Source organism: Canis aureus, chromosome 35 (assembly GCF_053574225.1).
Source record: "Canis aureus isolate CA01 chromosome 35, VMU_Caureus_v.1.0, whole genome shotgun sequence".
NCBI classification, from domain to species: Eukaryota; Metazoa; Chordata; class Mammalia; order Carnivora; family Canidae; genus Canis; species Canis aureus.
This window is the reverse complement of record NC_135645.1, coordinates 8,225,635-8,508,396: the sequence shown is the minus strand read 5'-3', so window position 1 is coordinate 8,508,396 and position 282,762 is coordinate 8,225,635. Positions and strand designations below refer to the sequence as shown.

The 282,762-nt window shown below is 43.5% G+C and overlaps 6 protein-coding genes, 3 long non-coding RNA genes and 2 other non-coding genes across 19 annotated transcripts; 7 read left to right on the top strand and 4 right to left on the bottom strand.

The window, feature by feature from the left end:
• Nucleotides 1-8,630: 8,630 nt before the first annotated feature.
• UPK1B (uroplakin 1B) lies at nucleotides 8,631-26,792 on the top strand. The gene is made up of 7 exons (XM_077883921.1): nucleotides 8,631-8,718; nucleotides 9,786-9,986; nucleotides 12,979-13,053; nucleotides 14,139-14,261; nucleotides 16,400-16,579; nucleotides 22,001-22,084; nucleotides 25,954-26,792. Exons 1-7 carry the CDS (start codon nucleotides 8,650-8,652, stop codon nucleotides 26,002-26,004), a joined length of 783 nt encoding a protein of 260 aa, XP_077740047.1. The 5' UTR covers nucleotides 8,631-8,649; the 3' UTR covers nucleotides 26,005-26,792.
• On the bottom strand, nucleotides 10,831-25,568 carry LOC144305232 (uncharacterized). Its single transcript, XR_013372288.1, has 3 exons — nucleotides 25,504-25,568; nucleotides 25,245-25,320; nucleotides 10,831-11,153 (listed from the first exon to the last, which is right to left on the bottom strand). It is a non-coding gene; the product is annotated as an uncharacterized LOC144305232 (long non-coding RNA).
• Nucleotides 26,793-33,870: 7,078 nt separating the features above from the next.
• Nucleotides 33,871-61,901, bottom strand: B4GALT4 (beta-1,4-galactosyltransferase 4). 3 transcript variants are annotated; one of them, XM_077884342.1, is made up of 8 exons: nucleotides 61,770-61,888; nucleotides 58,953-59,045; nucleotides 50,975-51,368; nucleotides 48,277-48,509; nucleotides 44,776-44,963; nucleotides 40,078-40,200; nucleotides 38,070-38,174; nucleotides 33,871-34,818 (listed from the first exon to the last, which is right to left on the bottom strand). In XM_077884342.1, the coding sequence occupies exons 3-8, from the start codon at nucleotides 51,225-51,227 to the stop codon at nucleotides 34,686-34,688; spliced, it is 1,035 nt and encodes a 344-aa protein (XP_077740468.1). In that variant the 5' UTR covers nucleotides 51,228-51,368; nucleotides 58,953-59,045; nucleotides 61,770-61,888; the 3' UTR covers nucleotides 33,871-34,685. The 3 variants fall into 3 exon arrangements, with proteins under 3 accessions (XP_077740468.1, XP_077740470.1, XP_077740469.1); XM_077884344.1 differs by lacking the exon at nucleotides 61,770-61,888 and adding an exon at nucleotides 61,209-61,227; XM_077884343.1 differs by lacking the exon at nucleotides 58,953-59,045 and having other exon boundaries at nucleotides 61,770-61,901.
• LOC144305495 (uncharacterized) lies at nucleotides 39,088-44,957 on the top strand. 2 transcript variants are annotated; one of them, XM_077884345.1, is made up of 4 exons: nucleotides 39,088-39,266; nucleotides 43,749-43,784; nucleotides 44,327-44,502; nucleotides 44,686-44,957. In XM_077884345.1, the coding sequence occupies exons 1-4, from the start codon at nucleotides 39,227-39,229 to the stop codon at nucleotides 44,740-44,742; spliced, it is 309 nt and encodes a 102-aa protein (XP_077740471.1). In that variant the 5' UTR covers nucleotides 39,088-39,226; the 3' UTR covers nucleotides 44,743-44,957. The 2 variants fall into 2 exon arrangements, with proteins under 2 accessions (XP_077740471.1, XP_077740472.1); XM_077884346.1 differs by having other exon boundaries at nucleotides 39,090-39,321.
• A 4,544-nt stretch (nucleotides 61,902-66,445) lies between the features above and the next one.
• LOC144305663 (small nucleolar RNA U13) lies at nucleotides 66,446-66,549 on the top strand. Its single transcript, XR_013372676.1, has one exon. It is a non-coding gene; the product is annotated as a small nucleolar RNA U13 (small nucleolar RNA).
• A 28,867-nt stretch (nucleotides 66,550-95,416) lies between these two features.
• ARHGAP31 (Rho GTPase activating protein 31) lies at nucleotides 95,417-206,386 on the top strand. Its single transcript, XM_077883792.1, has 12 exons — nucleotides 95,417-95,635; nucleotides 161,797-161,899; nucleotides 164,140-164,284; nucleotides 173,155-173,237; nucleotides 174,187-174,294; nucleotides 175,032-175,174; nucleotides 181,498-181,696; nucleotides 183,994-184,118; nucleotides 190,869-190,931; nucleotides 193,001-193,576; nucleotides 197,157-197,455; nucleotides 200,705-206,386. The coding sequence occupies exons 1-12, from the start codon at nucleotides 95,533-95,535 to the stop codon at nucleotides 203,129-203,131; spliced, it is 4,374 nt and encodes a 1,457-aa protein (XP_077739918.1). The 5' UTR covers nucleotides 95,417-95,532; the 3' UTR covers nucleotides 203,132-206,386.
• On the bottom strand, nucleotides 107,364-109,336 carry LOC144305165 (uncharacterized). Its single transcript, XR_013372201.1, has 3 exons — nucleotides 108,693-109,336; nucleotides 107,962-108,159; nucleotides 107,364-107,684 (listed from the first exon to the last, which is right to left on the bottom strand). It is a non-coding gene; the product is annotated as an uncharacterized LOC144305165 (long non-coding RNA).
• LOC144305643 (U6 spliceosomal RNA) lies at nucleotides 198,765-198,870 on the top strand. The gene has a single exon (XR_013372661.1). It is a non-coding gene; the product is annotated as a U6 spliceosomal RNA (small nuclear RNA).
• A 5,933-nt stretch (nucleotides 206,387-212,319) lies between the features above and the next one.
• On the bottom strand, nucleotides 212,320-249,595 carry TMEM39A (transmembrane protein 39A). Of its 6 annotated transcripts, none has more exons than XM_077883795.1 (11): nucleotides 249,307-249,595; nucleotides 248,041-248,263; nucleotides 244,268-244,452; nucleotides 237,253-237,475; nucleotides 231,800-231,883; nucleotides 227,327-227,481; nucleotides 222,084-222,290; nucleotides 220,680-221,028; nucleotides 219,708-219,895; nucleotides 217,687-217,807; nucleotides 212,320-213,652 (listed from the first exon to the last, which is right to left on the bottom strand). In XM_077883795.1, exons 3-11 carry the CDS (start codon nucleotides 244,378-244,380, stop codon nucleotides 213,419-213,421), a joined length of 1,674 nt encoding a protein of 557 aa, XP_077739921.1. In that variant the 5' UTR covers nucleotides 244,381-244,452; nucleotides 248,041-248,263; nucleotides 249,307-249,595; the 3' UTR covers nucleotides 212,320-213,418. The 6 variants fall into 6 exon arrangements, 5 of the variants coding, with proteins under 5 accessions (XP_077739921.1, XP_077739920.1, XP_077739919.1 ...); XR_013372193.1 differs by lacking the exons at nucleotides 248,041-248,263; nucleotides 249,307-249,595 and adding exons at nucleotides 218,666-218,846; nucleotides 246,007-246,350 and having other exon boundaries at nucleotides 213,635-213,652; XM_077883794.1 differs by having other exon boundaries at nucleotides 248,041-249,595.
• LOC144305164 (uncharacterized) lies at nucleotides 246,439-249,759 on the top strand. The gene is made up of 3 exons (XR_013372200.1): nucleotides 246,439-246,617; nucleotides 248,334-248,540; nucleotides 249,135-249,759. It is a non-coding gene; the product is annotated as an uncharacterized LOC144305164 (long non-coding RNA).
• Nucleotides 249,760-250,751: 992 nt separating this feature from the next.
• On the top strand, nucleotides 250,752-280,286 carry POGLUT1 (protein O-glucosyltransferase 1). The gene is made up of 11 exons (XM_077883798.1): nucleotides 250,752-251,314; nucleotides 251,849-251,939; nucleotides 253,242-253,385; nucleotides 259,829-259,964; nucleotides 262,510-262,631; nucleotides 269,344-269,403; nucleotides 271,464-271,563; nucleotides 273,388-273,446; nucleotides 274,473-274,640; nucleotides 277,425-277,481; nucleotides 277,948-280,286. The coding sequence occupies exons 1-11, from the start codon at nucleotides 250,753-250,755 to the stop codon at nucleotides 278,102-278,104; spliced, it is 1,656 nt and encodes a 551-aa protein (XP_077739924.1). The 5' UTR covers nucleotide 250,752; the 3' UTR covers nucleotides 278,105-280,286.
• The last annotated feature ends 2,476 nt before the right edge of the window (nucleotides 280,287-282,762 follow it).

The following is a 282,762-nucleotide window of genomic DNA, read 5'->3' as shown; positions in this document are numbered from 1 at the left end:
AACACTTTCGGGCAAGCTGCATACTTTCAGTCAAGGGTGATAACATTTCTGAAGTGGACAGCCACTAATTGGCTCTCTTAACAGCCCTCTACCAATCTCACCTTTTAAAATTCACCTCACCCCATTTGCTTGTTTTCTATCCCTGCCAAGTTAAAAAGCAAGTCTAACACCTATGGGGGAAGTGGTACGTTGGAATAACACACGAAAGTTTCCATAGACCCCATATTTGAAATAGCTGATACATACTGGAGGCTAAAAGGGCAGAAGGTAGGATGGGAAGACACATCATATTGCCAAGACTCAGTCTCTATCCACGGAAGACAGACCCAAGACCCCAGATCATGAGTTAGGGTAGTCCATTGAGGTTCTATACTCCTTGGGTCTCTTTCTCTCTCGTGTGTTTTTCTTCTCCCTTTGGAAATATAAGGGATCTGATAAAATTATTCACATTGAGGCATTGACACTGATGGCTCATAAGACTCAATGTGCCTCTTTTATATGGATGTGCATTCTGATCAGGAGCAAACGAGTGATTGTCTTGTGGGATTTTAGAAATTAGGGCAATGAGTGAGGAAGACTTTGAATGGAGGGCAAAGGCAGAAGGCTCTATCCTTGCCAGCTTTGTTTATGAGACTCCCTTCATGGCTTAACCTGTAAGGGAAAAGAACAGGGCAGGGCATTGGGGCTTTCTCTCAACTTTAAAGAGGCATAAAGGGAGGTGGTGCCTACCTATCTTAAAAAGAAGAATGATTAGTGACAAACTCGCTAAAGGGCTGTTAAGGGATGTCTGGGTGGCTCAGTGGTTGAGCGTCTGCCTTTGGCTCAGGTCATGATCCCAGGGTCCTGGGATCAAGTCCCATATCATGCTCCCTTCACAGAGCCTGCTTCTCCCTCTGCCTGTGTCTCTGCCTCTCTCTCTGTGTCTCTTATGAATAAATAAATAAAATCTTAAAAATAAATAAATAGGGATCCCTGGGTGGCGCAGCGGTTTGGCGCCTGCCTTTGGCCCAGGGCGCGATCCTGGAGACCCGGGATCGAATCCCACGTCGGGCTCCCGGTGCATGGAGCCTGCTTCTCTCTCTGCCTGTGTCTCTGCCTCTCTCTCTCTCTCTCTCTGTGTGACTATCATAAATAAATAAAAATTAAAAAAAAATAAAAATAAATAAATAAATAAATAAATAAATAAATAAATAAATAAATAAAAGGCTGTTAAGAGTCAGGAGATCTGGACTTGAATCTTGACTCTACAAACACATCTGTGATCTTGAACAAGTCACTTCCCCTCTGGGAGCCTCAGTTTCCTCATTTGCTCAACAAGAGGACTGACTACAAAGCCTCTACATCTTCAGCCAAATAAAGAGATATTTGTTTTAAGGAAATAGCTCACGTGGGTAGGAGCTCACAAGCCCCAAATCTGTAGAGCAACCAAAAATCCAGGAAAGAAGCTGATGAAGCAGTCTTGAGTCTGAAATCTGCAGTTTTGAGGTAGAATTGCTTGGGAAATCTGTCTTTGCCCTGAAGGCCCTCAACTGATTAGAAGAGGCCCATTCCTGTTGCGGAAAGTAATCTGCTTTATTCAAAGCCTATTGATTTAATATCGTGATTTAAATGTCAATCATGTCTGTAAGACTCTCTTCACAGCAATATCTAGACTGGTATTTGATCAAACAACTGGGCACCACATCCTAGGCAAAGCCCTAAGGAACACCACAGTTTTTATTCTGTATGTAGAATGGTGCCATCTGGGCCTCCCTTTGGTTCTCTCTCCATGCCTGTCTTCTCCGGTAAGGGCCATAAATTCATAATGTCTTTTTTTTTTTTTTTTTAACAGCTATCAGTGTGAAAATTTGTCTAAGTTTTTCTTGTTTTTACTTAATAAGTTCATTAGTCTGCCCTGGTGCACAGGTGTTCAGAGCCTTCAAAGAATTCTGAAGGCTTAGCCAGGCCTGACCATTTCCTTTCATAGAAATCACATTGCCTTTGCTCCAAGTGTGCCAGGAACCCCTTCCCAGACCCCTTCTCTGTCTATTATGGAAGTTGCCTCTTTTCCAGGAAACTTTCCTAGAAGTTTTCCACCCAACACAGGTCTCTTTGACACAGAGACTAGGTAATATCAACATTACCTCTTGACCAGGGTTTCCCAACTTCACTCTTGAGTGTCTTCTAACTCCCTGGGCAACTGCCTTTGAACTCAGTACTTTTCCTACATTTTTCATTCCTGTTAGTTCTAGAAGAGTGGTTCCTAGCCACGTGGGGGCTCACCATGTGGCTTGGAAATTCAGAACTGATGAGGGAAAACTCTCCACTCTTGCTTCAGCCAAACTTTGATCTGGTTTTATATATTCACATCACGTATTAAAATCATATGTTCTTTGAAATGTGGCTCTGTGTTTTAAAGCAAAATAAAATCACTAGTTTTCGGTGCTTTCACCATTCAAGTCTGTTGGCTTGGTCTATCTGCTTCAAGAAATTGAAGGCAAAAATAAAATTAATATTGGTTGGGTAATAATATTGTATTAATATTCACCTATATTCTCACTGAATTTTCACAGTAACCTTTTGAGTTAGTGATTATGATACCTGTTTAGAGATAAAGCTCAGTAAGATTAAGAAATGACCTGAGCTCACAAAACCGGTAAGCTGCAGAGCAGAGATTCAAACTCAGGTCTGTCCAAAGCCCCTGCTCTTCCCACTTTACTGTATTCTCTAACCCAAGCTAAAATCTACTTTATCTGCCTTTTATTTAGCAAAATAATTTATTGAGTGCCAACTATGTGTCAAGCACTGTGCCACCTTGGACCTAGAAAGATAAATAAAATGCAGTCTCAGGGCCTTCTCCTGCTTTGGAGACTCATGCAGAAAAGTGCAGGGGCCCCCTTGTATGTTGATACCAGGAGAAAAGAATGCAGAAGGGGAGCAGAATCCTCCCTAAGTAAATTCTGCGTCAGGAGGAAAGCGGCCTGGGCACAGAGGAGAATAACGAGTGCCCGCTCTACATCACCTCAGTCTGGAGCAGAGGCCCTGGAGCTAGCCAAAGCCAGAGCGATGAAGCCCAGTATCCGGGTGTTGACAGTTCAGGAATGCTGATGGAATGCAGAAAGGGTCCCTCCCATCCAGATGTGCTGCTTGATACCTGACTCTGGCCACATACCCCAAGCACAACGGGGTAGCTTTTTTTCTGGTTCCAAAGAGATTATTACCCCACCCCACCCCTCACCCCTGAATCCTTCCATGGAAAATAAGAAGAAGCACACATGTGTAAGGCCTATAGATCCCTACAGCAGAGTGGATCCTAGGCAGGAGATAGAGGGAAGGTAGAGAGACTGCTTCACCTCAACCTAGAAGACATTGGCAGTGGGACCAGTCACCTTCCAACCTCCTGGCAAGGCCCCAGGAGTCACTAGTGCATAAAGCAAAGCCATAGCCCAATTTCCTGCTCTTCCTATGTCTGCCACTGGTTATCAATCACAATTTCTCATGTTTATAAGCAAAAAGTTTTTGCCAGCCACTTCCCCATCTTTTATCTCAGCAATCACAAAGACCCCATCAAACACATTGCGTTTTACCCATTTTATAAATGAGGAAGTAGACATTGAGTAGCACTGTCCAGGGGTCCACAGAAAGGATGGACAAGCCTGGGGTTTGAACCTTGGCATTCTGACCCCAAGTCCAGGGTGTGCTCACAGACTACAGCCACCAGGCTACACCGTGAGCCCTGAGAAGCCTACCCGTGGCTCCCTAACTACCATCTCACTGGACATTTGTGGCTGTGTGGCAGAAGCAACAAATGTTTTGGGTCCTCTAGACACCAACCTAGTCTAAAACACAAGCAACCAAAGAGATGCTATGAAATGTCAGCTCACATTAACCTGCACATTTGCACCTTTTCCTTCCAAGAATTTCGGTCCTAAGAGGTGAGTGAAAAAAACTGCAGGGTTGGGATATATCTGAACAAGTTTTCTGGAAAAACATGTGGGTGCAGCCCTGGGTTTGAGGAAAATGTGCAAATATGCGTGCAATGTCAAGGAGCTAAGGAGACAGGAGCTACGGAGACACAGGAAGCTGGAGAGGTGAGTGAAGAGAGGCCCCGTGATTCTGACCTTGGCAAAGGCATCTGAGCCACACGGGGGACCTGTGTGGCTCTGCTTGGGGGTCATCACAGAAGTGAGCCAGGGGTCACTTTTATATTAGCTCTGTGACAGGACTTCAGAAACTGTATAGCGTTTAAGTGAAATATCCAAAGCCAGGCAGAGTTGGGTTTGAATCTCAGCTTTTTATTTTTTTCAAGAGTATTTATTTATTTATAAATAAATAGAGAGGAAGAGGGAGGAGGGTCAGAGGGAGAGAGAGGAGCAGACTCCCCGCTGAGCAGGGAGCCCCAGACGGAGCTCCATCCCAGGACCCGGGACCATGACCTGAGTGGAAGGCAGACCCTTCCCTGACTGAGCCACCCGGGCGCCCCTGAATCTAAGCCTTTGCATTTTCTGGCAGAGTGGCCTTGAGTAAAAGTAAGCAATCTCTCAAGCCTCCCTCTCTTCATCTGGGAAATGACAAGAAAACAGATTCTCCCCTAGATGCTCCAGGAGGGCCGCTCTGCGGACAGGTTGATTTTATACCAGTGAGACTCATTTCACACGTCTGACCTCCACCTTGGAGGTTACATTTGTGTTGCTTTAAGCCATTGAGTTTGTAGTAACTTGTTACAGCAGCCGTAAGAAATTAGTACAGATTTTGGTTAAAAAAGTGAACAAACAAAAATAAATAAAAATTAAAAATTGAAAATAAATAAATAAAATAAAATAAGTGAACAAACGCCCAAACAAACAAAACAACACCTCTTGGCTCTGTTGAGAGATGAGCATGAGGTGCCTACTGTGCGCTGAGGACACCCAAAGTGCTCATTCCATGACAGCTCTCATCATGGTTTTGTTATTTTGGAGGATGGGAGTGACTTCCTCGGTTATTGTGTGCCACTGACCCCAGAGGCCTGACGGAGAGGAGAATGCACGGGGCAAGGGGAGAGAAGGCTCGTGGCCTTGCCCATCGCTACATCCCGGCCCTCCAGGGGTTCCCCCACAGTCAGGCTGCCTCCCCAGCACTTCCTACCGCTGCCCGGCTCAGTTCACTCTTCTCTTCTTTTTGCTCAAAGCCACCCCTCATCGACCTCCTCCTTCTTTTCTCCCACTCTTGTCTGGGTCCCATCCTGATCCTGACAGGCAGTCCTCCCACAGAGTACCCATTTGTCTCTTCCCCCTTTATAGAACTTGGTGTGGCAGGTCGTCTTTGGAAAAGTGGGTTATGGGGCCTAACGAATCACCCAGGCCCAATCCCACATTCAGGTCCCTTCAGCAACGCCCTGAAAGCCCAGCGTGGTGGCCTGCCTATACTCTTCCTCTTGTCTGTAGTCCTTTTTCCCCTTTGATTCGACCTACAATCATTTTTTCTTGAATCCATGTTGCTGCAATCACACTTGAAATTCCTTGCAAGGACACGTTGCCCTCTTTCTGTTCTTTAAGCCCAGCTAATCAACCCAAATAGGCTGCTACCCAACAAATGGGTGCCTAGCCCGGACTGGTCGAAACGGTGCTGCCCTTGGCTTCTCCAGACTTTTGCCCCTGACTCTCTATACTTGTGTTGTCTGAACTTTCCCCGTCTATTTATTTTTGTCTCTAGATCATCACTCAGCGGGTCGGGAGCAATGTCTGTGCATACCAGTAAGGAACTTTACATTGTGACTGGTCTGGTCACACGAGTAAAGATCTCCCTTGGTGGCGCCTGTGCGTTAACTCCTTCGGGGCACCCTGGCTCCACTCAGTCTGGCAGGTAACAGTCACCGGAACAATTGCAGGGAAGAATGAATGCCACTTCCAAGCAGAAACTACACACAAAGATCTTATCCCAGTGGCCCGCTTTCTTCTATTCAGTCAGCAAACGTTGATGGATGACCCACGGATGCCCTCAATTCTGGGCCCCAGACACTCATGGCTTATGACTCCTTCAATCCCCATAGCTACCCAGCTGAACGAGCAAGGGAAAATAGAGAAGTTGAGATTACTTGGAAGGTCATTAATGCTTACGGTAGAGTAGAATAATGAAGTTCAATTTTAGCAAGGTCTGAGTCACGTAGAAGGCTTGCCTCCCATTGATGCCCTGTACCAACGGGCACTGCAGCCACACTGCCTCCATTGCTACCTCAGGGTCACCTTGCTCTTCTAGGTCTCCGCTCCCTGACTTTTTCCTTTCCCTGGAATGTCAGCCACCCCACCTTCCTCCCACACCCGCCCTACACCTCTAGTCTCCTCACCCAAACCATACACACTCTGGAGGGCTTCCATTTCCATACTCAGAACTCCCACACAGCACTTAGGGTCTTACGGGATGTATTAAAACTATTTAGGAACTATCTCAGCTTCCCTGCTAGAGCATAAAATCCTAGAACACAGCAATCTCCCTTATTTATCTTTGTACACCTCAAAACTCAGGTTGTATCATTTAATACATTTTGACTTAGAGCCTGAGTGCAGGCAGTGATTCGTTATTCAAATCAGTAACACAGTAAGAGATGTGGATGGCTTTTCTTTCTTTCTTTTTTTTTTTTTTTTAAGGATTTATTTACTCATTTGAGACAGAGAGAGACAGAACACAAGCAGAGGCAGAGGCCGAGGGAGAGGCAGAGGCAGGCTCCCCACTGAGCAGGGAGCCCTACCCAAAGCTCCATCCCAGGACCCGGAGATCTTGACCTGAATGGAAGGTAGATGCTCAACCATGTGAGCCACCCAGGAGCCCCCTGGATGGCATTTCTGAAGGCATTTGAAATATAAAAGCTAAAGTAATTGACCCAAAACACTTACCTCCGTGTTCCTTCCAGAGAATCTTCAGGGAGGGAGAGGCCTACTGAGTTTTAATGCCATACAAAGCACTAAACCTCGTGAATAATTTCTGGGAGCCAGGGTGGGCTGGGGGGATGGCCTGGAGCTCCAGCCACACTGGCCAACGCCTCCAGCCTAGCTCTTCCACTTACTGATCGCGTGGCCCCAGGGACCTTAATTACCTAAATTAAAGCTTTAGTTTCCTCATCTGCAGAATGAGGCTCCTCACCCTTTTTCTTTTTCTACCTAATCAGGCTATGAGAGTTAGATGTGTCCTAGTTGAGTGGCACATGGAAGGAACTTTATGTCAATGCCTCTTTTCCCACCCCCCACCTTGTGCAATAGGGTACTTTTGATTTTTACTTACTTATTTATTCCAAGCTTTTCTTTAAATTCAAGTTAGTTAACATATAGTGTAGTATTGGTTTCAGGAATAGAATTCAGTGCCTCATCCCACTCATCATATAACACCCAGTGCCCGTCATGACACATGCCCTCCTTAATGCCCATCCCCCACCCAGCCCGTCCCCCGCCCACCTCCCCTCCAGCAACCCTCAGTTTGTTCTCTATACCTAAGAATCTCCTATGGTTTGCCTCTTCCTGTTTTTATCTCACTTTATTTTTCCTTCCCTTCTCCTATGTTCATCTGTTTTGTTCCTTAAATTCCACATGTGAGTGGAATTGACTTATTTCGCTTAGCGTAATATGCTCTAGTTCCATCAAAGTCATTGCAAATGGCAAGATTTCATTCTTTTTGATGGCTGAGTGATATTCCAGTGTGTGTGTGTGTGTGTGTGTGTGTGTGTGACATCTTCTTTATCCATTCATCAATCAATGGACACTTGGTTCTTTCCATAGTTTGGCTATTGTTGATAATGCTGCCATAAACATCAGGGTGCATGTGCTCCTTCGAATATCTATTTTTGTATCCTTTGGATAAACAGGGTACTTTTAAAATTGCCAGCTATTTTTGAAGGTAACAGAATATTCTGATAATAATGATTTTTAACAGCTGCCTGTAATCGATATGGGCACCAACTACCATCTCTGCCATGGATTTACCATTTTCTTTTTTTTTTAATTTTTATTTATTATTTATGATAGTCACACACAGAGAGAGAGGGAGAGAGGCAGAGACACAGGCAGAAGGAGAAGCAGGCTCCATGCACCGGGAGCCTGACGTGGGATTCGATCCCGGGTCTCCAGGATCGCGCCCTGGGCCAAAGGCAGACGCTAAACCACTGCACCACCCAGGGATCCCAAGGATTTACCATTTTCAAATAATAATTTAAATAATAATAATAATAATTTTCAAGTTATCTTTAATTGTTCTTCTCTTATCCAACACCAAATACTTAAGCAAAACCTTTTGGGTCTACTTTAAAGTATCTCAAATCCAGGGGCACCTGGGTGGCCATTGACTGAGCATCTGCCTTCAGCTCAGGTCGTGATCCTGGGGTCCTGGAATCAAGTCCTGCATCCATCTCCCTGCAAGGAGCCTGCTTCTCCCTCTGCCTGTGTCTCTGCCTCTCTGTGTCTCCCATGAATAAATAAATAAAGGCTTTTAAAAAAAATGCCAGTGATTCGAGAGCTTAGTAACCAAATTCCCTCCCTTGCTAAATGATTGCCTGACTTTGGTTTGGATGCTTCGGAACACAAGAAGGTGATACGTGATGGTGTGAGGTAGGCATATCCGGGAACTTGGAGCGGCATTTGTCACCTGGTCCGATTCAGTTGTAATGTTCTCCATTGTGTCTTCAGCTTGTGGGAAATCCTGAAGATGGCCAAAGATGACTCCACTGTTCGTTGCTTCCAGGGCCTGCTGATTTTTGGAAATGTGATTGTTGGTGTAAGTAACAAGTATTTTTCAGGAAGTTCTTTCTGAAATCATGGTTTGGGGATTATTTTTTATTATTTGGATTATTATTTATTTTTCCTTTAAACTCTCACTTTTGAAAGTTTAAAGGAAAATAATGATATAATTACTGGCTTCCTCTCTCTTTTCTTTTTTCAGGGAATGTGATAGTAAAATATGTTAGCTAGAACTTGATTATATAAACTATCATGTGGAACTGTGCAATATGTTGAAAGACCATGATTTTAAAAAAGAATGGATCTTTCCCTCCCAACCTTAAGACACAAAAATCTGAAAGAAGCCAGGTCAACCGTGGTCAGTGTCCAAACATTCCCACCACACACAGGCTGTGGTGTTTCTTTCCTACTTCACCTCAGTTTGATTTCCGTGGAACTGTTCTATTAAGCCTGTTGGGGATAAATGTTTGCATTTACTTGTCCTTATCACACAGAAGGCAATACCAGGATGTGAGAGTGGCTCAGAGGCCACACTGTGTGGGTGTGGCATGCTGACAGAGCACTTGAGAGCCAGGATCGCTGGCTCTGGGCCCAGCCTGCCTCCAAGTCCATGTGACTCTGGACAAGTCATCGGCTTTCAAGGCCAACGTCCCTGGTCTATAAAATGCAAGGGGTGAGAAAGATAACCACCAAGGTTCCTTCCAGCTCTAATACTCAATGCCTCTCTGGCACCAATGAGCATGACCAAGAATGGGTTAAATACTATAATCCAGGAATTTGGGTGAAAGGCAGTGGGAGAGTGGGAGGTGATCTCCCCACAAGATGTTGCTTGTGCTTCATGCCCCCAAGGACTCTAGATGGTCTGAAATTGCCTGGGTCTTTTCCCAAACAGCAATAAGGGAGTGACTTGTGGGAGGAAGCATGCAATGTATTAATAGGATGGTATGAGCTGTTTGATGTCCTGGTGATGAGTTTAAGTCCATCACTTTGAGCCTCTGCAGGGACGGAATTAGTCTCTCTCATAACCCCCTTCCCACCCTTCTGCATCCTTCTCCCGATGCTTCTCTCCTGCCCCCCAGCCTGACAAACGCCCTCTGCCCCCAGATGTGCGGCATCGCCCTGATGGCAGAGTGCATCTTCTTTGTATCCGACCAGCACAGCCTGTACCCGCTGCTTGAAGCCACCGACAACGATGACATCTACGGGGCGGCCTGGATCGGCATGTTTGTGGGCATCTGCCTCTTTTGCCTGTCTGTTCTAGGCATTGTAGGCATCATGAAGTCCAGCAGGAAAATCCTTTTGGCGGTGAGACCTTAAAACTCTCTACAGTTGCTCCTGGACCGATTTTGGTGGACTGTTTCTTCTTCCCTGAGCGCAGTGATTTGGCTTACAGTGGGGTAGGTGGGAACAGAGAGAGCCAGGTGGGGGTGAGAAGGCGCAAAAGACTCTCCTGCAGTGAAGCTTGTCCATGTGGGGGTAAGGATGCCCTCCACCATTGCAAGTCCAGAAGATTCCAGTACAGAGAACCCACAGAGGAGAAACATGGGGGTGATCCTGTTGAGAATTTTTCAGATCTGTGCTTCTCCACCTGGTATCTGCATGCATCCAGCAGGTACAGCCAGAAGCTACATAGGTCAAAGGAGAGACAGCGTGAGAACATGATCATTAGGCTTTTTTCTCTTGACAATAAGGAGTTTAAAGTATTATTTTAATACCAATCAGTCATTCATATCTTTGGATGTAAAATGCAAAATATGTGTGCATTTTTAAGAGACAGCATGAGCATTTTCAGACATTTTTGAGCTCAAGGCTGATGATTTTGTATAATGACCTGCGTTTCCCATATTTTGTATTCACTCTACTCTTCAGGGACCCTAGAAAACCTTGACACGCAGCACTATAGAGCACAGCATTGGCCCCACCTGCCTGGGGAGCCTCTAACACTACGCAGCCGCAGAGGCTTCAGCCCTAAGCCACAGACAGCAAGGTCATGTCCCGGCTTCATAGATGGAAGCAAATTTGCTACCAGCAAAGCTAAGAACCCTTGGAATTGGGTCTAGACTTCGATTCTTGGCCCCCATGCTCAGAACAGTGGTTTTTTCCTCACACTGTGATGGAAACCCCCCACCCCCCACCCTGAAATAACTCTCCTACCCAAGTGCTGCAGGACTTGAGTTACATCTTTATAGATCAAGCCCAGCAACTTAAAGTGCTTGTTGGTTTACTTTTCCTGTGATCTAAACTTTGCCCTGACACCCAGGGAATGCAGAACATTTACATTCTCTGATTCCTTTAGCATGAGTTTGTTCTGGGACAAAAGCACCCACTTACTTGTTCAGGTGGGTAAAGAATGCAGGGAAAGGGAGAGGAGGGGCAGGTATCCCCAGAGACAAGTTTTACCTGCATCCTGGTCTCACCTAGGGCAGCCATGTATACCTGACAAAGCCAGGAGGGAACATTCTTCACCGTGTCCTGCAAAGAGAAGGAGCAGGGCAGCTGCCCAGGGGCTGGTGGGGAAAAACCCTGCATCCTCAGCGCCTCCTTTCTGGAGTGTCCTTAAGGGGTTTCCCAGCCCCTTGAAGAGGAGCCATCAAAGCCCTTTTTTTCAGTGTGAAAAAGTTGTCATAAGTGTCATATAGATACTAAAAACCCATGCACTAAGCTTTTTTTTCTATAACATTTCAGCTATCAAAAGATTTGATGTATTTATGTTTAATGTATTTTTATATATTTATGTCTGCTAGAAAGTTCAACAAAATACTTTGTTGAACAAAATCCTTTCAACTTTTTTACAAAGGAATAAAGGTGTGATATTTCTCACACTTTTAGGTAAGAGTGTTGAAAGCAATGTAAAATGTTTCCTTTAAAAAGAGCATAGAAGAGGCAAAAAGAATGACAGGCTACCAAATGGGAAAAATCTGTATTTTCAATTTTTTCCCTTTTTAAGAGAAATTCTCATGTTCCCATGGATACAAGTGGATAGATAAAAGGACAAAATCAGGATGGATAATTAGATTTGTCAACTTAAAGAAATGAATATTATGGTGACAGTATAAATAATGTCCTCCTCAAGGAGGAAAATAATCCATTTGTCTGTTCATTTAAATGTGCAAAATATAATCATGAGAGTATTAAAAAAGCTCTTTTTTTCTTTTAAGGATTTTATTTCTAAGTAATTTCTACAGCCAACATGAGCCTCGAACTCACAACCCCAAGATCAAGAGCCACACGCTCTACCGACTGAGTCAGGCAGGTACCCCCAACCAGCAAAGCTCTTAACAAAAAACAAGGCAGCAAGTGTTATGAGGCCTCTGGAGATGCTCCTGCTGCTAACTCCCTAGCCGAAGCCTTTCTCTGAGTAGTAGCTGAGTAGTTAGGGCAGGAGAGGGTCCTGCTCAGGGGGCCATCCCTGCCCTGGAGAGAGAACAGGTTTCCTTGCCCTCCCCCATGGACACTGACTGCAACGCCCCCCTAGAAGAATCCAGGGAACAAAAGTGAACATGCAGGGTCCAGAAAAGCAAAGACAGACCCTCACAAATAGTCCTCATCCCAGATTCAGAGGCAACTTGACGTTCAGATATCTTTCAGTCATAAATAGAAGCAGTATGGTGGGGAGGCACCATGCAAAAGCGTGTGTGCCCATGTGTGAGTGTGGACACACACACACACACACACACACACACACAGCAGCAACACAGTGAGGTCTGTTCCACTCGCCTGACCCGTACCTGGAAGGCTGGGGCCTGAGAGAAGAGTGCTGGTGAAAGGCAGTGTACCAGGATCCACTCCACTCTAGTGAGACTGGACCCTTATCAGGAGGGACAATGGATATTAAACACGATCTGGTTTATTTTTTTCTGGCCTCTGTAATTCTAAATTTTCAGTAAACTATAAAGAAAATTTCCCTCAGTGAGAAGGAATTTATGGAGCTCTCTATAGTGTCTGATCCACCAAGACTCTCTTGCCAGCCATTGAACAAACACACATACACACATCAGTTCATTCTCTTGATTTGTTTTTCTCATTCAAAACAGAAATGTAGGATACAGGACTGAGAAAGCTCTGTATTCAATAGTCGTTTGTTCTCTGGGCATAAGGAGGGAATTGGGCTGATTAGCACCTAGCACCAAGTCCTGCTCCAAACAGCTGATCAATGAGTGTTTGTTGAATAATTTCATTAATGACTAGATGGCTATACTTAGATGAATATGCTGAAAGACTATAACAATTATCTTTTTTAAATTCTCTTTTTTGGAGATAAATGTAATTCTTTTTTTCCCATTTGTTTCCCTTCCAGTATTTCATTCTGATGTTTATAGTATATGGCTTTGAAGTGGCGTCTTGTATCACAGCAGCCACACAACGAGACTTTGTGAGTACAATTGCAAAAAGCACAGAGCAAAAATGATCATGTAAGTCATCATTATCATTATAACAACGTAATAGCTGACATGTATTAGGCCCTCAGTCTGTACAGCCACTCTAATATGTGCATTAATATCATATATAACTTTACTTAATCCTCATAATAACTCTATGAAATAGGTATTATCACTATGGTCACTTTACAGGTAAAGAAATGATGCTTAGAAAGGTGAGGTAACTTGTCTGAGGTTACACAGTTGGTAAGTGAAAGAAAAGAGCCCTGAGGGACACCTGGGTGGCTCAGCGGTTGAGCGTCTGCCTCTGGCTCAGGGCATGAGCCTGGGGTCCTGGGATTGAATCCCGCATCGGGCTTCCCACAGGGAGCCTGCTTCTCCCTCTGCCTGTGTCTCTGCCTCTCTCTGTGTCTCTCATGAATAAATAAATAAAATCTCTTAATAAAAGAGAAGAAAGAAAGAAAGAAAGAAAGAAAGAAAGAAAGAAAGAAAGAAAGAAAGAAGAAAAGAAAAGAAAGAAAAGAAAAGAGAGAAAAGAAAAGAAGAAAAGAAAAGAAAAGAAAAAAAAGAAAAAAAGAAAAAAGAAAAGAAAAGAAAGAAAAGAAAAGAAAAGAAAAGAAAAGAAAAGAAAAGAAAAGAAAAGAAAAGAATGCTGAATCCAGGCAGAGCGACGCTCCGGGCCCAAGCATACACTGCTGTGCTCTTCCCACTGCACTGTGGCCACTGACCCTGCAATAGGATGATGTCATCCACCACATCTAAGACTTCCTCTCAATTCAGCATCCTGCTTTCTCTCCTTTTCTCCATTTCCTAGCCTAAGCCTAAAATGCCTGTCCACCTTGGTCTCACTGGGATTTCTTTGAAGATGATGGGAGGGAGGGCGGGGGTGTCCTTCTTCCTTCATGGGGACTTCAGCCATCCAGAGCACCCTCACACCCACCCCGTCCCTTTTGGTGCCTCTGAGAAGTTTTGCTCCAGGAGACAATGTTCAGTGCCCCTAGCAACAGGCTGAGCAAATCACTTGGCTTCCTTGGGGAGAGTGTGCTAACTCTCCTTTTGTTGTCTCTTCCCACCATAGTTCACACCCAACCTCTTCCTGAAGCAGATGCTGGAGAGGTACCAAAACAGTAGCCCTCCAAACAATGATGACCAATGGAAAAATAATGGAGTCACCAAGACCTGGGACAGACTCATGCTCCAGGTAATGCCTGCAGTCTTGGGGTCATAGCATTCTATACCTAGACCAGTATCCAGAGGGAAGGTATGGTTGGGAGTAAATACAAAGAGTGAGGACCACCACCTCTAGGGTGGTTTCCTTTAAAAAGAGATTGGACTGGGGCACCTGTCTGGGTGGCTCAGTGGGTTAAGCGTCTGACTTGTGATTTCAGCTCAGGTCATGATCTCAAGGTCATGAGATCAAGCCTTGTGTCGGGCTAGGCGTGGAGCCTACTTAAGATCCTCTCTCTTCTTCTCCCTCTCCCTTTGCCTCTCTCCTCCTGCTCACATAGGCTCTCTCTAAAAAAAGAAAGAAAGAAAGAAAGAAAGAAAGAAAGAAAGAAAGAAAGAAAGAAAGAAAGGAAAGAAAGGAAAGAAAGAAAAAGAGATTGGACATAGGCCAGTTCATTTATTTATCTTATCTATTCCTCTTGTGTGCACATCACTCAGTGGGACTCCTAAGTCTATATTTTATTTTTGAGTGATGACGTTGATTAACTTCCATTTAGGGATAATGACGTTGTTAAGAAATTTAGATAAATCACACACCCTCCCTCTTGGAACTCAAGCATCACTTACATTGAAAGAAAATGTTTGCTTCCTCCACACCACAGTGAACGCAAATGGCAATTATTGCCTATTTTGCTTATTTAGAACCTATGGGCTAGTCCTGCCAAGGACCATGGGCTATGACTTGACTTGATAGCCCACTTTTGTCTAACTGGCCATTATCCCTTATATGCAAGTGTACCTTAAATGTCATCAAAAATCCAAGTCTTTCAGAATATCCACTACTGCCCCTATACTGCCTTATGTATACAAATTTCTATCCCTCCTAATCTGACCCAACTCTCACACTGACCCCTGCCTCCCCTCCCCCTCCACTGGCTCACAGTACATCATCAGCAAACTCTCTTATAGCCTCTGACCCGTTTTTGATGTCTCCTTACCCTCTATCCTCTGTCACTTCCTTCATTTACCTGAATATTCTCATTCCAATCATTCTTTTTACCCCAGTAGGACCTCCCAATCATTGGTCACTGTTTTACTTTCTATCATTCTTCTGACTATAGGTCACGTACTTTTTCCACTCTGTTAGCAAGTACTAAGCTCTTCAAATGAAAATGCAAATCCCCACACATTTGAAAAACCTCCTTACCAACTTTTAAAACCCCAGTCTGAACTTGACCATTTCCCCCCAAAAGGCTCAGGTCAAATACAGGATAATTATTTTCCTTTGCAAGATATTTTCCATAATCCAGTGGCAAAGTAGGATATGCCTTAAAGCCAGCTGATTTATCATCAAGTTTGTTTGAAAGTAATTTATTCTGAAAGTGGAGAGGGGCCTGTAGTTTTAATTTCTTCCTCTGAAACATTTTAGCAGAATTTCTACAAAGGAAGGAACGTGATATGAAGTATGTTTTATTCCCTAACCTCAACTCTATCCAGAGTGTAAGGATATTAGGTATGTGTTCCTTGATCTTCCTCTCCTATGTAGAGGCATAGCTGTTTGCCACCAGGTTTTGGTTTTTTTTTTTCCCAGTGTATTTTCTCCCATTATAAAAGTAATACATGAGTACTCTAGAAAATGTTAAAAGTGCAGAAATGTAAAACAAGAATTACTCATCACTTCTTTGTCACTAAAAATTGTAATTTTCTGATTCTCAGTTTGCTTATGTGTCCTATGAGAATAATCATACCTCCCTCACATTGTTGTATCAAGATATTAGTATTAATAATAATTAAGGGTTTACCATGGGCAGACACGGTACTAGAAAGGTCAGGCACATTAGCTAATTTAATCCTCAGAGGAACTCCGAGGACCACGGACTGCGTGAAGGAAACAAGGCCATGTTTTACAGTGAAGGCAAATGAAGCATAGTAGGGAGTTGAACTCATCAGAGGCTAAAGAGCTCATTAGTGGCTAGTAAAGTAACAAATGTTGGAGCACTTTGTAAGCTCTAAAAGGTTATCAATACTCTCAGCCCTTGTTTGGGGAATTTTAGTAAACGTAAGATAAGGTACACTTTCCATATCTTCTTTCTCCATGAAATCTCAGTTGCTACGTTGATGGCTCTAGCAAGGAGCATGGAAGAGAATTTTGTATCTCTCCTCTGCTGACAGGACCACTGCTGTGGGGTAAACGGTCCATCAGACTGGCAGAAATATACGTCTGCCTTCCGGACTGAGAACAACGATGCCGACTACCCATGGCCTCGTCAGTGCTGTGTGATGAATAATCTTCAAGAACCTCTCAACCTGGAAGCCTGCAAGCTAGGAGTGCCTGGTTACTATCACAAGCAGGTGAGTCCTCTCTGCCCAAGACCTGCCAGCAGGATTTCTGCTCTATATGAGGGAAATACTATAGGCAATCTAGTCTATTATACCTATTAACTATAGGTAGTAGATTCCGCATCCTTTTTCCTAAACCTCCGTGTCAACTATTCCCTTCCCTGTGAGTAAAATGTGAATGCTAATCTCAGGCTGATCAAGGAGAATCTACATTTTAATAAAACTAACAGAACATGAGAATTGCAACAGTGAAGTCCGACTTTGTTTAAATGCAAACTATTTGTACAATAGAATTGGCATTTCAAAAACTATTGCCGTTAAACACAGATTTGTTCTATTTTTGCAACATGTAAATCGGAAGAGGTGTATACAAAAACAATGTTTTGCTAGTGCCAAGGCAATGGCGATTGCTGATGGCAAATGCAGTAATTATATAACCACTTTCATTATTCAGTGGCAATATAAGATAGTTTTAATAAAATATTAAGTTGATGATTTGGGTAGAGGCAGTTTACATACAGATGGTTTCTGAGAAAGTGTTTCCAGCCTGATGAGAAAGATAGAATGATCATGAAAATTAACATTTATTGAGTACTTACTAAAGCCAGATACTAATCCAAGTGCCATCCATATATTAACTCATTTAATGTTCAAAGGTAGGTGCCAGGATGATTATTTTATGGATGAAGAACTGAGTTATAAGAAGTACCTTGCCCAAGGTCACTCAGCTAGTAAATAGTTGCATCAGGATTCAAATTCAAGCAGTCTGGCTCTGGAGCCCAGATTGTAAGCCAAGAAAAAACTTGGAAATATTCCCAAAAAGCCTGATGAGAATTCTCATATACTTGTAGTCAGCCTCTGAAATGCTTACGCTGCTCTGCAAGTTTCTGCTTTGAGGAAAGCTGGTTGTGTGCCAATTCATTAAATATTGAGAAATGTCAGACTCCTTAGTCTGATAGCACATAGTACACAGTGCACTTTCAGAATGAAAGACACTGAAGAGCTGATCATCGTGCCATATCTGGAAGGGTACCTGGACTCGGATTGGTTGCATTAATCCAGAAGAGGACATGGGAGTGATACAGATTATTTTGCAGAGTCCTTCAGAACAATCCTTATTTAGCTTTTCAGCAACATTGTTTTGGTGTCATTTTAATCAAGTTACATTCAAGCTGCTCTAAAAATTAAATTCATTCCTTATAATCACAATATGCAATATAATGACCACTCTCAGGAGTAATAAATGCTTTCAGTATTTCAACCTTGGCACGGGCCCACACAAACGTGTCTTGATTGGATTGGATTGCATATAAACCGTATCATCTCTGTGAAAGGGACAATTTGCCCTCAGATAGTCAGATAGTCAGTGTATCTCCCTAGGACATGCAATATTCTTTTTTTTTTTTTGAAGATTTTATTCATTTATTCGTGAGAGACACACAGAGAGGCAGAGACAGGGGAAGCAGGCGCCATGCAAGGAGCCCGATATGGGACCGGAGCCCAGGACCCCAGGATCACGCCCTGAGCCAAAAGCAGACACTCAATCACTGAGTGACCCAGGTGTCCCAGACATGTAATGTTCTAGTAGCGAGGGACCTCCACATGAGTTTTGATAACCCTTCCCACCTCCTCCCGTAGGGTTCCTTGGCCTCGCCTATCCTAAACATTTTTACCTCCTCTACCCACCAAATACACCACAACTACAAACTTACCATCATGCAACCCTACTCCCCTGTCAAGTCCTGTGCTTGAAATTCCTCTCTGTCTCCAGCTCCCCATGCTACCATTGTCTCAATCTCTCATTCTTCCCCCTCAACATGATCTCTTATCTACTAGTCCTTTCCACTTCTCCCTCTCCTGGCCCCCAGATTCCCACACACCACTGCTCTTTCTGAGTTCTAGGTCCTGGTAATCCTCCTATAGCAGACCTTTTTCCCCCAAGGAAAATATGCCACCTTCATATACTTTATGGCAGTTGACACCTTGAGCCATTGTGTAAGTATTTGCTCCCAAGTCTATTTTTTCTGAGTCTCCTTGAGGACCATGCATTACTCAATTCTGGATCTTCAGTACTTCACACCTCCTGCCTGGCTCAGAGCAGACACTGAGAAATGTTGGGTGGGTGGGTGGGTGATTGAAGAGGGGAATGACTCTTTCCTATCCATGTTGTAGCTTTTCGAAATCTACGTTGCACAAATGAAGGCTAACAAAATCAGGGATATCATCATAAGTGTGGGGGAAAAAACTAACCAGAATTTCACATAGCATGTCAGAGGCAGATATTTGTATTCTTACTCATGGTCCATCTGCCGCAGAAATGCTATGTGCAAATTCTGATTATGGTACCTCAAGAACATTATCACAGAACTAAGGAGATCAAGGGATGGACTGTTACAATGATTTTTTAAAAAGCAAATTAATTAATTAATTAATTAATTAAAAATAAAAAAATAAAAGCATCATGATAAGGAACTAAATTAGAAGAGGTGAAAAAACTGGGGTTTTGTCTGTGATTTCCATGAGAACAATACCCATGTTTGTCTGGTCACCGCTGAGCCCCCAGCCCAGGGTCTGGCACCTGACATAAGTGGGTTCTTATACATATTAAGACAAACAACCACCTCACCTCCCAGGATTGTCAGGAGGATCAGTGAGTGTTGGATAGAGGAGTGTTTGTGAGCTACTGTGTCACAAATGATACTGTTGTAATCATGACTTCATATCCTGCTCCATCCATTCTATCAGTGTTTATTAGGTGCCTACTTTGTACCGAGCACTTGTGCTGGGTTCCAGAGATTCAGCAATGAGCACAATAAGATCCCTGCCCACGACTTGTGCTGTAGCAGAGGAGAGAGAGACCAAACAAGCTACCAAACAAATACATGACAAACTCCAGGTGGTGATAAATGCCACAAGCAAGAAGTAAAGCAGAGAAAGCATACTGGGAAAGACCAGGGGAAAGAGTGGTGTTTTCTATAAGGCTAAGGGAAGGCTTTGTTGGGATAATATTTGCAGAGTTCTGAATTAAGTGAGGAAATGATATGCTCCCTTAAAGATCGGAGAACAGAGTTCTGAGCAAAGGAAGCAGCAAGTGCAAAGGCCCCAAAGGGGAGCGTTCTTAGCTTTTTATAGAACATTAAAGGACGTCAGCATGGCAAGGTCAGAATGAGTGAAGAGTAGATGGGGCACCTGGGTGGCTCGGTCAGTTAAGTGTCTGTGTTCAGCTCAGGTCATGATCTCGGGGTCCTGGGATTGAGCCCGTGTGGGGCTCCCTGCTCAGCGGGGGTCTGCTTCTCCCTCTCCCTCTGCCTCTCTCCCCAGCTTGTGCTCGTGCTCTCTCTCTTTCAAATAAATAATTTTTTTAAAAAAAGAAAGAAGACTGCAAGGATACTTTAGATTTTGTAGGGCTTCAATCAGTAGGGAAAGATCACTCTTAGGAAAAACAATGAAAAATATGTATACAAAATTAGGTACAGGGCCTTGAAATGGGCTTGTGAGTAAGCAGCCCTGAAGCTTAAGCTCATTAGCTTCATAGGGAAGCAGCCTTTGGTAGAGGAAGCGGGGGTCAGAGAGGGAGGCAGAGCCGCATCTGAGAGGGCCCCGTAGGCCAGCGTGAGAACTCAGAATTTCGTTGTAAGAGTGGCAGAAAGCCATTTCTTTTGAGCAGGGATTTGAAGTGATCCAATTTATGTTTGACAAGCATCCCTCTGGCACTGTATAAATAAATAGGATGCCAACAGTGGACTCAGGACCCAGGGAGACCAGGTAAGAGGCTGTTGTAGTAATCCTGGAAGGAGACCACAGTGGACCAAGGTGAGCAGGAAGTAATAAGTGTTTGGATTTAATATATATTTATTAATATTTATTTATTTAATATTTATTTATTTATATATATATTTCAAGATTTATTTATTTTTTTTTTTAAGATTTATTTGTTTATTCATGAGAGACACAGAGAGAGGCAGAGACATAGGCAGAGGGAGAAGCAGGCTCCCTGTGGGGAACCCGATATGGGACTCGATCCCAGGACCCCAAGATCATGACCTGAGCTGAAGGCAGATGCTCAGCCAAGGAGCCACCCAGGCACCCCTGGATTTGAGATATTTTAAAGTAGATCCAAAAGGTTTTGCCTAAGTATTTGGTGTTGGATAAGAGAAGAACAGTTAAAGATAATTTGAAAATTTCTTACTTGAGCACGTAGATGAATGGAGATGCCTATAACATAGACAGAGGAGAGTACATGAGGGAGAAATAAAGGCTTAGCAAAGGCAGGGTTTGTAAGTGGGTTAACAAGGGCCTGGAGCTGGGTCAGAAAAGATGGAACCCTAAGTGGTCACCTGCAGCCACTGGGCAGGCCTAACCGTTCAGGTCAGCCTTTTAAGGACATTTCCCTCTGGACCTCAATGGTCCACAGAACCACCGGCTGCTGCATTTCCTAGACTTCTCCCAGGCTTCAGCTCAGGTCACTCAGAGGGCAGCTCTAACCCCACGTGCGTGTGTTTCTCCAGCACTCTGCATGGCGACTGGAACAGAGTGTGCCACATATAAAAACTCACAGGATTATGGCATGCATGAATGAATAATTTGATTAATAAAAAAATGAATCAGGGATGCCTGTGTGGCTCAGTGGTTGAGCCTCTGCCTTGGATTCAGGTCATGATCCCGGGGTCCTGGGATCAAGTCCCACAGCAGGCTCCTTGTGGGGAGCCTGCTTCTCCCTCTGCCTGTGTCCCTGTGTCTCTCATGAATAAATAAAAAATCTTTTAAAAAAATAAAATAAAAAATGAATCACTTGCATGCACACCGTGGCTTCTCAAGATCTCACTAGAATCCAGTAAAGATATGTTGAAATATGATAGCAAATGAGAATTTAGGACGTGTGAAACAGGGCTTCCTTTAGTGGTTAAAAAAACAAACCCTCTGAGGTTCATGGACCAGAAGCACTTTTCCTTAAGAACGGACAAATAAAAAAGTAAATCTGCCCTTAAAAAAAACAAAAAACAAAAAACAAAAAACAAAACAAACAAACAAAAAAAAACACCAAAAAAAATCTTTAGGGAGAGAAAAATACTCAGATTTTATTAGGAATACTTTATATTGTACTTTATACTACAATTTAAAAAAAAGAATACTTTTTTTTTTTGCCCACCTATTCAATATGAAAAAATGTTAGCCTAAAATAGCAGCACCTTTGTTAGACTGAGTGATAAAGACACAAAATACTGTGATACAGAGTAGTTGTTGGACAGCATTATTTCTAGTCTCTCAGCAAAGCCCCGTTAGCGTGTGGCAGTCCACGGGGATGTGGAAATAGTATGTGAAACTGGACTTTGGAACAGTATCGATCCAGATAGAAATGTGCTTTCTACCCATCTCTTAACATCTTTTTCTCTGGTTCCTCTCACCCCCATGTGGGATCACCGACTCCCCCAGGGCTGCTATGAACTGATCTCTGGACCTATGAACCGACACGCCTGGGGGGTCGCCTGGTTTGGATTTGCCATTCTCTGCTGGACTGTGAGTATCTCCCTGCACATGAAAAGGAGAGAGCTGGTTAGCTCGCCCCTGGTTAGCCCAACCACACTAGACAGTCTGGAAACAAAACCTCAGGCCTGAGGGCTTAGTCAGGAAGCTGCTGGCACCGACCAAGGACGCTGGATCCCACTGGCAGGTGGAGCATTTGTATCCGCTGGAGGGGAAGGGGTGCAGATCCACTCCTCGATGGGGGAGCACTTGCTGCTGTTCCAGCTCTCCAGATCTCATTAATTCCTCAATTCATTATGGTTAGATACCAAGGATATCTAAGTGGTTAGATACCACTTCCTGAGGAAGCTTGGAGCAAAGAAAACATGCCTGGATGGGCCCCAACCTCTGAGATTCTGATTCAATGGATCCAGGGGCAGGACCTAGGCATTTAAAAAAAAAAACTTTTTTTCCCTTATGATTCTAAATTTGCTGTCAGGATTAAAAGCAATTACATTCGGGAAGCAGTTCTAAACTTTTGGTTTAAGAACCCCTTTATACTCTCAAGAATTATTGAGGACTCCAACAAGCTTTTATTTATTTATGGGGGCTATATCTATTTGTATTTACCCTATTGGAAATTAACCCAGAATTTTAAAAAATACTAATTCATTTAAAATAACGATAATAAACTAATTACATGTTACCATTAACAATATATTTGTGTGGAAAAAAGTGACTATTTTCTAAAACACTTTGAAAAAAAAAGTGAGAAAAGTAGCATTGTTTTACGTTTTTAAGGGTATCTTCTGATTTTAATAGATGTATCTGATTTTAATAGAAGACAGCTGGTCCTCATATTTGCTTCTTCACTTAATCTGTTGTAGTATGTTGCTTAGGTTGAAGGATTTGAAAAAATCCATCCCCACACTGATAGGTAGTTGGAAGAAAACCAGGAATGTTTGGATAGCCTTATCTAAAGATAATTGTGATCATTCTCCTTTGGCACTATACAAAACTTGACAACTAGTAGTTTCTTAAAATGTGGAATCTAAAACTATGACAACAAGCTTTTCAGAATCTATTCTATTAAAATATATTCACCTTGGCTTGTCTTGCAGTTTGCATAAATCTTTTTACCCATTCATGATTCTATAACATCATGCATTGGTCATTTGGGAAAATATTGGTTCACTGTGTTATGTGATCTTCCAAATGTAGACTGAATTCTTTACGCCCTACCAGGAAATCACATCTGTTGCTATTGCCACATTGCAAAGGACCTCAATCACGGGGATGCTCTCAGCCCATCATGGCAGAAACACACGTTGCCTGATTTTTGCCTGTGCGCCCAAATTTATCACTGGCAACAGATATTGTCAGTTGTTTTCCTCGAAGTGACATGCTCGCTTTGTAAATTTTTGAGAAAATGCCAGCCAGACACCCAATCTGAATAACCATAGCGTATCTGTTAGTCTTTTTTTTTTCAAGTAAAAATCGTTTTTTTTTTAAGATTTTATTTATTCAAAAATCGTGTTTCATGATAAAATGGCTAGTTCACTACACAACTTAAACAGTCACACAACTGCCTCTCCTTAAGCCAACCATCGGATTTCAGTATGCAACTGCTTTACGCATATTTTCTGTTGCAAGAATATGAAAAAGATGTATATTCAGGGGCACCTGGGTGGCACAGTGGGTTAGGTGTTTGACTCCTGATTGCGGCTCAGGTCATGATTTTAGGGTCATGAGATCGAGTTCCATGCTGGGCTCCCCCTGCCCTCTCCCCTGCAACCTCCCCCTTTACCCCCCTGCTCTGCTGGGGGGAGTCTGCTTGATATTCTCTCTGTCTTTCCGTCTGCACCCCCTACCCCGCATGCACATGAGCGTACGCTCTCTGTCTCTAATAATCTCTTTTTAAAATATTTTATTTATTTATTTGAGAGAAAGAATGACAGAGAGACAGCATGTGCACGAGCTGGGGAGAGGAGCAGAGGGAGAGGGAGAAGCTGTCTTCCCACTGAGCAAGGAGCCCAACATGGGGCTGGAACCCAGGACCTCAGGATCATGACCTGAGCCAAAGGCAGACACTTAACTGACTGAGCCACCCAGGTGCCCCAATAAATAAATCTTTTTTTAAAAACCGTGTATAGGGGCAGCCCCGGTGGTGCAGTGGTTTAGCGCTGCCTGCAGCCCAGGGTGTGATTCTGGGGACCCGGGATCGAGTCCCACGTCGGGCTCCTGCATGGTGCCTGCTTCTCCCTCTGCCTGTGTGTGTGTGTATCTCTCTGTCTCTATGAATAAATAAATAAAATCTTAAAAAATAATAAAAATAAAAATAATAAAAACCATGTATATTCAAAGGTAAACATTTAATAAAATGGGTAATTCTTACTGCCTCATCAAAAACAACCCCAAAATTCTAAAACTCTAAATCTTTTAACCTACTCTTTTTTTTTTGGACTGCAAGTACATAGCAGTGAGTACACTAACTACTAACACAGTTTAGTGCCTCTGCCTTGAATCCTGCCAAGACGCCAGCTGTTTTACCTTCCTCCACTGTCTTTGCACCATCAGCACAAATGTGGAAAACAGTAAAAAGGGCAAATAGAGTCTCAATATTATTATGCAAATGGTCTTAACATCGTGGACACCTGCAAGGGTCCCTTAGGTGTATGCCCACGACACTTTAGGGAATGCTGGGTTTGGGGTGAGAAGCTGAGTGAGGCAGGAAGGAAGGGAAAATGAACTCCCTTGAGAGGTCTTCTGCGGTCCCTCACCTGCCCTCAGGAACTCCCACAACACCCTGCACACACCTGTCCTGTCACTGTCGCTCCACCACTGGGAGCCAGCTGCCCTCTGTACCCCTGGGACCTAGCAGAACACCTAGCAAGTGTCTGACAGTTTGTCAAATGAATGGAAAATGGTAACAGTGAAGTTTCTATTAGTGCCATGCTGGCAGGAACTGTGGGATAATGTTGAAAGGCCCCTATGGATCTTAGAACTCCAGACCAGTGGAAACCCTGGACATTTCCACAAGCATCAAACAGACTCTGAATTTAGCAAGTCTCTCTGAAATTCCAAAGAGGGAAGCAAAAGGAACTCCATGTATTGAAGACCTGCTCTGGGCAAGGCAACGTATCCAATCCTTTTAGCATGAAATCCCCACAACAGTTGGGTAGGCAGCCAGTCTCCGTGGATACAAGCTCCTTACCTTCTCTGTGCCTTGGTGTCTTCATAGGGTTCAGGAAGCATTCAGGGTTGTTATATGGGTAGCCCCAGAACAGTGCCTGTTGTATAGAAAATTGTCAAAAAACACCAGACGTTAGTGGTAATGGTATTTCTTTCTCATTCCAGCATCTAACTCTGGGGTAGGTGAAGAATAATACCATCATGACTCTCCAGATGCAGGGAGCGGGTGGCAGAGGTGCCACAGAACCCAGATACTCTAACCCCTTGCCTGAGTCAAATACCTTGAGTTCCATGGCATTCTTCAGGAGCTGCTCTTCTAGGTCATGAGCATTTTGGGGAAAAGAGGGAGTCCTGTGGGAGGAGAGGTTCGGCACTAGAAAGCAAGAAACCTGTACCTCCAAGTGGCCCATACAAGAATTAGGAACACCCTGGAAGGTCATTAGCCCTGATGGGAAGAAGAAAGAACTTCCCCATGGGGCTGGCTTAGCGCAGACTGGGAGGCGCAACCCCAGCAGCCAGGTAATTAATTCTAGGGCAGATTGGGGCAGGAAAGTGAGGAATGGGATGTGATCCCTGAGTGGCAGGATGGTGACCTCTGCCCCATGAGGCTTCTTAAGGCGACTCTTAAAACTTCGGCATCATCTAAGCCCGAGTGAACCCAACATCCTTTTTTCCCCCAAGTATGTGATGTTTCTAAAATAATTCCTTATTTTTCCCCCTTTGTTTTCTAGTTTTGGGTTCTCCTGGGTACCATGTTCTACTGGAGCAGAATTGAATATTAAGAGCACGGCGTGACCACCCACCGCCCTCCTGCAGGCCCACCCCTGTGCCCAGGCGGCCTCCTCACTGGGTCTGGCTCCCCTGGGCGCTCAGCCTCTCCAAATTCTCACTAGTGTTCTCAGCCTCGTCGAGGCTTCTGCAACATTCTTATAGACAGTAGGAAAGACCTGAGAAAGTCAGTAACTACCTCCAGCTCTGCTTATTTTTAACACGGGGGCATGGAGCCATCCACCAGAACCCTGTTATCACTGCGAGCGCCTGACACCCCAAGTCTGCACTTGGACAGCAAACTTGCATGCACTGCACCCTGCTTTCCAAGAGACGTGCAAAGGGTTTCATTTATCTCCATCTTGCCCAGGTGAGAAAACTAAGGAAAAAGTTGCTGAGAAAAATCTTTGGCCTTTGCTCTAGGGTGGCTCCCATCACACAGACACAAGTGACCCCTTAAAGCCACTCGAGGACCCCGTTGTTCTCCAGGACGATGTCTGACCTTGAGTTACTGGTGGTTGAAACTTCGTCTCGGACACGGCAGGGTGACATGTGTGTTGTCCCATGAACTAGATGTGGACTTCTGGGGACAGAGTCGGGCCTGTCATATAGTTAGCGGTCTCCACTTGAAACACCTTTCCAACAGGGGACCAGCAAGCTGGAGAGTAGCGACGTGATCTATGGTGATTTCTGTTACTGTCGAAATATTTCTCTTCTGAACTATGTTTCCATCTGTGGTCCTGAAAGAAATCCTTATAATTCAGTATTTGTCTGGTCTTACAAATAAAGAGGGCTTTCAATATGTTCACTCTCTTTTGTTTTTACCGATGGCATAATTGGTCACATACAAGAGTATCAAAATGAGTGTTTTAACAGAAGAGCCTTTTGGGCTCATTAGAATGAAAGTTTAGGAGGGGGAAATGCAACCGGGTGAGGCTTCCTGCTGGATGCCCTGTAACCCTGTTGTATGGCTAAATGGTTGGAACTTCTAAATTTACTTTTACTTTTCACTCCTGCATGTAGCCCAGTAGTGGTGATGGAGCTACAGCTCCTCAGCCCTTTTCCTCCTGCAGTGGAAGCCTCTGGAACTTCCAAACACTGAACTATGTCCCCTTGTGAAGGAAATGTATGTTTTCTTCAGGGTCCTACTCACAGCCAACTCAGTCACAAGGAGTGCCCCGATCCCACACCCTGACCAGGTTCTGGGGAGTTAGGCTGAGCCCAGGTGTAGGGAGGCACAAGGGAGGAGTGGGGTGCGGGCGCACCCCTGCCATGCACCTGCTGGTAAAGCTGGGGCAGCACAGCCCGTCCCTAAATCCCAGAATAGGGGGCCAAAGGCTCCTGTCCTGACACTTAACCAGCTTGCCCCTCCGTTGCCCCACTTTGTCCCCAGGAGAGCGTGTGGGGTGTCAGGATAAATGACACCTGCACTTAATGGAGAAGGTTCTCTCCAAGGTCTTCTAGAAGAGAAAGAGAGGAAGGAGCTTACTCTGGACAAAGCTTTGAAATGCCTCTCCCATGTGTTCTGACACCTTTTTCTTCCACTGCTAACCAGATTTTCCAGTGCCTCAAGGGCTCTGCTGGCTGAGCAAATTCTGCCCCCAAGTCTTCTCCTGACTCCACCCCCCATCGCCCCAGTTTCCTGAGTGCTCCACAAATCTACCCACACGAGTCCATTCTCCTTGTGATTTGATCTCAGCTAGGTTAAGGGAAAGGCTTTGTGCAGACTAATTCATACTAACGGGTGAGTGGCAACTAGTTTCCACTCTCTTAATCTTCTCTGTGGATTTTTCATGGATAATTGAAAACTGATCTCTGGTTAGTGGAATTCAAGGCAGCAGTGGGAGCAGGAAAGGGTTATCGTGGGGCCAGATGGCCCCCCTGCTGCTCTCTAAATCTTACCTCCTGCCTTCTCTACCAAGTAGTAACTAGAAAGAGAACAGGCAGTTAGTGCCCCTTACCCCCTCTGCAGCTATCTTCCTATCTGGGACCTCAGCCTTACCTTGAGAGAAGGTGCAAATTTCACAGGTTTTATTCCTCTGAAACCCAAATAAGGTCCCAAACCCAAGTACCCACTATGTCTAGGTCACCGACCCTTGGGGTGAACAGCTTTCAGCCGAGACAAGCCCAGGCCTGCCGTTCACCACTCCTGTGCCTTCTGCCCCAGCAGTCTTGAGTTTAACCTCAGGGCAATTTCCACTCCACGCAGGTCCTACTTCCATCCATCTCCACTTTCCATGGAAGCCCAGCCTTCCCCTTTTTCCTTCTGGCCTCTGGGACTGAAAGTGGGGCTCACAGCGGGACTCAAACCACCGTTCAGGGTGAGGTCCAGGTCCAGCCTCACCAAAGCCACATCCAGCCCCAGCAGACCAGGTTGTGGAAGGAGTGCAGGAATGGCTGGCTCCGGGGAGCTGGCGAGGTTGCTGGGCTCAAGACCCACCCAGACAAAACCATCTTGAGAAATTGCCACTTCTCCAACAGCCCATGGGCCTGCTTGTCAGGTGCACAAAGAACAATTACTACCCAACACCAGAAAGGGGGCAGGCTGACTCTGGGGCAGGTTTTACTTGGTTGCAATGCCAGATGGCTCATCACACTCTCTTGGTTGGCTGATTCCTCCCAGGTTGCCCCTCAGGCTCCTGGCGGGCTGTGTACACAGCAGAAGGCCTGCTGCTCAGGGGCACCTGGGTGGCTCGGTCATTAGGTGACCGGCTCCTGGTTTCAGCTCCCATGGGGATGGGGGTGGGAGGCCTTGGAATCAGCCTGGCCTGCGCTCAACGGGGAGGCCGGTCCCTTTGGGCTTTGGGCTTAGCAGAGGGATGGGGGGCTGCTTGGGATGCTCTCTCTCCCTCTTCCTCCTCACCCCCCAAAATAAATATATAAATCTTTTCTAGAAAGAGGGGCACCTGCGTGGCTCAGTCGGTTAAACATCCGCCTTCTGCTCAGGTCGTGATCTCAGGGTCCTGGGATGGAGCCCCGCGTCGGGAGCCCTGCTCCCTGGGGGGGCCTGCTTCTCCCTCTCCCTCTGCCTGCTGCTCCCACTGTTTGTGCTCTTTCTATCAAATAATAATAAAAAAAAATCTTCCCCCACCAAATTTTTTTTCCAAATTATTTTTTTTCCAAATTATTTTTTAATTAAAAAAAACAACATACTGTTCAGGTTTGTAAGCTCTAGGACTTCTTCTCCTACATGAGTTCGAATACACAGACATTGCTCCAATTCTAAGCCGCAGATGAGGTGCTTCCCGGCTACTGATAAAGAAGAGAAACTCACTGGTCCTGTGAGTTTGAAAATCCAATCTCCTCTCAACCCCCCACCCACCCCCACCCCTCCGTGACAGGCGGGCTGTGGCTGAGGAACTGGAAACTCAGCTACTTTCTTATCTCTATCGAGTGAACCAGGGTCTTTCTCCTCCTATATCTAATATTTCCTTTCCTTTGTGTTTTCTGCTTCACCACACTCAGATCCTTATCACCTTCTATGCCTGAGGCTGAATCAAAAAAGAAACCCAGCAAAGGCTAGTTGTATGCTACGGAGTTTGCTTTCATGTGTGACATTTTTAGAAGGCTGAGTGGCTCCTCTGATGAGATGCACAAACATCTTGGAAAAAGGCAACATTTCTGATAAATGCAATTCCCAGAACCCTCCTCCAAGCAATCCTGCCCACAGCCAACTCTCAACTCTCAATACACACACACACACACACACACACACAACCTTTGACAAATAGCCAAATCTTGGGGTTAAAGAGAAAGGGTGCCATCATGTCCTACTTTCTAGTGGCTTCTACTCTGAGTTCCTGCGGAAAAAGAAAACAAGAGCAGCCCTGACATTCGGAAACTAGGCTGCACTCACACCTAGGCCTGTAGATGTAAACAATCCTACCGGATGTAATCTCACACAATCCCCACCTCAGAACCTCAGATAAGGTCACACAAAATGAGGCAAAGTACAAGTCCACTTCCCAGTTTTGTCCAAGCACAAATACAAGGTCACGGTGCCACCTGCAAAATACCAAACATACCCTCCTTTGACTAAAATAAGTGATTGCCACAAGGTTACTAATTACAGCTCCATTCTCTTGCTAGTCTCTATTCTATGAAAAAAATGTATACACACAATTGTCCCCCCTTTCTGACAAATGTCCAAGGTAGAGCACACCGTTTGCTTAGGCCCTCCCCTTAATGACCCAACCAAAACCCAAATGCTGTAATAGGTTCCAACTCCCTTTTCCTAAGGCACTTCATGGTTCCCTATGGTGTTTTCTCCCTCACTAGGAGTCATAATCCCACCTTACTTAACTAGAGATGTGTTCCTAGGAGTCTTTGAAGGGCATAGCTCTCTCCAAATAACTGTCCATCCCTATTTCCTCTCTTGGTGTATTTGTTGGTTGGTTTAGAGCCAAATATCTGGCTCTAAATCCCAGCTCTGCATGTCTTTGGCAATTTATTTAGCCTCTTGGAACCCGCTTCAGGAAAACAAGACTATCCTCACAGAGGACTGGGAGGGTCCAGTAAGATATGATGTCAAGTGCATCAGAATGGTTAACAGGCTAAGAGACACCAATAAGAAGTTATACTCTAAGTCTGAAGAACTCTGCATGGCCCAGAATCCTTGGAAACATCCCAACTAAGGTCACATTGTTCAATTTATTACAATAAGCTTCATGACCAAATACACTGGTCCAAATTTACTGGGCCTCAAACAATAGCTGAGTAATAGCTTTTCACAACTCCTACGCCATAGAAGAATGTACTAGGGTCATCAAGATAAGACATTTTAATGGATATATCTCATGTTCTGTGTATATTCTAGAGTCCTCACTACAAATGAGATCTCTGCTCTGGCTGGCCTCCCAGAGAAATCTCATCATCCGACAATGTGATATTCAGGGCGGGGGGACACAAGGTACGGGAGAGAGACTTGGGTTCAAGATTTATCTCCTCCTCTTACCAACTTCAGTAAGTTACTTGAATCTGTTTTTTCTTTGCTGTACATACATACCTACAGGGCTATTGGAAAGTTTAAATTAAAAAAAAAAAAAGATACATACATACACAGGTAACTTGGCTAATACAGAGAAAGCATTCAGTTATTGTTATGACCCATGCTTCACCAACCTCTCTTCCAAGGCCCAAATTTACACATATGTGCACACACACACATACACATATATACAAGGTCCAATTTTGAGTTTTCAACAGTCATCCATGGAACAACAGGGCCTTTGCCTATACAGTCCTGTTCCCTGGGGTGGGACATCTCATCACTCCTTTGTGAATACCTCTGAGACCTATTGGACCCTCTCAGCAGGTGTAAGGTGGTCTTCAGAGTACTTAACACCTGTGAAGGTGGCAACAGCTTAAATATCTAAGGTACTAAGGGATCGGCTTAAAATATGGAATGTGATTAGCAAAAAAAAGTATTTCTAAAATGCATCTAAATATGCTCCATCTTGTAGTATGTGTTAACGCCTTTGACAAGAACTGTATATATGTATATAACTTGGAGAAAGTGGACATTTTGAGTCTAGCAGAAAAGATCTTTCATCTCTCCAGGGAGTCCATCCACGGAGCATTTGGGGCCACTCGGGGAAACCTGTCTAATAGGGGCTTGAGTGGAAGTGAAAGGGCTAAAGGCGGAAAAACCAGGGAGGGAGTCTGGAAAAAAGTTCTAAGACCAGATGAGAATGGAACATACTTTTAAGATCCCAGAAGATACCAAACTTCTCTAGGAGCTAGGACAGAGATCTAAATTCAGGCAAACTACCTGAAAGGAAAAGAACCAGCCCCCTCAAAAAAATTTAAAAATTAGAGAAGCCAAGGTGATGGCAATATGTTGTAATGGTCTTGAAGTCAGAAGACCTGACTTTGCCAACTACTAGCTGTGATACAGGCAAGTCCTTGACCTGCTCAGAACCTCTACTTCCTTATCTACTCTACTTATCTCAAGAGTCAACCAGACCAATAAATTGTGTGTAATAATATCACAAACCATAAAGCACTCTAAAATTGAGTGGCAAGGTGAGATAAAATCAATAAAGCATTTAAGGGGGGCACCTGGTGGCTCAGTGGTTGAGCGTCTGCCTTCTGCTCAGGTCATGATCCCGGGGTCCTGGGATCAAGTCCCACATCAGGCTCATCATAAGAAACCTGCTTCTCCCTATGCCTATGTCTCTGCCTCTCTCTCTGTGTCTCTCATGAATAAATAAATAAAATCTTTAAAAAAAAAAAAAGCATTTAAGATAGCACACCGTTCACGTACTTATGATGTCCAAATAAACCGTGCTCATATAATCCTTAGCAATTACTAGAAGCGTATCTACAAAGCTCAGAAAGCTCAGCCTCTTTGTAGCAGTTGACAATGAAAACATATAGGGCAGGAATTGGGGAAACTTGGCTCCTTTGAGGCCAAACCCCTCTGCCCATCAGTGAAAGGAAGCAGGACGACAGCAATAAGCAAAGGTCCTAAAAAATTCTCTTCCACCCTGAGAAGTTTCACGATGAGTCATTTATATGACTTGTACGTTACCTTAGTGGAAAGAATGAACTGAAGCACAGTAATAGGCATGGTGCAGTGGTTTCTAACATTTGCCCCCAAAATGCAGATGCCTGTTCATAGCTCAAAAAGCGTGGGGAATTTCCACATGGTTAGCTGTATTTTGTTTCCATTTAACAAGAAACTGAACTCTCAAATATGGATCCTCAAATTCCTTGCACACAGTTTCTCTTCCTTTACCCTCCCAACCATGACCAGGGACCCACAGCTCCAAACTGGGGACCTCTGGCATGGGCCGTCGCCAATCACAATAGTTCAGTCTGTACAAGATTATAATTAAGAGAATTTGAAGCAGAATGCTCAAGGTGCTGCAGAAAAGAGAGAGAAGAGCGAGGGGGAAAATGGAAAACCATTGTTACTTCCTTGCCAAAGGAAAAAAAAGAAAAACCCACAGCTTTTAATTGTCCCTACGGAGTTAAAGGTAAACCAGGCCAGTCCTAGGTAAACCTGTTCCATCTACAAAATGTATTTTCCTTTCAAATTCTCCTTGCCCACTTGGGAGGTGACTACTGCCTTTCTTGGGAGCCCCAAGCCCGCCTTCCCCTCCTTCTCCCTTTTGGGAAGAACATTATTTACAATCATTGGCTGGCATTCATTCATGTTAAAGTTTAACAATTAAAAGTGTCATATAATAAAAAAATAAAATAAAATAAAAGTGTCATATAGTAACGATGGATTGAGAGATCCCAGGGCACAGTACCACAAATCTTCCTTAAGAACATCCACATCTACATTATTTATGTGTCCAGTCACCCATACAAACAAAATATAATTTCGTTATCCAAGTATCCATCTCTGAATATTTCTGTATTCCAGTATCCTTCTCCTACTACCTTCCTTAGATTATCCACCCACATCCCTGCCCGAACCCCAAGAAGCTCAGCAGTACTGGCCCCTTCTCCCCCAGATGACTGACACTGCCCAACTCTGGCCATGGCCCCATCTTCCTCCCAAATCAAAGGCTTCCAAACCCAGGCTTCTACCCCTTGCTATCCTGTTGGTGACCAGGTGTGCCCTGGGTCCAACCCTGTTGCACCCAGGACTGGTGGTGGAAAGGAGTGGGGCACAAGAGGATAAACAGATCAAAAACATGATGTGGCCTGGGAAATGAGATGCAGAGGCACCTGCCACGGGCCCAGAGCTGGTTAGAGAAAGGGACTGCACACAGGAAGAACAGGAGAAAGGAATGGAAGGATAAAGAGGAGAGGGCGTGAGGGGGCTCAGTCCAATTTGTTTGTTTCTAAACCCTTGAGGATCATGGGTCCTGAAATGAACACATCAATAGGCCTCAAACATCAGTAAAAAAACAAGGAGCACCGCATGCTTTTTCACATTTTACTACAGAGGTACTTTCGATCTATTACTAGCTAATAGGTCATTTGTAAACTGCTGATGCAGATCCTGCGTGTAGAAAATCATTTTACAAAAATACATCAAAAACTAGAGGATAACGTGTTCCCTGTGGGCTGTTGCTGGAAGGCACGTCTGGGCAGGTGACACGGGCCACAGAGCAGCAGCGGCGGTCGCAGCCCACACGGGCCTCCCTGCGGCCAGGTTTGTCCAAGTTCACTGCATCCTGATTCTTCACCTTTCTTCTCTCCTCCGTGGCCTTCTTCTCACCCGGGACCCACCTCTTCACAGATGACCGTGCAGGACAAACAAGTAACAGACTTCTTCGTACCGTTCTCCCTCAGACGAGAACAACCGCAGTTCTCTGGGACACTGAGCAGTTCTATTTCCCATGGGCTGTCTTATCGCATCGTGTGTCACTTCAAACTTAAATCTCCTTCAATCCAAAAAAAAAAAAAAAAAAAAATCTCCTTCAATCCACGTTTTTCACGTAGCCTTCATGTTATCCCTGGAGTAGTCCTTTCATACTCAGCCCCTCGAGTATGTGTACCACAGTCTTTAATAACAACCCTCAGGAGCAGAACACGACCAAGAAAGTGGTCTTCCTACAACTGTTTTACATTCTGTATTACTTGGGGCTCTGCTAAGAAAATACAAAAAGGAGAAATCCAGATCCATAATTAGCTGCAACCAGTTCTTAATGTGTACTACAAGGGAAAGTCTCTAGTCCAAAGTTATTGCGGTAAAATATTCAGTTCTTCCGAAATGTCACCAGAAGATCCAGGGTCATGCGCCAGACCAGAAATCCACTGTGATGTTGGTATACAAAGGATTATAATCCACAGAGAGTAATTTATAGATACAGCTGGTCAACCCATCCGTTCTCCAGACTCGTGACACCTGATGTAAGAGCTTCATCCTAAAGATAAAAAGAACAACGTAAATGGTAATGCTAGAATATAACATATTTTACCACTGCTTTTTGCCTTGTCCCCGAATTTGACAAAAGCACCCTTGTAAATTATTGCACCTGCTGGGTTTCCTACTACAAAAAGTTAATTTTCCCAATCTAAAGTAACGGACACCACTAATAGCCATGTGGTTGAGTGTCAGACCCTATGTTAAGAGCCGGGGACCAATGATGAAAAGGGTCAATGCACCCAGTCTACAGGACAGAAGGATGCACAGGCAACACTCATACAATGTGACGCGTGCCATCTACTGCTAACAGGTCCTCGGCTAAGCTTCGGGTGGATCTAGGAATCCTCCCGGGTTGCCGTCCATAGGCAGGGGCGGGTACCTCTATTTCCTAAGAGTCTCAAAGTTAGAATCTACATAGAGGATGATGAATAAAGCAGCACCTGACTTCAAGAGGGAGTCTGCGCGGGGAGGGCTCAGAGAAAGTAAACATGACTGAGGCTCAGAAGAGGAAAAAGGTGAGGGAAAGGACACGCAGGCAGAGATGCCACCCTGTGCAAGACGCAGAGACACATTGAAGTACCAGGATGCGTTTCAAGAAGCAGCAGCAATTACAGGGCTGGGGCCCCGGGATGTGGGGATGTGGAACAGGTGGTGAATTAAATTGGTCTCTAGGAAAAACAAAATAAATAAATAAATAAATAAATAAATAAGTAAGTAAGTAAGTAAGTAAGTAAGTCGGTCTCTAGGAACTTGGGGTGAAAAGCAATGTATTTCGGTTACAGTGTCAATGTGGACGGGGATCAGAAACACAATGCTGAACTAAATAAGGTAAGAGAAAATCAATACAGTATGATTTCACTCAGAGAAAATTGGAAAACATATAAAGCTAATAAGCCATCTTCTTCTGTACAGGGATACACACCTATGGGAAAACAACAACAAAGAAGCAGCAGAAATAACTGTCATTATCACAATTCAGGAAAGCATGACCTCTTGGGGTAGGGGAGGGGTACACGGGTCAGAAACACAAATCGGATGGGGACACTACCACTGCCCGTGGTACCAAGAACCTTCAGGCTTTTCATACAATTTATAAGCATTCTTTTGTATCTATTCCATAATTATTTTTATTATTTTTTAATTTAAAGAGAAAAGTGTACCCCGATGGACAAAGACTGGAAAGACACATGGAAAACAGAAGTTGTGGGACACCTGGGTGGCTCAGCGGTTGAGCACCTGCCTTTGGCTCAGGGTGTGATCCCAGGTCCCGGGATCGAGTCCCACATCGGGCTCCCCGCAGGGAGCCTGCTTCTCCCTCTGCCTGTATGTCTGCCTCTCTCTTTGTGTCTCTCATGAATAAATAAATAGTCTTTAAAAAAAAAAGAAAACAAATTTTGTTAAAGTCACAGATTCTAACAAAAGGGCTAAAAGCCTTTTAATATTGTTTTAAAATATAAACTCTAACAAAGCCCTATAATATTTTAATATTGTTTTAAAATGTAGGGTCCAACAAAAGGAATAAAGGAGCTTTAATAAGGTTTTAAAGTCTAGAAGAAAAAATCAGAATAAAGGATTGTAGATTCTGCAACCACTGCCCCCCAAAGAACTGGCTTATCAGCCCAGATTCTTTGGTGAAAGGGCCAATTCCCGGGGCAAGAGAAGTACAGGACGAGCCTAGCACAGCGCATCGCGCAGGAGCCCAGAGAGGCGAGCTCTCAAAACTAGTGCAGTTATGTCCGAGGGCTCGGGATCAGCTTGAAGAAGATGCCACCTGCCAAAGATGGGACAACTGAGCACTGAAAAGAGTATGAACTGCAGGTGGAAGGATGCGGGGAGGCAGCAACTCACCATTTTGAAAATGAAAAGTCACTACTGAACCTTTCCCTTTATTCTGGCTTTTTTCTCTGACAACCATACCTTGGCTACTCAAATAGCTGAAGAGGCAAGTCCTTCCTTACAGAAAAACCTGTCTAATAAATGCAGAAGGCCTGACAGTACCAGAATTTTGCGATCCCGGGCAGTCCGGGTGGCTCAGCGGTGTAGCGCCACCTTCTGCCCAGGGCCTGATCCTGGGGTCCCGGGATCAAGTCCCACGTCGGGCTCCCTGCATGGAGCCTGCTTCTCCCTCTGCCTGTGTCTTTGCCTCTCTCTCTGTCTCTCTCTCTCTCTGTGTCTCTCATGAATAAATAAAATCTTAAAAAAAAAAAAAGAGTTTTGCGATCCCTAATTGACTAATAAATTCATTAAATGAGCACCAGTGGCTGCTAAAATCATCGGTGAAAGACTGATGGGGGACCTGGATGGGGCTAACAACGCCTAAACCCACAGATCAATGCTGGCATCACCAAGACCCGACCAGACATCACGTCTTCCCGTTGTGATACAAGAGGAGCTACGTGGCACCATCGGTAAGGTGTTCTTGTCCCCAGATAGTACTGGAATCCGTCCAAGCATCCAGGGTCTAACCCCCAGTTTACAAGGGAATGCAGAGGTCAGAGGCACATATGAAGTTATTCCACCAGAAGGCAATTCACAAAACCCACAAGGTAGGAAATTCCATCAGACAAATGAACTGGTTTGTTCAACAAATACAACATAAGGGAAAAAAAAATAAGTAGGGGAGAGGTAAGGTAATCTGCAGATTAAGAGATTTCAGAGAGCTCACCCAAATATCCAAATGCAATGTGTAGACACTGTCTAGATCCTCTGATCTGAATAAATCAACTATTAAGGGGAGGGAAAAATATATAATAGCCCAAAAGGCCTTGTTATTAGAAGTCTGAAGATACCAGCCCCAGGCTCTTGCACACTTGTGTGTGTGTGTGTGTGTGTATTTGATAATTAGGCAAATCCAAACACAACTGGATATTTGATGATATTAAGCAAGTACTGTTTATTTTGTTTTAGGTATGATAATGGTGTAGTGGTTCTTTCGTTAAGACTTCTTATATTTAAGCAAACCTACACATAAAAATGCTGTGATATCTGATTTGCTTCCAAAAATCTACTAGAGGAGAAGAAAAAAGTGAGGGGAAAAAAAGAGAGGACAGAGTTAGTAACTGTTGAAGCTAGGCACGTGGTATGTGAGGGTTCAATATCCCATTCCCTCTACTTTTGTGTTTGTTTGAAAATGACCAAAAAAACAAAAAGTTCTGAGCAAAATAAACTGTCTCATCTGATCAAATTCAGCAGTCCTTCGACAAGAGATACGTAGGTGCCTCCTGACAGGCATGTGAATCCAAGACTCACCGTTCTATATTCACCTCATTGCCTCGGTCTCTGGTATGGAAAATCATTGTGTATTTACCCACTTCAGGCATTGGCCGGATTATTTTCATTCTATGAAGCTCAACCCTAGAAGAATAACAGAAATGTTTTATCCTACTTATCTACCACCAGGCTCTTAAAAATAATAATAATAATTTGCAAAAATTTACACTTATGCATAGTCGCAGAGTCTGATTATTAGAATATTAAAAAAAAGAATCTTCTTATAATAATATTGGGCCTCAGGCAGTAAGTCCATAAAAGAACCACATTGAATATTACTGGGGTACAAAGGAGATGTGCCAATTTATAGTTTGTCATTTTCCAAAACACCTGAGAAAGTACTCGTTCTGATTATTTCAAAACATCATGACGCATGGGAGAATCAAGGCTCTTCAGGTGCCCAATTACTTCGTGTTTCCTTTTTTTTCAACAAAGAAAGTAACGACCGATTAAGGTCCCACGCTTAAAAGCCCACAAATCCAGATATAAACGTAGACTTTGTTATTTACAATCTTGGCAAGTCAGTTCATCATTCCAGGACTCGATTTCTTCTTTGTAAAACGGCAGTAGTGTTACAGAGTTGATTTGACAGGGTCTGAGTGAAACAGTCCACACGCTTTGTAAATAGTAATGCAATATAGAAGTGCAAATAAAGGTGGTGCCTGTTGCCCAGGTGATTACGTTAATGTTTAGTAAATAAATCATAGCCAGTTTTTATGTTCAAGTCAGTGGTTTAGTCATAGCATTGGTCAAGAACCACTGTGGAGGTTATGATGTTTTTCTCAAATGAAAGCAAAACTGGGGTCTTCCCTCTACTTGCAGCTGAGGGAGGATCAAGAAGTGAAGTTATATGATATGTGAAAATTCTATTAATCACCCCCTCAGTGAAATGGATTTGGGGAAGATAACGGATACTGTTTATCTCTAGTCCTTGCTACTCTTGCCCTGAAGTCTATCACGTACCCTCTGTCTACCTCATAAGCCAAGGCCACACAGGCTGCTGATGGGCTAGGCCATAAAGTGCTGTTGCCCATCACTACGGACTATTCCTATGGAGCCTTTGGTGGGGGGAATCCATTCTATCTTGGCAGAAACATTCCAGAGACTCCCAGCCTAGACATGGGAACAAGACCAACATGGAGCCCTGGCTCCTAAAAAAGCGATGGAGAATTTCTGGTAGTCATGGATCTATTCATTCAGAACCCTCGCTAGGAAATGTCCTTTCGAAGAGGTAACAGTAGGAGGAAAGGGAGTCTCCTCATAGCCCCAAAGGTCTTGTTATTAAAAGTCTGAAGATGACTAGGCCCAGGCTCTTGCACACTTGCTTTGGGGAGCTAGGGATACCCATAACTATCTGGTCACAAAACCCAAGCTTTGGGCGCAGGGGGATGGTGAGCTGAGTAGAGGCCAGACATGTTCCCTTTGAGCCCCCCAGAGCAGAAAGCAATCCAAGAAAATCTAAGGGTGATGCCAGAAGCCCAGGGTCTGGCCTGGCTCCCAGTGTGTGGGGCTAGCTAAGGCATAAGCACGAAAGGACACCTTGGCCTGATCCTGGGGGTGCCACTCCTCACAGGCTGTTGACACTCTCTGCTCTGGAAACTGAAAACTCTGCCAGGATTCCCTTGGGTCTGAGAAAAAGCACAGGCTCACAACAGACTCTCTGGCCCCTTTCCTTAAATAGCAGTTTTGCAGTTTGGGCCCCTGTCTCGGTAAGTGATACCCTCCAGCAAGTAGAGAAAGCTCCATCAACACTTCTGGTCCCTTAACATCCATGAGCCAGAAACAAAGGACCCTCCATCATTTCTGAACTGTCAATGGCAAATAGCAATTTGGGCTGCCCTGCTCCCACCCCCACCCCTACCTAAGCCTGATCTGTGGCCTCATGACCTGCTGGACTGGCATCTATAGGAACTATCCATAAACACAGGTTTCTAGAGCCACCAGTGATAGCAGAGCCCCGTGAAGGGGACCTGTCCCTGTTGTTCACCTGAGTCTGAGGTCATCGTCTTCGCCTCCCCATCCCCAGTAGTTGTTAGAGAATCCATTCACCTTGAAAAATTGCTCTCTGCTGAGGGCAGTGACACCCCCAAAATATCCGCTGTAACGTAACCTGGAGCAAAAGAGAGGAGAGAAAAGGTACCATCAGCACAAGGCCATTTCGGTTCTCCACACACTCTTCGGATGTCCCTCATTTCAGGGCTGGCATTCTAGGAACACTGAGGACCACGCACTTTCATCCGTCCACTCCTGCTTGACCTCCGCCTCCCAATGTTCCGGGTCCTCTCTGTCGGCCCTTCTTTCCTCTGTCTGGAAAAGTGCTCACATCTGCTCACTAAGCAAAGGGCTACGCACCTGTTGTGAATGTTTGTGTGCAGAGGTCTACAGAGGAACCTATAAACGTGTGCTGAAACATCAGATCTGAAGGACAGATTTCATATCATGTGCCAATCCAGTGAGCAGTGACGGCTGCCAAGGGCACTGGGTCAGGAAGGATCCTGAGGCTGGTTCAGCACGAATGAATGCCCTGATGAATACACTTGATTTTTACTTTAACTTGTTTTGACCGGGTGGGGGGAGAGACGAGACAGCTCCTGCACACACTTCGTGTGCAAACTCCACTTCTGTGCACGTAAAGTTCCATCTCTGAGTCTGTGTCCCGAAGAAGCCAACACACCTCAGCAATCTTGAGGTTTCTGGCTTGGGCAACAAGACAGAGGATAGTCTTTCAACGAAAACAGAGTATACAGAACAATAAGAGGAAGACAATAAAGTGTGTTTTGGGTAAGCTGCATTTGAGATACCCCTGGTGCTTTTGCTCGTGGGCAAAAGGATATTGGATCCGAGTTCAAAAGAGAAGAGTGGCCACAGACATGGCTTGGGAACTAAGATGTCAAGAGGTGGCGGCTGATGACGTAGAAGCAGTCTCCTGAAGACACCGGAGTAGGTGAGAGTTTGCAGAGGGTGGAGCTGTGCGGATGCCGAGAAGAAAAGGGGGAAGGGGAAGAGATCAAGGCACGTCGGAGTCCCAGTCATTTAGGACTCTAATGGATTATTGGCAGACAAATTAGCAAAAAAGAGAAATAAAGACAACCCTTGAATATAACTCTGTAACGATTCAGAAATGCAACTGAAGGCAGCTTTATAACTTGGATGTTACTGAATAAAAAGGTAAAACATATGGAAGATTTCTAACTTTAACCTCAGTTCAACGTGCTCCAAGACCAGCGCCCCTGGGTGGCTCAGTCGGTTAAATGGCTAAGGGGCTGGGGCTGTCTTCAGCTCAGGTCATGATCTCAGGGTCTTGGGACTGAGCCTCCCACCCCCATCCAGGGGGTCTACTCAGCAGGGAGTCTGCTTGTCCCTCTCCCTCCCCCTGCTTGTATGCTTTCTCTCAAATAGATAAACTCTTAAAAAAAAAAAAAAAAAGAAAGGAAGGAAGGAAGGAAGGAGGAAGGAAAGAAAGGAAAGGAAAGGAAAGGAAAGGAAAGGAAAGGAAAGGAAAGGAAAGGAAAGGAAAGGAAAAGGAAAAGGAAAAGGAAAAGGAAAAGGAAAAGGAAAAGAAAATTGTTCCAGGAGCAATTAAATATTTCTGCTTTTCTAGATACGAGAAACCAGATGGAAAGACCAACAAACATGTATCTAATAGGTGGATTCCCAAAGGCCAATCTGTATGTAGTTCAGCTGTTCGTTTCTCTGTCCTGAGTATACATGGGGAGGCCCTGTTTAACCCACAATGGAAACAGATTTACTTGCAACCCCTCAACCGAAAATTCTAGAAAAATGGTATGACGACTTAAAAGAAATAAAAGGAATGAAGTGCTCGGAAGGAGCTGTCACTGGACAAGACACCTGCTGCTGTGACTTGTTGTCGTGCTGCTGGGCTCTGACTGGGAAGGCCTTCCTGAGGCCCTGCAGACCGGCAGCTTCATCATCAGGACGCTGAGTGGCACCACGGCCCAGGCGCAACCTGCCACGCACAGCAATGGGTCAGCAGGAGAGAACCGGCATTACCGATTTGGCCGTGATCTCAGGGATCTCAGGGAACCGCCGTCCGCTGAGTGCAAGACAGCGAGCTGGACACAGAACCAGAGAAAGTCTAACACAAGATGGGAACATCATCAGGGTTTGAGGAAGGAGATGCCATGCATCAGGGGCAGGTGGGCCTGGGAGGATTCAGATAGGTAGGAACCTGGGGGAACCCCTGGTGGCCAGAACTCCACGAGGAAAGGTGAAGAGAGAGGCAATGGGGCTGTCCGGGATCACCTGGAGAGCAGTGTGGCCGCAGTGGGAGGTGCAGAAGGACACCAGCCAGGAAAAAGGGTTGAGGAGCTCTCAGTTTCTCAGCTGCTTCTTAGATGGCAAATGTCTACGTGTTTGTTGATCTCTGCTTTTGGTTTTTCTTCTCACTGGGAAAAGCATAACCAGTTAATTGGCCCTGGAACAGTTTTATTTATTTTTAAAGGGCTGTAAGACCCTTATAGTATCCAGTGGCCAGGAATGTCCTTACGGAAAGTAGTTAGGTGCCAAAAGACCTCTTGGCAGTAAAACTTGCCACAGGCTGGTCCAGGGCTTCATCACTGATCCAGTCAGTGAGACAAATAAGACTTATTTCGGGCCTCATCAGGGTCTGAGACAGTTGGGGCAGGTTACTTGAAGTTCTTCCCTCTGCATGTGTGTGAAGACTTTTCCAGCACTTCAACACATCCATGGGGCTGCAGTAACAAGGAGTAAAGCATGTGCATTTCAAGCTCTGTGACACAGTGAGACATCATTGCCAGCAGGGAGCAGACCCTTAGGTGCCTGCAACCCCACCTGCCCTCCTGCGCACGATTAGAGGGATTTTGCCCAAAGTAGCAAAGGTACGAAGCAGGGGACAGGGATGAGGGCAACTCCTACATTACTTGGGACACAAAAGATGTATGTTTACACAGACACATACAATAAAGTAGAAAGATATAAATGACAAACAACCAGAACCAGAGGAAAACTTAGAATAGAGGATTTTTAAAAAGATTAAAATAGGAAATATATTAGATCTCTGATCTATAAGAAAGACTCTTTTCAGCTTTAATAAAAGAAGGCCATGGATTTGGCTCAGAGCTCCTTACATCCAGATCAAAAGAAGAGACACATTCAGTCATCTGATTCATATTAAGAAAACCCTGCCAGTTACTGAAAGAAGACAAAGGCTTTCTGATATCTAATTACAAAAGAAACGTCTGGCCAGTGACAATAGCAAATCAAAACATTAAGATCCATACAGGGGCTGTTTTTAGAGTGAGCAGCATCTGATGAAATTCCTGATTGCGGCACTGAAGTTTTACTTAAAATTAATTTCCAGCAGGAAAGCCCAAGAACTCAGTTCCTTGTGATCCAGCTGAATTAAAAAAAGAAAAATCTAGAATCCCCCCTCCCCAAAAGGCCTTAAACAACATGTATCTGCACTCCAAAAAACAAACAGCAATAAAACCAATCCTGCGTGGTTATAATTTCTCATCACAGGTGTTCACAAAGAACTGAGAGTTATCTTTGGAAGGGTCCAAAGTACAGGTATTCTCTGTTGGACATGGGGATATCACATTAATTTTACGTAGACAGTGACGTGTTTCCAAAAACACCAAGGTACCCTGACATGACACGCTGCTTTCTTCCATGCAGAGGTGGCTCAAGGAGACCAGAAAGCAAGACCTTCAGGTAAGGATTATGATAAAATTCCCCAAAGGATGGTTCCCTTCCAGACCCCTCCCCTGCCCCCGGGGCCCACCTCACCCCAACTCAGGAGCGCGGCATCTCCAGTCTCAGCTTCTCCCCTTCCGTCTTGCTCTGCCCAGCACACCAAAGGCCAGCAGCACTGAGCTTCTCCTAGCACCCTTCAGCTATATTGGGGCACCAGACGCCCCTCAGTCCCTTCCCTAGCAAATCCGAATCCCTTAGCCGACTGAATGAGGTGCATGGTCTGGCCCCTCCCTGCTGTCATCTCTTGCCTCTCCTCCCTCCACCATTCCAGACACTCCTTCCTGAGCACTAATGAACTACCTGCATTTCCCCTCGAAAGCATGCCATGCTCTCTCTTGCTTCCACGTCTTGGAACTCTGCTGCGAAGCTCCCATTGTGGCACAAGATGAAGGAGCCACGTGCCCCAGGGAAGAGCTTTACACCCCTGGGCAGGTGTTTCTTAGAGACCTTGTACGCTCACCCATTGTAGCTTATTCTAGGTATCTGCTTATATTCCACAGTTTACACGGGGATTGGGTTTGAAGTCAGTACCGAGGGCAAAAATCACCTGCAGTGTTACTCTTGGGAATCCCTTACCGTCCAAAGGGAGAGACCTACACAACTGGAACAGCCCAGATTCTGGGATTCAGGCCAGTGCCTTGGAAGTGTTCTACTCAGCGTGGACTTACTGGCAAAAGTAAGGGGCACCCTAGGGGCACGTGGGTGGGGCTGGCTGTCATTCGCAATGCTTGAATCACTTTACCCTTCCTGTTCCTTCCCTTTTGTCTTTCATCCTCTGCCAAGACTGCTATCATTCCTGTTTTGAACTTAAGTGATGTGTCATGGATCATTCTTCCTTTTCTTCATTTTTCTGCGACAGTCTGGTCACCATGCCCCGCACAGCCTTGATGACAACAGGGCGAGCTTCTCAGCCTAAGCAAGCCATGAGCAGAGCCGCCTTAGCACCCACCTGTACCCGGTGCTGTTCCTGCCAACCACCAGATGCTTGGGCTGCTCCTCACACTTATAGAGGTTCAAGTCGTTCTCGGGCACCAGGTCCACATCGTGGAATATAAAGCAGTCCCAATTTTCATCCTTGAGAGCTTCTAGATAGCCCACATTCAAGAGTTTGGCTCGATTAAACTTCTTAGTTCCAGCCTATAGATAGAGAAATTAAAACTTGAAAAGTTGCAGAGATAAGATTTCTCATGGTGGGTGCCCCTCTTCAGCTCAGAGGCAGGAGCTGGAATTATTCTTCCCAAAGCCCAAGAATATACTTGGTACACGAAGGTCTGACAGAGAAGACGCAGGAACAATAAAAGACCATTTGGGTTTTTGTGTGTTTTCATATAGACTTGTATTCCAAACGTTACAAACATGCCTTGAAATGGAGAGCTAGAGCTGTGGCTTAATGGCTATAGAGTTTCAGTTTTGCAAGCTGAGAAATTTCTAGAGACTGGTTATACGACAATGTGAATGTACTTCACACTACTGAACCGAAAACTTAACAATAGTTATGATGCACTTTTATGACTGTGAACCTGGGGAGATCCTGGCAAGGCATCAGATCTCCTTGTCCTCCCAGCCCATCGACCTTGCCCCTGAAGCCCTGCAATAAAATGGTTTGATTTAAAAAAAATAAAAATAATAAGATACTAAATTTTAAGTATACATCACAATTTTTTTAAAAGATCATACTTTTAAATTACAAATAAAAAAAAAAAAAAAAACAAATAAAAATAACTCAGAGCACCTGGGTGGCTCAGTCACTTAAGCTGCTGCCTTTGGCTCAGGTCATAATCTCTGGGTCCTGGGATCGAACCTTGCAACAGGCTTCCTGCTCAGTGGGGAGTCTGCTTCTCCCTTTCCGTGTTCTCTCTCTCTCTCTAATAAATAAATAAATCTTTTTAAAAATAACTTTAAAAATTTCTTTAAAAGCATGAGTGGGGACGCCTGGGTGGCTCAGAGGTTTAGCACCCACCTTCAGCCCAGGGCGTGATCCTGGAGACCCAGGATCGAGTCCCATATCGGGCTACCCACATGGAGCCTACTTCTCCCTCTGCCTGTGTCTCTGCCTCTATCTCTCTCTCTGTCTCTCATGAATAAATAAATAAAATCTTAAAAAAAAAAAAAAAAAAAAAAAAGCATGAGGGTCCTCTCTGGGAAGAGCAGAAGAGAAGGGCTGAAACTCCAAAGTCACTGGGCCTTCTGGAAGGCACACGTGCAAAGTGTGTGCCAACGCCTGATTCTGGGCCGGCTACTGCCGATCACACCCATTTCTCTGTCCCAAGTACAGCTATAAACCTTTTTTATACACCCTCCACGCCAATTAGTATCACTGCTTTACTGTCTGACTTCCAGCTGATCCCAATCTTACCATATGTAACAAATTTACACTAAGCTTCCAAGAGACACTGTTTACCAGAGAAGACCAAGAAACCTGGACCCATAAACAGAGGTTATTGCTAATGTTCCTGAGCTACCTAGAAGTTTCTCGGAATCACTGCAAGAGAATCCTGTTTTAATCCTTAATGGCAGAAGGTGATCCTTGGGGCACCTGGGTCGCTCAGTCAGTTGAGCGTGGGACTCTTGATTTTGGCTCAGCGCATGATCTCAGGGTTGTAGGACCAGGCCCCACATCGAGCCTGCTTACCCCTCTCTCTCTGCTCCCGTTCCCTGCCCTCCCACCACTTGCACTCACCCTCTCTCTCAAATAAATAAAATCTTAAAAAAAAAAAAAGAAGGTAATCCTCATAGTCCCCTTATAGAAGGGATTCATCACTTGGCTAAGAAGAGAACACAATTCAAACAGTAATATGAATAAAGCTATAGCATCAGAAAAATTTTACAGAATTTCTTCATAGCTGTTTGGATCATAATCCTTAAGAATAAATTCCCGTTTAATAAACAGTTTATCAAAAAAAAAACAGTTTATCATAAAGAAAATACAGGCAGTTCTCAAAAGTTACCACAGTATTTTCCTGAAAAGACTAATACCAAGCAGACATATTTTTCTAGTCTCAAATAAATACACTGTACATTGGGGGCCGCTGTCCTGAGTAAGAACTGAGAATGATTAGCACCATTTTTTTTTCTTTTTTAAAGATTTTATTTATTCATGAGACGTACAGAGAGAGGCAAAGACATAGGCAGAGGGATTACCAATTGTCACCATTCTTAAATAACATTTAAAAAGAAAAATAAGGACACCTGGGTGGCTCAGCGGTTGAACGGCTGCCTTCAGTTCAGGTTGTGATCCCGAGGTCCTAGGATCGAGTCCCGCATCGGGCTCCCCCGGGGAGCCTGCTTCTCCCTCTGCCTATGTCTCTGCCTCTGTGTCTCTCATGAAAAAATTAATAAAATCTTTAAAAAAAGAGAAAAGAAAAAGAATTATAGGGGTGTCTGGGGGGCTCCGTCAGTTAAACATCTAACTCTTGGTTTTGGTGCAAGTCGTGATCTCAGGGTCCTGAGATCGAGCCCCAGGTCGGGCTCCATGCTCAGCTGGCAGTCTGCTGGAGATTCTTTCCCTTCAGTTCTGCACCTACCCCCACCGGCATGCGCTGTGTCTCTCTCAAAAAAATAAGTTGATAAAACCTTTACAAAAAATTATAAGCCAGTAATAGTAAAATTTTGTTTCAAATCCTAAAAAATGGGTATACTATATATGCACATTGATTTCACGGTATTAAGCACGGTATTAAGTATGTAGTGAATGATTTTTCTTGCATTGTTGGCACTTGTAAGGACTTGAGGGGGAATTATTTGGGTGGTCTGGGACAATGTGGGAAAGCGAGACATGGATATTTAAGCTGATGCCTTATCTTTCTCTCAGTAAACATTAATACCAAATACAGTCATCTTCATCAGCCTCTCTACTTGGAGCTAAATCCTTCAAAAACAGCCTAAGCTTCACACCACTGTGTTCCTACTGAATCATGCTTCTGGAAGCCAAATAAGGGAGTCGAGAAAGGGAAAATTAAATATAATCTGTTTTACATAATAAAAGTTATAAGCAGAAAGACGGAGACAGTCCTAGAACTCCAGAGCTGTTAACGCAGTAACCTGTCGCATCCTCTGCCCAGATCCCCACCGAACAGCCACGCTCAATAATGAAAAACAATTATTCCAACATCTCATTGTGTCATGTACAGCAAAGGCGGGAGGGAATATACGGTGAATCTCTGGGGAAAATCTCTGGGTGGTCACAGGCTACCACGGAAGGGCTTAGACACAGAAAACAAAAACAAAACTAAACAGACTTCCTCCAGAGGTTGATTTAAGGGGCACACTTAGTCTGATTATCCCACACTCGGAGGCAAGAATTTCCTTTATTCCTTTCATGGATCAATGAGGCAGGAGCCGTTTTCTTTGATGAGTCTGATGCTCCCTTTACCCAGGACACACAAGTGGCCATGTCCCCCCCTCGCATCCCAGAGAGAGGAGGACCAGGCGGGCAGAGGCCCAGCCTCACCTGATGGATGATGTAGATGCCATAGTCCAGCTGCTGCCTCTGCAAGAAGGGGTGAAGGTGCTCTAGCAGGTACATCAGGTGTCTCTCTCTGTTCCGGTGAGGAATGAGGATGGCAACCCGCTGCAAAGCCTTACATTCCTCAGGGTGATAGCGACCTCTGTGCACTTGGGGATTTTTCGCCGCCACTTCTTCCAGGGTGAGATCTGGTTTGAAGATGAGCTTGTTCTGGCCCCCTACGGTAGAAATAGGACACGGAAAGTAACAGTAGCTGTCTCATCGGGGGCTGACAGGGTACATGAGCACCCACATAAAGCACTGGGAACACTACCCAGTACACTGTGACGGGTTTTAGGAGTTTGGGAGTTTTGGGTTTTAGTGTTATTACTTTTGAGGCCTTGTTCGGTCATGAACTGTAACCAGAGTCATGTGACCCAGGCAAAGGCAAGTAGATGACACATAAGAGCATTCCCCTGTGGCTGGAGAACCAACCCTGGGTCCGTGATTCATCTGTGAGGAGGAGAGGCATTCTGTCCCGTGGCCCTGGTAAAAAGCAGAGGTCAGGGCTAGACTAAGTAGCTTCAAATTGCTCCATCCTCTTTTCCTTCTCAAAATTCCAAAGGAGGGTAAAGTCTCTTAAAAATCAGAAGCGTTCTGGGGCACCTGGTGGCTCAGTGAGTTAAGTGTCTGCCTTCAGCTCAGGTCAGGATCTCAGGGTCCTGGAATCGAGCCCTGCATCGGGCTCCCTGCTCAGCTTCTCCTTCTCCCTCTGCCTCCCCCTGCTCATGCTTTCGCTTTCTCTCTCTCTCTCTCTCTCTCTTTCTCTTTCAAATAAATAAATAAAATCTTAAGAAAAAAAAAATTAGGAGCATTCCACGGAATCAAGTTCATGGGCAAGGCCATGTTCCCACTCTTTCCCTGAGCTCCTGAGACCCATCCTAGCTCCTGAAGGTAAAAACCACGAAAGGAAATAGCAACCGGCCTCACGTCTCACCCAGCAGTAACACGTATGAGCAACATCCTAATTCTCCCGTTGTGCACGGCTGCAGACATCCCCCACCGCAGCACCTACTCAGCGAGTCTGGAACAGCCTGGCTGGATGAAACCCAAGGCCGTGCATGGTGACCGACCCCGTGCAAGGCTTTATAGATTAGGCTAGAGGCCCTCCTGCCCATTCTGAATGAACAGGGAATACTGACTGGGAAGAGAGGAGGCGGTGTTCTGGTTAGAGAACTCGGCCACACGTTGTTTTTTAGACTCCACATACACTGCTCGGGCTGTGACATCTCAAGATGCTTGCACGTTGTGCCATCCCCTCCCGAGCAAGGCAATCACAGGCCCTTCCGACGTATGGTCTCCACGCCTTGCTCCGGGGGACCAGCCCTGGCCACGGCTGCTTGGACCAGGCTCCAGATTCCACGAAGTGGCTGAAAGACTCTGGCCAACAGCACCAAGGCCAAATAACTGCTTCCAGCCAGCTGGAGACGAACCGGCCTACAAGGAGGAGCCTTTTCTGAAGGTGTGAGACTTAGAGCCACAACTTAGAGCACCAACGCCCTATAAGCAAAGTCTGTAAAATGAGTTGTGTGAGGGGTAAGCTAGCCAAGCCACGGGACGAGATGACGGCGTGGCTGTAGAGACGGCTTCCCACGTAGCCCCTTAACAAACCTCCCATCTGAATTAGCCTAAGCCTCTATTCTTGGCCCCTGAAAGAGCCCCGTGCAACAGGTCTGATACAAGTGGGTCCCCTTGCTCACTTTCTCATCGCCTTAACTTTTTAGGGGCCCTTTTTTTTTTTAAAGACTTTATTTATTCATGAGACACACAGAGAAAGGGGCAGAGACATGGGCAGAGGCAGGAGCTCGATGTGGACTCGATCCTTGGAGCGGGATCACGACTGGAGCCGAAGGCAGACACTCAACCACTGAGCCACCCAGGAGCCCCAATTCACTGCTAAATTAAATTGAAAGGCAAGACATCAAAGGGGAATCAGAGCATGCAACATATTTAAGAAATAAACACTAAAGACAACATTGAAAAACCTACTCAGTCTTGTCCCTTGACTCCATACTTTGGGCCAAGGGAATAGGAACAGATGTGACATGAGCGGATTTCTCCACTTGTGCTTTGTGGATGCCAGGAGAAGGATAACAGCCAGGCCCACTAGCTCACTGGTCACAGGAGGAGGATGGGACGCAACATGGAACAGAGCCACCAGCCTAGATCCATGGACCCCCAGTCCATCCGGCAGACTTGTGAGCGAAATACATCCCTACTGATGTGTGCTTCTGAGGCTCCCACAGCTGGTAATAAAACTGGGTATGTTCATAGAATGGAAGACGGCCTGCACGTCAGCAGTATAGATACGTCTCCCAAACATAATGCTGAACAACGGAAACCAGACACAAGAGAGCTCATGGTGTATGTTTCTAATTACATAAAGTTTAAAAACAGGAAAAACCTAACACCTAAGTGTTAGAATCCCGAAGTAAGGGTCATGCCTGAAAGAAGCATGAGAATTTCTGGGGTTCCAGAAAGATTCCATTTCTTAATTTACATACTGATGACACGGGTATGTTCATTTTGTGAGACTTTATCAAGTCGTACACTTCTGATTTGTGTTTTTCTGCACATATGTTATATTTAACTAAAAAGTTGACACGGCACTTGTTAAAAAAAAAAAAACAAGAAAACACCTTACTGAGATACGGAGACACAGAAGGGCAGCTGTCCAGGTCTGCTTCTTTCCTGGATTCTTCATTAGTCATAGTTTTCTCCTTCCCCCAAACAAGGACCTTGTTGAAATTAGCCATGAAATCCTGTGCTTTAGGGATCTCTTGAATAGCACCCACAAAGTAGTTGCTGGTGGCCCACCCAACCACTGTCAGGCATAAGAGAAAAAGCAACAGTAATCGGACTTTGTAGGAAAGGTGGAAGGTCACCAGGAAGCCCATGGCTGTTATTCCGTGAGCAGCACGTATCCCTCCACTTCACCGCAGGCAGGAAGCCTCAAGTGCAACTTCTCCAATCCAAAGGCAAACCTGGCGACAACTAAGGATGCCTGCTTCTGCTCAGTAGCTCTGCTCCATCAGTCTCTGAAAGGCAATCACCAAGACACGTTGTTTCACATGGAAATCCTATCCTGAGTGATTCCCATCAGCGCAGACTGAAAACCTATCCCCAGGGGATCTTGGCTGACAGCAATGGGGCTTCTCCAACAAGGACTTTGAGGTCAGAAAATCAGAGATTTCAGGAGCAGGGGGCTCCACCCATCTGTGCCTCGCTGGAGTTCTCTCCGGGTTACCACCCAGGCGGTCACCCAAGAAGAAAAGGTGCTTCCAGATGTTGTACAGGAGGTGAAGGTAAAGAAGAGGCTGTGAATGCCTCCTCAGTTCTGAGTTGGATGCAGCCCCAAATATGCCCCCCCATTTTTTCTTTAGTGGCCCTTTCCTAGCACAACTTTAAGAGAAGGTTAACAACATGTGAAATATTGTATTTTTGACCCAAAGAGAAAAATAGGGAAAAAGGCAAAAGCTCTTCTCTGTGACAGCTAGAAACACTTGTTCCTCGACAACAGGCAATAAAAGTCAAGGATGTTTCAGCTGTAAATGTTACATTCACAAGGAGGCACTGACACAGCGCACATCCCGACAGGTGGGGGGTGAGGGCAGGAAACGTAAGAGGACGCCGACACAGGAGGTCAGCCATCTAGAAGGCTAACAGGGAGAGCCACAGCACAGTGTTTGACATCAGGGGTTTGGATTTAGACAGAAACCGTATCAGCCATGACACCCCAAGCCTGTCACTTAACCGAGCCTCAGTCTCCTTACCTGTAAAATGGGGATAAAAACAACACCTCCCTGGAGAGGTTACTGCGGGACTGAATGACCTGATGTATTAAAACAGAGTGTTAGCCCACCTCCTGGTGCATAGTGAGCACCGACTACGTGCTGACCATCACTGATATTGTTGTTCTCTTATTCACATTAAGTAACTCTAAAGATGAGCAACAGGTGGGCACCCAGGCGGCTGCCACAAGCACCTCTCTATCGTACCATTTCTCACCGTCAGTTGAGGAGTTGCCATTCTGGTTTCATACTGTACAAGCACATGGTGAGATAGTATGAGTTCACCTCTGAGAGGTGGCTATGCCCTTAGTTACTGACAAAAATCCAGTTTTGGGCCCACCCTGGACCGTAGTGAATGCACGAATGTGATGAGGGCTACTTGGCAAGGCCCCCCTGGGGACAGCCAGCAATCCCCCCCACATCCTCCCTGCACTGCTGAAACCACCTCTCTCCTCAAATTCTAAGCATGTTATCACAAGGGTGCAGAAAATGCCAGGGCGGCAATCATCTGCATATTACTTCTACAGCTTAAAAAAAAATGATGATTTTCAAAAGACAGTTTTTTTTTTTTTTTTTTAAGACAGTTCTCTAAGGCAGGTATCCTCAGTTAAATGGATGGAATGGAGACCAAAATATTTTCTGTGCCAAGTAATGACACAAAAACAGGTATGATTAAATCTTAACAAAAAAGAAAACAGAGGGCAGCCCCGGTGGCGCAGCAGTTTAGCGCCGCCTGCAGCCCAGGGCGTGATCCTGGAGACCCTGGATCGAGTCCCGCGTCGGGCTCTCTGGATGGGGCCTGCTTCTCCCTCTGCCTGGGTCTCTGCCTCTCTTTCTCTCTCTGTGTCTCTATGAATAAATAAATAAAATCTTAAAAAAAAAAAAAACAGAAATAAACTCTGATGTCTATATGATGACCACTAAAACTACAGAAAGAAGAAAACTCTAGAAAGAAATATAGCCTAAAAGCAGACAATAACTGTATGAGGAGTATGGGATTAGCCAAGGGTACTGTTTTCTCTTTTATTTTTTTACTTTTCTATCATCTCCTTCTGTCCTTTCATAATGAAAACAAAGTTGTTAAACTGGTTTTTAAAATTTTTTAGAAGATTTACTTATTTGAGAGAGAAAGCACATGCGTGCACACAAGAGCAGGGGTCCGGCAGAGGGAGAGGAACAAGCAGGCTCCCTGCTGAGCAGTGACATGGGGCTCCACCCCAGGACCCTGGGATCATGACCTGACCCTAAGGCAGTCGCTTAACCAACTGAGCCAACCAGGCGCCCTGTGTTTGTTTGTTTGTTTTTAATTAGACATAGGATGTGGTAATTCAGAAAAAACCAGAACAAGACAATCTTAGCACCTCTCAAGATAGTCCCCTACTTCACTGATGGGTAGTGTTCCCAAAATTTAGCTCTAGGCTAAGTTCAAGGGCTACATAGAAAGCATTTCTCTCTAGGTTCAATGTTATAAACGGAGGTTAGGTTCCTGGGTCAAGCCACAAAAGAGAAGATTTGACTCAGGAAGCAATTAAACAGGATGGCCTGTGATTAGGGTCTTGTGAGAGTATCACAAGGAATTGATGCTGAAGGCCGTAATAACAGCTAATAAGAAGAGTTGATTTATTTGTGCATTTACTCAGTGGCATGCACTGGGGTTAAATCACTTCTATTAATTTACCTACTTCGCATTCCCAACCTTGCAAGGTCAAAATCATTAGTCTCTCCATTTCATAGAGGAGAAAAATGAGTGTAGAGAGAGTAAGGAACTTGCCCTCAACCATACAACTAGTAAGGCTGGAGCTGGGGTCTGAGCCCACAAGGCCAGGCCCAAAGGCTGCTTCTGCCACTAGCTAACTTCACGTGGGCATTCCAATCTCTTTCCTCACCTAGCTACCTGGGTGCACCCAACACAAACCCCTGAAATATGCAGAGTTCCCCTTGGCAGCCTTCTATCCCTCTTCTACGTCCTCCTCCCTTTCCACATGGCTTCCTGCATCTGATCTCCTCCCTCCAGGAAGTCTGCAGGTTCCTGGGGCTAATCAGACAACTTCTTGGGGACTTAACGGCAGAGGCTTACCTGCTTGAATCCACAATAGTGTTTTTAAGGTTTTTTGTTTGTTTGTTGTTTTTAAGTTTTTATTTAAATCCCAGTTAACACACAGTGTAATGTTAGTTTCAGGTGTACAATACAGTGATTCAACACGTCCATCTCATTCTTGGAAAATTTAGACTGAGCCCATTGTTTTCCTTAGAGCTGCTTATGGAGGAATAGCCCCCTACCAGGGAGACTCACCTGGCTGAAGAGACTTCTGACTACAGTGTTAGAAGCACAAAGGACCAGAGGGCACACAAGTCAAGCACCCTGTCCTTCTACACAGGGAGGAAGAGTGGCTTAAAGAGATTTAAAACCTACCCAACCAGGGCAGCCCAGGTGGCTCAGCGGTTTAGTGCCACCTTTCAGTCCAGGGCGTGATCCTGGGGACCTGGGATCGAGTCTCAGGTCGGGCTCCCTGCATGGAGCCTGCTTCTCCCTCTGCCTGTGTCTCTGACTCTCTCTCTGTCTCTCATAAATTAATAAATAAATAAATAAATAAAAATATTTAAAAAATAAATAAATAAAACCTACCCAACCAATAGCAAGCTGGGAATAATCATAGACTAATATTGCTAAGCAATATTGCTGCACCCCACGGCATTTGTCCAAAGATAAGAAATTTATTATAAAGGCAAGGAGCCATTCTTAATGATTACCTAATAATTAGCCCTTCATTGCTAAGTCCACTTCCTGAAATGTGGATCTAGTTAAAAAATAATCACTTCTCCTTTCTTCTAAGCCTTAGTGCCATCTTCAAAACCGACTGTATAGGGAGCCACCAGCATGACGGAAGCGTGAGGTCTGGTTGGTTCCTGGGAGTAAACATGGGAGGTGTGAAGGGTCTATATAACACAGATCCAACTGTCTTTCAAAAGGGATCTCCTTAAAAAAAAAAAAAAAAAAAAGAGATCTCCTGCCCAGCCTGCTCATCTGCCAGTGACTGAAGGCAATCCCTCCCAACATGTTTATCAAGCTATTAAACATAAATATATATTATATATATGTATATATACATACATACACATTTAGCTTAAAATGTTGCTGTAAGAATTTATGGAGAGGTGCACCCAAACACAGCTGGTACATTCCCAGGAGCACACGGATCACTAAGTCTATTTACCAACGTGATTCATGCTCAAATGTTATCAGAGTGCTAACCATGATAATGCTACCTTTGGAATTACATATTAACATACAGGTAATTTTTATTTTCCATTTCTCTGTTATTTCCTATTTTTCTTTTAATGGGTTTATATTATTTCCACAGTTTAAAAAATTATGATTTTCAGGGGCAGCCCCAGTGGCCCAGCGGTTTAGCACCACCTTCAGCCCAGGTGGGATCCTGGAGTCCTGGGTTCGAGTCCCATGTCAGGCTCCCTGCATGGAGCCTGCTTCTTCCTCTGCCTGTGTCTCTGCCTCTCTCTCTCTGTGTGTATGTCATGAATATATAAATAAAATCTTTTAAAAAAATTATGATTTTCAAAAGAAAGTTCTTTCTAAGGCAGGTAACCTTTGATTAATGTTTGGGAAAATGTCACCAGATTGGATGTATTTATAACGTATAAGAAAAACAAAGAAAAATAATAACATATAAGTAATTGAGAGACCTTGAACCTAACCTTGAAAAGTTTTTTCCAAATACAATTTTAAAAGGAGGGGGAGGGGCCTGGATGCTCAGTTGGTTAAGTGTCTGTCTTTGGCTCAGGTCATGATCTCAGAGTGGAGTCCTGGGATTGAGCCCCTGCATCAGGCTCCCTGCTCAGCAGGGAATCTGCTTCTCCCTCTGCCCTTCACCCTGCTTATGCTCTCACTGTGTCTCTCAAAAATTTTTTTTAAAAAGGAAAGAGTTTTCTTTTGCAATCAAAACAGTGACAGGAAAATTCTGATCACAAATAATAAATTCAGATAATGTAAAAGAAGCTATTTTAGGGCAAGACTTATTTTCTATAAGTCTGCCCCCTATAGTTCAAAATAATAGTTTTCGTAAGTTTTGTTCCTCCTTTCAATTCAACCAATCTTTTCTGAGCATCTGCTATTTTCAGGCATGGTACCAGGTACTAGGAATACAAAGGAAGTTAAGGCAGAGTCCTTGCACTTAAGGGTTTATTTCAATCCTTTCTTAGATTTTAATGACTGCTTTGTTTTAAAATATGCCAACCCCTCCCTAATAAATGGAGAAATAGATGAAATAAGATTGGTAAAATATTGAGATGTATTGATACTAGGTGATAAGTACTCAAGGGTTCATTTTCTTTTCTCTCTACTTTTGTGTATGCTTGAAGTTTCCCATAATAATGAAAGAAAAAATCTAGCAGGGATAATAAGTCTTAACAAAAGGTAAAACATGAATGCTAAGTATCATTTTTCAAGAATTTCTACACATACACATTTTTGCACCATGGGAAATGAAGGGAGGATACCAGGTGTCACTTCATAAATATTTACTAAACATTTATGTACCAAGAAAAAAGGGTGTGGTCTTCATTCAGCTGCTAAGAGTGCCAAAGCAGCGTTCCAAACCCATCTGGTTTCCAAACCCATCTGGAAGTCCTGGAAGCACAAGGCATCTCAGAGTGGGTATGATGTGGCCCCAGGCACATGATCCTACCTCTAGAGCAGCAAAGGGGAAAGGCTGATGGTTTGCTACTCCTTAACTCCTGCAGAGTTCCTGAGAGCTAAGTGTTTGCACACAGGTTGTCCTACCTTCTTTGGGGCTCTAGTATTCATCTCCTAATGATAGCTCCTTTACCATGGCTTTGAGTGATCACTGCTCAGACCCTAAAGAAGCAATGGTTCCCTGGTTGGGGGGTAAGGGTGGGACTGCAATGACAGCCACTTACAAGTACAAGTCATTTAAACTCAGAGACTGAGCTCTGAATGGCCAAAATTGGAAGCATTTGAGCCAGAAAATAATGAAGGCATTGTATTTTAACCCACAGAATAAAATGAATATCCATGAGTCCATACAGACACAAGTGATCAAATAAATAAATGGGAGGAAGAGGACAGCTTTTTTTTACAGGAAACTTTCAATTAAAAAGGAAGCAGGAGATGGAAAAAAATCACCATTAGGCAAACATCACTCTAAGAATTGTTGCAGACAAGATCCGTCAATGGGAATTAAAATCAGTAGGTGAAAATTTGAGGATAAACAGAGTTTGTATAAGTCTCAAAATAGCGCCTCCAAGATAATTATTAGTTGTAAAGAGAAAGATAATAATTTTATAGTGGGGAAACATAGTAGATACTACCCTAAGTGATTAGGTTTAGTATCACCAGTGATAAGACCTACCAACCTCATCAATCAGTGACATTTTTTTTTAAATCAGTGACATTTTAAACTCCTTAAAATAACTAATGAGCACTCTTCAAATGGGTCAAAATAATGAAGGACAAGGTAAAACTGAGGAACTATCTCAGATGGAAGAGACTAAGGAGAAATAATTAAATGCAATGTAGATTCTGGATACAATACAAGAACAACAAAAAATTATTAGCAGGAAAATTGACGAAATTCAAATAAAATCTGGAGTTTAGTTAATAGTATTGATAATTGAACCATGGTTATATAACTGTCTAGTATTAGGGGAAGTTGAGTGATTTCTCTGTACCATTTTTGCAGACTTTCTCTAAGTCTAAACTTAGTTAAAAATTAAAAGTTAAGGGACACCTGGGGTGGCCCAGTGGTTGGGCGTCTGCCTTTGGCTCAGGTTGTGATCCCAGAGTCCTGAGATCAAGTTCCCCATTGGGCTCCCCGTGGGAAGCCTGCTTTTCTCCCTCTGCCTATGTCTCTGCCTCTCTCTGTGTCTCTCAGGAATAAATAAATAAAATCTTTAAAAAAGATTAAAAGTTAAAATTTTTAAAGTAGAACACTGAGTATAACCGAGGTCAACATAGGGCAGTCAGAGTAACTTAATTCTCAAAGAGAATCACTGTTTTTTATATTCCTGGACCTCAAGCTCACCTGACACATAGCAGGTGCTGAATTTGATAAATAACCAATGACTACCTAGAATATACCAGTTGAAATACTCAAGAACTCATCAGCATCATCCCAGGCAACTACCAAACTGATGAGACAGAGGGGAAAGAGAAGGAAAAACAAACATTAATAAAGACCAGGGGAAATTCCATTTGGGGAACATTTAAAACCTGAAAAAGGCTCACTCTCACACCAGCTCCCTTTGGTTTACTAACACCAACACTTTTCTAAGGGGAAAGAGCCCCATCTCGAATAGATGGCACTTGCTCTCCCTCATGCCCACCACCTTCTGCTCCTCTGTCATTGAATATTCAAAAGCTTAATGAGGGTGAACCATTTTCTTGTTTTACAGGATAAACTAAATTTAGGATTTCTCATCATTCATATATGTTATTCTATACCTTGTCATAGGGGAGAATTTATCTGGAGGAAATAAATTTCCACAAAACAAACAAACAAAAAACACAAAAGCAGTGCTTCTCTCTCCTAATTCCGAAAGGAACTGCTGCTTGGATGGTCCCTTCCACCCTGAAGCCTCAGGGCACTCTGGAGCAGTGTCCCTGACTCCAGGCAAGAGCTGCCGGATGGTCCTACGTTATCCATTTTACAGCAAGAGTTGCCACAGAAAGGTCAGGAAACATGAAATATGCTCAGCTAGCAAAGGACTGAAATTGGTTTGTGAAGTATGTTACGCAGCATCACAGAATTCAGAAGAATTTCTGATGGGGGATTTTAATGGGGATTCATGGTGTACCTGTGACACATCCCAGAGAGCCCTGCAGGGGGTCAGCCAGAGTTCCCTTTCTGCAGTCCTTAGGGGCACACCAATGAGAAGGCTCGAGAAGGCCTAAGGAAATGGGAAAAACAAAGGCTCTGAAGTCACAAAGAGCTGAGTTCAAATCTCGCTACCAGATGTATGAATGGCTTTGGGCAAGTAACCAAAATTTCTGAATCTGTTTTGCCATTTTTTTAAAAAGCATGTTTAATGTTCCAAGAACGCCTCCAGCAAATTCACTGGGGAAATCTGTTAAAACTACAGATTCCTGGGCCCTACTCCAGAGCTTATAGCTCAGAACAGCTGGGCCTGGGACTTGGGAAAATGAATTTTTAACTAGCTCCCAGATGATTCTTCTACCCATTAAAATTTAAGAACCACTGAAATGAGAGAATGGGACGAGAATGCAAGAGATCCTTCAGCAATGTTCGTTTTCCTTCCAGTGAGGACAAGCGGTAAGAAGATATGTGAGGGGTGCCTGGCTGGCTCAGCCAGTAGAGCACGTGACTCTTGATCTCAGGGTTGTGAGTTTGAACCCCACGCTGGTGTAGAGATTACTTAAAAATAAAATCTTAAAAAAGATGTGAAAATGAGACTATTAAAATCCAGTTGATTAATTTTTATTCCATCATTCAATAATTCATTCTAAGGAAATAATCAGAAAGGCAGACCAAAATATTCAAACCAACATTACAAAAATAGCCAAAAATCGCAAAGAATCAGAATGTTAACAATACGGAGCTGATTTAATTAATTACAATACCTCCATGTGCTGGAACACATGTTTTTATTAAAAAGGTGTTAAAAAACTTAACTACACGAGAAAGTGCTCATGATAGCAAAGCGGGGGAAAAAAACAATATAAAAACGTATGTGTACAATTCTTATTTTTCTCTATATGTATGGCATGCATGTCTTTTATATATAAAATGCCAGAAAAAATCACTGGTGGTTATTAATTACAGAATTAGAGAAATTGTTTTTTTCCCATATGTTCTAGTTGTTGTAAAGGGGGGGGGGGTTGTGACAGAAACAACAACACTGGTTTTTTTTTTTTATAAAGTGACTACATAGATTTCCTTCAAAATATATTAAAATTTAAAGATGACACAATAGACAGGATTATAAATTTTCAGTTACATTAGTTTGGCAACAATTCATTCATATAGCTTTTAAGGAGATCTGTTCTAAAGAGGTCCCAACAAGCCCAAGTTTTAAAAAAAGCAAAAAACAAAAACAAACCAAAAAAATTCTCAAAGCCTGTCAATAATTTTCAATGCCAGAGAATACTGCAGTCTCTCTGTTCGAAATTCCTTTTTTTTTCCTGTTCGAAATTCCTATTCCTAGGTTCTACTCCAGAGATTTTTATTCCTAAGGTCTGAAGTGATGTCAGGAAATTCATATTTTCAACAGGAACCTAGGTATGTTTGAGAAACCACCACTGTCCCTTGATGGCTTAAAAAAAAAGAGACTAAAACCTCCACTGACTTGCTTCTGAGGTTCCCACTCTGAATAAAGATCTCTGAGAGATGGTTAGCTCTCAAATTATTTGTATGAATCTCTGGAAAAAGCACCCATTATTATTAGCTCAGTTTAAAATAGATACTAAATCCATATTCTATCAAGTGTCACATAAAATACCACAACAGAGCTAGTTTTATTCCCCCTCCCCAACAAGATTATGTGGTTCAAACAATTCAGTGCTTCTCTCCAACAGATGTTTCTAATTTGATCAAGGCACACATGACAGGAACCTGAAAAATCCTGCAATTTCGTGGGGTTTAACGGCCAACCTTGCTCTAGAAGATAAAATTCCAAAAAGATAAACTGTGGTCCAACCAAGCATTATCTGCTCTCCTAGAGAGACACAGTGAGGCACTCCTGCCCAGCCCTCCGGCCTAGAATAGCCCTCCACCCCTCTTTTCAAGCCCATTATCTTCGCCAGGACCCAGAATAATACTCATTCCTATCAGACATTCCCTTTCTTGCATCCCCAACATGTTATCTCCCTTTCTTAAAAAATTCAGAAATTAAAGGTGCCTGGGTGGCTCAGGGGTTGAGCCTCTGCCTTCAGGCCAGGGCCTGACCCTGGAGACCCAGGATCGAGGCCCACGTCGGGCTCCCTGCAGGGAGCCTGCTTCTCCCTCTGCCTGGGTCTCTGCCTCTCTTTGTGTCTCTCATGAATAAATAAATAAAATCTCTTCTTTAAAAATGTAGGAATCCACACACACACACCTGTCCTCAATCCTCAAATTACTATCTCCTTGCTCCTCGCTCTCATCACCCCGGGCTGCAGGGCTCTCCCGGCGCCTGGGCGCCTCCGCCGCCTCCTCGCTCTCCCACCCCGGGGCACCCTGCACCCACCGCACCCGCCCTGTTGGCCGCCGCTCCCCGAAGGCCCGCAATCCCAGGGTCCGGTCCCCGCCCCCGTCCCCGTCCCGGTCCTGCCGGACTCTGCGAACTGGAGTCAGCCCTCGCCTAACGGAAGGCCGACTCCGGGCAGGTGTCTCCCAGGTCCCTGGAGCCCAGGTGAGTCGGCGGCCGCAGCAGGCCCCGGGCTGGGACCGGCGGGTCGGTTTCCCAGGAGGAGCCCCGCGCGCCCGGGCTCCTAGGAGGAAGGGGCTCGTTCCCGCCGGCTCCCCCGCCCGCCTCGGCCTCCGCAGGCCCCCGCTCCCGCCCCGCCGCCCGGCCCCGCGCCGCAGCCACCCCGGGGCGCCCCACGGCGGAGACCCACGGCGGCGCCCCCCGGCTCCCCCGCCCCGCCAGGCGCCGGCCGGCCCCGCGCGGCGCACTCACCGCAGGCCCCGGCGCCGCGAGCACCTCCCGCAGCAGCGGAGGCCGAGACCCGGGCCCGGGCCCGCCGCGGCCGCCCGGGAGGAGGGGCCCGAACGCGGCTCCGCCCCCGCCCTCACCGGGCCTCGGGGGCGGGGCCTGGGGCGGGGGCGGGGCCTGGGGCGGGGCCGGGGCCGGGGGGCGGGGGCCGGGGCCTGGGGGCGGGGCCTCCCGGCTCTGCTCGCGTGGCGCTCCGCCCCCCGCCTTCCCGGGGCCTCGGGGGCGGGGCCTGGGGCGGGGGCGGGGCCGAGGCCTTGGGGGCGGGGCCGAGGCCTGGGGGCGGGGCCTCCCGGCTCTGCTCCCCTGGCGCTCCGCCCCCCGCCTTCCCGGGGCTTCGGGGGCGGGGCTCCGGGCGGAGGCGGGGGCGGGGCCTCTGCCTCGGGGGCGGGGACTAGGCCTCGGGGGCGGGGCCGGGGCCTGGGGGCGGGGCCGCCCGGCTCTGCTCGCGTGGCGCTCCGCCCCCCGCCTTCCCGGGGCCTCGTGGGCGGGGCCGCCCGACTCCCTGCCCCGTGCGCTCCGCCCCCAGCCCTACCGGCCCCGGGGTTGATGGCGGAGACCTAGGGGGGCGAGGGAGGGCCGGGCAGCTCGTCTCTGCGGAGACCGTAAACCCTTGTGCTAATCCTACTGAGCTCGGGGCTGAGCTTCGCACATTCATCCCCCGTAAACGCTCACAAAGCATCCTCGGTTAGTTCAGAGATGGTTAGTTCTGGTTTCGCAGAAGAGGAAACTGAGGCTTTGGAGGTTAGTTAGACGTACCTTACATCACCTGGACACCTTGCAGCTTCCCCGGATACATGATGTCCCAATTACCTGCCTTTCCCATGTCACAGGACGATTGAGAGAATATTAACTGAATAAGTTGGGAGAAATCCTAACTTTTTCAAAGATATCATAACAGAAAATCAAGACAAAAACCTATTTATCACTAAAGGTTTAAGTGGAACCTCGTAGTGAGCTCTGCTTAGGCGGGCGGGATAGCAGGCCAGATTCTCCAGGGCACCCTGCCTTCTACAGGAATGTAAGAGGTTCTCCGAGAATTGCCCTAACCCACAAGGGACAAACCATGAGAAGAACCAGCACTGGGGTCAGGTCACTGAGCTCTAAGCAGGAGATCTGGGGTTTTGCTGAGGGTGCATGGAGAGTTTCTACCCACATTAATCTGGGATTGAAAGCAAAACGAAACCTGAGCGCTTGAAGAGTTGCCAAGTCTCCTTGCTCTAAGCAGAAGCAATAGACACCCACCTGGAGGATGCATCCTTATGACAGTCCCATAGGATTCACACAAATGCAAGTTAACAACAACAACAAAATCGCCAAGCATAAGTAAAGTCAACAGAACTGATACACAATAGATTAAAGGATTCTCTAACATAGGATAAAGAACTCTTTTTTTTTTTTTAACTTTAAAGGCAAAGAAAAATAAAGGATGTCCCTGGAGATTACTTACCAATTATGATGGAGATAGAGCACCAGGACATTGGAAAAATCTGGCAGATATCACTTTAATCGAGTACTCAAAGTCCACCAGTAGTACAAGTTGGCATCACACACAAGATGGGGTTCTAAGGCGATGACATCACCTTTATTATATTCCTGCCAAAAATACAGAATTGGAATTTAATCATGAGGAAACTGTCAGATAAGCCCAAATTAAGAGACATTCTACAAAACAACTGGCCTCCCCACCTGGAAATTTCAATGTCATAAAAGACAAAGAAAAATAAAAACTGTTCCAGATTAAAGGAGACTAAAGATATTTGATATCTGAATTTCTGGATTGAAGAAAAGTGGCTACAAAGTATATTACTGAGACAATAGGAAATGGATATGTACAGTGTGGTAGATTAAAAACAGCCTGGAATTCTTTGACACTCCTCTGGCTGAGAAATGGGTACATATTTCCCTTCTTTTTAAATATGAGCTGGCCTATGACTGCTTTGACAAATGGAGTAGAATGGAAGGGAAGGAGTGCCAGTTCTGAACCCAGCCTTTATTTTTTTTATTATTTTTTTTCCCTGAGCCCAACCGTTAAAAGGCAATTTCTGGGGGTGCCTAGATGGCTCAGTTGGTTAAGTGTCCAACCCTTGATTTTGGCTCAGGTCATGATCTCAGGGTCATGAGATTGAGCCCTGCATCAGGCTCCATGCTCAGGGTGGAGTCGCTTGAGGTTCTCTCTCTCCCTCTGCCCCTCCCCCTTCTCACACTCTCTCAAAATAAATTAATTATTTTTTAAAGACAATTTCTGCTTCTACTATACTGTTTCTTGAATTTGATCATTGTATTATGGTTATATAGGAAAGTGACTTTATTCTTAAGAATTATTTAATGAGTAACTATCATGACGTCTGCAATTTCTCTCAAATAGTTCAGTTAAAGTATGTGTGTGAGAGAGCAAGAGAGAGAGAGAATGGGACACCTGGGTGACTCAGCTGTTAAGCATCTGCCTTTGGCTCAGGGCGTGATCCTGGAGTCTTGGGATTGAGTCCCACATGGGGCTCCCTGCGTGGGGCCTGCTTCTCTCTCTGCCTGTGTCTCTGCCTCTGTGTGTTTCTCATGAATAAATAAATAAAATCTTTAAAAAAAATTAAAAAGAGAGAGAAAATAAGCATGCATAAATGTGGCAAAATGCTAACAGCTGATGAATCTAGATGAAGTGTATACAGGTGTTCCTTGAATAATTTTTACAACTTTTCTAAGCCTTGCCATTTCACGCCCAAAAAACTGAAAGAAAAAGAAAAAGGATCCAATCTCGAAGAGGAAAAAAGCAATAACTTGACCTCCCTTTTTGGCCAAGATGAACTAACGAGGACAAGATATACCACCCCACCCAATTTACCTAAAGCAAAACAAAAGAAAAAATCAGACATAATATCTAAAACAACAGTTTTCAAGATACTCTGTATGAAGCAGTAAAGGATCTTTGAGAGACAGGAAGTAGCAAGGGGAGTCCTATAACTGCCCCAGTTTGCTACTTCGAGAGTTTCCAAGCATGGCAGAAGGAAGAGAAAGCTGGGACAGAGACTGGAAGACTCCCTGAGTTGGGAAAACAGACCAGAGAGTCCAGCGACCAAAGCAGCTAGAGTTCACAGGACAGAAAAACAGAAAGAGGACAGTTGCACAGAGACAGGGTACTGGAAAGATCTACAGTGTTCTCCCGCAGGTATTTATGACCCATACATAAATCTAAGGAAATTGTTCTAGGCCCGAGTAAGAACCATCTGTAAGGATTGGAGGGAATGGTTCTTGCTCACATTGGGCTAGGACCAGTATCTATTTCAATTAGCCAGACTGGAAAAACCCATAATTCAAAGGCACTGGCTACAGTGTTCAGGAAGATCTTGCCTCAGTAGTGGAGAAGCAGCCTTACTATGAGCACGGCTCCAGACCTACCTACTATAAAATAAAAACAAGATCCCAAGAATGGAAAGAGAGAAACTATGCTAATACTAACCAAAGGAAAATGAGATTATCTACTTTCAGATCAAACAAAGTAAATTTCAGACCAAAGAATATAACCAGAGATTAAGAAGGTAGTTTTATCATTTTAAGGATAAAGGGGTCAATTTATCAAATGGAAATAACAACCTTAAACATTATGAATCTAATAACAGTGCTTCAAAATACATGAAGTTAAAACTGATAGAACTGCACAAAGAAATAGATGAATCCGAATTATAGTCAGAGATTTTAACACTTCTCTCAATAATTGCTAGACCATGTATGCAGAAAATCAGTATGGAATAGAAAATTTGAATAATGGTATTAATTACCTGACTTGATTGACATTTATAGAACACCCAACAATACCAGAATACACATTCTTCCAAGTACACAGAGAACTATTTTGGGTCATAGACTCAATAAAATTCAATAGGATTTAAGTCATACAACCTCTGTTCTCTGACCACAGAAAAAATTAAATTAGAAATCAATAACTTGGGATGCCTGGGTGGCTCAGTGATTGAGCGTCTGCCTTTGGCTCAGGACATGGTCCCGGGTTCCCGGGTTTGAGTCCCACATCTGGCTCCTTGCATGGAGCCTGCTTCTCCCTCTTGCCTGTGTCTCTGCCTCTCTCTCTGTGTGTCTCTCATGAATAAATGAATAAAATCTTAAAAAGAAAGAAATCAATAACTTGAAGATCCGTGGAAAATCCCCAAGTATTTGGAAACTAAACAACACCCTTTAGTATAACTGGATGATGGAAAAAGAAATCAAAAGAGAAATTTAAAAGTATTTTGAACTAAATGAAAATGAAAACAGCATATCAGAATTTGTAAATGCCATTAATGCAGTACTTAAGGAAACTTACAGCACTAAATGTCTATATTAGGAAAAAATAAAAGTCTCAAATCAGGACCTCAGCTTCTGTCTTACAAAACTAGAAAAGAAAGAGCAAATCAAACAAAAAGCAGAGTAAAGGAAATAATAAAGACCAAAGCAGGAACCAATGAACTAGAAAAGAAGAAAACAATAGAGAGAATCAAATAAAGCAAAGCCTGGGTCTTCCAGAAAATCAATAAAAATGGATTAAGCTTTATAACTGCACTAATCAGAAAAAAAAGAAAAAAGACAAATTATCAATATCAGAAATATGCAGTTGACATCACTACATATTCTACAGGCTTAAAGGATAAAATTGGGTCTTTTAAGAATTCACAAGTGTGATGATTGAGTATTCACACTGTTTGGTGACATGTGCCTCCTTCAAACTTTGTTACAACTACAACATATTACCCACCTGACCCTCCTCCCAAAAAAACAAGAAGAAAAGATAAAAATAGATTACTATGAGTAATAATAACTTTATGCCAATAAATTTCACAACACAGATAACATGGGCAAACTCCTTGAAAGACACAAATTACCACAGCTCACACAAGAAGAAATAGATAACCTAAAAAGCCCTATGTCTGTTAAAGAAGCTGAAACTGTATGTAAAAACCTTCCCACACAGAACATCCCAGGCCCATGTAGCTAGAAGCAGTAACACTACTTTCTATAGAAATGAGAACCAGAGTGTTCTGGTACTAATTCCATAGTAGGAAGAAATAATACTGATTCTACACAAAATTCACCCAAAAAAATGAAGAGGGAGTACTTCTCAACTCATTCTATGAGGCCAGCATTACCCTAACTTCAAACCCAGACAAAGATATTACAAGAAACAAAACTATAGACTAATATTTCTCATGTATATAGAAGCAAAAAAATCTAAACAAAACTCTAGCACATTGAATTCAATGGTGTAAAAAAGGATAACACAACATGACCAAGTGGGGTGGGCTAATCCTCAAAATGCAGAATTAAAAGTTTAATGTTCAAAAATCAAACAGTAATTCACCATATTAGCAAACCAAAGGAGAAAAACCATATAATCATTTCAATAGATGCAAACACTGCATTTGACAAAATCTAATATTTATTCCTAATAAAAATTTTTGTCAAGCTAGGAATATGAGGGAACTTCAACATCATATTCTGTGGTGAAAGACTGAATACTTTCCCACTAAGATCAGGAACAATATAGGAGGGTATCTTTTGTCACCACTTCTAATTTTTTTAAATTTTCATTTATTTATGATAGTCACACAGAGAGAGAGAGAGAGAGAGAGAGAGGCAGAGACACAGGCAGAGGGAGAAGCAGGCTCCATGCACCAGGAGCCCGACGTGGGATTCGATCCCGGGTCTCCAGGATCGCACCCTGGGCCAAAGGCAGGTGCTAAACTGCTGTGCCACCTGGGGATCCTTTTTGTCACCACTTCTATTCAACATTATGTATATGTTTAGATACAGAAACTCTAAACATAATTTTCAACAACTTCAACAATATATAGAAAGGATACTACATAAGGACCAAGTGGGATTCATTCCAAGAGAGATTCAACCGCTCAAAAATCAACCAATGTAATTCAATATCTTAGCAAACTAAAAAGAAAAACCAGATGAAATCATATTTCTAAAAAAGAAATGAAAGGAGTCCAGATTGGAAAGAAGGAAGAAAAACTGTCTTTTTCATAAATAACATGATTGTCTCTGTAGAAGTTACAATGCAATATATTAAAAAATGCTACAAAAACTAATGAGTTTAGAGAGGTACAAGATACAACATCAATATACAAAAATGAGTTGAATTTCTATCTATTAGTAATGAATAATTGGAAATTGAAATTTTAAGATAGCATCAAAAAATATGAAAGACTTGGGATCCCTGGGTGGCGCAGCGGTTTGGCGCCTGCCTTTGGCCCAGGGCGCGATCCTGGAGACTCGGGATCGAGTCCCACGTCGGGCTCCCGGTGCATGGAGCCTGCTTCTCCCTCTGCCTGTGTCTCTGCCTCTCTCCCTCTCTCTCTCTCTCTCTCTCTCTCTGTGTGATGACTATCATAAATAAATAAAATTTAAAAAAAATATGAAAGACTTAAGGATAAATGTGACAAAAGATGTGAAAGGTCTTAAACTGAAAATGACAAAGCATTGTTGAGAGAAATTCAAGAGACCTAAATGAATAGAGTTGCAAGCCTTGTTCGTGGAACCAAAGACTCAATATTGTCAAGTTATCAGCTCTTCCCAAACTGATCTCTGTGTTGAATACATTTCTAATAAAAAAAATCCCAACAAGTTTTCTTTTCCTCAGAAATTGACAAGCTGAAAATCATAATGAAATGCAAAGGAACTACAATTCCTAAAAATGACTTTGGAAAAGAATATTATATGATTTTGAGAATTACTATCAATAAATTGTAATTAAAACAGTGTAACATAAGCATAAAAATGAACAGGTTAGTGGAATATAATCAAGATTCCAAAAATAGGAGCACCTGGCTGGCTCAGTGAGTAGAGTATGTGACTCTTGATCTCAGGGTCATGATTTCAAGCCCCACGTTGGTGGTATAGTTTACTTAATTTAAAAAAATGTTTTTTTTTAATTCTAAAAATAAGATGTAAAAAGTCATGTAAATATGGCTTTTGACAAAGGCACAAATGCAATCAAGTAAAGAAAGGATAATCTTTTCAATAAATAGTGCTTGAACAATGAGATATTCCTTCAAAAAACAAAAACCTCACCTTAACGTGTACAAAAATCACCGCAAAATGAATGACAGACCTAAATGTAAAACCTAAATCTATAAAATGTCTAAAAGAAAACGTAGCAGAAGATCGTTTAAACTGGACTTCAAATATTAAAACTGCTCTTCAAAGAACACTATATTTAGAAAATGAAGAAGCACTAAAACCAGATAAAAGACACCACGAAAGATGTGAATTACAGGCCAATATCTCTCATGAATATACATACAAAAATCTTCAACAAAATACTAGCAAACCAAATCCAACAACACATTTTTAAAAAATCATAAATCATGATAAAGCGGGATCTATTCCCGGGATGCAAGTGTGGTTCAACATCCACAGAACAATCAACATGATACATCACATCAATAAGAGAAAGGATTAAAAAACATATCATTTCAAGAGGTACAGAAACAGCATTTGACAGACTACAACATCCATTCATGATAAAACCCTCTGCAAAGTAGGTCTAGAGGGAACATACTGCAACATAATAAAACCTTTGTATGAAAAAAACCACAGCCAAAATCATACTCAATGGGGAGCAACAGAGAGCTTTTCCTCTATGGTCAGTAACAAAACAGGGATGTCCACTCTAACCACATTTATTCAACATAGTACTGAAAGTCCTATCCACAGCAATTATAAAACATAAAGAAATAAAAGGCATCTAAATTGGAAGGAAGAAGCAAAACTCTCATGATTTGCAGATGACATGATACTATATATAGAAAACCCTAAAGCCTCCATCAAAAAACTACTAGAACTGATAAATGAACTCAGTAAAGTCACAGGGTACAAAATCAAAGTACAGAAATCGGTTGCATTCCTATACACTACTAATGAAACAGCAGCAAAAATCAAATTAAGAAAACAATCCCGTTTATAATTACACCAAAACCAATAAGATACCTAGGAATAAACTTAACCAAAGAGGGGAAAGACCTGTACTGTGAAAACTATAAAACACTGATGAAAGAAATTAAAGATGAAACAAAGAAATGGCAAGACATTCCATGTTCATATATTGGAAGAACAAATATTATTAAAATGTTTAAAATTTATTAAAAAAATAAATTAACTAATTAATTAAAAATTAAAAATAAAATATCTATACTACCAGGACGCCTGGGTGGCTCAGCGGTTGAGCCCATCTGCCTTTGGCTCAAGGCCTGATCCTGGAGTACGGGGATCGAGTCCCACATCGGGTTCCCTGCATGGAGCCTGCTTCTCCCTCTGCCTGTCTCTCTCTCTCTCTCTTTCTCTCTCTGTCTCATGAATAAATAAATAAAATCTAAAAAAAAGGAAAGTCTATACTACCCAAAGCAATCTACAATTTTTTTTAAAGGTTTTATTTATTTATTCATGAGAGACACAGAGACTGGATCCCGGGACTCCAGGATCATGCCCTGGGCCGAAGGCAGGCGCTAAACTGCTGAGCCACCCAGGGATCCTCGCAATCTACAAATTTAATGCAATTCCTATCAAAATAAGAAAGCCATTCTTCACAAATAAACAGGATTGTTTATTCTAGTAAATAGTAGGGATGCCTGGCTGGCTCAGTTTGTAGAGCAAGTGACTCTTGATCTCAGGGTTGTGAGTTTAAGCCCCACATTGCCTGTAGAGATTACTTTTTAAAAAAAGAGTAGAATAAATAATCCTAAAATTTGTATGGAACTAAAAAAGACCTTGAGTAGCCAAAGCGATCTGGAAAAAAGAAAAACAAAACTGAAGTATCACAATTCTAGATTTCAAGTTATATTAGTTATATTGCAAAGTAGTAATTAAAATAGTATGGTACTGGTATAAAAATAGACACACAGGTCAATGGGATAGAACAAAAAAACCTAGAAATAAGCCCACAATTATATAATCAATTACTTTTCAACAAAGGAAAAACAAACATACAATAGGAAGAAGACCGTCTCTTCAACAAATAGTGTTGGGAAAACTGGTCAGCTATATGCAAAAGAATGAAACTGAACCACTTTTGTCACCATATGCAAAAATAAATTCAAAATGGATTAAAGACTTAAATGTGAGACTTGAAACCACAAAAGTCCTTGAAGAGAGCACAGGCAGTAATCTCTCTGTCACTGGCTATAGCAACTTTTTTCTAGCTATGTCTCCTGAGGCAAGAGAACCAGAAGCAAAAATAGACTTTGGAACTACAACAAAATTAAAAGCTTCTACATAGTGAAGGAAACAATCAGCAAAACTAAAAGGGAGCCTACAGGATGGGAGAAGATATTTGCAAATGACATGTCCAATAAAGGGTTAGTATCCAAAATATACAAAGAACTTATACAACTCAATACCCAAAAAACAATCCTATTAAAAAATGGGCAGAAGATATGAATAGACATCTCTCCAAAGAAGATATACAGCTGGCCAACAGACACATGAAAAAGACGTTCAGCATCACTCATCATTGGGAAGATGCAAATCAAAACCACAATGAGATATCACCTCACACCTCACACAGGATTGCTGAGGCCCTTTCACCTGCCCAGGTCCCACCGGTGCTCACAGGGGAGATGTGGGACTGCGTCTGCTGGCTCTCAGCATCTCTCCTCGTCTTGTCAGCCAGCAGCCCCTGCACCTGGAACTCGAGCACATAGCTGTTGATGAAGCACTCCAGCTACTTATCAGAATGGCTAAAATAAAAAATTCAAGAAATAGCAAGTATTGGTAAGGATGTAGAGAAAAAGGAACTTTCATACACTGTTGGTGGGAATGCAAACTGGTGTAGCCACTGTGGAAAACAGTATGGAGGCTTCTCAAAAAATTGAAAATAGAACTGTCCTACAACCCAGTAATTACAGTACTGGGTATTTACCCCCAAAATACAAAAACACCAAAGGGATATATGCACCCTTATGTTTATTGCAGCATTATTCACAATGGCCAAACTATGGAAGCAGCCCAAATGTCCACTGATAGAGGAATGGATAAAGAGGATGTGAGATATATATATATATTTTTTTCTACCATAAGAAAGAATGAAATTTTGCCATTTGCAACAACATGGTTGGAGCTAGAGAGTATTATGCTAAGCAAAATAAATTAGAGAAAGACGGGGAATTTAAGAAACAAAACAAACAAGCAAAGGGAAAAGAGAGAAACAAACCAAGAAACAGACTCTTAACTAGAGAAAACAAATTGATGGTTACCAGAGGGGAGGTGGGTGAGGGGATGGGGGATATAAGGGATGGGGATTAAAGAGTACACTTATCATGATGAAAAAGTATTTTTTTAATCAAGAAAAAATAAATGTGGGATGCCTGGGTGGCTCAGAGGCTGAGCGTCTGCCTTCGGCTCTGGGTGTGATCCCAGGATCTGGGATCGAGTTCCACATTAGGCTCCTTACAGGGAGCCTGCTTCTCCCTCTGCCTATGTCTCTGCCTCTCTGTGTGTCTCTCATGAATAAATAAATAAAATATTTAAAAAAAAGAGAAAAGAAATTAAAAAAAGAAAAAATGGAAAAGCAGGCTCCAGACTAGGGGGAAAATTTTGCAATGAATATGTCTGAAAAAGACTTGTATGCAAGGACACCTGAGTCGATCAGTGGTTGAGCATCTGCCTTTGGCTCAGGTCCTGACTCTGGGGTCCTGGGATCGAGTCCCACATCAGGCTCCCCTCAGGGAGCCTGCTTCTCCCTCTGCTTGTGTCTCTGCCTCTCTTTCTGTATCTCTCACATGAATAAAAAAATATTTTTTAAAAAAGAGAACTAAATAATGTCTATGTCTCTGCCTCTCTTTGTGTCTCATGAATAAATACTTTCAAAAAATAAATAAATTACAAAAGAATATATGTATACATTTAAAAAAAATTTTTTTTAATTGCATGGCAAAAGCATAAAAAAGTCAAAAGTCAAATTTGGGGAAAATATTAGTAATATTACAGATAATAGTTTAAATTCCTTAATGTAAAAAACTTTCACAAGTCAATGAGAAAGTTCAACAAAGTAATAGTAAAATGAGAAAAATAGATGAAGTAACAACTTGTGGGCAGCCCTGGTAGCGCAGCAGTTTAGCGCCGCCTGCAGCCCAGAGTATGATCCTGGAGTCCCAGGATTGAGCCTGCTTCTCCCTCTGCCTGTGTCTCTGCCTCTCTCTCTATGTCTCTATTAATAAGTAAATAAAATCTTTTTTAAATGTTTTTAAATGAAGTAACAATTTGTAAGTAAGGATATGTAAAGGCATCTTTATTTTATGAAAACATGCTCATTCTTCCTAATAAAATAAATGAAATTCAAATGCCAATTAAAACTACACTGAGAGAATTAGTGGCATAGACTTCTAATAATTGCATTGGTGTGAGCTCAGGATGACAAGCAATCTTTTACTAGCTAGTAAGAGCGTAAATTAGTATGACTTCCATTGAGGACAATTTGGTAGTATTATCAGACCTTTAAGAAATGCACATTGCTCTAACCTAACTATTCTTCCATGAGATTTATTCTACAGATATTCAAGCATGTGTGTCTATAAAGATACTCAATAGGGATCCCTGGGTGGCGCTGCGGTTTAGCGCCTGCCTTTGGCCCAGGGCGTGATCCTGGAGATCCAGGATGGAGTCCCACGTCTGGCTCCCGGTGCATGGAGCCTGCCTCTCCCTCTGCCTGTGTCTCTGCCTCTCTCTCTCTCTCTCTGTGCCTATCATAAATTTAAAAAAAAAAAAGATATTCAATAAAGTATCATTTATTATAACCAAATCAGAAATTAATTGCCATCAATAGGACCAAATATACTTGTATGCTTGCAAATGCATAAAATATCTCAAAGATAATATATAAAAACTAACAGAGTAGTTACTTCTGGAAAGAACTGAATGGCTGAGGGACAAGTGTGAAAGGAAGACTAACTTTTCGCTATATATCTATTATTTCCTTTTAAATTATGTAGCATGTACATTTATTATCTCTTCACAAACAAAATAAAAAGCATAATTAAAATCTGGACATTCTTAGCAATGTTAATGAGAAAAGCATATCTAAAAAGAATTAACATCTTAAAATATATATTTAAATATTTTATTTATTTATTCATGAGAGACAGGGAGAGAGAGAGAGGCAGAGACACAGGTAGAAGAAGCAGGCTTCTTGAGGGGAGCCTGATGTGGGACTTGATCCCAGGACGCCAGGATCATGACCTGAGCCAAAGGCAGACACTCAACCACTGAGCCACCCAGGCGTCCCTTAAAAATATTTTAGATTTTTTTAATATACTTTTTTATTGAAGTTCGATTTGCCAACATATAGTATAACACCCAGTGCTCATCCCATCAAGTACCCTCCTCAGTACCCATCACCCAGTCACCCCCACCCCCCCCGCCCACCTCCTCTTCCATTACCCCTTGTTCGTTTCCCAGAGTTAGGAGTCTCTCATGTTTTGTCACCCTCTCTAATTTTTCCCACTAATTTTCCCTCCTTTCCCCTATAATCCCTTTCTCTATTTTTTATATTCCCCATATGAGTGAAACTATATGATGATTGTCCTTCTCCAATTGACTTACTTCACTCAGCATAATACCCTCCAGTTCCATACATTCAAAGCAAATAGTGGGTATTCATCGTTTCTGATGTCTGAGTAATATTCCATTGTGTGTGTGTGTGTGTATACACCTCAAAGATGCAGATACAGTGAAACGCCAGGACACCTGCACCCCAATGTTTATAGCAGCAATGTCCACAATAGCCAAACTGTGGAAGGAGCCTCAGTGTCCATCGACAGATGAATTTGGATAAAGAAGATGTGGTCTATAATTTAAAATTTAAAAAGAAAGTCAAAGTGTGCCTGCGTGGCTCAGAGGTTGAGCGTCTGCCTTTGGTTCAGGGTGGATCCCAGGATCCTGGGATTGAGTCCCACATCGGGCTCCCTGCAGGGAACCTGCTTCTCCCTCTGCCTATGTCTCTGCCTCTCTCTCTGTGTCTCTCATGAATAAATAAATAAAATCTTTTTTAAAAAAGTTTAAGAAAAGGAAAAGGAAAGTCAGTTGCAGACTCTAAGTAAAACAAAATAAATTAAAAAAAAACTACAGCACGAGATGTGAGGCAAACTATGTGATACGATTTGAACAAGTTATGCAGTATAGGAAAGAACAATCCACTTGGCCTTGTTTCATCCTCCTTTGAATAGCTCAGGTTTAGAGATATGGAAGTAGTTTATCTTCTGAGCAAATGACTCTATTCTGTAAGAAATAATATTTGCATAAGCATAAACTATACATCATAAACTAATTCATTGATCTCAATTCTTAGAATCAATCAATAGATAAAATGCAGAAAAATTAATGATACTAAGGAAAAATGCAAATGCTATAAGCCCTAATATTGTGTAAAGGTAGAGAAGAGAGAAATTAGGTGGTAGGTAGGGGCATAGGGTAGCAGTGAGGGGACAAGAAGAGGTGAAGACTAATTTGAGAGTGTTATTTTTCTCATACTACCCGGTAGTGGATCAAGAGCTACTATCTATACTGATAGAACAAGAATTCAAAGGTTAAGCATGGTATTTAAGTTTACAAGAGTAGGAGCACCTGGCTGGCTCAGTTGGTAGGGCATGCAACTCTTGATCTCAGAGTCATGAGTTCAAGCCCCACTTTGGGCATACAGTCAACTTAAAAAAATTATAATGATTACAGAAAATGGGAAATATAATTAAGAAAGCACATGAAGGGAGAAAGCAATGGAGAGTCTCAATGAGGTATATTTCTCATTCACAACATGGGGTTAACAGACACTGAATAAAGTAAATAAATCAAGAAAGTGTAATCAGCATAGAGTTCACAATTATAACACTGCCAAAAGAATTAAAAACAAACTCTGGAAGATGATAAGACATGGATGTGAAGAAGAGGTTTGGGAAATGAAACAGGAAACTTTTATCTTTTTTCCATTTAATACCATTCTCTACCTTTTGAATTTTTTAACCAAGTGCATGTTATTACTGTTAGTACAATAAATATTCCTTATACAATGTTATCATTTTAGTTTTGTTTAATTTTAGGTTTGAGGCACATGAGGAAAATATAATGTATATTTAAAGTTTTATGGTCCAACCATTTATGTTTTCCAGATAAAGCTAAGCCACTTCACAGCCTGTCTCCACCTGGTGGTATTTTCCAAAGAAACACAAACCCGCATCCAAAAATAACAGTAAAGCAATTTAAATCTTTACAGCACTGTCATGAAAACATCAAAAGAGGGTTCCACTCATAATACATAACAAAAACTCTTAAAATCTTCTTTCTCTGACCCTCTCTCAGTATCTCACACCATATGGTAGCTGCTCCTGGGCTCCTTTACTCACCACTTCTCTTCCTTTCCTTTGTGGGTCTGTATCTTCTAAATATCTACCCATTCAAATGTAAATCAAGCTTCCCCTATATCCAATTCACATCTTATCACAAGGGTCTTTCTTCTGAGTCTGGGGAAACTAACATTATTGTACTGTTGTTCCTAAAAGAAAATCAAATGCTAACTTCCAAAAGATCTTCCCCGAACAAACATTTGAGACCTGTTCTACTAGAATTTAGTTATAAAGCTGTAAGTTTCTCTCCTGCAGGCCTCTTAAAGATAGGAGCTGGGTCTTACTCATTTTTCTATTTGGGTAGACAATGACATGCGTCACACGTAGTAACACTTCACACACCAAACGCACATTTTACCATCAAAGTGTAATTTGGAATTGAGCTTTTATGGGAGAGAGTGGGGAAGAAGAGGAAGGAAGCCCATGTGTACTGAGTATCTACTATGGAGCAGGCGCTATGACTTTATGGTGATGTTATAACTTTCTGCCTCTTTTCTGGATCAGTAATTCTCAAGTTGGAGCAAGAAAATGAGATGTGGAAGAGTGGGTGTAGCTTGAAAGAACTCTCCAAGGGATGCTATCATTCTTGACTGTGTGTATAAGCACACACATCATAAAACATTCCCATACCCTGACAGATATAAACTCAGACACTTTTACAAACAGTAATGTGTCCAAAATACTGTTTGGCTGTAAGTGTTGGGGTGAGGGGAGTAAGACGAAGAACCAGGGATGGAAACTGTTTGTGTCTATATGCTGGATGTGTGTATATAATGCATACACACTCAAAGATGCCCACTAGGTGGCAAACCCACATTTCAAATGTCAACAATTACTGTGATGCCCCTTCTGGGCATTTTAATAACTCAAACCAAATTCCTATAAAGCCAAGATATTACATACAGTTTAAGAAATATACAAGTTAAAAAAAAAGTATACAAGTTAACTTTGCGGTGATGGTCTTACAAATAATTTCTAGAAATAGAGGCTGAATTTATAGCTCCACGGTTTCTAAAATCTACTGACTTGTTTTCCGGCCAAAATACAGTATTAATGCAGGCAAATTAAATTCCCTTACTAGATCATCCGGTTTAATATTTAGGCTTCAATATGAATTAATTGGGGACTAAAGCAAATGATGAGGCCAGGATTTGACTCCCAGTAGTTTAACTCCAGCAGGTAGGCACTAACTAGGATATACCTCCATTCCTCTCTAGGATGAAAGGAAAGAAGCCAAAGAGGGATAAGAGTCCCTTTCCCTGTTAGTTTTACCACCTCCTTCGGTTCCTCCCTTGACCTCCACATCATTGCCAGCCTTGGCTGACACTGCCCTGCTCAAAATTCTCCAGTGGCTACCCCTTACAGGATCAACTCTGAGCTAGCATAAGCTAGATATGCCACCAATCTCTCCCACACCCAACCACATTGATTTGCTTTCTATTCCCTGAACAAGGTCTGGGTTCACTCACCTCTAAGTTTCTAGAATGACTATCCTTGCTGTCCTGTAAATCCTCACCCCTTTTATCTGTAGGAACAAGTAGTCACACTTCAGATCTCTACCATGGTCACCTCATCTAAGGTGCCCACTCCAACTTTGCCAGGAATCAGGCACTCCCATTTCCATGCTCCCATCATGCCATTTATCTCATGATTTGGCTGTTGCCAGTATGCCTCCTGCCATTAGAGTGAGCATTGCATGGATGGTGTCTTTCCAACTTTGTGTCCTCGGCACCAAACTCTGTGTCTGGCATAGAGAGGACACTCAGTAAATTTGACTAATTGAATAAATGAAAAAAGGCTGAGTTTAGTAGATCGTCTGACTATTGATTCTCTTAAAAATTTCAGCCTTCAGGTCATGGGATGTAGGAGAGAGATAACTCCCACAATGAGTTGCTTGCATAGGTGTGGATGGGGTTGGAGGAACAAGGGGCCAGAGCCAGAGAGGCTGACTCAAGGAGGTTGCAGGGCTATTACAGTGGGACCACACAGCTTCCTTTCTCTGGTGTCCCAAGAACAGTTCTTCAAAACATCAAAATACATGGCAAGGAGGCCCCTCACAGCCTTCTATATCTCACCGTCCTTTACAATCAGATGAATCCTGGCTCTTTTTGTAACTATTCTCCTTGACCTTCTTTGCAATGAGCATTCATCACTTAATATATCAATTCCAGCTAGAGATTCAAACACCTTCTGGGGGCTCCACCAAAAGACATCTTCTGAGGTTACTTAGACCAACTTGGCCATTAGAGTAAAAGGTTTCAATGTGGGTCTTGGGGGCTAGCTCTGCTCATTAACTATGTGGGCTACGTTAGTCTGCTAGGGCGGCCATGACAAAGTACCACAAACTAGGTGGGTTAAACAACAGAAATTTATTATCTCGCAGTCCTGGAGTCTAGACGTCAAGATCAAGGTGATGGCAGGGTTGGTTCTTTTGAAGGGATGTGAGGCAGAATTTGTTCTATGCCTCTCCCCTAGTTTCTGGTGGTTCCCTGGCAATCCTTGGCATTCCTTGGCTTGTAGAAGCCTCGTTCCAATTGCTGCCTTTTGTCCTCACATGGCATTCTCCCTGTGTGCACGTCTGTGACCAAATTTCCACCTTTTATACAGGAGACACCAGTCATACTGGATCAGAGACCCATCTGCCTCCAGTCTGTCACATCTTAACTTAGTTACCTCACAACCACCCTATTTCCAAACACAGTTTACATTTTGAGGTACTAGAAGTTAGAAGCCCAACATATGATTTGTTAAAAATATTTTATTTATTTAGTTGAGAGAGAGAGAACGAGCAAGGGGGGAGTGGCAGAGGGAGAGGGAGAAGCAGGCTCACTGCCAAGCAGGGAGCCTGGCTTGGGGCTTGATCCCAGGACCCCAGGGATTCTGAACTGAGCTGAAGGCAGATGCTTAACTGACTGAGCCAACCAGGTACCCCTCAACATACGATTTTTGAGGGGACACTATTCAACTCAGAACAGTGACCATATTTTCTAAAGCAAAAATTAAGGCCCCTTGTTCAGCATTTGATTTGACATTGGGACAGAATGTTTGAAGTCAAGATTGTCTGGGAAATGTGGGGATTTAGGGAGCATCATTTTTAAAAGTAAATCTAAGCATGTGGGTGTTAATCTGAAGGGTTTGAAAACACCCCTGACCCGGGATCATGTCCCACATCGGGCTCCCTGCATGGAGCCTGCTTCTCTCTCTGCCTGTGTCTCTGCCTCTCTCTCTCTCTCTCTCTCTCTCTCTGCTGTCATGAATAAATAAATAAATAAAAAGCTTTAAAAAATTTTTTAAACACCCCTAAGTAGATATCCAATTGAAGAAACTCTGCTAAATACCTAGAATTAGAGCAGACACCTATGACTGCTGTAAATAATCAGGTCCCATGAAATCAGAGAGGACTTCCCATGAATCAAATCAATATAAAATGGATAGACACACATACACCCACACATAGACACATGTTACTTTGAAAAAGTGCACAAGCAAATGAGATCTGTGTACATTCTACTAGCTTCTTTTGGGGTCAGTATGGAGAATTAACTACTTGTGTATTGAGGATTGAAAAAAGCAGAATGTTCCCTGAAATAGAGGTAAGATTTTTCAAATGTGATTTTTATTACAAACTGCTCTCATTTCCCCACCAACAACAACCCCCACGACTTTGTAAATATATATCTAAAAGGTATAATAAAAAAGCAACAGAAATATATTATCCAATTTCCAAATGTTCACAATATTAGGGTTACTATATACTGAGGTTACCTTATATCTGTAACCTATTACAACTCCTGTCCTCAAACTAATTTTTGCATACGGTGTTCCCAAGATAGAAACAGAAACAAGTCTGGGGACACCAGAGATGCAAGAACAAGTGTATTAAAGAAAAACCTCACAGGGCCACAATGGAGCCAGTAAACCAGGCCTTAATGCCTAACCCAACTGCAACTTCACCGCCCCCGCCCAGAAATGCAACCTTTAACCAGTGAGCCCGGGAACTTCTTAGCACCAGGAAATGTATTGTATCCATTCCCCTTAGGAGGGCAACCTTGCCTAAAATAATGTATTCTTTGCTAATAATTTGCTTTTTTCTGCTCCCTCTCTACCTTTAAAAACCTTTCCTTTCTGGCAGCTTGGTGGAGCTCCTTTCTTTTTGCGAGATGGGAGGTTGCCCGATTCAGGAATCATTTAATAAAGCCAGTTAGATCTTTACATTTTACTTGTTTGAATTGTTGTTAACTTAACAGACGTGGTTGACGCACCAACTTCAAGAAAACCTCATGCAATGAGGTACTCTAGAGATCATCCCACAATTCCCAAACCACAGCTTGTCCCTCTGTTGGGTTTCAGTTTGGCTCTGAGAAATCCAAAGTCTAGGTAAAAGAAATGGGGTCCTTTAAATCCAAAGCACTGAGCCTGCCACTTTCCAGCACACCTGCTTATTTTTTGTCCAAGAACTATATATAGTCCAGAAGTTGCAGATTATCCAGTAAAATGGCAAAATCCTACTAAAAGCAACCTAAAATTACAGTGGCCATTATGGAGAATGTTCCAATTGGATAAGAATATTTAAGGAGTGTCTGGCTGGCTCAGTTAGTGATCTCAGGGTCTTGGGATCAAGTCCTGCATTGGGCTCTCTGCACAGCAGGGAGCCTGCTTCTCCCTCTCCCTCTGCCTGCAGCTCCCCCTGCTTGTGCTCTCACTCTCTTGCTCTCTCTCAAATAAACAAAATCTTAAAAAAAAAAAAAAAAAAAAAAAGGAAAAAAGATAGGAACAATTAAGAAAGGCACTTAAAAGCAAGGGTTCTCAAAGAAGACAGTATGAAATACCCGTTTTAATCAGCAAGCAGAAGCTTCCAGAAGGTTTCAAAATTCCAAAATAGCTTTATTGAAAGTTTTGCTGCAAAAAGCTGACAGAAAAATTTAAAAGACCTAAGAGGTACCAAATGTAAAAAGCTATAAGACTGATGTAATTCTTCTTTTTTTTTTTAGACTGATGTAATTCTTAATGCTTTCCTTTTTTTTTTTCCTCCTTTATTTGGATACTCATCCTAAATTGTCCTCGGACTGAATTCACTTTACACGATCATAAAGGCAATTCAAAATCCACCTATCCTCAAATTTCCCCTATTTATCTCAAACATCTTGTAAATTATTGGCTTTAGGAAACCAAAAACCTTCTTGGAGAAACTTGTATTCTTTCCTCTTTACTTATTCATTTGACAGAGAGAGAAAGCACATAGGCAGAGGGCGCAGCAGGGGGAGAAGCAGACTCCCCACTGAACAAGGAGCCTGACATGGGCCTCCATCCCAGGACCCTGGAATCATGACCTGAGCCCAAGGCAGACACCTGACTGACTAAGCCACCCAGACTCCCGGAAAAGAGATCTTTTAAAAATACAAACTGCTAAAAGGGCTCTTGTGTCTGAACTCTGCTACAGCCTCCTTAACATTAACTCCAGGGACAAATACAGATCTTAAAGATCTCCACAAGTATTAATAACTATGAGGTCTGTGTGTGTGTATGTGAGTGTGTATGTGTTACGATGTATATATGTTATAAATGTGAGGTATTTTTCTACCTCTGGGTGGTATTGATAAAATTAATTTATAAAACAGCCCTATGTAGTTGGTTTGAAGGCAAGTACATGTAGCTTTGTGCATTCTAAAAATTGCAGAAATGGGACACCTGGGTGGCTCAGTGGTTGGGCGTCTGCCTTTGGCTCAGGGCGTGATCCTGGAGTCACCAGATCGAGTCCTGCATCGGGCTCCCTGCATGGAGCCTGCTTCTCTCTCTGCCTGTGTCTCTGCCTCTCTCTGTGTGTCTCTCATGAATAAACAAAATCTTTTAAAAAAATAAAAATAAAATAAAAATTGCAGAAAGATCTAAACTAATTCAAATGTTTTTCAGGTTCACATGACCTGAAAAATATTCCATATTAAGGCAAATTTAAGGTTATTAGTTTGAGTACAATAGATATGACTTTAGAGTTATCAGCATTAAATATAAAACTTTTATTCTGCCTGGATTTACTGAAAGTCAATTAAGTTCATATTATTTATGTCACAAAATTTGCCAGAAAAAAATAACTTAAGTAATGGTTTGTCTAATGGGTCATAAAGTTTTTGTAAGTAACCTAAACATAAGAACAAGTAAATTAAATAGATGCAAATAAGATTAAAAGGTTTTAGATAAACTCTCTAAATAGCTTCCCCCAAATCTTTTTGGTAATTTGAAATCTAAAAGTTATGTTAAGGGATGAGTTAAGTTCATTACACATCAAAACCATTTCCAAAGAAGGCAATAGAGTGAAACATTAATTTTTTTTAAAAGATTTTACTTATTTATTTGGGAGAGAAAGAGAGAGAGCAAGAGAACAAGCACAAGCAGTGGGGACGAAGGAGGGAGAGGCAGAGGGAGAAGCAGACTCTCTGCTGAGCCCGGAGCCTGATGTGAGGCTCAATCCCAGGACCCTGGGATCAGGATCATGACCTGAGCTCAAGGCAGACGCTCAATTGACTGAGCCACCCAGGTGCCAGTGAAATATTAATTATTGAACATTGGTTTATTTTCTTTTGGTTTCCTTATTACAGAGAAATTAAATCTGGATCTGTTAATAAACATGTTTTGTGCTTTATTCAGAGATTATACAAAGAAGAAACTTGTTTCTACAAATTACAAAATGTATTCATAAATTTATCTAAAGAATACTAGTGTAACAGTTCATTATTTCTTACTTCTTAGCTTCCACTAGAATTTAGCTCCAAGGGTTAAGAATCTAATTAATATACGTGATTAAAGCTATTAGAAATAAGAGAAACAAAAATTTTAAAAAAAGAAATAAGAGAAACATCTTTGTGCAAGAAAAGTAGAATGTGTGTTTTCAGTAAAAGAAGGTATGAGAAATGGAAATGCATTTTTGTTGAGGGGAAAGAAAGTCATTTTGTCCAAAAGTGAGGCTAGTTGTTTAAAGAGGGAAAACTAAAAAAAATAATAATAATAATAAATAAATAAATAAATAAATAAATAAATAGGGAAAACTTAGGACCAAATCTGGATGTAAAAAGAAATTTGTAGAAGACTTATGAAAAAGACATCTTTGGAAAGAAATTTTAGGTATGGTCAGTATTGGCTAAGATTAAACTCAATTTAATTAAGTAAATGAGTTTTAATATCAAAAATGATATTTTGCAAAATTAAAATGTAGTTTTCTTTTTGGTAAAAGGACAAAGTTTTCTTGAACCACTGGTCTGCTTACCCTTAAGAAGAAATTGTAAACAGAAGTTTTTCTTTACCTGTAAGATTATCTGCTTAGAAAAGAAGGATTCTGTGTTTTGCCAAAATAATTTCTTATGTTTATTGGGTCTTTGATTACTTAAGAAAAGTATGTCTTAATATTAAAAGAGTTAAACTTTGTTCACAAATATATAACCTTCTGTATATGCCTTTAAAATCTTTTATTGTCACTTCGATTAAATGGATAGTTAGGTACTATTTCATAATGGTCTGTGATCCTATTTAATCAAACATTCAAATCTTTTGCTATTTTTGACATACTTCCAAAAATCAAATTGTAAAATGAAGTCTTTTGACCACAATCTAACTGAGGAGATCCAGGGGGCCCCTAGAACATTTCAAGGTTTTATTTTCATCATAAATGAGAGTAAGGTAAATAGGCTTATGCAGTATGTTAAATCACATGGGAAACATTGCCAAATAAGTGATGCTAAACCTTTGATTATATTTGTGTAGGCATATGTCATTAAAATAAGTGTTCTAGAAATTTATGAAACCCCCAGAAATCTGATATTTCCTAATATGTTACTAACTTCAAGTGTGTCATAGAAATAACCAAATTTCCTTGTCAATTTTATCATCATGAACTCCTATCAGACCTTTAGCCATGGCCACTTTTAACTAAGTCCCATGTCATTCACAGGTATTATTTTATTCTGATGCTTTTCAAATGTGTTTTGTCAGTGGAATTCATGGAAGGGATCTGACAAGCACACTAGAAATACAAACTTTCAATAACCTTCAGCTTATACCACAGAACTGGAAGTTAGAAACTCTCAAAGACGGCCCTGAAAAAAAAAAAAAAAAAAAAGACAGCCCTGGAATCTGCTTGGAAGGGTCTATATTAGGTCCTCTTCACTAACACATGGCAGCCAAACTTCAGGGCCTTACATCTTGAACATACACCGCACAGCTAAGAAGCCTCCGCCTGACATCTGCTACTATATGCGAGTTGAAAACCTCCAAATCAAATTGACTCAGAAGAGAAGTAGCTGACCTCAACATAGACTGCTTCTGCCCAAGATGCTGAATCGACTTCGTTCTAACTAAACATGAAACCCTTCCTTCCCCTTCTTTCCTTTACTCTGACCCTGGCCTGGAAAGATAACGTCATCATCTGTACTTTCCAGGCTCTTGCTAAAGGGGGTAAGCTTTGCCTTTCAGACTGCTGGGTTTATCAAAAACTTCTATCTGTCCACCAACAATGCCACCTTAGTGAAGGGGGTTTGTGCCCTGGCAGGGTTTTATCTGCATCCTTGGTGGTTATCATTCCCCTCGGGCCTACAAATGCTAGGTTGCTGGTCCAGAGGTGAACAATGACTCCTCCATTGTGCCCCTAACTTTTCACAAGCAAACTAAGACATCTCCTTGGTGCACTCCCCTGGAATCACATTGTCCTGTTAAAAAAAAAAAAAAAAAAGACCTAGGGCACCTGGGTGGCTCAGTGGTTGAGCATCTGCCTTTGGCTCAGGTCATGATCCTGGGTCCTGGGATGGAGTTCCGCATCCGGCTCCCCGCAGGGAGCCTGCTTCTCCCTCTGCCTATGTCTCCACCTCTCTCTGTGTCTCTCATGAATAAATAAATAAATTCTTAAAAAAAAAAACAAAAAACGACCTGCCTTCCTTCCCTGATAAGGAGTAAACATAAATAAGAATATGATCAGGAACTTCTCCTCAACACATAAAGATATTGCAGGATCCATTGCTAAGCCAACAGCCGCAAAGATCCTTAGATTGTTCTGGCCAAAGTTGTGCTTGATATCGGGTAGCACCTGATTATCTTTGAGCTGAGCAAGGAGGTGTCTGTGCTACGACCAGTACCACCTGTTGCAGCTGCATTAACACTTCTGGGGAAGTTAAAACACAATTCCATAAGGTCACTGAGCAAGTCACTGCGCTTGAAAAGGAGACTCTGCAGGGTCTTTGTTTTACTTCTTTGATTCTGATTGGCTTGGGTCTCGGAGACCATGGCTTCAAAATGTACCCAGACATAGGGAATTATCCTGCTTTCAGTTATCGTAATAATCTCCCCGGCGCATTGTATTCTCTTAAAACCTTTAAATGCGTGTTCACAGCTGCTAACATCCAAGCAAATGATCTCCTGGAACATCAGAAAAGGAATGGAGAGGATGCTGGACTTAAAAATTGAGAGCTTGAAGTCATAACCTGTGAATATCACGGAGATGAAGCAAAAATGTCATGACCTGTGAATAGTGCACACAAAAAAAAACCAACAAAAGCTGGGAGAACACTGGAGCAGTAGCTGAGAGTGGTGTTAATGCCTTAAATTTTGATCACATTTCAGCTAAGCTGAGAGCCTGATCAAAAAGGAGGAATCATTAAAAAGAAAACCACAGGGCCATAATGGTGCTACTTATGTTAAGTCCCCAGGTCAGTAAACCAAGACTTAATACCCAAAGTAACTGCAGTTTCAGCTCCCCAGGAATGCAACCTTTAACCAGTTAGCCTGAGAATTTCCTGGTCAGCACTAGGAAATGTACTGAGAGACCCCTTCAATTCCCCTTAGGAGGGCAACCTTGCCTAAAACAATGGATTCTTTGCTAATAACTTCCTTTTTTTCTGCTCCCTCTCTACCTTTAAAAACCTTTCCTTTTTGGCAGCTTGGTGGAGTTCCTTTCTATTTGCAAGATGGGAGGCTGTCCGATTCAGGAATCATATTTTATTTTATTTTATTTTATTTTATTTATTTTATTTTAAGATTTTATTTATTTATTTATGAGAGACACAGAGAGAGAGGCAGAGACACAGGCAGAGGGAGGAGCAGGCTCCATGCGGAGAGCCCAACGTGGGACATCCCAGAGTCCAGGATCAGGCCCTGGGCTAAAGGCGGTGCTAAATTGGGGGCAGACAGTTAGATCTTTAAAATTCAATAGTTTGAATTTTTGTTACTTAATAAGTGTGAGCTACAATCGGAACTGCTTCCCCAATAGCCCACAAACTGCAATATACCTTCCGTGTTAGAGAAGCTCTTTAACAAGAAAACTCTGAGAATTTTTCCACTTTTCCAACACTTAAGTGTAAATCTTCTCAAATCATGTCGGAACTAGGAAAGATAAATTAATTTAAAAAAAGTAAAATTTTAAAAAGTCTTATAAATATGTTTTACATGGGACATCCTTGTAATAGGAAATAGGAAAAGACCCCAAGAAGTTGGATAATGGTGAAGGAAATGGAAAAACCGCTCAGTAAGAGAATCATCATCACTCTTTATGTGTGAGCACTGCCCTAGGCCCAGGCAAAGCGGTAGGCTGTTTCCTTATCTAATTTAATCCTCCCAACACCCCTACCACGTAGCTCTCATCACCTCCATTTAACAAATGGGGCAACTGAACCTCAGAGTGATTTGTCCAACCAAGGCCATGGGGTGAATAAATGGCAGAAGCAGGCCTGGAATCCACGTCAGCCTGAACCCACAGCCCATGTGCCCAGAGCTGGTGAGCAGCTGTGGGCGGCAGAGGCTTGCATGATGTGCCTCCACAACACCTCCCCCCCAGAGAGAATGGAGGAGCACCACCAGGCCTGTGGAGGAAGGTTGGAAAGGACTGGGAGGAGTGTGAGGAGGTAGATTAAGGGGCATCAAGGCTTCACAACAACTGTGTGTTGGGAAAACAATTTTGTTCAAGAGGGCTATTTATAGGGATGTTTTTCCTCAGCACTCCCTTCCCCCATCTCCTCCCTTTTGTGTTAAAAGGCGCCTGGCAGATTGGTAGAGGGTTACAGGCAATGCACAGGAAACTCTGGAACACAATGAACGGGGCGGGGACAGATCCCCACCCACCTAAGAACATCACCAGCTCCAGTATTCAGAGACCCTGCGGGGGGACAGCTGGACTCTGAAGTGGGTCTCTGCTCCTTTTATCGCCTTTCTCTGAGCCAAGGAGGCAACCCACCCAAAGGGGTGCGAACAGAGCAAAATTAGGAAGCAGATGCAGAATGAGAGGCAACAAAACAAAACAAATAAACACCAACATAACTGAAGTCAGTCAAGTAGTCAAGTCATCCCTCATCCAGAGGAACTCCTGAATTCTAGGAGGAGTCCAGGCTTTTCCATCCAAGTCTCTGTTTAGCTTTCAGGCTCCAGAGACACAGGAGTAGTATGGAGTGAGAGAAGTGATCCCAAACCCCGCTGCTGAGAGGGACCCCAGATCCTACTACGGTTAGACCCTCAGGACGGAGCCGGGCAGGCTGGTGGGGGCTGCTGCTTACAGGAACAGCCTCTCACATCCTTCCCTCTGGGCCGCCAGACCCAGGCCTCCAGCCAATGATCCACATTCAGACCGAGGTTGAGGCCAGGCCCTGGGCAGACTCGAATGTCTGTGCTAGTGATTCAGCCCACGGCACTTGGCTGTCCCCCTGGCCTTGTGAAGTCTCTCCACAGGAGACGAGGAAGGATGCTTCCTGCTGCTGTTTGGCAGTGTCCCGTGCCCCTGCTGGAGCAGGACAAGGCAGTCTTGTGCTGCCCGGTTTGCTCATCCTTTCTGAAATACTAAAGACTCATTTACTGCCGCGCTGTGCACCACGGGTCAAATGTCATTACAGTTTTCAAAACACCGCAGAACACAAAAGATTTCCCAACCTCCTGTTTTTGAATGACATTCAATGCAAAGAAACTGGAGTATAACTATAATACTGGTAGGAAAAGACTTAGTTCTCAATTTCAAACAGAGTGTGCAGATGTCTCCTCTAATTTCTAGTCCTAACCTCCTCACTCCTACCCAGTCCTGCATTTCATACGAAGGGCATTTCCTCCTAAAAGCTCTGAGAGTGTCACCAGCTGGACTCCAAGACCTAACCTTTACTGCTTACCTGCTTGTACTCACTGACCATTGACCCATATTTCTTCTTAAGCAATTCTGTCCAGTTTATCTTTTAACTCAGGCAAAAGACCCAATGGGCATAACATCCTGTGATGGAAACCGAAACTATTCCTCAAGCGGTAAAGACTGCTCAGACAAAGAGCTCCTGCTGGCCCAGACTACCCAGACCAGTATGAATATAACCCCCCACCCCACCTCACACCCGCTCAAATGGACTGAGTGACCCATAGAGTGTCGGACAATTGCTGTTACCTCCTTATAATAGTAAAATCTCCACCCAAGGAGGAGCCCAAGCATCGTTTACATAACATACAATTTATGTATAGGCTTGACTCCTTAAGGCACATGCACCACCTTATGCCCACTTCCGCATCTGATGATGAGGCTACCTCATCTAACTATTCATCCTAACCCTAAATAAAAGGAATCTGTTCACCCTTGCTGGGGAGTCAAGGCTTTGGATGTTATTCTCCATGATCTCCTTATGTCTTGCAAATAAAGTTTCCTTTGTGTGACAACTCACCTGGGGTAGCCCCTTTTTAAGGCTCTTTCTTTTTCTTATTTTTAGGGAGAGAGAGAGAGAGAGAGTGCATGCACACACACGAGCAAGGTGGGGGAAAGGCCAGATGGAGAGACAGAAAGAATCTTAAGCAGCTTCACATCGGTCACGGAGCCCACAAGGGGCAATCCCAGGACCCTGAGATCATGACCTGAGCTGAAATCCAGAGTCTGATGCTTAACCCACAGAGCCAGCCAGGCGGCCCTGGTGTAGTTTCCAACTGTGACTCACCATGGAGTGAACTCACATTAGTTCAGTTACAGTAGGGCCCTTGTCATATAGAGAAGTTTTTTCTTTCTACAAAAAAAATTTTTTTACACTACCAGTTCCCAATTTTAAAAAAAGATTTTATTTATTTGTTTGTTTGTTTGTTTGTTTAGAGAGCTTGCAAACTGGGGGAAGGGCAGAGCGAGAGACAGGATTCCAGGCAGACTCCTCACTGAACATGGAGCCCAATGGGGGGCTTGATCTCACAACCTCGAGATCATGACCCCAAGAGTCGTTTACTCAATGGACTGAGTTACCCAGGCACCCCACCTGCCCCCAATTTTATAAACTTGGAGTCATCTTAGACTCTACTTTCCTACATTTACTCTTTTAAATAAAAACCTGAGGTTCTTAATTAGTAGATAGGCGTACTGATCGATGCAATTTTGGTAAGACTTCATTTTTTATAACTGAATCTTTTTCTTTTGCACTATTTCCTTACTTTCTGCCCTTCCTATCCCAAAAATGCCTAGTTGGTGGTGAAGCCACTGAACTGCATTCTCAGCTATGGCTACAGAGCAGGGTTTCCCAATGCTTTTTTTCTCCCCCTGAGTAATGCAGTTTTGCAATTCTAGGAACTGAAAGGGAACTAAAATATACAATGCTTCAGAGAAAGAGAAAATATCATGGGTTATTATAACTATGTCTGCTCTTCAACTTTTGAGCTGGGAGTAAGACCATTTAAGGCCTCCTTCTCTGTTCTTATCACTGCAATGGCTTGCTCTTGGAAGCTCACTTAGAAGCAAAACTGACTTTCCTGGGCACAGAAGTGCTAGAGCAAGCCTATCTTGCTCAGCTGGCATGTTTCTGGAAGTACTGCTAGCAGGCTATCCCTGCCTCTAGGACTGAAAGACTGATTCTGGCTCTTGTTCCTTCTCTCCCATCAGGTGGATCTTTCTTTCACTCTTTTCTGTTTGATTTCAGATTGGTATGTGGACCTCCTCCAACCCTACTACAGATGCTTATTCACCTCTTTTGAACACTTCGAAGCAACAATTTGTGACATATATCTGGGAACTGGGAACTCACGGCACAGAGAAATGCAGTAATGGAAGTTGGGATATATAACTTTCTAGAAGTCCTTTTGCTCTGGCCATCCTCATCTTTTACTAGCTTCAGACCCTTAGGGCACTGGCCAAAGGGTGAGCACAAGGCCTCTCTCATAGGAGCCTCACCCTCTCAACTAGTCTGCTAGAGCTGCCATGACAGAATACCATAGACTGGGGGAGCTTAAACAGCGGACGTTTATTTTTCACAGTTTTGGAGGTTGGAAGTCCAAGACCAAGGTGTTACAGGTTTGGTTTCTCCTGAAGCTTCTCTCCTATCCTTGTAGATGGCCATCCTCTCACGGTGTCTCCCATGGTCTTTTCTCTGTGGTTCACATCCCCAGTGTCTCTGTCTTCATCTCCCTTTCTCACAAGGACACTAGTCAGATTGAATTAGGATCCTACTTTCAGATTAGGATCTAAAAGCCTCATTTTAACTGATTACTTCTTTAAAGGCCTTTTCTCCAAATACAGTCAAATTCTGAAGTGCTGGAGTTAGGGCTTTCATATATGAATTTGGCAAGGGAGGCACAATTCAGCTCATAAAACGTAATAACTGGCGATAAGACCAGCATTTTTAAGCTGGGAACAGGGAAGAGGAAAAGAAGAGAAAATGTACCCAGCAGGAGGAATGAGCTGGCATTCTCTATTGCAGAACAAAGAATTCAGAATACTCTAAAACTGCTGATTGCTGGGGCACCTTGGTGGCTCAGTCGGTTAAGTGTCCAACTCTCAATGTCAGCTCAGGTCATGATCTCAGGGTCCTGGGATCTAGCCGTGGGTCCTCATCAGGCTCCGCAGGAAGTCTGCTTGAGGATTTCTCACCCTGTCCCTTTGCCCCTACCCCAGCTCGTGCTCATGCTCTGTCTCTATCCCTTCCTCACTCTCAAATAAATAAATAAATAAATAAATAAATACATTTTTAAAAAATAAAATAAAGCTGCCGATTGCCAGTTCTAGCTTTATGGCCAAGTAAAATAAAAGGCTAGCTCACAGGTTACGCTAAAATCACCCAATACCCACCTTCTGTCTTCTGTATCTCATTTATTTATAGCAGAGATTACTACCATCACTGGTGAGCGAAGGAAGCAGATGGCACACTTTGATAGGCATTAGTCTTAGTCACAGACCAGCTAAATCATAGGCAACAACAAAACTCTATGATGGAAGCTCCACATAAGTGAAGTGCTTTTTGTCCTATGATAATCTGCTGAAGGGATCATTTATATTATTATCAAACAGCTCGTCCTCCTATTAACATTCTTATGCAAGCTCCATATAATCTTGCTTTCTAGGAAATCCCAAGCTCAAAAGATAAACCCTTTGAAACCTAAATCTGATTTTCTTCAACAGATCCAGACAAAGCTGCACATCTTAGGATAAGCAAGGAGAAAAAAAGGAGAGGAAGAGATAAGCAGAGAAAGGAAAGAGAAAGAAAAATAGAGTGTCTAGAACAAGGGCCAGATTCAAGTTTGGCATCTGTCACAGGGCATACTCAGCAATGAAAGGGGACAGGGACAAATGGGGAAGGGGAAAGTTTTCCAGCTTTCTGGGGCTCGCCGTCACTATGTAGCTTCATTATCTGGCTTGATAAATTGTGAGTTCTTCCAACCATAAAGTGTAGGTAATTGAGAGCTATCAAATAAAGACAAAAACCCCACCGTGAACATATATCGAATATTTGATATCAGCCCAGGCATAATGGATGCCTTGCCCAGTGCTCAGTATTACCTCAAGTCTGAACTCTAAACACCTTGAACCCAACTTACCACGACTTACCAGGAAGCAAGGACCAAAAGGTCTCAGGCTGTTCTAGGATGAAGCTTCTAGGATTGCAGAGTCCCCCTGGGAATCCCCAGTAAAGCACAGAAGAATCTTAGGGCTGTGTCAGGGTCACCAGTTTTCCTGTTTCACCTAGGCAGCTCTGTTTTGTGACAACCTACACTTCTGCATTTGGTGATTAAGGGGATCTGGTACATGGCTAATGCTACACGGCCAAGTGTATGAGATTTATAAATTACTGGTGGGCTTTATTGTGAGGAAGATTATATTTAACGAAAATTGCATGTAATTGAAAATTAATTGATATTTGAATAAGGGCTGTATCAATATACACTTCCTAATTTTAATAACTGTGCTCTGATTATAGCAGATATTAATACTTGGGAAAGCAGGATGAAGGGTAGATGGGAATTCTTTGACTATTCTTTGCAAGTTTTTTATAAGCTGAAATTACTTCAAAATGAAAAGCTAAAAGAATGTTTTTAAAGATTTAAAGAGGTAATTCAAGGACTAGATAATTTATCCATATTTTGTGCCCGGACCCAGGAAAAAAAGCACCCCTTTGGCCTCTCCCCTTTGTTGCCCAACTGATGAAATCCGCTGTGTGGCAGATGAAATAAATGAATACGAAAGTCTTCGCTAGAGTAAACGCCTTAACAAATGTTAATGGTAATAATTACAGTCTCATATGGAAATGCTTCTCTATAAATAAAGGGAGGAACAAGCCATCACACTGAATCCCCTACCAAATATTCTTCTAAGAATCCTACAAAATGCTTAGAAATTGCCCTTCTGGCACTAGGGAACAGGGAACCATTGACAGGTTTTGAACAAAACAGGCATATAACAACCATATTTCAGGAGGGCTCATCAAGCCTAATTTGGTACATAGGATGGATGAAGCAGGCAGAGGTCGGACTCAGCGAATCCCACTATGACTTATTCTAATAACTGAGGAGTGAATAATCCTTGCTGAATGGGCGTGGAAAAGAAGAAACCCAGAAGGGAGGCATTTTGAAGCACTCATCGGTCCAGGCAGGACTAGCCTGGAGGGGGGGTGGAAGGAAAGAAATGAGTCAGTGGTTAGTTGAAGATGTCTAGCCAAGATGACCGGGGCAATGCTAGTGTCACTGAGAGACAGATGGAAAATGGAAGCAGACACCCTGCACAGAGCTTGGGGTGGGAACTCAAGTGGCTCCAGAAGCCAGGCAGGTGCAAAGGCGGGGAAAGACGGGCAGTGGGGGCTGCAAACCTGAAAGGGGGCTGTCACAGCTGGGCAGTCCTTGCCACGTGGGACTGCACCTTCCGTGTGACCAGACCTTCCATTTTTGCAAGAGAAGCTAGAAACTCAGATCTCGGAAGTGAAATCTCTTAACCCTTTAACGTCGGAAATCAATCTTTAAAAACGTTAAAGCACGGTGGGTGCCAAACCAAACACATCTGCGGCCCAGCTTCGGGAGGCAGGCTGTCCCTTGTGACCTCTGACAAGGACAGAAGGCTAAGGGTCAAAGTGCACTGTCCCCCTGATACGTGGGGAGTTAAGTAAGTGACTGGAAAGGGATTCAGTAACTAAAATACTGTCCTTAAAGCTTCAGTCAGCGATCTGAGCTGCTTGGAGGTCCCCACCCTTCACGTCTATATATGGATTTGAATTTATGCAGGAAGTTTAATCTAATCTCCAAATGGTTAAATCACAAGAATTCGAGTGCTTACTGTGTGTGCTGAGTACACAGAAGTCAAGGAATTTCGGATCTAACTGGAGAAGAAAAAAAAAATCGTGCCCTCCTGAAAACTTGAGACAAATTATGAGACGGGCTGGGAGCCTCCTTTCTCCACGTTATGCTAGAATATCAGTCACCTTAAGTCTTGGATGCCCGGCCGGTCACTTCCATTTAGCAAACTTGCAATAGTGTGTGTGTGTGTGTGTGTGTGTGTGAATCCCTAACCAGAAATCTGATTTCCCGGGCAGTGGCTAGAAGGCGGCACCCCACAGTGTTCCCTTAACTTCGCAGGGGGAGAGCTACCTGGGTGGAGGGCACCTGGGCACAGGGGAGGCCGCTGGGAGTGGGGGGGGCTACCTGGGTGGGGGGCACCTGGGTGCAGGAGAGGCTGCTGTGAGGGGGGTGGTGGTTGTGGGGGGCTACCTGGGTGGGGGTGCACCTGGGCGCAGGGGAAGCCGCTGGGAATGGGGGCGTTGTGGGGGGACTACCTGGGTGAGGGGCACCTGGGCACAGGGGAGGCGGCTACCTGGGTGGGGGGCACCTGGGCTCAGGAGAGGCCGCTGGGAGTGGGGGGCCTACCTGGGTGGGGGGCACCTGGGCTCAGGAGAGGCTGCGGGGAGTGGGGGGGTTATGGGGTGACTACCTGAGTGGGGGGCACCTGGCCGCAGGAGAGGCTGCTGGGAGGGGGGGTGGTGGTTGTGGGGTGCTACCTGGGTGGGGGGGCACCTGGGCGCAGGGGAAGCCGCTGGGAATGGGGGCGTTGTGGGGGGACTACCTGGGTGGGGGCACCTGGGCGCAGGGGAGGCAGCTGGGAGTGGGGGGGACTACCTGGGTGGGGGGCACCTGGGCGGGGGGCACCTGGGCGCAGGGGAGGCCGCTGGGAGCGGGGGGGCTACCTGGGTGGGGGCACCTGGGCGCAGGGCAGGCGGAAGCCCGCTGGCCGGCAGGTCGCGGGGCGGGGGCCCCGCCTTTGTCTCCGCCGGCAGGTGTGGGTGCGGGCGGCGGGGGCACCGAAGCGCGGGGCGTGGAGGGGGCGTGGAGGGGGCGTGGAGGGGGCAGCCCGGGCGGGGCGGCGGGGGCCCACCTGGCAGCCTGGGTCCAGGAGGCCGGGCGCCGCCTCCCGCGGTGCGGGTCGGGGTCGGGGTCGGGGTCGGGGTGCGGGTCGGGGCCGGGTCGGGGGGGGGGTGCCGGGGGGCAGGAAGCGGCGGCCGGGCTGCGGGCCCCGGGGGCGCGGCGGCTTCCTCCCGGGCGGCGCGGAGGGCTCGGGGGCCGGAGCTCCGGGCCGGGCCCCCCCGCCCCCGCCCCCCGCCCCCGCCCCCCGCCCCGGACTCCTCACCACCCACCTACTTCCTCCGGCCCCGTACACGCGCCGCGCCGAGCTGCCAAAACTTTCCACCCCGCCCCCTCCCCGGCTGACTTCCTTCCAGCGTTTCCTGAGCTGGATGATCCTCGGGTTTGTAAGACAGGAAAAAAGGGACGGCGCGAGGGCGGGCGGCCGAGGGGCCGGGATGCTGGCTCCGCGCGCGCCCCGAGCCGTCTGAGGGCGCGGCCGCCGCCCGGGAGCCGCGCGGAGGAGACCCCCGGCCCGCCCCGCCCCGCCCGCCCGCGCCCCCGCCCGCGCCCCCGCCCGCGCCCCGCGCCCCGCGCCCCGCGCCCCGCGCCCCGCGCCCCGCGCCCCCGGCTGCCGGCGGCCAGGTGCGCCCCCGCCCCGCCCCGCCCCGCCCCGCCCCCCGCAGCGCGGCCCTGGAGGAGCCCCGCGCCCCCGACCCCGGACACCGGCCTGGGCGCGGCGCCGAGCCCTCGGGAGGGGAGCCGGAGGCCAGGCTCGGCGGGACTAACTCATGAAGAACAAGGGTGCCAAGCAGAAGCTGAAACGGAAGGGAGCCGCCGCCGGAGCCTTTGGCTGTGACCTGACCGAGCACCTGGAGAGCTCAGGACAGGATGGTGAGGTGCCTCCGGGCCTCGCGCGCCCCCCGCCCTCCCCGCCCTCCCCGCCCTCCGAACCCGGCTTTGCTTTTTGTTCGAGGGAGACGCGGACCCCTCTGGGGCGTGTTAGGCGCACTTCGCAAGTTCGTGCCTGCGAGGCCTGGGGGCTCCGTGCATGTTTTTTCCTTTCTTTTTAAAGGACTCGCGGGATCGCGGAGGTGCCCGGCGCGGCCACCCCGGCGCGCAGAGGTGGCGGCGGCCCCTCCGCAGGTCCGCACCAGCCGTTAGGGGCGGTGCTGCCTCTGCTCCCACCGGCCACTCCGCGGGCTGGGGCTGGAAGCGCCCGAGGTCCTCATCTCCAAGTTTGGAAGTCGGGAGGGGAGGGATGCGGGCTGGACGTGTGGGATGGTGGTGGCCGGTGGGCTCCCCCCACCCCCGCCGCCCGGGCGCACGATCTGACCGCCTTGGGTGTCCTTCCTGGGCTCTCCGGTTTCATCCGCTCACATCTTTTTTTATTAATGTGCTGGAAGGCAGGGGGTGCGGTGGATCCTGGCCGGGGGAGTGGTTGCACAAACATTTTCTGAATTTCTGAACTGATGCCAGATATATGGTAACCTCCCTCCCTCCCCTCCCCAACCCCCCCACCCCCCCAAGACCCTTTACCCCCTCTCGGCTCTCGGATTAGCATTTGGTGTGTCAGACAAGAAGAGTGTTGTAAAAAGGTCAGAGGGCCTGGATTTTAAAATAGTTTAGGGTGTGGAAAAGAAGAGGAGAGCCACCTCTCTCTGCTTGCAAGGTCAGATTGGATTCAGGAAAAAGAAAAAGAAAAAAAAAAAAAAAAAAAAAGCCGGGCAGGGGGTGATCCCGCAGAGTAGAGACAATTTAAACATTTGTTGGGGGAGAGGGAAAGAAAACAATCTGGAATACAATAACAGCATTTGAAGTTACACGTTTTTCATCATAGGAAAGTTGGGGAAATTGAGCAGAAAATGACTCCTTTTGTAAGGTTGACTGGTCTTGAGCATACCCGTGACAAAAAGGCCTTGTCTTCAGGAACATAAGTGAGAGAGAAAATAGTCCACTATATAGGCCTTGTATTTACCCATAGCTATAACAAAGGAGGAAACTGGAGGATTGTTTAACTGTGCAGGATAATTCTGCCTCCAGGAAAACCCTCTCAAAAACCATTTGATTAGCTCATATCAAGCATGCATCTCAAAAAACAGTGCAATGGTTTTGTTTCAATTCTGTGTTTTGCTTTGTTTTTTAAAGACTCAGCACCACCTAGTAATTTGCAGTGGTGTGATATTCCTGCGGTATTCCAGACTTCAGCGTCTGCTGTGTCATTAGGACAAATGGCTTAGTATCTTAGAGCTTAGGGGACCACAGTTTTCAAAACTGCCTCTTTTGAAACCAAGGCATAACAGTCAACTCCTTTCATCCCCTCCAATAACCTGGGAGAGGGCAATTTGAAATGAAAGCGGCCTGAACTTTTTTGAAGGTGTTAGAACTCCGAGTGTGCGTCTTACCCACTACCCTCAGAAGTTCAGCATGACATGCTTCCCTCCACCTGCTTCTGTGAGGAATTCCAGGTTTAAGTCCAGGTTCACTACAAATGCTCCTGGGATGCCCCCGTCCACCAAGTGGGTGTTATCCTGGGCTCCCCTTCAAGCCTGAGAGTTGCATGGGGTTGCTTGCCAGTCCTGCCCCATTCTTGCAATGTAAGAATCATAGTATGAGCGAGGAATCCCAGCATTTGGTGAAGACACCCCAAAGGCAGCTTTCGGCAGCTCTTCTTTCACCTGCTTTATATTTTGGGTTTCTATACAGGTTTTTTTTTAATTTTTATTTATTATTTATTATAGTCACAGAGAGAGAGAGAGAGAGAGGCAGAGACATAGGCAGAGGGAGAAGCAGGCTCCATGCACCGGGAGCCCGACGTGGGATTCGATCCTGGGTCTCCAGGATCGCGCCCTGGGCCAAAGGCAGGTGCTAAACCGCTGCGCCACCCAGGGATCCCTCTATACAGGTTTTATTTGGGGAAAAAAAAAAGGAAGGGGCCTCCTGCTTAAAGATAAAAAAAAATTGAAAACCAGTACCTGGTGCTCCCAGACTTGGTGTTGGAGTGAGGGGGCGGAAAGGGCGCAGGGAAGGCAAGGAAGCCCAGGCAGGTAAATTGACCTGCCCAAGTTCATACAGTAAATCATGGAGGATGCGGAGGGACCTGACCTACAAGGCTCCTCTCCCCTCCCTAGCTTCCTCATCTAGGCCAACATTCTCCTCTAATGATTTTTTTTTTTTCCTAAATTGAAAGCAGACAGCCCTGTCACAGGATCGGCAAGCTTTCAAGTCTGACATACCTGAATACAGTTTAGCTTTGAAACAAAAGGAAACTGACCCACTTAATGATCTAGACACCATTCTTGTGCCACATGAGAATTGGGCATGCATAATAAACAGCTTATATAAATGAGAGTAATTAGGATTTTTTTGCCGCATCTATAACTAGTTATATAGTTGCATCTTATTTTTCCTGTAGTGTAGCATCAGTAAGCTAAGTGCTAATGTTTTTCTCTAAAACTATGTGTTTTCCTCACTGACTTTCTGATACATGTATTGGTTAGTAGACAAGGCCTGGAACTCTGCTCCCCGGGGGGGGAAGGCTGACCTGGGCACTGCCCCTTTGCCCATCACCTTGGAAGTTCAACCCAGAGTCCTGATGGTGACAAGTCAGCATAGTAACTAGAAACCAGAAGCCTGGGGAGGGCCCACAAGACTGACACGGTGACTACTGAACTTTGGAATCAAGGGTAAAGTGATGATCCTGCAGAGACAGAGAAAAATGGGTTCAGGTCTGGGAGCACAAGGGCAGAAGAAGACAGAGATATAGGGAAGCCAAGACAGCCCTTTTGCTCAGACAGGGAGGGAAAGCCCCAAGCTGGGGAGGAAGACAAAGCTGGTGACCATTAGCTGTGCTCAGGCCATCTGAAAATGGGGAAGCTACACCCCTGAGGCCTCTTGTAAAGAGTGAATGCCGTCCACTTCGGTAATTTGCTATGGCCAGCCCTGCTACCTTCAGCTGGATAAATCTGCCAGGACAGGGGTGTGTGGGGGACAAATATGTGTCCAGCTCAGAGCAGGAGCTGCTCAGGGCCAAGTACCATCCTTAATCTTTAGGAAGCTGATGAAAACCAGAAACCGTTTCTCACAGAAATGTATGCATGCACAGGTGTGAGCACACACACACACGTATACAGTTTCTGTGGCATCCACGCAGATGCCAAGTTCAGATCCTGCTGTTGATCATCTCCAGCTTTACACAGGCCTGACATGAAGGGCCAGTTTCCACCTTTTTTGCTTCCTTGACCACTTGCCTCCAACCCGGTAAGAACACTCAAGAATGGCACAAAGTTGCTCCTGGCCAACTTGGCCAGCACCATGACTGCCACCCCAACCCTCAATCTCTCCCGGGAACCAGATAACTTTATCTTCCTGCCTGGAGTAGAGGGAAAAGAGCATCTCTTCCTTGCTGATATGCGGAAAATAGTACGGTTCTGTGGTCTTCTTTTTGACCACTGAATACGAAGGTCATTGCTTGCAGCTAGGTAATGAAAATCCCATCGTTTTGTCACCTGCGCTTGGAAGGCTGCAGGTGAAGCCCTGTGAGGCCAGAGTGCATCCATAAGCATTTTTTTTAACCCCTCCATTCTCAACCAAGTGCCCAGGGTCTTCCCACAGGGTTTGGAAATGCTGGGGCCAGGAATCAAGGGACCAGTAAGGGAATGTTGTGGGAAAAGCTGTCTCCTGCCTCCATTTGTGTCATCTGTCTTCACAACGAAGGCTGAGAGGACTTTCTCACCCTTCCAAACAATCTGTCGTTTTATTTGATCCCTGAGAAAAGGGGATATTGTCTGACCCAGGGGTTTGCCATGATGGTGGCATGTTAGAATCACCTGAGGAGCTTTAAAAAAAGGGGGGGGTGATGCAAGGTGCTGCCCAGATCCCATCTCAATTAAACAATTAAATCAGAATCTCTTGGTGCCCAGGCAGGCATGGGTATGTTCTAAAAGCTTCCTAGATGATTCTGATATGTAGGCAGATTTGGGAACCACCACTTGCACTGTAGGGTTTTACAGAACATTTTCCCCCTGGATAAGGAAACTTAATGATTCACAATGCATCCTCTGAATGTCTGAAAAGACATTTTATTACTGAAGATTTTTTTCTAGTTCTTATCAGATTGAAAGGTAGAAAGGTAGAAATTAAAAGTATAATTTCTGAGGCTAAGTCATTCTCTCAGTTTGTTTATTGGTTTTTTTTTAATAACAAGTAAGTATTGAGGTACAGTGGGAGAGAAAGAAACATGCACCCCAGACTCGAGAAATGTATAGTCTAAGGGATGTGAACAAACTTTCAGAAACCGAGGCCTCAACAAAGCTTTGAAACTAGCTGTCATAACTGAAGAGAACATGTAAACGCTACTATCTACAATTAAACAGATAAGATAAACAGAAATAGGAACAAAGTCTCAGCAAGGAAGGTGAGTATTTTTCTGTCCAAAGCAGGATTTAACACTGCCTGGAGAACCAGGGCAGGTACTCTCTTTGGCTTCCTTTTTTTTCCTCCCCAGCATCTTGCCTGGCACATCCTTATCACACCCTCCCTACCTCATTCTTCATTCTTTAGGTCTCAGCTGCTTCTGGAAACCTTCCCTGACCTCCCAAGTCGGGTGCCCCTGCTGGGGACTCCCATTGAGAGTTCTGGAAGCTTACTGTCTGGCATTGAATGCCAGCTTTGCCTGTTCCCAACCCTGGTGTAAGTGACTTACCTCTTCTGAGCCTCAGTTTCCTCATCTGTGAAATGGCAGTAATAAGACTGACAGGAAGATAAATGAGTTCATACAGGCAAAGCACTTGGCAGAGGACATGCATATGGAAAGCCACAAATGTAGCTATTATTATTATAAAACCCTAGACTTGCCCTAGTATAACCACCTACCATCCATGACTGAATGAGCGAGGGCTACAGTGAAATAAGTAAATGATATGGTCGGATGGGTTAATCAGTCGTGAAGGGGGATGGGAAGCAGATTGATTGCCCCACTGAATGAAGAAGCCATTTATGCAGGGATTTCCCAGAGCCACCCGGGAGTGCAAGAGCAAAATGTCAATTTGAGTCAAAAGGGCCCTCAGAAAGATCTGGGAAAGAGCCCCAGCTACTCCTAAACCCAAAGGGAACTGAAAGAGAAATCAGATCCAGGAACCAGAGCTTGTGTGGACAGGACAGCAACCTCATCGGCTTGGGTTTAGAGGGGCATCCCCATCGCTGGGTCCCAGAATTGAACAGAAAGAACCAAAAGAGGAGAATTAAGGCCTTAAACCTTAAGGTTTAACCGACTGATAACACAAAGCCTGCCTGAATCTTACTCTGTATAGTCTGGATGTGGCCAAAAACCCACACAGAATAGAAACAGCTACTTCATCTCCCCGCACCCCTCCCTCCTGCCCCTGTCCAGACCTATGGCAACAGCCCCTTGACCGCAGGCGTGGCCTCGCCCTTCCACTTCCCCTGCCCACCCCCGCTCGAGGCCACCCAGATGCCTTCCAGCCTCAGGAGGCTCAGGCGTTGGCACTGCGGACCTGTCACCCCAGACATTCCCTGGAGTCAAGTGAACCATCTGCTGGAGGAGGCGGGAGCAGGCCTGGCCTAATGCTGGGGCAGAGGGAAACACGATGAAAGCAGGAAGACATTTTTCCATAGACTGGAGAAGCTCTCCAGTGTCATGGGAGCTGTAGCTTTTGCTGCATCCTCTTTACCCCACCCCACCCCACCCCCCATCCAGCAGGCATCTGTAGGCTAGCTGGAAAACTTTTCTGTGGGAGTGGGGAGGAGGGGAGAACAATTTCTGAATTCCAGAAGCTGATTGACCTAGGCTGCTCTGGAACACTTGCTGGGGAGTGTTTGTTCCCGGGAATCACCTCGCCGGGATTTGGTGGCTGTGCGAGTGGCTGGGCAGCAGTGGGTGGGAGGAGCAGGTGGGCTGAAAGGTCCAGGACTTAATCTGAGGATAAGAAATGCATGCCCCCCCCCCACTTTGCTCTTTTTCCATTAGATGTTGGAACTAAATATTTTTGGAACGAAGTAGTAACAGACCCTTCTAATTGGGGCGACCTGGTGCTCATTTCCTCCAGAACAGACTGATCAAGCTGAGCTGTCCACCCCCACTGGCCTCTGGGTCTCAGAACTCCACCGTCCTCTCTGTGGTTCCTTCACACCGGTCTTGGGGCCCGGGAACTTGGAGCTACTTGTTTTTTTTTTATGGTTTTGTTTTTCACTCATGACTTGCCTTGAGTTGTAGCTTTTTCCCACTCATCCCTCCCTTCAAATGACTTTTCTTTTTGCTTATGGGTGCATATCCCACCCAATTTTCTGAGCTATTTCGAAGCGTGGTACCAATGCCACGCTTGAGTTTAATTGGTCTTGATGTTCCTCCCTCAAAAGGCTGGCCTCCAGTCTTTATTGAGGTGGGGCCACAGCCTGAGAAAGCTTCAAGAGTCTAGGGCCTGTCCTTTTAACCCTCCCCCCAGGATGCAGTTTTAGGTAAGGCTTAAAATAAAGAGCACCCAGAGGAAAGATGCTCACTGCAATTCAGAGAAGAGCAGATACTGGTATTAGGATTTTTTCTGAGAGTAACTTTTGATGGAGAAAGATGAGGACATGATGTTGCTAGATGGCTAAAGGATGAAGGAGGAAAAGAAGTCCTCTTGGAAAGAGAGAAGGGACCGAGAAAAGAAGGCCAAGCCGCAAATCAGACCTGCTTGTTATTTTTGTTAGTAGAGTTACTGCATGCATTGATTGCTTACACTGTGCCCGTCACTTTATACATACAACATAATATTTTTTGACATCTTTAAGAATCAGGGTTTTTTTTAATCCCCATTTTATAGAGGAAGAAACTAGATGAAAGAGGATAATTATCTTACAACGATTATAGAGATAGGAAAGGCAGGACTTATTTTTATTTATTTTTTTAATATTTTATTTATTTATTCACGAGAAACACACAGAGAGAGGCAGAGACATAGGCAGAGGGAGAAGCAGGCTCCTTGCAGGGAGCCCAATGTGGGACTCGTTCCCAGGACCCTGGGATCAGGGATCGCAACCTGAGCCAGAGGCAGATGCTCAACCACTGAGCCACCCAGGTGCCCAAAAGTCAGGATTTAAATCCAGATCTACCTGATTCCCAAGGCCACCATTCTAGGCACAAACACAGTGCCCCAGAATAGCACATTTTATAATTTGACATTTACATACACTTTTGTCAAAACAAAACCCATAACCCTACAAAAAAAAAAAAAATAGCTTTTTCTCTCTTTGCTTAGCTCTTCCCCCAGCCATAACATCATTAATATTAATAATATTATTATGGACATCTACAGCCATTACATCTGGACATCTGCACGGCACTTTACCCTCTGCAAGGTGCTTTGCACACACATCTATTCTAGACCTACCAGCTTTCAAGACCAACCAGTCCCCACCTTTTCCTTCCAGTCCCCTCCCTGCCCACTGCAGCCACAATCCTCCTTTCCCTGTGGAACGCCCTTTGCCTTAGCGTCAAGAGCCACCCAGTTTGATCTCCATTCCCCTCATTATTCTATTTTCTAACTGGCAGGTCAGCGGCGGGCTCTGCTGGAGGCCGACGCACTCAGCAGCTCTCGCAGATTTGGAAGTGCACGGGGCCTCTCAGGGTGAGCCTGTGGCCAACACAGAGCACTTGATTGATTGACCCTGTTTCCTCCTCGGGAAGTCGGTGCTAGAGCCCTTCTAGGAAGCTCAGGACCGGAGACGCTGCTGATGGGCTGCAGCATTAGGGATCCAAGATTGTTTAAGGTTCCCCAGGGGGGCTTATGGCTCCTCCAAGATAGAAGCTGACCCAGACTTCGCACAGGATGCCCCAGAAACACTGCCTTTTCCTAGTGCCTCACCAGTTACTCCTTGGTATGAACCACATTCTTGGCGGGGCCCCAGAACCAACTGAGTTTCTGGGATAGAGTCTCAGGCACTCTTTGTTCTAGTTCAAGCTTGGCTGATGCATACCAGGCCCTGGTACCACGCCCATGGCCTGATGCTGCCCCAGAATGCCTTTGGGGCCCCCTCCCCACCTCCCCCAGGGAGAGAGGGATGAATGTCACCCCCCACCCAGCAATATATACCATCCCTTACTGTTACAGACACCACGTTTGATATATAAAGTAGGAATCTGGCAAACTATAAATAAATCTATAGCTTTCGTGACAGGCATCTGAGCTAATTTGTGTAATTATGCATATTTCTTTCCCTGGCTTTTTTTCATGTTTTTATTCAGAAACCATCTCATATGGGGTTTTCAATTCAATGCAACAAGTATTTAAGGGGGCTGAACTGTGCAAGACACTCTTGGATTTGTAAAGATGCTCTCAAGTTGCTCTCAGCCTGGTGGGGTCGCCGGAGGGGAAGGTAGCTAATAGAAGCACAGAGAACGAAATGAGGGCTCCAGAGGATGTCTACATGCGAGGCGACTGAGTGAAAGAGAGCCATTGGAGTGGGTTGTTTGTCAGGGGGGAAAATCAATAAAAATGATAGAGGGGAGATGGGATGCTTGGTGTCTACAGACAGGAAATGACATGGTTTTGCCTGAGACTTGTATTGGTCATGACTTCTGGCACCCTGAGGGAGGAGACATTAAGCTCTGGGAAAGGGAGTTGAGACTTAGGGTGGCCAGGCTTGGGGCGTGGGGGGCCGTGGTTGGGGAGACAGAAGCTGTCTTCAGGGGCAGGAGATCTGAAGCGACCCTCAGGAGGAAGCAGGGTAGCTGATCATAACAAGAGTGGCAACTGGTTCAGTGAGGGAGTCTGTTAAAAGAGAAAACTCTTTTTCATGATGTTAGCTGACCATTCTAATTATGCGTCTTGATTAAATCTAGCAGGAGGGCATCAATGTGCAACCGCGGCCTCGCCCCATGGTGTGGAAAGTTCTGTTTTGTCGCCCATGTTTTAGATGAAGACTGACTCAGAGAGGTTAAGTAGCTTGCCTAACGTCACCCAGCCGGGAAGTAGAAGAACCAGGGCTTGAAAGTGGGACTGTCCCACAGCAATTCCCATCCCACAGCTCCCTGTCCTCTGGACTCAAACGGGTCAGCTGGCAGTCAATCCGGGTCTGATACGCACAGCTCCATTTTACCATGCGTCGCCAAGGTGCTAAGTTCAGCAGGAGTTAGCCAGGCTTTAATAAAACTTCTGGCAATGGAGTTCTCATCCCAGTTTTTCAAAGTAAAACTTTTAGGTTCCAAATGGCAGGCTTCTAAACAGAGAGCATGGCCTGTTACCATAAGTAGGCCCTTCCACCACTTCTTTCCCATCTGTTTCCTGCATGCAGAGTATTATTGGGAAACAATGATGTCAGCTCTTCCATATAAATCTACACCTCCCTGCTTGCCCCTCCCCTACAATGCATATTTTTGTTCCTCTTTCTGGCTTTTGTCTTGCTGTTCTGCTCCTTAAGGACTCACGCTTTTGGCGTCAATTGTTGGCTTTCTTTTTTTTTAAATATGTTTTAGCTATTTAAGCTTATTGTGGCCTTTAAAGTGCACATGGTTTTTTGGGTCCATATTTGGAAAATCTTTTGTTTGGCTAATAGCTAGAACATGGGCCTGATGTTAATGGAGAGGAGCCATTTTGCCTGATGGAAAAGCAAAGCTAGAGGCGGGGCTCCCAAATGGGAATCAGAATTGAGGATGCAAACGCTGCTTGGGGACCCTTCGGGGGTGTTTGGACCCTGGGCACAGAGCCTGTAGCAGAAGGTCAGGAAAATATACTTATGGAGTAACCTGTTTTTTCTCCCCCCAAGTCTGACTTTCAAATGGGACATGGTTTTCCCCTTCCTCTACTGCCCCTAATGACGATTTGGTTTCAGAAAGGCAAGGGGGGAGTGGGTAGGCCTTGGAGGGTGGGGGGTGGGAGGCATGGGTTTCGAATTCTGGGTCTCAAAGGATTCTAGACCTCTCTTTCTCAGCTTTGGGCAGTGATACTCAAACTCTACTGGGCGTAAGAATGACTAAAACTGCAATTTTTACTTTTAAAATTGAATTTCAAGTCAAAAAATATTAATTAAATTTAGCTCACTGTGAGTACACTATAAGGAGTATTAGAAATACTCCTTAAATTCCATTTCAGGAGTATTTCTGAAACCAAATGTTCATCTAATAAGAATTTCCAGTAGGCATTTGCCGAGGTCCTGTAGCATCCGGGTCTCCGGAGAGCATGGGGCTTCACTGAATGAGTTCTATCGTTTATGGGGCTGCGAGCTGTCAAGTGCCACTGCATAGCAGCATCTGAGGTCGGTCCCTCAGAGGTTCTGCTTTTGTAGGTCTCAGATGGGGTCTCAGAATCCACATGTTTAAAGATGAACTCCAGGTGCTTCTGATATCTTTGGTCTACAGATCTCGCTTTCAGAAACGTTGCCTGAGCCCACAGAAAGAAGCAGCTGAATGAAACCACATGATTTTTATTTTTCTTCATTATACTTTATACATTGCTCAAATTTTCAACAGTAAACATGTATTTTTACTATTTGAATTGGAAAAAAATCTTTTAAAATTTTAATGGGAATGGGATGTCTTCATTCGTAAAGCCTTTTTGTATTAATCCTTATTTTAAAACTTCTGTTTGCTTTCCTGCTTTACTAGGTGCAGATTAGTGATATCAATGAACTTCTCTGAGAAGCAGTGTGACAAGGTGGTTGGTTAGCATGTGGCTTTTTTCGCTGATAATCTGCCTTGGTTCAAATTTCAGCTCTCCCACAAACTAGCTTTGTGACCCTGGACAAGCTTACCAGATCTCTCTGTTTCCTCATCTGTGAAGTAGGGATTATATGATATTATTGCTCAAGGTTATGAGGACTAAATGAACTAGTGTACTGCCTAAAATTAAGCAAACCTTCCGTTAAGTGTTGACTCTGGTTATTATTTCCTTGGTGATTGGAAATCTTACCCTGTTTCAGCCTCATTACTCAGAATGTGGTTCCTGAGTAATGCTACAGATATGGAAGTTAAGGGAGCTGAGAACACATACTATTCCGAGGCTGCCGTATATCCTTAGGGTCTTCCTCTTTAAAAAAAAAAATCTTTAATATACATCCGATTATTTATCTTCTTTGGTTGGATGCATAAAAATGCTAGTCTTAAGACTTTTATTTGTTGATAAATATTTCAGGGGTGGGACTGTGGCGAACTTTCTAAATTTTACATTTCTTTCGTAATCAGAAAAAATAACCTAAAAACAAAATCGAAAGGAAAAAAAAGGAGAGTTAATGGTAAAAGGCTATAATCATAGGGACAGCCATCCAGTCTTCTAGTTTCCATTTGTATTTCAGGAGGGCTGTACACCTGGAAAATGAGCCTGTTTTCATCAGTGATGGAACATCGTGAGGCCTGAGTTTTAGCTGGCCCATAGGTTATTTCACATCTGCCTATTTCTTTGCTTCACAAATGCATTTTGACAGTTGACTGAATGCAATAGATCTGACTCGATCTTAGTCTGTATGGACAGAGTCTTATGCTGTAGAGCATAGGGATCCATACTACACTCTTCATGGGTTGAATCAAATATGGAGTCTGTATTCACATCTCAGTGCTTTATTTGAAGATGGAAGCTTGTACACAGAAGCATATCTAGGAAGGTGAACAGGGTGGGGAAGTGTAGACCTTTACTTCTCTACTTCTACTGCCACCTGTCATAGTTTCCTAAATTGTCTCCTCCCTGTGTAGATAGAAAATTTGCAGAAAAAACCCAAACAAACAAACAAACAAAAACAAACAAACAAAAAATCTGCTCCTTGAAGACTGGGGTCGTTCCCTATTTCCTTGTGTGTTAGATGTCTGCAGGACTGGTTCCTTTCTGGAGGCTCTCAGGGAGAATCCATTTTCTTGCCTTTTCCAGCTTCTAGAGGCTGTCCTCCTTCCTTGGTTCACGGCCCCTCATCATATCTTCTGATTAAGAAATCAGAAGGTCTCTTTCTTGTAAAGACCCTGTGATTACATCAGATAATTCAAGATAGTCTCCTAGTTCTGAGATCCTTAGCTTGATCACATCTGCAAAAATCCTTCTAGACATATGAGGCAACATTCACAGGTTCCAGAATAAGGATGTGGACTTCTTTGAAGTGCCATTACTCAACCCACCACAATCTGTTTTCCCCACAGTACATTGGCTTAATAGATATTAATAAAGTGAATGAAGGGAATGGGAGGGGAGGTGATGATGGGAGGGGAGAAAGAGATGGACATCAGCATGTTAAGCACTTACCATAAACCAGGCTCTGGGTTAGCTGGGACACAGGAATGAACGTGCATTGTCTGTCCCTGTGGGAGCTCAAGTCTCATGCAGGAGATGGGTGCATTCTCAACTGATTCTCACACAAACCACAATGGGAGATGAATGACATTAATTCTGACTCAGAGAAGCTGGATCTTCTAAGATGAGTGGAATCTGAGAGGTCTCTTCCTGCAAGGAAGATATTCCAGACAGAGGGGAGAAGCTAAGCAAAGGCATTGGGTGTAAAACAATATGGCAGGATCAACATTCTCAAAAGAAGAACAAAGAGAACAAGGGTGAAGCATGAGCCACCCACCTGCTTGGATAGGTTTATAAGAGCAAATGGATTATTAAATGACCATTATACATCTTCCAAAGGAAAAAAAAAGAGCGATGAACACAAATGTACCAGTTTAAATTCCAGTTTGATAAAGGAAGACTCTTGAGCCACCCTTAAAGCTTCTGTGTCCTTTTTGCTGTTTCTCCTGTTGCTAGTAAGAAAAACATTGGACCCTGGTCTAGGAATAAACTTCCTCCAGGTGGAGGAAAAATGAAATGCCCCAGGCAGTTATAACCCAGAGTTTCAGTTTATTCCATCTATTTATAATCTTGGGAAATTTTGCTTTTCTCTGTCTGGTGGATGATAACCAGAGCGATGTTTAATATTTCAAATCCAAGTTTTATTTGAGTTGAAAAATTTTATAACGTTCCTTCCCACCTACCTCCTGGCCAGACTTCTCCTCCATCCCACGTCTTTTCCTTCCAAGTTTCTCTTCACCTTTGTCATTCCTCCAGTTTAAGAAACCATGGAGCAGTTATCACATCCATCATTCTTGTCAGTTCTACTCCCAGGCGGCATTTTGAGCTTGGCCCAGCGCGCTCCTACTCCACTATTGGATGGCCATCCCCATCTCAGAGCAGGGTCCTCCCCACTCTGCTAGCTCTCCATCTCCAAGGAGACCTCGGGGTCCCTTGGAGGTGGGCCTCCCTGGCCAGTGCCCGCCTGACCTCTGCCAGATTCCACAGCTCCAAGAACTAAAAATACTTCAGCCTCTGCTTTTCCCTCTGGCAGACGCTCAAACTGATCCTGTCCCTTGTGACTGAAAAGCAGAGGAGCAGAAGGAAGCAAGACTAGCTGGATGGTCAGCCAGCCGCCCTGAGGTGCTCCTCCCGGAGGTGCATTTGCTCCGATTCGGGACAGCAGTTGTCGCCTTTCCTCCCTCGAGAATAGCTCCCCTGGCAATGCTGTGCCATCCCTTGACCCCTAATTGGAATTGGTGGAGTCATGAAAAAAATACAGGATGTGATTTTAATGAGGAATAAACACCTGCCACAGGTGCAAGCCATCCTCTTCTCTTGTAAAATTATAAAAGTAATTGTGAAAGAAAGAAAGAAAGAAAGAAAGAAAGAAAGAAAGAAAGAAAGAAAGAAAGAAAGGAAAGAGAGAGAGAGAGAGAGAGAGAAAGAAGAAAGAAGAGAGAGAGAGAAAGAAAGAAAAGAAAGAAAGAAAGAAAGAAAGAAAGAAAGAAAGAAAGAAAGACAGACAACATGGAGATTTATAAAGCACAAGGTCTCTTCTCACATCCCTGTAGTCCCATGTGTCAGTCTGGGCCGGATCAACTGGACCAGTTCTGTACAGCAGAACTTTCTGAGGGAAGCGTGCTCTGTCTGCACCATCCAATTTGGCAACTACTAGCCACACGCGGCTGTTAGCACCTGAATGTGGCTAGCCCTACTGAGGAACTGAACTTTACATTTTAATTTATTTAAATGTACCTAGCCACATGTGGCCAATGGTTATTGAATTGAACGGCACAGAGAACTTTCTCTGTATGTGCTAAAAAAATGTACACATCGAATGAGTTTGTTTTCTGTCCCACAAAGTGACAACATATATATGTTTTGAAATATGCAGCTTTAAATAACAGTAGATCTTGGAGAACTATCCATTTTTGTAATTATAGCTCAATCTCACTCTTTTTAATCACTGCATGGGGTTCTGCTGAATGGATGGGTTTTTAAGGTTAATTTTATTTCTTAAATCATGTATCATATTTCTGTGTTTCCGAATGTAAAAGACTCTGAAAGGCATAGTAAACAGATCTCCCTCCCTTCCCTGCCCTCATCCTCCCTGTTCCTCATCCCAGAAGTAACTAGTGTTAATTTTCTTGGAAATCTTTCTCTAGATACTCTGTGCATGATATACATACTTCTTATAAAATATCTTGATGTATTTAACTGTTTCTTTCCCTTTTTTACATGTTCCTATAAGATTTCTCTTATGATCTAAATACTGATCAATTGATTTAGTATTTATTGAATATGTTGTAGGAGTCATGCATCATCTCATTGATAATTGTTATTATCTATAACTTATTGAATATTAATACTGCTTCCCTTTGCTTATAATGAGGGTTGAATTTGCTTAGTCCACATACTTCTAGTTATGCTTTAAACTTGCGTTCCAATATTCCTTAGGGATGTTGGCTGGTCAATCCATATCTGTCAGCTGAGTCCAGGCCCTGGGTTAAGGCTGAGGCTGAGGATAGGGAATAGTTAGAAGCTCTTTGGCCCCATGCCCCATATCCATGGCATCTTGAACACAGAGCTCTGGTCATCTGAGCCATCCTAGCACAGGCCGCAGAGACCCAAGAAGTGGGTGAACAACAATGAAACAGGTGGCAGCCTAAAAAGGAAACGTATCCCGAAGTTGAGCATCCATAATTTGGCAAAAATTATAGACAGAGTATATCTTCTAGTAGGATTGATAAAGAGAATGTCTGCTAAGAGCCTGTCGCCAGTATCACTCCCTACATCCTTGAATGACTTTCCAGTGCCCTCAAGACAAACATCAGCTCCATAAACACCAATAAGGTTGACCAGCTGTCATACTTAGAGACCTGCCTTCTCTGTAGCCTTAATAAACACCAGCATCCCACCCGAGCATTACCCCTGGCCACACGATACTTCTCATAGTTTCTCAAAAGTACCGTGCTCCTCATGCCCTCAAGTGTTTGTATATGCTCCTCTCTTGGTATAGAATAGTCAGCCTACCTCCTATCTCTCTTTAGTGCTACCAAGGGTCTTGCTAACTCCATCATTTGGGTCATGGAGTGGATCCTCCAGGATGCCTTCCCTGACCCCTCTGAGGAAGAGTGGGGTGCCTGTCCTATGTGTTCCATCCTACCCTGTACTGTCCAGTGCTGCTCTTATCACACTGTATATACCATCCTCACATCCACCCTATCCCTGCCTCATTCTAGACTCTCCATGACCCTGAGTCAACTCTGTGAGATGGGGATCCATGTCTCTTGGTTCACCACTTTACCACTGGTGCCTAGCATAATGCTCATAATTATGTGTTAAAAGAGTAGATGGAGCCAGGGAAGGGCAATGCTTGCTGTCCTGGGTCCTAGTGGTGGTGGAGTGGGTACGGAGGAGTGTGTCTTCGTGAGTATCTTACACAGAGGCATGCATCTGTTATGTGACTATGTACCCAATGTGGAGACTGTGGAGGTGGAGGAGGAATCCACTGGTTGAGTGTGGGGTGGGATCTTCATTCTGCAAATAATTGTCCACTGGTCTTCAGCAAATCACACTCTCTGAATCTCAATTTCCTCATCCAAAAGGCAGAAATGAGACTTAGATGAGAAAATACAGGCTAGGGTACCTAGGTGGCTCAATCAGTTAGAGTTTGCCTTTGGCTCAGGTCATGACCCCAGGGTCCTGGGATTGAGGCCTGCATCGGGCTCCCTGCTCTGTGGGGAGTCTGCTGCTCCCTCTCTCCCTACCCCTCCCCCCCACTCATGCATTCTCCCTTAAATAAAGAAATAAAAATCTTTAAAAAAAGAAATATAGACCAAAGAGCTTTTAAAATGGGAAATGAATTCCGGTATTTATGAATGCCACAGTTATCTGGCAGTTTAGACACTTGTGCTCAGAAAGGACTAACAGGCCCCAGAGGCTGTGTTTACTGCAATGCTGTGAATTTCATGCCTTCTTGTAGACATCACCCACTTCCATGTTGGAAGGAAACCAGGAGAGTTGTTTCCCTGACATAACCGCCCCTCCACCCTGGTCCCTCCCCAGCCCTGCCAGCTTCAAGACCCCCATCCTCGGGGTCTTTAAGTATGTCGTGCAGGTGCACAGCTAGGGCTCCCCTTTCATTCAGTGTGCTGGGATCATCCCGTGCCAAGGCAAACACAGAGATAAATGAACTAGAAGCTAATGTGTCACTTCAGAGCTGACAGAATCGCAGAAAATTGTTATCCAGACTTCTTGTTTAACACACAGAGAAGCCCGAGGCCCTGGACAGTACAGTAATTTGCCTGAGAAAGTGCAGCTGGCCAGTGGTGTTTTCTGGCTGCCAGTTGGTGTTAGCCAGAAATAACGGGTCAGTGCATTTCTCAGAACCACCCAGCATCAGGAATCCCTGAAAGAGGAGAAGAGGCCCAGATGATACTGCCTTTAACAGAGAAGGAGGGTTCATAAGACTACCTCACAGCCTGAGAAAAATATCCTTTATTATAAGGCTGGTTAAAAGGATGATATATATTTACTGGCATAGAAAGATGTCCAACAATATCTAAGTGAAAAAGCTCCCAAAATAGATATACAGTATAATTCTATTTCGGTAACTATTTTTATTTATTTATTTATTTATTTATTTATTTATTTATTTATTTATTTATACATGAGATATATATATAGAGAGAGAGAGAGGCAGAGACACGGGCAGAGGGAGAAGCAGGCTCCATGCAGGGAGCCCTATGTGGGACTCGATCCCAGGTCTCCAGGATCCCACCCTGGGTTGAAGGCGGCGCTAAACTGTGAGCCACTATTTTTATAAGAAAAAGTCTGGGGGGATATACTCAAAACATTAACAATACAGCTTTTTCTGTCTTTTGCATACTTTGCCACGTTGCTTTTTTTTTTTTTTAATGCTTTGGGGTTTTTTAAATAATGTATATGTATAATGTTTATACTTTGGAAAAACAATAAGGCATTTTCATTTTGTAAAAGCGTACATATTCCCTAAATTATTCCAACTTTCTTTACTCTAATTTTGCTTTTATCAACAACTTTTATCAACTGCAATTTGCCCTCCTGACAGAGGCCCCCACCTATACAGAGGCTAGATGCAATTGTGAATTCCTATTTTTAAAAAAAAGATGAAATTGCCATTAGATACCACAGAGTCATCCCGACAGAACTTGGTTGCAGAGAATGGATCACTCTCAGATGGACTTGCCAAATTCAGGTTCTGATTCTGCCAAGGAGAAGACAAAGAGCCTGGTCTGTGATGACTGTGATGGACCAACTTCCCCCATGCACACACCCCGCGAGGCCCCCCTAAACACATCAGCTGGACTCAGTCCTACGGTCACTGCTTGGGGCTCAGGGTAAAGCACTCTGGGAGCTTTTGGCAGCACATCCTTGAATCTCCAACATAGGGAGAGAGAACTTTGGTTTGAGGTTGTGCAAAAGTATGGCTAGCTGACTGCTCTGGCCACCTGCTGAATTTTGCAAGAGACTTGCATGATGCCATCAGAGGCTATGAGACAAATATTTTTGAGTTTGTAAAAGTGAAGTCCTAAGTTAATAGAAGGACAGGGAAACTGCCAAGATGGCAGGGGTTAGGGGAGGGGTAACTAACCCTTAGATGGTGCATTTACCAAGTGCTTTTACCAAATTGTCTCATTTGTCCTTCATAATCCTGTGAGTGAGATGACAGGTTATTATTACATCTGCTGTGTAAAGAGGGCACTGATGATCCCCAAGGACTCAGAACTGGTAACACCAAATCTGTGGCCTTTACTTTGTGCGTAGTAGGACACAAGATTTGTGTAGATACCAGGTATGCTTAAAGCTCTGAATTAGGGGGATCCCTGGGTGGCGCAGCGGTTTAGCGCCTGCCGTTGGCCCAGGGCGTGATCCTGGAGACCCGGGATCGAATCCCACGTCGGGCTCCCGGTGCATGGAGCCTGCTTCTCCCTCTGCCTGTGTCTCTGCCTCTCTTGCTCTCTCTGTGTGACTATCATAAATAAATAAAAATTAAAAAAAAAAAAAGGTCTGAATTAGGAATCAGAAGACCTACGTATTTGTCATGTGAGCTTGTTGGGAGTCCCTTCATCTTTCTGAGCCTTAGCTTCCTCATCTGTAGGATGGGAATAATAATACTTGTCCAGCTTGCTTCATGGGGTGGGGATCTGACAAGAAAATGAACACCAAAATAGTATACTTCGAACATAGTGAATTGCTAAAGGAATAAAAAAGTATAATTTCCCAGGGCAGGACTGAGGGATATGTGTTTGAGAATAACTTTCTCTAAACAAAACTGTTATTTTAGAACTGGATAAACTTACTGCAGCCCCCAACAATCCAATAACCCCCAACGAGTTCCCTAGGAAGCCAAACCATCTATTTTCATGCCTCCTATCCTGCTTCAGGTAGATTTTCAGCTTTGAAGATAAGTAATCAGGTTTCCTGGAAAAAGAAGCATCCCTGACCAGCTGCCCCTTTTCTCTGAAACCCACCAGGATTGGACTGGGCTTGAGTTTGGGATTTCTTCCTCAAATACTTGCTTGGGAGCCTATACTTTAATCCTAAAAAATTGGGCTTGCTTACATATTTTGAGGGGTATTTAAATACAAATGAACTTAGATTTGTGGGGCGCCCAGGTGGCTTAGGTCATTAAGCATCCAACTCTTGATTTGGGCTAGGGTCATGATTTCAGGGTTATGGGATTGACCCTCGCGCCAGGCTCTGCACTGGACATGAAGCCTGCCACCACCACCCCCAACTCCCCAATCAATCAATCAATCAATCAATCAGCAAGCTTAAATTTGTGCTATGCTTTTCCCATAGAAGGGACCATCACAGAGGCCTAGAGTGAGGGCTCTGGGATCCCCCACCCTGCTTAAGCAGAGCATTTTTGCTTTCTTCAGTCCTATTTGTTTTATGCTTTGGGGTAAAATGTATCTGAACAAAACACTTTATGTTTTAAAAAAATAAGTTTGAAAAAAATAAAAATAAAAAAATAAGTTTGAAAACCACTGCTGCTTAAATCTGCAAATCAGCAAAACTCCTTTTTCTTTTTTGTCTGAGGGTCACCCACCCAGCCAACCATTGATCTCATGTGCCCACTCCTGACCTCACTAATACCTCCTTTCTGAGATCCTGTTACCCTGAGGTCTGCCCTGGAACCTTTCCTCTGGACAGTCCAGGTGTCCTGTGTGTTTTGTTTGGTTTGATGACATTTCACAAAGGGCCTGCAGAACACCCACGCAAATTCAGTTCGTTGGCAAAAAATGTTCAGCACCCGTATGTAATGTGCTGTTTTCTGTTTTCTAGGATAGCGAAGTTTCCGTTTTCAATGGGAAGAGTATAGAAATAAGGCAGAGAGGGGGGGCCTGGGTAGCTCAGTCGGTTGAGTGTCTGACTTCAGCTCAGGTCCTGATACTGGGGTACTGGAATCAAGCCCCGTGTCTGGCTCCCTGCTCAGCAGAGAGTCTGCCTCTCTCACCCCTCCCCTTGCTCTTATTTTCAACTACCCCCCAAATAAATAAATAAAATCTTAAAAAAAAAAAAAAAAAAAGAAAGAAGGCAGAGACACAGGGCTGGCATTCATGCCTCTTCTCTAGATTTTTATGAATAATTCTTAGCCTTCTTGCCATAGTGGGTATAGTTTCTTATGTGAACACTAGCGACGTAGAATAATTTCTGGCATTAGAGAGGAATCTCCATTAATGTGGGAGGAAGGGAAAGAAAGAAGAAACAAAAGGAAAGAAGAAAGGAAGAGAGATCTGAAGGAGGAATGGAATTGGAAGGTGGTACAGAAGAGTAGCTTTAGAATTTTTGAAGTGGCCAACCTAGGTGGAAGACTAGCTTTTGCTAATGATGTTTTGTGTGGCGGGAGTGAGCAGCCTCAGTTTCGTTACCTGCACTAAGAGGGTAAAAATATTTACCTTATACACTCACAGGGATGTTGTGAGGATCAGCTGAAATGTTGAGTAGGAAAGGGACTTTCAGATCTCACTTAAGGAGGTCATTGTTCCCCAAACTGAAAACTGTCGTCATTTTTTTCACTGTTCTTTGAACAGATGGTTTGAGGGATTAGGATCTTTCCCTCTTTCAATTTGATTTTGGAGCTCTGAAACTAAACCCAGCTGTTTCTACAAAGTTTTCAAATGCTAGGTCTCAGTAGTTTTTTACTGGGTAAAACTCAGCATCTTTATAAATGATCTCCACTGGAAGTCTCGAATGATGTTGTATAATTTAAAGATAGTAATGACAGAGAAGTTACAGTCTAATTAAAAAAAAAAATGTCATCTAATAATTTGAATTTTGCCTTAAATGTAACTTCTTCACTCTGCAAATGCAGGCCTGCTTGATTTATCTTGAACCTCACATTATTTAGAAAAATAAAAAGATATTTTACTTCCTGATCAACTAATGTAATCTGGTTTCACTGAGCTCAAGAAATAATAGTTCCTTCTTTTCTTGGCTAAGGGAGCAAATTACCAAATGATATAGATTATTTACATATTTTATTTAGATTTCCTAAAACAACTAGATTTTACTTATTCTTGCCTACTCTTAATTGAATACTATAGAATCAATCTCTCACTTATGATTATTTTAAATTGAACATTCAAATTTCTGTCTAAAAATCTTAAAAAAAAAAAAAAAAACTAAGCCTAGTGTGGAATGTAGTAATAACTCAATGAACAAATATTTCTGGGAAGAAAATTTGAGAAGTGGTGAAAACAAGCTGAACTGCATTCCAGTATTGGATGGACATCCATCTCTTGGTCCATTGACCTGCTCCCTCCTTTTTTTTTTTTACATACAGGTCACATTACTCAAAAAAAACAAAAAAAAAAAGCCTTTTCAAAATAAACAATGCTGCTGATCTAGTCTATCTTGGGACTCATTGTTAAAAATTCTTCCCTTCTGCTGTCTTCTTCTGGGCAATACCAAACAAACATTAACAACTGTGGAACAGATGTTCTAACTAGAGAAGATTCCAAAGCTGGGCTCAAACGCATCCGCAACCAGAACAAGACACTGACCACAGAGATTAATCTTTCTGGTATGGGTGTTATGAGATAAAAGCACCTTCTGGATTTCATCACATATTTTTATAAAACACCCTCTAGAGGGTTGTGGGGTTTGGGTTTTTGGGGGTTTTTTGGGGTTTTTTTTTGTTTTTTGTTTTTTTTTTTTTGGTATTTTAGAGCAGGGTCAGAAAATTCTTTATTTTGTGACCCAACTGTCATCCAAATGCTATATATTCGGTGTTTGCTGTTTTAGGCAGTAAACCAAAATGCTTTCCGTTCCTCTATTATAATTTTCAAATTACATGATTTCTTTGCTACCTTCTTTGATTTTGACATGAGGTATTAAGAATTCACTGCACACTATAGCATAAGAAATTTTAAAAAGATAACATTTCACTGCATTCCATGAGTTACAGGATACCAAGCAGGATGGGCTCCCGCCTTCCATCTAGGCACGGACACAAAGTTATATCCAAACAACACATTGGGCTCTTTATCTCTTCATTTAACTGCTAAGTATTTCTAGAAATCCTAACCTTGTCTTAGTGCTGAAACATCCTATCTCCTGGCTCTAGTAACCTTTAATTTTAAAAAAAGTGGTTCCTCCTGCCCCCCTGTAACCTACTTGAGTGATTGGAGAACAGAGTGATGAAATTGGGAAGACTGGAGGGTGATAGTGTTGGGGAGATGCTATCCACAAGGCCCTGAATCTAATACGTCTTTCCACCTCATTCCCTGTATAGAGTGCACAGCTTTCAATGGTTGGGGGAGAAAAAGTGAGATCAGCAACAGAGGTGACATCAGTAAGGCATCTCCCTTGTCGGGAAGAGTCAAGGGAGGGGAATTAGAAATACCCAAGACATCCTTAAGCAACTTTTTTTTTTTTTTTAAGATTTTGTTTATTTATTCATGAGAATACTCAGAGAGGAGAGAGAAGCAGAGACACAGGCAGAGGGAGAGGCAGGCTCCATGCAGGGAGCCCGATGTGGGACTTGATCCCGGGTCTCCAGGATCACGCCCTGGGCTGAAGGCGGCGCTAAACCGCCGAGCCACCGGGGCTGCCCCCAACAGGGAACTTTTTGTATGTGGTTTGTTAACCACCCGGAGAATCCTAGATTTCAATCCCAGAATAGGAATTTTGCTTTCTACCATAACATAGGTTCTCAACACAGTTTATGCTCCATCGGTGATTTTCATACCATTATCTAGTGTTAGATTATTTGAGGGATACTGCTGTATTCTTCATTCTACCAGGTCCTTACACAAGACTGGAAGTTGTCAAACCAAAGAAACCTGCTTTTATGAATTAGTTTGTATTTTCCTGCTGCTGCATAAGGATCTCCAGGAACACACAGCATGTAGACATGTGGCTTTCTTGATTTTCTCCCCTTCCCTCCTCATAGAAAAGTTATGAGCTCCAAATAAGGGGCCATTTCATTGTTAGGCATTTTCTAACCCCAAATGAGCATAATTATCATCCGCTTGGGTTGAGATACAAAATACTCTACTGGTATCAATAATCTCAGGCCAAACATAAACATATTGTTTGTGTTTTTGCATATCTAATCTTCATGATTAGAAAGTATTCTCTTGATAAATACATTTGCTGTAAAATAAACTTTCATGACGACATTACCTTACCTTTTACTGCTTTACCTCCTTTCCTAAGTAATCATGTTTATGAATATATTCTTTCCTTTGCCATTAAGAGTTCCATTCCAACGTGGTCCCTTCTCCCCATGAATCAGTATGTCCTTGTCAATCAGGAATCAGCTAGATCTCATCATTTCCTTTCTGTGTATTATAAAGTTAAGATATTTGCCTCTCCTTTGGCCCAATGAGACATGGTCTTCCCTTTCATTAATATCATAGATGTATAAAAATTGTCCCATACCCTCTAGCTTCCACATCTTTTAAATTATGGAAAATCTTTCAATTGGTGGAAAAATCACTCAAGTACATTTTATCTTCTTTCACCCAAGCCTAGTAACTTCCTGCTCATTAGTGATTTCATGTTTTATATGCGTGTGTGTGTGTGTGTGTGTGAGAGAGAGAGAGAGAGATTATGGAAAGTTTCTGAAATTAATATTTTAATTAAATGATACATGATAATACATAATAATAATACAGTAATACATTTACTAATAATACATATTTATCCATATCGTAGAGAAGTTGGAAAATATATAAACATTTTAGGAAAAAAGATGTAATTTATTTCTGGTTTTTTTCTATGTATATTTTCCATATGGTTGTGATTATGTTGTGTGTGTGTGTGTGTGTGTGTGTATCTTGCTCTCGCTTAACATTATACCTTTGGTCTTTATTCTAGTTATCAAACCCCACGTTTAACAAGAAGACCACAGTGGAGTATTTTGAGGCATATGCCTCTTATGTTGTATTTCTTTAGAATAGATCCCCGGAGGGGTGCCTGGGTAGCTCACCGGGTTAAGCCTCTGACTCTTGGTTTCAGCTCAGGTCATGATCTCAGGGTCTTAGGATCAAGCCTTGGGTTCCCAGTTCAACAGGGACTTCGCTTGAAGATTCTCTCCTTCTGCCCCTCCTCCTCCCTGCTCAATCCCTAAAATTAATAAATAAATCTTTAAAAACATTTCCCAGAAGTAAATGACTGGGTAAAAGGTGTATTATTAGGACTTTCTGTTTGGTAGTGAAGGAACTCAAACTAGGTAAGAATGAAAGGGAAGTAGTGGTGATTGATTCATAATACAAGCAGACCTCTGCAAAGGGGCTGGGGGGGGGGGGGGGGTTCAGTGAGCGAGGACCTGAGAGCGAACCTTTAACTTTCTGACTTTTCCCTTGTCTCTGGAATGGAATAAATAGCGTTTATCTTATAAAGATAGAGGAGAACATAGATCGTGCATTTTAAGTGCCTAACTCAGAGGCAGCCTTGCACCACCTTCCATCTTTCGGCAGAGCCAAGATTTTGTTTCTGAGCTTGTGCTGCCGCGGGGTCGAGCCCTTCACTCCGTTACCCTCGAGGCTCCTTTTCTCCTCCTCGCCCGGTGCTTCCCGAGGGCTGGTCCCGAGGGGCTCCCCTGCGCGCCCCGAGCCACCCCGGGGCTCCCGCCGCTCCCGGCCCCGCAGCCCCGCTGGTTTCCCCGATAGCCCCGGCGCCCTCCGTCCTCCTCCCGCCGTAGCGCTGCGAGGCCCACGCGGAAAACAAAGGAACGTCAGACGGAGAAGCGGCCGGTGGGGACCGAGGGGCGGCGGGCCTGGGGGGCCCTCCCCGTGCGCCCCGCACAGGCCTGGGGGCTCCGGGCCCGGTGCTGACCCGGGTCTGGGTCGGACCCTGCGCCTGGCTCCGCGCGGGCGACTGGGAGGAGACGGGGGCCCAGGCGACCGCGTCCCGCGACACCCGGCCCGGGGGTCCCCCGTCGGCTCTTCCCCCCGCGGGAGGCGGGGCGACCTGGGCTGCCGTGGGGTCAAGGCCCCGCACCCCACCCCGCACCCCCGGCCCGGGGGTGCCCCGTCGGCTCCTCCCCCCCCGGGAGGCGGGACGACCTGGGCGTCCGTGAGGTCAAGGCCCCGCACCCCCACAGCCCCCACACCCGGCCCGGGGGTGCCCCCCCGTGGGCTGCCCCTCCTGGGAGGCGGGGCGACCTAGGATCCCGTGAGGTCAAGGCCCAGCACCCCACAGCCCCCACACCCGGCCCGGGGGTGCCCCCCCGTGGGCTCCCCCTCCTGGGAGGCGGGGCGACCTGGGCTGCGGTGAGGTCAAGGCCCCGCCCCCCACCCGGCCCGGGGGTCCCCCGTGGGCTCTTCCCCCCCCCCGGGAGGCGGGGCGACCTGGGCTGCCGTGGGGTCAAGGCCCCGCCCCCACACCCGGCCCGGGGTCCTCCCCGTGGGCTCCACCCCCCCGGGAGGCGGGGCGACCTGGGCTCCCGTGAGGTCAAGGCCCCGCACCCCCACACCCTCCACACCCGGCCCGGGGGTCCCCCCGTGGGCTCCCCCTCCTGGGAGGCGGGGCGACCTGGGCTGCCGTGGGGTCAAGGCCCCGCCCCCACACCCGGCCCGGGGGTCCACACCGTGGGCTCCCCTTCCCGGGGGTCCCCGACTTGGGCTCCCGTGGGGTCAAGGCCCGCTCCCTCCCATCCCTCCGCAAGGGAACGGGGACGCTGGCTTCCTCCCGGGCCGCTCCGCCCCCGGGGTCGGGTCCCCATCTGCACCCCGCGCCCCCGCCGCGTCCGGGAAGCTGGGCCCGAGCCCCCGGAGCCCCGCGGCGCCCCCTCGGCGGCTGGGGGAGCCCCCGCGCAGGGCGGGGCAGCGCGGCATCCTCGCCCCCGCCGCCAAGGGGCCCGCCCAGCCCGCGCCCAGCCCACGCGGGGCGGGGGGGGGGGGTGACCTCATCCAGGAGGAAGGGAAACCGGATCGATGGGATTGATGGCCGGAGAAGGGAGGATGCGTCCAGACTTTAGGAAAGGGCCTCCTTGCCTCCTGCTGCGAGCTTGGCTTGGCCGCCTGCGCCGCCCTGGGCAGAGCCTGGGCCTTCGGGTTCTCAGGCCAGATGAGCTCATTTTTTTTTTTTTTTAAGATTTTATTTATTTATTCATGAGAGACCCAGAGAGAGAGGCAGAGACATAGGCAGGGGGAGAAATAGGCTCCATGCAGGGAGCGCGATGTGGGACTCGATCCCGGGACCCCAGGATCATACCCCGGGCTGAAGGCGGCACCAAACCGCTGGGCCATCGGGGCTCCCAAGATGAGCTCATCTCGACCAGAAAACGGCTGCATCACTCTTGTGGCTCATATCCTTACTTTCAAAGGGAGGGATTCGTTTCCTTATGAAAATTCTCCGTTCCCTTTCTTCTCCCTTCCTTGCATCTCAGTTACATTCTAGCTTATGCTTCCGGTTGTTGAGACTGTTCCCACGTTTCTCCCTCCTTCGTCCTTGCTCCTTCCTGCAGGGAATGGGCGGGTGGATCCCCAGGGAGACAAACAGGGCACACTCATGAATGAAACAGAAAAGTTAGGCCCCAGGGGCCCTCTGCCACTGTGCGCTTGCTTTCTTTAGGTTAAAAAGTGGGGCTCCTGCGTTCCCTTCAGGGCCGACATGGTAGATTCTGCTGTCCAGCTGGACGTAATCCTAGGTCAGATGACTGCCATCGAGCACTCCTCTCTTCCCTCTTTCCCCCTTCTTAGAACAAACCATCTTCGTTAGTCCCCTCCCATCTCCAGGACACTAAGCATTCTCAGTTCACTTCTCATCCTCCTACTGTCTAGGAGGGTCGCTGGCAAATGGAGAGCCATGGAAAAAGGGGGAGGGATCATGTAACATATTTGTTGGTACAGAATCGTCACAGTTTTAAGATTACAACTGCCCTGTCCTGAAAAGGATAGTGCTGAGGCTCCTGGGTGGCTCAGGTCATGATCTTGGAGTAGTGAGATAGAGACGGACGTCAGGCTCCATGCTCAGTGCTGAGTCGGCTTGAGATTCTTTCTCTCCTCGGCCACTACCCCTGTTCATGCTCTCTCCCTCTCTCTAACATAAATAAATAAAATCTAAAAAAAAAAAAAAAAAAAAAAAAAAAATTCTCCCTCTCCCTTTGGAAAAAAAAAGGAGTACTTTACCTTGAGATTATGTTCTTCATGATTTTATTTTGAACTGTCCATTCTATTATGAAATGATGATAGTTTAGTTGTTAGTTGATGTCCTCTCTCAGAAAAATAAAAAAAGGAGTAATCCCCTGTGAGTCCCCCAAAATCTTTTAAAACTAAATTACAGGGCCATCTGGCCCATTCAGTCAGTAGAGTATGCAACTCTTGATCTCAAGGTCATGAGTTTGAGCCCCATGTTGGGTGTGGAGATACTTAAAAAAAAAAAAAAATATGTGTAGCCTGGGTGGCTCAGCGGTTTAGCACCGTCCTCCACCCAGGACGTGATCCTGGAGACCCAGGATCAAGTCCCATGTCAGGCTCCCTTCATGGAGCCTGCTTCTCCCTCTGCCTGGGTCTCTGCCTCTCTCTCTCTCTGTGTCTCTCATGAATAAATAAATAACATCTTTCAAAAAGAAATTAAAAGAAATTGTGAAAAAATTTGATTTAGAAAATCAGAAATCCTGAGTGCCATTGCTCTATTCAGCATCAGGTTCGCACCAGAGTGCTAGGACCTTCCCCTCCCCAGGGGCGCTTGCATCCATTCAAAGAAACTCCCACAATGAGAACCTTAAAGAATTTCCAAAGAGAGATGTGGGAAAAATATGTTTGGGCAGAGGGGCCTTTCTATGCTCACTCACCATCTTGCACTTGCTCTGGATAAAGGTAGAACAGTTGTATCTAGTTTTAACGTCTAGCATTTAGCTTTCACCATGACTCTTAGGGAACTATTCCTTTTGGTAAAACAAATCTATTTTGAATAAGCCAGGTTCTCTTGGTCTTATCCGTTTGCAGTCAGCAGAATGGCTAAATGAAGGTGCTATGCTTTCCTTAAAAGGTGAACTTTAGCTCATGTGGGTAAGACAGAAGTAGCACTCCTTACTTCGGTAGTGGCATGGTGATCTTAACATGGTAGTGGTAAGTGATCTTACCATGGTTCCATCTTAAGTTAGGCCTCACTGGTTAATATTTATTGAATACTCACAAGATATTTGGTACTAATCGACATATCCACAAGTCACAGGATCATTCCTTTTGATAACCAATGGTGCAGTGAAATATAACTTGTTTTCTGTTTTTTTTTTTAAAGGTTTTATTTAATTATTTGATAAAGAGACAGCACCAACAGTGAGAGTGGGAGAGGCAGAAGGACAAGCAGGCTCTCTGCTGAGCAGGGAGCCCAACACAGGGCTTGATTGCAGGACCTCAGGATCATGACATGAACTGAAGGTAGACACTTAACCCACTGAGCCACCCAGGCACCCCACGAAGTATAATTTGAATCACCGATCCGCACCAGTACAGATACTACACAGGCATGGTCATCCCTTTTGGATGCTAAGATAAAATATCACTTAAAATTCTTGCTTAGATTTGAGAAACAGGGGAAAGGCAGATTTTTAAATTTGAAATGAGTATCCTAAGACTACTGGACAGGAAGTGCATAGTTCTCTCATAAACTCATAAATACTTTCACAGATAACTTCTGTTGGTCTTCCCCAAGCCCCTGTGACTCCACGAGGCACACTGGAGAGATACTGTTGTGCCCCCTTTACAGAGAAGGTATTTATGAGTCTCACCCAAGGCGCGTACAATAGGGCCACACTGCTGGGTGGGGGTCCACTTTTTCTCCCACTGCCCTACTGACTCCTTCCTACTTCCAGTCTCCATACCTATTAAGGACTTGGGGAGGCCAAGCCCAGGGCCCTGGAGTCAGGAGACAAAGGTGGAGGGAAACCTCTTCTCCTGGTTCTGACCTAAGAATCCAACTCTAGAAAAAAGTGACCAGACCTGAGGGCAGGCTGTTTGCCAGTTACAGGAAGACAGTATAGAGAGGAATTAGAAATGAAAGAGAAGCAAGCAGTGATTCTCAAACTTTGCTCCATCTGAGAATCACCCAGAAAGTTTTCAAAACTCTCAAGAGCCAGCACTCATGCCATACTGATTACATCAGATCCTCTGTAGGTGGAACTAAGCATTGGTGGTTTTTAAAAGCTCCCAGGCTTTTACAGTGTGAAGCCACATGGGAAGATGAGGGGCCTAGGGCTCCTTAAAGTTTAGTGTGTCCCTGGGTCGCCTGTGGGTCTTGTGAAGATGCGAGTTCTGACTCAGTAGGTTGAGAGGTAGGCGTGCTAGTGTTTGAATTCAGTCGAATGGGCGCTGGGTAGTCAGGAAGAGCCCCACGAGGAGGACACGTTTGGACTGGGCTGGAAGGTGGCGTGAGATCTAATGCAGGGGAGCCTGGCTCAGTCGTTTGAGTGTCTGACCAGATGTCATCTCAGGTCATGATCTCAGGGTCCGGGGATCAAGCCCCAGGTGGGCTCTGCCCTTGACTCTGAAGCTGGCTTGAGACTTTCTCCTTCCCTCCTTCCCTCTCTCTCTCTGCCCTTTCCCCAGCTTGAGCTTGCTGCACACTCCAATCAATCAATCAAATCTTTTTTTTAAAAAAATCAATCCAACGTAGAAGTATGGGTAGTACGTTCTGGCCTCTGTGGCCAGTCATAGGCCTGGAGGTGGGACCCTGCAAGGTGTGTTTGGGGGCAATGGCTGGTCCAGTATAACTAAGGAGAAAATGTGCGATGATCTGATCTATGCGATTTGGCAGGTGGCAGTTGACCACTTCTTGTTTTGATGTTCTTTTTCCCTTAAGATCCTATGTGCACAGATCCAGATTTTACTTCTTTTTGTTGTGCATGATGAGAAACACTCAGCTGGTTTTGCACCTTTGAGTGAGGTTTTGCATTTGCCCTTGATACCCCCTCTGCCTGGAACGTTCTTCTGATAGAGAACTTATTTTGTTCACTGACTTCCTTTGAGACTTTAAATTTAACTGTTACCTTCTTAGTGGGATTCCCATCATTTAAATAAAATGTAGAGAGAATTGACCACCCTATTTAAATGGAAACACCCTCTTTCTTTCCCCCATCTAGTATATATTTTGTTTATCTTGTATATATTTGCTTTCTTATCTTGCTTACTGTCTCCTCCACTAAAAGGCAGCTCCACAGGAGCAGAGAATGTTGTTTGTGTTATTTGCTGCTGTTTCCGCAGTGCCTAGAACAATATTGGATGCTCCATAAATATTTATTGAATAAGTGAATTAATGAACTGAATTGAATGCATACACAGTACTATTGCTAATGCAAGTAGACTCATCATTCAGGGGTAGGAGAAACCAGAGGAATTCAGCTTGCTAGTGTTCATTTGAAAGAGGAAATGATGACAGTATTTGGTCACTAGGTAGGAAAATTTAGAATAATGTGTTCATAAAAATAAATTTTCCTCCTTGATGGACAAGAGGTTTGCATAAATATCCCATATTAGAAAATCTAGGACCAAATGTTTGGCTGATCAGAAAGATCAAGTGTCTTTGAAATTTTCTTCAAGGAAATCTCATAAAACCGTCAATAATTAACTGTATTGAACTATTCTAAGGTACAATTGATTCCAATGAAGGGAAAAAGTAAAGTTTACCAAGCATAACAGGTTATATGCAAATGGGATATTAGAAGGAAGAACTACAGAATGGGGGGGGTTGGAAGGGACTTTTAAGGTCATGGAGACCTCATACTTGACTTCCCTCTCTCGCATGAACACTCAAGTCCTGTCTCTATGTAGATCACTCCCAGTGACGGGAAACTCATTACTTCGCAAAGCAGACTTCCATCCATGAACAGTTTCCACGAATTGGAAAGCTTTTCTTTCTGTTGATGATGCAACGTCCTTATGCTAGTTTTATAAGTGTAGAGAGCTATTCATTCACATTACACTGGAGAACTGCATTCTTCCTTTAGATGGCATTTCAAACTTTGAAAATACCCACTATCTCCCTTCTTCTCCCCACAAACCCCAGCTCCCACAATGTCACCACTAACTCCAACTCTTCTCCAAGCCAAATAACCTCTGCTTCTCAGCTTTTCTGCAAAGGACGTTGTTTAAGTCCACTTGCTTTCAAGATCAGACTCTTCTGAATGTGGTTCAGTTTGCCTAGGCCCCTTTTAAACTGTGTTTCTGGGCACCTGGATGGCTCAGTCGGCTAAGCGTCGGCCTTTGGCTCAGATTGTGATCCGCGGACCTGCGTCAGGCTCCCTGCTCCTCAGGAGTCTGCCTCTCCCTCTGCTTCTGCCTCCCTCACTCTCGGTCTGTCTCTCATGAATAAATAAATAAATAAAATCTTAAAAAAAAAAAAAGAACTGCGTTTCCAAGAATGGAATATATTGTTCCAGGTGTCGACTAAGGAGTGCAGAGTGGTGTTCTCCTTCCTCTTTCTTTCTTTCTTTTTCTTTTTGAAGATTTCATTTATTTATTCATGATAGTCACAGAGAGAGAGAGAGAGGCAGAGACACAGGCAGAGGGAGAAGCAGGCTCCATGCAGGGAGCCCGACGCGGGATTTGATCCCAGGTCTCCAGCATCGCGCCCTGGGCCAAAGGCAGGCGCTAAACTGCTGCGCCACCCAGGGATCCCTCCTTCCTCTTTCTAGACACTATACTTCTGGTCATGCAGCCTGCGATAGTCCAGTGTCCTTGTCAGCCACGTCACACTTCAGCCATAGTGTGCTTCCTGTCAGGTATAATCAGCAGAACGATGACTTGTGCCCCTGGCAAGGAAAATGATACTCAAAATTGAATACATGTTATATGGCAACTAAGAAATTATAAACATTAAAAAAATTGAATGCAATGTTTGTTTACTACTTTCTCTCTTTTGTAAAAAAGATTTTATTTATTTATGAGAGACAGAATGAGAGAGGCAGAGACACAGGCAGAGGGAGAAGCAGGCTCCACGCAGGGAGCCCGACGTGGGACACGATCCCGGGTCTCCAGGATAACGCCCTGGGCTGAAGGTGGTGCTAAACTGCTGAGCCACCGGGGCTGCCCCTTAGATGGCTTTTTTTAAAGCATGGAGCCCAACACAGGCCTTGAATTCACAACCCTGAGGTCAAGACCTGAGCTGAGATCAAAAGTTGGGCGCTTAATGGACTGAGCCACCAGGTGCCCCTCATAGATGCTTTAAGTGATAGCTACTGGAAAAATAATAATCATTATTATTTTTCTAAGAAATATCCATTGGATAATTAGATCACCCATGATGGGACTTCATGAGGTGATCATATAGCCACCTCACATACCTTGGAAGGAGCCTAGAAATCCTATGGCAAGGAAGTCTGTCTGAGGCTAGAAGTGAGTCCAGCATGCAGAGTCTACCCTGAGCTAGAGACTCTGGAGGATCCTGTCATTTCACTGCCTTTTTGGTCATGGTGGCGTCTGGTCACCAAGCCCATCTTTCCCTACGGCTTATCTCCACCACACATCAACACTGCCCATATCCAGTCACCTAGTGTTGCCTGATGGTGCCATTGCACAGTCATGCACACGGACGTGCACATGTCACATCAGCACCACGGGCTCAGGTCCTCCTGGGCAAAAACCGTTGCGGCCTGCATGAGTGGGAGCAGCTGAAAGGAAACATTCAAGAGGTGTTGAAGGGTGCTAGAAAACCCGGAGAGCTTATTAAGGTGGATCTGTCCCGGCCTGGGCTCTTTGTTTGTGGGCCTGCAGTTCTGCTCCCTATTTCCAGTTCTTTTCCCTCCTTCTTTGCTAGGCCCAGAACCCAGCTACCCACACCCTCCTTCTAGAGAGTCTCCAGGGACGAACAAAGGCCCCTCACAGGGCCTTCCCACCCCATGCAGCGTCTCCAAGGTTACAGTGGGGAACTTGGAAGCGGGACTTGGCCCTCAGACAGAGGATGCCCTGCGTGCCCGCTCACAGAGCTCGCGCTCATTCCACAGTGGCCAGTGAAAGGACGGACTGTTCTGTGACTAAACCCTGGGCACATGGAGAGCCCGCATCCGCAGCGTCCCCACCGCAGTGTTAGCCAAGCCTCATTGTGTGGGTCTTCGCTGTGCCGAGAAACGGGTAAATGAAGACCCTGTCTGGGTAAACAAACAGAGGCACTGATGAGGTCACATGGAGGAGAGAATGGGGCTGTGTCTGAGTGAGGCGGCTCTTCCACTATCTTCAGCCCCTGGGCCAGTTGCTTCCTCAAACCTACCGCTGTGGTAGATCTTTCCATTGAATTGACTGATTGTTGGGGCTCATCTAATCACCCCAGTTAGCCCTGTAGGCCGAGCCTTCTGGAGAGGAGCAATCCAGGCTGAGAGGCAAGAGGAGCTACACGCTGGGGAAATGTAGGAGATGAGGTTTCTGTAGCTTCCCTCTTGACTCTTCATGTACTTAATGGATCAAACAGCAATGACGGAGAACCTGGGGCTGCACAAGAGAGGCAGCGTGGCGTGGCCGGCTCTACGCTCTGCAAGGGGCTGGGGCCAGCAGCTCATTCATAGGCCTGACCAGCCATCTTGCATTCCGCGTCCAAGGCATGACTGTTCTGTGACCCAGTGTGAGGGCCCCGTGGTTTTTTTTTTTTTTTTTTTTTTTTTTACAGTGGCCAAAAAAATGGGACACAGTGTGCCTTCTTTTCTTCTTTTACTGGGATAAAAACCAGGGCTCCTGGCCCCCAGTGGCTTTGCCTATTTTTTTTTTTAGAATTGTTTTTGTGCTTTACAGCGTGGGTATTTTCTTTCTACCATCGCATAGTAAACTCCAGTTTTAAAATCCAGAACCCTAGGCTCTGACTTTCTGACAACCTTCAAGCAAGTCACCTCTCTTCTTGGGATCCCAGTTTCTTCATCTGTCAAATGAGGAAGATGGAGGTGGGCTGGAAGTGTCCATCAGATAGGGCATTCCACGGTCCTGTGGGGAGAGGCTGTGCCTCCTTTATCTCTTTATCCTTCATCCCACAGCACTTAGGAGAAGCCATTACCAAGTGGGCTTTGAAATGCTTTTAAATAGGCTGTGGTATATACATGCCATGTGTGGCAACAGACCTATGCTCTATGTGTGCAATGTATTTATAAAGTGTGTGCCTTTGAAAGCATCAGACATAATCTTCGCTGTCAAACTCTCTCCTCACCAGGGCACTTGAAAGCTGCTCTGCTTATCAATAGCTCCTTCAGATCTGCCACACTGCACATTCCTCAGGAGGTGGCAGGGCTGCTGGTGGGAGTGAGGTTGTTTATAATTTTTCAGATTAAAAATGTCATTGGGTGCTCCTCTGAAACTGCTGACATGTTTCAAATGTCCACTTCTCATGGTCTTGCCCCTGGTCTAATGAGTTCAAGGGGTGCTTGGCTAGGACCTTAGAGTCCCCAAAACTCCTTTAGCCCCAGGGTCTTCATGCTGAATAATTGAACATTTGTTTGAGCACTGAATCACATTTCTCTGGTGTTCCATGCTTGAGACGAGATAAATAATGCAACATATACGGCTTTCTTCAGAGGCAAAAGAGGATCAAAATCAGCCCTTTGCTTGTTTCTTTCTATGTGTGTCTCTGGTATTTTTACACAAATTCATTACAAACTTTAGAATAACTTGCAAGAAAAGAAAAACAATGAAGGGGGTTCAGGAAAGCGGTACTGACCTTTTAAAACTTTTTTTTAGATTTTTAAAAATTTATTTATTCATAAGAGACACACAGAGAGAGGCAGAGACCTAGGCAGAGGGAGAAGCAGGGAGCTCCATGATGGACTTGATCCCACGACCTCAAGATCATGACCTGAGCCAAAGGCAGACGCTCAACCACTGAGCCACCCAGGTGCCCCAACCTTTTTGGTCTTTCAATTAAAAAAATACTTTAGCTTTTGGGCAGAGCACTAATAAATAAGACCCTTAGATTTCAGACTGGATTTTGACGGTGGGAGGAGGAGTCAGGGAAGGTACATATATAGTGCCTGGGAACTTTAGTAACGAAGCATTAATTCTAGACTGGGATGACAATCATCAAAAGCATTCTGATGTAATGATAAAACATAGTCACTATTCCCTCTGGCTCTGAATAAGTCTCAGGAGAATCACCTTGAAGAACCATTTTGAAGAACTTGAGATTTATAAAATTTGATTTAATAATATAAAAGACGAACAGAAAATTATAACAGATTTTTGAAAACAGGGCTGTGTCAAAACAGGGCTTCTGTTGACTGAGGAGGGACCTCACAGGGCAGCTAAGCCCAGTCCAGCCCAGTGCAGGAATCCTGGACCCAAGGAGTTGCCTGCCTTGACATTCCCTTAGGGGAAGAGCTCCTGGTGATGGAGAGTCTTTTCTGCCATGGAGTCAAATAGTGCTTCTGTCATTTCTATCTCTGGGTCTTGATTTGCTTTCTGGAGCCCCAAAGAAGTCTTCACCTATGTCCACATGAAACCCTTCAACTATTTGAGAAGAGTTTTAACTGTGCCCTAAGACTTCTCTTTTCCAGGTTAAACACCCTGGCTTCTTCAACAAATCTCCCAAATGAGATAGTGTTCAGGCCCTCTGGCTTCCTCTTCCCTCTTCTGGAGCTGCACCTGGAGCTCCAAATGTGGTCTAACTGGAGCAGAATGCACAGGGATCAAACCCACACCCAAGTTGCAGACCCTTCGCTCCCATGCATGAGGCCTGGGTTGGGTTAACTTTCTTGGCAGCCTTGTCTCCGCCAGGTCTAGCTCATGCATACTGACTAGCTGCAGCCACTGCCATGGTCTTGGCCCCTGACTTCTTGGCAGTGCAAGGCAGAGGTCGAGGTGCTTTCATAGTGACAATGTGGCGGGTGTGATTTAATTCTTCCGCAACCTCCATCTTCATTCTCCAACTGAGAGCACCGAGGCTCAAGAGAGAATAAAGACCTGGTGTAAAGTGGCAGAGTCGCAAGAAGGGCTGGCCTGGAAGGGAGCCCAGGCTTGCCAGATTCCAGAGCCCACACTTTTTTCTATAACACTACGCTGCCTTGATCAAAGGTGCCGTTTGTTCCATCTGTTGGAAATACTGGTCTAAAGAGTCCAACTCAGCATTCTGGTTCAGACCAGGAGTGTTCATTAGAAAGAAAAGATTGTCCTTCCTTCTTCAGATGGGGACTCTGGGTTTCCATGAATATTAATATTCCAACATGGGCCTATCATCCCTGTATCTATCCCAACCTTTTGGGAGGATATTTATTTTTTCCAACTGTTGTATGTTTCCAGAGGGAGGTGAGACTAGCAACTCCCACTGACACACGCAAGGAGCATGGAAAAGGAGCGTTTCTTTAGTGTTTGAAATTGTTGTGATTCTAATATACTAGAAGTTGTTTATTACATTCACCCCAGCTACATTTTTTTTAAGTAGGCCCCACACTGGGTTCAAGCCCCCACATCAGTGGCTTGAACTCACAATCCTGAGATCAAGACCTGAGCCAGATTAAGAGTCAGGTGCTTAACTGACCGAGCCACCCAGGTGCCCCAGCTGCGGTTTTCTTTTAAATATGATGTTATTTTTCTGAGTGTTTGTCTTTTTTCTTTATTTTATAATTTTTTAAAAATTATATCCCGATGTGGGGCTTGAACAGACAACCTTGAGATCAAGAGCCAGCCAGGCACTGCTGGGCTTTTTTGTAATACCAATGATAAATGTTTGTTTTATAAAATACTTGCTACTTTAGGGGTGCCTGGGTGGCTCAGTGGTTGAGCATCTGCCTTTGGCTCAGTTTGTGATCCCCGGGGTCCTGGGACTGAGTCCCACATCGGGCTACCTACAGGGAGCCTATTTCTCCCCCTGCCTATGTCTCTGCCTCTCTCTGTGTGTCTCTCATGAATAAATAAATAAAATCTTTTTAAAAACACTGCTACTTTATTATTATATTGGAGCCATATATTTTATCTAGCTGTATAATGTCCAGCTTATATATATTTGTATATTTGTTAGCACTCCACGGCCTTTGTAATGTTTGCATACCCATGTTTTCTGTTTTCACAACTGTTTGTCATTGACAGTTGAGAAAAATGAGCTCAGGGTGGTGAGGTCATTTAGCTCAAAATTCAGAATCAGAAGGAAGCAGAACCAGGATAGAACCATGTTCTGACTCCTACCCTGTTATTTCTTTTTGCTAACTAATTTTTTGAAAGGGCTTTCAATCATTACACCTCATTTATGAGAAGTACTCAGGTAAAATTGCAACTAGCTGTCAGTTCTGTTTCTTCAACGTGGAAAATTGACACAGGCAGGTGGAGGAAACATTTGTCTCAGGAGGTTTGAGTGACCCTGCCCACATTATGTTTGGTCTTTGTTATCACCAGCAGTCTTCTCAGAGTCACTGATTAACCCTGGCACGTACGTGGAATCATGGAGGGGGCCACCCATATGTGCCTCAACCCCTTTAAAGACGAGGAAGGGTGGAGACAGGTATTGTGGGGGACTGATGCCCAGCATCCCATCCCACACACAGTGAATCCCATCACCCTTCTGTCACTTTGCTGGCCTCCCTTGCTGGTGTCCCTTGTCTCCTAGCTCACCCTCACCTCCTATGTGGTTTGTCATACTGGCCCCCTCTCCAGCCCCCGCCCTGCCCTTGTGGCCTAATTCCTTGGCAGAGCTCCTGGCTGACCAGACACTTGCATGGCTGTTGATTCCTTTGGCTGGATTCCCTTAATCCCTGCAAGCTCTCTTCCTCGTTTCAGACCCTCAGCAGAACCCGGACTCAACTTCTGGAAACAACCAAATGGTAGCTCTCAGCTCCATGGCGGTACATTCTTGACAAAGGCCACATTTTTCTATGATTGGGAGCTCCAGCCTTAGGGCTGTGCAGTCCCCTAAAGTCATGATTTCTGGGCCCTGCCAGTCAGCCATCTGCAGGGAGGTAATTTATCAGTTACCATCCATGTTGAAGCACCCTAAGAGTGGAAGGGGTGCTATTAATAATTTCACTCGTACAAGAGGATAAACAAGGGCCATCCCTGGCCAAGAGGGTATATTCTGGGTTGTAATCAACCTGGCTCCTCTGTAAAAACAACACTGCATGTCTACTGTGGATAGACTTTGTGCCAAGCATTGCACTGAGCACTTGATATGCCTTCCTTATTCACTTAATTCTTATATATAATGTTGCCCCTCTTTTATGGAGAAGGAAACTGAAATTTAAAAGGTTAAATGAAACAAAAACAAAAACAAAAACAAAAGGTTAAATTATTTGCTTGAGGTCACAACTAGTCAGTGGTAGACCCAGGCCTGACTCCTAAGCCTCTTCAATCCTTTGGGTCTTAATCGGTATAATAATAGAATCAATAAAAATAAAACTTTTGGTGGAGAGATGATAGAGACAGCCCCCAAATTAAAAATGAGTTATGCTCCAGAGAAACACTTGTACATTGATCACTTGAAATTCAAAATGCATTTTCCCATGGAAAAGAAAGTCTAAAGCGGTGGTTAGGTTCCAAGACCAACCAACCAATAAAGGTCTATGCAGGCTATAATTTCATTGTGGTTTACTTCTCTATGTAATACTGAACTGGAATAGGAAGCAGAAACCATAGGCCTCGATCGTAGTTCTTTCATTTATTGGCTGTGTGACTTCAGGCAAGTTACCTAACCCCTCTGAGCCTCTGTTTTATTATCAAAACTGAGAAAATAGGGGCACCTGTGAGTGACTCAGTCAGTTAGGCATCTGACTCTTCATTTCAGCTCAGGTCATGGTCTCAGGGTCATGAGATCCAGCCCCGCATCAGGTTCCACACTCTGTGGGGGTCTGCTTGAGATTTTCCCTCTCCCTCTGTTGCTCCTCCCACTTATACTCTCTTTCTTTCTCTCTAAAACAAATAAATACATCTTTTTTAAAAATCGAGATAATATCTAGAAAATGTTCAGTTTCTTAAAATTACAAGTATCACAGAAAATAATGTGCATAAAATTCCTTTAAAAATAGTACTTGGGGGGATCCCTGGGTGGCGCAGCAGTTTAGCGCCTGCCTTTGGCCCAGGGCGCGATCCTGGAGACCCGGGATCGAATCCCACATCGGGCTCCCGGTGCATGGAGCCTGCTTCTCTCTCTGCCTATGTCTCTGCCTCTCTTTCTGTGTGACTATCATGAATAAATAAATAAAATCTTTAAAAAAAAATAAAAATAAAAATAAAAATAAAAATAGTACTTGGGGCAGCCCGGGTGGCTCAGCAGTTTAGGGCCACCTTTGGCCCAGGGCATGATCCTGGGGACCTGGGGTCGAGTCCCACATCGGGCTCCCTTCAGGGAGTCTGCTTCTCCCTCTGCCTCTGTCTCTGCCTCTCTCTCTCTCTCTCTCTCTCTCTGTGTGTGTGTGTGTCTCTCATGAATAAATAAATAATCTTTAAAAAAATAGCACTTGTAGTACTATAGGAATGGACTACCACTTGTGACATTGCCAGGAGGCAAGTTAGGTTTCCAGGAACTCTAACCCTGACCCTCATTGAAAGTGGAGACAAGAACTCCTTCCAACCAGGTAATGTAGTGGGAAGATAGGTGGGGCCTGGGGGCCTCTGGGGAAACATGTCATCCTTAGATGGAGCTGGTGGCACTGTGAGGTGGGGTGTGGTGGGGGAAGAGGGATACAGAAGTACATGGAGGGCAGAGAACACATAGGCTCCTACAGGGATTTGGGGCTCAGTCAGGAGAAGGGAGGTACATGGCAGCTACACTACAGAGGAGATCTGGACTCTGAAGAGCAGGGGTGTTGGGCCCTGACTAAAGGGGGAGGTAACCTCAAGGACAGTGTCTCCACCACTGTGGGAATAGGGGCTCTTACTGCTTTGGGGGAATCAGTCATACTCATCAGTATAGAGTGCTCTGTGTTGGTCAAGTGTACAGGGAATCTAGACTCTTGTGTTAATTGCATTTAAAAACAGTGATTTCTGAGTAAAAAGTCTACAGAAGACTCGCTTAACTATATAAAAGGTTTTATTTCATTTTTAGTGGCTCTCAATCCCCCCAAAAAACAAGAGTGTTACCTCAGTTTTTTAATTTAAAATGTAAGTCCCAAATTACACTTTTTTCTTTACATAAGCAATTTATATCAGCCAATCACCAGGTGGGCCCTGGTGTAGCTATACATTGAGCATATCAACAAGGTGCAGTGGTGGGAGAGGTCCACCCTGTGTGCCCCAAATGAGGCCATCTGCAGAGAAGTTAATGACAATAAAACCAACTAAGAGTGGGATTGCTTTTCTTAAAGCAATTTTATTTATTTTAAAGATTTTTTTTTAAGATTTTATTTATTTATTCATGAGAGACAGAGAGAAAGAGAGGCAGAGACACAGGCAGAGGGAGAAGCAGGCCCTACGCAGGAAGCCCGACGCAGGACTCTATCCCGGGTCTCCAGGATCAGGCCCTGGGCTGAAGGTGGCGCTAAACCGCTGAGCCACCCAGGCTGCCCAGGATTGCTTTTCTTAATCACCATGTCCTGGTAGTTCTAACAATGACAATGATAAAATATCCTTTACCACAAAAGTCTTTTGTTGGTCTTAGTTCTAAACAATTCCTATGTTTATTGTTGTTTTTTAAGAAAAAGTTGTGTTGGGATAGAATTGACACATCATACAATTCACCCATTAAAGACAACTTGATGGTCTGTAGTATATTCAGAGTTGGGCAAACATCATCACCATAATGAATTTTAGAACATTTTCATCACCCTAAAAAGAAACTCTGTGCCCACTAGCTGTCACTCCCCATTCCCTCACCTCTCTACTTATTCCTCCCATGCTAGGCAACCACCAATTTGCTATCTTTACAGATTTGCCATTCTTCTGCACACTTAATGTGAGTGAAATTATACAACATATGGCTTCTTGTTTCCGGCTTCTTGCACTTCACAAGATGTTTTCAAGGTCCGTCCATGTCATAGCATGCATCAGTACTTCTTTCCTTTTTGTTGCTGAATAATATTCCATTGTATGGGTGCAGAGAGTTTATTTATTTATTCAATGGCTAATAGACATTTGGGTTGTTTCTTCTTTTTGGCTATTATGAATAATGCTACTATGCACATTTATGTACAGGCTTTTGTGAAGATGTATGAGTTCATTTCTTTTGGGTGTATATACCTAGAAGTGGAATTGCTGGATCCCAGGGTAACTCATTTTAGCATTTTGAGGGACTGTGAGTTGGAATAACATATATGCAAATATATTTAGTGTGTTAGTACATTTTTATTACTTATCCTTTCTATTTTTTTTTGAGATTTTACTCATTTATTAATGAGAGGCAGAGAGAGAGAGAAAGAGAGAGAGAGAGAGAGAGAGGCAGAGCCACAGGCAGAGGGAGAAGCAGGCTCCATTCAGGGAGTCCAATGTGGGACTTGATCCCAGGGTCCCAGGATCAAGCCCTGGGCCAAAGCCAGGCACTAAACCACTGAGCCACCCAGAGATCCCCTACTTACCGTTTCATAAACATTGTATTCTACCTGGATGTTGACTTAGTAACCTCCCATCTATACAGCCATCCCAACCCATGTGGACTCAACTATTGGTACTCAATTTAACAACCATTCATACTGGCTTGAATAGTTTGAACTCATTTCAGGTACAGTTTGTGTCTTCAACCCCTGTGGTGCTACATATCCTTGCATTTTACAATGGATATGACATAATCATAGCACAATGCTTACAAACAGGGAGAAACAGAACATAAGTCATTATATGACCACTGGAGTTTTTTATTTGTGGTTAAGACTCTCAAGAGTGAAACAGTATAAACTGCAAGGTATAATTTTTTTTTATAAATCCAAATTTTAGTTCATACATGAAATATTTTACTGAATTTTATTATCTTTAAGATACAATTTTATGGAGCATCTGGGTGGCTCAGCCAGTTAAGTGTCTGCCTTTAGCTCAGGTCATGATCCCAGAGTCCCAGGATCGTGCCCCACATTGGGCTCCCTGCTCAGCAGGGGGTCTGCTTCTCTCGCTCCCTCTGCTGTTCTCCACCCCCCAATATGTGCTCTCTGGCTCTTGCTCTCCCTCTGTCAAATAAATAAATAAATAAAATCTTAAATATATATATAATTTTATTTTTCCTTGTTAAGTAGATTGATTTAAAACTAAAGAACAAAATGAAATAATGACTATTATTATACTACTACTTATTATATGCTAATTATAAAAATAATTTCTTATAAAAGTAAGGTGGTATTAAAAATGATCTGCTGTGGATGTCGGATTATTTTTATTGATCTGACACTAGCCAGGGTACTATATACGAACATATATGCAAGATGACCAGGTTATTTAGGGAATGTTTCTTGCATAGAGTAAGCCTGAGTTGGCAGGAAAAAATGGAAACAGATTAGTCTGGCAGTGTGGAAGGAATTCTTGGCTAAGTTATAGGAATAGGAAAAGGTACAGTCATGAATTACGTGGGTATGTCAAGAATGAATGAAAAGTGGAAGTTTGGAGAGTTTGAAGAAGAGGGTAGACTTGGGTTTGGGTCTAGAGTAGAAAGCCAGTTGAAACTCCCAAACAAAAACTTTGTGGAAGAGGGTTTGGGGTTCATTATTTTGGCAGCAATATGCAAGATGAATGGGCACAGCAGAAGACCACGATTCAAAGTCGAGTTACAAGGTTGGTCAAGTAATTGTGACATGAGCTAATGACATCCATTCTCCTTTGGGTGGTAGTTACAGGAATGGAGAAGGAACAAATCAAAAAGATCTTATAAACTCAACATAGGAAAGATGAGAATTTCCCACTACATTGTCCTACAGGCTTAATGCAGTTCTCAAAATCCCCACAAGGTTTTTTGTAGACCTAGGCAAGCTAATATTAAAGCTTAGATGGAAAGGCACAGGCCTTAAAATAGCTAGAACAAACTTGAAAAAGAAGAAGAAAATGGGAAGAATCACTCTACCCAATATTAAAGCCTAACACATAGCTACAATGTGAAGGCAGTGTAGCATTGGCAGAGGGGTGGACACATAGAGCAACGGGACAGAATAGAAAACCCAGTAGTAGCCCCAGGCAAGTACACCCCAACTGATTTTTGACCAAGGTGCAAAAGCAATGCAACAATCCTTTAGACAGGATAACCTTTAAAAAAAAAATGGTACTGGAGCAACTAGATATCCACAGGCCAAAAAATGAACCTAGACCCAAACTTTATACAAAAGTTAACTCAAGGGGCTCCTGGGTGGCACAGTCAATTAAATGTCCAACTCTTGGTTTCAGCTTAGCTCGTGATCTCAAGGTCATGAGGTTGAGCCCCTCATGGCCTCTGCACTCAGCACAGAGTCTGCTTAAGACTTTCTCCCTTTCAAAAAAAAAAAAAGACTTTCTCCCTTTCCCTCTGCCCCTGCCCCCCTCAAATCAATAAACAAATTAATTAATTTTTAAAAAGTTAACTCAAAATGGATCATGGACTTAAATGTAAAATGCAAAACTGTAAAACTTCTAGAAAATAAATAAAATCTGTGGGACCTGGGACTAGGAAAGAGTCCTTAGACATGACAACAAAAACATGATCCATAAAAGGAAAAATTGATTAACTAGACCTCATCAAAATTTAAAACTTTCGCTCAGCAAAAGACTCTGGTTACAAGGTAAATAAGCTACAGAAGAGGAGAAAAAATTTGCAAACCACATTTGACAAAGGACTTTCAAACTTTAGCAGTAAAAAAAACCCTCCCAAAACCAAAATCACCAACAACAAACAATCCAATTAGAAAATGGGCCAAAGACATGAGCAGGCATTTTACTGAAGAGGATATACAGATGGATAAACACATGAAAAGATGTTCATCATCATTAGCCACTGGAGAAATGCAAATTAAAACCACAGTGAGATACTCGTCATGCAGTCATTTCTAATTTTGCTGAGCCACACATTTATGGCATACACTGAGGATCTGGCATAGAGAAATTAATAAGTCAGCCAGCAAAAGAGCTTAGCTGTCCCCAGTAGCCATCTCCTAAGGTAATTCGTTCTCTTCTCACTTTATCATATAAGTTAAATACTCTAGTGGCATCCCCAAATTGGTAGATCCACAAAGGTCTCCAGAGGTATCTCCCAAATGCCGTATATAATTCCAGTAGGATTTAGTGACTAAGTAGATATAGGAGTAGCTCTAATGTCTATGAAAATTGACACCATGGGCAGCCTGGGTGGCTCAGCGGTTTAGCGCCACCTTCAGCCCAGGGCGTGATCCTGGAGACCCGGGATCGAGTCCCACGTCAGGTGTCAGGTTCCCTGCATGGAGCCTGCTTCTCCTTCTGTCTGTGTCTCTGCCTCTCTCTCTCTCTCTCTCTCTCTCTGTCTCTCATGAATAAATAAATAAAATTAAGACAAAAAAAGAAAAGAAAAAATTGGCACCAGTTAGCCCTATCAGCAGCTGAAGAGCAGCGCTTAAGTGAGGTGGACAGCACCTAGGCCACTCTAGCTGTGCGATGTGACAGGGGACCCCTTTCTTTGAGATTCACTTGTCTCCTCTGGAAATGAGAATGATAATTCTTACATTAGAGGATCAGATTGAAACCCATGGATTTGAGGTACTCAGCCTAGTTCTCAGTGTGGATGTGGATATTGTTTCTACACATGGCCAAGGCCACAGTCTCCAGGAGGAGTTTATGTGACTTTCTGGAGCAGTTTAATTTTGTTGACCATATGGCCAAGAATATCTGAGACAATTCCATATTTATTATTCCTCCCTGTTCCTCTCTTAAGTATTCTTATGTTTGTCCAAGCACATATCTTGATTAAAAAACCCATCGCTGATATTATATAACCACCAGAAATCTGTGTGCAAGACATTCCTGCTACCTCTCAGGGGTCTTCCAGATGTCTTCTCACTTTCTGACACAGACTTAGGAGTTCTGGGCACTCCTGGAATGTTGATCTAAACCATTCCAGACTGCATATCACAGCTTGTACCCAACCAGGTCCCCACCGCTTTTTTCTTAAGATAGTGATTATTTTACTTTTTCATATTCATTGTTATATTCCTCAAAGTAAGGTCCCTCTGTGTTTCACAGCCTGATGTCCTATGACCCAGTGTGTGTGTGCGTGTGTGTGTGCGTGTAACAGAACGTGTGCTATAAATGTATGTGCTTTGAAAAAGCAATTCTATCCTAGGCCAGCAGCTTCAAGGACTTTTCTGTTAATAAGCCCTGCATCCTCATCCAACTCTAGCAGTGCTCTGCTAAAAACAGACTGAGGTCATTCATGTGTAAATGGAAACACACCAAGAAAAAAATTAATACCAAATGTACATCAAGATCAAAAGAAAAAATAAATTTCTCAATGGAATACTCAGAGCTTTGCAGAGACCATTGGTTACTGCTGGTTCACATAAAATTGAAGGTCAGAGCATGTTTTAGTAAAGTTCTTTAAAAGGCAGGGACCAGCCAGAGGCTATGATTTGAGTATCCCACAAGGATGATTTCCCCAAAAGCCAGCTGAATCCTGAATTACACAGGGAATATGTTCCCCCAAAACACTATAATAAATGTAAAATATAACTAGCAGTGTCAAAATCCATGGAACCCAGGACCTATAACCAAAATATTTTCATTTAAAAACAAATACACAAAAGATTGCAATGGTATTAACAGCCATGAAATATTTGATCACAAATTATACTTTGATGAGTTTCCAAAATCAAAAATATGTTAAATACATCATGACAAATCGCTCTGCTGAGCGTCGTCTCGGGAGTCTATAGAGGCAACTGTGGTTCCTCAGGGCTAGATACATTGATTTAAATATTCAGTCGTGCACTCATTCAGCAAATAGTGTTGCTCATTGAGCACCGAGTAGGTACTCGGGTGAATTCTGAAAGAGGAGCAGAGTAGGAGGTTCAAGAGTGGGATTTGGAGTCGGAGAGACTCAGCTTAGATCCTGGCTCTACCACTTGCAAACCGAGTGGTGTTCAGCAAGGGAGTAAACTCTTAGCCTCTGATTTCTCACCTGTAAAATGATGAGACTTACATTTGCCTTGCTGGTATGGATTGAATGAAGTAATACATATGAGATACTTAACCCAGCCCCTGGCACACAGTAAAGGTTTTAGGGGAAAGGAGGAGAGGGGGAGATGATACTCCAAACATCTATACTTCCTAAACTCAGAGATACCCTGGTTTCTTGTTCCCTCCTTTTCTGAAAGAATGCTGCCAAGATACCCCCACCCACCCACACGTTCATGCAATCAAAAATATGCTTGGGAACCCAGAAGAAGGGCCCCCAGGAGGTAGGAACATGCAGAGACAGCTTAGAAGACATGGGAAGAGAAACCCTGATTAGATATCAAAACCGCCTTTATCCTTGCTGTCCCCTTTCTCCCAGAGACCAGCTGGGGAAATAGCTTTCCTTTACAGGGAGGAGAGCCCATGGGCACTTGCGGACATCCAGAGTCCTTTGACCAGTGTGAATTGTGGCTCCCCAGTACATCCTCGCCTGCTGCCTCCCACTCCTTTCTCAGGTCCTCCTCCTGTGGGAGTGAGCTCACCTGTGAGTGGTGTCTCAGATTGGCCCAGTGTTGGCTAATAGTCACATAGGAGATGGTGGCAGTGGCTCTGTGACTGTGAGGCTTGATGGGAACACTGCTGCGGGGCGGGCAGCAGCCAAAAGTGGGAGATGGACTCAGCTATAAGGTTACCATAGTTAGCAAATAAAAATACAACACACTCAACTGAATTTGAATTTCAGGTAAACAATAAATCGTGTTTTTAATATAGGTCTCATGCAATATTGGAGACGTACTTACACTAAGAGTTATCTGTTGTTTATCTGAAATTCAGATTTAACTGGGTGTTCTGCAGTTTCTCTGGCAGCCCTACTCGGAAAGGGAATTAGGACAACATCTGCCATGTTCTTGTACTTCTGTCTGAGACCAGATGGGAAGCAGCCTCTCTGGACAAACCACCAACTTGCTATTCGGCAGGTTCACTCTGCTGTGGCTAAGGCCTGTGGCCTGGCGCCTTTGAGTAGATTTTGAGTCAGAATCTCTGTGCAGGGCACAGTGCTGGGTGCAGGGAATTCAGGGAGGAGTCTTGGAGAAGGTCCCACTCACCCTAGAGGACCGAAGTCCAAAGGGACAGTAATCACAATGAAAGCAACAATGGCAATTGTTAATATTTATTGGGAGCTTACTGAGATGTCGTTTCAAGCACTTTGCAGATGATTTTATTTAAACCTCACAACTACCCTAGGAGGTAGATTTTATTATTGATTTCAGTTTATAAATAAGGAAATGGAACATTAAAAATAAGGTAACCAAGGATGTCTGGGTGGCTTGGTCAGTTAGGCATCCGACTCTGGATTCTGGCTCAGGTCATGATCTCAGGATTGTGATATCGAGCCCCACATGGGGCTATGTGCTGGCTGTGGCGCCTACTTAAGATTCTCTCTCTCTCCTTCTGCCCTTTCCCCCCTTAAAAAAAAAAAGTGAGGTAACCATATAATTTTTTTACCCAAATTGGGAAACATTTTTAAGTGAAAGGGATTACTATTTGTAATCATACAGAACAATAAGCATAAACTAGAACCAGCGAAGGACACCAGGATTATGGCATCGACTTCTAGGAAACATGCCCATGTCTCACTGGTAGAAAGGTGCAGTGGGAGGACTTGAACCCCAGTAGAGTGGCTTCAGAACTTATCCCCTTAACCAGGAACAGTAAAGGAGATTCATTTCAATGAATTCTTTCCCACTAGACTCAAATCCCTGTAGATGGGGCCTCTTGTGTTGCCTCCCATCCTGTCCTTGACACTAGCACCTACCACCCAAGCATGGAGTGGGTGCCAAAAAAATACTTAATTGACAGATGAATCTGGGAAACCTTCATGGAGAGGGTGGGACATGGGCATAGCTTGAATAATGGAGAGGATTAGGGCAGGGACTCCTTTCTCTTCCTTGATCTGTCCCTCTTCCCAGATAAGTGAGAGATGGCTATTACGTAAGCTAAGTGAATGATTCCAACCCAAAATGTTGGGACATGACCAAGATGAAGCCTGTGCTTGAGACTAAGTCATGAAGGGCTCCGTCAGCCTTTGCCCACCCCTTTCACGTGGTCACCCAGGTGCACACTGCCTCTCTTGGATCCCATGGATTGAGAGCTGGTCCCATCGCCTGGGTCCTGTGGCACCAGAGCTGCTCTGTCCTCCATGTAGAGCTGATCTTCTCAGTGAGTCCCCAGAGTCTCCCCGACGAGCTCAGGCCTGCCTTCCTCTGTGTTCCCACCAGAGCCCCTGCCCTGAGGCTACCCTCCCACACCCACACTCCAGCCACAGGCTGCTCTGAGAGGGCCTTGACAGCCTCCTACTCCCATCTCTCTTCAGGGAACTTAGAGACAATTCAATGCAAGCCTACATCCTCTTTAACCAGGAATCGGTCTTTAAAACAATAAATAAACCCCTCCTTCTTGCTGAGGATCAGCTACTCACTTTTTAAGAAGATAGAGCACATTTGAAGAAGAGGAGAGACAGCCTCTGGCAGCTGACTCCCTTTCCTCTCTCCAGAAAGATATCATTAAACCGGACCGACTCCTGCCTGACAGCTGAAAGGGCTCTTCCTGACATTTTTGTTCCACCCACAATTTAACTGCATGTAATTGAACTAACTAGACTCTAAGCTGAGGTCATGGGCAGGGTCTCATAAGTATAAGATACTTCTTTGAATCCCCAGAGTTTGGCACAGCATTTTACGTGTGGGGATTCCAGAGACACACTTAATTTGGTTTGACTGAGAAGGGTGTGCCTAAGCTTAAATATCATAAATTGCTTCTGGCAGTAAAGTGTTAGTTAGTCCAGGCCAGAGAGAGGCCTACCAGGTATTTAAACCCTAATCCTCAAAACTGAAAAGAGGAAATCCTACTCACTTTTCAGTACTCCTGCCCCCTTTCCTCAGGCTCTCTCCAATTCTAGATCTCTCTACCACTCTAGAGCTGAGTGACCTTGAATAGGTCTCCAGACTTTCTTGAGCCTTGCTTACCTGGCACCAAATCAAGGAGGTTCAACAAGAAGATTGTACAGTCCCTTGCGACTCTGACATTCCCAAATTCCAGGATGCTGGGTGCCTGAGAGGTGGAGAGTGGAAGTACGGAGTAAATGCTCGGGGGTGGGGATGGGGTGGCCAGAAAGGAGAAAATAAATATGGAGCTGGGAAGAAAAAAAGCACCTGAGACAGAGGTGCACTTTGCCTCTACTTTGGTCTTTAGCATCGTGCCATGTTCCCCATGACGTCCAGTTGACGCCTGCACCCGTGGGCCAACCTTTCCTTCCACTTGTTATTCCAGCAGTGCTCACTGCCCTCGTCCAGGTGCTCCTCGGGAATGGGTCAATTCCTGGACTGTCAGATGAGATCATGAGCAGGGTCTTGTAAGTTGAGTAAGATGGAATGGCTCCTCACAGAGTTTACAGAATAGATAAAAAGCAGTTGTTTAAAAACACAAAAACAGAACCACTCAATTAAGTATCAAGTGGACATCAGCTACTCTAAAACTGTGTAATAAGTACTCCCTCCTTTTGGGATCAGAGGTGGCTTCCCAGAGGAAGTGACCTGGAGGTGAGTCTCTCAGTGCCTGGATTTTTCCCAGAAGTTCTCTCCACCTCTTGATTCTCTTCCTCCCTATGATTGATCCTGATTCGTCTTTTAAAATAGCAATTTCTTGCCATTGTTTCCTTGACGGAAGCTTTACAGTGGCTTCCTTGTATGCAAATGTGAGTAGAGACTTAGTCTCCCTTTGGAGCCTCTTCTAGGCTTACACCCTGGCTGAGCTGCCGCCTTCTGGTGCCCAGAGTGCCCCAGAGGCCTCCTTGACTCCCTCTCTGGCCCCCTCCAAGTACCCGAGAAACCCTTAGCGTTGAAAAGCTGCCTGTCCCTGGGCTCCCCTTGGATCAGATCCAGCACTTACATTTTCTATTGCAAATAGCAAACTGCAGAAAATTCCAGTTCTGAAGCCATTAAGGAAAAAGCAGAACAAAAGTTAGAAATTTAAAGCAAAAGAGATCTGTTTGATATCTAGCTCCTCGAACTCTAGAAATGAAGGTATCTAAGCGGTAAACTAGCATTTTCTTCACTAGTTGTCTGCATCCTTTATATATTATGACGGCCTCCTCCTCTCAAAAGGTATCTAGAAATCTGACAGTAGTCGTTTGTGCCATCTTCGTTACAGAGCCTTAATCCTAGGTATACCCGCTGAAGATCACTTGTACAGACAGGGGTATAACCGTTGTGAGTAGGGAGAGGAGTGAGCACGTTCTGGTCATTACAGTATCCTCTCTGAAGGAATGCTGGTTCCTTATAGAAGATGTTCAGAGAATAGGAGGTCATTTTTGAGCAGCAGAGACTTAAGATAAAAAGCTTGAATATCAGCATGGCTTGCTGTTTTAATAAACCACAGGTAGCTCCTAATTTTTGCCGATTTTATGTGAAGGATAATACATTACCTACGAAGTGAAGGTGAAGTCTCTCTGCAGGAGCATATCTTTTGTTGGGATCCTCCTGATTCATAGAAAAAGTTGGAGAAGGGGAACGTGTTAGTCTCTGAAATATTCTACATCCTATGCCTCAACTGTGTTCCTTGGGACCACAAAACAGAAACTCCAGAAATCAGGATACCTTGATTTGCATCATAGGGTCATGTCCAGGGTTCTAGGCAATACAGCAGAGATTTGTGTCCAATTTGGGGCAATTTTTTCCATTTGAGATTACAGGAGAGTTGTGGGATGATGTATTTCAGTAGGAGGAAGGAGAAGGCAAAGGTATGAGCAGTGGTCTTTGGGGAACTTTGATGGGACTAGAGAAAGTGCTGGGGGAGGGACCAGAGAGACCCAGCTAGCCCTGCTGTGGACCTTGGTCTTTGCAAAGAAGAAACACAATCAGATCTGCATTTTCAAAATCTCTTTCTGGCAGCTGGCGGTGGGATGGCTTGAGTAGACTCTGATTCCTAAAAACCCCAACAATGTCATCCCTCTGCCACCTCCCCAATTCCTTCATGTTCAACTGCCCCGGGAGCTCCTCCCGAATTCTTTTAACAAAATTCTTAAAGAGCTCTCTCTTTCTGTAAGAGTAGTCTTGAGACTTTGCAGGGGAATCTCTTATACTTTCCTTAAGCTGCCAAGGGCTTTTGCAGGCTAGTGTCTGAGACCGTCCAGAGGCTGGTTTCCAGGCAGGCCTCCCTGCCTGTCTCCACCCATTGGGAATGAGCATGTCTTCAAGCCCAGGTCCTATGGTAAGTTCTGTGTATGTAGATGCCTGATGTAGAGACTTAGAGTTTGAACGCCGTAGAGATTTTAAGTGCTAAGAGAATGGGTGAGATTTGGTGATTTTTTTTCTTTTGCTCATCTATATCTTTATATGTGCAGTATTGGTATAATAATAAATTTTTAACAGTTAAATGGAATAAGTTTACTGAGCACCTAGTATTTGCAAGCACAGAACAAGCTCATGTAAGAAATTAGTTGCCCCAAAAGGGTTACATACTGCAGGGAAGTGCCCTTGTTTTCAGCAGGAAAGAGAGGCCTTGTAACAACAGGAAGCGCTGGGAGGCCGAGGAACCCAGGCTTCCAAGCAGAGCTGTTCTGGAAACAATGGCTGCCTGCAGTTCGGGAATATTGGGCAGGAAATGAAAGGATGCTGGGACAGGGGGTACAGCGAGGAGCTGATAAGCACTACCTGGCTGTTCTTCACATGGACCTAGAGGACCGGCGATGAAGTTGTTTTTTTCTAAATGCTCCTCATCTTTCATCAGCAAATTTGATTTTAGAAAAACACAGAAATGAAAAGAACCCATGGTGCCATAGGTCTGGAAACCATTAGGAAGCTGAGCCTCCCGGGAAACCAGAAGGTACAATAAGCAAGAGAAGGTATTTCTCACCCTCAGGGCAGGGTCACCTCAGGTGGGGCTGGGAGTGGGGTGGGGGTAGGAATCTTCAGATGGACTCCCACCCACCATTTAAAGCTGAGTCCTTGGGGGGACTCTGGCATCTAATAACAAAAATATCATTGAGCTCATGGGAGTCCAGTTATACCAAAGGAGATACATGTAAACCTTCGGAGATTGAAGTTTATATTTATTTAACACAAATTTCCATTCATACGGGAAGGGCAAGGTCAGGAGTCATTCACACAAGTAAGAAGCCAACACAAAACTTACACAAACTAACGGTCTGCCCTGAAGACCTAGATACAAGCCTCCAGTAGGAGTCAAGTCCACCTTCTAGGTCTCTAGCCCAGCTTCCACCAGGAAGTTCATGTGTCGCAGGGTGTCCAACCTGGGGGGAACATTAGCAGTCATCTAGATCCAAAACTTGCTCCTGGGACAGATGAAGGTCTGAGGCTGGGAGTGGCTTTTTTTCTTTTTCCTGGAAGCCATACAGCTGATTCGTGTGGCTTTAACTGCTAAGTACGCAGCACCTAGTACCCGTGGGAAAATTCAAAAGGGGAACAGTTGCTCTCCTCAGAATTCTGCAATCTGGTACCTGGGGTCAGGGCGAAAACTCAGCTTTCTTTACCTCATTGTTTTACATCCTTGTCCATCATCAGTTGCTCTTGGATAGGAAATCACCTCCGCTTCCTGCTGCTCTCTAGTCTTCCCCATGCCTGGGCTGTGCCTCAGTTTCCCTAGCTTGGAGGTTATGCTTGTAAAGTGTCCTGTAAAGTGCATGGTCTTTGGACTCGAAGAGGCTTGTAATTGCGTCCCAGCTTCGCCGCTAACTGTGGGACCATGGACAAATCATCCAACTCCACTGCACCTTCGCTGCCCAACTATGAAATAGGAATAGGAATGCCGACACCTCAGAGTTGTGGGAGTTAAATGAAATAATGATCATTAAGCATGACACCCCACAGAGCATTTGATCAGTGCCTCCCATGACCATCCACTAGGCATGCAAAAAAAAAAAAAAAAGTGGCCCAGACACACTCAGCTGAGAAAAAAAGTGAGTGACATTGTCCTCATTCTTAAGATGATTGGTGTTAGTGAAGCATACTATTCAAGAAGCAGGTTTATTTTCCCTGTTTATCTCTAGTTAACCTGCTCAGCTCCCATCCCTGCTCAACTCCCCTCCTGGGACTCTTCCTGGAGGCAGATGCGGTCAGTCTGTGTTATCAAGGCCGAGCCTCTACCCGCAGCATCCCGAGAGGCAAGAAAGGCAAGAAAGGGAGGGGCTGCTGGTCCAGGAAATAAAACCTTGAACAGGTGACCAAAGCTGGCTGTGGTCTTCATGCAGTTAAATTGAGGATTTAAGTGATTTATTGGCAATGAAAAGGAAATGGATGCTCACAAGCTGAGCCTGGGTGTATGCTGGGGCGTGACTGGAAGGTCAGCCCCGTGGAGTGAGTGATGCCTGCCCCACGGGTACCCTGAGAACAAAGTCAGACAGTAAGAAGGATGAGCATATAAAAAGTCTGGGACACCTGGTGGCTCAGTGGTTGAGCGTCTGCCTTCTGCTCAGGTTGTGATCCTGGGGCCCTGGGATCCAGTCCCACGTCGGCCTCCCCGCAGGGAGCCTGCTTCTGTCTCTGCCTCTCTCTCTGGGTATCTCATGAATAAATAAAATCTTTAATAAAAAGAAAAGAAAAAGGTCTACAAATGACACAGAGCCCAGAGGCCTCCATTGCCAGCCACAGGACAAGGTCCTTCTGTGCTGTTCCCGTGTACAGGGTGACCCGGGCTTGCTAAGCCCCAGCCACCGAGGAGCTCCTGGGAGGTTTGCTGTCCCTGTGAGCAACCCCATCCCGTCCCCCCCTTTTCTCTCCTCAGCACCATCCTTCCTCGGGGCCACAGCGGCCTCCATCCTCTACCCCGCTGGCCACCCCCTCCAAGGCTGTTTCCACTTGCCCACTAGATATTTAACTGTCCTCAACCAGCCTTTCTTTTTTTTTTTTTTTTTTTTTTTTTAATTTATTCATGAGACACACAGAGAGAGGCAGAGACACAGGCAGAGGGAGAGGCAGGCTCCATGCAGGGAGCCAGACGTGGGACTCTGGGACTCGATCCTAGGACTCTGGGATCATGACCTGGGGTCATGAAGGCAGATGCTCAACCGCTGAGCCACTCAGGGGCCCCCCAGCCTATTACCTGTGAGTCAGAAAGGCACTTTCCTTTCTTAGAGAAATTTCAGGAATGAGCTAGAAAACAGTGAGCCTTCTCCCCGTCTCTTTCATTCTCAGCAAAGTATCAGAGGTCCTCTACATTTAACCTTCATTTTTTTTCTTTTTGGAGCAGCAGGCTTGGGGTAGGTCTTTTCCCTCACAGTATCTCCTCTCCCCACCCAACTTTCTCAAAGGACTGTTCCCTTGCCAGGAAGAATTTGAGGGTAAGCCCTGATGAGGCAGCTGAGAGTCTGGTCCCAGGGCTGCCAGGCTTGGACATCATCCTACTGGCAACAGGGAGCCACCGAATGTTCCAGAGTAGGCTAGCTTTATCATCAAGTTAGTGTTTTAGAAAGATTTGTCTGGCAGTGAAGATCAAGACAGAACAAAATCTTCCTGGGCTGTCATTAAAAACTCCCCCAGTTTACCTGAACGCTTCTCTGCCAGACTGGTCTAGTCAGCATTCCTGGAATTCACCACATCGTTTCTTGCTTTCCCACCTTGTTTATACCAGGTGGGAAGGTGGGAGGCATTTATTAAGTGCTTGTTATATGCCAGGCATTTAAGGAAGCGTCCTGTGTGTGTAGTGGTATATATTAGATACATAACATCATGTTGCGTCAGATCACGTCATAGCATCTCCCATCACCCCTCAAACCAGTGTGGACAGTTTGTACCGCATAGCCTAGATTGGTCCTTCTTTATCCACTTACGTCACAACATGTGAGCCCTTTGGGGCGAGGGTCCTGTCCCAGCATCCTCTAGTGTGGTCCCTCTGTACCGTCAGCACCTATAAATGCCCACAACCTCCTCTTTTTGTTCAACACCTCAAAGCCCTGCCTGACCTCCTGCACCACGCGTAGTCTCTTTAGGAGGACTTTGGTCACATTTTTTGGGCTTCTCTAGAGCCCTTGACATAGCCGGCTTGATATTTTTATACTGGCCAAGTTCCCTAATACCTCTGAGCTTTAGCTTCCTCATTTATAAAGCAGGGATAATAAATACCTTCCTCATACGGTGCTTGTGCGTCGGGTACAGATAATGGATGGAAGTGTAGAGCTCAGGGATCCGCACAAAGTAGGTGCACAGTCATTTCCATTCCTTTCTTGTCTTTCTGAGGACAAAAGTCTTACTCAACCTTTGTGTCCTTTGGGCTAGACGGCTTCTCTATACTAAGGAGAATCCTTGCCACTGGGAAGGAGGGGGTGCATTGATGGCAGCTGGGGCGAGTCAGTGTATGCACCAGAGGGAGGATCCGGACTTCCCATTTCCACAAGAAACAGCTGACTTGACTTGGTATCTGAGATGGTGAACGTGGGAAGGGGAGGGGACCCCAAGATGCAGTCCGCCATCATGGGCCCAACTGTGGAACAGACCTGGTCCTTGGCCACACCAGGCCAGCAGGTTAGGCAAATACTTCTATTTAACAAGGAGTGATTATCTCAGTGGGGTCATTTCAACATCTAGAAATTGCCTCACTGACTTCAGAAGGCCCTCTGGCTTCTTTAATGAATCTTGTTTTCCAAAAACCTGTGTCTTTCTTTCTTTCTTTCTTTCTTTCTTTTTTTTTTAAGATTTATTTATTTATTTATTCAGAGAGAGCGAAAGAGAGGCAGAGACACAGGCATCAGAGAAGCAGGCTGCACGCAGGGAGCCCGACGTGGGACTCGATCCCGGGTCTCCAGGATCACACCCCGGGCTTCAGGCGGCGCTAAACCGCTGCGCCACGGGGGCTGCCCAACCTGTGTCTTTCTTAAAAAAAAAAAAAAAAATTTATTTGTTCCAGATCTTCATTACAGAAAATTCAGAAGAGCAAAATTTAAAATATAGCAAAGCAAAAATTGGTTTCTAGCAACCAAAGGTAACTACTATTAACATTTTAGTGTGTATTATTTATTTTTATCATTTAAGATTTGGGGAAGGGTCATATAAAAGAGAGACCATCACTGTGTAGTCTTCATATTTGTTTCTTGCTTGTTTATACTACCAGGATTTTTTTTTTTATTCTTTACACATTTTTTTCTAGTTTTATTGAGATATAATTGGCATCACTGTGTGAGTTTAAAGTATACAGAATAACGGTTTGGCTTACATGTATTGTGAAATTGTAACAGCATTTAGTTAGCATCCATCATCTCCTGTAGCTAGGATAAAAAGAGAAAGCAGAGAAAGAAAGATTTTTTTCCTCTGTGATGAGAACTCTCAGAATTTCCTCTCTTACCAACTTTCCTACAATGTCCTACAGCTGTGTTAACGAGGGTCATCATGCTGAAGGTTATATGCCTCGTAGTTATTTGTCTTGTAACTGGAAGTCTTTTGACTACCTATCTTATAGTTCTTCTCCCCCTACCTCCTACCTCTGTTAACTTCAATTCTGATCTCTTTCTCTGTGAGTTTTGTTTTGTTTTTAAGTTTCCACGGGTAAGTGGATCATACAGTAAATACTGTCCTCTGTGTCCTCTGTCTAACTTATTTCACTTAGCATCATGCTCTCTGGGTCTACCTGTGTTGTTGCCAATGGCAGGATTTCCTTCTTTCTTATGGCTGAGTAATATTCCCGTGTGTGTGTGTGTGTGTGTGTGTGTGTGTACAAGTCATTGATGGACACTTGGATTGTCTTCATGTCTTGGCTATTGTAAATAGTGCTACTCTGAACAGGCAGGTGCAGATATCTTTTTGAGTTAGTATTTTCCTTTCTCTTGGAAATATTCCCAGAAGTGGACTGGCTGGATCATATGGTAGTTCTATTTTTTTTTCACCCTCCATACTGTTTTCCATAGAGGCTATACCAATTTACAATCCCATCAACAGTTCACAAGTTTCTTTTTTCTCTGCATTCAAACTAGAATTTATCTCTTCTCTTTTTCACAATGGCCATTCTAACAGGCATGAGGTGATACCTCATCGTGGTTTTGATTTGCATTTCCCTAATGATTAGTGATATTGCATATCTTTTGATATGGCTGTTGACCTTTTATATAGCTTCTTTGGAGAAATGTCTTTTTAGGTCTTCTTCCCATTTTTTAAATGAATTTTTTGGTGTTTTGTTTTTTAGTTTATTTTTGTTTTTGTTTTGTTTTTTCTTTTGAGTTATTGAGTTCTTTGCATACTTTGGATATTAACCCCAATCAGATATATGCTTTGCAAATATTTTTTCCCATTCTCTAAGTTGTCTTTTCACTTGTTGATTATTGCTTTTGCTGTGCAGAAGCTTTTTTAAAAAAAATATTTTATTTGTTTATTAGAGAGAGCGCACATGTGGGATGGTGGAGTGGCAGAGAGAGAGGGAGAAGGAGGCTCCCTGCTCCGCGCTCAATTCCTCAGCCCAATACGGGGCTTGATCCTAGGACCCTGGGATCATGACCTGAGCTAAAGGCAGATATTTAACTCACTGAGCCACCCAGGTGCTCCTACAGTGCAGAAGCTTTTTAGCTTTATGTAGTTCTACTTGTTTACTTTTTATTTATGTTGTTTGTGCTTTATGTATCATCTCCAAAAACTCATTGCCAAGACCCATGTCAAGGAGCTTTTTCCCTATGTTTTCTTCTAAGAGTTTCAGATCTTATATTTAAACTTTATTCATTTCAAGTTAATTTTTGTAAGTAGTGTAAGATATGAGTCTGGTTTCATTCTTTCACAGGTAAATATATGATTTTACCAGCACCATTTTTTTTTAATATATTTTTTTAAGATTTTATTTATTTATGATAGTCACACAGAGAGAGAGAGAGGCAGAGACACAGGCAGAGGGAGAAGCAGGCTCCACGCACCGGGAGCCCGACGTGGGATTCGATCCCGGGTCTCCAGGATCGCGCCCTGGGCCAAAGGCAGGCGCTAAACCGCTGCGCCACCCAGGGATCCCTACCAGCACCATTTATTGAAGAAACTGTCTTTTCTCTTTTAAGTGTCCTTGGCTCCCTTGTCAAATATTAGTTGATTGTATATACTTGGGTTTATTCTTGATTTTGTTCCATTGATCTATTCATCTGTTTCTATGCCAGCACCATACTGTTTTGGTTACTATAGCTTTATAGTATAGCTTAAAATCAGGAAGTGTTTTTCATTTTTTAAAAATCAACATATATTGCCTTTGGAACTTTTTCAAGAAGAATTTTTTTTAAATATTTTGTTTATTTATGAGAGAGAGAGAGAGAGGCAGAGACACAGGCAGAAGGAGAAGCAGGCTCCATGCACCAGGAGCCTGATGTGGGATTCGATCCCGGGTCTCCAGGATCGCGCCCTGGGCCAAAGGCAGGTGCCAAACCGCTGCGCCACCTAGAGATCCCAAGAAGAATTTTGAAATAGATATTAACCACTAGGTACTAAATGCCTAAGCCCTGCAGTGGTAGATTTTCAGGCATTTGGGTGATAAAGGGCAATAACTGATCAGCTCTTCTCAAATACTATCTCCATACTTGGCCACCAACTCATGGTGGCAAGGCTTTTCCAGCATCCCCTCCCCCCACACACACACACTGTAATACTATGAAAAAAACATGGACTTTGGAGTCAGTCACACCTGGCTTTGGAGCTCAACTCTGACATTTACTAGCTGTGTGATGTTGGGCAGTTTACCTAACCAATCAGAATCAAGTGTCACATTGTTAGGTGAGAATTCCACCTATTTCATCAATTGGCTATGATTATAGAATGGAGAATGCTGTTTTTTTTTTTTTTAAACTTCTAATGCAATGCCTGATACACAATGAGTATGGAATCTAGATATCCATGGAGCATGGAAAACCCCATCTGGAGAAAAATGACCAATCACCTATTCAGCAAAATATCTTGAGTGCCTGTGGGGTTTTTTGTGTGTGGTTTTTTTTTTAAGATTTTTTATTTATTTATTCATGAAAGACACAGAAAGAGAGAGAGCAGCAGAGACATAGGCAGAGGGAGAAGCAGGCTCCCTGTGGGGAGCCTGATGTGGGACTCGATCCCAGGATGCTGGGATCATGACCTGAGCTGAAGGCAGATGCTCAACCACTGAGCCACCGAGGTGCCCTAGGTACCTGTGTTTTCAATGCTTTCTGGATGAATGAGACACAATATTGTCTTCAGTGCCCCCAAGGAGATCCCTGGGTGGCGCAGCGGTTTGGCGCCTGCCTTTGGCCCAGGGCGTGATCCTGGAGACCCGGGATCGAATCCCACGTCGGGCTCCCGGTGCATGGAGCCTGCTTCTCCCTCTGCCTATGTCTCTGCCTCTCTCTCTCTCTCTCTCTCTCTCTCTCTCTCTCTCTCTCGCTGTGACTATCATAAAAAAAAAAAAAAAAAAAACAAACAAACAGTGCCCCCAAGGAGCTCACAACTCAGTGCTGGATAAGATCAGGCTTGCAGTAAATATTTGTTAAATTTCATTTTTTGTTGTTGTTAAATTTCATTTTTCATGAAAATCTTTTCTTACAGTGCAAAATTTAAAAGTATAAAAGAATATATGATGCAAAGTCTCCCTCTTACAGCCCTAGCCCACCCCCTCATTCCTTGTCCTGTAGGCAGCTAAACTAATGACTTCCTTATGTGTCCATGCATAAATATTTAATGCATATACAAATGAATTGCATGTCTATTCTTCTATTCTCTCCTTTTAAAAAACAGATGCTAGCATACTGTCATGCTTGTCTCCATCTTGTTCTTTTTGCTTGACAATATACCTTGGAGACCACTCTGTATCTGTACATGAAAGTTTTCTCATTCCTTTTAATAACTATATAGTATTTCATTATATGGATGTTCTATATTTATAAAGCGGCCTTCTATTGATGGACAATCTTGTGCTATTACAAAAATTGTTGCAATGAAGTAAGCTTACATATATGGAAATATCCTGGAATTGAGGTAATGAAAATGTTCTGAAATATGATGGTTGCTTAACTCTGTAATATACTCAAAACCACTTAACTATATGCTTTTGAAAGGGTGAATTTCACAGCATTTGAATTATATCTGAATTTTTTAAGGATTCAAATTAAAAAAAAAAACTTTCTTCCTAGGGAAACATGCCAAAGCCTGAATATTTTAAATTATTTTTCCTTAGAAAATTAAAAAGCAGTTAATTTGCCTTTTTAAAGAACAGGGAACATTATACTTTTTAAAATCAATACCATGCAGGTGTGCCGGAGTGGGTCAGTTCGTTGAACATCCTACTCTTTGTTTTGGCTCAGGTTGCGGTCTCAGGGTCATGAGATCAAGCCCTGGTCGGTTCCGTAGTCAGGACAGAGTCTGCTTGAGGTTCTGTCCTTCTGTCCCTCCTGCCCCTGTGCTCTCTTTCTCTCTCTCTCTCAAATAAATAAAATATTTTTAAAAAAATTTAAAAAAATCAATACCACACATTTTCAAACTTTTCTTTAACTCCACACTAGGCCAGGAGGAAGAGAGTAGAAAGAAGTTACAATAAGAGGAGGAAGAAGAACCAGAGGGGAAATCGTGGAGGACAGTGACCTCTAGGCAAGCTGAGACTCAAAGAGGGTTGAGGGGAGCCTGGGACAAAAAAGCTGGAGATGCAGGACAGAAAGAGTGGAACAGAAATAAAGAGTAGGAGCTAGCAGAGAGAAGTTTCCAGGAGCCACTGTGACAGCTCTTAGATTCACCGGGGGTGGAGGGGACCTGGGAAGTTCTCAGCTGACAGCCAGGAATAATGGAAAAGTAATTGAAATCTTTATTCCATCTCAAGAAAAAAGTGCCATAGGGCCACCTCAGTCAGAGCATAGCAGTGCTGCTTAAAGACCTCACTCTCGGGGCACCTGGGTGGCTCAGTGGTTGAGCGGCTGCCTTTGGCTCAGGTCATGATCCTGGGGTCCTAGGATCCAGTCGGGCTCCCTGCAGGGAGCCTACTTCTCCCTCTGCCTGTGTCTCTGCCTCTCTCTCTGTGTCTCCCATGAATAAAAAAAAAAAAAAAAAAAAAAAAAAAGACCTCACTCTCTGCCCTATGCACAGTGGCACATTCTCAGAGACTTTTTTCTCTGTGCAGGGGCTTATCTCCCTTACTCTCTGACCTTCCTCCTGCAAGCATCAATTCTTCACTCACCCGTGGCCCCACCTCAGTCAAGATGATTAATATATCCTTCATTCCAGAAAATTTCCCTGACCACTTCCCAATTCCTACCTCCTGCCTCTCCCCTGCTTTCTCCTACTATAAATTAGTGGCATTTTCTAACATAAACGGAAGTGTACAGCATGTACTCTTTTATAGTCTGGTGTCTCGCCCATATGCTAGCTATATTATTCTTTATTATGGCTGAGTAGGATTTCATTGTGTGTATACAACATTAGACTTTATTTTTTAATTTATTTTTAAGATTTTATTTATTCATTCGTGAGAGACACACAGAGAGGGGCAGAGACACAGGCAGAGGGAGAAGCAGGTCCCTGCAAGGAGTCCAGTGTGGGACTCAATCCCAGGATGCCAGGATCATGACCTGAGCGGAAGGCAGATGCTTAACCACTGAGCTACCCAGGGGCCCCTATTTAAAAAAAAAAAAATTTTTTTTAAAATTTATTTGAGAGAGAGAGAGAAAGCAGAGCAAGGGGAGGGAGGGGCAGAGGGAGAAGCAGCAGACTCCCCACTGAGCAGGGAGCCCAATGACCTGAGGCTCCATCCCAGGACCCCAAGATCATGACCTGAGCCAAAGGCAGCCGCTTAACCTACTGAGCCACCAAGGTGCCTCTAGACTTCACTTTAAAGATTAGGAATGCAGGACTCAGAGAGGGATGATATCTGATTACTAGAAGACCTTAACAAAAATCCAGAACAGGGAGGAAAGAGGATCATGTTTTCCTAAAACCCAAATGCAATTTGCACTATGAAATCACATGGCTGCCACAACCACATAAGTAACCAAGTAAAACTGTGCTTGTTCCAATCTCTATGTCCAGATCTGATCAGGTCCTGGCTACAAAGGGAAGTGGGGCAGTTTAGCAGACATTACTTTTGGGGGGACTCAGAGAAATGAATCAACAGAGAAATGATTACACTAAACCCTTGGAGAGGTGAGGAATTGAGGGAAGAAGTGCCCCCACATTATTTTATAAGTAATAAAATGTCTTTTAGTTGCACCAGTTTGGATCAAACGAGCCACAGGACTTTAAAATGTGTCAACTGGAAAGCATAAATCCAAGGCAGAGTATTTCTTTTCCATCAGAATACTTCAAGATTTATTTTGTGCTCAAGATTAAAATTTAACATTCAAGATTGTCGATCCAGGAAAAATAAAACAAAAAAGGGTCATTGAGAACCTTCAGCACAACAGTTCAAAGAACTTAGAACATTATATCACAATCAGCAACGGTGTGTACCTCTGTAGGAGGGGACTTCAGGTGCTTTGAGTCCATGATAAATCTGCAGAACCAGCTCTGTGACTGACCTCTAACATCACCCATGCCCGAGTTGACAGTGAAAGCTTTCTTTCCATCTATCACTGTTTAGCTGTTTTGTGTCAAACTTCTACCCTGCCCAGAATCCTAGGTTGTCCCCAGTTTGATTGGACCTCAGGTATAACAATCTAAAGAAATCTGAGACTTTGAGACTAAACTCCTAGTAGCCCGAGCAGCATCACTCATGCACCAGTATTACCATTAGACCCTTGCTACCCTGAGTGTGGGAAGCAGGAGGGCAGTGTTCCTATCATTTGGGAATTTCTTAAAAATGCAAATTCTTGACACTCCTCCCCTGTTAGAACACACATGTTAACAAGATCCCAGCAATTTGTGTCACATTAAAGTAGGAGACGCCCGTGTCTTGTCTAATGGTTCTTCAACCTCAGCACGCCTCAGAATTTCCTGGAGGCAGCTGCTGCTTGAATACCTGACCTGAGGGCCACAGTTGGAAAACCACTGCTCTGGCTCTAGAACTGGATGATTACAGAGTTTAAGTGGATCCTTTCCCATTTGCTGAGTTTGATGGAGAATCCCTACATCTTCCAACTCAGCCTACGACCAGAATCCAGGAAAGCTAACACTCCTCAGGGACTAGGACCATGGCCTCCTCCCCTGAGTTGTTTTAATATTGCCTCTTGTTTAAACAGAGCTGTGGACAAAAGGTTCTAGGGCCTCTGTATCAAAGCCAGAATAAATTTACGGCAGAGGCCCCATCCGGGAATGTGTTTTCTCCACCTTTAAACCAAACAGACCTGAGGAGTTACAGCTAAGAGCTATGGTGCTGGGAGGGCCCTACCTGAGAATGGGATAGGATGGGTGGGTGACCCTGCACCACCCCTTATGTAGAGTGTTTTATAAAAGCCTTTCAAGTCCAGGGCTTTTGTTGTGAGTCCTTCTTGGGAATGCTCAGAGCTCTTGAGTCCACTTGCGCCCTGCCTGGCACGATAGCCATACACCTCCGTACGAGCACACGCTGTGGAACACACCAAGGCCAACCATAGCCCTGGGACTCTAACTCAAAATCTGTACACTGTTGAATCCTGCTGCCTTTGTGTTATGAAGACATACCTCAATACATAGAAAAGAGACTTTAGACAAGCAAAATTATCTTCAAACAGAAATATTTAACCAGGGGCACCTGGGTGGCTCAGTCAGTTAAGCGTCTGCCTTTATCTCAAGTCATGATCCCAGGGTCCTGGGATTGAGCCCCATGTTGGGCTCCCTGCTCTATGGGAGCCTGCTTCTCCCTCTCTTCCCCATTCGTGCTCTCTCTTGCTATATCTGTGTGTGTATGTGTGTGTGTCAAATAAATAAAATCTAAAAAAATAAAATAAAATAAAATTTAACCAAAGAAGGACACAAAAGCCATTCCAAATAGTAGAGATGAGTGTCAACTCGTAAGAGGTTGATTCGCTCTACCCTAATCACCCATTGGATGAGAGGAGGCAGATTATTTTCACTAAGATTACATCTCACAAATTATGAACTTATATCACAAATAGGCTTCAAGTAGAAATAATAACTGTCATTTTAGAATGCTTAGTATATATCAGGATCTGTGCTAAATGTTTACAGGTATTAATTCAATCCAAAAATATGAGGTTAAAAAAAATATGAGGTTAATATCACTATTATCCTCATTTTATAGATGTAGAAACTGAAAAACAGAATTATTACATATGTATTTTGCCTGAAGTTATGAAGGCAGTTTGATATCTAAACCTGTGTTCTCAATCATAGACCAAATGTGGCAGGCAGGTTCCAAAAACAGCAGCTTGGTGCGGTAGGGAAAGAGTTGGGCCATTATTGTGCATGATAGGGGTTAAAGAAAACAAAGACAAAAAAAAAAAAAAAAACCCAAAACAATTTTTTTAACCACTGGAACTCTCTTTGCCTCCTTATTTATTTATTTATTTATTTATTTATTACTTAGAGGCATGGGGTGAGAGACAAAAATCTCATGAGGAACACTATTTCATAAGACTGATCAAAGGATAGCTCTTCTGGTGAAAGCCAGGCAGGGGCCCTGGACCCCTTCCCACCCTCACAGCCCCTTCTCCACCACACTCTGCTCCCACCCTGTATTCACTCATAGTGAGTGGTTCCACCTTGTTAGTCGCTGGTCTCAATATTTCCAGTCCCGAGTCCATTCCCGGCCCTCTTCCCACCTGGGATAACTAAGAAGTCCTTCCCCATTTCCAGTCATGAAAGATCAGGGCAAAATGGATCTGTCCATGGATGTGTCCTGGAGAGGAATGGTCCTGGGGGTGCACGGCCTTTGAAAGATGGATGGAATACTTTAAGTAGGACAAATTTTACTGAGCATCCAAAATTATAGTTAGTGGTTGAAAGAAATGGTGGGAAATGTTTAGAAAATATTGTAATAGGGACTCCAGGAAGAGTGTTGAGTCTGAGTACCTGGTGTCTATTTATGTAAAAATCCAGCCCAACTTGCAATTGTGTGCAGGCATGATTGTATACATTAAGTGTTAATGGATTGGTGTTACTCTAAACCCAAGTCATTAATGGATTGGATATATTTTGGGGGGAGGGAGCACAGTGCTAACCCAAGCACTAGTTCATGGAGTTCCTACACCCCACCCCCTCCACAACTGAAGATTTCAGTGCCCGAGGCTTGGGCAGCTCCATAAAAAAAACTACCATCCACAGCACTCTCGTGAAGGGACCTCAGGTGGATCACTCCAGGGACCAAAGTGGCAAGTGACTTGCTGCTTTCTCCATGCCATCCCAAAAGGCCTGTAGCTGCCATTCTGTGTCACTCAGCTGGCTGGGCCAATCAGGGTCAGTCTTGAGGAGAGGCTAGCATATCCAGACTTTTCTACTTGGGCATTGAGCTTCTGGAGTGGCAGGAATTCAAAAGGCCATATTGGTCCCTTTTATGTAGTCTGGTCAATCAATGACTGGTTGGACCCCTTTAGTGATCTTGGTGGAGGATGGTTCTCACCTTCTAAAAAAAGCCCTTTAGGGACGCCTGGGTGGCTCAGCTGTTGAGCATCTGCCTTTGGCTCAGGGTGTGATCCCTGGGTCCCCTGCGTTGGGCTCCTTGTAGGGAGCCTGCTTCTCCCTCTGCCTATGTCTCTGCCTCTCTCTCTGTGTCTCTCATGAATAAATAAACAAAATCTTAAAAAATAAAATAAAATAAAAATTAAAAAAATTTTAAAACTCTTTGACCTTTTAATCACCTTTAACATCCTGGTAGACATTTTCAGTCTCTTTTCCTTCACAATGTATATTTGAATTTGTGCCTTGTTTTTCTTGTACCTACTTATAAGCATTTTCCCATGTGTTAATTACTTTTCATAAGCAACAAATAATCTTGAGTGAGGTAAGTAAATTTATCTGCACACTTGGTTTCTTCATGTGTACAATAGGCAATTGTATGGTGCAACAGCCACCTGGAAGGTTTTTAAAACACAGATTGCTGGGCCCCACCTCCAGAATTTCTGCTTCAGTGGGTCTGGAGTGGGGCCTGGGAATTTGCACACCCAACAAGTTCGCTGCAGATGCTGATGCTGCCAGTCAGAAGACCACACTTGCAGAACCAGTGAAATGAGGAGATTGAGTTGTGGGATTTCCAAGGTCACTGCTGGTTTCAAAATCTAAGTGTTTGCATATTTTTCAAATTCTTTAAGAAAACTCAACCAACTCTTAAAACACATGACTTTTCTAAACTCTAACAAAACCTCATGATTTTTTTTAAATACAAAAGAAGATCGTCTACCTTTTAAAAGTAATTGCTTCCACTTGCAACTCGTACGCATTCCATACTTGCTTCTCCTTGAAGTTACCTGGATTTTTAAAAGGATATCTTTAAAGGACAATTAGACTTCTATCTAATACTTTATTTTTTTTTCTTTACATAGTTCCATACGTATTGAAGAGCTGTGCGGAATTTATAGAGACTCACGGCATCGTGGATGGAATTTATCGGCTTTCGGGAGTCACCTCAAATATACAAAGGCTAAGGTAAGCTAGAAGATAATAGCTCCCCAAAGAATTCTCCCATGATCCTTCTTCTGTCCATACCTCTGTCTGCCAAGGTTGGGAGTACCAAAAACCCAAAGCAGTTGTGGGAAGGGTAGCAGAGCAGAAGATCAAGTGTGATGTTTTCAGATGTCGAGCTGTTCTTAATCTAATCAGGAAATCCTCTAGTCTGATGTAATTCTTTCCAACAAAAGCTCCTGAGAGGGTTTTTAATCTGCTTTTTTGTCTTGTGCCAGGTTTATCCTTCTTAGGTGGATTCGGTTGAACTCAAATGATTTAAATCGCAAGTTAGGATAACATCATTTGTTATCATTCACTTGCCTACCCAGAGCTCAGTTAGATCCTGGTTACACGGTGTTCAGGACTTGAAGACGATATTAGTTTTTCTGTTGGCACACACTCAACATTTGGTTTTTCAGTTGGTCGGGAAATCAAAAATCTGCATGATTGTGCATTTCTCTCGTTGAGGCCGAGATCTGGAAAATTAGGGATAGTTGAACTATTTCCAATTCTATAGGTTTATCCTAAACAATTCTAAAATATATCCTAGAGCTTTTTGGAAGAAATATCTATCACATTGAATTAAGAGTACAATAGCCTTCACACAAAACACAGATATGTATGTGCATGTTTTATATGTATTACATATATATATATATATATATACACAATAAAAGAAGTAGATATATAGTACATATAGAATGTTTTATCAGGTGTTATTTGTGTGTATTTATTATACATTTAGTTATAAGTGTAGACTTTTAAAACAACAAAAACAAAGAAATAATCAATTAAAAATTTAAAAATAATAAATGATAAATAAAAATAAATAAATAAAACAATAAAAACATTCATGTTACCAGATTAATCCATTAAATTTAATAGTTGGTATAGTTAATTCATCTTCTTCCTCTGATTTTATTTTCTGCCCCTCCCCCTCATTTCACAATTGTAATGACATTATACCAAAGGAATAAGACATCCTTTTTACTCCTGGAGAACTGGTGGCTGTTAAAAACTAATTGGTTTGTTGCAATCGTAGATTTTAACAGATCTATGTGCTTACATAATTTCACGAATTTACTCGCGTGATATTTTTTAGAGTTTCAACAACAAATACTTTTTAATGTTTTACTCTTAGCTCTGAAATTTGCTGCACCGTAGCTGGTATGGTGGGAGAACACTTGGGCAATAGCCAATTCTTTTTCATTAAAGGACCAACCTTAGCCTCAACAGGGATATTCTGGCTAAATCAATGAATTATTCTTGTTCTGCTCCTCTGCTCTCTTTTAAAAAACAAAACAAACACACACCCATGAATTTATAAGGCCGATACAGGGTTTTCTTTTTGGAGCCCCACCCCTCTCCTTTCAGGTTCCAACAGCATCTGGGATTTCCCCACCCTTTGTTAGACATCTGAACCAGGTGACAGGAAAAGGGGCAGCAAGCTGTTTTGAAGTGCTGGCTCTGAGAGTCCCTGTTGAGTTTGCCACCAATTGGCCACCAAATGAATCCTCTCGAGAAACCTAACTTCTCCTCTGTATGGAAGCTCAAATTTGTCATTTTTTAAACAGATTTTTTAACTTGGAAGCATATATTATTTGAGGCAGTCTATTCACATCACCTTAGTAAAGAAATCCTTTTTTAATTAGAAACAAGGCCTGGAATCTGATGTTGTTCCCAAACACCCCCCTGTACATTGTTCACAAGATACTTATACTCTCATCTATCCCGTGAGAGTCAGTATCAGGCAGCTTAGAAGGGTTTGAGTCTCCAGATAAAACAAGTTTGTTGACGTGAGTATATGGAGATGAATGATAACAATCTGACTCACCCTGATTTTGGTCTCTCCTCCAAGATAGAGAAGTTCATTTAGAACAATATTTTGGAGAACTGAAATCTCAACAGGCTTTTCTGGCAAATTGTTTTCATATTTCCCCTACTGTTCATAACTGAAACTGAGACATAATGGCCTGAGAAATCCATTTGTACATGGGCATTATGTTTTTCTAATGAAGGCAGCTTTTACAGGGAAGATCCAGACCTGAAGTGGAAGTCTTCCCCTGCTTTCCCTATGCGAAGAATAGAAGGTCATTTTGATCAAGGTCAAAAATAGAGTCAGATCAGCAGTTTAGGGTCTTTTTACCCCTTAGCAGCCAAGCAGCTGCTGACATGGAACACATGCTCCTGGGATTGTTATGTCTCTGTCTGTGTTGTTTCAGGCAAGAGTTTGGCTCAGATCAATGTCCAGATCTGACAAGGGAAGTGTACCTCCAGGACATTCACTGTGTGGGCTCACTCTGCAAGCTCTACTTTAGGGAGCTGCCCAACCCTCTCCTGACTTATGAGCTCTATGAGAAATTCACGGTGAGTGTTTGGATTTCCATTATGGTTACTGGGTGGGACTCATGGACTGGCCAAGGAGAGTTTCAGCACTGAAATAACAATAATAAAACTCACCAGATGGTTGACATTATCTTAGCCAGGTAATGGAAGTAAGATGCCATAGTGAGGAAGGTAAGGTAGTGGGTCCATTGGCTACATTTTTCCTTTTTTAGAGTTTCAGAATCATGTTTATTTGTTTCAAGAGCTGAATTAGAATGATCCCTGTGTTTACTTAACCAAATGTGCCTCACTGTAGAGGGGAAACTAAGAACGAGAGATGTGAAATGACTGGACCGATGTCACACAGCCGGACAGGAATGTGAGACTCCAGATATACATCTACTGCTAGTTTATTTTTATCAAGCTTCTCCTTCTGTATTTCTTTTGGAGGTTGAATGAGGTGGGCAAGTAGAGGTGGGAGAGAGGACAAACCCAAGTCAAGGGAGAGATCAGAAAGCTGAAAAGAAAAAAAATTAAAAAATTAAAAAAAGAAAGCTGAAAAGAGAAAAGAATCCAGGAAATGCATCCAAAAGAAAGTGTAGGCTGGGCCCATGAGTTGGGTTGGTGAAGAGTGGATGGGCAGGACACCTTACTGGCAGCTCTGTGGTTACCAAATAGGGGCATCTGTAGAAAAAGTAGAAAAAATAAATTCTTACAGAATGTCTGTAGAGATAGCATTAAATATCAGACTCGAACATTTGGCTGCTGGGGTGAAGGTGTAGAGTAGGAGGAGAAATGGGTTTAACCAAGATTGAGGCTCAGCTAAAAAAAGGGGGGGTGAGAAACATGAGGGTGTATGCAAGAGAGTGATTAAGAGTTGACCATGGAATTTCGTCTGAATAAGAAGGGAAGTGAGACTGTAAGGCAGTGAGTAACAGTGAAAAAGTACTATCGGTGGATCATTCATTCCAAAGAGGTCAATAGACTGTTACAGTGGGATGGTCAAAGGGGATATTTGAAATTAAGATTATGGAGGAGTTGCAATTATTGGTAAGGACCAGATCTAAACTCTAACATGGAAAGCAATCTTTCTCATAACTCCTGTAATAAACTTATTTTGAGCATATAAAAAGTTCTTCAATTCCAAGTGATATAGGAATAAATGGATACATTTTGAAATATATATTTCAAACATATATTTGGACCATTAAAATATATTTAAGAGTTTCCAATAATAGAGGGAAACACTCATAATCTTAACTGGAAAAGATCAGATGCCTAACTGTATATTAAAATGTAATTAAAGGGAAAGATGTTCCAAGAATTAATAGCCATTTATTTCAATGATGAGATTATTGTTTTCCCTGCTTATTTAGACTTTAACTTTCAAAATCTCATCTACTAAAAGTACGTTAATTTTTTTAATGAAAAAAATTTAGGCCCAAACACAAAAAACTTGGGTCTAGAGGTGCTACTGGAGAAGCCAACATATACCAGGTGATGTGAAGTGTCAGGGTTTGTGGACCTTAAGAGATCTAAGGGGACCTCAAGATCTAAGGCTGAAGACAAATGCCCCCTCCTCTCTGAGTGGAAGTCAAAAATAATGGCAGCCTCTAACCATTGAAACCACAGAGGAGTCTTTGCCAGGAACCAGGAGGAAAAGTCATGGGTCTCATGTGAATCTGCCAGATTATAATCACCATCACCATATGTGATTATTTCATCATTTTAGAGGTAATCATATTTGGTAAAAGTTTGGAAAATAGAGGAAAGTAGAAAGGAACCTTTTGTCTCCTCTCTTAAACACCAAAAATAACTACCAAAGTAACGTTTGGGTACTTCTTTCACTCTTTTATTGCTTGCATAGTGTTTTTGTTGTGTTTTGTTTTCCCAAATTGAAATAGAATTTTATTGCAAAAATGTAAGCAATACAAAAAAGCATAAGGGAGAAAGTATAAATCCCTGGAAATCCAACACCCCAGGCATATCTGCTGATGACATTTCAGGAGACATCATTACAGATCTCTTGCTGTCTCTCAAGCTCTCTCAATCTGTCTCTTTCTTTCTGCCTACTTGCCCTTTTCAATACTGTCTATCGCTGCTTTGGTACATTAACTCAACAGTACAACCATCTTTCTGTGCTCACAAATAGAGAAACCCTATTTTTACAGAGAAGTTTCTCATATGTGTAATGAATTTCTGAAGCCAGTTTCCTACTGATGGGCATTTAGACTTTTTGTTTCTCAACACTTTGCTTTTAAAAAAATAATATGATAATAAATATTTTTTGTATCTTTGTCCATTTCTCTGTTTATATTTTTAGGGAAAAAATAGATTTAGATTCACTGAGTAAAAAGCTCTTATTTAAAATTTTGTTATGTATTACCAAACTGTTCTCCAGAGAGATAAGAACAGTATTTTTTCTGCAGCCTCACTAATACTGGGTATTTGTTAAATTATCTGCCAATCTGAGTTAACTAAAAATATATCTTATTTTTGTTTTAATTTGTGCATAAGACTTTATTGTCTTTTTCTGCATAGTTTTAATCCTCTGATCAGTATAATAGTACATCTTAGAATATGATAGAGTAGAATATCATCATGTTAAAGAACAGAATGAGTCTAATTTATTTTAACTATATTTCATTTTATGATAGTTGGAAGTAGATAAGAATTCTTGTCTGGAAACTTCAAAAATACAGTTTTTTCTTAAATCGTGCTTATAGGCTCAGAACAAAACCCATATTTATCACTTCCCACTTTTGTTCCCTAACATTGCTAATCATTCTGTTCTCCCACAGCAACATGGTAATACCAAAGCAACATTATTTTCCATTTGTCATCAAATTTCCAGGAATCTAACAAGGTATTGACACTAAAAAAATAAAATAAAATAAAAATTTTTTGCTGTGCAACTGACTTCTACATAGGTAGGATCTAGTGACATCAATGATGTTGAAAATTTTATCATTTAATTGATTTCTTTGATCACAATAACAAATTAAGATAATATAAGCAAAACTTCTTCAGGAATGTGGAAATAACTGTTAACATTGTCACACATTCTTAAAATGATTTATTTAAACCCACTGGCACAGCTAAAGTAGAATACTATCTCAATGGAAAAATAGAATTAGAGAAATATTAATTGAATAATAATAATTAATTAATTTATTAAATAAATAAATGTGAATTGACTGGACACCTCAGAAACTCATTAGAAATACTATTGAGTATCCTAAAGTGCTCATATGTTTTAAATACAGTAACTCTATTTTTAGGACTACATTCTAAGATAATAATAAGATGTATACACACATAACTGACTCCTAAATACTTTATTGCAGTAGTATAATACCAAAATTTGGGGATTGTGTGTCTAACAATAAGGTAAGGAATAGGTTAAATAAATTATGATAAATATATTATTTTTGATCCTGGATAGCCATGAAAAGTCACATTTCTGAAGGATATTTATTGGCCACAATGTAAAATTAAATGGAAGAAAGCAATATGTGCAACTGAATAGGAAGTGATGCCAGCGTTCATATTTGGTGCTGGGAAGTCGGGCAGATTGCTTCTTTTATGCTTCACACATGAATAGGTTAATAATAATGTCTGGCTGGTAGGCTAGCAAGTGATTTTTAATTCCTTCATACTTCATATTTTAATTTTAAGTACACATATTAGTTTCCTGTAGCTGCTGTAACAAGTCAGCACGAACTTAGTGGCTTAAACAACAGAAATTTGTTCTTTCTCAGTTCAAGAGCCCAGAAGTCTGAAATCAATTTCCCTGACCTGAAATCAAGGTGTGAGCAGGGCGGTGCTCCTTCCAGAGACTCTCGGGAGGGAGGGTGGGGGGAGGTGTTCCTCACTTCTTCCAGCTTCTGGTGGCTGCCAGCACTCATGGCTTGTGGCCACATCACTCCCACCTCTGCTTCCGTGATGGCATTGTCCTCTCCTCTTCTATCCTGTGTCAGATTTCCTTCTGCCTCCCTCTTACAAGGATAGTTGTGATTGCATTTAGGGCCCATCGGATTAATCAGGATCATCTCAACTAAAAATCTTTAATTGAATTCCATCTGCAAAGACTTCTTTCCCAAATAAAGTAACACCTACAGGTTCCAGAGATTAGGACCTGATATCTTTGGGAGCAGTTGTTCAACCTACTATATTACCTTTTATTTTTATCAAGTAAGAAAAAGAAAGTTCATTTTAGGAATAATTCAACTTTGGTCAGATTGATTCAGCTGGAATCATTATACCCAAAAGAAAAGTTGCTGATTTGGGACTTTTAGAGAAGGCAGTCTAGAGGGGTGTTTAATTTTGTATTACATTTATGTTGAACTAACTTCTTAGTGGATCAGTCTCCCTCATTCAACTGCCAGCTTCCTGAGGGCAGAAACTGTTCATTTTGCTCATTCTTGTTTTCCTTTCTCTGCTCTCCAGCTACTGGAAAATGTTGGGACTGTTTACCTAGTAAGCCTTTGCTGACAGGTTTGTGAACCCACACACATCATTTAAACTGTCACTTGAGGTGGGTGACGAGTGTGTGGCAGGAGGCAAAAGCGGACTGGCTGGGAGCTCAAGAGAGCTGCCCCTGGGCGAGGGGGTGGGGGGTAGGGGGTGGAAGTGGGCAGTGACCAGCTGCCTCTGGTTTGCCTAGGACTTTCCCAGTTTTAACACTGAAAGTCCTATGTCCCAGGGAACCCTTAATCTCAGGCAAACCAGGATAACGGGAAACTGCAGGTGGACAAGATCACGTTAATTCTAGCTGGGGCACAGGGGGTGCCTACCCTGGCAAAATGCAAAGGCAGAGAAGCGACTGGTGGCAAAACAAGGAAGCAATTCATTTCAGGGAGGCCAACACCAGGGGGACCGCGGACTAGCATCTCCAAGACTGTCTCCAAAGACCCAAAAATACTTTGCAGGTTTATATAAGGAAAATGTAGGGAAAAGGTGGGTGGGTACGTGCAGGTGGGTAGTGAAGGTCAAACAGGTCTTTGTCTTGGGGTCAGTCACGGGGTCTTGCTGGCTCAAGAACAGTCCTTCGGGCTTGAGGGATAGCTTTGATTCCCTCAGGGATGCTTTGCCCACAGGGTCTTTTGCCTGGGGGAACAGATAAGCTGGAAAGAAGAACTTAATCAGTTGAAAGTTTGAGGTCAAATGGAGATAGCCAAAATTCTCTTTCATAATCAGGCTTGTGGGACAAAGACATAAAGGTGTAAGGACTGTCTGGAAGGACACACAGAGGTAGTTACCTCTGGAGACCACCTCTGAAGGTCTGCAGTAGGCAGGAAGACTTTCTTCTGGGTGTTCCTTTGGTTGCTTTCATTCTTTAAATTGTGTGCATGAATTACTTTTTAGTCTAATAACTTAAAATAATTTACTGTAGTTGTAGCTGGGGTGCAGTTGGAAAGGAGAGGCATGGGTTGGTTATCCACCCTGGTGACAGAGCTGCCCAGGCAGCAGGACCTGAACTATAAGGGCGACAGTAGAATTCAGGTAAACAGATAAAGCAAGAGCAAGGGACCCACCAGAAGGAGCGAGAGTCCAATCTTGGACCAAGTCCACAAAGGGCAAGGAAGCCAGTGTTATTGATACTGATTGGAAGAGAGCAAGTAGTCACAGATTCATCCTCGGTCTTTTAAAATTTAACTGTTAGCCAGATGAGCTTGGCAAAAGTTGAGTGAAATTCTCTCTCTGGCAAAAAACGGGGGTAGGCAAAGTTTCAACTCCCCTTCCCCAATTCCCTGGTGCTGGGTTCAGCCAACCTAATGGGAGAACACGGAACGAAGAATAGGTTTGTAGGACTGGACCCCTCTAGGAGAAACTACAGGATCCAGAGGGCTTCTGAAGAGGATGGGGAGAGGCTGTGAACAATGAAATAAACAAGAATCCCAAATGGGACCCGCAGGCATTAGGGGGAGGGCCCGCCCAGCCTCGCAGAACAAAGATGACTAACAGCTTCCTAAAATATCAAAGAAACTTTCCATGAGGGCTATTAAATTGACCTGCACCTTTATTCCCCAGATACATTTTTAGAAAAAGTTTGCTGAGAGGAAGAGAGGCTTCCCACCCTTCCCTCTTTGCAGGATAGAATGTGGGAGGGTCTACACCGCATTCCACGGCCTCTCTTTCCTCAGAGCTTCTTTCCCCTGGCTCCCCTCCTGAGGCCCTCAGGAAGACCGCAGGTGTAAGGGTTCCTGCTCCAGGTCCCATTCTTGTTCCCACCCTCCACCACCTCCTCCATATCTCGAAAATGGAGGATTTCGACAGAGATCATGCTTATGCTGGCTCAATTCTCAGGCTTGCACTCCCACGGGAGGATTGGGACACCCGCGACTGTCACCCCCCTGGTTCCTCCTTTCTCCCACCAGTGCTTAGGAAGCAAAATCTCAAGTGCTCCCATGTGGAGAGTTTTGACAGCCTTTTAAAACAGCTGATGTCTGTGTATGTCTTGCTGCAATTAAATTGAAAGGGGAGATGAGAAGGGAGAAAAGGAAAGGAAAAAGAAAATTGATGGACAAAGCCCTGGCATGACGTCCCCCTTAGACGGAGTGCCTCCTGGGTGCCAGGCCCTGCGCTAGGCACTAGGACTCATCACATCCTGCTCTTGCAGAGCTTACGTCTAGCGTGGGAGACTGGCAATAAGCAATGGATGGAATAAATGAGTATGTGATGCAGCAGCAGTGATGGTGGGAGGGCTGTGGGAAACAGTGGAGACAGGCAAGGGGGCTGAGAAGGCCAGGCTGGGGCATCGCTTAGGGCTTCTCTAAGTTAGAACAGAGCAGACACAGCAGGTGTGGCCTAGAATAGGCCCTAGAATAGGGCCTCGCATAACAGAAAGTGCCCAATAAATTTCCTTCTACTTTTCTATGCTTGAAAATACTCATTATTGAGAGTATGAGCTTCAGCCTTCACACACAAGCAAAAAATGGCAGCTGAAGCCTGAGCAGAAGTAAGCGATATAAGAAAACTATACGACACTTAGGATCCTGTTTCTGGTTGTATTGCAAGGGGCGGTATTTATCAAATTAAGGACTGTATTTCCTGATTTTACTTTTCCTTATATACAAATGTGGAGCAAGTTTCTAGCACTGGCAGGAAATACAAGGCTGTGTAAGTCACACATGCCTGTGAATTCAGGGCCGTAAGGATTGACATGAGCTCAAGCGCTGTCTTTAAAGCGCATCTTGACCTTGGTGGGGTTACCCAGGTATGTGCATGTGAAAGAATTCATGGGGCTCTAGCTTAAGATTGGTAGTTGTTGGGTTTTTTTTAAGATTTTATTTATTTATTCATGAGAGACACACACACAGAGAGAGAGAGGCAGAGACATAGGCCGAGGGAGAAGCAGGCTCCATGCAGGGAACCCGACATGGGACTCGATCCCAGGTCTCCAGGATCACGCCCCAGGCCGAAGGCAGCGCTAAACCGCTGAGCCACCCGGGCTGCCCAAGATTGGTAGATTTTTAATGTATGTAAAGTATACCTCAGTGAAAAAAGAAAGGTGATGATCATTGACCGAGCGCTTAGGTACGGCTAAGTTTTGAGCACTCAGGCCCTGCACTGGAAGGGGCCCTGGAGCCCGGGCCCGGGCAGGACAGCTTCTCAGGACAGGGCACAGGGGCACCTGCCTAGGGATATCTGCATTGTGCAGAAATTCTGGGCAAGCCTGTGATCACACTGCCTTTGCTGATGCCCTTGCCGGCCCTTGAAGGTGCTGGGCAGAGGGGAGTGATACAGGCTGGCTGAGTCCAAGGACCCAGAGCAGAGTCCCACAGGCCCAGCCACAAGGGTCCTTGGCTTCTCGCAGGATGGAAATCAAATACAAGCTGAGAAGAAGTGAGAGTAGAATGTATCAAAGACAGAGAGAGAGTAGATATGGACAGAGAATTTTCCGGAAGACTCAGAAAGGAAAGAAGAATGAGTCTCATCTTTACTTGGAGCCTGGGGTCTTTATTGAGGACGGTGGTGTGCATGTGTTGTGTCAGTAACCCAGGAACATAGACGAGTGTTTAGGTGTTCTCCATAAGTCACTTATGCCCTGGAGCCGGGGATTTTGATGAGTCAGTGGTGTTGGAAACAGATCCTGACAACCCCACCGTCAGGATGACATCCTTAGGTGTCATCTGTTGTGCTGGAAGACTCCAAAGAGATCATTAACTTTTCTTCCTTTGCAAGGAGGACATATGTTATCTGTTCTGTAAGGCCTGTGTAAGGTGAGAGGTGTAGGTCCTAGCAAGAACAGAAGCAGGAAAAGGAGCAGAGAAAAAAAGCCCAGCTTTTTTCTTGGGGTCCCTTCAGTTTCCATCTCGGGAGAACAAATACCCATGTAGGAAATAACTAGAGAATAAGTCCAGGTGAGACCATCAGGTCTCAGGGACAAAGTTCTTACCCTGCTGAGAAGGCTCATCTTCCCGGCTTCCTCATATCATCACCTACGACAGTAGATGAGCTACTGAGTACTGAGGTCATGGAACAGTGTCAGGCCAGGTGGGGAGAAGCTATTTGCACCCAAGAAGACAGCTGGCTAAGTAAACATGGAGCCATGCTGTCATCTCCATCTCTGTCTGTTTATGTCCCAGTGGGAATCTCTGTCACTCTCCCTGCCACACCATACACCCAAGATTCTCCACCTTTACCAGATACCCAATAACCTTCTGAGGACACACAGAGACCCAAGCAATCCACATGTCCCCGTGTGCACTCAACCGTTAGACGCTTGAACATCATGAACACTCAGGTTTGGTTGTTTGTGTTTACTAGGAAAGCATGCCTCTGGGCAGGATGACCTCTAGGCCTGGTTGGAAGGCTGGGGTACCCGAAACCTAAATAAAACCAGGAGACACAGGTGGGTGTCCACCTTCTGAAGCACTCACTGGGCTGCTTCATGTTCTTCTCCACAGGAAGCAGTGTCACATTGCCCGGAAGAAGGCCAACTGGCCCGAATCCAAAATGTTATCCAGGAGCTTCCCCCATCCCATTATAGGTAAGAACCCTTGGTAAAAGAAGTCCACAGCCTCTCAAGGTGGTTGAACACCAAAGATGCAGGCTAGTATCATAAAAGGGAACAAGTTCAGTGGATAGTGACTTTCCTGTGGCATTTTGAGGTGGGTGAACTGGTCGACTTTTATCAGAGTGAGTTGGTGCCTGCCCAGAGACATTGGCAGGAAGGGGCAGCCCATGTCCTATTTCCTCGTGGGGCACCCCTCAGAGTCTCACAGGAAGTCATTCTGGTCACACAAGCCAGCATCACTGGCTATGATATCCTAGGTTCTTACCCAGATTCATAGCATAAACATATCTCTGGAATCCAGGTTGATTTTTTAAGGAGGGTTTGGCTGTAGCCCTTGAGCTTGTGGTTGACTGATCTCTCTGTTTGCTCATCAGTGCCATCCCTCACATCATCCTATCCTTCCATTTTGTTCTTACAGGTTAGCCCCTTATCTTTCCACCTTTCCCAGTTCTCTAAGCCTCTTTTACAAGGGGGCAGATTTTGTTACGGTATGAAAAAGAACTGGCTACAGTAACAGATGCCATTCATCCATGAGATGAGCTCTCTAACTAACAAGGGACCAAGTTACCCCTAGCTGGAAGAATAACTGAAAGAGCAGAGAGATAAGAGCCAGTTTCAAGATCGTGTGCCGGCAATGGTGGCCTGGGTAAAGGGAGGCCTGGGGAGCTGTCTCTGGCTCTCCAAGGGCCTCAGCTGACTTCTGACAAAACCATACCCCTTCTCCATCCTGGGCCAGCATGCCTAGGGCCAAGAAGATTATTTCCATCAATCTTGATACCTTCCTGATATCCCTCCAAAATTCATGAGATAGAAATATTTAGAATCTCTTAAATCCAAACTCAGAAATTATCTCCAGATGTCAGGCTTTACACAGGCGCTGAAGTTTCTTTGTTTTTAAAAAAAAAAAAATGAACCATTACAGGACCTTGGAATACCTGATTCGACACCTGGCCCACATCGCCTCCTTCAGCAGCAAGACCAACATGCATGCCAGGAACCTGGCCCTGGTGTGGGCGCCAAACCTGCTCAGGTAACCACCACGTGCTCACCGTCTCACCATCCCCATGGGCTCAGAGCAGCCCCCCAACTGAAACAAAGATTGGATTCTTCAAAACGGAAGCCTCTTGAAGACAAACCTATAGCTAAGTGGTCATTTGTCACACATAAATTAAGATAATTTTAATAGCATGAGCTCTTTGTGTTTTTTTGTTTGTTTATTTTTTGTGTTTTTTTGTTTTGTTTTGTTTTTTGGGGGGGGGGAGTTTTAGCACGAGCTCTTTGTTAACCTGGAAACTCTGTGTTCCACAGGCGTTTTCTGGCTACAACTAGCATATGGCTGAAGTTTTGGGTCTGTAGGTCATAATTTTTTGAAAAGGCCTTTCTTGTCTGATTTACTGGCTTTTGTTGATCTTGGTGGGATCACTGCTTCATATGACTTCATAAATGATGACCTGACCCACAGAACAATTGAGGGGGGGGAAGAGATCCTGTGGGGGGAAAAATCAGTTCCTGGATATTTACAAATACAATGTTTCTAGTCTAGCAATGTATGATACCTGGTAATTGTTTTTAAATTTGTTCAGTGTGTTGGGCTTCACAGCCTTCAGAGAGTCCTTTTAATAGGTCTTATTTAAAAAATATTCTAGAGATTAACAAACTGTATACATTTAGGAAATGGGGCTTGTGCAGAAGGCACATTGGCTTCCCCTTACTGCTTTCTGTTGTGGGCCAGACTCACTCACTAAGTGTGTTTCATCCATGATTTAGGTCCAAAGAAATCGAAGCCACTGGTTGCAATGGAGACGCAGCTTTCCTTGCAGTTCGGGTCCAGCAGGTGGTGATTGAGTTCATATTGAATCATGTGGATCAAATCTTTAACAATGGCACACCTGGGTCTTTGGAGAACAATGGTAATGGCTTCTTCTGGCATACTCCCTACGAGGCCATCCTTCTTCCTTGCCTTAGTCATGGGGCTCAAGAATAAGTTAAGGCGGGCTTGGTTCTAGTTCTGAGTGTTGGCTGTGCGTGTGTGCTGACTTCTTTGGGTGTCAGTGTCTGGGGTCGTGCATATATGTACATTGATCTGTGTGCAGCAAGACGTGTTCGTGGGTGGCTGTAGCATGTTTCTGATCAGTTTCATACATGGCCTATCCCTTGAACACAGAGTTCTGCGCTGGAATAATCTGTTGGTTGTGGTAAGCCATCAAACTCTCCAGGTTATTATCTACAGATAACATTCCTCCCTTTTAACTATTAGATTTCACCTTTCCTTTCATTATGGTATTTTGGAAGACCCTTTTGCCTACGTCTGGGAGTTTTACGTGAATGAGTTAAGACGCAGCATGGTCATATGCACATGTATGCTCGGAATGCATTCTCTTCACAAGCATTTCTTGAGTGCTTACTTTGTTCTACCGCCCAGCAGGCACTAGGCATACAAAAATGAGTGTGGGTTTGTGGGCATGCCTATGCAAAGACTAGTTAGCACTGAAACCCTCTGTAGCCATGTTCTTGAGAAAGATCTAGCGATCGTAGGCTGGATGTGATGAGATGCGAGAATACGATTTCCTATAGCTCTCATAATGATACAATGAACCCTAGGCATGAGTTGGTTTATGTTGCTTGAATTCCTGTGAGCTTAATTTGTAAAAATCAAAAATCTAGTTGATCAAGAAGCCTTGTAACTACTACTTGTGTGAATTTTCCATCATTAGCATAGGTCACAATCACCCAGAGGGCTGTTCAAATACAGATTACTGGACCTAATCCCCAGAACTTCTGATTCGGGGGGTCTGGAATGCTGCTAAGAATCTGTATTTCTCCCATTCAAGTACTAACCAGGCCCGACTCTGCTTAGCTTCCGAGATCAGAAGAGATTGGGCGCGCTTAGGGTGGTATGGCTGTAAGACGAGAGAATTTGCATTTCTAATGAATTTTCAGGCAATATTGCTGCTGCTGGTTGGGGTCCACACTTGGAGAACCAGTGGTATATGAGAATCCTATCTGCAAAATATTTGTGTTAGCTGATTAAAGCATTTTTTTCAAGTTTAGCTAATGTGTTTGGAAAAAACAAGTATAACCATCAGAATAATCAATTGTAGTTAACATCAAATTTTGATTCCTGGCATAATTCCTGTCCTCTATGCGGCTTGTAACCTTTCTTTGAAAAAAAATTTTTATTGAAATAAAATTCACATAGCATAAAATTAACCATTTTAATCATTTTAAAGTATACAATTCAGTGGCTTTTAGTGTATTCACAGAATTGTGCAACCATCACCACCATCTAATTTCAGAACATTGCATCACTCCAGAAAGAAACCCCATACACATGAAGCAGTCTCTGCACATTTTGCCCTCCCCCGAGACCCTGGCAACCACGAAGCTACTTTCTATTTCTAGGGATTTGCCTCTTCTGGACATTTTATATAAATGGAATCATACAACATGTGGCCTTTTGTGACTGACTTCTTTCACTTAGCACATGTTCTCTGAGGCTCACCCATATTGTTACATGTTTCCTCCCTTTTTATGCATAAATAATATACATATTCTGTTGTATGCATATACTACACTCTGTTTATCCATTCTTCAGTTGATGGCCATTTGGGTTGTTTCCACTTTTTGGTTATTATGAATAATCTGCTGTGAATCCAAGTTCTTGTGTGAACACATGTTTTTGATTCTCTTGGTTGTATACTTAGGAGTGGCTAATGTTTCTTTTATTTTTATTTTAATTCTCCCAGTATAGATATATTTTTTTGAAGATTTTATTTATTTCTTTGAGACATAGAGAAAAAACACAAATGGGAAAGGGGCAGAGGGAGAAGCAGACCTCTGACTGAGCAGGGAGCCCGATATGGAGGCTTGATCCCAGATCCTGGGATCATGACCTGAGCTGAAGGCAGATGCTTAACCGACTGAGCCACCCAGGCTTCCCTATAGATGTATCTTTTATCATAAGCTATATAAAGCCTTTTTGAAGGTAGGAGAGAATATGCATTTATTCATCCTTTTGAATCAACCAGTAAATTACTGGGGACTTACTCTATGCCAGGAACGATTGCAGGTGGTCTCTGTACATCATCTCATTGACTTATCACAACAACCAGAAAGTGTTATTGACCTTATCTTATATATGAAGAAGCAGAGCATGGGAAAAGCTTAGTACCTGCCCAAAGCCATACAACAGGTAACTTTGAGACTGAATGTTGAACCTAATTTTTCAGCCCATTGCTCTTTCCTTAACTCTATGCTGCCTCTCTGAAGAGAAAAAATAGGAAAATAGACCAATAAACCATTGTGGAGAATTAGGGCTTCTGGGAAATGTTCTTCTAAATAGCAAATCCTATCTGTTACTGTTAGTGTTAAAGCTGTTCCTGATTCCAACCTGGAAATGCCTGTTCTCCTTGCGACCATGCCTTAATCATCTTTTGTACTGTATATTGAAATCCAGTTTATTCTTGAGCCTTTAACTCTTGAGTTTCTCTAATACTTATTATTCAATGCATTTCATTTAAGTGTTCTTGTTATGAATTCATTTTGACTCTGGTAAGATAACATAGTTTTTACACAAGATGGAAGAAGCCATACTCTCTGGATGGAATTTTAGATTTGTAAATAGGGTGGTTTTTTTTTTTTTTTTTAAGATTTTATTTATTTGACAGAGAGGGAGAGAGGGAGAGAGAGCAAGCACGTGTAGAAGGAGAGGAAGAGGAGGAAGCATGTTCCCTGCTGAGCAGGGAGCCTGATGCAAAGCTCCATCCCAGGACCCTGGGATAGTGACCTGAGCCGAAGGCAGATGCTCAGTCTACTGAGCCACCTAGGTCCCCTGGAAATAGGGTTCTATTTCATTTTTTTAAATATTTATTTATTTATTCATTCAGAGAGAGCGAAGAGAGAGGGAGACACAGGCAGAGGGAGAAGCAGGCTTCATGCAGGAAACCCGATGTGGGACTCGATCCTGGGTCCCCAGGATCACACCCCGGGCTGCAGGTGGCGCTAAACCGCTGCGCCACCGGGGCTGCCCAGGTTCTATTTCAAATTGGAAAGATTTTAGAAGTCATAGAATCCAATACCTTTGTTTAATAAATGAGAGCAACGAGGTCCAAGAGATTGTGATGTACCCAAGATTCATTAAAACGTAAATATGCATTGAGCACCTTCTAGGTGCCAGGCACTACTCTGCACACTGTGGACACATCAGTGCCCAAAATGGCAAAGATCCTGCCCTGCAGAAAACTCTAGTCTAGTTGAGAAGACAGACAATATACAAGGTTACAAATAAATACATGATCACTTTAAAGACAGTAAATACCATGAATAAAATACAGCAGGTTGATGTAATGGTCAATGATTTGAGGGTGTTATTTTGGTACCGAGTGGCCATGGTCTCTGAGGAAGTGATCTTTGAACTGAGACCTTATGACAAAAGGAAACAACCTCATGAGGATCTGGGGGAAGAATGTTCCAAACAGTAAGAACAGAGATTATAAAAGCTCTGAAGTGGCAAGGGGCTCAGAGTGGTACAGAAAGTAGGCCAGTGTAGCTAGAGCCAATGGGGCGTCCAAGGTGGAGTGCCCTACCCTATGGGCACCAAAGACCAGAATACTGAACTATGGGTGTTGGAAGACACTATTAGGATTTCTTCTTCATTTCTTTCTATTGTATATTTTGTCATTTCTATGATTTTGTATGTTTTCTGTTATATATGACACTAACACAGTGGTATATGTGTATAATTTATAATGGGAATATACAGTCAAAAATTCTTACCATATATTTTTGTAGAGCACTGGGTCAGTGGGCAAAGAGGAGAGGGAAAACAGATGGAGAGTCCTTGTAGGTCAAGCTAGGAGTTTGGTTTGTTCTCTGTGCCATGGGAAAGTATTTGAGGATTTTGAGCAGGGAGTGTAGGGCCTGGACGTTCTGACTGCTGTGTGAAGGAGAGATGGAAAGGCAGCAAGTCTAGAAGCAGGAAGACCAGTTAAGGAGCAATGGCAGAAGTCAGGTGGGCCGTCCTGGTGGGCTGGACTAGCATGTTAGCAGTGGACATGAGGAAGGTGGCTGGATTCAGGATGCATTTTGGAGGTAAGAGTTGTAGGACTTGGGATGCCTGGGTGGCTCAGAGGTTGAGCGTCTGCCTTTGGTTCGGGGTGGATCCCGGGATCCTAAGATCAAGAACAGCATTGGGCTCCCCGCAGGGAGCCTGCCTCTCCCTCTGCCTGTGTCTCTGACTCTCTCATGAATAAATAAATAAAATCTTTAAAAAAATGTTATATGACTTGCTTATTAGGCTAGATGTGGGAATGGGTGGCATGCCAAAGAAAGGAATGAATGAAAAAAAGTACTCCAGGTTTCTGCTTACAGCTGGGTGGCGCATGGTGCCATTTACTAACTTAACGAAAATGGGAAGGGTACCAGTTTAGAGGAAGGAGCAACAACCCCAAGCTCTGTTATGAAATGTGAAGTTAGGGATGCTTGTTAAACATCTAAGCAGAGACAATGAGCAGGCCTTAGGACCCTGCAGCCTGAAAGTAGGGGGAGAGGTGGGTGCTAAACCAGCTGGGAGGTCTCTTGACCCAGCAGTGTAGGTTCTTGCATCGATCCAGTTGTTCCCAGAGTGATTGAATTGTTTAAGTAAATAAATAGTTAACAAATCACAAATAATCAAAATGCAAATAGTAAGAGTATAGAAAATTTAAATATTTTAACCTCCTTGGGATTAAGTTGAAAAACTGGGTTCAAGTTAGAAGCTACTGAGAAGTTTTTAGGATTGCGGATTTAGTTCATTTAGTTCATTGCAGTCCTGAGGAATGACCGTCATGCTGTCCTGCCTGGAAGAACCCAGTGTTCAGTACCGTCTCTGTTTCCTTCAAGGCCCTTTTTCAGTGGTTTTATTTTCCTCCTCCCAGAGAGGGTCACACGCTCTGCAAAGCGAAATAGTGCCATCAGGGTGCTCTCTGAAAATTAGGTGAGTCCAATACCCAAAATGGTTGCTGACTCTCGGTTGGTCCAAGTTATCTTTGAGTCTCTTTACACCTTCTGAAGGTATTACAGGAAGCTGGCAATGTTGCCAAAGACCACTCAGAGGCCAACTTAGACGTCCTCTTCGTTTACTTAGATCAAGTTTTCTCAATCTTGGCACTGCTGACATTTTGTGCTGCATAGTTCTTTTTTGTTTTTTGGGGGGTTTTTGGTTTTTTGTTTGTATGTGTCATTGGGGTTTTTTTCCTTTCTTATTTTTCCACACTAGATAGCCCCCTTCAGTGCTCACAGCCCACTGGTAAGGAGGTTGGACAATGGCGTGGGGCTTCTTGCTCCTCTGGCACAGGTACACCATGAGGGTCCCAGAGAAGGGCCCACCATCAGTGCACCCCATGTGCTAGTGCTGGGTAGTTCTTGTTGGGGGGCTGTGCTGTGCACTGTAGGATGGTTAGCAGCATCCTTGGCCTCTACCCACTAGATGCCGGGAGTGCTCCCACACATGCTTATGACAACCAGAAGTGCTCCAGACATTGTCAGATGTCCCTGGGGAAGCGGCATTGGGCTGCAAAATTGCCTCAAGTTGAGAACCAATAACTTAAGAAAGGAGATGACCCTGGACACCATTGGTCTCTCATCATCACTTCCATTTCTTAAAATAAAAAATAAAAACAAAAACAAAAAACAAACAAAAATAAAACCATAGGAAGAAAAGATTAGCTTGCATACACTTAATACCACTGAGTCGTGAGTAAAAAGCCATCTGTGTTTTAAGGAATAGTACAGGTTATAAAATGTCTTTTCAGTGCAGAGATATAAACATTAGTGATCAGGGAAAGTATAGGCTCCCACATTAAATTGCCTTGGAGTGTGTGTGCTGTGGCTGCAGAGAGCAGGAACAGTCTCCTGCCTTGTTCTAGCTGAGCGAGGCCATGTCTATGGCTGGACATACATTCCTCCCTGGCCAAAGTACTAGGCAGTAAATGCTCAGTAAATGTTTGTCCTATGAATGAATGAATGAATGAATGGTCCCTCTCTGAAAAGTACAAGAAGTACAGGCTACCTCTCCTGAAGCCCTGTGTGCCTGCTGGCTGTCTGGCCATGGAGTTGTCAGTTCCTTATGTGCAGCCTCGGCCCCCAACCCCCAGAAACCAGGGGGTCTGGAATGGAGGCACTGTGGGTGGGGAATCTGGCTACACTAGATGCACAGGCCTCCTTCCACCACTGAGCTCTTTTCTTTTTTGTATAGAAAACCCGCCCATCATGAAGAGCCTGACCTTGCCAGCCCTCTCCTTGCCCATGAAGCTGGTGAGCCTGGAGGAAGCTCAGGCCCGGAGTCTGGCTACTAACCATCCTGCTCGGAAGGAAAGGAGGGAGAATAGCTTGCCTGAAATTGTCCCTCCCATGGGCACCCTCTTCCACACTGTTCTTGAGTTACCAGACAACAAGTAAGCAGCATTCTCTTAAATTCTGGGGAACGTTTGGGTGGAGGCGGACAGAGTATGTAGTTATATAGTCTCAGAACCAACAATGGCAGCACAGGTTGTGGGGACAGGCTGGGTCGAGATGTGAGGGAACATTCCAGAAGAGAAGGGGAGCTGCCTCACAACTCTCTATCACCGGGATTGATGTCTTCCCTCACTGCTCTCAAGTCATGAAGACCAACTCTCCCCCCAGAGATCCCTAATGATGGGGGTGTGGCTCATAGGGGTCAAGAGTCATGACTAAAATCCCTTACTCCTTAGTTTAGACAAAACAGTCTTGACATTCTCATAAGGACATCTGCTAAGATCAAAAACTTGACCCCCTCCCACCATCTTCCACCTCCAAGTGACATTATAAAAGCCATAGAGATGAATGGAGGATAAGCTGACAGGTAGTGCCACGCCAGAGAGCTCTGGGCATGCAGCACTTGGGGACACGTATGCCTGGCTTCCCTTCTTCCTTCCATACCTGTCAGAGCCCTCCTTCCCCTCCAAAACCAACCTGAACATCAATTTTATTCATAGGATACTTTCTTCATTGCTTCCTCTGTTGTAACCCTGGTCTCCACACATCCTTCTTCCCTTCTCACCTTCACACCCCTGTAAAAAGTAGGCAGTGATTGAAGCAGGACCCCTAAACTCTAGGCAGACAGTAGGTGGAGGGGCTGAAAGGCAAAATTTTCATTGGAGACTGTCAGCCTCAAAGAGGTTTGAAAATAGACACCTTGGACTTCTTGTCAGCATGACCCCCAAGATGGTGGGGCTGTTTCCATCCAGGGAGGGAAAAAGGGGCTCCACATTACACAACAGTAGGGGTGCCTGTCACAGTGCATGTGCATCATGGGGATGGCATGCCTAGAACTCGCCTGGCGAGTAACCCCTCCATTACCTGGAGTATGTGGATCATGCTCTTATTAGACTGAACCCCATTACTTTGCTCCCTAAATCCCTGGAGAATGAGACTTCCACCCAGGGATCAGAAAGAAGAGTACCTCAGGAGGACCATCAAGTGCATTTTCTCTGTGCCTTAACCACAGATGGGGCACACCATACCCCAAGGCATGCCACCCTATAAAGTAACCTCCCAGGCCAAGTACTTGAAAAAAAAAAAAAAAACTAGGCCCAATTCAAAAGAAACCACTAAGCACTGCAGATCTAGCTCTGATTGATTATAAAAACATGTCGGGCTTGCGATCTGGATGTTCTGTGAGAACCCTGTGGAGAAAAGGTCCTTTGTGGAAGCCACAGGTTGTAGGGTTTCATTGAGTGCTTTATGAAGTCTGAAGCTGCAGGAGCCAGAGCAGGGCAAGGCCTCTATGGTGACCTCTGGTGGCACCAGGCTCCCCGCACCCAGTCTAGCACTCTCCTTTCCTTGCCTCCTACTGAGGCAGCCTGGTGGGAGACATCAGGGAAATGAGAAGGAAACCACGGACGGACGGACGCACTGGTCAGCCCTCTGCTTTCTCTGCAGTGATCTTTGACCACACCCAGTGGCTTCCGGCTCTCCCAGGCTGGACTCCTTTCCAGGTCACTTTCTCGTCTGCCCCCTATTCAGCCCATGGAAGTCTCTGCTAGCCCTGTCCTCACCTGTGGGTGACCTAGCAGTATGGCCAAAGTGCAGGGGGCATAACAGCACTGAGCTCTTTGGTCTTTAGTGTTTACTCCTGCCAAAAATAAGTGTCTTTGAAAACCTCGGACTGCGGTGCTTACCAGAATTCCTACCAGAATTCCCAGAACTGTGTGTGCTCACTTGTGACCTCCAAGTCTCCCAGCCATCCCTGCTTCTGTCTGCCCTCACACCTGCCTTCATTAGCACACCTTTGCTCCTTCCCCTGGGGAATATGAAAGCCTGCCCTGTCATCCAGGACATCCCCAGACAGGGCCAGACTCAGGCTCAAACTGAATTTTATTCTACTTTATTTTTAAAGAAGTGCTATATTTTATTAATTTTTAAAGATTTTATTTATTTATTCTTGAGAGATACAGAGAGGAGAGAGAGAGAGAGAGACAGGCAGAGGGAGAAGCAGGCTCCATGCAGGGAGCCCGCGTCGATCCTGGGTCTCCAGGATCACACCCTGGGCTGAAGGTGGCGCTAAACCCCTGAGCCACCTGGGCTGCCCTGAATTTTAGAGAGGAATTTCCTGAAATGTCAGAGCCATTTGTAACCAAGAGCATGATTAGGGCATGCATTCTCAATTTAAAGATCCCAGGGAAATGACCAGTTACCAAACTAACCCTTTATTATGGCTTGGCTCTTTTAGAAGAAAGCTCTCCAGTAAATCGAAGAAGTGGAAATCAATATTTAACCTGGGACGTTCTGGATCAGACTCCAAATCAAAGCTGAGTAGAAATGGGAGTGTATTTGTGAGAGGACAGAGGCTCTCAGGTAAGAATCACTAGCAGTTATGTTTTATGAGATATATATTGTATTAGAAAACTCAGTTCAATCTACCTTCCACATAGGGAAGAACCCACCCTCCTGGTGTAGACGTGTTCACCTATCTGGGGACTCTCTGAACCCCATACTATTAGGAACTTATGGAAGATTATCCCACAGGCATAATCACTCACTAAGTCCATTTTCAGCCCTTCTCCCCTCAAGAGTATAGGGCACGGGGCTGAAAATTCCAAGCTTCCAATCATGGCTTGGTCTTTCTGGGGAGCGGCCCCCATCCAGGAACCCACCCAGAGTGGCCTCATTAGAGCTAAAGACGCTCTTATCACCCTGTACTCCTAAACCAGGGACAGAGCCAATATAGATGTTCTATTTTATGCGTATTTATTTATCATATATATAAAAGGAGATCTATATCTATATCTATATTTGTGTTTTTTTCCTAGCTATGTTTCTTAGGTCTTTGGTTTGATCATGTCAAACTCACTAGACCTGAAACATAAACTTAAAGATTAACTAAGGAGTCTTTTTTTAAAAAATAATTTTAGATTTACAAAAAAAGTTGCAGAACTAGTACACAGAGAACCCTTGTACCTTCACGCGGCTGCTTTTGACGTTAACCGTAATACAGTGAGCCAAGCCAAAAAATTAACATCAGTACAATACTATTAAATAATTTACAGACCTTATTCATAATTGACCAATTGTCCAACTGATATCCTTTTTCTGGTCCAGGAATGCATATTGCGTTCAGTTTCCCTGCCTCCTGAATCTCCTCCAGTCTAGGACATTTTCTCAGTGTTTCTGACCATGACACTCTGGAAGAGTATGGCCATTTATTTTGTAGACTATATATACTTCAGCCTGGGTTTGTCTAAAGGTTTTTCATGATTCGATTGAGGTTATGAGTGTTGTGCCATCTTAGCGTGTCCTATCAGGAGGCACATGGTGTCAATATTTTATTGCTGGTGATGTTAACTTTGATCACTTGGTTAATGTGCTGTCTACAAGCTTTTGTCCATGTAAAGTTACATTTTTTTCCCTTTCTGATTAATGAGTATATTGTGGGAAATATGTTGAGACTATGAAAATATCCTGTTTCTAATTATACTTTTATCCCTGAATTTTAGCATCCATCAGTGGCATTTTTTTAAGATTTTTAATTTATTCATTTGAGAGAAAGAGAGACAGAGACAGAGAGAGCACAAGCAGGGGGAGAGGGAGAGGGAGAAGCAGGCTCCCCACTAAGCTGGGAGCCTGACATGGGGATCCATCCCAGGACCACGACCTCATGACCTGAGCTGAAGGCAGATGCTCAACCCTCTGAGCCACCCCATCAATGGTTCTTGCCTGCAAATGTTATTACTGTCATCTTTTAAAAAGATTTTATTTATTTATTTATTTATTTATTTATTTATTTATTTATTGAGAGAGCACAAGCAGGGAGAGCAGCAAAGAGAGAGGGAGACGCAGACTCCTCGCTGAGCAGGGAGACAGACATGTGGGGCAGGGTGTGGTTGTGGGATTATGACCCAAGCCAAAGACAGACGCTTAACCGGCTGAGCCACCCGGGTGCCCCAAAGGTTATTACTATAATTATAACAGTTATTACTGTGGTGTTTACCAAATGGTCATTTTCTGTTTCCATCATTCCTTCTACATCGATCAATTGAACTGCATTATAAGTAAGATCTGTCCCTTCTCGTGTCCCATGACTCATGCCCGGGTTATATCTAATTTTTAAATAGGAGTGTTGCCTTGTGAGAATGATAACTGAATAATCAATGGGAATTGGTGCAGGAAGGAACTGAGGGGGTCACAGTACAATGGGGAATATAACCAATCCAGCTGAATACTGTCCTAAAGGGAAGTACAAAGAAATTTGCCACAGTGACCTTTGAAAGTCTGATTTTTAAAAAAATGATGGGGGGCAATACTTATGGAAACAAGTTGTAAAAGGTAAACGTACAAATGCAATGAGCAAAACTTGATTGGAACCTTTGGGGGGAAGATGGGGCTACAAATGATAATTTTGGGGACAGATAAGTTATTAGTTGGTAGTTACTAGATGATATTAAGGAATCGTAAATTTTCATAGAGTGCTGATGGTTCTTAGGAGGCATATGCTAAAGTTGAAGTATTTAAAGATGAAGTGTCAAAATACTGAAACTGACTTTCATATGATTCAGCAAAATTTAAGTGAACAGGGGCATACAGATGCAAAAGGAGAGAAAGGAAATAAAGTGAAGGTGAAGGTAAACCTGAGTGGTAGGTTTAGAGATCTTCAAATTTTGTGAATGTTTGAAGGTGCTGTCGTTTTTTTTGAAGATTTTATTTATTTGAGAGAGAGATCGGGGGAGAGGGAGAAGGAGAGGATGAGGAAGAGGATCTCAAGCAGACTCATGCTGAGCGGGGAGCCCAGTGTGGGGCACGATCACCTCAAGACCATGACCTGAGTGGAAACCAAGAGTCAGAGGTTCAACCAACTGAGCCACCCAGGTGCCCCCAAAGTGCCTTTTTTTTTTTTAAAGATTTATTTATTTATTTTAGAGAGAGAGTACACAGGGGCGGGGCAAGGGAGGTGATGAGGGACAAAGGGAGAGAGAAACTTTAGCAGACTCCACAGTGAGTGCAGAGCCTGATGTGGAGCTTGATCCCAGGACTCAGAGATCATGACCTAAACCGAAACTAAGAGTCGGACGCTTAACCCACTGTGCCACCTGGGTGCCCCTGAAGTTTTTAACGATAAAGATTTTTTGGAGGAAAATAAATGCTTATAGGAAAAATAAGAGAAAATATTTTTAAGGACTTTCCTTGAGCCCAGTGATAACTGTACGCCAAGTACAGATGTTAGAAGTCTTCACAATTTGCCTACTGGGGTAATGAGGGATGTCACCGGGTATAGTGGTTACAATGATTCAGGCTGGAAATAATAGAACATCCAACTCAATTGGCTTATGCAGTGAGGGAACTCACCGGGCTCTGTAACTGGACACCAGATGTAGGGAAGGTTTCAGGGTTTAACACAGTGGCTCTGTCTCCATTCCCCTCTTTTCCTCAGCTAAGGCCTCCCCTGTGGGTCAGCTTCATCCCCAGACTGGTTTCTTTGCTGTGACGAAATGGCTATAGTACTTAGAGGCTTTCCCTCTATCACTATGTCCAGAAGGAGAAAGAACATCATTTTTGGTAGCGTGCTCCTAAGAGCAGGGACTCTTCTTTCCCAGCAGCTCCCATTAGAAACACCCCCCACCCCACTACCATCTCTGTTGCCTTCACTGAGTCATATGGATCAACCCCTAGGGCCAAGGGAGTGCCCTGCGCTGACTGGCTTAGGCCTGGCTTCCTAAACCAATCACTGGCAGGGGGAATGGGATTACAGTGAGAGGCACCCAAGAAGTACAAGGACTTTGTGAGAAGGAGGAAGAGAAGCTGATTCTGGGTAGGCATCTACAACATTCGCCATATGAGGAATATGCCTTTCCAAATGGAAAGATATCTCAGGCGAAGAGGGCAGGTGGCCACAATTATCGTAGATCAGATACACATCAGAAATTAGGATTCGCAAAGGAGAATTTGAGGGGAGGAGTTCTTGGCAAGAAACTCCTGATCTAATAATAAAGAGATTTGCTGAAGTACATCAAAGAGAATTCCGGTTACAGAATCGGTGATACAATGCAAGAAGTTTACCAAGTAACAAAAAGTCAAAAACAATAGAGCAAAACAAACAGCAAAAAATGAAATCAGTGATTCGCTTTGATCTTGCCTTAGGAAGATTTCCACCCCCTCCCAACACCCCCTCCCTCCATGTGGTTTTCAAAAGGAAGAAGTCCAAGGTGCCGGCTCAAATGGTAGTCAACTCACAGAATGCACAGGATGTCCCTGGCCAGGGGGTCCCAGCCCAACTGCACCCCAGGGGTTCACTCCCATAGCACATCTGCCCTAGGAGGTCTGTGGGGGAACCAGAGTATTGGCCATTTTTAGAAAATTGCCCAGGTGATTCTGAAACGCAGCCAGGATTGGAAGAAGCCACGGGTCTAAGACCTCGTGAACAAACTAATCAGAGACAGATCCTGGAATGGCTGAACTCTGAGGGGATGCAGGGTTGAAATGCAGGACCCATGAGTGCCAGTACCAGTGGCTCTCTGACCCTGCCTACTGCCGAAGTGCCCACTCTTCACCAGAGGAATGAATGTTGCTCAGACCCTCAAAACTGAAGACCGGGGGTGCGGGCAGCTTCTGGTCGCATCCACCAACATGGTCTCTGTAAGTGATACATGAACTCACTATTTGTTGAAATATGCATGTGAAAAAAGTCGGTAGATTAACATATGTAAATAATTTTAACAATCTTTTCTAAACTCCGTAAATAAGGGAATTTTCAAAATTGATTCACCATGTAGAGCACTGGGGACTTTTTTGGAGGGGGGAGATGAAAGGGTCTTCACCCATATTTAGAAAGCTGAACAGAAATAAGAAATAAAGGAGAAGAAAAACTGGGGTATTTTTTTTATTTATTCACTCATAAGAGACACAGAGAGAGGGGCACAGAGATAGATGGAGGGAGAAGCAGGCTCCTCAGTGGAGCCCAATGCAGGACTCGATCCCAGGACCCAGGGATCACGACCTGAGCCAAAGGCAGATTCCTAACCACTGAGCCACCCAGGTGCCCTGAAAAACTGGGGTATTGACCAAATGGAGATGCATAAACTTTGCGGTGTCCTGGACACTAACGTACTGGAATTTATGTATTATCCAACAGGGGGAGTCCAGGGAGGTCTCCAAGTGAACACTTTTAAGCAGGGAAGACCCAAAGCCATAGGGATAATCCAAGAGAGGGGGCTTGAGGACCCAAAGCTGCCAGAAAACTGGTAGATGAGCCTCCATGAGGTCAGGACAAGGTCTCAGACAGAAAATTATAATCTGAATATAGTCATGGGCCAAGGAGCCCTGAGCGCTTAGTCACCATCCAGAAACGGAGCCAGGGAATCCTTGGGACTATTCCCCAAAGCAGCTGCTGCGGCCACTGAGGCCACAAGAGGCCATATCATCAGAAGGGGGGTCTAGGATGCCTGGGTGGCTCAGTGGTTGTGCATCTGCTTTCAGCTCAGGACCTGATCCCAGGGTCCTGGGATCGAGTCCCACATCGGGCTCCCTGCATGGAGCCTGCTTCTCCCTCTGCCTGTGTCTCTGCCTCTCTGTGTGTGTCTCTCATGAATAAATAAATAAAATCTTAAAAAAAGGGGGGTGGGGAGGGGTCCAGCGTGGAAGGTGAACACTGGTGGCCGTGCAGAGAGAACTGCTGCCCATCCTCTGTGACACTTTGTGTCATCAGGTCACTGGCGCCACTCAAGGGTGACACGTGAAATTGAGAAGAAGTCCAGAAGTGCAGCCTCTGGAACACCAAGGCGGAAGCTTGTCTCCAAATGAAGGGGCACTGGCCAGGCAGCTGTAGGATGAAAAGTCAGTTTGGAAGCTTGTGGAAGTAGCAGATCTCGAAGGACAGGAGTTCTAGAATATAAGTCTCGAGTACAAGTAGAAGCGCGGAGGCGGAGGCAGCTGGCTCTCCAGGGTTGGGTGCAGGCAGAGAGAAGCCCCGAGCCAGGGGGGCCAAAGGGCTAATTCAGAGACTCCCAGAGCAGCAGGGCTTGGGGTGAGGAAGAAAACGGGGGAGATTTAAAAGAGGGATGCCCAGCTCAGTTTGGGGTAGGGCCAACTCCGAGGGCTCCCTGCAGGCCATCTCCTGAGTCCCCCCGGCTGCTGAGCCCTGGGCCATCCTGAAGAGCAAGACCAGCAAGGGTTCCTCCTTGCTGAGCATTTCCTCTGCCCTGGGTTAGTGCCACCTGACTGACACAACAACTCTATTTTTCCTCATTTCCCGCATGAGGAAACTGAAGTTTCGGGAAGGTCAGCTGTGTGTCTGAGGTCACGCCGCCCAGAGTGGCAGGGTTGGGATTCGAAGCCAGAGTGACCGGACAGCCACGAGCCCTGGGGCTCCCACTCGGCTCCCAGGCTGTCCTCTTGCCCCTCCTGGCAAGCTGCCTGGGAGGAGCTACCTTCCAGCCAGCTCAGCAACCCGAGAAGAAACGGCATTTCGAAGGGCTGAGTCCAGTGCCTGGAATCTGTGTTTACTTGGTGAAGTCACACTCGTCCCCAGATCTGCCTGGGTGGTTTACCGAGATGCACAGAGGACACCAGGCACATAGTGGGTGCTCAGGAAAGGCTTGGTTTGGATCTGCTCCACGGTGAGATCATTTGGAGGAGCAACCAGCCTGCAGCCCTCAGGGGCAGAGCTGCACGGTCCCTTGGGTCCCCCTCACCTGCTGCACCAAATTCCTGCGTGCTGTCTGACGTGGCTGTAGTCACGAATCCTGCCTTCCAGCCTGCCAGACGGCAGGAGGGGTTGCTTGGAGCCTCCTGGAGGATTTGGTTCCCCCGGGACGATTTGGTTCAGCGCCTCTCATTGGCCAACAGCCATCGGACAAAATTGTAGCTTACCTTTACCTGTCAAGTGTCCCCAAAAACCTTGATCTGCAAATGCCCTGTTTTTATAAGCTCAGTCCCATGATGAAAATAAGAGCATCCAGGGTGGAATGGGGGAACGTCTTCCAAAGGGGAAAATGATAAATACTTGAAAAACTTTCCTGAAGAAAGTTCTCTTGTGTCCTTGCAGCCTGGCTTCTGTCCTGATCACTTCCTCTCAACATGCACTCATCAGGGCTATTTTTCTCTTTTTGTCTTTAGTGGAAAAGGCTACCATCCGGCCAGCTAAAAGCATGGACTCGCTGTGCTCAGTGCCTGTGGAAGGTGAGCTCTCACAGCTGCTTCCAGAACTGGGGGTTGTCACTGGGAGACAGGAGCTCCCGTACCAGACCTGCCTTCACAAGCTACCTGCCTGCTGGTCTCGTCACAGTCAAGCACGTGGCCTGGTCCCAAATCTCCCCTGACCCTGCCCGAGCCCAGTGGCTTCACATAGCTCCCCCTCTGCCGCTGCCCCATGTCACACCACAGTCCTTGGCCTAAAGGGCCATCCTCCTCCTCCCGCCTTCCTCTAACCGCAGCGGGAGATGGCAAACCTGAACCAGGTGAAAGGGCAATTCCTGTGAACCAGGGCAGGTGAGGCTTCCCCCTTGGGGGTAAAGAAGAGCCCAACATTGGTTTTTACCTCACAGTTCAGTGCCTCGATAGAGAAGTCTTGAATTTGCACGCTCCCATAGGCATTAGCTCCCTCGTACCTGTTGGCTCATGATTTCGAGTTGTTGAGTGATTCATTCATTTACCAGTGGACGGCAATGGGCACCAGCCTGGCATGCAGCTGGTCATCCTGTAGCGGGGTGGCTGTGTGTAGTGCTGCCCGCGAGGTGACACGTCGACAAAGCGACACCATGTTGGTCTTAAGGGCTGACTTGCCTGTCCCTCTCGCTTCTGTTTTTGTTAAGCAGCCAACGGGCACTGCTTCGAGTCGTGAGGCACAGGGCTTCCCTGGCAGCAGACTGTTTAAACTCCCCACGTTTATCCCATGACATTCCAGCTCCTTTATTATTTTTTAAATTTTATTTATTTATTCATGAGAGACACACACACAGAGAAACAGAGGCAGAGACACAGGAAGAGGGAGAAGCAGGCTCCATGCAGGGAGCCCGACGTGGGACTCAATCCTGGGTCTCCAGGATCACACCTTGGGCCAAAGCCAGGCGTTAAACCACTGAGTCACCCAGGGATCCCCTCCAGCTCCTTTAATACAAAATATTTTGCTCTCTGATAAGGGAGGCATCCTGAAACAATGCCGAAAACCTGTAGAACAACCTTTTAAAAATAATTGTAAAATACTCAGGGAACTCTTTTTGAGCTGGCTGGATGCTTCTAGCATTTTCCTCACCTTCATATTCAGCCATTCGCTTTGGTTCCAGAGCCTCTTGAGGCAGTTCTACAGAATTTAGGATTTTGAGATCGAGGCCCTCACATCGATGGGCACCGGGCAGCTTGTCGGCCTCCCAGGGACTTGGTTTCCTCGCATGTTAAAGGTCATGACACTTGTCCTACGTAAGCGGTCGTGAGAACCGTAAACCCCATGCTGCCTAGACCGTGCAGCGGGGCCCTTAGGACCTCGTGGGGAGTTACTGTCCCCATCCCATGCGACTCATGTGTTATCTCGCAGCCTCTTTATTTCCCATACAGATTTTTCTTTTCTTTGCTTTCACTTTTAAGCCAGTTGGGAAATTGCTCCTCAAAATTGGGCTTTCTAACTTTTAGTTAATTTACATTTCTAGTTTCTCATCCCCTGAAGCAGCAGGAAGAAGCCTGGGAAAAGGGAGGAAGGTCTCGCTGAGAACAGCATTTGTTTCCTTGCTGGGAAATCAAACCCCTGTTGGAGTCCATCTGCCAGAGGAGGCTTAAAACAATACATTTTTAAAGTTTTAAAGTAAAACAAAATTCTGTTATTTTGCCCTTTTTTGTCTTCTCCTTCATTTTGAGCAAACGTCGTGCCGCCATCTCCCAGCTGTCTGTTTTATTTTTTCGTGATCTACGGTCACCGGGTGGTGGAGGACTGCTCTGGCGACCTTAGCAGTGGCCACCTTCTGGAAACCGCTCTACCTGCAGAGTTTAGAACAGGTGCATGCGACGCAGCCGCATGCGACGCAGCCGCAGGTGGTCCTCCCAGGGCCTCGTGCCCGCATTCTGTGCTTGCTCTCGCCTCAACCACGTGCTGTCTGCCTGTCTTTTCAAGAAGGGCCCCGCTCTCATCAGAATGCTCTGCCTCGGCAGTGCTGTGCACCTCCCTTCCCGGAGGCTGTGTAGTGGGGTGTGGGGGTGCGTGTGAGTGCGTGTGTGCACGTCCCGGCTGCTGACCCCGTGTTTGTTTGCTCTTTCACTAGGGAAAGAAAACAAAGGAAATTTTAATCGAACGGTCACCACCGGTGGATTCTTCATTCCAGCGGCAAAATTGCATTCGACCAACCCCGGCAGCTCATGCGATCTCAGCAAGCAGGAGGGCGAGTGGGGCCAGGAGGGGACGCCAGCGGGGGCAGAGGGGGGCTTCGACATGAGCGGTGACCGAAGCCAACTGCAGGGCGCTCAGGCCCGGCCCCCGCCCGAGCAGCTCAAGGTGTTCCGGCCCATCGAGGACCCCGAGAGCGAGCAGACAGCCCCCAAGATGCTGGGTATGTTCTACACGTCCAGCGACAGCCCCAGCAAATCTGTCTTCGCCAGCAGTCTCTTCCAGATGGAGCCCTCTCCTCGGCACCAGCGCAAAGCCCTGAACATCTCTGAGCCCTTTGCCGTGTCCGTGCCGCTGCGAGTGTCAGCTGTCATCAGCACCAACAGCACCCCATGCAGAACACCCCCGAAGGAGCTCCAGTCGCTCTCCAGCCTGGAAGAGTTTTCATTCCAGGGGTCAGAGAGTGGAGGTTGGCCTGAAGACGACAAGCCACTGGGAGCCGAGACTTCTGCAGGTGAAGCCCGGGAGGGAAGGCTTCTTTCTCTTCCTTCCTTGCTTCCTTCCTTTTTCTTTCTTTTTCTTTCTTTCTTTCTTTCTTTCTTTCTTTCTTTCTTTCTTTCTTTCTTTCAAGATTCTATTTATTTGAGAGAGAGAGTGAGAGAAAGAGAGAAAGCACTAGTGGGGGGAGGGGCAAGAGAGCAGCAGACTCCCCACTGATCAGGGAGCCCGATACAGGGCTTGATCCCAGGGCTCTGGGATCGTGACCTTAACCGAAGGCAGATGCTTCACGGACTGAGACACCCAGACACCCCGGGAGGGTTTCTTTTCATTGCAAGGGATTAAAAAAACAGACTTAAACTTGTTTAAACAGAGTTTGCAAGACATTGTAGTGAAGTGGTGAAGACTGTGGGCTCTGGAGCCAGATTGCCTGAGACCGAGTCCAGTCTCACCCATTCCACTGTCCCATCTCTATTTATTTATCTTATTATTTATTTTTTAAAAGACTTTACTTATTTATTCATGAGAGACAGAGAGAGAGAGAGAGAGAGAGAGAGAGAGAGAGGCAGAGACCCAGGCAGAGGGAGAAGCAGGCTCCATGCAGGAAGCCTGATGTGGGACCCGATCCCAGGACCCCAGGATCACGCCCTGGGCCGAAGGCAGGTGCCAAACCGCTGAGCCACCCAGGGATCCCCTACTGTCCCATCTTTAGCAGCTGTGTGCCTCAACTTAAGCCATAAAATGGGAACGATGTTCCTACTTATATCTTCTTCAAAAGTTTGTTGTGAATACTAAATTAGTGAAGCTCTCAGAACAGTGAGTAATACATAGTAGGTACTCAGTAAGGTTGCCTGTTATTTTAGTCACTCATATAGTGAGAAGGCAGGAGGAAAAGCTGAAAGAATTCAACTCGTCTTGACTCAACCCCTCTCCGTCCATCCATCCCTCATATCTGCAGAGAATGTGGATAGCAACCCTAGCAATGAGAAAGGGTATCTTGCTCCCAATGATTATATATCAAATGCAGGGAAGACTCTGATTGGCCTGCTTGGGGCTCATGCCCAGCCTTGGACCAGTCGTGGTTGCCTGGCACTGAGGGTTCTAAGACTGGCTAAGCCTGAGTCTCTGAACCATCTCTGGAGTTGGAAGGGGTTCTGTGGTCAACAGCCAACTGTGACCCACATAAAATGGAAGTAGGGAGAACCTCAAAGGAAAGGAAAACAGACAGACAAACCAACAAATGCTCATTGTGGTTTAAGAATATTTTCATTAGGAGCACCTGGTGGCTCAGTTGGGTAAATGTTTGCCTTCAGTTCAGGTCATGATCCCAGGGTCCTGGAATTGAGCCCCCATCCCTGCTGAGCAGGGAGCCTCCTTCTCCCTCTCCCTCTGCCTGCTGCTCCCCTTGCTTGTGTTCTCTCTCTGTCAAATAAATAAATACAATCTTTTTTTTAAAGAATATTTTCGTCATTAATATTAGCTAACTTTTTTGAAACAACCGTTATGGTATCAGGCACTGTCATAAGTGTTCTACACGTGTTATCTCCATTCTCCACACAACAACACTGTGAGGGATAGGTAGTTACTATTAGCCCCATTTGCTTAGAGAGGAAATGCACTAACTTGCCGAATGACTCATAGCAAGGAAGTGGAAGAACCAGGATTTTAATACAGATTTTAAAACCCATGCTTTAAAACACTCCACCATGCTCCTTCCCATGTTTGCAATCAGCTGTAGAGCTACAGATATTGTTAAAACACGATCTCTTCACCCAGCAAGCTCATGAACTAGGAAGAGAAACTAAAACCATACTGAACGGTAGCACAAGGTCAGCCTGTAGAAGTAGCATAAGACCCAACTTGGGCTTTTTTTTTTTTTTTTTTTTTTTTTTTTAAGAGAAAGAGCATAAGGGGGAGGGGCAGAAGGAGAAGGAGAGAGAATGTCAAGCAGACTCTGCATTCAGCACAAAGCCCAATGTGGAACTCAATCTCATGATCCGGAGATCACATGAGCTGGTCATTTAACTGACTATGCCTCCCAGGTGCCCCCCTCCTTGGGCTTTTGGAATGAGGGAGGGCTTCGGTCCCTGAAACATAATGAAAGAGGTATTTAGAAAGGATTGCAAGGGCATCAAGGAGAGGCAGTCCTTTCAGGAGGATTCCAGGATGGCTTCCCAGAGGAGGTGACATTTGTCTGGGCCTTCATGAATGGCTGGGCTTTCTCCATGCAGAAAAGATGGGGAAGTTGGGCAGCCTGGGTGGCTCAGCAGTTTAGTGCTGCCTTCAGCCCAGGGCATGAGCCTGGAGATGGGGATCAAGTCCCATATCGGGCTCCCTGCGTGGAGCCTGCTTCTCCCTCTGCCTGTGTCTCTGCCTCTCTCTCTCTCTCTCTCTCTCTCTGTCGCTCATGAATAAATAAATAAAATATTTTAAAAAAAAGAAAAGATGGGGAAGGCATGCTGGGCTGAGAGGCAGCTGAATGTTGCAGGAGGTGTGTAGGTTTTGGACCGCACCTGGGCCCATCTGAACCCTAGCTTCAGCACTTTGGGGCCGCGTGACAGTGGAACATGGTTGATATCTCTCTGAGCCAGGGGTGGTCGCTCTCTCCAAGGCTGAGGTAAAGTCTGAATGGGAGAAGGTCCATAAAATGCCCGTTCACAGTCTGGCTCGCAGACAATGTGCAATAAGTCATTGTCCTTTTCTCCTCCCATTCTCTTCAGGACGAGAGCAGAAGATGAGTAAAAACTCAGTGGTGTCAAAACAAGCCCTGTCTGAAGAATGCTCTGTGCTGGGCTGGGCCAGGTGGAGCAGAGTGAGGGCTAGAGGAGCAAGTGAGGCCTTTGAGGAAACTATGTAATCAGTTAGTGTCCTAGGGGTTTGGTCTTTATTCTTCCCCGTGACAACAGTGTTGTACAATGAGATAGGACCTTCTTCATGGAGGTAGTAGAGATTGACCTTGGGGTCTGCCTCCCTCTCCGCTGCCTTGGTAGACCTAAGACCAGGGCGTAATCACTTCAGGTACATCCAAACTGATGTGTAGATAACCTCTGGGGAGAGTCACACAGGAAGCTGTCAATCATAATATAATACATCTTTGTAACTTGGCGTAAATAACAGATTTCTATGCCCTAGGCAACAGCTTGACTTCTCAGGATCTGAATTTACTTATATGTCAAGTGAAAGATTGGATTAGAACAGGTTTTCTCAGCTTGGCACTATTGACATTGTGGGCTGGGCAGTTTTGTTAGGAGGGGGGGTGCTATTTTATGCTTTGTAGAATATTTAGCAGCATCCTTGGCCTCTTCTCATTAAATGCCAATAGCCACCTCCTCTGCACACAAATGTCTCCTGGGGAGGGGAAGAGCAAATGGTGTCTGGTCGCAAGCGCTTGGACTAGAAGATCTTCAAGACCTCTCCCATCTCTGACAGTCGGGGACCCTGGGATATAAAGGCAGGGCACGGCTAGGAGGAAAGGATGGGGCTGTGAGTGCTCCCTCCATACGTGTGAAGCGGGGCTGGTCCAGGACAGAGACTGTGCTGGGAATGGCCTCTCTGCAAACGAAGTCTTCAACAAGTACCTCTCATCCTCATTGCAGCTTCTCTACCTAAGAAGGTGGCTCTCGAGGATGCCAAGCAAGGACCAGAAGCAGTGAGGACAGTGGAATGCAACAAGGGCCCCTCCCTGGAGCCAGGCTCCCAACTGGAGGAAAAGAAGACCTCAGAAACTTCCCTGGGCTCTCAACATTCAAGTGAATTAGAGAAGAGGCTTGACCTGGAGAAGGCAGAGGAGGAGGAGGAGGAGGAGGAGGAGGGTGGAGAGGCTGGCCAGGTGGAGCCCAGCACTCTGCAGGAGAGCCCCAGGGCCAGAGCCGAAGCGGTGTTTCTCCATGAGATGGTAAGATGGACCCACTGCCTGGCCCAGCCAGTAGAATCCTCTTTGTCCCAAGGGTTCATGGTATAACTGAAAACAAGGATTGGGGGCGGAGAGAGGGTGTTTATTTTAAGATCCAGTTTCTGCCCAAGGAACTTTAGGAGACAACGTTCTAACCAGGTCTGGGATTTTTTTTTTTTTTTCAGCAGACTTTTCAGAGGGCCTGTGGTGATGGGAAGGCATCTTCCAGCTCAGATTCCCTAAGACAGACTCAACTCTAAATATTTCTGATCTGAAGTCACCATAAATGAGTGACATGTCCTTGAAATATAATGACATTCAATCCCAGAAGTAGCACAAAAGCTGTTTGTCATATCCCAGTCCCAACTCTGATGACCGTTATGGGGTCCAGCTTTCCTTCCAGACATCCTGGATGGACAGTTGTCTGTGTATGTTTGTGAAATCTTTTCAAAGATTTCCAGGATTCATGCCTTTTTCCAATGGCTTCTGGAGAAGTTAAAACATGATGCCAGAACTTACCACACCTCTTGTGCTTTTTTAAAAAAGATTTTTTTATTTATTTGGGAGAGAGAGAGAGCAAGAGAGAGCGCACACAAGTGGCGGGACAGGTAGAAGGAGAAGGAAAGAGAGAATCAAGCAGACTCCCTAATGAGCACAGGGCCCACTGCGGGGCTTGATCCCAGGACCCTGAGATCGTGACCTGAGCAGAAGTTAGATGCTTAACCGACTGAGCCACTCAGGTGCCTCACATCTTATACTTTTTAGAGGTGAAGTTTTTCCAAAGTTTTATGAGATGTCCTTGAATATAATGAAGGTGCAAGGAGGTTGTCAGGGACGTCCAGGGAGGAGTCCTGCGTTTGGAAGGCAGCTCTGTGATCTGGAGGTGTGTGCCAAAGGGGAAAAGGAAGCTCTTTGCCTTTTAGCTTGTTTCTATAGATTTGGTTTCCAGAAGGACCAGGTGCTGGGAGTTAGGGCAGTGTGGGAGTGCTGTAAAGGCCTCACGAAGGCTGGGAAAAGGTTCTTGAGAGATGTATTTGCAATTGTAGAAGGTGAAGGAGACAGAGGTTGCTACAGGGATTGAATTCTGGGGGGATCAAGTATAAATAGTGCCACTCAGGTGCTCCTAGAATTTTATACTTTAAAGATCACTATTTTGTGAGAATGGCTTGGAAAAGGCAGGAGAGGTGTCAGGGAGGCCAGTTAGAAGGGTAGTATGTGACAGGCCAGGTGAGAAAAAATAGTGTCTTGGACAAGGGTGGGGGCCACAAGGATAGAAATGGAAGGCTTCAAGAGCTGTTTGGAAGCTAGAATGGTGCTTGCTTTGGCAGCACATATACTAAAATTGGAATGATACAGAGAAGATTAGCATGACCCCTGTGCAAGGATGACACACAAATTTGTGAGTGTTCCATATTTGGGGTCGGGGGGGTGGAATTCCTGGCTGGCTCAGTTGGTAGGGCATGTGACTCTCAATCTTAGCGTCATGAATTCAAGCCCCACATTGGGCGTGGAGCCTACTGAAATGAAATGAAATGAAATGAAATGAAATGAAATGAAATAGCAGTGTCTAAAATAATAAATAATAATAAAATAATATTTGTCACATGAAAAAGAAGCTAGAATGAACAGCACTTGGTGAAGTGATGTGAGTAAGGAAGAAGGAAGAGACAAGACACCTCATGGATTTCTGATCTAAGCAGAAAGATGCACTATGGTCCACTTACTGAGATGGTGGGGGAGAGGAAGGGGAGTTTATGTGATTATTTATTTTTCAAATTTATTGATTTCTTAGTAAGAGGTCTATTAGTGTAGCTGCTGAGGAGAGTAAAGAGACAGATAAAAGGCTCCCTCTGCCCTAAAGGTGCAATAGAGATAGATACAAGTAAGTGCGAAACAGCAGAATCAGATCTCAAAAACATCCCTGCCTTTTGACCAAGGAGTTCTACTCCTAGAGAATCCTCTGAAGGAAATATCTCAAATAGAAATAACACAAAATAAAAACTCTTAATGAGCAACTACTCACAGTGTACTTGGCACCATTGGCCTTGAGGAATCAAAGAGGAATGGACATAATTCCTGACCTTAAGGAGCTCGTAGTCCATTGGGAAAAGCGTCAAGTTAATTGTAATATGAAACATGTGATCAGAGCCAAGTGGGAAGTGATGTCAAGTTGGCAGCAGGTCAGATTTCTCATAAAGGCCTGAACCCCCCACAGGATGGATCTGCCTCCTGGAACTGCTCCTTGGGACAGATAGGCCTTGAGACAAGAAATGAAGGCCACTGAAATGTGTTTCCCTGGCCCTGACTGGGCCTCCCTCCAATCCCTTTCCTGTCTGCACTTTGGGGCTTTGTGTAGGGGAAGGGAGGAGTCAGACAAAGAGAAACTATACTTGAGGAGAGATAAGGGGCAGCAAACAGGATAGAGGAGGAGACACCCTTCTAGGCCAGCAGCCGTTATCTGCGGGTACTACGATTATAAGAATTTGCTGTTTTTATATTCTCCTTTAACACGTGTTTGGGTGTTTTTTCCACATGAAATATATGTATTTCTTTGGTAATAAGAGAAGCTGGATTTGTTTATTTGGAAAGCAGATGTCAGGGTATGAGTTAGCATTTAGATTCCACTAGGAGAAGCTCATTCTTGTGTGCCATCTGGTAAACCTGAGGTTAAATGAGACCAGGGGTCGGTTTGTTTTATAAATCAACAGTGCACGGGGATTAAGCGTTTCTGTTCTGGTGTAGACATACCTGGATCGCAGTCCCAGGCTGCTGCTGTGGGAGACCTAGGCAAATTGTTTAATCTGTTTGAACATAGGTCTCACCTCTAAAATGGGAGTCGTGACAGGAGTCCTTATGCCTTAGAGTTGTTGGGACAATTAAACAAGAAAATGCAGTTAAAATGTGTTGCGGCACGTGGTAAGCACTAAGGGCAGCCCAGGTGGCTCAGCGGTTGAGCGCCTGCCTTCAGCCCAGGGCGTGATCCTGAGGACCTGGGATCTGGTCCCCCATCCGGCTCCCTGCATGGAGCCTGCTTCTCCCTCTGCCTCTCTCTGTGTGTCTCTATGAATAAATAAATAAAATATTTCTAAAAAATGAATGAATAATAAATAAACATCCACGGTTGCTAATAATGCCGTGTCCTTTATTTGCTGGGACAGTGCACCTGCCACCGCGCCAGTCCCTTCACTGTCACTGGGAAATCGTGCCCCGAGCCCTGGGCTCTAAAATAATCCGTTTCTTGATGTCTTTCAGGATGAAGATGACCTGGCCAATGCCCTGATCTGGCCCGAGATTCAACAGGAGCTGAAGATCATTGAATCCGAGGAGGAGCTCTCGTCATTGCCACCACCTGCTCTGAAGCTCAGCGCCGCCCAGCCCACCGTGGGGTCCGGCCCGGGGCCTTCGGCTTCCCCGGAGCCCGCTGCGAGCTTAGCCTGCGGTCCCCCCGCAGGCCCCACCCCCGCGGAGGCGGGGACTAGGGAGCCGACCAATCAGAGCGCACAGGGGGCCTCCTCGGCAGCCAATAGGGAAAAGCCGGAGAGCCCGAGCGCGAGCCCGAGCTCGAGCATCCTCCCGAGGCCCGAGCCCGAGAAGGGCGGGCGGCCGGACCCCACCGGCCTGGCTCCTCTGGAAATACTTCCTCTTGGGGCAGCCTCTCCACCAGCACAGGTGGACCGGGAAGGCCCGGGGGAGCTGTCTCCGCTTCTCCCGCCTGCTGCTCCCCCTCCAACTCCTCTGGAGGAGGCGCCTCGAATCCAGCCGCCAAGGGGCGGCCCCGAGGGAGCAGACCCGTCCAGGAGCTCGAGGACACAGGCGTGCACAGACCTGCCGAAGCCCGGGGGCAGCCCGGGGGCCCCTCGAGGACAAAGGGAAAAGCGAAATTCAAAGAATGCTGCTCCGGATCCTGAGGGAAAAGGCTCTGGTTTGGGGAGCCCAACAGGAGAGGCGGAGAGCTCCCCACCAGGAGACGGGGAGGTGGCCCACTCGGCGCAGGAGCCCTCAGACTGTGACGAAGACGAAGCTGTGACCGACATCGGCCAGCATGGCCTGGAGATGGTGGAGCCGTGGGAGGAGCCCCAGTGGGTAACGAGTCCCCTTCACTCTCCCACCCTGAAGGATGTGCAGGAGGCCCAGGTGCAGGGTGCCCAGGGCCGCCGACTGGAGAAGAGGCTCCCCCACAGGCCCGGCCTCCGTCAGAGCCATTCTCTAGATGGCAAAACCACCACGGGTAGGAGCCAGTGGACTCTTGAGGCTCCATCCTCCAGCAGCTGTGCCAACCTCGAAGCAGAGAGGAATTGCGACCCTCTGCAGCCCCTGGCACCCAGGAGAGAGATTACTGGATGGGACGAGAAAACCCTGAGGTCCTTCAGAGAGTTCTCTGGCCCAAAAGGGACAGAGGCTGTTCCCAGCCAGAAGGGACCGGGTGGTTTGCAGCCCCAAACAGCTGAAATCATCCCTGTCGGCCTAGCAGAAGGAGAGGACCCGGGGACACACCATGAGCAGAGCAGCCCTCAGCTTGAGCGAGGTGGGGTTCCTGGGCCAGACGGCAGCAAGGAGAGTTCACCTCGTGTGCAAGACAGCTCCTCACCTGGAGAGCGTCCGCCAAAGTTACAGCCGCAGAGCACTGAGTGTGGGCCTCCGAAAGGGAAAAACAGGCCTTCTTCTCTCAACTTGGACTCCGCTGTTCCCATCACTGACCTCTTCCGGTTTGACAATGTGGCCTCATTCGGTTCACCTGGAACGCAGCTCTCTGAGCCAGGAGACACAAAAGTCACATGGATGACCTCATCTCACTGTAAAGTAGACCCGTGGAGCGTGTGCTCCCAGGACCCTCAGGACCTGGACATTGTTGTTCATGCCCTGACAGGCCGCCGTAACTCAGCTCCTGTGAGCGTGTCAGCTGTGAGAACCTCCTTCATGGTCAAAATGTGCCAGGCTAGGGCAGTCCCAGTCATCCCACCCAAGATTCAATACACACAGATCCCACAGCCCCTGCCCTCTCAGAGCTCAGGGGACAGTGGAGGGCAGCCTCTGGAGAGGAGCCAAGAGGAACCCAGCTCAACTGGTGGGACCTCTCAGAGATCTGCCAGAGAGGATGCTCTCTCCTTGGAAAGCCCAAAAGAAGAGAAGCCAAAGCAAGATACAGGAGCCATTGAGTCCTTGCCAATGGATACCACTACATCCCACATGTGTGAGGGACCCACCCTTCCTCCAGAACCAGTCTTGGCTAACCTGCTCTCCACCCAGGATGCAACAGTGCAATGCAGAAAGCGCACATCAGAGACAGAGCCATCCGGAGACAACCTTCTTTCTTCAAAAATAGAGCGACCGTCCGGGGGTTCTAAACCTTTCCACAGGTCAAGGCCAGGAAGACCTCAGAGCCTAATCTTATTCAGTCCTCCTTTCCCCATTATGGACCACCCTCCCCCTTCATCCACAGTGACAGATTCCAAGGTTCTCCTGTCCCCTATCAGAAGTCCCACCCAGACAGTTTCCCCTGGCCTTCTTTGTGGGGATTTGGCGGAAAACACATGGGTCACACCAGAAGGGGTTACACTTAGGAATAAAATGACCATCCCTAAGAATGGCCAAAGACTAGAGACCTCAACCAGCTGTTTTTACCAGCCCCAGCGGAGATCAGTGATTCTGGATGGAAGAAGTGGGAGGCAAATAGAATGACATTAGTTCACCTGCTGGTGTCTGGAAAAACGTGGCATGATTCATCATCTGGAAGTTATTTCAAGGCCAGCGTGGCCATTATTCCAGGAATAGGTTATCCAAGTTTGGGCTTATTTTGGCCTCTTTTCTTTCTCCAGCTTTCTGACCATTTATTAATTAGTCCATTTGCCAGAAGAGAGGTCAAGGGAAGGACCCAGGGATGAAATTTACATAAATCCATAACGGCAGGTGGGAAAAGGTCAGGTAAGGGAAGAAGGAGTGCTTGCTTCCATTGAGTTTGGGATTGTGAGTTGCATTTCTCCCATTGTCATTATCTATTATCGTTGAGAGTTGGCTAAAATAATGTGTCTTTTGAAAGAAAGAAAAATCCTTTGCCTGTGTTGGAAAATGTTGCTGTTGAGGTTTGAAGGCCTCCTCTTTACTTCACGCTTTTTAATGCTCCTTAAAGCATGTTTTCTTTTAGATCAGTTTTCTGATAAACTTTGTAGATGTGTACACTCTACACATGTGTAGAGGTGCAAGCTAATGTACACTTAGAGACCCAAGTGGGTGAGGTTACCCATGCTCTTTCCCTGGAATCTCTGCAGACCTACCTGTTGGAGATGGTTCCATATGTCAGTGTAGAAAATCAGAATCGATACACGAGAGCAAATTCGTACTGGCTGTGGCTTTTGTTAATTTGGGACTCTACCATTATCCTCACCTCTGATTTATAAATCCAGTAGCTGGGCAGGGTGAGGGCTGAGTTGAGGGTTACCTCAGTGCAATGTGCTGACTTTTCACTTAGGTATGGAGTAGTGATCTGTGTGCTTTCCAAATCAGAGTCCGTGAGCAGGATATCATCATAGAGGAAAACCCCATGCATAGGTAGGACCACACGATGTGTTTAAAGAACTGCACTAATGTGTTCCAATCGATGGGGCAGTAGTAGAAAACACTTCTGGCTCAGCTTCCCAGTCCTCCCACGCTAGGCTGGGAGTACGGGAGAGGATAAGGAGGGAGCCCTAGCAGGGTGGCCATCACTACCACTCGGTGAGAGCTGCCCGCAGAAAATGTATTTCATTTTAGCCTGCGGGTGCCTCCCTTTCTCCCTCTCCTTCCATTACTCAGAGCAGATTTGAGGCACCTTTCTCCACCCTGATACCACTCATCCACCACCCACCCCAGGCCCTCCCACTTGCCTTTCTCCTGTCTATATGCAAGCAGAAGCAATAAACCAATCTGATTTTATATCAGTTATTTAGAACTTCCAATGGCTCTTTCTTTTTTCAGCTGGTGAGAGGAAGGAAAACTAATACAACCTGCTGGCAGATTTTTGGTGCTCCCCCCAAAAGGGCTTCCCAAGAGCCCTTCTCAAAGCAAAACCCATTAGGGTATCAATAGTTTCAAACCTTCTAAGACAACAATCTTATTATGTAGGAACAAATTAAGAGAGACCTGTTTCTAGCTCTATTCACATCTTCTCAGGCTCAAGTCCGGCTCAACTGTTCACAAGCTGTCATTGCAGAAATTTCTCTAGGGACTAGCAGTACCTCTCAGCAGACCTCACAACCAAGGCCGAACTGAAGTTACCTCATCTGGGAAGAAATTAAAAGCCGATATCCTGCAACAGATACATATTCCTCTCTCCCTTCTTCCCTGATAAGCCTTAGTTTTGAAATCTAGTGCTATGCCTTTTAAGCCAGTGTCTGTGGCAAGGGTAACTGGTAGGCCAGCTAATGAGTTCTCCTTTCAGGGGGCACTGAGGTGTGTGAGCAAGAGGAACAGTGAAGAGGCAGTTCAGTGTCTTCCATTCTCATTAGGTGAGTGAGACCCTGGACCAGCAGCCAATGAGAAGTCAACCCATAAAAAAAACGTCCTAGGGCAGGGCATTTTTCCTCCTTGGCAAACAAGGTGAAGAAATATAGTGGTGACAGATGAGAAAGGCCATGTTCAGGAGACTTGGAAAGTACATTCCTGCCTTATCAGAAAATGTGGGCAGATAGGCTTTCTCCCATCGCAGTGCACTATGGTGTCTACACTTTGATAAAGACCACGTTCCAGTTAGAATGTGAGGGAAGAAAGGAACTGGACTTCGCTTCACCATCAGAGCTCTGAACCGAGTAACGAAATATTTAAACTATTTTATGATCATTTTGAATTTTTGTTTGTAACACTTAGAGGATATATTTTATATGGGGATAGAGTGAGAAGCCATGAAGTTCATAGAGGGAGTTCCGCTTGAGGCGCCCAGGCAGATTCTTCAAAGGCTGCCCTGCTCCTTCGACTCTGTCATCTCTTGTTCATAGCGTCATCTTCAGGAGTTTGGGTATGCGGATGCCATCAAGAGACACAATGACAACTGTCTGGAGATACTCTCTACTCTGAGCTCTCCTAGCCAGTCAATCCGGAAGGCTGTGGAAGCTGACTCACCTTCTTGATTAGTGCCCTGCGGCCTAAATGTGGACTTCTTCGCTATAGCCCAGACTGTCAACTGTCACAAACACATTCATAAACTTCCTGTGGGCTGGGCTAACCTGACGCTGAGGAAATTCCATTTCATGGCAGAGAGAACTCACATTTTTTTTTCCCCTGAAATTGTTCCCTCAAATGCCCCGAGATTACCTGTTTGGTCATTCACTGAAAAGTGACCCCTCTGAGAATGGCTGGATGGAAATCAAATTGCCTGCTTCCATCCAGAGGAGGGACAGAACAAGGGCTGGTGGTTTTAGGAGGATCTATCTGCATGGTGCCCTACAAAGGGCTGCAAAATCAGATTCTCAAAGTGCTTCTTCAAATCAGTTACCATTCCTCAAAATGCGTGGTTGATTTTAAATGGTGAATTGGAAATGAAATGCATGCATCTCCTACTGTTTTCTTTCAGTTTTAGTGGTTGCTTATGATAATAATCTATATTTATTGGCAAAATGGCCCTCTCAGGCCAACTATTTTTTTTCCTTTTTGGGGGGAGAGGGGCAAAATGGACCAGATAGAGGGAATCTGGTTTTTATTTTTTGCTTCAGATGGAATGTGGAGAGACCTCACCAAGAACCCCACTAAGACAGCCTAATTTAAAGCCCTAAAATTCAAAATATTGGCCAAAATTCTGGATTCTGGGGAAATTAAAAATGTAAGCATCATCATCTTCAACAATATTTATCAAGAGCTTAGTAGTATTGCACTGGGTACCTTAGAACTCTTAAATCCCTGAAGAGTCTAATGAAAAAAGGGAGCAAGTGAAAAAAGTGGTAACAAGTGAAACGGTCCATAAACAAATGGGAGCAAGATTTAGAACCATTACCAAATGAAAGTTGAAAGGGAAAAATGTAGCAACTACCATCTTTTAATAGGATTGTTAATAGTGTTCAAGTTACCTATTGGCTTTAATTAAACACAATGGCAAATCCAATAGAAGGTACTAGGGAGACACTCGGGCATTGAGAATTTTGCTTTGGTTGTTTAAAAAATGTGAGAGTGGTAATTAAGAACAAATAGTTCTAAAGTTATGTGTGGTCTTAATTGGTTTGGTTGTGAAGTCCTGCTGGATCTCTGCTAATGAGCCACTTCATGTCAGCATTCCAGGCTCCTGGAGAGGGGGCTTTAGAGATGTCCATCATCACAAAATAGGTTAACTCCTGTTGATGATGAAGTCATAGGTCCAAGATAAGATGTTACTTTCATGTCGCATGTTCACCGCATGCTAATCACATTTGACCAAAATTGGGTGGTACAGTCATTTGTCTACACAGGTCTCGTGTTGCTGCCTGAAGAGGTAGTGGGGAACATAAGACTCACTGGTCTAGAATTGGAGCGAGAGAGGTTCAGGACAGGTCCAGTTCCCACCAGGATTGAGTAGGACCACATTCTACAATGGCTTGTCCTATCTGATGACAAAAATGAATCTTGGGGCTAAATGTTTTCAGGAGTATAATTTTAGGCACTTCCAGCAGAAGGTCAGCTAAAAATGTAGAATGACAAAGAATGTGTCCTCCTTTGTCAATACCTTCTTTAGCAGTCAGGCCAGAAGAAGGAGCGGGCACCTTTCCAAGCAGGGAGAGGCATAGGAGATGGAAGAAGGACGACTGCCTGAGATCAGTGTTGGTCCAGAGAGTGTAAAACTGGGGGCCACCACGGATGGGCTGGCGCACCGTAAGTCATTTAGCAGCCTTGAGGGTCATGAGCAGTGCAAAATCACGTCTCTGTGAGGATGAAGGAGGATGTAGCTAAGTCTAAGAAATCCGTGAACTATGCAGCCATGTGTTCTACTGGATGCATCACGACGCTTTGCAATAACTTAATGCCATAGTAATTCCTGGCTTATAATTCTGCAAGGTAAAGCACTTTTTCAAAGGAGTCTGTTAGAAATCCACATGGTTTCAGCTTGTTTGTTGAGCTCGACAAATATGTTTCCAAAGATATAATCAAATTTTTTCTATTGATTAAAGAAGTATAAATATTAAACCTATCCATAGAGACATTTAAGTGTAATTAAAACATTGTTACGCTTTAAAAATGTATTCTAATAAATGATATAAAGGATAATGCTTATGATGGCACTATGAACTAGAGGAGGACCTGGGGTCACCAGAATCAGTAGTAGGAAAAGTAGATTATATGCATCAGTCTCGTTGTTCTAGTTCGATGTTAGTTTTTACTTCCAGGTTTGGTCTCACAAAGTCCTGATGATTTGCTTCAGTAAATTTTTCTTGTTTTTGTTATTTTACCTCTTAATAATTGTCAAATATTTGCAACTTCTCTTACTGTTACAATCATACATGTTACCTAAGATACCCACTATAAATCAATGGATATTGTCATGAAAACTAAGAAAAAAAGCTATTGCTCCCCAAAAGTCCACAGCTTTTGGAGTTATGTGGATCCATCTGAACCGATGTGAACTCAGTTTTTTTCTTATTTGAATCAGTCAATCGAAGGGGACTACTCTTGCATTTGAATGATTATGTTAATGATGTTCTGGGGGAAAAGAAGCAGAATCCTGGCATATATTATCACAAAAAACGGGGGAGAGGGGCACTCAATGGGTCTAAATCACAGGTCCTCAGGAAAACAGTCATGCGATGGAGGCTCACAATCTGGTGATAGTTGCAGTGAGAAACACCATTGCCAAGGGGATAAAAGTACTAGCATTTTGGCAACAACATTCTATTTAGAACTTTATGCCACCCCGGCCTGCTCCCATCATCCGTAGTTACTGCCCCAAATGCCTTATCCTCCTCCGTACTCCCAGATCTCCCGCTCAGCTGTTTCTCTTTCCTGTATCTGTGCCCACTGCCCCCCAGCTGGCAGCACACAGCTGCCCTCACTCCTACAGTTCCTCTGGAGTCTTCTCTCCTCACAGCCCTGGGGTCTTCCCTGAATGTTGCTTCCACATTCCTGGGCTTCCATAAAAGGTGACGCTCCCCTGAGGGCACTCCTGTTCCTACATTTCTCCCTTGTTACACAGACTACAAATTGCTGAGATGATGTTCTCGTTTCCAGCTTCTGTTTCCACACCACTGCTTCTTCCCAACTCCTACAAAAATCTCTCATTACCCAAACTCACGGAATCCAGCTACTTCAACTGTTCCCATTCTTTGTTGCCATGATGTAGTCAGTGTCTCACTGTCTCCAGGTCTTTGGCACTGAGCTTCCGGTTTCCACCATTGTTCTGGATGATTTCAGTGATGCTAAGGAAAACCCCCTCCACACTCTTGGCATAGTTGCTTACAGCTTTAACCTCTCTTCAGTTTGGCCATTTGCCTTCAGGGTTACACATTATGCTGTTTCACAACCCAGAACTCTGTGATCCTAAACTCCTATATTCCATTCTGAGAACTTCTATCCTTGCTCCTTTATTCCTTCTGCCTGTTCAGGATTATTAATGCCCGGCCTACCTCTACCTTTCCGACAGTACCCCCACCGGACTTCATTCTTCCTTCCCTAGCCTTTCCAGACATCAAGGTACAGCATCTCAACTATTCCCACCGGCACCACTAACTCCCTTGACCACTTCAGCCAAACCTGCTTGGTGAACCTCCAAACTAGGACCAGGTCTCTTACCACCTGTCTCCACCCTTTTACTTACCTGTTGAGTTAGACCAGAGAAAAATCGTAAAACCGTGGCAGGAGCACCTTTGGAAATGTATGGTTTATCACCTCAGCCATACCTTCATTCCCAAAACTCACAAAAGCTATTCCACTATTCTAAGCCCTTTCCTAAAATTGATGCCACCAAACTGCCTCTTACTTCACAAGCTTCTGCTGGCAGATCTTTCTTCCACCCCCACTCCCCCACCAGCACTTCTCCTAAGCCGTGTATGTATGTATCAAGCCTCCCTTCTAGCTCACAGAAATTGCTATTCCTCCTTCCCAGGGGCTCCCAAGAACACTTTCTAATTCACTGCTTCTTCATTTGCTACTCTGGACCAGCTGCTGCCCGCTGCCCCCATTGCTCCATTAAAATTTCTCTTATACAATCACCAATGATCTAGTAACAAAATTCAATAGTTCTGTCTTGACTTCCTTCTTTGATCTGCTGATCATTTCTTCCTTGAAACACTAGTTCACCTCATCTCTTAGAAGTCCATTTCCTTAGTCTTATTCATTTGAAAGCTTCCTCTTCCTCTGCTCTTAAATGTTATTCACCAGAATTGTCCTTACTTCTCTTTTCATTCCACTTTTCCCATCACCCAGAGTGGTGACACCCCACCCCACACCCTCTCACCTTCTCATACATGGACCTTTTAAATGGTTGGCTAATTTCCCTACTGTCTCGTTGACATCTGTCTGTTCTCCAAACAGATTGCACATATTGCTGCCAAAGTTGTCTAGGATAGGACAGTGGATCTCATCAAATTCACCTTGAGTGTGTTAAAACAGACATCTGGGCTCTATCCAGAGTTTGTGACTTGGTTGGGGGGTGGGGGGGTGGAGCTTTAAACTTTCCATTTCTTACAAGTTCCCAGTTAGGTGATGCTGCTGCTGCAGAATCAGAGGTTATATTTTGAGAACTCTTGATTTGAGAATTCTCTGGGTCCTAAGTCCTAAATTTAAAATCTTTCACTAGCAGTCTTCAGTTCCTAGACTTCTGTCCGCTTAAGAATTACCTGAAGTACTTGTGAAAGGGGCACAGTTTTGGGTTTTACTCTCAAGATTCTGACTTAGTAGATCTGATGTCGTGTCTGGGGATCACACCTTTAAGAACCTGTGACCTATAATAAAAGTTTAAACCCCTTTAATGTGGAATTCAAGTCCTCCTATAACCTATTCTTTGCCTACTTCCCTAGCATCATTGAAGTAGTTAAGAACTAGTGCAAGTCCATGCCTTGGGTTTTTGCACTGCATGAACCATCTCCCTCATTTATGTGGTAAACTTCCAGTCCTCCTTTAAAATGCTTGTGTTACTGCTGCAGTGAAGTCCTCCGACACTGCTGCAGCTTCCAAGCAAAATTGATAACTCTTTCCTGTATCACCTCTGTATCTTGTATGTATACTTCCTTTCTGAACACCTTTGTGTTACAATTATTGATTTACTTACCGGCCTTCTATTAATCAACTCTAAACATCACTATCTCTGGCACCCAGCAGTGTCCAGTACATAATAATTGCTCAGTAAAGAGAAATGGGGGAGGGGTGGTGGTGGTGGTGATTGATACATTAGGGAAAGCAGCTTATGGAATAGAACATAGAGCCAGAGTACACAGGATATTGGGGAACATTCCCATCATGCCCATCCCTGTCAACTACTTTCCTCTACTTACCTACCTTAAGCCACCCAAACTGACCAAACACCTTCCTTTCTTTGTATCCAAAGTTCACCCAATTAATCTTTGCCAAACCATTTTCCACACACCACTTAATATCCCAGTAAATAAACAATCACCAAAAGGCCACCCTTTACTGAGTATGCATCTCCTATCACTGAGCAAAGATGTCATTTCTCTCACATGATGCATAAGTAATAGGATACATAGGTAACTAGTAATTTTTCTCTTCCCCATCTGAATGTGGCACCAAAAAAGGGCAGCTGAAGTGTATAGGAGCATGTTGAACTGAAAGCTATCTCCCTGAGGGAAATATCTGTCATCCAGCTGTCATATCTGGAAAGAGAGGAAGGCACTTTGCAATTCTTATAGCCAAAACTAATTTTTATTTTGTATACTTCCTTTTTTTTAGCTAGCCTGGCATCTGGTCCTCCTGTGCTAGTTTGGGATATGGCAAAGACAGGTCAAACCAGATGGGGTGGGGGGATTAGTTTACAAAAGTAGTCTGTTATCTCTAATCAGTTATCAGGGCTGTGTTTCAGAGGCAGAACCAACTCAGAGCCATTTTGATGAGACACGTTTGCGCTAAGACCACCCATTTTGCTTTTAACTGTCAATCCCATCATCAAAATGTTTGTTAGGACAAAAGAAAGCCTATCTTTAAGATCCTCAGGAAAGAATACCGAAATGGCAACTTTCCTGCCGCCCCTTCACTCCAAGAACCACCGTATTTAGGCTGAACCATTTACAAAAACAACGAAATACACTGTGGTTACCTTGCTATTTTTCCAATATACCTAAATTTTTCCCAGTGTAGGCCACTGCCCTTGCTACTACTGAATGCTCCCCAGAACTATTTATATGGCTCAGTACTGCTTCATTGCTCTGCTCTTTGCTCAGAAATTATCTTCTCAAAGATGCCTCCTAGCAATGCTACTCAGTACTTTCTATCTCTTGCCCCAATTTTCTCCTCTTTACATTTATTATTACTACCAGGAGACATTAGATATAAATTTATTTACAGCACATATTGCAACCCCCAAATTGCAAGTTCTATAGAGGGTAGGGCCTTTGTATCTCTTATTCACTGCTATCTATATCCCCAGTGCCTAACATAGTGCCTGGTGGTCAACATGTATTTGCTGAATAGCTGAACAGACTTAGCTCGATTGCTGAATAATAGAACTTAAAAAAAAAAAAACAGTATACATATCAAAATACTTAAGGAAACCATGATTAATTTAAACATAGCAGTTACCCTGGGTAGCTATATATATACACACACCTACCCCTCATCATGCTGCCCTTGTTGAAAACCTACTGGGAACTCTTCTGCAAGAACTGTTTTCAGAGCCAGTTTATGAATTACGATTGGTCTTTTTACTTCATAAGTCATATTGTGTTTCATCAAAAAGTTCACAGTGTAAAAAAGCCAAACCAAGCACAGAAAACAGATGAGAATATATTTCAGGCTCTCAAGGCCTCAGAAATTTAGATGACCAGTCACATCAATGGACTAAGATCACCTCTCAAGAACACAGACATGGACTAAAATGGTTAGTAATGCTCACAGACATAGAGGTTCTGGAATTTGAAATTAAAAACACACACATTTTAGGCACAAAGTATCAGAGGACAAAGAGGTAACTTCTATTTCACTTCTGCTTGTAACTCCGAACATGCCGCTGTATGTGGGCTGCTGCCCAAACTGTATCCAAGACTTGCCCATTCTTTTAATCAATCGGGATCTTCAACCTCCCCATACTCCAGCCCACATGGCATTTGCACTCATCTTCTCCCACTGGTCCAGCCATACACCTCCTCCTTCGTGAGTGCAAGCACTCTAAAGACATTGTCTTACAAAGTATTATTTCAAACATCTAATAACTAAAGAAAAATCTTAAGAGGCAAAAGAAGTGAAAGAATGGGGAAAATGACAGCTATATCCTCTGAGTTTCAGGATAGCTGCTGATTCTTAAGTATTTTTAAATGTCATTGGGCAGAACAAAATGCTGCATTCCCATTACACAGAAATGCTTGCTACCAATACGCAACAAAGACTCCCACCCAGAACTATAACCCACTCTGTGCCCCATGTATTCCAGTACTATTAGGCAGCCAAAAAGAAAGAGAATGGCAACTGTCAGGCAACTCCACTGATCTCCCTTTTTGTAGCAGGAAGGCCAACGAGGACTAAAGATAATAAGGGACTGGAAGGAAAGCAGACACACTAAAGGTACGGTATCAAGTGATATATGAGAGGTGTTCATAAATGAATGAGTTGTTCCACAGCCATACAAACAGATCAATCTCTTTACTGGAGAGGAACACCTCTCGTCCTGTGTATTATTCAAATGTACTAACACATGAAAGATCACATCACCTTGTTTGTGGATACATTTAATATCCCTTACCCTTCCCACCTTTCAAAACATAATAGTATACAAAATATAAAATATCTTAAATATTTATAAAAATCGCAAGAAAAAAATAGAACGTATGAAAATATTTTTATCTGAGTTCTCCCTCATTGTTGAGAGGCAGCTTAGTTTGCCTTGAGTTCGTAACTGTTGAGTGGGTAGGAGTATGCCCTGCCTAATACTATTCTGTCCCGAAGAAGTTTAAATAAAACATAGTAGTTGCAGAAGAGGATGAGAGCCATGGAAAGCGTGTGGTTCCACTTCTCCGACCGCAGCAAGGAATAAAGCTGGTAGAAGACGACGCTGCCTTCAATAAGGATAAGCAGATTTAACAGCCTTAACGGGCGATGAAATAGGAACTGTAAGGAAGTTAAAAAGCAAAACATTATTTCACAGAAAAGCGAAGTAGTTATTCTCACATTTTTCTCCTAAAATAATTTCATATTTATAGGTTCCTATATCAGTAACACGTGGATCTGCTTACTGAACATCAATCAGGCTATTTCTTGCTGTAGAGACCCAAACTGTTTCCTCTTTGTTCAAGGAATAATGAAATAAATTTTATTTCAATGCCCTGAGACACGAAAGAGCATTATACCCAAAAGAACTGCCTCTAAACATTTTCTTAAATTATATCTTGGGTATATATCTTATTTGAGATGATCAAAAAGTACACTAATCTACGACAGGAGCTGGACAAAGAATTGAATGGAAAATATCTTAGACTTTGCAAGTCAAGAGGCAAAAAAGTGAAGACATTATATAGGTAGGTACTTACAGTGTGTAAAATGAACCATTTAAAAAAAGCAAAAATCATTGTTAGTTTACAGGCTGGTCTAAGACATAAACACACTAGACAAGGCTGGAGACAGGGGCGCGGGAAGGATTACAAACTGAAATATCAAAACAATAATTTCTTAATGTTCCCTTAAACTGTTTATCCATCATCATCATGACTCAAATCCTCTACACCATGTATTTCTGCTGTTTTTTTTTTTTTTTTTTTTTTCCTGGATATTGAGAAGTAGAGTACACAGGACAATTAGGAAGGAAGGATAAATCAGTCAGGATTAGAGTTTGGCTAAAAACATGGCTGCTCACTGTTTTCACTCCCACCAAACTCTTCACTTTAAATGGCTAAATTCTGGTTTACTAATAAAAACATATTATGAATAGAAAGATAGAGGTCATTGGTTGCAAACTGTGGCAATGGTAGTATATCAGATCTAAATAAACTAATTTAGACCTGAACTTCAAATCTGAGAATAAAGTCACATCATCCTAACACCTCTGAAAGGTAGTCAGCCAGGTTCTTCTAGTCAGCCAGGTTCTTCGGTTCCTTCTTTGGGAGGAAGAAAATGTTTACCCTGGGTTATAGCATATGATATCCAGTAATATCATGTATAAAACTGGCACAGCATTCACCCAGCAGAAATGAAGCTAGGAAGTTTAATAACTTGACTTCACTCTCCTCCATCCTTCTGTTTCTTGCCAATGATTCCTGTTGGTCACATCACCTGGCAACAAATGGGCAAAGGAGCCCATTGATGCCATCAGAGAGATTACCCTCCTTGCACATAAGGCAAGCTCTAGAAGATGGCAGGTAGGTCTGGAGGTGCAAGTGGAAAATATCCAGTACCAGAGATTTTTTGGGAGAAAAGTTCCCTCTTTTCTAAGAAAGAGATGCCGGACTCTTAAGACCTGTTCTCTCTTTCTCCCCTGGATGTTTTTATATCTGGATACACAGCTTGGAACTGCTAAAGTCAATTGCTTCCTTTTAGAGAATGCATTGCACACTGAGTCTGACAGAACAGAGAAATGGGATGACCCTGGGTCCTTGGTGATATCCTCAAACTCTAAATCAACTGCCTTTCCTCTGATTTCCCTGTTTGTGAGATAATACAATTAATTATTTTAAGCCACTCTGAGTGTGTTTTCTTTAACTAAAGCTTCTTACACCATAAATGGATAGTGAGCTGCCTTGAGTGGCATTCTTTCTAGCTACTAATGAATAAAGTTCTATGGACTAAAAAAAAAAAAAAAAAAAAGAAAGGCTCAGAATTAATATTCCAAAAGGACTCAAGCAATGGGAGTTTCTGTGGCAAATATAACAATTAAAATTAAATGTGCCAGTAAGCTATAAACTGAATGAGTAGAAAGGTTAGGATGAGTTTTAACTTGTAACAGCTATAGGTAGTCGGCACATTTATTTTTTTATAAGCCAATTAAAAAAAAAAATTTTTTTTTAAATTTTTTTAAAATTTTTATTTATTTATGATAGTCACACACACACACACACACACACAGAGAGGCAGAGACACAGGCAGAGGGAGAAGCAGGCTCCATGCAGGGAGCCCGATGTGGGATTCGATCCCGGGTCTCCAGGATCACACCCTGGGCCAAAGGCAGGCACTAAACCGCTGCACCACCCAGGGATCCCATCCCAATTAAAAAAATTTTTTTTAAGATTTTTATTTGTTTATTCATGAGAGACACACACAGAGACATAGGCAAAGGGAGGAGAAGCAGGCTCCCTGCCGGGATCCTGATAAAGGACTCAATCCCAGGACCCTGGGATTACACCCTGAGCCAGAGTCACACGCTCAACCCCTGAGCCACCCAGGTGTCCCAACTGGCACATTTTAAATGAGTGTTCTCAAATTTCAATGTGCCTAAGAATCATTTCCAAATATGTAAATGCTGCAAATTCCTGGAATCCTTTGGATGTTCTGATTTAGAAGTCTGGCGTAGGGTCTCTGAATCACTTTAAAGAGTGAGCCAGTGATTTATATGCAAGTGGCCCAAAGAACACTTTGAGAAGCACTGATTTACCGGTTTGGTCATACAAAATCAGTAATAAGCTAACTTCCCTAATCCTTATTCTTTGGATTTCACCTGATTCTCCAGCTCTCTAATACACCAGCAAGAAAAATACTTATTTTTCAAACAGAAAACTCCAGTAGAATATCTGCTTATTACGAGTTTCAAGGGGACTGCAAAGGTCAACAGAAGCCATTAATGGCCTATGGAATACAGCTGATTGAATTAAATATACCACTTAGAAACCAAATGCTTACAAGTTGTGACTTAAGTCTACTCCTCTGCCTTAAGGCAATTCCAAAGGAGTCTAGAAGGAGTTGCTGGTAGTTTCCTCATTCAACATTGTACCTGGCCCATGGTCCTCCCAGCCCCCACTCTGCCCCTGCCTCACACCCTCCCCTGATAGTATTTACAAGTATCCAGCCTTGTTGTAAGTTCCCAGTATTTAACTGAAAGGCCCTTAGCAGCAAATATCTGCAGAACAGAAAAGTCCATATACCCTCACAAGGAACTGGGAATGAGTGAGAATGAGATTTAAGTATCTCAAAAAAGGGCAGCCCTGGTGGCACAGCGGTTTAGTGCCACCTTCAGCCCGGGGTGTGATCCTGGAGACCCGGGATCAAGTCCCGTGTCGGGCTCCCTGCCTGGAGCCTGCTTCTCCCTCTTCCTGTCTCTCTGCCTCTCTCTCTCTCTCTGTGTGTGTGGGTGTCTGTCATGAATAAATAAATAAATAAATCTTAAAAAAAAAGTATCTCAAAAAAGATCTCCAATTCTTTTTTAGACAAAGGCAATGCACTGTACTATGAACAGTACCCTGAATGCACCTTCTTTCTCCCACTGACACTGATCAGCTAGCCTTTCTAGCTAGAAATAAATACTTCTGCCTCCTAGAGTCAGAATTTCCAGAAACTGAAAGATCAAATAGGACACAATCCAAGGCATAAATTCAAATGGGATAGAAACCGAGTTTAGTGGACATCTATTGCTTCTTCCTTTAAATTTTTTAAGCCTTTTTTCTCTTAATCCAGGAAAAGGTAAATGGCCAGACATCATGGCATTTGTATTACTTTCAGAAGGGAAGTCAAGGTTGTTTAAAGAGGTGCTATGACAAATACTACCCACCCCACAAAAACCCCAAACAAAAACAAAAAAAAAAACCAGCCGCCAAAATAAAACAAAAACTCAAACCCAACAAAACAAAACCATTATTATTATATTAAATAAGACTTAAGGATACACAGACACAATATAACAAGGATACCACTAAACTATTAAAAATAAAAATTGTAAGATTAAAAAGGGAAGTCTTAAATAACTGTCTACTTGTTTCAGATAATACTAGATGCAATTCTGATACGACTTTAAACTGTTGAAGCTGGAATAATGGTATTTGATCTTCAAACTGTCTTTCAGAATACATTTCCAAAAGACAAGGGGCATTATAGTAGTAGTAATAATTCCATGTATTAATTTCCTAGTATGAGCTACACACTGTGCGAGGTGCTTACACACATAGTGGCCTCCTAACACTTACCACTAAGTTTATGTTTGAAAAGAAATAAGTGGTACTTGCATAAAAGCGGGCATGGGATACGTCTGAAGGCACTGCCACGTTGTAAGGCCCCATGGCTCTATATAAGCATCTGCTGTGTCGCACCAGCACCCCTTGAGGCCATATTGTATTTTCTGACCAACTAAGGGAGAAAAAAATGCAACGTTAGCATATTGGCAATTACAGATAAGACAGTGTCTGGCAAGGCCAATTACATTTCTATGGAAGGAATTAAGTATTCAAAGCTTCATCTGCCTGAATTCTGAGAATATAGTAATTGCATAGTCAAACTGGAAAGTTAGGAAGGATCTGTTCTTATAACGTCATTGCTATAGTAGAGAGGTTGCAAAGTGATACAGTTAACTCAGTGTCAAAGGACCTATGAGGCTTAGGAAATTAATGTGTAAGGCATCTATGAGCCAGAAAATCGAGTGCAAGCAAGTGGACTGCCACCTCAATCCCAAATGAGCAAAAATATTGATGAAAATGCTAGAGAGAACAAACAAGAAGAGAAAATGCAATAGTAGTAAGAATAGTGGAGAAATGAACACGCTGTCAAATTAGCATGACGTTTACCGCAGAATTACATCCCCCAAAGGTATAGAAAATCAGTCTATTTGTCACATACTTCAAATGCCTCATACATACGTGAAGCTATACAGAACACAGAGACACACAAGGTACTGACACACATACTTTTCTTTTTACCGCTTTCTTGGTTTATTTTTATAGAAGTTTCTTTAGCAAAAAGAAGTTATGGAAGAAGCTTCATTGTTTCCAGCACCAATGTGATGGAGTTGGGGTGGGGATGGGGATCTTCAGGTTAAGCTTTTTAAAAAAAAATCTAAGTTAATTCATCTCTTCCTGATTTTGGAAAGGTTAGTTTCCTAGGGTAAGAACTGGGATAACATTTTAGATATATTAAAACAAAAAAAAAAGGTCTAGCACCCTAAAGCTTTCCCAGTTCAGAAAATGTTCCGTCGGCCTTGCTCACACTTACCAGCATTAAAGTGATGATACACCTCATGGCCATGTGCCATCAGGAGCCTGAAGATGTACAGTACTAGTACTGTGGATTGTATTTTCAATTTTTATTGAAATTTGTCCTTTGCCCACAGTCGGGTTTCTTTTCAGCCTGGCCCAATCTCTTTCAGTTCCTGGGCTTGAAGGCCTGTGCTAATCTGTATCAGACATCAAGGCAGATAATTGAAGGGATGACTCTGAGGGGGAGAGGGGAAGGGGAAAGTCCCCTCAATCTGTCCCACTTCATTAGGAAAGAATTTCTAGGTGATGAAATTTGTGAAATGTTCCAATTGTAAAAGGGAGGAAGATGAAGATGGTCCAGGTCTGAGAGGAAGGTATGGCAAAGGGCTCAGAAGTAAGAGAACAAAAGGGTTCTAAAGTTAACCACTTTGGATCATAGGGACCATGCACAGAAATGACTGATAAGGGGACATAATGAGAGGAATACTCACAGAGAACTCAATTAGGGACAGTTTTCATTAAATATGGAAAAAGCAGGGAAACATTCATTAGCAAGTTTAGGAAAAATAATAAAAAATGCAAGCAAAGAAAATTACTAGAACAAATTTACATTTATTAGAAAGGAAAGATGAGAGAAGCAAATTTTAGCTGCCTGAGTGTGAGATGATTAGCTAGCAACCATTAAGCTGTGGCAATGAAGAAAAGATGAATTTTACAATCTTCCAAAGAGAATTAAAAATATATCATGACTCTGTCAATCTGGGCAAAGGGTTAAGACTGAAAGAAAACTCCACTATTACAGCCTGGGAAACAAATTATACACTCCAGGGTAACCGGGCAGCTGAAAGGTAGGAGGCATTTAAGGAGGGACTGGGGATGGTGGTGGGAATGAGTTAATGTCCCCTGTGTTCAGTTTAGAGTGATGACAAGCATCCATGTAGACAAAAAACAAAAAATTAATGTTCAAAGCCAAGAACAAGAATGACATACAAAGCAAATAAACATGATCAGCAGCATGTAGAAAGGTGTTATATGGTTTTACCCTTTAGGCTACTCACATGTGCTGTGGAGCATTGCTGTAGGACCCATGTTCGAGCTTCTGCCACTTGCCCAGGTGAGCAGCTGATTTATGTAGCAAATCACAGTACTTGGACGGCAGCAGTTGTGTGGTGAGCATGACAAAAGCATTGATCCACACCATAATGAGGTGCTCACATGACCAGCGCATGTCATAGTACTGGGTACTCTGGAAGAAATCAGAAGAGAGAGAAATGATCCATGCACTGTTAAGCAAGAAGGTAGGGGTGGGTGCGTGTACATACGCCCTGCAGACAAATGCCACACTGAGTCACACATGCATGGGTTGTCCTGCTGTCCGTGCAGAAAGTTCAAGAGCAGAGTCCTCCAAAATCCTTCAACCTGACTTTCTGGCTGTATGAATTAGGTTGGGAGGGAGAGGCAATTATATTTTAAGTGCTTCCTTTCTAGAAGAGGTGAGTGCCCTCTGTAAATGACCACTCCGGCTGCAGATGTGCTTCTCAATAGGTGAAGAAAGGGCACTAAAATGTCCCAAAAGATTTTGGGCCCAAGTGACATCCAGACCACTTCTCTCTTCTACTGAAGTAAATTGAAATTTAGATAAAGGTTAGATTAAATTCAAGGAAACTCCTGATTAACCATGTTAAGACCAACCACGGTAGGCTGAATTTTATTAAAACCTCAATCCTCTTAAGCTACTACATACTGATTCTATCATAAACACAAATTTTATTTTCCCCGGAAACTGGAAAAAAAATTAAAAAAAAAAAAAAACTTTAAAAAAGAAAAAAAGAGGGACCACCACGGGTGCATCACATATATGGAAATACCTATCCGCCAACCAGGAGCGGTATTAGTGCACTCCGGATGCAGCCGAACTCCACCATCCAGGCTGCCAAAGGGGAGACAGAAAAAAGGGGGATTAAATAAGAAATACCCAGTTTATGTCATTCACACACAAATCCAGGAAGCACATAAAAGTAACCACTTACCTTCACAAAACACAGGGGGAGAAATGCAACATAGTAGGCACTGAAGAGGGAGTTGAAGAGAACTTCCTTGATTCTGTGGTTGAAATCTGCTTTCAGACATTCAACTTCATTGCGAATAAGGTCTGGAGATAGGGGGCAGCTGTGGGTGGGGATGGGCGTGGCATTATTAAACTGTTCTTTTAGAGACTCCAGCAATAGGGAGAGAAAGTCTTTGGATTTGGCCAAGCCACCCACAGTTGAGGCACTTTCTTCTACAGCCTGCTGCTGAACCATATAGTTATAGTCTGTGAGAAGAAGATGAGCTCTACTATCTTGGTGAAAACAGCAGAGAGGAACATAAACGCCAAACCTGCAGAAAACAGTAAACGTGATAATGAGACCACAGACGTCACCATAGATCAAATCTGGTAACTATATTAGTAAAATAGTCATTCACCAGAATGAACATAATATAAACAGGGACTCTGCTGACGGTAAATTCATTATTGGGGAAGTTCTTTAATTTCTTCTCACAAAGGCAATACATGTTCACCGTAGAATAACAGAAGACTATACAAAATCACAGTGACAAAACAAAAAACATGTAAAAACAATCGCTTTTAGAATTTTTACAACTGGGTGCACAGACTTCATACTTGTATACATTTGGCCTCATAGAGTATAAACTGTTTTGTATCTTTGAGTGTGTGTTTATGTATGGGTACCTATTTTGAGCATTTTTTCACGTCATTAAATATTTTTTCTACAACAATTTTTTTAAAATACTAGTAGTCTCATACAGATGTACCATAATTTACCTGTTTCTTGTTGGAAACCAGCGGTTTCTTACTTTGCATTACCATATGAATGCATGGATAAAGCACTTTCCTACATGATCTTTGTGTCATCTGGTAATTTTCAAATGGCATGCCCTTCACCTCAAATTTCCCCTTCTTAATGAGGGGTTCCTCTGCCTCCCCACTACATCACCCACCTCAATTCTACAGGCACTCCTAGTTCCCTTCCCCCTGCCTAGTTATTTTTCTTCACAGATCTTACCACTTCATATATTTTACATGTCTATCAGGTTTTTTATTTGGGTGGGGTTTTTTGGTCTATCTTCCCCTTACTACATTGCAGGTTCAGTGTGCCAGAGATTTGGGTCCGCTTAATTCACTGCTATATCCTTGATGTCTAGAATAGTGGCTGAAACCTAGTCGGTACTAAGCAAATATTTGATATATTAATGAAAACAATTCTAGAAGTACCTTAAATAAATTTCTATAAGTAGAATAACTTGGTTAAAGGACTGAATATTTTTGAGACTTTTCATAACTTCTGATAGTTATTTCAACCTCGGTTCCTTAAAGCTTTTCAAAATACTTTTCCCCAGTCCTCATAAGCAATGTCCACATTGTGACTTACATATTGTAAATAAAACGGTCATTTTGCAGGCATAAATTCAGGTATGAAAAATAGCAAATACAGGCAGCCCCGGTGGCGCAGCGGTTTAGCGCCGCCTGCAGCCTAGGGTGTGATCCTGGAGACCCTGGATCAAGTCCCACGTCAGGCTCTCTGCATGGTGCCTGCTTCTCCCTCTGCCTGTGTCTCTGCCTCTCTCTCTGTGTGTCTCTATGAATAAATAAATAAATAATCTTTAAAAAAAATTTAAAGAAAAATAGCAAATACAAAGATATCCTATTTAGTAATATATTTTAGACAAATATTAACAAATTCACCTGTTCACAGTTTTCTATAGAGGGAGAAAGAATGAGCTTGTTATAAAGTAAGAGAATGGGTAGCAGCTCTGGGACCCACTGTGAATGTACCATGGAGTAGTAGTGTGGGAGGGAGTAAATGCAGAGGCAACAGGCAGAGTTCACACACGTGCAAAACTGTGAAGGCCAGAGAAACCTGTCACTGTTGCTGAAACAAAAACTACACATGTAGAGGTGAGACAAGAGGCTAGGGTGTGTGGCAGGTTGCAATAATGGCCCCATTTCTTAACTCTTCCTGTAGTCTTACTGCACAGCCCTCGCTCTGTGTATGAAGTGACCTTGCCTTATCCCCACAATGGGCTCAACAATGTGACCTGTTCTGGCCCATGGACCTGTTGGCCCACCATGAAACATGATGTGATCAGAAGCTTGAAATGGGCTTGCACACTGGGGCTTGCTCTCATGCCATTCGATCAATTTCATGTGTCCATGCCTAGCCTGCTAGAGCATGAGAGACACGTAGAGCAGAGCTGACTTGTCCTAGTTACTTAAACTGATAGTCAGTCAATCCCACAAGTGTGACTGAACCCAGCTAAGACCAGGAGAGCTTCCTGACTTCCGACTGAATCCAATGCATGCAAGTAAGTACATACTGTGGTATGCTACCATGGTTTTGCAGTTGTTTATTACAGCATTATATGGCAATGGACAACTGATATAGGGTACAATGAGAGAAACTAGAAAGGCAGTATAGTATCGAAGGCTTAGACTTTGGAGGGCTCTGTAAGATGAAGAGGGTAAAGGAAACGATTCATTAAAGAATTTTAAAGACGGTTAGTAACATGATCCAACTTCCATTTTGAAAATCATTACAGTTACAATGGAAAATGGAAAGGAGGGCAAGAATGGATCGCCAGAAAACCAGACAGAGGTTTAGAACATAATAGCAGAGGTTACAGAGAGCAGTAGATAGATTCAAGATAAACCTAAGAGCAACAACCATTAGTCATTGGACTAAACTACCCCAAACTAGGGATCCCTGGGTGGCGCAGCAGTTTGGCGCCTGCCTTTGGCCAGGGCGCGATCCTGGAGACCCGGGATCGAATCCCACGTCGGGCTCCCGGTACATGGAGCCTGCTTCTCCCTCTGCCTGTGTCTCTGCCTCTCTCTCTCTCTCTGTGACTATCATAAATAAAAAAAATAAAAAAAAAAAGAACTTTAAAAAAAAAAAAAGCAAAACAAAAAAAAACTACCCCAAACTGAGAAGCTAGCTGAGAATCAAATTAAAAAAAAAAAAAAAAAAAAAGCAGAAAAGAATCCCTTTTTTAACCTATGAACAAACAAGAAAATAAAAATGTAGTTATTGTCATTGTCTAATATGTTAAATTTCTCACACTTTTTAAAATTTAAGTTATTAGACTTTTAAAAAGTGAAGGCAAATATATTTAAACATAAAATCTGTTTAAATTATATGTTTATTTCATTGTTTTACAAGAGTGTGGAGAGCCTTCAAAAATAAGTTTCTTTATATTCCTAAATCGAAATGGAAAAGTTTACTAGCCATTTTGATATGGTAATCCTTTTAAACCTGGCCAAAATATTCCTTGATGTATCCATAATTAGCCCTTCAAATCAAATACAGTTAAACCTAACTGATTCAACCAGCTGTTGCTGAGAAACAGAATAATGACATCATCTGAAATCAAAGCAGTTAAAATATTAATCTAGAAATACAGAAACTGATGTAAAATATATACACCTTATAAGAAATATGAATCATGAAAAATGATGTTTATAATATAGAGTTAATCTTGTAGGAAAAAGGGTAATACTAATGAACTAGGTTGATGACTGCCTTAAACAGTATAATTGGAAAAACAAATAGTAGTATAATTAGAACTATTGTAGCACAACCAATAGACTCTTCCTGCCATCTCTGCCCATATAATCTCTGATTAGACCTTGATTTTATGCTATGTAACTACCCATTTAAATCCGTGCTTACATTTCAGCACTCTAAATGGTTATCTAGGGGATCCCTCGGCAGTGCAGCGGTTTGGCGCCTGCCTTTGGCCCAGGGCGCGATCCTGGAGACCCGGTATCAAATCCCACGTCATGCTCCCGGTGCATGGAGCCTGCTTCTCCCTCTGCCTATGTCTCTGCCTCTCTCTCTCTCTCTCTTTCTCTCTCTGTGACTATCATAAATAAATAAAAATTTAAAAAAAATAAAAATAAAATAAATGGTTATCTAAAGCAATGAATCTCAAACCTGAGCTAGCAAGAATCATCTGGAGAGCCTGTTAAAAGACAAATTGCTGGGTTCTACCTTCTGGAGTTTTTGTTTCGGTAGATTTGAGGTAGATTCTGAGAATTTCTATTTCTAAAAAATTTCCAGGTGATGCTGATGCCGCTGTTCTGGGAACCACATTTTGAGAACTACTAATTAGAGTAATGGTGCTGATAAGAGCTCTAGAATCAAAAAGACCTGAGTCTTTCTCACTAACTGACCATAAGAAAGTTTTTTAGTCTCTTTATCTGTCTTTACCTGTGGCAAAGCCTGCTAATTGTCTGCCAATAGCCACCATTCTCCTGTTCTTCCACTGCAAAAGAATTTTTAGTTGAGATACAGCTGTTCTACTAAACACAAATTTCCAACCTCCCTTATAATCTATCCTGCTAGAGAGGGTGGAACAAGAAAGACAGCAGGAGCCTGGGTCCCAACACCACGGATCTAGCTGCCACAGCTATCCAAGACAATTTATACACATACTGTACAGAAGAGAGGAATAAACTTCTCAGTTATGTCTTTGGACATACTTTGTACTTTGGATAAAAGTACTTTGGATCTGTTACTTTGGATCTGTTATGTCAGACTAAATACACAGCCTCCTGGGTTATGGTGATGATTTCATGAGGTGATGCTTATAAACACCTAGCCCAGCACCTGGCACAGAACTTGTTGCTTAATAAATGGTAGCTATCCACTAATATCCAATGAAGAAAGTATTAGCCCAAGGTATACAAGTTAAACTATGCAGAATAGTTTAAAAGCCAGTAACAAGATACAACTATTCACTTATCAGCACGGCTAAAATTTAAAAAACAGAAAACATCAAATGCTGATAAAAATGTGGAGCAACCAGAATGCTTACAGAATTGATGAGAGGATAAAATGATACAACTTCTTTGCGAAAAAGTCTGGTAGATTTTTATAAAACTGAACATATTCCTTCTACCCTATGGCTTAGTAAGGCCTCTCCTAAGTATTTCTTTCAAGAGAATGAAAAGATTTCTTACAAAAAAGACATATAAGAAAGTGCCTAACCGTTTTATTTTTAGTAATAGCCCAAAACTGGAAACCCAGGTATTCAACAGAATAAATAAGTTTTAATATATTCATACAATGAAACATTACTGACACATGGAAGATTCTCAAAAGCAACAATTTTATCCCCACTTAGTTTTGAGACTCCTTGTTCACCCCATTCCTTCAAAATAAGGCAAGCGAATTCCCTAGATCACCTGACCTTTGAGGGTCTTATTCATGTATCATTAGTCTATCTAAGACATTTTTGTATCAGAAGACTTCAGTGCCTCATATATCTTATTAAGTAAATTTTGTTACATTCTGAATCACTGAAAACTGGTTATCTGCTTATGATTTATTCTATAAACTGGAATATTTGATCCCTACGCTCCTGACTATTCTGAATTCTCACACTGTGTGAGAGAAGCCTTACAACTAAAGTGTATATACTGTAGGGTTCTATTTATATGAAATGCTAGAACAGGCAAACTAATCTATGGTGGGAAAAATCAGGATAGTGATTATCTCTGGGGAGTGGAGGATGGGTTTGATTGGAAAGAGGCATGAAGGAACCTCTGGGATAATAGACCTCTGGGATAACAGTCATGTTGTACACTGGGATAGAGGTTTGACTTACAGGTATATACATTTATCGAGACTCAGCAAATACGCACCAGATTTATGAATTTGATTTTATGCATGAATCTTACCTCAAAAGAAAAACTGTAAACAAATATCAAATTCTAGTAATTGATATGCATATGCTGACATATTGTTTTTTTTTTTTAATTTTTATTTATTTATGATAGTCACAGAGAGAGAAAGAGAGAGAGGCAGAGACATAGGCAGAGGGAGAAGCAGGCTCCATGCACCGGGAGCCCGATGTGGGATTTGATCCCGGGTCTCCAGGATCGCGCCCTGGGCCAAAGGCAGGCGCCAAACCGCTGTGCCACCCAGGGATCCCTGCTGACATATTTTGGAGGAAGTTGAGGTCTGCAATTTAACTTTGAAATGTACCAAAAATAAGATGGACTGATGGATGGACAGAGGACTAGTTGGACAGTTATGTGCTGTGCAATTATAGTAAAATATTAATGGATGGAATCTAGGTGGGGTAACACAGGTGTGTGCTGAAAAATTCTTTCAATCTCATGTTTAAAATTTCCATCATAAAAAAAAATAATAAAATAAAATAATTTCCATCATAAAATGCTGGTCAAAAAAAAAGGACTTAAGCGCACAGGGCTTATTCCTGTTACGTGAACCCAAAGATCAAAGTAATCTGACCAAGAGTTAAGACTGGTGAGCCAGTTCATTGAACTAATTACCCATCATTTGTGCCAACATAGGCAGTATTTGCATGCTTTATTTGATAAAGAGCACCAATTAAATGCTCTCCATTGGTAGAATGGCCATACCTCTCAAGTTTCTTGGGACAGTCCTGGTTCATGTCTACTGTCCCAATTGTATCGTAGTATAAAAAATAATTATATGGTTACCCTACCCATGGGTTTTTCATATTTTCTGAGCTTTTGGTTTATATTTGAAGAATTTCATCTTCCTCACTTTTATACTATTGTTTGCTTGACCCAAATAATTTCCTTAAAAACTTACTAATAAAATGGTAAAACTTGAGTACTCACGGGTAGCCAAGGAAAAGTAGATTGAGGACTGAATGGCTTCGGAAGAGATTGACGAGGGTCCAACAAAGTACCCATCCACATAAAGTGAGTAGCACCAAGCGAGCTGATATCAGAACCATGTAGTGAATCATAGATGCTGCACCCGCCTTAGTGGCCTGAAAGTTTGGAAGCACCAAAAGGAATACACTTTAGAAACTGCTGTATTCAAAAGCAATGTGACTCAAGGAATCAGTAGATTTAGTAGAAATCTGCCCCAAGGGGGAGGAAAGAAGGAAAACTGCCCCATTTCATCTTATCTTACTCATTTTTAAAGATTCAGACTTCTCCAGGCAATTCATTGGTTCCTCCTTGCATTCCCACGGTGTCTCATACAGACCTCATTTAAGTTCTTAGGACATTGTCTAATTTTTTTACACATTGGGGCTTCTCAAAGTATGGTCCGTGAACCACATTCATCAGAATTACTCGGGCTGCTTACTGAACTTGCAAATTCCTACTGCCTGTCCTTACCAGATATAGGGAACAAAACTCTAAGTCAGGGCACCTATATTTTAATAATGCACCAGGTGGTAAAGATAGTGAACCATTAATTTATCTGACTTCAGACTAAACAGTAATAGCCTCAATAGTAGCAACATTGTTTCCATTTTCCTTGGAATCCTCCCCCCAATCTATTTGCCCAATTAATGTTTAATGAATTACTGAAGCTTCAAAAAATAATCAGATCTTCTCTTAAAAATTCTTATATAAATAAAAGCTCCTTTTCTGACTTTTGCAAACATGGAAATAATGGACAATCACTTCCGCTTCTTTATATCACAGCTATTCAAATATTTTCCCTTAACCACACATTTTAAAAACAGATTAAATATAGTAAGAAAGCGTACTTGTCTAAATGTGAAGCTCTGCAATGTTATTCTCTTTCGGAATGAACTAGGAAGAGAAGGAGCAAAATGCAGGGGAAAACGGCAGAATGCTACAACCTCAAAGCAGCGGTGTCCAAATACAAAGGGGAAAAAATTATGTGGGGTCGAGAGTAACGGGAGGGGGTAAGGAGCTTTTCAGGTCCTTCATCTTCATCTATCCATTTCTTAGTTTTCCCAATATACAATGCAGCATCTGTAACATATATGCGCTATGGTTCCTTATAAATGCAAAAAGCAGTTGAATTAATACCCTAAGCCTCAAACCATAGAGAAGGTTCAAACTAACCGTTCTCAGTAACAGGAGGGCAAAAATGCGTATCACTCCCCTGATACATGGTCTCACGACTATGTACCTTACATGTCAAAGCCTAAGGAAGGCATTTAAACTGCTAGGATTACTCTATTGCCTCCATTTTCAAAATTAAGAAGGCTGGGCTTCTGCCCAATGTCACCAGATAGCAGAACCTGAATGTATTTATCATTTCTGTCTTATTCCAGAGCCCAAGCTCCTAATTACTATGCTATGTATGACAGATACCGTATCAGGTCCTAGGGATACAGTAATAATCAAGACAAGTTAGAACTCTGTCTTTATGAGGCTGCCCAAGAAAGATAAATACTAAACTTATATTTACACAAATAATTATTTTTACAATTGTGGTAAGTGCTACAGGAAAAGGCTGTTAGGGAAAGCAAATAAAAAGAACCCAACCTAGGGAAGCTCCCTAGTTATTTTCTGAGGAAGGGATATTTTAGCTGAGATTAAAGAAGAAGCAAAAATGAGCTATGTAAGGAGTAGAAAAATATTCCTAATATGTTAACTGAGAAGTACAGTATATATGTAAATAAAAATTTATATACCAGCATACGGTCCTTTCAATAATGAGACTGTAATTAAATTTTTCTTTTTATTTTAGTGTATTCCAATTTTTTTCCAATAAAATGTACTACCTTCCTATTTAAAAGTTTTTTATTTTTTTTAAAGATTTTTATTTATTTATTCATTCGAGACACAGAGATGGAGAGAGAGAGGCAGAGATACAGGCAGAGGGAGAAGCAGGCTCCATGCAGGAGCCCGATGTGGGACTCGATCCCTGGTCTCCAGGATCAGGCCCTGGGCTGAAGGCGGCGCTAAACTGCTGAGCCACCCGGGCTGCCCTAAAAGTTTTTTTAAAAAGGGAGTTACCTCAGGTGGGTAGAAGAAGACTAGCTGAATAATTTTTTGGTCTTGTGGAGCAAGTCAAGAGGTAGAACTGGCCTGGAGGTGAACAGTCTTACCTAGTTGGAGGCATTCCGCACAGAATACTATTTAGCTTTCTGAATTAATTACCTCTAGCCTCTCTTTAAAAATGATTGGCCATTCTCACATAGGAATCCTTTCTGTGATATATAAGCTCTCCCCTGCCTCCCAAAGCAAAACATTTTAATTGAGGGAACGAAAGATGACTTATGATAGGTCTTACCACCTATTTAGCTTTTTTAGGAAGAGAATCACTATACAGCTCCTATTTTTAATTTCTGAGTGGGTAATATATTCACCAAAATATTGTGAATATACCTAGAGATAAATTTATTCATCTAAAAGCAAATGTATTTTGTTCCTTCTACCCACCTTCTTTTAAACCATTATATACTTTTTTTTTTTACTTAATATCTTACTGGTCAGTACATTTTCATTTTTTGTAATGGCTGCATGTTATTCCCTTATGTAGAGATCCCATAATTATTTAAACATTCTTTAATGCTTTCTCATGGACTTCAAGGCACAGATATAAGTCTTTGACCAAAAATCTATTTAAACTTAGCTTAAGTATTTTGTTCTTGGTAAGAATTACAGGTTTCTTTAAAAAACAGCTAATATACTACGTAAGGTCAGACAAAACTTGTTAAGCTACTATTAAGCCATAAGCAGAGGAAAACAATGGAATACATCAAGTTATAGCACTTGGAGCTCCAAGGTAGAAACCTCAGTTGTGAAGGATTTACACATTAGCTGGATATACTAATTTGACATACACACACACACACACACGTATCATTTCTAAGTAATTGAAGAGATGAAACAAAATCCTGCCTGTTTTCACAGGTAAAAACATAAAATTCCTCACTGAGTTCCTCTGAGCATCTATTTTCAGACCTAAATAACGAACCTAGGAGAAAAGATTTTAGATAGGCTTTCCCTTTGTGAAAAACAGGTAATCCTACCACCAGTGTTTTTCAGTTAACTTCAAATGGCTTTTAAGTAATGACTTAATGTTTGCTGTGCTTACAAGAAATAAGGTTCCTGAAAATCAGGGCTTACAGACACGAAAACTTTCAATGTAGGTCTTAGAAGGAAAAAAGTTGACTCTCAGTTATCTGTGATTACAGTAATTATTAATTTAAAATTATACACTGAATTATAAGATCCTAGATTAAAATTATTAGCCACTTCAGCTAAGTTAACATTTTTTTTTGTTTTTATCATTTATAGGGCGTAAGATAATAAAATTGTCAAAGAACACATTTACCTCCTCCAATGGAGTTTACAAATAAAGAATCTTACCAATGGACAATTCTATCAACAACATTAAATTTTTAAAAGATCATATTAACATTTCAAGTCTTCCCTTACTGCCCACTAAGATTCTAATCTTCGAGATTAGTTTTATGCAAATTTGGATGTTGTCGTTTTAAAATTCCAACTTTTAATAAACTCAAACAAATGACTCTTGCTAGCAACCCCACAAATGGTATAAATTTCAAGTAAATATTACCTTAAACAGTTTTAGATACAACTGTTCATTTATATGTAACTCTTCATATCAATAGTTACTTAAAATTCATTCTATTTTTACTTTATTAAAATTAGAAAAAAAATTTTTTTAATTTTTATTTATTTATGATAGCCACACACAGAGAGAGAGAGAGAGAGAGTGAGAGAGAGAGAGAGAGAGAGGGGCAGAGACATAGGCAGAAGGAGAAGCAGGCTCCATGCACCGGGAGCCCGACGTGGGACTCGATCCCGGGTCTCCAGGATCGCGCCCTGGGTCAAAGGCAGGCGCCAAACTGCTGCACCACCCAGGGATCCCCTAAAATTAGAAAAATTATACAGAACTTGGAAGCTAGAAATAAGCTCCTATTAAATGAAATTTCTAACAGTTCTCTTGAATTCTAGCACAATGAATTTTAAGTACATTGTGGGAAAATCTTTTTAAAAAAATCTAACACATGGGGCACGTGGGTGACTCAGTTGATTAAGCAGCTGCCTTGGGCTCAGGTCATGGTCTCAGGGTCCTGGGATTGCCAGAGTAGAGCTCCCCGCTCAACGTGGAGTCTCCTTGTGCTCCTGCCCCCTGCTCGTGCTCTTTCAAATAAATAAATAAAATCTTAAAAAAAAAGAAAGAAAGAAAGAAAAGAACCAGCACAACTCACACGGAAGTAGAAAAAATTTAATTTGTAATTGTTTTCAAATTATATTTGCGTACTTCACATATTCAGCTTGAATCCATTCTACTACTAACTCACTCCAGCTCCAAGTGATAAAAAATAGTGAATGAGCTGTTACCTCTGAGATGAGGGCCCATACCAGCCTCCTTGCAAGCATCACTGTGATGAATGCTGCCAGGTGGTAATCAATGAGATGAAAATTCTGTAAGAGAAACAAATCACTGCATCAGAAAGAAATATGTGTATTCAGCTAGAACTACTACATCAAGAGGTCTGGCCCTCAAAAGATCCTCCTTACATCACCTTACATGTACTGACCACAATAATTTGAGGTCGTAGAGAGATTACTTTCTACTTCTACCTAATTCTACTTCCCCTTTCATGAAAAATCGCTTTAACTTTTCATACACAATTTTAAACTATCTGGAATGTACTCCTCTCCTTTTTTTGAAAGTTTACTGTATTGAAAGGAAAAGACTGTAGCTTTGGGGTAAAAAGTGATAACCTGCACAATTATGGCAAGAACAATTTATTTAAGGGGTTCCTAGGTGGCTCAGTCAGTTAAGCATCTGCCTTCAGCTCAGGTCATGATCCTGAAGTCCTAGGATGGAACTGCATCGGGCTCCCTGCTCAGTGAGGAGTCTGTTTCTCCCTCTGCCCCCCTCCCTGCTCATGCGCTCTCTCTTTCTCTCTCTAACAAATAAAATTACATTTAAAAAAGAATAATTTATTTAAATGCAACATTTATAATGAGCGTCAAATTCAATGGATCAGATGGAACTCCCACTGTTCAGGAGTTCTTATTTTTGGTCTTTCTATGCAAGCTATGTTAATCTAATTGGGCATCTATTAACCTAACTGGCTGACATGTCAATTACTTTCTTAACTTGATTTAAAAACATGTCTTATATTTGCCCTTTTCTTCCTAAGAAATGATAGTATTACCTAGATGCTGTATGGTTCCTTCTAGTTCTAAGCCTATATAAATAACAAGTACAATGAAAAACCATCAGCAACAAACATAATTGGGATTATTTTCATTTTGATGGTCAAAAGGTCTGTTAAGTTTCCAGTGTCATTCTTTCAGAATCAAAAGCTGAATTTCTCAATTCATCAATAAGTATGTACTGGACACCCACAATGTATGCCACAATCTTCTTCTTGATACTGAGGATACAGTGATGAAGAATGACAGACAGGCTTCCTGCTCTCCTGGATCTTATTTTTTACTGTGGTGTGAGAGGAAAAGGGGATGGCAAGGATTACTGGTTGTTTCTTCTGCCATCATTGTTGAATTTAACTGGACACTGACTCCTTCTTAACAAAGGTTCATTTCCTTGCCTCCCTTGCAAAAACTACTTGTAGCTAAGACATGTGAGGGGAGATGATATATACAACGTTCAAGCCATGCCCTTAAAGGAAGGAGCTATCTTTCTCCTTTCCTCCTTCCTGCTGGCCAGATGTGCTGACAGTAAGTAGTTGGGGCAGCTATATCTTAGACCATGGTTTGGAAGAATCATGTTAGGAGTAGTAGAGCAATGGAAACACAGAGTTTCCATGCTGGCGTATCACTTAATAAGGAAATAAGGTTCTACTCTGTTTTAGCCATTCTATTACAGCAGCTAAAGCCATACTTTAATAAATGTGAGTGTAAGGCCAACGACAAGCAAACAAGCAAAAGCATTTTAGCTTGTTATAACCGCTGTCAAGAAATAAAATAGTGATAAATAATAACTGGGAAGGGAGTTGCAGAGCCAATTTAAACTGCTGGTTATGGAGGACACTTCTGAGACTGTGACATTTGGGCTGAGAGCTGAATGACAACAAAGTACCACTTATGACAAGATCTGAGAGCAGAGAGCCCCAGGTAGAGGCAAAATGAATCACAAAGGCCCAGGGCAGGAAAATATATGCCTGGTGTGTCTGAACATCACCAAGAGGGCTGGGATGAGGTAATGAGCAACAAAAGATTTAGTTTATATATATATATATTTTTACTAATGCAAAGTCATGGAAGTGTTTCATGCAAAGGATGCCAGTTTCTATTTTAAAACAATCACAATGACTGCTGGGTGGAAAACATACTGTAGCAGGGCAAGATCAGTTAGGAATTACTGCTTTTAATGCAGGTAAGAGATGATGACGGACTGAACAGATTGAACAGGGTCAGTAGCAAGGGCAATGGAGTGGCCAGATTTGGGATACATTTTAAAGGCCAAGTAGCCAGAATGTTAGAATGGCTTACCTCAGATCATTTCCTTTTGAACAATATTTATCCCCACTCAGCTTTGAGACTCCTTGTTCACCCCACTCCTCCAAAATAATGCAAGTGAATTCACTAGATCCCCTACCTAACCTTTTAGGGCCTTAGTTACGTATCACCAGTCTATCTAAGACATTTTTGTATCAAAAGATTTCAGTGCCTCATGTATCTTATGGTTAAATACATTTTGTTACATTCTAAATCACTAAAAACTGGTAATCTGCTTATGATTTACTCTATAAACCAGAATATCTAATTAATCACCCTACACTCCTGACTATTCTGAATAATTTGCTACACTACTTTCAGCTTTTATGTTTCTGAGGGTTAAGACTCATTCAGCTAATTGCTTGATGGCTACAATGATACTTTACATATTCAGGGGTCCATATTTTCTTTTTGATAATTATTAAGATCTTGAAATGGGAAAAGAAAAACCTAATATATAAATCTGAAAAATTTCTGAGACAGACACACATAGTAGAAGACTTAAAAGAGACAGACCACTAGTTGAGATTTAAGTCCCTTCTACAACATCGCAAGCAGGTAGCCATCTCCTATGTCACCTTCAATGACAGGAACTAGGTATCTGGCAGCCCATTCACCTTTGAAAAGCTCACTGATTCAGGCCCCTTTCAGACTGATGGGCTAAATTCTTATTTGCTATTCCACAGATGTTACTCTTAGTTTCACAATTAAACACTAAGGTTTGTGTGAGCTAAGACCATATGTGGCAGATAAGTGACCCAGTCCACAGGATAACCTGCTTCAAGTGTGACTTCCTCTATTGCACAGACCGGAAAACTAAAAACTACATTTCCAGACTTTCTTGCAACTGAAGTTCTAGATTTGACTTAGTTTCTGCCAACCGTAAGCATTACATAAAACCTGAATTCAGAACTGAGTGAAGTAGGGAGCAAGGTAGGGTAAAAGGCACCCATTTTTGATGGTATGAGTCAGAGCAAAGGAAGCATAATTCTGGACTCAGCAGCTCTAGCAGCAGCTTTCTGATTATAACAGGAGCACTGGCTCCCTTTGTTGCAAGGCAGCATTTGTAGGGGACTTTTAAAAGAACTGTCAGAAATAGTTGACTGAGAGAAGAGCTCTTTGATTAGCCTGAAAATTCAACAACTGAGACGTTTCCATGGAATGTCAAAGTGAAAACTGAATAATGAACTACCCAACAAGTATTATAGAGTAAATATAGACTAAATATAGGAAGTAGAAATAACAGTGAGAGTACTCACTTCATCACTATGCGATTTTGAGCCAGTTTTGGAATTTCTAGGTCTCCTATTTCTCATTTATAATATTGGAACCAAACAGTAGTATCTACCTGTTTTTAGGAGTAAATGAGATAATACTTGCAAAGAATAGTAAATCCTTTAATGAATGTTTGCCAATGCCTTTGTTAAGATAATAAGAAACTTACATATAGAGCTACACAGCTGGAAGAAGCCTTAAAAGTCATCTAATCCAACTTCTTCATTTTACAATACCATGACCAAAGAAGGATGAAATACAGGTCCTAAACTCATAAATTCATAATCCAGGAAAAAAGATTATAAAAAAAAAAAAGCACACAATATGGCACCGAATCACCTCAGTTCTTCTTCTTCTTTTTTTTTTTTAAAGGAACTCAAGTGAGAAAGTTTATTATTGTTTTTCAAGTGAGAAAGTTTATTAAACCAAAAAGTACACTCTTGATAGAATAGGTAAGCTCAAGAAAAAGAGCTGTGCCAAATCATTGTAATTCTTAAACTGAAATTCAGTTTAATTCTTAAACTGAAAAAGAGCTGTGCCAAATCATTGTAATTCTTAAACTGAAATTCTCTTTACTTGGTATTAAGTAGGTATATCATCAATATGGAAAGAAAATTCTTAATACTTAATTCCAGGAACAACCAAGTGATAAGATCATTTTTAAAAAACTGTTTATTCCGTTTCCATATTATTTTGAACATTTTGGTCCACATTTGATTCCTTTTTTTTTGTATATTTTTTTTATTGGAGTTCGATTTGCCAACATATAGTATAACACCCAGTGCTCATCCTATCAAGTGCCCCCCTTAGTGCTCATCACCCAGTCACCCTGTCCCCCCGCCCAACTCCCTCCATATTTGATTCCTATGTTCACCAGGCCAAGAAGTTTTCTAATCATTGATAAGCCCCCAAACACATACATAAACTATCTAGCACAACAGTCTTCTTTATCCTATAGTGTTATCTCCATCCGAATCTGCCACTGCCAACCATTTACCTATCAAGTAACCGGAGTAGCCTTACTCATTATTTTACATACCCATCTATAGGGAACATTCTCTGCGTCAAGATTATCTAACCTCTCCTAAATAAATGGAAAGAGGGTAGAAGAGACCTACAATATATTTTGAGGAACTTCAGCAAAGACAGGTAGTTCTTGTCTCGATTTTATTTTTTAACGGCCCAGTTTTATTCACGGTAACAAATCCTATGAAAGGATCATAGTTTCCAGTCTCCTTGCAGTTAGGAGTGGACATACGGGAATATGATGTGAGCCTGGCCACTAAGAACCTCTCCTTTATCCTTCTCTATGCCTTTCCCCTTTCCAGCTGAAAGAAGTGACCCACAGTCAACTTGGAGACCACATACGGGAAGACAGCAGAGTCTGCATCAGTCTGAGTCCACTGACTGACCACATGGAAGTGCTACTCCTGCAAATCAAACAACTGCCTCAGACTATTATGTGTGTGAAGTATTACACAATTTGGGGTTTATTTGTTACAGAAGCAACCATCATTAGGTAGTCATTAAAAGGGTAAACTTCCGGGGTGCCTGGGTGGCTCAGACAGTTAAGCATCTGCCTTAAGCTCAGGTCATGATCTCAGGATCCTGGGACTGAGTCCCACATCAGGCTCCCTGCTCAGCAGAGAGCCTCCCCCCATCTGTTCTCTCTCATGCTCACTAGTTCTCTATCAAACAAATAAATAAAATTTTAAAAAACAAAAAGGGTAAATTTCCTGGAATTTAGTCATATTGGCACCTTAAGTCCAACAAATAGTGCAAAGAAAGCTAAACATCAAGACTCTTGATATTATTATAATAAGTTACTTAAATGTTTTCTGCATTTTCATTTGTATTTTAACTTTCCAGATACTTATATTTTAATAATCTTATGAGATTACAGTTCTGAAAGTAATCTGTGGTTTAACAGAAAACATTTTTTTACAAGAAAAATTACTAAGAAAAGTATAATTTGTACACATAGGCTTTCCAGCTAGTTTCTTGGTTAAGTAACATAATGAAATTAAAACGCTATTAAGACTTACCAGTGAAGTACAAGACGCAGGATGATTATAAGGATACCACCACACTGTTTTATAGATATTGATGTATTGAATAAAGAGAGCAACCAGCAGGTAGATGAAAAAGAGAAATTCAAAGAGCAGGCTTCCATCTACAGGCAAATCAGGAATTTGGCAATGACGAACAGGACCTGGGGTGATTAAGGCTGTGATAGGTGGGACCGGAAGGCCAATAGCACTACCATTTCTGAAAGAGAAAACCACAATTAATTCAAATCGTGGTACCTTTCAATCGTAAACAGCATAAAGGGCCCCCTGCTTCCTTCCTTCTCCACTTACTGCTTAACTGCTGGCCTTCCCTCAGGACTCTACCCTAGAATCTCCTGTTCTTGTCTTCTCCCTCTACACACATTCTCTTAGTGCCCAAAAATGTGGCCACAGGTTCCATTATCTTTAACATGTTGAAAACTAAAATTTCTCTCCGTAGAGTTCACTGCTGAATTTCAGATCTATGTTATCAAGTTGTGTACTGGACTTTGCTGTGTTCTTCCTCCTACAATCCTGACCCTGGTTCGTGGCCCACTCAGTAACTGCTTAAATTAGAAACCTGGGAATTATATTAGAACTTTCCTGACTCCCCATATCCAGTTACTCTCTAAATCTTAAATATTCCACTTTGTAAAACTTTTTCCACTGCACCCTCCGGTCTAAACCCATTGCCTTAGTTCAATTACCATGTTTCACTTAAACTATTGAAGTAATCTCCCTAAAATTAACTTCATCAAATTCTCCAACCTACCTTCTCATAGATCTAAGTGAAACTGACAGTGCTACCGTCTTGCCTAAAACCCTTTAATGGCTCTCTGCTGCCAACAAGATAACATCCAGAAATTTTTAGTATGTCCTATGCAGCTCTCTACTTAACAGATTAGCCCAATCTCTTGACACTCCTCCACATGCAACCTATAGACTTGCTATTCTATAGCAAAAAAATTTCAAAATAGCAAATATGCTATTTGCTATTCTTTTGTATATTCTTTTCACCAGCAATACCACTCAAAACCACCGTCCTTAACCCCTCACCTACACATTTACTGACAAAATCCTTCAAGACTTTTTAAATTATTGAGCATATCGTCCATGAAGCTTAATGACTCAGTCAATCTAAACCAATTCATCTCACTCCTGTACCACCATTATACCTAAATTATGCCTTTACTATTGTACTTTTCATTACTATTACATAATTTCTTATATACTTTTATGTTTTGTCTATCAGATCATAATCTTAAGGACAGAGACTGTACTTTTCCTAGTTCAAGTCACATATATACCTTCATGTTGAGAAGGCAGCAGACTAATGTGGTCACAAAAGAGAGATCTCTTAATATACAAATTAAAATATAGATATTTTACTCCCCCTCTTCTGGCTGTTTTCTTTCTTTCTTCCAGGCTTATTTATTTATTTATTTATTTATTTATTTTTAAACTTCCAGGCTTTTTTATAAATCATAAATAGATGGGCTATCGAAAATGCTAAGACGGAGGTGGGTAGGGAATAAGCTCTCCCATTGTTTACATAGCTGGGAATAGTTAGAGATATCTAAGGGTCTACTATTATTTCAGAACAAGGAAAAGAAGCTTGTTTCGGATATTTCCAAAGAAGATTCAAGAGGAGGAACAATAATACTGTTACCTTCCCCTCTAAGATTTCCAAATATAGAATTATAACATTAGTATGTGACATTTATAGTACTTCAAGTGACTCATGGGAATATGAACTCTGCTCATTCTGACCAGTTAAGAATATCATGGCAGAGGGGCACCTGGGTGGCTCAGTCAGTTGAGCATCCGACTCTCGATCTCAGCTTACGTTTGATCTCGGAGGTTGAGTTCAAGCCCCATGGAGCCTACTTTAAAAAAAAAAAAAAAAAGAAAAAAAGAATACCATGGTAGAATCTGAAAAGAGCTAGAAGGGAAGAACAGGAATAGGTTGGGAGAGGGTGGGAAAAACTGTAAAAACTACTTCCCCTCATTTCCAAATACTAATCGAATACAACAAGCTTACCACGGAGTAGGTTGTGAAGTACCAGTAGGTCTCACACCTCACCTGTTCAATTATAAACCAATCATTAACACATTATTATTAACACATCGGCCACTGCACAACTCCAGGAGCTTTCATTCATATAGAATACAATGTGAAAGGTGCTCTGTGGAGTTGTACAAGTCGGTGGACCTGAATGTAGGCGATTAATGCCAATAGTCAATCTATTCTCTCTCCCCAGTTAGTCATGAGATAAGGAAATACAAAATTCTGAAGAAAAGTTATAAGGTTAGGAGCCTTTACTCTAGAACAAGTTAAAAATTCTTATTCCTTTTCCATCAAAAATAATGAAGGGAGAAAGCATGCTAAATTATTTGTTACTATTTAAAGGTTAAAAAGATTCTTACAGAATTTTTCCCAAGTAAAGCAGACCAACATGCTTCTGCTGTTAACAAATAAATGCTGAGGTTCAAGAAATATTCAAAACAAAGTGCAGAAGATCTGTATTTGTGAGATTTTACACAAGATTTTGGCTATTATACTTCAAGCCAAAAAAAAAAAGGGAACAAAGGTCAAAGTGATGCAGAGTATCTGAGGGAAAAAGGAAAGCTTTCTTCTAATTTGAAGGCTTAATAGGAGATAAGATCAAAGTTCTTAAAACCAAAAAAAAAAAAAAAAGTTAAAATAAACAGTCTTGGTCTATATATCTCAGAAAATTAGTTAGACATATTATTTAGGAAAAACGAAAACATTATTTCTCTCACAGGATATAAAAATAGATGCAAAAAAGGCAAAATGGCACAAATATATTTGAGACACAATGTGGGATAGTCCTAGTCTAGATAGACCAGCTGTAGTCTTTGAGAAAGTAACTTTATATCCTTGAGCCTCAGTTTCTTCACTTAAAATACAGGAGTTGGAATATATTCTCTTTAAAGAATTCTTTTCAGGGACACCTGGGTGGCTCAGCAGTTGAGGTCTGCCTTCAGCCCAGGGCGGGATCCCAGGTCCCAGAATGGAGTCCCGCATCGGGCTCCCTGCGAGGAGCCTGCTTCTCTCTCTGCCTATGTCTCTGCCTCTCTCTCCGTGTCTCTCATGAATACATTTTTTAAAAAAGAATTCTTTCCAATGTTAACATAGAATATTCTTTCAAACTGTGCTACAGGTCCCCAGGATCATGCCCAGGCTTGAGGGTTCATTAGGAAGATTCACAGAACTTGGCATATAGTTGTGTTCATTACAGCAAAAGGATACAAATCAAAATTAGCAGAGGAAATAGGTACATGGGGCAAAGTCCAGAGGAAACCAGGCACAAAATTCCAAGAGTCCTTATCAGTGGAGTCATATAGGACTCACTTAAATCCTTCAGCAACTACCTGTGAAAACACATGTGAAATGCTGTCTACCAGGAAGGTTCATTAGAGGCTCAGCACCCAACGTTTTTACCAAGGTTTTGGCTAAGCATAGGGATAAAGCAAGAAAGATCCAAAAGAATAAAAAAGAATTAGGAGGGATGGAGAAAGCAGTGATCATTTGGACATGCTCAGGTCATATTATTAACAAAGTATATGCAAAGCCAAAACAAAGAAAAAAAAAATCACTCTTAGTCCTTCTCAAATAAAATTCTCCCTCAACTAAACGATCTCTGGGAAACTCAGAAACTCACAGCATATCCTCCTTCTTTAGAAGGCAATCAAGTAAATACTTTACCCTATGAATAAATCCCTGCTCCCCAGAGGGAAAAAAAAAAGAGGACATGAAACTATGGATTTCAATCTTGATTGTGTCATCAAACTAGCTCTGACATTCCCAAGCTGACCTTCACCAATCATGCTACAAACATTGGCAAATGCTCTCTCCTCCAGCTGACCTATGTCTTACAGAATCAAACATATCATCTAAATTATATCACGCTTAAGAAATTATCAATTTCTCTCCTTAGTACTCTACAAACACTCCAAAAGTGAGTTTTCCTCATCTTTCTTTGTATACATCCTTCCTAAAATTATTTTCTAGGCCATTTACCACTAGTTTTATCCATATTTCTTACAACTCTTCCTAGGTGTTATATAATAACCTATTTTAGGCTTTTTCTTTCCCATCAAAAAACAAATATAGAACCATCTATAGATGGTTAAAGAGTTAACCTCTTTAGATAAAAGTGTCACAAAATAACCACTCAATAATAGTTTTAGTAATTTTTAAAGCCATGAACAACTATGATCTTTCATTTCATTCAAATGTGTTTGAATACTGTGGAGTGGAGAAGTAGATCAAGGTGACCATGACTGGAACCCTGAGAGCCAGGATAGAAGAGCTACAAAGAAGGCAGAAAAAAGGGCAACCCGGGTGGCTCAGCGGTTTAGTGCCGCCTTCGGCTGAGGATGTGATCCTGGAGACCCAGGATCAAGTCCCACATCAGGTTCCCTGCATGGAGCCTGCTTCTCCCTCTGCCTGTGTCTCTGCCTCTCTGTGTGTGTCTCTCATGAATAAATAAATAAAATATTTTTTTAAAAAAAAGGCAGAAAAAAGAACATATGATCATAGCTACATTCTTTCAAGAGCACAGGTATTTTTCAAATGTTCCTAGGTCTTTCGAGTATTCTATCTGCATACCTGAAGGAGGATTTTAGTCCACATTTAATTCCTATATTCACTAAACCAAGGAAGAACCATCTAGAAATGTGATTTTCAATGCTTTTTTAACTAGCAGAACACTTCATTTTCCCTCCCCCAAAGGACATTTTACATGGTATTTTGATATTTATTTATTTATTCATAAGAGACAGAGAGAGAGAGAGGCAGTCACAGGCAGAGAGAGAAGCAGGCTCCATCCAGGGAGCCCGACGTGGGACTCGATCCCAGGTCTCCAGGCTTGTGCCCTAGGCTAAAGGTGGCGCTGAACCGCTGAACCACCGGACTGCTCCAGTATCTTGATATTGAAACACACAGGAGAAGGAGTTAGTCTGATTAAGAGAGGACTGGGAAACCTGAAGCCTGGACTACTAGGCCTGCCTAACTCTTCCTCCTCAAACAGTCCCCAAAACTGTGAGGAGGGATTCTATCAGGGCAGTCTGAGAACGAATTACTTAGGGGAATCCACAAAACCAAAGTAGAAGAAAATGAACAAACAACTACCAGAGTTAATACAGAGAATTAAAATTTTTTAGCTAGCTACAATCCAAGCTAGGCACAGCTACAATTTTCCATTGCAATTGTAAACAACTAAATCACTAAATTGATAGTATATATTGGTAAAATTAAGGCATGTACTTAAATACAAAACATCCTTTACCTCAAAATCTATGTTTTATAGTACCTTTCTTCAAAAGCATTTTCACTTATTCTTTTTTCTTATTTTTAAAAATGTAAACTAATACAAGTTATTGTAGAAACTTTGGAAAATTTAAACTTTCAAAAAGTACTGCAGTTTACTATTTCATTTATTTTCAACATCTTACTACAGAGCAGTGTATCACTGTTTTTAACATCAAGAAATCCAAAAAACAATAAAAAATAATAGTCTAGAATAAATTATAAGTGCTCTGTATACATATATAAATATAAAATTTGGATTGAAAATTAGTATAAGAAGAATCAGAGACTAGAAAATCCCTTCAAACTGGAATTTCAGGGAGAGCCCCACTGAAACAAGATCAGAACTGATTTTGAGGACTGAGTAGAACTTTGGAAAGTCAGAAAGAAAGAGGGAGGGCAGGCCAGGAAGAGAGAAGTGCACAAGTAACATCAGGAAAGCCTGAAAAGGCAACAGTACTGATTACTACTAGTAGTGAAAACTAGAATCCAAGCAAGAGAAAACTATTCAGAGAGGAAGCAGAAAATAAGCGACAAAAATTATCTTGTTCAAACACTTGATATAAAGTAAAAGTCACCTCTTTCCACTGCTACATGACTGAAACTCCTCATGAAATGAGTTATCCTAGATCAGATTAGAAATAATTCATCCTAACTTTAAAAATTAGGAACAAAGATAAATTTCCACTAAAAAGACCAAATTCTTTATTTTTATATACAAGTCTTACAATGTTTGGGTTACAATCGAGTTTATTCATTTCAAACAATTTTTTGAACAAAATAATTTTTAAGACTCTTAATAGAATATGACTTATAATTTTATTTTTTATTTTATTTTTTATTATTTTTTTTAAATTTTTATTTATTTATGATAGTCACACAGAGAGAGAGAGAGAGAGAGAGAGAGGCAGAGACACAGGCAGAGGGAGAAGCAGGCTCCATGCACCGGGAGCCCGACGTGGGACTCGATCCCGGGTCTCCAGGATCGGGCCCTGGGCCAAAGGCAGGCGCTAAACCGCTGTGTCACCCAGGGATCCCGACTTATAATTTTAGAATTTCATGTTAACTATCAGTTTTAATTTGTCCTCCTCTGCTAAAAAAAAAAAAAAAAAAAAAAGAATGCTAGTAAAGAGTTAAACGACAACACTCCTCTTGTACTTTATTCTTTTTTAAAGATTTTATTTATTTATTCATGAGAGACACACACACACACAGAGAGAGAGAGAGAGAGAGAGGCAGAGAACAGGCAGAGGGAGAAGCAGGCTCCATGCAGGAAGCCTGATGTGGGACTCGATCCCAGAACTCCAGGATCACACCCTGGGCCAAAGGCAAGCACTAAACCGCTGAGCCACCCAGGGATCCCCTCCTCTTGTACTTTAATTCACTTCTCCCTTTTTTTAATAGCTAACAAGCTATTAATGATGATTAGATGATTAGAATTTCGATTATCAGCCATAGGTGAGAACTGGACTGCTTTCACTTTGTGGGCTCTATATCACAGCTTTCCACTCCAAAATATGCTGAAATACTGAGCTTTCAATCTTCAGGGCAGGATTCCCACCTCACTGCCAAGAAATAACCCTGATAAGCAAGTATCTGAATAGCATGATGACTGCTATGTTAGTCATACTGATCATAGTATATTACAAATTATGTATAGTCTTATTTCTCCTTTACCTGTTTCTCAGGCCTGTTCCATTGCCGCAGCCCCCACCAACCAAAGTCTGTAAAGAAGGTAAAGCTGAACGGCTTAGCTGCTGCCGACTAGGGCCCCTCCTTCCACCGGGCATGTCCGGGAACCAGTCTGCTTCCAGCGCCACCTGTAGCTGCAACCTAGGTTAATGGCTGTCAACCTGTTTCAACTGAACAAAAGAAAAGACATTTAAATATCAGTTTACTATTTTTAAACTAAGCAATGTAACAAAACAACAGAAAAACTGAGTGAGCAGGCCTTGTAAAACCAGATATTCAAATAAATGCTCCCCCAGTGTCTATTACCTACTTTATTCTAAAGAAAGGACTTGGGCAGCCCGGAGGGCTCAGTGGTTTAGTGCTGCCATCAGCCCAGGGCCTGATCCTGGAGACCCAGGAGCTCCCTGCATGGAGCCTGCTTCTCCCTCTGCCTGTGTCTCTGCCTCTGTGTGTGTGTGTCTCTCTCATGAATAGATAAATAAAATCTTAAAAAAATAAATAAATAAAAAATAAAGAAAGGACTATTCAGACTTTAATGGGTCAGAAGCCTAAGTTCTGATCTAAGCTTTGTTCAGCCTTAGGTAAGTCACAGTTTGTGTCTTTCCTGAGTTGACCTGTCGTATGAATGATATGACACTCAGGTAAAAGTTAACAAGAAATGTCTAACATACACATTTTCAATTCATATGTAATACTTTACAGTAAACCACTGGAAATACAAGAAAAGCAGCACTGTCCAAAATGTCGGGTTTCGTGATCAAGGGATCTGGGTTCAGGGGATTGGATCTGCTACATATTATGAGACTGTAGCTCAAGCATTTAACCTCTGAGTTTGTTTAGCCAAAAGTGTTCCTTGACCTACAGAGGTTGCCGCAAGGACTGACAAGATGGAAGAAAGTACAGCAGTTGGCCTGTTAGCTCTTTAAAAGTAAACTGTTTGGGGGCAGCCCGGGTGGCTCAGCGGTTTAGTGCCAGCTTCGGCCCAGAGCATGATCCTGGAGACCCGGGGTCGAGTCCCACATCAGACTCCCTGCACAGAGCCTGCTTCTCCCTCTGCCTGTGTCTCTGCCTCTCTCTCTCTCTCTCTGTGTATCCCTAATAAATAAATAAAATCTTTAAAAAAAATCTTAAAAAAAAAAAAGCAAACTGTTCAAATGGCAACTCCATATGTCAGTGCAAATATCAGAAGAGGCTATGGTGGATGCACACTGCAGAAAAAACTGGTATAAAATCATTCAAAAATCACTTACACGGTAGGATTAAAAGACAAGGAACAAAGACCCTCACCGGGAAAAAAAAAAGGGGGGGGGTCTGTTTATATGTACGCCCCCAAATCTGCTTCCTAAGTAATACTGGGGGGAAAAAAACCTGAAAAATGGAAAAGCCCTGGTTTTCAAATGTTCCTGCAGACCGATCCGGTGTTCCGTATTCCTAACAGCTTCTGGCTGTGGACTAAGAAACGCCAGAGGAGACGAAACAGCCAAACCGTTGGGCGTCAGGACTGCTGGTCCGCGCTCCATTAACGAGGGAAAGAAAAGTGTGAAACTGGGATAGAAGAGGTGAGAGGATGGGGGTGGGGGTGGGGGGCAGCTGACAAGGGACCACACACTTCCACAGACTGGCCCCTACAAGGGGAACCACGACAAAGCGCTTCTTCCTGCGCAAACCGGGGAGCCGCAGCAGGCCGAGACGACCCCGCGGCGCGGAGGCTCGGTCATACTCACGCATGGAGGAGGCCCGGCCGGCGGGGCGGGATCCCGGGGAGGCGGCGGCGGCGGCGGCACAGGCTGGACCCCAGGCGAGAGCACTCCCTCCCCGCGTTGACGCGCTCCAAACCGGCTGCTCGTCCGCAGGCCGTCCCCGCCCGGGAAGGCGACAGGAGGTGCCCAGGCTTCGGGCTGCCAGCCCGCGCCCCGGCCCCAGGTCACTACCAGAGTCAGAGCCAGAGCTAAAGTTAGAGGCAGAACCCGGCCGGGTCAGCACTCATCCCCGGCCTCCATTACCGCGGGGCTCAGCAGACGTGGCAGCGCACGGAGATGACGTCAGCTCCGCGACTGGCGGCGGCCCGGGTGCCCAGCCGGCGTCCGGAACTCCGCGCTGGGTCCCGGGAGCGGGCACCCCACCCCCTCCTGCGTGCGCCTGCGCAGTGGGCCGCGCCTGCCCCGGCGGCGCTGGCCTGCGTGTTTCCTCCCTGGGCCCCTGCGCTGCGCTGGCTCCACTTTGGGGGACCTGGGCTGTCCCCTGGACGCCCCTTAACAACCACGTACAAAATGTCACCTCAGTTTTACAGATGGGGGAGGTTGGGAGATGTCACCGGAGGTCGCCTTCCTGCCAGGTAAAAGGACCCCCCAAGTCGTGAGGTCATGCTTCAGCATCCAGTCGTGCGCCTATTGTAGGTGAAGGACTGGATGGGTGCGGAGTTGGGGGGATGCCACAGCTTGCTCAGGCTACCGGACACGGGGCACCAGGAGAACACAGTGATTGCGATAGAGCAGATGCAACAAAAGTATCCCCCAGGTCCAGATGGTAGCGTGCAATTCATCGTAATTTATTCAGAGTAATAAATTCTGCGGGGTGGTAGTGGTGGCGATACCGAGGAAGACTTCACAGTGAGCTTGGGTGTTGAAGCCGAGGCTTCAAGAATGAAGAGGTTGCTCGTGGAGGAATGGCTTTTTTTTTTTTTAAGGATTTTTATTTTATTTATTTATTCATGAGAATACACAGGAGAGAGAGAGAGAGAGGCAGAGATACAGGCAGAGGGAGAAGCAGGCTCCAGGCAGGGAGCCCGACGTGGGACTCGATCCCGGGTCTCCAGGATCAGGCCCTGGGCTGAAGGCGGCGCTAAACCACTGAGCCACCTGGGCTGCCCATTTTTCCTATTTTATAGAGGAAACAAGTTTTAAGAGAGGTTAAATAACTTGTTGAAAATAACCCAGCTAATAAGTGGCAGAGCAGAATTTAGAGCCAGAAGGACCAATATCAAAACTACTAAGCTTAGTAATATTCCAAATATTCTTAGTGTCCTTATGTGCTAGAGAATTTTCTTTTTTTTTATTTTTTTAAATTTTTATTTATTTATGATAGTCACAGAGAGACAGAGAGAGAATTTTCATTAATGAATACAAACCCAAATACAGAAAGCCCAGATCATTACATATTTCTGTAACTTTGTACATTTATTTTCCTATTTGCTCTAACTGCTTCCTAGCTTGCTACATTGAAACACCTTTGCCATTTTTCTGTTGGCTCACCACCATCCTTCGTTCATTCAGCAGTTATTTGTTTAGAGCTGACTGTACCAGGTACTTAGTGAACAAGACAGATAGGTCCCTGACCTCCTGGAGCTTATATTCTAACAGAAAGCATTTAATGTAATAATTACACATTATAAGAACTATGGAGACAAACAGGCTAAGGTAGAAAATAAGGAAGGTTCTATTTTGAGGGAGGGAATGGCATCTCAGCAGAAACCTGAATGTTGGGGAGGAACCAGAGAGGCAAAGATGGGAGGGAAAAGCAGTTGAGATAGAAGACAAAACTTAATGCAGAGATTATAAGGTGGGCAAGAGCTTGGCATGTTTGAGAACACAAAGCTGTATAGCTAGGTTGTGGTGAGCAAAGGAGAATGTGGCATGAAATGAATCTGAAGACGAAGGAAGAGCTTATATGTGGAGAATTTTGCATTTTAAATTAGGGGATGGCGTAGGACCCAGAAATCTGTGATTTTAATAGCTTCAGGATTCTGGCAGTTAACTTACATATGGGAACCACTGGAATAAACCACCTCATCTGTTAAGGAAATGAAACAATTATTGTTCCATGCAGCTCATTCCTCCTTTATACGGGGCCCATTTATCTCCCAATCTCTTCTATGTCTTCTTCCACATAGATAAACAATGTAAAGTTGTAGAAAATACTGATTTATTCTTATTTCAAAGACATAACACAAGGTGATTTCCTTTTTCTTCTGGTTACAGAAAGCTGAAATAACAGAAAATAAAGACTTCTTTATTAAAGTTCTAAAAATTATTCTCCACTATATTCATTTTAGACTAACTCTGAAGCAAAGCTTACTCGGTGTTCAGCTATGTAACACACTGTGTTAGTTATGTGCCTTCAATGAACCATTCATTTTGAAGTACTGCATACCTTCTGGAAGTACAAGAAATGAATTTCAAATTTTCATTTGGATTCCTGAAGAAGTCTTGTATAATATAGTGTTGGAGATCCATGCTCTCTTCTTGCCTACTCACCCAAAGTAAGTGATATAACCCATTCCTAACTAATCAACATTATTGTATCTTTCATCATTCCTCAGTGTACATCCTAAACCTCCACGACCATCAATCTTTTCTACCCCCACCTTCTGCAAATTGTGGCTTCCCTGTTTTTAGTGTCTCCAACACAATATTCCTTAACTGCAATATTTTATTTTCATTTCAATATACCCCTCACACCCCTTTTCCAAATTTCCATCTCATATTGATCTTTCCACTGAAACCAATAGCAATTACATATTGCCTTATGCTGTAAATAATTTCTGGGGAAGTATATTTGTCTTCCCGCTAGTTTCAAACCCGGCACAGATCTCATCTTGTACTTTCGTGTATTTCTACAGAGCCTAGGATGTTACCTTGCACATTTTAGTAAATTGAGTAAATTTACATTGAATAAATACTTGTATGATTACTATATATACCCATGTATAGTTATAAACCTGTACTGTCCAGTATAATGTTACCGATTTTTCCCATGTCTAAGTCACCCCAGCTGTTATAAATTCCTATTACAAAGAGATTTGTGCTAGGCTATTTTTCACCCCTTGGGTTCTAACAGTGTTGTAATCATTCAGGTATTCAACAAATCTATACTATAAGAAGCAGTTTAATGTCATGCAAAGAACTTGCTAGTCTACGTTGTACCACTAACTGTGAAGTTGTGGGCAAGAAACATCCGTTCTGATCGTGTTTTCAGGCTGCAGAAAATAAGGTGCTTTAAATATGCCACAGAATGTAAGGAATTACCATTATTAGACATATTTTCCCAGGGGATGCCTTTTATTCATTCTCTCCTGGACTTTGTATGAGAGAGAGAGATGGAGTTTGAACATTTCACTACACCTGGCGACGTGAAGCTGCTCACTACAGTTCGGCTCCAAACAAGCGGGACTAGAGGCGCGCCGCCCGCCGAGCACTCGGGGGACGTCCCAGGGCCGCCCTCGCGGAGAAATCGGGCCGCCGGCCGGGGCTGGGGGCGGGGAGGCGCAGAGGTGCGCGGCCATCCGTGTGCGGGCGGCCCTCCGCCCACCTGGTCATCTGCATTCCGTGCGGCCCTCCGCCCACCTGGTCATCTGCATTCGGGGCGGCCCTCTGCCCTCCTGGTCATCTCCGTGCGGGACGGCCCTCCGCCCACCTGGTCATCTGCATTCCGTGCGGTCCTCCGCCCTCCTGGTCTTCTCCGTGCGGGACGGCCCTCCGCCCACCCGGTCTTCTCCGTGCGGGACGGCCCTCCTCCCACCTGGTCTTCTCCGTGCGGGACGGCCCTCCTCCCACCTGGTCATCTCCGTGCGGGACGGCCCTCCGCCCACCTGGTCATCTGCATTCCGTGCGGTCCTCCGCCCTCCTGGTCATCTCCGTGCGGGACGGCCCTCCGCCCACCCGGTCTTCTACGTGCGGGACGGCCCTCCGCCCACCTGGTCTTCTCCGTGCGGGACGGCCCTCCTCCCACCTGGTCATCTCCGTGCGGGACGGCCCTCGCCCACCTGGTCTTCTCCGTGCGGGACGGCCCTCCTCCCACCTGGTCATCTCCGTGCGGGACGGCCCTCCGCCCACCTGGTCATCTGCATTCCGTGCGGTCCTCCGCCCTCCTGGTCATCTCCGTGCGGGACGGCCCTCCGCCCACCCGGTCTTCTCCGTGCGGGACGGCCCTCCGCCCACCTGGTCTTCTCCGTGCGGGACGGCCCTCCGCCCACCTGGTCTTCTCCGTGCGGGACGGCCCTCGCCCACCTGGTCTTCTCCGTGCGGGACGGCCCTCCTCCCACCTGGTCATCTGCATTCCGTGCGGTCCTCCGCCCTCCTGGTCTTCTCCGTGCGGGACGGCCCTCCGCCCACCTGGTCTTCTCCGTGCGGGACGGCCCTCCTCCCACCTGGTCATCTCCGTGCGGGACGGCCCTCCGCCCACCTGGTCTTCTCCGTGCAGAACGGCCCTCCTCCCACCTGGTCATCTGCATTCCGTGCGGTCCTCCGCCCTCCTGGTCATCTCCGTGCGGGACGGCCCTCCGCCCACCTGGTCTTCTCCGTGCGGGACGGCCCTCCGCCCACCTGGTCTTCTCCGTGCGGAACGGCCCTCCGCCCACCTGGTCATCTCCCCGCGGGACGGCCCTCGCCCACCTGGTCTTCTCCGTGCGGAACGGCCCTCCTCCCACCTGGTCATCTCCCTGCGGGACGGCCCTCGCCCACCTGGTCATCTGCATGCGGGGCGGCCCTCCGCCCACCTGGTCTTCTCCGTGCGGAACGGCCCTCCGCCCACCTGGTCATCTCCCTGCGGGACGGCCCTCGCCCACCTGGTCATCTGCATGCGGGGCGGCCCTCCGCCCACCTGGTCTTCTCCCTGCGGGACGGCCCTCCGCCCACCTGGTCATCTGCATTCGGGGCGGCCCTCCGCCCACCTGGTCAGCTCCCTGCGGGACGGCCCTCCGCCCACCTGGTCATCTGCTTGCGGGGCGGTCCTCCACCCACCAGCTGGGGCGCCCGCCGCCATCTTTGTGCGGGGCGGCCCTCCGCCCACGTGGTGCGGCGCCCACGGTCCTCTCCTTGTGCGGCGCCATCTTTGTGCGGGGCGGCCCCCGCCCACGTGACGTGTCTCCCCGCCCCCCGCCCGGGCCATCTTCGTGCGGGGCTGCCTTTCCGCCGGCGCGGCCGCGGGGCCTCGGCAGTGGCGTGCGGGCGATGGAGCGGGGGGCGCGCCCGCGGCTCGGGCTGTGGCTGCTGCTGCTGTTCCTGCCCCCAGTGCCGGGCCGCCAGAAGGAGTCAGGTGGGCTCCGGGTCCGGTGCGGTCCGGAGGCGCCGGCCCTCCCCCCGGTCCCCGGTGCGGCCGGCTGATGCTGCGGCCGCTGGGCGCAGGGCTGGGCCGAGGGCACCGGGCGCCTTGGAGCGTGAGCGACCGCGTCCGGGCGGCGCTGCTTGTACTGCAGGGACCCCGGGGACCAACCCGTCCTGAGGGATCTGGGTGGGGGCGTCTCTGGCTTTTCATTGATCCCTTTATAGGGGTCGCTTTGATTAGGAGAAGGGGAGAATGCATGTCACCGGTTTATTCCCAGTGCTCTGAACGCCAGGCTGGGACATTTCCCCACTTGTTGGACACCCAATAGCTCAGTAGAGAAGCCGACTTGACCCAAGAGCTGGCGAGTCACAGAAAGCATCCTTCCCGGCGTTTCGTTCCCATCAGTGGAATAGTTAGATTCGGTGTCTGCAGGTTTTGGCCTTCTCTTGGCTCTCTGCATGCCTCCTGCCGCTAGCAAAGGAGAATGCTCAGGATATTCTGTTAACTCTCGTTTGCTTCTTGAAGGTTCCAGGTGGAAAGTGTTCATTGAGCAAATTAACAGGTCTTTGGAGAATTACGAACCATGTTCAAGTCAAAACTGCAGCTGCTACCATGGGTGAGTTCTGGTCTCCGATGAGTGTCTTTTGAGAGTTGAGTGCTTGTCATAAGAATTCCTTTAAATTCTCCCAAGAGACCTGGGTCACAGAGATGGGAGAGCCAAGCATGCCTTGATAAAAGGCACAGTTCCTGTGGTGGGTTTCCGTAGGATAGGAGGGGCCCAGGTAGACTCAGCAAGGCTGCTCACTGCTAGGAATGAAGCTGCGCATCCTTGTCGGTGTTCCACACCGGACTGAAAGCTTCTTGAGGTCAAGGCCTAGGTCTTTTAATCAGTGTTGCATCGGTGGTGCTGGCCCTCAGTAAGTACTCAGTAAATATTGTCAGAGGGAGGAGCCTATTTATAGATGGACCCAATCATAAATTTCCTATTGGTTATTTTTTAAGTATGCGAGTTATGGCTGAGAGGGTAGTGTGGTAGAGAGATGACTTTGAAAGCAGTCTTGGGGGCAGCCCCGGGTGGCTCAGCGGTTTAGCACCGCCTTCAGCTCAGGGCGTGATCCTGGAGTCCTGGGATTGAGTCCTGCATCGGGCTCCCTGCATGGAGCCTGCTCCTCCCTCTGCCTGTGTCTCTGCCTCTCTCTCTCTGTCTCTCAAGAATAAATAAAATCTTTAAAAAAAAAAAAAGTCTTGGGGTTTAGTTGCAGATCTCCCATTGATTATCCATGTGGCAAGTCACTTAACTTCTCTGGGTCTTAGGTTCCTCATCAGCTAAATAGCTGGGCCCTTGAGTTCCTCATGTGTCATTCTAGGATTCCTCAAAAAATTCATCTAATGCTTATGACACTTACTGAAAACTGTGCACTGAACTTTAAAAGGGATACAAAATAGTATAATTTCTGGTGATTACTGTCAGGTTGTATGTGACGTGAGTGGGGGCCAGACAGACCAGAATAGGGGTGTCAGTCTGAGACCAAGGGCATCAGACAGTGTCATACTGTAAGTCATAAATCATACCTTCTGTGGAATTGAGAGAAGAGGAGATCAGTGGGACTGCGGTGACTAGGAGCACATGGGTGTGTTGTGTGAGTATCAAAGGAGAAATTGCATCAATCAGAGGGCAGACAATCCAGATGGAGAGAGGAAGAAGAGAAATTGACTTGCTTTTTCCTCTTTGTGGCTTTATTGTTTTGGTTTAGATTACCTATGTGTTTCTGGGGGAAATGTTGCTCATTCCTGCCCTCTATTCTTTCCCTGGGGTACGGTGTTTTCTAATACTAAATCTAAACCCACAGATAGGTAGTAGGTGGAATGGTACTGCTTTCTTGACCTGCTTTCCTTGACGATTCACTTTCTTTCCCAGGGTCATAGAAGAGGATCTGACTCCTTTCCGAGGAGGTATCTCCAGGAAGATGATGGCAGAGGTAGTCAGACGGAAACTAGGGACCCACTATCAGATCATTAAGAACAGACTATACCGAGAAAATGACTGCATGTTCCCTTCAAGGTAAGAGTTATGAGATAGATATATCTCTGATCTTTGTTTTTGATCTTTTTTTAAAAAGATTTTATTTATTTATTCACGAGAGACAGAGAGAAGCAGAAGTACAGGCAGAGGGAGAGGCAGGCTCCATGCAGGGAGCCTGATGTGGAACTCGATCCTGGGACTCCGGGATCATGCCCTGGGCCGAAGGCAGGCGCTAAACCACTGAGCCACTCAGGCTGCCCTCTTCTGATCTTCTTATATATGGGCTTACTTGATACTGTTCTTGTAGAGAAATTAATTAAAAGGATCCATCAATGAGTCTCTCTTCACGTTTCAAAGAGAATACAAAATAGTGACAAGCTCTCCTTGGGGATTTTTTTTGCCAATTCCCTTTCTCCCATATTAACGTCTATCTCCTCCTCCTTCTTAAGGCTTGGGCACATCGCTGGTTGTACTGGCTGTAGCTCTGCACTACTCATCTTTCCCCAGATATAGAAGCTGCAGGGTACAGGCTGAGACCTGGCAGGGGTGAGCTAGGCTCGAGGAGCGGTACTGAGTGTTCATCACAGGTCAAGTATCGTTCTAGCTATTGGTATTTGAAGAGAGGTGGCGGAAAGTTAAGAGTAACTGGAGCTGAAGATTATGCAAGCTATACTAGCCAGGAAGGTGTGGGAGCTGAGGTAACATCAGTGGGCTGAGGGCTGGAGCCCATTGGGGAAAGGTCATGGACTGAGCCTGGAAATTGGATTTAGGTAGCATTATATGTTTATACAACAGATGAGAAACATCCCTTTTAGAAGACTTTTTTTTTTTTTTTAACTCAAATCTTTATAAAATTACAAAGTACAAAAATTCAGAGGCCATAGTTATTCCTCTGCCTAAGATCTTCTTTCCAATCTCTATTCTGTCATTAAAAGTAAAGTGAATGAAGGGCACCTGGGTGGCTCAATCAGTTAAGCATCTGCCTTCAGCTTAGGTCATGATCCCAGGGTCCTGGGATCAAGTCCCATGTCAGGCTCCCCCTTCATCAGGGAGTCTGCTGCTTCTTCCTCTGCCCCTCCCCTCTGCTCATGTGCACTTGCATGTGCACGTGCTCTCTCTCTCAAATAAATAAAATGTTTTTTTAAAAAGTAAGTGAGCAGTATTGCAAATAGCATCCATCCATATGAACATAATGATTCTTAATAACTTTATTACAAATTACTACATTTTTGGGATCCCTGGGTGGCGCAGCGGTTTGGCGCCTGCCTTTGGCCCAGGGCCCGATCCTGGAGACCCGGGATCGAATCCCATGTCGGGCTCCCGGTGCATGGAGCCTGCTTCTCCCTCTGCCTGTGTCTCTGCCTCTCTCTCTCTCTCTCTGTGTGACTATCATAAATAAATAAAAATTAAAAAAAAATTAAAAAAAAAACAAAAAAAACCCACAAATTACTACATTTTCATTATCAAAAATATGTAAAAACAACAACAAAAAAATTAAAAATCACTTAGTGTCCTACTGTGAAGTAATCACAATTATACTTTTATTATCAAGTGTCAGGGGCAAATAAGGTGGTACGTGGGGAAGATTATTGAGGTATTTTACCTTTTTTTATCTTATTTTTTTTAAAAGATTTTATTTATTTACTTGAGAGAGAGAGAGAGCAAGCATTGGGGAGGGGTAGAGGGAGAGAGTGAGAGAGGCAGACTCACTGCTGAGCAGGAAGCTGAATTCGGGGCTCCATCCCAGAACCCAGAGATCATGATCTGGGCCAAAGGCAGACATTCAACCCATTGAGCCACCCAGGCATTCTTATTGAGGTATTTTAAACAGATATTTTTTTAAAAGATTTTATTTATGTATTCATGACACACACACACACACACACACACACACACACAGAGGCAGAGACACAGGCAGAGGGAGAAGAGGCTCCATGCAGGGAGCCGGATGTGGGACTCGATCCCGGAACTCCAGGATCACGCCCTGAGCTGAAGGCAGCACTGAACCGCTGAGCCACCCAGGCTGCCCTTAAACAAATATTTGTTACATTACTTGGGACAGTAAGAGAGGCTTTACAAATTATGAGTGTAGAGGAATTTTTGATTTCTACAAATGAGAAAGAAAATATGAGTATAGACATTGTTAGACTTTGAAAGCTTACTTTATGTTTAATAGTTAGCTGAGCAATTTTCAGATGAAGTTAAATACATTCAAAGTTTCTGAAGGGCACATACCTCTCGTTCCAGACCTTATAACATTTTGGTCAGAATCGTGAGCTCTTAGAAATGTTTGTAAGGGAGTACAGACCTTTTATTGACGATAAAATAGTGTATGTATATATACATATGAAATGCATGGAAAGTTCCCTGTCCCAACTGCATGCACAACCAAGGAAACAGAGTTGAGCAAAAAAGAAACAAAGTGAAATATTCGGAACCAGTGTCCCTAATGAAATGGATATAGTTGAATAATATCTCAGATTCCCATCTAGCCAAAAATATTATCTTTCTTTTTTTAAAGATTGTATTTATTTATTCATGAGAGACACACAGATTGAGGCAGAGACACAGGCAGAAGGAGAAGCAGGCTCCATACAGGGAGCCCAACGTGGGAATTGATCCCGGGACCCCAGGATCACGCCCCAAACCGGAGGCAGACACTCAACTGCTGAGCCACCTAGGGGTCCCCTAGTATCTTTCTAGGTCTAGATCCTTTTAATTCACCCAGTTGGAGAAAACTACATGGCATTTAAAATTTTTTATTCTAAACAAGCTAAAATATAAATTATTTCAGGGATGAGCTGAGAAATTTTGCTTAGGAACTAGAGCTCCATTTAATTAAATGACTGGAAACATGTCATTTCAAAGATGGAAAATAATGATATTTTTAAAATAATGACTTTAGTGAAATATGGCTGACATAAACTGCACATACTTAAAGTATACAACTTGATAAGTTTATGTTCATTATCTTTTTTAAAATTTATCTTTAATTGAAGTATAGTTGACATATATTAGTTTCAAGCATACAACATAGTGATTCAACATGTATATGCATTACAGAATGTTTACCATGATGCATGTAGTTACCATCTGTCACCATACAAAGTGATTACAGTATTATTGAGTATATTCCTTATGTTATACTTTTCATCACACTGACTTTTTTTTTATTGAAGCATAGATGACACACAAGGTTACCTTAGTTTCAAGTGTACACCATAGTGATTCTGGACTACTCTTATATGCTGTGCTATGCTAACTACAAGTGTAGTTATTGTCTGTAACCATACAACACTATTACAATACCATTGACTGTATTCTCTTTCTGTAGTTTTTATCCTCATGACCTATACATTCCATAATTGAAAGCCCATATCTTTTGTCTATCCTCTTACCTCCTTTTGCTTTGGCAAGTATCTCTATACTTATGGGTCTGCTTTTGCTTTTTGTTTTATTCATTTGTTTTCTAGATTCCACATGTAAGTGAAATCATACGGATTTATCTATCTATTACATTTTTTTATGTATGGTATTTGTTTTTCTCTGAGTTATCTTACTTAGCATAATACTCTCTGGGTCCATCCATGTTGTCACAAATGTCAAGATCCTGTTCTTTTTTATGGCTAATATTCCAGTGTGTGTGTGTGTGTGTGTGTGTATTTCACATCTTTACTCACCTATTGATGGACACTTAGGTTGCTTCCATACATACACGATCGTAAATAATGCTACAGTAAACATAGGGGTGTATATATCTTTGCAAATTAGTATTTTTTTCTTTGGATAAGTACCCCTTAAAAGCAGAATTACCAAATCATAAGGTATTTCTATTTTTAATTTTTTTGAGGAACCCCCATACTGTTTTCTACAGTGGCTGCACCAATTTTCATTTGCCCCAACAGTGCATAAGGGTTCTCTTCTCCTCACATCCTTGCTAAATTTATTATTTCCTATCTTTTTCATAATAAGCATTCTGACTGGTGTAAGATGATGCTATCTCATTGTGGTTTTGATTTAGTGATGTTGACTATCTTTTCATGTGTTTGTTGGCCATCTGTACATCTGCTTTGGAATATGTTTATTCATGTCCTCTGCCCATTTTTTTACTGAATTATTTGTTTTATTGGTGTGTTGAGTTATATGAGTTCTTTATTGTTTTTGATATTTACCCTTTACCAGATATATCATTTGGAAGTATCTTCTCCCATTTAGTATGTTGCCTTTTTGTTTTGTTGTTTCCTTCACTGTACAAAAGCTTTTCATTTAATATAGTCCCAGTAGTTTATTTTTGCTCTTGATGCCCTTCCCTGAGGAGACACATCTAAAAAAAATAGTGTTAAGACCAATGTCCAAGAGTTTACTGCCTGTTTTCTTTTAGGAGTTTTATGGTTTCAGGTCTCGCACTTAGATCTTTAATCCATTTTTGGGTGTTGTTTTTTTGGTATATGGTGTAAGAAAGTGGTTCATTTTCATTCTTTTGCATGTAGTGGTCAAGTTTTCCCAACACCAATTATTGAAAAGGCTATTTTTTCTCCATTGTATATTCTTGCCTCCTGTCATAAATTGATTGACCTTACAAGTGTGGGTTTATTTCTTATTCTGTTCTGGTATTCTCTGTATTTATTTTTGTGCCAGTGCCATACTCTTTTGATTATCATTGCTTTGTAGTATAGTTTAAAACTTGGCTCTGTGTGTCTTTCATGAATAAATAAATAAAATCTTAAAAAAAAAAAAAAAAAACCCTGGGATTATGGTACCTCCAGTTTTGTTCTTCCTTCTCAAGATTGCTTTGGCATCCACAGTCTTTTGTGGTTCTATAAAAATTATAGGATTATTTGTGCTAGTTCTATGAAAAATGCTATTGGTATTTTGATAGAGGCATTGAATATGTAGATTACTTTGGGTAGCATGGACATTTTATCAATATTAATTATGCCAATCTATGAACATGGTATATCTTTCCACTAATTTGTATCATCTTAAATTTCTTCGATCAATATCTTACAGTTTTCAGAGTACAGGTCTTCTACCTTATTGGTTAAATTTATTACTGAGTATTTTATTCCTTATGATGCAATTACAATTTGATAAGGTTTGATGTATATATACACAAAGATAATGAACATATCTGTCACTCCCAAAAGTTTCCTTGGGCCTCTTCTGCAATCTCTCTTCCCTACCCCTCCCTGCCATACCATCCTTTTACCCCAGCCCTCTGGCATCTGCTGATCTGTTTTCTGTCATTATGGGTTATTTTTTAGAGTTTTATATAAATGAAATTATTTTTAAAAATATTTTATTTATTTATTCATGAAAGACACGGAGGGGGGGGCAGAGACACAGGCAGAAGGAGAAGCAGACTCCCCACAGGGAGCCCTATGTGGGACTTGATCCTGGGACCCTGGGATCATGCTCTGAGCCAGAAAGCTATATGGGCATACCTTGTTCTATTGTTGCTTTGCTTTATTACGTTTTGCAGACACTGCATTTTTTTTTTTTTTTTTTTTACAAATTGAAGATTTGTGGCAACTCTATGTCAAACGAGTCTATCGGTGGCATTTTTCTAACAGCATTTGTTTACTTCATGTCTCTGTGTCACATTTTACTGATTCTTTCAATATTTCAAATTTTATTATTATTATTATATTTGTTATGGTGATGTGTGATCAGTGATTACAATTCATTGAAGGTCCAGATGATTGTTAGCATTTTTTAGCAATAAAGTATCTTTAAATAAGATACACGTTTTTTTTTTTAGATGTTATGCTATTACTGAACATTTAATAGAACCCAGTATAGTATAAGCATAACTTATATATGAACTTGGAAACCAAAAAATTCACTTGACTTGTTTTATTGCAATAGTTACTTGATTGTGGTGGTCTGGAACCAAACCTGCAGTACCTCTTAAGCATGCCTGTATTATGGTTTCCATGATTGTATACGTACACTCTTTTTCTGGCATGCATAACTGATTTTGATACTGTTCTGTAGTTAACTTGAAGGCAATAAAAGTTTTCCTATCTTTCTTCCTAAATTATGAGACTTAATTATGGTAGAAATAAAAGAATATCATTGTTAGAAGCAAAGCCTAAGGGATACAATTAGAGAATTAGCTTTTTCCAGTTCCTGTCAAAATTTGTATCTTGCTTACTAATTAAACAAAAAGGGAAACTTAAAAAAAAAAAACTAGGAATGGATAGAGAAGAGGTGGTAGGAGTAGTATTAATACATCCTTCAAACTTACAATCTAATTGGAAAATTTTGTTAAGTATTGTAAGCGGGAGCAGTTAGCTAGGAAAATAACTCGTACAATATAAAAGAGTAAAAAAAGGTCCTTTTAGAAGTGTTGCTTTCAGGAAATTTTGCAGTAGGCTGATGACCTATCTGAACACTAGCTTTCAAAATAGGAATGAGACCCTATTTTGTCCTATAGCAGGCACTGGTCTGGTGAATTTTGTGGTATTTCTGGCTGACAGGTGTAGTGGTGTTGAACACTTTATTTTGGAAGTTATTGGGCGCCTCCCTGACATGGAGATGGTGATCAATGTACGAGATTATCCTCAGATTCCTAAATGGATGGAGCCTGCCATTCCAGTCTTCTCCTTCAGTAAGGTAAGTATAGGGAGAACTGTATGGGGAGATAGAGGGTGGTCCTCTAGAGTATGAGTAGGAGATAATTGTTCTGTGACAGAGTTTGATGGGTAATGGTAAGGATGAGACCTGGGTTCCAGGAATTGTTCTGTGTCCCTCTTAGTTTCACAGTGGCTGAGCAATGACTGAGGAAACGGAAAATGTAAGATAGCTTAAGTGTCTATAGGGCTTGGGATGAAGGGTAGAGAATGATGGAGGCCTGAAGAACCTATAGGACATTGAAGGCAAGGTTCAGAGATCCTGTGGAGTGTGGGAGAGTAGCTCATGGGCTTTTAGTTAGGGAACACCTTTGTTCAAAAAATATTTGTTGAGTTCTCTCTCTCTCACACACACACACACACACACACACACACACACAGTCCTATCGGTCCTGTCAGTCTATCCCAGGGGCTTCACATGGCTAATTATAAAACTGAAGGTGGTAGATAACTCTGTACAGTTTGTGCCTGAGCAGTGCACTGAGGAGATAGGTCTGGGATATCCAAGAAGGATATGTGAGACGGTCTAGTTGTGGAGGAATAGTAGTACTAGCTCATACTTCTGGACTTGGAAAACTTGGGACAGTTAATATCTTCTCAGTGTTCAGGTATTGGCAGGGATGGGCCTTGGTTCCCCAGAGACTAGACGGGATTTGGGGGCGGGGGGAGCTCAAAGAGAATGGATGGAAGATTCTATGGGGGAAGTGTGGGTTTAGGAAAACCCTATGGACTTTGAGAAAAGGAACACCATCTGATTTGGTTTCTCCAAAGAGGAAACTTTTATCTTCACTTTTTCTTTATCACAGTTTACTTTCTCTCTAGACTTGGTTATTTCCTGTGTTGCAAGTGGGCTGAGACCACATTGGTGTTGCATTTCCCATGGTTTAAGCCTCATTTCTCAAAAGTGCTTGGTCTCGTTTATCATAAAACCCTCCCAGAAGAACAGATAGAGGCTCCCATGTAAGTCAGTAAGGACTTTATGTTTGTTATTTATTTGTTGTTTTGGTGGATGGCAAAGTATGACCATCACTATTCAGTATTCTAACTTTCCTTTCATCTTTACTTCACTCCTTTTTTTTTTTTTTTTTTTGACCAGTGACTCCCAGGCCCTAGAGAGGGATTTTAGTCTTTCAACTTTATAGGAATTGTTCAGCTTCTGTTGAGCAGCTGTTATGTCTGAGCTGCTTGATGAATCACATACCGTTTTTTAAAAGTATTTGAGAAAAGGCAAACAGCATATTGTATGTGTAATTCCAGTGAAGAAACCAAAGAGTTAGAGGTTTATCAGTGGCCAGAATTTTTTTTTTTTAAGATTTTATATATTTATTTATGAGCGACAGAGAAACAGAGAGGCAGAGACATAGGCAGAGGGAGAAGCAGGCTCCATGCAGGGAGCCGGATGTGGGACTTGATCCCGGGACTCCAGGATCAGGCCCTGGGCTGCAGGCTGCACTAAACCACGGAGCCACGTGGGCTGCCCCAGTGGCCAGAATTTTAACAGAAGAAACCATAAAAAGGGAACAAATGGTTTTAAACTTTTTTGTAAAGATGTGGGATAATATCCCTTTCTCCAGTTCTGCCCACCAGCACTTCTGGCCCCAGTCAACAAATAACCCAAAATCAATTGAGCAACCAGTGTGAGCTCCACAGTACTGCAATGTTACATTATCGTAATTAATACTTATTAAATACTTACTATGTGCCAAACACTGATCTAAGCTTTTCACATGTACTAACTCATTTAATGCTCAAAACAAGCCCATCAGGTAAGTAATATTATTGATGTTATTTTTCACATCATAAAGATAAGGAAACTGAGGCATAGAAAAATTAACTTCCCTGGAGTTAGAAGGAGGTAGAATCATCATTCAAACTCAGATGATCTGTTTCAGAGGCCACGCTTTTTGGGGATCCCTGGGTAGCTCAGTGGTTTAGCGCCTGCCTTCAGCCCAGGGCATGATCCTGGAGTCCCGGGATCGAGTCCCACGTCAGGCTCCCTGCATGGAGCCTGCTTCTCCCTCAGCCTGTGTCTCTGCCTCTCTTTCTCTGTGTGTGTGTGTGTGTCTCTCATGAATAAATAAATAAAATCTTTAAAAAAAAAAAAAAAAGGCCATGCTTTTAACCATTGCACTGTGATTCTTGCTCTCAAAAGACCCATCTAGGAAATAATCAGGAACTGGTAAGACAGCATACACTCCAAGTATAATAGCAGTTGAAAGATAAGAGAGCTCTGTGATCATTCGGAGTTAGTAAGTACCTTAAAGTAAGTACCCTAACAGTGTACTGTCCTCTAGAAAAAAAGGAACTTTGAGTTACTGGATTCACTGAGCCTGTGAGTTTTAACCCATGGTCTAACTTGCCTTTTAATGTCTGGAGTCTAGACTTTGTAGACTAAGGAAAATATGTCTGTGGGGATGTAACACAAAGAAGATGTAACACTTTTGTCCAGATCTTATGGTGTGACTGTAGTTTGTCTCTCCTTTCTGTCCTGAGACTGATTTAGAATAACCTTTCTGTTTCTGTTGAAGACATCAGAGTACCATGATATCATGTATCCTGCTTGGACATTTTGGGAAGGGGGACCTGCTGTTTGGCCAATTTATCCTACAGGACTTGGACGGTGGGATCTCTTCAGAGAAGATCTGGTAAGGTAGGTCCTTTAGAGAGGTTTTATTTGTCCTTCTTTGTGAGTCTTCTTCAAATAAACAGTAGGACACAAATAATTACTTACTTTAAAATGACTAACTTTTGGGATCCCTGGGTGGCGCAGCGGTTTGGCGCCTGCCTTTGACCCAGGGCGCGATCCTGGAGACCCGGGATCGAATCCCACGTCGGGCTCCCTGCATGGAGCCTGCTTCTCCCTCTGCCTGTGTCTCTGCCTCTCTCTCTCTCTCTCCCTCTCTCTCTCTGTGACTATCATAAATAAATAAATTTAAAAATAAAATAAAATAAAATGACTAACTTTTAAGTTAAAAACAAAAGAAAAACTACTTACAGCATAAGCAATTTTGAATGTGTATTTACATATTTACATATCCATGGGAAAAGAAGAACCTACCCTAAAGTATCAGCAATGCCTTTGTTGAAAGGATTATGAGAACCCTTTCTTTTCTTCTTTAAATTTTTCTGTAATTTTAAGATTCCTGTATTTTTATGAATTCCTTTCATAATTAGAAAAAAAACAACCATGTTGTGAGGGAGAATAGAGAATTACTTGGAGGAACATAAATGTACTTTAAAATTTAGAGCTAAGTCCTTGAGGTGTGGGGATGGGGAGGGCATAAACATCCTTACAGGTATCTCTAGTACGAGCTGATTCACAACGGAGACCTGCCTGGGCCTGGTGACTCTATCTGTTATCATTTCAGAATTTAGATTGTCCAGGACATCCAAGCTGAGGTATTTCTTACGTAGCTACATTTTACATTAATGATTCAATCAACATTGGTACCTAATTAGCATACTTCTAAAAAAATACAGCCTTTATAGGTCTTCTCTCAGGTATTGGGAAAGCAAAAATTTAATTCAGCTTTATTTCCACAAATATCTATCACCTGTACCATATGTGGCTGGAGATTCAAAGGGGGCAAAAAGAATATCCCTTTCCTGAAGAAACATGTAGGGGTGCAGTCCTCAATGGCAGTTAGAGCTACAGGGTTAAAAAATGAGGCTATTATCCAGTAGATGTATTTTGAAATTTATTTTTTAAAATATTTTACTAATTTAAGAGAGAAGAAGAGAGAGCGCAAGCATGAGCTGAGGGAAGGAGCAGAGGGAGAAGCAGAAGCAGACTTCCCACTCAGCATGGAGCTCAGTGTGGGGTCTTGGTCCTAGGACCCTAAGATCATGACCTCAGCCAAAATCAGATGCTTAACCAACTGAGCCACTCAGGAGCCCCAAAAATTATTTTTTAAGATACTTTGTTTCATACTTCATAGAACTAGAACTGGAAATTGTCCTTTTCAACTCTGGAAATGAAGGCCCAGAGAAACTGAGTGACTTGGTTAAGGTCAGGAACCAATCTAGGCCTAAAGTCCAGGTGTCCAAGTGCACTACTCTCTCCACACTACCAGTTAACCTCACCCATGCTCTCCAGTCATTGATACCATCATTTTCTTTTCTTTTTTTTTTTTTTGATACCATCATTTTCTTTTTTTTTTTTTTTTTTTTTTTTAATATTTTATTTATTTATTCATGATAGTCAGAGAGGGAGAGAGAGAGGCAGAGACACAGGCAGAGGGAGAAGCAGGCTCCATGCACCGGGAGCCCGACGTGGGATTCGATCCCGGGTCTCCAGGATCGCGCCCTGGGCCAAAGGCAGGCGCCAAACCGCTGCGCCACCCAGGGATCCCGATACCATCATTTTCTATGTAGCTTTTGGTTTTCAACATTTGAAAGGGAAAAATCAAAAGGTCTTTAAACTGCCTTTCTTCAAGTTATTCTTGGCCTTAATTATCTAATCCTTTTTTTCCTTGCAAATACCCTTTTCACACTCTTCCTTTTTATAGCACTTTTTTGACCCGCTATCCATCTACTTTGTTGTTGTTGTTGTATTTTTTTTTTTTTTAAGATTTTACTTATTTATGAGAGACAGAGAGAGGCAGAGACACAGGCAGAGGGAGAAGCAGGCTCCATGCAGGGAGCCCGACGCGGGACTCAATCCTGGGACCCCAGGATCACGCCCTGGGCCAAAGGCAGCGCTAAACCGCTGAGCCACCCAGGGATCCCTGTTGTTGTTTTAGAAGGAGCATGAGCTAGGTCAGCGGGAGGGGCAGAAGGTCAGGGAGAGAATCTTAAGCAAGTTTTGTGCTGAGCGCTGAGCCCAAAGAGGATCTTAACCTCATGATCCTGAAATCATGTCCTGAGCCAAAGTCAAGAGTTAGACACTCAACTGACTGAGCCACCTAGGTGCCCCCTACTCTGTCTCTTAAATCTTTAAAAACAAGCTTTTTTTTCTGATTATGAAGCCTCTACATGCTCATAAAAATATATGTTTAACATTGGCAACTTTCCCACCAACTTACTAATGTGTCTTAGAAATCTTTGCATATGGAAGATTATTTTTATCAGTTACGTGATATTACTTTGTGTGGATAATAATTTACCTCATTATTTTCTGTGACAGACTTTTAGGCTGCATATGTAATATATGAACCATTTCTTGTTTTCTGGACTATTTGAAAGTATGTTACACACCTTATGACCCTGTACATCTTAAAATATTAGTGTGTATTTCCTAAAAGCAAGGATATTCTCTTTTATAACCATGCTACAATGATCAAATTCAGGAAACAATATTGGTACAACATTTAATTATATTGATAATATCATATATGGCACATTCTACCTCCAGTACAGGATACAGTCATATGTGGCATTTAGTGGTCATGTCTGTTTAGTCTCCTGTGATCTGGAACAGCTCTTCAGTCTCTTTCCCTTTTATAACATTGACATTTTGAAGAATGTAGGCTGCTCATTTTATAGAATGTTCTTCAGTTTGGTTTTGTCTGTTTCTTCATGATTAAATTCAGCTTATGGGGATCCCTGGGTGGCGCAGCGGTTTGGCGCCTGCCTTTGGCCCAGGGCGCGATCCTGGAGACCCAGGATCGAATCCCACATCAGGCTCCCGGTGCATGGAGCCTGCTTCTCCCTCTGCCTGTGTCTCTGCCCCTCTCTCTCTCTCTCTCTCTGTCTCTCTCTCTCTGTGACTATCATAAATAAATAAAAATTAAAAAAAAATAAATAAATTCAGCTTATGTACCCTTGGTCTGAATACTTAAATGATTTGTGTCCATCCATGCCTCTTTAGAGATGTTAATTTTGATCACCTGGTCATAGTGTTACCATTCCTCCACTGTGTAGTTACTGTTCTCTGCACCACCACCCCCATTCTGCCTTCTAAACTACTAAGCAATTTTTAGGGAGATAGATTATGTTTTAAAATCTAAGTTTATAAGAACATATTTTTCTTTTGATATCATCCCATCTTATTCTTCAGTTGAATTTATTTAATGGAGTGCCTGGGCAGCTCAGTAGGTTAAGTATATACCTTCAGCTCAGATCATGATCTCAGGGTCCTGGAATCCAGCTCCTTGCTCAGTGGGGAGTCTGTTTCTCCCTCTCCCTCTGCCCCCTCCTCTGCTTCTGGTCTCTTTCTGTTTCTCAAATAAATAAAATCTTAAAAAGAAAAAGTATGATAACAGAATTACAATTTTATTGTTTAGAGCCCTCCATTCAGAAGCTCTAGCCATGTAATTTCATATAATTTGAAACTTTAATAATCTGCTTGTTTATCTGCATTGAAACCTGCCTTCTATTTTTCTAATCTTTTGGGAGTTTGTCCCCACTGACTTATTTTTTACTCTGTAGAAGAATTCAGTGTTTCTGTTGATTTAAAGATTTTGGTCTTTACTGTCACAGGGTAGTGATAAAAGAGGTCTGAGTCAGCACTAGCATGTTACTTTTAGCACTTGCATAGGGAAAAAAGTCCTAACATAGGTCTTTTGAGGGGCAAGTAAGTAGATAGAAAGAATGAGAGAGAGGAAAAACAGAGATGGTACAAGTCTGTGAATATTAAATAGAGCTTTCCCAGGGACCAAGGACATTGATACTCAAAATTGTAAATTTATACTTTTTTTATTAGGTAGTTTGGCAATATATATCAAAATATAAAATGTGTATATCTTTGACTCAGCCATTTCATTTCACTTCTAGAATTTATCCCGAAGAGTTAATTAGACAAGTATGTAAAGATGTGTACGTGAAGATGTTCATGACTGTGTTGTTTCTTTTTTTTTTTTTAATTTTTTTTAAAAATTTTATTTATGATAGTCACAGAGAGAGAAAGAGAGAGAGACAGAGACATAGGCAGAGGGAGAAGCAGGCTCCATGCACCGGGAGCCCAATGTGGGATTCGATCCCGGGTCTCCAGGATCGCGCCCTGGGCCAAAGGCAGGCGCCAAACCGCTGCACCACCCAGGGATCCCTGTGTTGTTTATTAAAGCAGGAAATTGGAAACTTTTAAAAGCCAATGAATAAGTAACGAAGTAAATTATGACATGGCTACAAAATGCAATATTGTACATGAATGTGAAGTTCAGGTAGTATAAGGCTTAAAAACAGGTATTCTGGGCAAACTGCTTAGCCTTTCTGTAAACTCAACAGTAAAGTAGGGTTAATAAAACCCACTTAAAGAGGTTGTATCATATATATGTGATCCCTGTTATATAGAGCAAGGTTTGACATTTTGGACTGGGACATTCTTTGTTGTACGGAGCTTGTCCTTGGTCTTAATGTCACTAAATGCCAGTAGCCATCCACCAGTAGTGACAATGAAAAATGTCTATAGTCATGGCCAAATGTCTTCTAGGAAAAAGGGGCAAAATCAACACCAGTTGAGAACCACAGACATGGAGAGATGATTGGAAGGAAATTCTTCATGGAAACGTTAAATTGCTCAAAGTGGTTGTCTACAGATTGGGAAAGTTCCAGATGATTTTTTTTCTACTTTTACTTTATGCTTCTCCCTTAGAATTTTTTATAATGAGGATATATCATTCTTTATATTAAAAAAAATTACAACCCCATAAAACAAAAATAAACTGGGGTTATGGTGTGTTTCTATTTTGGTCAAAGGGAGTGTAGGACACAATGACAAAGAGTTCTGGTCTTGGACTGGGGAGTCTGATAAAGATGATCCATGAAGAAAGAGTTCTAAGACAGGCCAGGAAAATGAACAGTGCTCTCAGCTGAGAGAAAATGAGTGATGGTCATCTCTACCTAAAAACTTTATTATATCCTAAGTCACTCCATTATGGTAAATAGCCTACCAATCTCTCATTAACTCCAGTTCAGCCCTTCCCCTCCTTTTTCAAAGGAAGACACTATGCAACTTCTGTGCAGGGTTCCTACAAAGGAAGTTAAAAATGATGCATCTGTCAGCTAGCAGTTTCAGCAAGGAAAGCTGGTCATGGAAATGTATACTGAGACCTCAGTTTCAGGGACTTTGGTGGAGCACTTAGTATAGTCTCAAGAATATCAGGGTGCTTTGCAATATCAGACAAATGTCTGGTGATACTGCCTGTGTATCCAAAACACGAAGTCAAGGAGTGATTTGTTTTCTTCCCCTTAAATCAATTTCTGATTTTTTCTGCAGTTCTCTTTGCCTGTTAAATTTATCGGTAGCAGCACTCTAAAAGTAGAGAAGAAATCTTCATTGTATTGCATTTAACAGCTCTAAACATGTCATTTACTTTCCGCTGCGGCCCGCGCCCCGGCTGGAGGGCTGCGGCCGCGCTACGGACACGTGCGGAGGGAACAGCCAAGGGCTTTGGAGAGATGCAGCCCCAGGATAACTTGAAAGTAGGGCATGTTTGGCACTCCTGAAGAGAGAAAATTAGTGGTTGGTGAACAGTCTGTATGGCATTCTCAGATGCCTTTACCTGAGGGAGAAATCTGCCTCCATTCAGACCTCAGATGTCTCTGACAGCCCTATGTGACACTGGGATAGAGACCCACAGAGAGAGAGAGGCAGGGACACAGGCAGAGGGAGAGTCAGGCTCCATGCAGGGAGCCCGACGTGGGACTTGATCCCGGGTCTCCAGGATCACGCCCTGGGCTGCAGGCGGCGCTAAACCGCTGCACCACCAGAGCTGCCCAAATAAACACAATTAAAAAAAAATAAAATAAACATGTCATTTAGAGCTTGGGAAATTTTAAAAAAGATTTTGTTTATTTATTTAGAGAGTGCACATGTGCATGCTTGTGCCTGAGCAGGGGGAGAGGGAGAGAATCTCAAGCAGACTCCCCGCTGAGCAAGGAGCCTGATGTGGGGCTCAGTCTCAGGATCCTGAGATCATGACCCTGAGCTGAAATCAGGAGTCAGATGCTCAACTGACTGAGCTACACAAGTGCCCTGGGAACTTTTCTTTCAGTATTGTTAACTTATTAATGGAGCTATGGATTGTAGATAATTGGCTAGCATCTCCGGAGTGAAGTAAAAACAAAAGGGAATATAATGTCTTTGAGGGCTTTTTCTTTGAGAGCCTGGGGCAGACTTATTTAAAAATTTAAAGCTCCGAACTAATCTTCAGAAATGGTTAAAACACGGGACGCCTGGGTGGCTCAGTGGTTGAGCATCTGCCTTTTTGGCTCAGGGTGTGATCCTGGAGACTCAGGATCGAGTCCCACGTCGGGCTCCCTGCATGGAGCCTGCTTCTCCCTCTGCTTGTGTCTCTGCCTCTCTGTGTGTGTGTCTCATGAATAAACAAAGTCTTAAAAAAAAAAAAAAAAAAGAAATGGTTAAAACACATCCTCATATAGTTAAGAGAAAAATATAGAAACTAATTGAAATCTGTTTTTAGGTCAGCAGCACAGTGGCCATGGAAAAAGAAAAATTCTACAGCATATTTCCGAGGATCAAGGTGACTGTATTTTCTGATATTTTACAAGATATTTGTAAGATATAAGTAATTTTGAGTGTGTGACAAACTGTAGTTCAAGGAGAAAGCTAGAAGAACTAAAGCAAATGTGGAATCATAGAATTTTAAACTAGAGAAGAACTCAGATTATTTGCCCAAATCACTTTTTTCTTTTTGATTTTTTTAAGAGAGCGAGAGCGGGATCCCTGGGTGGCGCAGCGGTTTGGCGCCTGCCTTTGGCCCAGGGCCCGATCCTGGAGACCCGGGATCGAGTCCCACATCGGGCTCCCGGTGCATGGAGCCTGCTTCTCCCTCTGCCTGTGTCTCTGCGCCTCTCTCTCTCTGTGACTATCATAAATAAATAAAAACTAAAAAAATAAAATAAAATAAAAATATAAAAAAAAAAAGAGCGAGAGCATGTGCATGTGAGCAGGGGAGGGGGTGCAGACGGAGAGAGAGAGAGAATCTTAAGAAGGCTCCACACCCAGCACAGAGCCTGATTCAGGGCTTGATCTTAAAACCCTGAGATCATGACCTGAGCTGAAATCAAGAGTGGAACACTTAACTGTTTGAGCCACCCAGGCACCCTTCACCCAAATTACTCTTAATTGAGCCGGAACTGAAAGAAGTAAAGTTCATTCATCTAGTCCTTCAACAGGTATTTACAGAGTGCCATGAGTGTATTAGGCATTGAGTATATGTTGAAGAGAACAGCTGAGTTGTCCTCTTGCCTCAAAGATGCAGTTCTCTGCAGGGAGCTTCTGACCTGGCCCTATGCTAGTCACTCTGCTAGTTAACGGCAGAGCAGGAACCATCACCAGATATCCTGATTGCCCTTCCTTCCTTCCTTTCTTCCTTTCTTCCTTTCTTCCTTTCTCTCTCTCTTTCTTAAAGATTTTATTCATTTATTTGAGAGAGAGAGAGTGAGAACAAGTGGAGGGAGGTGGGGAGGGCAGAGGGAGAAGGAGAAGCAGATTCTCCACTGACCAGGGAGCCTGATGCAGGGCTCAATTCCAGGACCCCAAGATCATAACCTGAGCTGAAGGCAGACCCTTACCTGGCACCTCTGACTGCCTTTTTCATGAGGTCATTTGGCTGCCAAATAGTGGTGGAGAGCAGAGACTGAGACTGCTGGAAACGGAAAGGGGAGAAAGGGAGGAAGAGGGAGAGGGAAATGTTGGACAAGAACCCTCTCCATGTTGCTTAGACCCACATCCCATGTGCCAAGAACAGTACTTAGCATGCAGATACATGACTAATATCTGCTGTACAGATGAACAAAAGAGGGAGAAGGGTTTTATCATTTTCCTAGTCAGTCCTTGCACACCCTCTACTTGGGCAGTGAACTTGAGAATGCAGATGGGCCCAGCAGCCACTGCTTACTGATCCTTATCAATGTCTCTGATTCTCAGATCTTGGGATCACAGCTTCTTAACCTGGGACCCGTGTGTGGACTTGAAGAGTTCTAGGATTTCCTATAAAATATGTGGGGATATGGACACTTTTCTAGAGAGTGGTCCACAGAGGGTCCAGGGCCCCTCAAATGTCAAGACCATCTGCTACTTGGACCATAACTAGGACTTTTTCTACATATAATCTTCAGGTTTTTAAGCCTTTTAGTTTTTTTTTAATTTAAATATCATACTAGACTGTATAGAACACAGACAACAAAGGTTGTGTAGCTATTTTGGTGAGGCCTGGTGCTTACCTAGTCACACAGCTATGAGTACTAGTGATTATAGAGGCTACATGAACCCTGCTAACAGGGAACTCATTCCCTGGAATATGCCTGTAGTGCCCAGAACAACATAATCTTAAAGATTAGATGCAAGCAAAAAAGGGCCCAATACTCTCCGTCCCTGAAAGGTAAAGTAGGGAACAGCCAGGAACACCAATATGCTGCAGAGCCCAGTACACCCTTTCTCTGCTGTTAAAATAACCAATAAGTTATCTGTCTATGTGTACAGTCATTGCATTGATCCAATTACTGCTTACCTTTCAGAGATTGGGAACAGTATTATGGTGTAGGATACCTTGTTTTATATCACATGTTTCTTTTATAGGACAAGTCCAGAACGAGATCCTCTCATTCTTCTATCTCGGAAAAATCCAAAACTTGTTGACGCAGAATACACCAAAAACCAAGCCTGGAAATCTATGAAAGTAATCACCAATTGTCTGAATAGAGAATCATAGCAGGGAACATTCCTACTCAAAGAAATTGCCACCTGGGTAGAATTCCAGATTAGGTTCTCTCTCAGCAGTAGAGGAATGTAGAGAAAGTTCCACAAACTAGTATTAGCATATTTGTAAATTATTATTTTTCAAATTCACGTTGCTCTTCTGGGCCATATTATGAGTAGTAGTTTTTAACCACTTTGAAGGTTTAAGCCAGAGGAACCAACTTTTTATGGAAAGGGCCAGATGGTAAATATTTTAGGCCTTGTGGATTGTATGGTCTTGTTGTAGTTCTTTATCTCTGCTGTCACAGGGTGAAAGCAGCTGCAGAATATATATAAATGAATGAACCTGGATATATTCTAGTAAATCTTTTTCTACGGCACGGAAATTTGAATTTCATGTAATTTTCACATGTCATAAATATTCTTCCTTAGGTAGTTTCAAGGACTAGAAACATAAAATATTCTTAGCTTATAGGTTGTATAGGTTGTATAGGTTGTATACAGAAACAAGCAGTGGGCCACAGCATTTGGCTTCTGGGCTGTAATTTGCCAGCCCCTGGTTTAAACTATTAGTTCTCAACCCTGACTATACAATCTAATCCGAGAGCTTAAAAACATCAATCAAATGAATCAGAGTCTCTGGGGATGTCCAGGCATCTTCATTTGTTTAAAAACAGGGGTTTACATTTCAAAACTAATAAGGCACATGAAACTGAAATATTATAACTCAATGCCAGGACTAAGGTTTAGGTGAACAGGTAGAACCAGGTCAGAAGGAGGAATTGGGATTCAGAGAGGTGAATTGTAGGGTGAAGCCAGCAATGACTGGCTCCTTCAGGTTGGAGTTCATCTCTGTTCTCTTAACCTCTGTGACTTCCTGCTTTATTCAAAGAACTTTAAGCCTTAAAAGTCCTCATTTGAAATTTCCATATACTATATGGGGATAATAAGGAAAAAAATTTTAAACTTGTGGGAAAACTAAGCATATCTGAGATGTATTATTTGATACTTTTAATCAAACAGGAGCAAATGAAATTTTAAGAAATTTTGTTAAAAAATAAAAATATGAAAAAACGTATCCATTCAGCACAGCCTCTACTGTGGGAAGCTGGGAAAGCAAGTAAGACTTGTTTCCCTCACTAAGACGTTTATAGCTGGAATATAGATGGAGGCTGGGAAGGGGGGGGAGGCGGGGCCTCAAACTCAAATGCCCCTGAGGGCCACAGGAGTGATCAAGAGAGAATGCTAGAGGTCCAGTGATTGCTGCCAAGGGACTGGGAGTCCAGTTTACCAGATCTTCTTTTTTCTTTTTATGAGAAAAGTTGGAAATCTGGATTTTTGTAAGAAATATCTTACCACCTATGAGTGTTGGCAATGGTTTGAATTTTTATTTCTAAGTACTTTGCATCCCCAACAAAATCGTGTGTGGGTTACACCTCTAAGCCCACCAGCCACCTTGTATGTATAACTTACACAGAGTGAAACATGCTGTAAGTTAGGACCTCTAACTACAGAGAAGGATCCATGTAGCTCTGAGAGCTTTAACCTCTAAAATCAGACAGGCCCTGAGTTAAAACCCTTGCTCCTCTACTTAGGCACACATGACCTTGAGCAAGGGCCCTCCAGCTTTTTAAGGCCATGACTCCTTCATCTATAAAATGAGATAATAATGTCTCTGGATGTGTTTATTCAGGGCGCTGAGATGAGGTCATGTTGATGGAATGCTTAACAATGCTTGCTGCAGTGAGTGGTCTTCAATCAATACGACCACTCTCAATACTAATAACATTCTTTTTGCTTGAAGGATACCTTGGGGAAGCCAGCTGCTAAGGATGTTCATCTTGTGGATCACTGCAAATACAAGTAAGACTTCCAGGACTCCTGACTCTTGGTTTCCCTGTTGCATTTGGAGTAGCTTCACTTTGGGGGAGAACTTCAATACTAGGACCCAGGTGGGGTTTATCAAAGTCCTGTTCCTTCATTTGGTTGTTGTTTACTGAGACTATGCTATGTGCACGAGGCTCTCACCTGAGTTCTGTGGGAACTGTATGTAGGACAATGATAATAATGGTCCCAGCCTCCATAGACCTTGCTGCTAGTAAGCAGAGTGGTGGGACTCCCTCTCTCCAACACCCCATCCAGCCAAGAGGTGAAGTTAGATGAAGTATGTATCAAGTTAGTAAGGGTTTACATTTCAAAACGAATAAGGTATATGTAACTGAAATATTATAATTCAATGTCAGGACTAAGGATTAGGTGAGCAGGTAAAACCAGGTTAGCAGGAGGAAGTGGGGGAATTCAGGTGAATGCTGATTACACTGCACAGTGGGAAGTATAGGGTAGAAACAACTCTAGCTGGAGATGGGGGTACATGAGAAATGCTGAAAAGAAAATGTTCTAAGATAGCTTTTTTCCAGAGAGTATTTCTTTGAAGGTTGATGATGTGTATACCTGGTTCTCTTCTTCCAACTTGGGAAAAAGAGGGAACAGGGAACAGCGGAGGCTTTCAGTGGGGTACCTTATGGGAAAAACAAGGTTTTGGGGAGCCATGACTCATTAAAGAGATTAAGCCCAGGAAATCTTGTACAAAAGCCCTAAGATACTGTCTCCATCTGAGTCTTAACATGTCTGTCTAGCACCCAGCTCATGGCTATCTGGGTCTGTCTAGAGAGAGAATCCTCCTTGCTCCCCTCACCCTGACATTACCTAAAACAGGCAATAGGCCCTGGAAACCCGCAGGGACATGTGGATGTGTCTTAGAAAGCTGAAAATAGAAAGGGAGGGAGAGGAATCATAAAAAGAGAGAAGAGGAGGAGGGAATAAAAAGAAAAAAGATCATATTTGTGGCAGACGTATAGTATCAAGTGTATTTTGCTCTTTCTTTCCCAGGTATCTATTTAATTTTCGAGGTGTAGCTGCAAGCTTCCGGTTCAAACACCTCTTCCTGTGTGGTTCACTTGTTTTCCATGTTGGTGATGAGTGGTTGGAATTCTTCTATCCACAACTGAAGCCATGGGTCCACTACATCCCAGTCAAAACAGATCTCTCCAATGTCCAGTGAGTGGCTCTCCTCCAAGCAGAGTGCCTAATGATGCCCACAATCTGCCTCTCAGGCCCCGGCCATGTAGGACATTTACAACTGGTGACTTTTTCTCTTGAAAGATTTTTTTTCTTACTTGGTTCGCATATAGTGCCGCTATTCAACTAGGCTATACGTGAGATTTAATTTGAAAAAGTGCTCTAATGCTACTTTGAAATGTAACATTCAGACAGTACGCAGTGGAAAAGCTCTTATCTCTCAAAGACTAAAGATAGGGATGTTAGGTGCTGTTATATTGTCAAAGAGACTTTCAGATACAATGTGAGAACTGACACCACTGAAGCGGAGACTAATTTTCTCACGTGATGGGAGGAGCTAAGAAGAGATAGGGCAAGGGGCCAGGAATAGGGCAAGGGGCCAGGAATGCGAGCCCCATGCCCTCTTCTAGGGGCAAGAGCAAGAGACAGAAGGGAAACTTCATCACTATTGATTTTTTATGTGTTTCATTGAACATTTCTCTATTCTCTCAAGTATGTTCCAAATCTATAAACAGATTGCCTTTAGACTATGTATGAGCTTTTGTTATTGATATTGTTGTTGTTTTGGCCCTGTGAGGACTCTAATATCTTTGCTTTAAAAAAGAAATAATCTGGGGCACCTGCATGGCTCAGTGGTTGAGCGTCTGCCTTCAACTCAGGTCATGATCCCTGGGTCCTGGAATCAAGTCCTGCATCAGGCTCCCTGAAGGAAGCCTGCTTCTCTCTCTGCCTGTGTCTCTGCCTCCCTCTGTGTCTTTCATGAATAAATAAATAAAATCTTAAAAAATATAAAAAAGAAGGGGGATCCCTGGGTGGTGTAGTGGTTTAGCGCCTGCCTTTGGCCCAGGGCGCGATCCTGGAGACCCAGGATCGAATCCCATATCGGGCTCCTGGTGCATGGAGCCTGCTTCTCCCTCTGCCTATGTCTCTGCGCCTCTCTCTGTGTGACTATCATAAATAAATAAAAATTAAAAAAAAAATAAAATAAAAAAGAAGGAATCCATTATCTACCTATCTAGAGATTAACCATAGATCTTGGTCTATAGTCTTTCTTTTTTTTTTTTTTTCCAAATTTAGGGAACTGTTTCTATTTTTATTTTTAATTATTTAAATTTTGTTAGTTACCATACAGTGCAATATTGGTTTCTGGAGTAGAATTCAGTGATTCAGCAGTTACATATAACACCCAGTGCTTATCACAAGGCCCTCTCCAATAACTATCACCCATCTAGCCCATCTCCTACCCACTTCCCTCCATCAGCTCTCAGTTTGTTCTCTGTCATTAAGAGTCACATATGGCTTGTTTCCCGCACTCCTTTTTTACTTTTCCCCCTTCTGATATGTTCATCTGTTTTCTTTCTTAAATTCCACAAATGAGTGAGATCGTATGGTTTTTGTCTTTCTCTGACTTATTTCACTTTAGCATAATACACTCTAGTTCCATCCACATAGTTACAGATGGCAAGATTTAATTCTTTTTGATGGCTGAATAATATTTCATTGTATATACACAACACATCTTCTTTATCCATTTGTCATTTGATGGACATTTGGGCCCTCTCCATAGTTTGGCTATCGTTGATAATGCTGCTATTAAGATTAGGTTGCATGTACCCCTTCAAATCTGTATTTTTGTATCCTTTGGGTAAATATCTAGTAGTGCAATTGGTGGATTATAGAGTAGTTCTATTTTTAGCTTTTTTTTTTTTAAGATTTTATTTATTTCTTCATGAGAGACAGAGAGAGAGGCAGAGACATAGGCAGAGGGAGAAGCAGGCTTCCCACAGGGAGCCCAATGTGGCACTCGATCCCAGACCCCAGGATCATGCCCCAAGCCAAAGGCAGACACTCAACTGCTGAGCCACTCAGGTGTCCCCTATTTTTAGCTTTTTGAGGAACCCTCATAGTGTTTTCTAGAGTGGCTATACCAGTTTACATTCCTACCAATAGTGCAAGAAGTTTCCCCTGTCTCCGCATCCTCACCAACACCTGTTTTTTGTTGTGTTGTTATTTATCCATTCTTACAAGTGTGCGATGGTATCTCATCATGGTTTTGATAGGATTTCCTTGATGATGAATGATGTTAAACATCTTTGCATGTCTCTGTTAGCCATTTGGAATTCTTTGGAAAAGTGTCTGCTCATGTCTTCTGCCCATTTCTTAATTGGATTATTTGAGGGGGGGATGTTGAGTTTGGAGTTCTTTTGGATACTAACCCTTTATCAGATCATTTGCAAATATCTTTTCCCATTCTGTAAACTGCCTTTTAGTTTTGTTGATGGTTTCCTTTGCTGTGCAGAAGCTTTTTATCTTGATGACGACGTCCCAGTAGTTCATTTTTGCTTTTGTTTCCCTTGCATCCAGCAATGTGTCTAATAAGTTGCTACAGCCAAGGTCAAAGAGGTTGCTGCCTGTGTTCTCCTCTAGGATTTTCTGTCTCACATTTAGGTCTTTCCTCCATTTTGAATTTATTTTTGTGTATGGTGTAGGAAGTGGTCCAATTTCATTCTTCTGATGTGGCTGTCCAGTTTTCCCAATACCATTTGTTGAAGAGACTGTCTTTTTTTCATTGGATATTCTTTCCTGCTTTGTTGAGGATTAATTGACCATATAGTTGTGGGTTCATTTCTGGGTTCTCTATTCTGCTCCATTGATCTACTTGTCTGTTCTTGTGCCAGTATATATATGTGTATACACATATATATAGTCTTTTTTTCTTAGCTTGGTCTATATTTTAAAGTCTAATAATTATTTCAATTTTAGGGAGTTGTTGCATTTTGTAAAAGCAAATGATGATGTGGCTCAAGAAATTGCTGAAAGGTAAGTTCTGTTCATTTTTCCTTTTTTTATTTTACTTTAGCATCCCCAATTTGCGCTCTAGCTGAAGGTATATGAATATTGTTATCATGGTGATCCTCACTATACAGAGATAATCAGAATTAAAGCTGTTCTGGAGGAAAACACACATTCGCATATGTCCCAAGCCCATCCTTTATAGAAATAGACTGAAATTTTTGAGGTAATTAAACAAGTACAGAATTTCCGAGCATTCGCTCCTTATACGTTTGTTTTTAAGAAAAAAGATATTAAGTTTATAAGTTGTATTGCTAAGTGCATGTATGTGGATAGGCTGACTATAAGCTTGGCTCTGATAATCAAAAGAATTCATATAAAGCATAAGAATTCTGTACAGTGCTTAGCACAAAGTAAGCTATTACAATCACATGTAAGCTATTAGTATTATAAAATGCTGTGCTTTAAATGTTCTTGTTAATTTTGTCTCTAGGGGAAGCCAGTTTATTAGGAACCACTTGCAGATGGAAGACGTCACCTGTTACTGGGAGAGCCTGTTGACAGAATATTCTAAATTCCTGTCCTATAATGTAACAAGAAGGAAAGGCTATGATCAGATTATTCCGAAAATTTTGAAAACTGAACTCTAGTAATCATCATCAGACCACAGTTCTCTCTGGCAGCAGCTCTCAGATAGCCTGTGGTGAGAAGCTTACCATGAATGTGGCACGATACCTTGAATACTTTTATCAAGCCAAATACCTGGTTTTCCTTATCATGCTGCACCCAGAGCAACTCTCTAGAACGATCCAAAATGTGTATAATACAGACCTGAAGCAGCTCAAAGCTTTGGCTGAATAAGGACCAGAAATCATAAGATGTGGGTTTTGAACCCAGTTCTTTTTATTTTCTTAAGACCAATCACAGCTTGTGCCTCAGACCATCCATACATGTATGTCCATCACTGTGAAATTAACTGTGTCTATGGGATGGTACTTTGTCCCATTATTTGGAGCAGAAAATTGGTCATTTGGAACTAGTACAATTCATCACCACAATTCTTTTTTTTTTTTTTTTCATCACCACAATTCTGCAGTTATTCTAGGTTTTATCTCTGTCACTATATTTTAATGTAGGAAGCCCTATAGGGTTTGTGAAAAATTCTTGGGGATCATTTCCTGAAAGGTCTAAGGAAGCAGTAGTTGTGCCATGCAGTGATGTGGCCATTCCCTTTTGTAAAAGCATAAGCTTTTTGGTACTCAGGAGGTTTCTATAATGCCACATAGAAAGGGACCAGTTGCATGAATAATTATTGCAACTGGATTTCAAGTTCCCCTTTTGTGCCTTCACACACTTGTTTTTATGGTCTCTATTTAAAAACAAAACCAAAACCTCTTAATAAATTTAGGAAGTAGTCTTCACTCTTCAAAGGAACTGTGCATAAAACACCAACCAGTTCTTCCTTACTCCTTGCACACCCTTAATATTTTTCCTCTTTAAATTGGCAGTAGTCCATAGCTTCCAGAGTGTGTGGTGACCTCAAGGAGTCTTCACCTCTGAAATGTTACATTGGGAGCTTAGACATCCAGCTTGAGGATGGAGAAGATACTTCAGTGCAAATCCATGTTGGAGTACCTTCTTTCTACTTTCCATTTTTTGAAAAACACATTTGGATAGTAGCTTAATTGCTCAGGATGCTCCCCTAACACAGTCAAAAATAAAGAAAAAATATTAAATGAAAACCCATAGAGTCAGAGGACTCAGAATCAATTTCATTCCTTAGGCCCAACTTTCCCACACTGAAATCAACTCTTCTACTTTGCTTCTTAAAGAACCATTCAGTATTAGTTGGTTTCAAAATTAGTAAATGTGAGTAAGGTTCAGTCATATAAGATCAGGGATTTTATTCCATTAGTGAGAAATGTATTTGGTTTTTTAAACTTCCTTCCACAAAATTTTAAGGACAGTCGTAGAGGAGTTGGATATCCTTGGTAAGATCATTGCATAGAATAAGGCAGACATTGAAAGTTAGATGTTTCTATGTATTAAAAATTCATGGGGACCATGTCTTTAGGTGCTAGAAGTCTAGCGATAAGCAATCTGGATTTCTGAGTTGTACTGTAGTTTTGCCTTGTCAGTATGAGGCCCCAGTAATGTTATCTTTCTCTCCATGTTTTAATTTTCCTGTCACTAGACTAGAAACAGAATTTTCTGTCCTTTGGATTAGGAGCTGAAACTGCATTTCCCTGGGAATTTCCCATTTTGCTTCAAGTTCCAGCTCAGGTATCCCATCTCTGAACCTTTTCTTTCATTCCTCTATGCAGGTAGGAGCTATCATAAATAACTTTGCTCATTCCTGAGTTATATAACATCTCATTGCACCACAAGTATTTGACTATTTCTGGTACTGTTCTGTGGGCTTCTTGACGTGTGGGAATCATGTTTTACTCATCTTGATGTCTCTATTATCCAGTACAGTGCCTCGCACAGAGTAGATACAAAGAATTATTGGGAGAATGGGTGGGTAGATGGATGGGTGGATGGGTGGTTGGATGGATGGATGGATGGAGGCAGTTGACTTAACTAGATCCTATTTACAGATAGACTAGCCTAGCCATTGGCTCCTAAGGGGGACTGGACAAGACTCTAAGAGTTGGATCAATGCAGATTCTTACCTGCTTTTTGAATAGTCAATAAGGCTATCTTTGTATTTAAATTCAGGAAATGTTATTCGGATTTTATACTTATGTGTTTACCTCAGTGTAGGTGGTATGAGGATGGTGTGTAACTATGAAAAATGTATGTTTTTGAAAATAATTTTTATCCCTGTAACTTTTGAAGGTTGTTGTTTGTTGTTAACACTGGCTAGGTCCTGCGGTGCCTGAGTGACTCAGTCATCTGAGCATCTGATTCTTGGTTTCGGCTCAGGTCACCACCTCAGGGTCATGATCATCGAGCTCTGCACTCAGTGTTGAGTCTGCTTGAGATTCTCTGCCTGCCCCTCTCCCTCTACCCCCTCCCCCAAGTAAGTAAATAAATAAAATCTTTAAAAACAAAAAAACACTAGCTAGGTCCTACACTTACCTTTCCTCCTTAGAGCACTAAAGGTCATACTTTTCTTAGAAAAAAAAAAGAATAGTTTATTTGAATGAAGTAGGATACATGGGTAAGACAAGTAATGCCTTTCCTTTCTTTATCTGGAGAATATCCTCTGTGTGATGTCACCAGTATCCAACCTTATTCTACTGTGGTAGTCAGGTTCTCCTAATTGCCAAGAACAGAAACTTCTAACTAGTTTACTCAAAAGAACTTATTAGAAGCATATGAAGGCATCTCAAAGAACCTTGACAAATTTCCTAGCAGTTAGAGGGATAGAAATAAGGGCAACTCCAGGAACTTTAACAAGAATTTTGGACCGCTCTAGAGTGCTGCTGTGTACAGTTCCAGAGAATTCAGGCTCTCTCAGCCTGAGATTCCCAAGAGAAAAAAATTTAATGGGCTCCTTTGGTTCAGCTCCAAAGAGGATAGTTCCCTACACTGACTACAAACAAGAACACACAGAAGTACACAAAAATCCATCTTCCCATGTATCTAAATATGCCATCACTTAAGATAATCCTACTGCATCCAGAGGTAATGTGCTGTGGGTGAGGCAGAGGGCTACAACTACAAAATTTAATATTTTTCAAATACTTCTTGAGCATCTACTGTACACAGAGTGGGAGATAAGAAAATGTTTACAACAGGCCCCCTAGCCTCAAGGGGCTCTGTAGTTGAAAAAAACAAATAACAGTACGAGAGGCATCATAGGCAGAAGGCGATTAAGGTGACATGAGGCTTTAATCAGGAGGCCAGTTATTCATACCATGTGAATTTAGAGTGAGAAAAAGAAATTTCCATCTAGTGCAGATGGGAATCTTCATGGTGGTAAAATCTGAGTTGTGCTTTGAAGGACGAGTAAACAAAGTGGTCCTGAGAAGTTCTCAAAATTCATTTTTTTCTACCTATGAAAACAGTTTATGATCATATATAATACAACAAACTGTAATATATATGTAGCAAGGGCAGTATCTGATGAACCTAGCAGGGAAAGGGAAACTTCTGACTCCTGAGAGAAAATTCATGTTTGGGGAAGAAGTGTTTGAGTTCTGTGCGCGGAACTCAGCAACAAGGGCTGAGGGTAGAAGAATGGTGGTTCCAGATAGTGTGGTGACTATACCGAAATCCTTCCTTGATGCCTTTACTCTAGTAGCAAAAGCACATGCTGGGAAGGAGAGAGCTCTATTTAAACAGTAGTCCAAGCAACCTCAAAACACCTTTTGGGTTAGCATTGTTCTGAGTCCCCTCAAGAAGACCCCAGATCACACAGTAAGGAGAGTATTTCCCTAGTGATTAGAAAAAAGTAAGACCTGGGGATCTGAAAAAGTGGGAGTGTGACAGAAGGTAGAGTCTGAGATGCTGAGATGGAATCGCAGCAACAGTGTGAGCAGTCACCAACGCTCTGGGGACTTGTCAAGGTACTACCAGATGGTAAAGGGAACCTTACAGTGAGGCTCCCAAAGTTAACCAAGAAGCAAAGAAGGCAGCTATAGAGTTCATGAAATTTGCCTGTTAATAAGACATCATTTGTATTTGCAGGGTACGCGTGTCCCTGGGGACATTTGAGTTGTATAAAAATGGCTGAAGTAGTAACTGCCCAACATCCCTGCCCCAAATTGCAAGTCCTCCCTCATCCCAGAATGACTCTGGAATCATCACAAGCATTTATTTTATTTTTTATACATGTAGACTTGCAGACTTCACCACCATTTTCTTGGACTTCAAAGCCGTGGGGCTTCATCCTGGTGCCCACCTCTATCTATATGGGGTAGGCAGCAACCTGGAGTCAAAGCCAGGAGTCAGGGCATCTGAATTCTTTATGGAACAACCTATATGCCGGACCCAATGCTAGGTCCTGGACATACGGAGATGAAGATACCCGGCCTCTGAGCTCAGAATTAGTCTACTGAGACACATCAGCAATTAGGCAGTTGTGATGCAATGTAGTAAGCGATAACGATGGGAGCTGATGGAACCCAGTCTCCCAGATAGCGGTCACCAATTCAGGTAGCCCCTGTAGTCAGTCACCCCTCCGGGCCTTATCGAAGTCCAGAGTTCTGTTTCCTGTATCCTTCTAAAGAGTGTAGCAGTTCTCGATTACGTCTAGAAAGGAATAAAGGAGGGGTGGGGATCGGCCTGGGTCTGGTGGCCAGCGAAACGAAATCCCACAAACTAGTTCGGGAATATTTTAAACGCGTGCGTTTTATTT

Bases quoted from the DNA above. Each gene is read 5' to 3' on its own strand.
- UPK1B (XM_077883921.1), top strand. From the start codon at position 8,650: ATGGCCAAAGATGACTCCACTGTTCGTTGCTTCCAGGGCCTGCTGATT. The intron at 13,054-14,138 runs GTGAGTACAATT...TTCCCACCATAG, and splicing joins CAGCCACACAACGAGACTTT to TTCACACCCAACCTCTTCCT. The intron at 22,085-25,953 runs GTGAGTATCTCC...TTTGTTTTCTAG, and splicing joins TTGCCATTCTCTGCTGGACT to TTTTGGGTTCTCCTGGGTAC.
- LOC144305495 (XM_077884345.1), top strand. From the start codon at position 39,227: ATGGAGCCCTGGCTCCTAAAAAAGCGATGGAGAATTTCTG. The intron at 39,267-43,748 runs GTAGTCATGGAT...TCTTCCATGCAG, and splicing joins AAAGCGATGGAGAATTTCTG to AGGTGGCTCAAGGAGACCAG. The intron at 43,785-44,326 runs GTAAGGATTATG...TATATTCCACAG, and splicing joins CCAGAAAGCAAGACCTTCAG to TTTACACGGGGATTGGGTTT.
- B4GALT4 (XM_077884343.1), bottom strand. From the start codon at position 51,227: ATGGGCTTCCTGGTGACCTTCCACCTTTCCTACAAAGTCCGATTACTG. The intron at 38,175-40,077 runs GTGAACAACAGG...TTATTCTTCTAG, and splicing joins GACGATGACCTCAGACTCAG to GGTTGAGCTTCATAGAATGA. The intron at 34,819-38,069 runs GTGAGTCTTGGA...TTTTATCTTTAG, and splicing joins AATGAGGTGAATATAGAACG to GATGAAGCTCTTACATCAGG.
- ARHGAP31 (XM_077883792.1), top strand. From the start codon at position 95,533: ATGAAGAACAAGGGTGCCAAGCAGAAGCTGAAACGGAAGGGAGCCGCC. The intron at 174,295-175,031 runs GTAACCACCACG...TCCATGATTTAG, and splicing joins TGGGCGCCAAACCTGCTCAG to GTCCAAAGAAATCGAAGCCA. The intron at 190,932-193,000 runs GTGAGCTCTCAC...CTCTTTCACTAG, and splicing joins GTGCTCAGTGCCTGTGGAAG to GGAAAGAAAACAAAGGAAAT.
- TMEM39A (XM_077883794.1), bottom strand. From the start codon at position 244,380: ATGCCCGGTGGAAGGAGGGGCCCTAGTCGGCAGCAGCTAAGCCGTTCA. The intron at 227,482-231,799 runs GTAACAGCTCAT...CCAAACTTTCAG, and splicing joins TATGGGCCCTCATCTCAGAG to GCCACTAAGGCGGGTGCAGC. The intron at 217,808-219,707 runs GTGAGTAGCCTA...TTTCTCCCTTAG, and splicing joins AGCAATGCTCCACAGCACAT to TTGGTCAGAAAATACAATAT.
- POGLUT1 (XM_077883798.1), top strand. From the start codon at position 250,753: ATGCGGGGCGGCCCTCCGCCCACCTGGTCTTCTCCGTGCGGAACGGCC. The intron at 269,404-271,463 runs GTGACTGTATTT...TTTCTTTTATAG, and splicing joins GCATATTTCCGAGGATCAAG to GACAAGTCCAGAACGAGATC. The intron at 273,447-274,472 runs GTAAGACTTCCA...TTTCTTTCCCAG, and splicing joins GTGGATCACTGCAAATACAA to GTATCTATTTAATTTTCGAG.